This window comes from Zosterops lateralis, assembly GCF_965231275.1.
Source record: "Zosterops lateralis genome assembly, chromosome: 1".
Lineage (NCBI taxonomy): Eukaryota > Metazoa > Chordata > Aves > Passeriformes > Zosteropidae > Zosterops > Zosterops lateralis.
The window spans coordinates 22,124,536-22,379,680 of NC_139762.1; the positions used below are offsets into that span (position 1 = coordinate 22,124,536).

At 37.7% G+C, this 255,145-nt stretch overlaps 2 protein-coding genes and 1 long non-coding RNA gene across 3 annotated transcripts; 2 read left to right on the forward strand and 1 right to left on the reverse strand.

Moving 5' to 3' along the window:
- Positions 1-27,315: 27,315 nt before the first annotated feature.
- On the reverse strand, positions 27,316-40,686 carry LOC310916395. The gene is made up of 3 exons (XR_014591289.1): positions 40,565-40,686; positions 35,290-35,364; positions 27,316-27,549 (listed from the first exon to the last, which is right to left on the reverse strand). It is a non-coding gene; the product is annotated as an uncharacterized lncRNA (long non-coding RNA).
- A 114-nt stretch (positions 40,687-40,800) lies between these two features.
- MINDY3 (MINDY lysine 48 deubiquitinase 3) lies at positions 40,801-91,561 on the forward strand. Its single transcript, XM_083863236.1, has 15 exons — positions 40,801-40,948; positions 47,586-47,665; positions 49,776-49,833; positions 50,265-50,438; positions 53,997-54,048; positions 55,902-56,016; positions 56,450-56,523; positions 56,984-57,063; positions 61,734-61,804; positions 64,063-64,143; positions 80,560-80,632; positions 81,452-81,524; positions 86,484-86,571; positions 89,568-89,639; positions 90,493-91,561. Exons 1-15 carry the CDS (start codon positions 40,852-40,854, stop codon positions 90,640-90,642), a joined length of 1,338 nt encoding a protein of 445 aa, XP_083719362.1. The 5' UTR covers positions 40,801-40,851; the 3' UTR covers positions 90,643-91,561.
- A 5,782-nt stretch (positions 91,562-97,343) lies between these two features.
- Positions 97,344-214,757, forward strand: ITGA8 (integrin subunit alpha 8; the record flags this gene model as incomplete). The annotated part of the gene is made up of 30 exons (XM_083864930.1): positions 97,344-97,531; positions 97,655-97,779; positions 108,848-108,948; positions 111,399-111,522; positions 112,945-113,006; positions 113,943-113,988; positions 114,908-115,033; positions 116,233-116,277; positions 117,699-117,742; positions 118,707-118,763; positions 118,965-119,017; positions 124,381-124,586; positions 126,777-126,968; positions 139,176-139,221; positions 141,109-141,216; positions 148,247-148,302; positions 148,827-148,981; positions 150,132-150,269; positions 150,745-150,812; positions 151,777-151,924; positions 158,366-158,458; positions 163,987-164,066; positions 166,937-167,017; positions 172,194-172,299; positions 174,141-174,299; positions 179,920-180,045; positions 182,817-182,930; positions 195,605-195,706; positions 204,961-205,083; positions 206,324-214,757. 30 exons carry the CDS (start codon positions 97,344-97,346, stop codon positions 206,408-206,410), a joined length of 3,159 nt encoding a protein of 1,052 aa, XP_083721056.1. The 3' UTR covers positions 206,411-214,757.
- Positions 214,758-255,145: the final 40,388 nt, after the last annotated feature.

Here is a 255,145-nt window from a genome sequence, read left to right on the forward strand (position 1 = left end):
CTCACCTGACTCATCATATGGGCATGCAATATCCCTGTATTCCATCCCAAAAGCTTCTACAGGAGACAGACGGGAACCTGGGAGAGTGAAATGTGACAGGGAATGTGCAAGGTGCAAAGAGTGCTTTGCTATGTGCTTCCCTTTCAACCATTCACTTCCTGGGAGAAAGCAGCCATCTCATCCTTGTACAGCAGTTCATCCTGAATCCCATTTAACAAAGGACTTGACCACTGCTTCCTGCCCTGATCTAGTGTAGGCAGACCCTACTCTACTCTCTGTTATTCACCTGAGTCCAAAGAAACCATTTCTTTTCCTCAAATTTGCATGGGTTCCTTTCTCCCCCACCTTTCATTCTTTCCCCTCATTTCCCCTGTGTAACCTGAAGCCCCCTGTGACTAGGGGATGTGCTGCACCTCACAAAGCGATGCTGTATTGCCCCCCCCCCCACTTTTCTTCCTTCTCCTTCTCTTCTTCCTCTCCAAAGGATGGTAAAACCCCAAAACATACCACTACATCAGGAGATGAAGAATTGGAAGCTACTAAATACCAACAGGAAAGAGAATCAAAGTGCAAAATGTAACTAAGCTGGGAAAACAAGTTGTTTCCAATCCCAGAACTTAATGCCAAGTGTTTTTACTAATTTGTTAATGCAGATGCAGCATCGTATGACTTTAAAAATAATGAAACTAATATTTGCAAGCTTCTTTCATTTAAGAAAAGAGGGAAGACTTTACATTACAAAATGAGCTTTATGCCTGTGAGTCTGACCTGTCTGTGTGCAAGATTTCAGTGAAAATTTCAAATGAAAGAAAAATCAGATTTAAACTATAGATGGGTAGTAAGTTAAAATGCAAAGTGAGATTACTGAACTAGACTAACCATATATTTTTAGCAGATTAACTGATTTTTAAAATGTAAAGGAACTAGCCTATCTGGATATTAGCAAGGAAATGGCATGATGTCATCTCAATAATATTTCTGGGTAGCATGAAACCAAGTTCTGAGAGCTGATATCTGGGAAAAAAAAGTTTCCATTTTTCTTCTTAAAGCAGACTGTGTTTCAAAAACAGAGATCCTATAGAGCAAACAGATTCCAACATGGAAACTTGATTTTTGCCTCCTTTTGAAAAATTCTAGACTTTATACAGTTTTTTGCAATAACAAGATACTTAACACTGCTGGGATAGTAAAAAATCTGCTGTGTCCAGAATATATATAATGACATATCGTAGACTGGAAAGAAAATTCTTTCATATTCTAATTTCTTACAAATAGAATATCTATTTTTTTCTTAGATTCAAAAGGATAAAAGCAACAGGAAAAAAAAATGAAGAAAAACCCTAGAGCCTGCACTCCTTTGCTTCCCCTATGACATAAGTAAACCTCTAATTTTCTGAGAAAAGTTATTTTAAAGTTCTGAGACCAGAGCACTAGATAATTCACCATTTTTATTCTGAGACTACTATGTTTATCCTTTGGTTTTAGTGGAGTTGGCATACTCATAAATCCCACCTTCCTCTGGCTGTTATTTCTGTCTGGTAAATTATTTTTTTATTCACAAGGCAATAAAAGGTCACTGGAAAGAGGAATATAATATTCACTCCCATAAAGTAAAGTTAAAGAGTATTTAGCATTTATATCTTTCCAGGGCGGTAAACAAAATATGGTTTATTCGACTCAATGAAGACCTATGATACTGAAAGAGATAAATCTAATGACTTGTTTTAACAAAATAGGATAAATCTTTCAAGACAAATCTTCTATAATGCTGTGTTGCTCCTGTGAAGGTCCACTGCACAATTATACATGGGTGCACATAGAAAGAGCAGTGCTTTGGCTCTTACCTGCCAGAATTACTTATTAGATGCACAAGGAGATTTCTTAACCACTTCTGGAAGTAGAGCACTCTTCTAAATTGTTACTATATTAAATTAAAAAGGCAAAACATTGCTTAATAAAGTTTAGTACTAAATTTGATCATAAAATTACAAGAATAAAAGAGGTTTTCCATTTTTCATTAAGCTCTGCTTTGACTGAAGCCTTTGCTTCTTGAAAACACACTGGTTCCTGCAGTGTGTTTTCAAGAAGCAAAGCAAATTAATTCCTTTTGAAAGGAAAACTTAATCCTACTTAGTAGTAAAAATTAATTCTCTAGCTTGGTTTAAAAAAATACATAACAGCTAACCAGTAAATGTACCTAAGTGTATACTACAGACAGGATAAGCCAGCATTTTTTAGAACAAAATTGAATGTGAAAACACGGTGAAAGAATGCCTAATAAAATACACTTCGCACTTTGTAACTACAATATTCACTTCAATTTTCTTTTTTTCTGTGATTTCTTCATTTTCACATTCTTTAAATGCAGCCTGCATGAATGGGAGTTCTGCCAGAGAATCATTCTGGCCTCAAATAGTTCTTTAGCAAGGAGTAGAATTTTATATTCACAGCCCAGATTTTTCCTGGTTGAACTCATGTATTAATTGTGATCTCTTACATGGACATCTAACAGATTAAAAAATCACGAGTTATTCTGCCAATGGAGAGTTGAAACAAGGTTTTCCCCCAATGTAGACGGTTTCAGCATTTAGAAAGGAAAGTGAAATAAAACATATTTCAGCATCTGCCCTATGGCTTCGGATTAGCCTGTCCAGCTCTTTGCAAACCAGAGCTCACTTCATTAATCTACATTTAGCATAAGTAACAGCAGTGGAAGCCGTCATTTCTCAGGAACTATTTATTCTTACATTTGCTGGCAAGCTGATGCCCCATCATGGGAGGGGACTATTGTAGGGGAAGTCCTTAGTGGCAACAGCACCAGACAGTGTAAGGGCAGTCACCCAGCTAGAAGCAGGGGGTGGTGTGGGTGTGTGTTATTTGCCCAACATGCAGGACTTGTGCACCCACTCAGCATATTCCAGTAAGGCAGAATTTGATGGAAAATGCTGTTGGTGGCCTAAAAAATTATCTCGAAAAGTTAAAATTTCCGTTATCTGGGAAGCTTAGATCAAAATAACTGGCCCATGCTAACACATGGTAGACTTTTCCATTTCAAGTTTTTACAGAAGGATTAGGGTGAAAAAGGCCCATAAATAGCTTTTTTATATTTGGGGTAACAATTTCTTTATTTCTATTATTGTTCTCTGAAGTAAGTGAAATATTTTTATTGAAAAGGAAAGAAAGAAGGAAAAAAAGCAAATCTGCTGATGGGAGGAAGAAAAGCACAGAAGGACAGAAATGAAGGAAAGAGAAAATGTTTTGAGGGAAATTATGGCACCTGCAATTTATGTCTGACAAAGAACTGGACTTTTAGAGGAATTGAAACTCTAAGTTCTTAGTGATGAGAAAGAACTTGAAATAGAGCTATTATCAATAGTTTTGCATAAATTATTCACATTTCCAGCAAAAGGTCTCAGAGTATTTCAGTTCTGGGAGGTGGAAAAATGGAAAAAGGAAAGGAACAAGTTGCCTAAAGCTAAAAATCTAAACAGAACTGATTGTGTTCTCCCTAACTGAGTAATTTCCAGCACTCCAGTTGGAGTCAAGGCACTCAACATCTCTTACAACCCAGGTTCCTAAGTTCAAGCAGACTATCATGTTTTTTTTTTCTGGTAAGTAAGCCTGAATCCTTACATAGTTTTTCTCTCAATCAGTGATACACCAGGCATGTCTGTTTTGAAAAGAGACAGATTCAGCAGAACCAAGCTGTACTTCCAGTGCTCTTCTAACCACTGAAAATGATACTTTCAGAGATCCTCCAGTCCATTGTCTGCCTCAAGGCATGAGTCCCTACATCTCAATCATCTCCAGCAGATGATCTACTTGCTGCTTCATGCTACCGGTGTCTTCATAATGTGAAGAAAGTGGGCAAACAGTACCAAAAAACCAAAAAAGGAAATAAGAAGAGTGCTCACCTTTTGGACACTGTCATTTTGATAATCAAGTTATTTGCACTATCATTTCTATACTATTCCATTGATTAGATACTAGGACTATTTTCAAGTATAATACAAGCAGGATTTGGTCAAATCTGAAATGTACCCACATTCAGTCCCATGTACCCACACTGAAAATCTAAAAACTAATTCTTCCCTTGTTCAGCTGCCCAATTATGCATTTGGAGAATCTGTTTCCTTTTATGTGAGGATCTAAACATCCCATTCTTGCATAACAAACTTCCCCTAGTTGCCTGCGTGAAAATCTACATCCCCACTAAACATTTGGGTTTTGGCTATTTCTCCTTTTTCAGTGAAGGACCACCCTGATGTGACGCTGGAAGCTGCCCAAATGCTGTTGTATCTGGTGGAAAGATATTTCCAGAACAAGATCTCAAAGAGTGATTGAGGCTTGATGGAACTTTTTCTTCCTTTCTACCTCAGTATTGGAAATCAAGTATAATCACTATTTATCCTTCCACCTGAACAGCTCCCTGCCTTGGGCTTCTCAAGTGGCACCATGTAACTTCATAACTTCCATAAATCAGGTAATCCCGTGTATTCAGTCCTAGAGGTGCCAGGAACTCATTTTTTAACCCAACAAGATTTATCGAGTGGTGATTTTTCATGCCTTCTGGCACCTCAAGACAGTGGATATTTATATTTTTTCTCCCAACTTATTCTCTAACATTTGAAAGCAATGACTGTATATCACAGTTTGTGTTCTAAAAGTATCACCTCATGACGAACTCCCTACGCATTGATACGCACAAGATCTCAGAGTTCTGCCATTTTTTTCCATGGCTGACTGTGCTGCAGGTTTTTACAACCAGAGAACAGATATATCTGGTACAGTGTGTTTTGTACTGCTGTTTTGAAAGACCTTGTGATGTACCAGCATAATGGATCTCCCCACCCTGATGTTTGTGAAAACTTGCAAGCTACAGATTGTATATTATGCCCTGCATGACAATCTGTTACCAAATTTTGTCACCATTTTTTCAAGAAACTATTAAGAAGACAAACTACCTGTAAATAGGATACTGCAGGGAGTTTCTCTCTTAATATTTAAGTGTCCTGATACTTCAATCATTCCATGAAGATGGAATGATCGTCACCTTTGTCAGGGAAACTGAATATGTGGTAGGTGATACTACAATTGTAGTAATGCTGCAATTGTACAGATGCAGTATTGTCAGCTGAACTTTCCTATGCTCCTACTGAAACAGTGAGAGTTGAACATTTCCAAACAGCTAAACATCCAAGGCAAAAGAAACGGGAAAACTACACACTGAGTCAGGCTTAAAATGGTTATCCTGGAACAAAGCTCATGCCATAAAGCCTGGGAAGGAAATCAAGCACGCTGGAGCAATGAAGCACAAAATGGTCTAGATCAATTTTTTCTATATTACTCTCAATAATGTGATTTTTTTCTTAAGATATCTAATGAAAGATTGCCTGTTCTGCCTTGTGCTGCATTTGTCTTTTTGGCTAGACTGCTAAGGAGTGCAGAGCTGACTGCAGCCACGCACATCCCACTGCAATCACATATCCACTAATTGTCAGCTCAGTGGTTTGTAAAGACAGGTCTCTTCATTATAAACATGACACTGCAATACAAATATTACTGGGTGCCATCATTATGAATTTCATAATATTGGAATGTTCATAATATTTTGTATTTATTAATTTATGCTTTCTCTGTCAGTGTTTTGTTTCTAGGAGTTTCTAACAGTGAGACATTTTACAGTTTAGACATTCCCTCACTACATTCATCTGTAATTTTAGTGTTGTTGCTAAGCAAACTACTGCCCTACTATATGTAACATCATCTAAGATCACATATGTGTGCCCCCTAATAATGTGAAGCAAAGCCCTATTAGAGTTTCTTATTATGCAGTATTTGAGAACCAGGGCCTAGAAGTGAATAAAACACAGAAAAAAACCCACCTGAATTTTAAAAGAAGTATGACTAAAGCATGACAGTTAGTGCCCAAGAGTTTATTAAAGTTGCAGAGACTGCTTTGATCTGCATTATGCTTTAACAGTAAAGGTAAAATTGCTACAATTAATCTTGGCTTTGGGGTGTGATTACAAAAGAAAAATCTGAATTGCTCCTTCAAGATCCACAGAACTAGAAGAAATGCTGACACTTGGAGGAAAACAAACAGTTTTTACAGGAGGTATCTCAGACTGTTTTTAAGTGCAGGGTTAGGACTGATTTGAGATCATGGTCACAGAAAAATGCTAATTTACGCAGCTTGATGCTCAAATCAATTGCAGTTTGGGAACAATTTGTGTTCCCATTAACTGTGTCTTAATAATGGTTAGCGCTAGTAAGGATTCTAATTAGATTTACAAAATGTAGATAAATTATTACTTTTGCTACATGATCTTGGAAGCAAGAGGATGCGGAAACAGGACTGGGCCAGAGCAAGAAGTATTTTTTTTATCTTTTGCTTCTATTAGCTCTAAACATGAAGTCTGATTACATAGACATTACATAGGCACCAAGAACTTACTTTTTTCTTCTTATTTTCTTATTATTACTGTATGAAATTTAACACCTGAAAAACAGGCTGAAATTGATGTGAAATGGAAAACCAGTTATGTTTGATTTTGGCCAGGGGAAAGGTGTCCTAACTACTGTTAAGGATTATTGTTAACAGTAGGACAAAGGCTGGCAAAAACATATTAAAGAGAGCTGTGCTCAAAGTGCTTGGTTTATGTCTATTTTGCCAAATCCACGGCCTAGTCAGTGAAGCCCTCACAGCTTGCAGTTTTCCATCAGTCATTTTCATAGTTGGAAAAAGAGTGTTTATGATCCACAATGAGGACCTTCAGGTACTGAGCGATAAAATCAACATGTGCTGGTCCTCTGCCTGCCTGTGATCCAACTCCACTCGTCCTCTGCTACCTATTGCAGAATAGAATGGAATAAAAACTATTTTGCAATTTTCTCATAAGTCCTCAACTAAGTCTGAGTGCAGTATCAATATCATTAACAGTATCAAGCCACTTATCTAACACTTAACTGAAATGCTCTTTTGTGGAAAGATGGAATCCATGCCGTGTCTCAGTCAGACCAGCCTTCATGTAGCCCAGCATGGCCATGAGCCATCCACTGTCTTTTTAGCATTGTGCCTAATCCTAAACTTGAGAAGGGATTCATGTCTGAGGTTCCTTTGCAGACCTTCCTGGAAGGAACCCTTCAAAGCCATTGGTGGCATAGTCTCCCAGTTGGCTTGGAGTGCAGGCAGCTTGAACTGCATCCTGCTGACCATTGGTATAGAATGAATTCATGATAAATTGTAAAAAAACTACAATAAGGAAGATGGTCAGACTTGCTTAGGCAGGTAATGCTAGAACAAAAGAGAACAGCCTTTAACTAGATTTAGATTAGATATTAGGAAGAAATCCTTTACTCAGAGGGTTGTGAAACACTGGAAGAGGTTGCCCTGGGAAGCCATGGGTGCCCCATCCCTAGAAGTGCTCAAGGACAGGTTGGATGGAATTCTGAGCAACCTGATCTAGGGCATGGCATCCCTGCCCATGACAGGGGGTTGGAACTTAACCATCTTTCAGGTGCCTTCCATCCCAAATCATTCTATGATTTTGTGACCCTATGACTCTAAAATTTGCATATTTCATATGCCCAAACTAACTTTAGCTCCAACGATTTTCCATAACTAACTCATAACCAACCCTACCATTAGCATTATGGCAAAACCCCACCCTCGACAGGCACATAAAGTGTAGAAGCCTGTGTGTCCCAGCCCTCATTCTCACTGTAGAAGATAAGTAGAATCCAAACACTAACCAAATCTAACAACCTTAGAACCCTATCCACAACTCTACAGATACTGCTACACTACACCAGCAGCACTCACAAAGCTCTTAAACCGACATGGACAAGGTCTCAGAGGTTTAAGGTGTAGAATTATCAACCCAAGCCTCAGTCCCATTCTCAACCCTAATTCAAACTATAACCTTGAGTCTAATCCTTCTTCCCCCGTTGTTCATTCCAGTTTTGTCCTAGGTCTGTACAGTGAAGAAATTCGAATCAGAAGGCTGTGACTTCAGCCTTTCCCACACACAACAATGGATCAAGAAGAAATTAATGATTAATCTTTTGTCATAAATCAATTTCAATTCAATTGTTGCATTAAGCCCCAATACCTGGCTTGGTTAAACTAATATCAATAAATCAATGTATTCCATATTGTGAATTTTGAAGACCCAAAACTTAAAGCAAACTTTCATCGCTTGGGATTTTAATGAAGAGTAAACCAAGACACTAACATACATAAAGTGATCTGTTTCAAAAGTTTAAGATATTCTATAAGATACATTTATTCTTCCGAATGCTCAGTTGGTTTTGGAAACATCTACAAGAAAATTTTCCAATAAATATTAGAGCTAAATAAAAAGACTATTATATTGCCTCTCAAAAACATGAACACACTAAAGTTAGGACCCTGAAATGCAACAAAACTGAAGCAACCTGTAAAACAGAAAGCTATTGGAGAGAAGATATGGAACACTTAGAAGGATTGCCTGAATCAGAGGACTGCAGAGAGAATTTATAATTTAAAAATTCACAAGATTCAGTTTGAACAAGTTTTAACTGAGTAGCCTGCTCCCTCTGAAGGGAAGCCACAGTAACTGTCAACATCTCTCAAGAGATGAACAGCCCATATTTTAAGCTTATCTGTTCAAAATTTTCTTCCTAAAGTTTTTCAAGTGTACATGTAGGAAATGGGAAGAAGGATTCTTGGGAAACATCTAAAGTAAAACAGTTAAGATTTGGATGATTTGGATGCATACTAATTTCATGTGTCCTATGGATGTATAACTTAATAAATGATACCACAGAAAGTAATATAGATTATGCTAATAGGTTCTGGATTATGCTAACAGAGTGAGTGCTGATGGACTCTATAGAATTGGATAGAAATTCCTTCCTTTTTTAAAAATTTTTGTCTATAGCAAACACAGAACTGTTTGCTCAATTAAACAATTAAAAATAATTTAGAAGATCTTGCCCTATAATTTCCAGTGTGAGTAATAATTACAAAATATGAAAAGCATATTTAGGCTTGGCCCTCCCACCTTTCTTGATGAAGAACTAAACCATGTCACATTATTGTCCTCAACATCAAAAGAGAGGGTGACATGTCAGCAGTGGTGACACTCCAGCTTAGCCTGCAGGGATGGGGAAAGGACTCGACTTTGCCCAGTCAAAGGTGCTAGAGCTGTAGCTGCCAGTGGGGTTGCCTGGGTTACCACAAGGATCTGAGGGTGGAGATTCGGATTGTAATAGAGAAGCTCTGCTTCACTAAGCAAAACAAAACAACACCCTCCCCAAACAAAAAGAAAAAAAAACAACCCACCCCCTCGCCAAAAATAAAAACAAAAACAAAACCCAAAAAACTCAAACAAAAACAACCCACAAAAAACCACAAACAAACAGACAAACAAACAAACAAACAAACCAACCAACACAAAACCCACATAAACAAAAACCACACCAAATAAACAACAAAAAAAAATCACACCAAAAAAATTCCAAAAAACCAACAATAAAAAAATAGAGAGAGATGATTAAATACTACAGGATTGCTGCAGAAATAAACACAGCTGAAGAAAACATTAACAACTATTTACAGGCAAAATTCCAGAGCTGGCAAAATGATTGCTAAATCCTGAACTACATGTCAATTTTAAAAAGTGTTCAATAAACCTGGGGAAATTTTTTGCACAATTACATTAACATTCCTGTCCCTGCAACACCCTTTATCACTCACACAGTATGCTCACATTTATCCCAGCTGTATCACCCGGAGACAGATGTGTCTTGTACCTGGTGCAGGGTAAGATGAAGCCTCACCTCCAGTCACCTATGCTGGTTCAGCATAGCCTCTTCTGTATTTGGCTGAGTCTCATTCAGGAATTTTTAAACTGAGCTGCACGTTAATTCAATGTTCAATTGTAAGTCAGCAATTGATTCAGGATAGCTGCTGTGAATTGTCCCTTTTTGGCACAGTAGGTCTGTGTGAGACAGCAGCCAGGGCTGAAGACCAGAGCCCACACACGAAGCCACGCTGCTGAGCGTGCCAGGGGCAAAAGGGCAGCCCTGCATAAGCACAGCAAGAGTCTGGCACGTTTTATTACAAAATCTCTCATTATTACAAAATTACTCAGCTTGTATCTGACTACAGAATTGAGCTCCTGGTACAAACACAGCCTCAAAATATGACTTCAGAAACTACCAGTGGTTGCTGTGAAATGCACTAATACTTCAAAAGCCTACTAAAATTTTGAGAAAATTCCATCAGAGACTTAAAATTCCTCATGCTTTTAATTTTGTTTTGTTTTGGTTTTCTCTATATTTTTCTGCTTCTATATTAAACTCTGCCATTGAGGAAATTGTCTTCCTTGCCTTATTTAATGTAATTCATTTTTGACATAGAAACACATATATTTTCATGATAACCGTGCAAAATCTTATGTCATCAGGATAAGATCAGGAAGAGGTGACATGTAACAGAAGAGTTTGAGAGAAATTTTAGGAGTAATGTCCCATCACTTACATAATTATTTGCAATACAATATCATACTGAGAAAATACTTTGAACAACACACTTTTTTGGAGGAATTGCATTTTGTATCTGAAGTTGAAACATCTACTAAAAGAAAATTAAGAAGGCAAATATAAGAATGAAAAAGAATAATTAGTAAATCCAAAATGGCACTTAACCTAGGGAAAAAATAACTTTCTGACCTTGGCTATTAGACTTGTATCTTTATTTATTGCGCAGGTTGTTGAGCAGTATAATTTAACTAGAAAATGGTGGTTCATTATCTTCAAGTTAAGCCCACATTGTGAAGAATTCCACAAAGAAGCAAGAATGCTCATTGTGGCTATTTCTGGTTTTGCCCGTTTATATGGGTGAATATACAGTGATTTTAGGAGATGAGGTAAAGTGACCCAGGCCAGAGGCCCAAGATACTGCTCTTTATAGGTCTTAAATCCATGTAAATGAGTAATCTTTTCGTTATCTGCAGTAGTGATTGGTTTGAACACAGGAACCCCTTCATCTGGAGTGATGACTCTTGTTTTCCCTGAACACCCATAGAGCTTTTGGTCATTAATGGTTATTTAGGCACCCAAGTGTCCATTTCTGTATTTCTGAATGCTTGGCTTTTTCATAGGAGGAACTGTGAAAATCCTAGGCTTCTGGAGGTTGTACTTTCATCAGAAAACTTTGCATTTCTGTATTTCCTTTGGACACATTCTTTGAGCTGTTGTGTACAGTGGGGAGTGCAGGATCTGACTCCTGCTTCACTATGGTTCTTCCAAGCTGGTTTCCCAGCTAGCTCTGCTCTTCAGATAACCATATAAACGAGTTATTCATTTGGGTCCAGATTTCAGACTGAGGTGTGATCTTGGCTGGAAGAAGGAGCGGCTCACACTCGGATGTAAGGCAGGTGTTTATTCAGCCCAAAGGCCCCAGTGTCAGTGTGTGAGTGAGGATTTGGGTTCTTACCTGCCCCTAAGTACAGGGGCGTTACTGAAGGAAATGAGGGGGAGTGACTTAGGTACAGGGGGCATTGACACGGCCATTTTGGGACAAGAGGGGTGTGAGGATACCTGAGGCCTTGGCTGAGCCACCTGGCTCTGCCAGAGCCATCAAGTACTAGGGCGTGTCAATGGATAAGATACAATGGAAGGTACAATGGGGAGGGAGAGGCCTATTGAGGGGGTAAACGACAGGGATTTGAGGAAGGGGGATGGGGGTAGGGATGAACTATTACAGAAACTTAATAACAAAAACCATACAGAACTTTAGAAAACTCAAAATGAACTGCAACATTTTACCCTAGTAAAGGTGTGGTACCTCCACAGCCTCTGCTTGGCACACTCCAGGGGTACCTTCTTCTGCTGCTTTTCTCAGGAGATTTTAAGTTTCTTTTTACTCTTTCCGTATCTCCAGATGGAGGAGACTCAAACTGGAAGAGAATGTAGACAGGAGACAAAATACTGCATATGGCGCATCAAAATCCCATGGCAGTAGCCCTTTTATGTCACAGACTAGTTTGGGGTTTCATTGTGGTATGAAGTTTAAGGAGAAGCTGAAAAAGATAAGAAAGAAATCTCACAGAAAGTATAGAAAATGTAGGAAAAAATGTAGCCAGGTTAATTGTTTGTGGTAATGGTGTGAAAGTCTATCTTCAAAATATTCAATGTATGCATGGTTTTATTAACAGTTTTTCTATCCATCACCACATTTCTGCAACTTTACATTTCTGGACCAGATTACCAAATTTAAAAAAAAAGTTAAGTCTTTAGGAGTAACAAATGGATATAATATAAATTCAGTAATACAATTATCACATGATTCTGAGGGTTTCACAAAATTAAAGGGACTAAATGTCTCTCTAAAGGTTTATAGTTTGATGTGAATCTATAACTCAAAAAGTCTGCCTGCAATTCAGCTGTCCAAGAAATATATATTTAGGATGCACACAGAGCTTTTGATCTAAATGAGAAATATGAAGAAAGAATCACCATGTTTAAAATTTGAGGGTACACTGACACTGACTTTTTGGATTTTGTATTTTTAAAATAAGTTTAGAGGCAACTAAAAGGATTTTTCCACCTTACCTAAACTAAATGAGAGGACAAAGGGAGGACTGTCCAGAGAACAAACGATGACCTATGAGATTAAAAAGAAGTCTCTTTGTTGCAATTTTATCATCACTTGTAAGTGACAAAGTGCCAAAAGACAGGTTTGTGGCAGCAGCAATATATTTTCTTCAGGGCAGGAAAATCATCAACAAGGTGTCTGTAAATGTGTAGCACTGCTTGAATATGAAAGCAATTTTCTGAAGCCCTGTGGCCTAATTCTATTGTTTTCATCAGGAATGAATATTTGGGATCACAATCTTCAGCAACTGATAATACTGGACACATTGTGAAAAATGGATGAGTAAGTTCCTCATATGACTGCTGGACAGGGCTCGAGTACCATTGGCAGCAATATTTGCATTTATCTAAAAAGAGATTAAAAGCTAACAAGGTTTCAGTACATTTATCTGCCTGCCTCCTGTGTATAGTTCCCATTAAATTAAAGAGGGAAAGAAAATAGGCGAAGAGAATGAAATATAGAGAAAAAAGGGGGAAAAAAGAATGCTGCATGTAGAGAACTATAATCTTCCAATTTCTAAAATACATTTATTCTAAAAAAAAATCAACTAGAGATGCACAAATACAAGCAGTGATAAAACTGCTCAATCAAAGTATAGGTAATGTGGGATAATGGAAATTATTGAATGTTCTACCTCTAATATACTAATACACCTTCAAGAAAACCGAATTATGCATCCAATATTCATTCTTAATATCTTCTGAAAAATGCCTCACACATATGACAGCCCATTCTTTTGCAGCAGGATCATATCCTCCAGCAATTGATGGCAACATAATTTACAAGCTTCTTTAATTATTCATCACCATCTACCCTAGCCGCACCTTCATTATCTTCCCATTCAGAGCATCCTCCAACATGGAGCAAAGACTGTGCAAGGAAGCAAGGTCTATAGATAGGTTCAAGGGATTCTCTTTTCACTGCCAAATCAAGATAGTTGTTGACTTCTCCATCCACTGAAAATCCATACAAAACCCCATTGTGTTCCAGCTATGTAATTGAATTAATGCTTTTTTGTAAAAATTTTCTACCCTTTCTACATTTCTACGCTGCCTTGAAAATTATTTCAAACCAGCGTCAAATATTTGCATTTGATTCTACGCTTTCCAAAATCAAAGGTAAAAACACAGGTAGCAACAAGATTGGAGACTGAAAACATTTGACTTCAGGTAAAACTTCTAGATTCTGCTCCTGATTCAGGCAAGAATATAATTTAGGTACAGGCTTCACTTTACCCATATAAGCAGCCTCATTTCAGAGACAGCAAGATTAAAGCAGATGGAGGTAAACACAAGCAAAATTGTCTGTTCAGCTCTTTCTATGTTTAAACAAAGGCACATATTCCCAATGTTTCAAAGCCCATTTGAACACCTCAATACCTCTGAGCAGCTGAGCAGTACTTAGGAGCTGTTAAACCATATTTCTCCAGTAAACAAAGCTGTAACAAAGGGGTATTTTAAAGAATTTATGTGATTAATCTGATAATAAAAATATTAAATTTTTGTATTTAAACTTATTGAGCCTTGATTTTGATTTTTTTGTGGTTTTTTTCATTAAAAATACTTTTATATGAATTTTAAACCAGACTGTCCAGTTAGTGCAAAAAATAAGATAGTAAAATAACATTGGGAAGATAGTTTTTGGAAATACTGATTATTTGTTGATTTACAAACAGAAACTTTCCAACTCTAATCACACACAGAAAGGTGCATTAGCTCTCTGCTGCAGGAGTAACACAGTTCTGCTGAAGACATGTTAGTAATTTGTTATAAAGTTCATAAAGATGGTTCCCTAGGGCCAAAGCACTGCTCATCCACAAAATTCAATAGAAGCTAGCAGTGCTTAGTCAAGGACAGACTCTGCCCACAGCTTTATTTATTTCTGCATTTCTGGGGCAACAAAATTGTACAGTCACCACAGGACACGGCACCCAAAATGATAGTGTATAGGTATGCATATGCTGTTACCTACTTCTCCAGCTGACAGAGAAGCTCCCAAGCTGCACTGAAGCACCAAGGGCTGTCTGGTTACAGGGCCCACACCTCACAAGGTGATGGCATCTCCTGTAGTGGGACTCTGTGTTACACCAGGAAGTATTTTTTGCTTAACCTCCAGGAAAAATGTAAAGACAGCAATCTGTCTCTAACTCCCACTCTGATAAGCTGTGAATAATAAATGTCTGAACAGAACTATGACAAGTGAGGCTGCTATTTGGGATAAATATAATAGCAGGCACTGACAGCATGGAGGGCCATAAGGACAAAGGGGAACTATTGGTGTTGTTAAACACTACCTGCCTAACTAGGGAAAAGAATGTTCTTTATACCTCCAGTATGAAAAGGGACTCATGGATGCATTTCTATCTAATTCTTTTCAATGACAGAATTTTTTGACACTTTTTCCTACAACATTGGATTTCAGAATACATTTATATAGACATTTTGCATGTGTATTATTTCTGTACATATAAAACTGATATAAAGCCAGTATTATGAATGTCTGTAGCATTCACCATTGTCTATTTGAAAACTGAATTGAATTCACCATTGAATGAGTTTATCTCACAGCTGCAAAGATAACTTCTGTTTCTTAAAGGGAAATTGCAAAAGTATGTACTAATACATAATTCTTGTTTTTAAAGGAAAATTGCAAAATGCACTATTATAGTATAAGAAAATACGAGAAGTGTTTTGCCATGAATTTCAATGCAATATAACCAGCAACAGATCCTCTACTTTGATTTCTTAATTTTTTTTAGAATTTCCTTTCTCTATGTAAAAATATAGCTAGTCACAACACAAGTCCATTATTGGATTGTGGAGATCAGTCTGATTAGGGTCTGGGATTCTGGGAGGGAGCTCCAGAAAGATCAGACTATCAGCAAGAAAAATAAGTCTATTATTTACCAAGATGTTGATGTTCTGTCTCTTCATTCAACTACTTCCAACACCACACATGAGAACTACAGTACCGAAAATATACTGTATCAGAAATGGCATACAAGATCTATGGACAATTTGTCCCTCCTGTCATTGCCAGAACAAGCCTCAGTGCAGATCAGAAATGAAGCAAAACAAAAGAATAACCTTAAAAAACTTTGAGCAGCAGATACTCCATTCAAACAACCTACATATGAAGGGCTAAATTTCCAAAGTTCAAATTTGGGCAAAATATTGGTATAATTTGCAAAGTTCAAATCATTTGACACAGTATTTCTATGAAACTGTACAATACATTAGTGAAGCATTTCTGAGTGTATGCATACAATTTCTCAGTTAAGGTACAGGTATCTGTAGTTTATCATCTACTTGATACAGCTAGACATGGAAATCACATAGGTATTTTGTTTAATGTAATTTCAAAAATTAAAATTATTCCAATTCTTACATGTTAAAAGAGCATTGAAGAAAAAATAATACTGGAATTCTTTCTATGAACAAAATTTCCACAGTATTTGGGATACCTAAAATAAATAATCATTAAGTGATCTCTGGACCATGAGTCACATAATTACATTCATCATTCTGAAAATCTAGGTGTCTCGCGTTCACAGCTCACTGTGCTGGTTTTGGCTGAGGTAGAATTAATTTTCTTCACAGTGGCTGGTATGGGGTTGTGTTTTGGATTTGTGCTGAACATGGGGTTGATAAGAGAGATGTTTTTGTTATTGCAGAGCTTACACAGAGCCAAGGCCTTTTCTCCTTTTCCCACTGCCACAAAGGCAATGGAGCTGGGAGTGCATGGGAGGCTGGGAGGAGACACACCCAGGACAGGTGACCCAAAGTGACCAAAGGGATATTCCAGACCATGTGACATCATACTCAGTATACAGAATGCAGGGAATAAAGAGGAATGGGAGGACATTTGGAGTGATGGTGTTTGTCTTCCTCAGTTACTGTTACACACGATGGGACCCTGCTCTCCCGGGGATGGCTGAACACCTGCCTGCCCAAATTAAATCCTTGTTTTGTTTTGCGTGCACACATAGCTTTTGCTTTCTGTATCAAACTGTCAACCCATGAGGTTTTTTGCTTTTACTCTTTTGATTCTCTCCCCAGCCTCACTGGTGGGCAAGAGAGCCAGTTGGCTGCATGGGCCTTGGCTGCTGGATAGGGTTATACCACAACATGCACACACGATATTTTCACAAGCTCTCTCTCTTAAAGGTTGCAATATTTATTTATATTTTAGTCTCAATTTATTAATTCATGTTTACTCATCTGTGCTCATTTGAGTCAACAATGCCCTTGAGTTTAAGCAATTCTCAATTCCTTTTGTCCCCCTTCCTGATGTGATCAAAGCAATCACATCCTCTTCCAGCTTACTTTTTGCAAGGCTAATAAAACCCTGATGTAATGTCTAGCTCCTTGATCATCTTGGTAACTTTTCTTTGTGATTGTTTCAACCTGATCTCAGCTTTATTGCATAAGAGTGAGCAGAATTTGCTCAGTACCCCTGTTGAGATCTCACTAAGGCCTTATAAAATGGCATTCCTGTTCCTTTCTCTCATAGAAACTTTTCACCTGATATATCCTAAGACTGTGTACTTTTCACAGTCCTGCATCCAACCAGCTTCAGTTATCCTTTGACCAACTAAGACTGTGTCCACATTGCTTAAAGCACCTTCTACAGGCAACAGCAGAGGTCGCAGCCACAAAAAATGCCAAATGCCTCCTGCCCACACTGCTTGGGACATGCAGTCCTTTCCTAGTGAGCACCATCTGTGTCTAAATTGCACAGCACATGACCTGGCTCTCCTGTGGTGTCTGCACGATACTCCCATGGTCCTAAGATTTCCTACTGAAATTCTCTTGTGGCTTTCCAGTTAAGGTGCCCAAAATAAAATGGAAACTGAGTATGCCAGAGAAATGTCAAACCAGGGACATTGTTTGGGTGTAGGTAACATGAGAGGTATTGGGTTTGCTTAAACAGGCTTGGATGGCTACACACGGGAAGGAGTTAAGGGTGAGGTCCAAGATATGTGCAGAGCAGGAGAAGAGCAAGAAACAAGCTGAGAATTTCCATTGTTTCACGAGTACACTCCTTTTTTCCTCTGTTATTTCCAAAAGACTGTGACTCCTCTCTTGACAGAAAATGTTCCTACTGCTCTCTATTGGCCAGACAAATGCACATTACTTTCAAGTTTACTTTATAGTTAATAAAAAAAATTACAATCTCCTTTTGACTATTTTCTGTAGCCATTTCATCCTTAAAATCTCTGCTCTTCCCCTACATGAATATCAAACATCAATTTTTATTGATTCAGTAATTGTTTACTGAAGAAATAAGACTATTCCCTACAGACATACCATTAAACAAAACAGTACCAGTGAACAATAAAAGTCCTCCATCATGCAATTATTAGAAAAGCTCATAGTATAATCTTCCCTTGTTTCAACTGGTTGTTTCAGCCAACTCCCAAGCATCACTTAGGACTTACCACAAGCTGGCAAAGAGTCTCAATCAGCAACATTCTCAATCTTCTCTTGTTTCAACTGGTTGTTTCAACCAACTCCCAAGCATCACTTAGGACTTACCACAAGCTGGCAAAGAGTCTCAATCAGCAACATTCATGGAGGCAACCTCTTTGAAGATGAAAGGCAATTAATAATATGGACGTGGGTTATGCCATGCTGTTAGCCTCTTCATCAGAAAATAGTCCCAGGCCTTCTTAATTTTCTGGTGTAGATTTGGCTGAAAACATCATTAGCTTCGCCTAAAACTCATCTGGTTTTACTGTAAACTCTTAAACACATTTAAATCTGAATTTGAATACATTTCTTCAATGTGAGCAATGGTTTGCCATTTTTTCAGATCTTTAGGAAGTGAAACATTCAGTTAAAGTTATCTAACTGTGACTATTATGAAATCTAATTGTAAATATCACAGCTCACTTTATCTCTGTGATGAACAGAACCAGTCTCTGCATTCAAATACCTCTAACCTTGGCACATTTTGCCCAGGTTCATTACTGGCAGGGAAAACCTTGTATTTTAGTATTATGGGGCATTTTTCCTCTAACACTAAACCCATTTAATTCCTGGTTTATATACATAAGATATTTTCTGTCCATAGAAAAGTGGGACTAAAAAAAGAACATAAACCTACAAAGGTGGTCAGAGATTGTGATCATACAGAGTTTGTGCAGATCACACAGAGTTTCAGAGAAAAAACCTTATCAATACAGATACAGCAGCTCCAGCCCTTATCCAGCAGAGACACACACATCTGTATTGCTCCCTTGTATGCACCACCAACTCCAATGTGACCACACACACATACAGAGCTCAGCAAGAGCAGGGACTGCCTGTTTCAGACTTCCATGACCCCGACTGGCTCCTCTGGGTTCTCAGTAATTAATAAGTGATCACCATAATGTATTATGCATTCAAAATTTTTTTTTTTTTTTTTTTAATACGGCTATTTCTTTATTCTCCCAAGTAACGTACATGTTGAATTCTTACTAAATGCATTGCTCTAGGTGACTGCTTCATACTTAACTCGGGCTGTGTCTATGCCCTTGCTTTCTCAGCTGCTCTCACCAATGCTCAGGAAATGCCTGGGTTGATTTTGTTAGCATTTTTATAGTACTGGCAGCAGAGAGGGAGGGGATAATGAAAAGGAAAAGAATCATTTATCAAGACAGAATTAAAAGCAAAACTTTAACAAAAATATATTTGGGTTAAGATTTTAAATGGCATTTGCCTGAATTGTCTGGGAACCAATTTCCACTCATTCTATCCTCCTGTGGCCAGAAGGCTTATACAATGCATTTTACACTGTGATTTTCCCCATATTATAAGGGGTGAGTTATTTCAGATTCTACTGTGCTTTCAGAGTTTCAAAGCTGAGTCTTAACCTTTCAATCTGCTTATTAATACTCATGTCATGGCTCCTATTGAGAAAGAGGTTTAGTGTCACTGTCCTCAATCAGTGTCTTTTCATTCACTTTCATTAAAGAACCATGTTTTCCTGACAAAGGATAACAAATGGACGCTGTGGGTTCCTAATGTGCTTTTTGACTACAGAGCCTGTACCATTTCTCTGAAGCAATGGCAATTATTTGTCATTTTAATATGACTTGGCAAGGAGATCCAAAAACATATGACCATTATTCATCAATATGTATATCTTGTGCTTGCATTAATATTAGAATATCATTATTATTTCCCTGACATTGTATGAGCTAGACAAAATTACATCATGTAAAAAATATATTAAACTATGTTCAGCTGTATCCATGCAGCAAGGCAAAAGTAATTTAAAGACCTGTAGTAGCTCTTTGTTGAATGCAGCAATTCATTCCGATTAGCAGTAAAGTCCTTTTACCTGCGTATTAATGAAATACATTTCAGTACTGCTCCACTATTAATTGAAAACAGCATAGTTCTGTCTTACTATTGTTACCAAACATACCCAATGATCACATCAATTTTCTTTGTTCCTAAAATCTCATGATATTCAATACTTCTGGCATTCCTGGTAAGTAGAAAAAAAAAAAAAAAGTCAATTTCTGTTAATTTGGGCAAAGGCATAGCCATGTTTTTTCCCATTTCTTCTAGCTGTTTTTTGCTGTCACTGTTTTTGTTCAAGCTATTGCACATCTTGAGCCTATACAATACTTGAGTCCAGAACTAAGTTCATTTTCACAGTTTCCTGTAGAGGAATAAAAGAGCTGTGCTTATGTCAGTGTCTGTTGTTTTAGATCCAAAATCACTGACTAAAGCCAAAAGGATACTTCTATTGTTACTTGAGTTTGTGGAACATGAAATTAAAATTGGGTGAAGAAAAAATCCTAATAATATTTAATAATTTTCTTCTCATTCCCCTCCACCCCATAAATAATACTGCTCCATGAAAAAAAAAGGGGATAAAAAAAATCTCGGAATAAAAGCTCTGTAATAAAATGCAGGGACTTAAGGTTCTATCCAAGCAGGTTATTCAGGTTATTTCTCTAAACTAAGTATGACTTGAGGACCAAAGACTCCACCATAAAATAACATTTGAGGAGATACGTTTTCCCAGATGACACACTTATTTTGGTATGACTAACATAGCTTTAGCAGATACAGTCCCTTGAACTTTACAATGCATCAAGTTCAGACTTTTAAGGACACTTTCCTGGCAAATAGTTGGAAAACACAATTCATAACTAAACAGCAATGGCAAAAATGATAAGAGGTGATGGCAGAAGCAAGTGGCTTAAAAATGCTAAAAAAAAAATAAATTGTTTGTATTACAAAGTCTGGAACCAGCATGACATAGTAATTGATTTATTAGCTGAGCAATTGTATGAAGTTAATTTTTCACCTATTTTCCTCTCAGCTAAAGGAAGATACAAGGAACATGATGCTCTATTACAAACATCTGTAAGAGTTTTTCAGGTCACTTAACCGCAAGTGTCTCAGTCCCTCCATTTAGTAGGCCTGGAGTAATATCCACTATGATCTCCTATGGGCATAGGACTCTTCCTTTTGTTTATTCTCCTTACCTTTCACTTAAAAACAAAAGCTACTTTATTCTACTTATTTTGCATATTTTTTCTATTATTTCCTCCTTTCTCCAACTGTAGCACTCTATCAATTTTCATACCAGATATTTCAGTTAAAATTAGATTACTCTAAAACATTCAAACCCATCACGCCATGAACCTCACTGTCCATTCTAGGAAGGGCTCCTCTCTGGTCACTTGAGTGCTTCCTTAGTAGGCAGAAAAAGCGAGTTGTAACAGGCCATTGAACTCTTCCATGGAGCAACATAATGGGAAGCAATAGTTGAATCAACACAGGAGCAAGCATGTATGACAGCCAAACAAAGGCACATCAATTATGCAGGTGGAGGGATTTTTGCAGAACACCATTTTGTACAATTCAAAGACATGAAGAGAAAGAATCAATAAATCAACAATATGCACCAAATCGCACTGGGATTATAGTCCTCAAAAAAGACCTGCAAGAGTTATGCCAAGTGCTACCTGAAAGAAGCTTATACTTCCTGTCATTTTGAGCACTCTTTGTAAATATAGAGGATGATACCAAAATACCTAATTCCCTCAACAACTTTTCCTAGAAGAAATATCTCATTGACCAATTGCTCAACTCAACAAAATAGATATAGGAGTGTTGTTTCCATTACTTTCATACGTCATCTTCTCTTACATGCCAAATAAGCAGTCAAGGCAGGAGGTAAGTGGGTCTGGTGAGAACAAAACCAAAAGCAGCAGCAGAATGGAAAGCAAAAGGGGGAGTGAAGATGTCTGTAGAATAAAAATCATATAATGCAGTGAAGAACATGAAAAGAGACATCTAGACTTCTCTTAAATACAGATATCTGTAGAGATGATTGCAAAGGGATTCCAGAAATATGTGAAACTTCATGGTCATGTTCCATTCTTCATTAAGCATAAGAAGGTTTTAGATATGTCAAGTTGGAAATATATTTCTTCAGAAGTCAAATGCACAAAGGGACTCATCAGCTCTAAAACTTCTACAGATTTGACAGATACTGAAAGGGACTGGAAACAGGAAGATAGTAGTGAGCTACCCTGTTCTCATTTCAGAACTTGGGCATCCCAGGTTCTGCAAAACATCCTGCTCTGTAAAACATATGAATCAAGTGAAGAAATAGTGTTTAATATCTTTGTCAATGACATAGACAGTGGGATCAAGTGCACCCTCAACAGATTTGCAGGTGACATCAAGCTGTGTGGTGCAGCTGACACACCTGAAGTACAGGATGCCATCCAGAGGGACCTAGACAAACTTAGGAAGTGGGTCTGTGTGAACCTCACAAAGTTCACCACAATGAAGTACAAGGTGCTGCGCCTGGGTTGGGACAACCTCCAATCTCAGTACAGGCTGGGAGATGAAAGAACTGAGAGCAGACTTGACAAGAAGGATTTGGGGGTGCTAATGGATGAGAGGCTGGACATAACCAGGCAATGTACCCTTGCAGCCCAGAAAGCCAATTGTATCTTGGGTTGCGTCACCAGCACCGCAGCCAGGTTAAGGAAGGTGATTCAGCCTCTCTACTGCAATCTAGTGAGACCCCACCCAGAGTGCTGCATCCAGCTCTGGGGTGCCCAGAGCAGGAAGGATATCGATCTGCTGAGGCAGGTCCCGAGTAGGGCCACAGAAATGATCAGAGGACTGCAGCAGGTAAGGTATGAAGACAGACTAAGAAAGTTGGGATTATTCATCCTGGAGAAAAGAAGACACTAGGGAGACCTTAGAGCAGTCTTCCAGTTTCTAAAGGAGGCCTAATGAAATAGATGGAGAAAAACGTTTTAGTAAGGCCCTTTTAATTGGATATGAGGTAGTGGTTTTAAACTAAAAAGGGGTAGATGCAGACTACATACAAAGAATGCACTTTCCACAATGAAGGTGGAGAAACATGGGAAATGATGACCAGAGAGGTGGTAGATGCCCTATCCCTGGAAACACCCAAGATCAGGTTGAACGCTGAGCAAAATTATGTCCCTTCACAATGAAGGGACATCTTAACAATCACTTCTAATCCAAACTATTCTATGATTCTATGTACAACAAAATAACAAAGCAATTGCAGAGCACGATCAAAGAAGAGGAATCTAAAGCTTAGCTACATAGGATGGTTCTCTGAGAAATAATGAGATCTGGAGAGTGAGACCTGGTTAGGTGTTTAATATCTGCTCAGAGTGCACTCACCAGGGTGTGTTTTTAATGTAATTTTGCAGTTGACTTTCTGTTTTCTATCTTTTGATGTAAAATCAGTGAGGATGTGGGATGACCGAAGTAGTTGCTTCAATACTCAGTTATTGCCTGGAGTGCTTAGAAGCATGCCTTTTTGGTGTTTTCTCAAGCGTATATATTATGGTAAGAGCAGTAATATTTCTTCAGTCTTCTGAGAGCATTACTAGGAACAAAGAAAAATGGAAGACACAGCACAATTAAGATCATCACCCTTAAAGAAGAGTAGCTATACTGCAAAGCACAGAAAGAAATCACAACAATTAAATAGTTTTAATATGTACCCGTATTTGGCACTCTGGTTGTGGATCTTTAAGATTTGTGTTGTTTACCTTCCCTGTTTTTAGCAAACAAAATAGAGCTGGAATGAGCTGAAAGAAACCACTTTGTGCAAAATGGTTTATGGAAGACCTGAACTGCATTTGAAATAGCAAATTACCTGCTAGTGCTATAAAGACAGATGATACTCTAAAAATAACCTAAAAAAGTTTTAAACGGCAGCCTTTATTAGTTTCCTGACCTGGCTTACCAGTGGGAACCCACAACTGGACCCACTGGCATAGCAGTGGGGAAGGCACATGACAAAACAAACAGCTTGAAGTGAACAGTGAAGACAAAGAAGCTGAGAGTGCTACTGAAAGAAACATACATTAAATATGCCACAGTAAAATAAATCTTGTGTAAGCTTTATGTCTTTTCAGGACTGCACATTTGTGTAACTGCTCTGAACACAGCACCATCTTTTCCTTATACTTCATTGCAGAGGACTCACAGGAATACATTGTGCATGTGCTTGGTGGCCACCAGTTGTGGTCTAAGAAATCAAACCTTGCATGAAGTTACAAAGAATGGCCATAAATTTTTGAAGGATATAAAGAACAGCTTTCCAGGACAATCAAGAAGAAAGCTGTTTAAAGTCTGAAAAAATATGGAACCAATACAAGAAATCCCTTGGTGATCTTAAGGATTTGAAATAGACTTAGAAAGGCAGTAATGGCTTTGATGACATGGAGTTCCTTAAGAATGAAATCACAGCACTGTGATTTCATTCTAATGAAACAATGATGAAACAAGACCTCTAATTTCTATCATTTGGGCATTCTCTTTCACCACCTGATTGCCTTCTATATTGTCTATAGACAAAACAGAGGTGTAAAAAGAAAAAAACTACAGAAGGCACCGTGGCTTATGTTAAAATACAGATATAATTTAATAAATGTAAGTCTTTTAGCTTCAAGTAAAAGTTTTCTCACTTTACTGTTTTTGGGTCTATCACATTTACTGTATTTTGCCTTATTTTGCACAACAAAGCAATTTTCTGATAAACTCTCTGGGACAAGGCTTGTTTTTTACAGTTATTAACAAAACGCAAAGAATACCAAAACTTTTGTCCCTTTTTAGGTTTCCAAGCAGTGACACTGAAAAAATAAAATCCAAAAAGGAAAGGAAAAAAAAGGGTATCCTGCACATTTTAAAGCTGCAGATGATATGTATTATACATTTGTTGCTGCTCTTTTCCTTCTGTGAAGGCAAATATTTATCTTGAGAGGTCAACTAATGCATACTAGCAGCAGGTATCCCACACACTAAAGTGCTACACCAAGAATGCCTTCAAACCCCCCTCTTCCAGGTTATTTACTGTCCTTGACTTTGACTGTCCTTTGAGGAAATAAAATTTGGTCTTAGCTTTGATATGCAGTAGTGAAAGCTAATCAAACTCATTTGTACTTCCATTTCCAGCATCTGTATTGTCTTTTGATGAGGAAGCCGCATGCTGAGAGCTTAACCCAAACCAAAGACACTTCCCTCAGGATCTCCAGCCATCCTGACACAGTAAAGTAACTCCATGTCAACTTGTTAATCTGGCATCCTATAGACTCTACCCATGGCATCCCAGTTGTATATTGATCTGGATAGCCTGGCATTTTAGAGTAAACTTTTGATAGTAAAGAACAGCCAAATTCCTTTAGATCAAAGGGAAATTTTCCGATAGGAAGGAGGGGTTTTATACCATTCTAGCTTTTTTTCTAAATAGAAACACTGTATAGCACTCTTTTACTTCCACAGTGACATTCTTATAAATGGACAAAAAAAATTTCTCCTAATAGATAAGCATTTATTTTAGTGAATCTGTTCTATAAAGGTAAAGATGGTACAGTAACAACACATTGGCTTGAACCACATAACTGGGTAGAATACATTTCACATATATGAGATCCAGATATTTAATTTATAAAAATCAGGACAGTGGTCTTAAAAAGGAAACATTACAGCCACATGATCTTATCAAGAAAAAAGCTTTCAATAAAACATATTTAAATCTAACTGACCAATACCAAAAGTATTCTCATAAACATTTTGCAGTCAAGCAAGCTAAAGTACTTCTAAAAGAAATTGTCAATAATTTCTAAAACAAAGCATAAAAATAACTAAGGTGTCCTTTTGATCCTTGTGAGTATACTTCATTTGTCCTTGAAAAAAATATATCCAATGTACCTTTCAAAATGATTTATTATGTGTTATTGTTACAGTGTTCAATATTGTTCAATACTGAACTACTGTACTGATTACCACTCTCCCAGTCTGCTTTAGTTCTATCATGTGCTTTTATTTACCACCTGAGGCAAAAACATTTTAATTGGTTTAGGGAAGCTTGAACTCTCTTTTATCAATGACACATTTCATCAAAATAGAACAAAGCCAGGAGCTGAACGTACTCTCCCAGTGTTGCAAAACAATGGGTTCGTTTGAGGGCTTAAGTTTGGAAATAGATCTCTGCAGTGTAAATTATTTAATCACTTGAATAACAACATCAGAACATCTTGATTTTTTCTTCCATTTTTTTTAATAGTAAGAAAATTTATCAAAAAATTGCACTAACTTTCCTTATTTTAACTTTATTCTAGACAAATACATTCTGAAACTGACCCTAAATCTATACTGTACATCTACCAAAGATCTAGAATATAGCACAACACGGTTTATAGCACTGCAACTGACAGAACTAAATAATGTACACATCGTTTTTAAAAGTTTCTGTTAAAATAATCCTTAAACAAAACAGAGAGAGAATCGGAGTCATGCTTGAAATAAGTTTCATTGTTTGCAGTGATTAGAAAAAAAAGATCTAATTTTTCCAGATCAAAACTGTCCCTTTAAGAAAGCATATGAGACTTAAGGAAGATACCATATGACTTGTACGCAACAAAAGTAAGCTTTCTATTTTATTAAAAGTGATTAGCTGAAACAGACACAAGCTCATTCTCAGCACTGTATTTTAAAAGAGCTTTTTTAAAACAAAAATACATGTATCAATAAAATACATTAGTTAAACTTAATTTAAAAGCAAGGAATAAATTTATTAGTCTGTTTCTATCAATATTTTCAACTGTGAACATAAATATTTTGCTTTGAAATATAGCAAGAATTATACAAAATAATTATTTTTTCATGAACAACAGAGCTAATGAACCCTAATGAACCCTTTCCTCCTAACAGGAGACAGACTACAAACTACATCCTTCAGAGGGGTTGCTGCCACAGCTCCTGCTTTTATCCCAGCTTTCTGTCTGGGCAAAAGGTGAAATAGCTGGCTGGTATCACACACATGGTGACTGACCAGCTGTTTCAGCACATGAACTTGCTCCACATGTACTGACTCATATAAGCTGTTTTGTCTTTTCCTCAATGACATAGATACTAGCTGTCCAAACATCAATTTTCACAAAACTTCTCAAAATTCATTACTTTTAAAATCTCAGATCCACCCTGTCCATATTATTTGAAATTTGTTTTAGGATTCAAAAGTTTTGAGGGATAGCTGGAAGGAAATATGTACAGAGCGGCCAAAGGAATCATCACATATGCTTTGCTTCTTTAGGAATTCAAGTTTTAAAAAAGCAATATAAATACACAATGATAACGATCTTTACCGTTTGGCTTTCCACAGCAGTACCTTATTGCATGTCAGAGAGCCTTCAGTGTCACTGGAAAAGACTTCTGCTTCCCCTGACATTTGTGGCACTTGATTTCTGCCCGTTTGCTGCAGAGGGAACAAGCCAGCAAACTTCAGGCACTGCAGAGGATGTGCTGGGCCTCCATGGCACTTGTTAAGATGCCCAACAGCCCTGTTTCACATATTCTTTACAGCCTGGGATGAGGAATGCCTTATCAACCCTAAATCACATGAGACAGGTTGAGAAAAAAAGGGAAAAAAGCATGATCACCAGAACAAATCATGCATTTAAAAACATTTACAGAATACATTGGGTATTATATATATTGGTATATATATATCTGTATTGGGTTTGTGTGATGAGGTTTTGGTAGTGGGGGACTTACAGGGACAGCAGTAATGCCTCTGGGATAACAGAATTAAAAAGGGGGGAAAAGTACTGTGAAACAACAGCAGCCAGAAGAGAGGAGTGAAAACGTGGAACAACAACTCTTCAGACACCAAGGTCAGTGAATGGCAGGAGGAGTACTCCAGGTACTGGAGCAGAGATTCCCCTGCAGCCCATGATGCAGACCATGGTGATGCAGCTGTGTCCCTGCAGTCTGTGCTCGACCCTTTGGTGAAGTAGAGATTCACCTGCAGCCCACGCTGGACCTCACAGCAGGGCAGGTGGATGCCCAGAGGAGCACGTCATCCTTTGGGAAGACCACACTGGAGCAGGCTCCTGACAGGACCTGTGGCCCTGTGGAGGCAGGAGCCCACACTGGAGTAGGTTTGCTGGCAGGACTTGTGACCCCATGGGGGACCAGCACAGGAGCAGCCTTTTCCTGAAGGACTGCACCCTGTGGAAGGGACCTACACTGGAGCAATTCTTCTGGGAACAACTCACAGTTTAATATAGATTTTTCAATTTCACAGTTACATAACTGCTTCTCTCACACCTAGTAAGGAACTTGGAAAAACAAGATTTAATGAGCATTGTATTTTACACTGGACCTTATACTCTTTATCCATTTTTGCATTAGAAACATAGGTGATACAAATACGTAAGGAAGCTATAATGTAGTGTAGCTTATTGTTTTCTCCATTGGGAAAACAGATATTGGCATTTATTAACCACTTTAGGGTGATTATGTTTTTTGCGTCAGTGAGCTTGAAGCTTTTACTTTTAGGCCTACCATAACATCATGGCTTAGAGAAGTTTTTAAACATGCTAATTGGAGCTGAATATATCAATTATTTTGGTAAAGCTTCTCAGTTAGCTGTAAAAGCAAAATGAAACAGATCTCTCCCATTTTTCAACTGTTCATGATTCTGAAAAAGCATTTGTATTCAAAACCTCTACAGATGAAGGCAGCATTCAATACTGGGAATGCATACTGAAATATGGAGAATGGGATTTATATTTCAAAAGACCAAACAGACTTTCTATTACCTTCAGTGTTCCAGGTGAAAGGCTGAAAGACCATCTGGCAAATCTCTGCCAGACCCCTAAGCTGACACAAGGTTGAAGGTCTGGCACAAGCATTTGGGCCAAGTTTCATACTAACAGAAATTTGGCCAGGTATTAAAGATGACTTTTATGATTCACTTGGCAATCATTTCCAACATCAACCTAACCAAGATTTTTATATCATTTATTCTGAAAAAGGAAAGAGACTGTCATCTAGGGAACTACTAGTAGCATTTGTGGGATTGCTACAAAAAACAGATATATTTGAGCTAATTTTAAATAGCTTCCCTTATCCTGTTTTGCTTGGTTCTGGAAAGATGCTTTGTAACACAGCTTTGTTGACAAGTCATAGGTAAGCACCTATGGCAACACTTCCAAACCATTTGTTGAAAATTCATCCAAATTTGGACCTCCTCGAATCAGACTTAAGAATCAAACTTAAGATTCTGAGCACATAAGTTGGCATTACTGTATTTCTTTACCATGTACAGTTATATATAAGAGGATGCTCAGAATTATATATAAGAGGATGATGTATTTTTCATGCTTACAAAAGCCTCACTGGCAAAAGTGTTAGTAAGGTGTTCATTGAAAATACTTCTAAAAATTATTTTCAGTTTTACATTAAAAAGACTTCAAAAGCATACTGCAGGAGACATCTGACCTAATTTCCAACAAGTCAATAAGTAATTTTTGGTACTGAATCCTAATCCCATTCAGGAATCTAAAATATTAATTCTGACACACCAGAAGTTAAGTTTCGAGAAGAGAAATCAAATACTGCAGACCATGCCTATTAAGAAGCTCAAAGAGGGCAAAAGACCCAGCTCTAGCAGGATCTCTTGCAGGCAAACAGCAAGGTTGCTATAACACTTGGTAACATGGGAAATACTTGGTACATTTTTATTTCACAATCTTAACACACACAAACCCAGTTCAAAGGAGTGCACTGTAAAATTATGCTCTACAGTTTCCTATAAGGCCTGGTTGATATTATATAAAACAAACTGTGTGGAAACTAAACTGGCTCCTCTGATTTACAATGTTCTTTCCATGTTATTTATTACACTGAATTAGTTTATATATAAACCATATATACTTAATATTAATCTCTGGATTGTTTTGAGTTAGCACATTATTCCTTAAATTCTATTCCCTTTCTTTCTTTTTGTTTATGGGCTGTAATAAATTCTTATTGTTTCTCTTTCTTCATTTTGTAAGGTAAAAACTGTTCTTAATGCCTCATCTTATGGGTATAAAAATGGAAGTTGCTGGAGTACACTGTTATGATTTATACAACTTCACCGAGAACGGCCTGTGTATTTAATCCCATAGTGAGACTATAATATCTGTATAACTACCATTTATTTCTGAATAAAATTGTTTGATACCCAAAATACATAACTTTGGTGGGGGAAGCATTACAAGAGAGAAAACCAAGAAAGGCAAGAAACAAATTCATTATCAATGTACAACAGCCAAGCTATCTGAAGTCAGACTTCAGATCTGAGCATACATTGCACACTGGTTTTGTTTTGGTGCTTTTCCTCTCTGGAGTATTAGCCTGAGAGAACAAAGATGATCCCGTAACTAATTACTAGCTTGCAAACAAATACTTCTCTTTTAAACTTTCAAATACTGGTCTGTCAGTGGGGCAAATCTCAAAGCCTGTTAATTTTCTAGCAAGTAACACAGTGGGAAAGCATCAAGATACATCAACTCAAGTAGGAAACCGCTAAGCTGTTAATCATAGCACTCAGTATACAATTTATACTATCTCTGTATGTTGTTGCTAAAAAAAATGACTTCACTCTCCACTGAAGATAAGACTTCAAAATTATTAATAAACTTCTCTCAGTAGAAGGAATACACATCACCATCATCATCATCACGATTAGCCTGGGAATCAGAAATTACAGGAAAAAAAGAAAACACACCAGGAAAAGCAAACAGTCTAGGTTTCAGCTGGATCACCACTGGTGTAAACAAACAGTTACATGTTGTGATTATCTGCAACATGAAAGTGAATGCAATTACTATGAAGTTCTTATGAGAGAAGTTATCAAGTGAAATTATCAAGAAGACATAGAGGAAGTCAAATACATATAATAATGTTCATACACTTCTAAGACTCAAGCAACATACTATACAAATGAAAATTCATGACAGATTTCTTCTTGTTTCATCTTAGTTGTTTCATTTTTATATTGTTTCGCACAAAACAAAACTCCATTGAGCTGTACCTGTGACTTCAAAAATATGAATGAAGAGAGAAAAATCTCTCTTACTGGCATCAGTCCATAATCATGCAATGACTACCTTAGACAGAATCAGGTCAGTTGGAAGGAACCACTGGAAAACACACCAACACCCAGTGTAAGTCTATTCAGATCCAAATGCTGAAGGCAGTGGCTACTCTCCTTGGGTGGAGATTCCACAGCCTATACAGGCAATCTGTTGCAGCATTTGACCATCCAGGGCAAAGCTTCTCCTCTTGCACTGGGATGGGTTTCCAATGTTCCAGTGCTCTAAATTCTGGTCACAGGTTCCTGTCCCCCCACTGTCCTGCTCTGAGAAGAATCTTGCACTGTCTTCTCAACAGTCTCCTGTGGAGGGAGGCATATAGAGCATCAGCCTTCTCTACTTAGGACAGTAAAAAACAACATCTCTCCTTTTACATCATGTGTTATAGCCCACTAAACATCAAAATGGCTCTCTGATGCACTTGCTCCACTATGTCAATATCTCTTCTGTGTTGGGGAGCCCAAAACTGGACACGGCACTAGAGGTGTTGTCCCACAGGTGCTAGATAGAGGGAAAGAACCAGCATTTCTCTTCAGCTGCTGGCCACCTTCCTCCTAGCATAGCCCACAATGCAACGGCCCTTCCTTGTCAGAAGTTACCAGCTCACTGGTGACTGAGTGTAACTCACTGCCCACAAGGACCTTGGGTCCTTTTCTACAAAGCTGCTTCCCAGCCAGCCAGTGCTGTCCTGTGTTGTTCCATGGGTTTATTCCATCCTGCCACTTTGTATTCTCCCTTGATGATTTTCCTGAGGTCCCTGACAGCCCATTTCTGGAGCCTGACAAAGTTCCTTTGAACAGCAGCCCTGCACCTCAATGTACTGAATGACCTGCCCAATTCATAGATCTGCAAACCAGCAAAGGATGCACTTAATGCAGTCATCCAAGCTGCTACTGAGAAGAAGCATGGTTGGCATCAATCCCTGAGGCAAGCAACTCATACCTTGCTGCCAGGTGAGCTTTGTAGTACTAGTGATCGCTATCTTAGACTACAATGGTTAACCTAATTTTTTACCCATCATACTGTCCATTTATTCAGCTCACCAGCCTGGCTCTAGGAGCACTATGTACATTTTTAAAGGCCTTGTAATACAACATCCATTACTCTTAATGGCTTACCTGGTAATCTTATCACAGAATAGAAAGCAGACAACCCTCCCACACCACATGGCAGAGAAGGATGTATAGGTAAAGAAAGTTTATCAGAGATGAGAGGTGGCCAGAGTACATAGGAAGTAGATCCATGGCAAGTGTTTCTGACTGGTGCAAACCAGAAAATAGAAATCTAGAAATCTGGGAAACCAGAACCAGTTAGCTGCCTGCTGGCCTTGCATTTTCTTCTGAAATTTTGTTGGGAAATTTCTCTTTCCCCAAGGCTTCTGCTCATTGTAAATGTGATGCCCTCTAAAAAATTTTAGAAAAGGATAAAGATTGTAATTTTGTCTGTTGTAGCAAGTTTTTTACACAAATGCAACAATACTGGAAGCACAGAAGTGCAAGATTTATCGTATATGTCCTTCTCACTCATTGCCTGAAATGAACAGATTTCTTCACTAAAATACGCAAAGCTTGTTAAAAATTTTACCATGCTAAGCCACACATTGAGTTTCCTTTTCAATGTCATATGAAAAGTGTTCCAAGCCAAAAATGTTTCTCTGTCGTCATGTGTCATCATAGCACTGACTTACATTCACATCTCCTGATGAGCTCGAGTTTTGCTTTCAGTTGCACTGCTACAGAGTGAAGCTATCATAAAAAGAGAGGAAAGCTGCACAAGGATTTCACTGTACATAGGTGATGCTGCTGAAAATATACTAATCCTGACTGCTTATGAAGATTTTTAAAGCAGAAAAAATTTAGTGAGGCAATAGGAGAGGCGAATGGATTTTGAAACCCACCCATATGCACTTCATGTAATGCTGAGTTTTGTAAAACACCATACAAGGATGTGCCATATGTCAAATTGCAGAACAGGCTCTGACACTACCAGTTTCATACAATTTAATAACAAGCATTTAAACTTCAACTATTTCTAGTGACTCAAGTGACAAGATGCTTGAATATCAGACTGTCTCCTCTGTTTTCCACAGCCAGCCATCTTAAGATGAGAGTTGCCATAATACTTTAAATTTATCTGCTGATTATTTTCCTTAAAGCAGTGTTACCAGCAGCAGTCCCGCTGTTGTGCTGAATGAGCAGTTTTCTTTCTAGCCTTAATTTTCAGGTTTCTAAGAACATGTTATACCCAAAGCTACTTAGTATATTTCAAAGAGGGAGGAGGAAAGCAAGAAGAGAAGAAAAACCACCTCTTATAGGCTCAGGACTTTCTGGAATTGTTAGTTTCACAAAACTCAAAGAAAACTGAATTTCTACAAAACAAGGACACTTGTTTATTTCTATCTAATGGCAAAATTTAAAAACAAAAAACCCAAAACATTTCTAATACTTGCAGTTATGGTCTGTAGGGACTATGAATTATTCCAAGTATTTTATTTCAGGAATAGATGGTTTTAAGTAACAAAAAAACGTAGTGCTGAGGAAATGCTCCTATTCATCTACACAGTTTTTAACTGAAAGAGGAATGTGGTATTAAGCACATGTTCTTAATTAATCTAGACAGTTCTAGATTACGATCTTCTCTTGAAGCTTTGATGTCTATCAATTGCTGTTTAGAATGACAGGAGAGAGGCTATTAGATTTTACTAGTATTTATTCTTCTGGGTTTTTAAAAAAATAAAAGAATGGGAAGAAAACAAAAATAGCAGCATAATTTTGTTTGGCGAGAAATTAAAAAACAAACAAACAAACAAAAAAAAAACCCCAAAAAACCCCCAAAAACCAAAACCAAAACCAAAACAACACAACAAAACAAAACAAAAAACAAACAAACAAACAAAACACCCCAAAGTCTAACACAGTTTATATGTTCAAGAATAAGTTATCAGTAAAAACGCCAACAGTATGTAAAACAGAGACAAGTCATGGTTGTTGCGGGAAACTCTAAATTTGAATCCTTCCCTTTGTGTATTCCAAAGCAGATGTTCAGCTGCTATAAATCAGCAAAACTCCCTGACCCTTAATTTCTTAACCACACAAATGTGCTGAGGATTTTTTTTTTCACCAAATTTAGTTAAGCTAAGTAGTGACACTCTAGCTATTCTAAGAACTACAACACCCTCTATCGGGCAAAGAATTTCATTCAAATACAGAAAATCAGTTAATTTCAATGATCCAAAGCAACCACTGGCTACATTCTTCCAAAGTTGAGCTTGAATGCATGATTCTAGTCTAAACACACATCTTCTGCTGGAAACCAGCCCTTTAAGAAGATTGGAACTTTCCTGTATAATTTTGACTAAATAATGCATATTTAATTCTTTTAACATTTCAGTGCAATTAATATATTTCCATTCAGCTTTTTTGAAATAAAAAATTCAGTCTCCTATATCAAATAACTTCTTAATTTGAAATGCAATTCACATCACTAAATCTGATTAATTTAATTACCTTTTATATTTCCTTTTGCGCAGCATCACTGCTAAGTAAACTCTGCAATTAACCAGAGGATACTGACTGCACAGCAAGTTATTAGCCCACTGCATAATTGGGCTTTCAGCTTGCCTGAGCCACTTCTAACTAATAATGCCAGAGATATAGTATTAGTATCACTGTGTTGGAACTTGACATCCTTAATTTAATTATACTACTAATAGTCTTAATAATTGCAGACTTTTTTCCATGCCAGTTACATCTTTTTTTTGTCTTTTTCTCCCAAAAAATTCAACTCTGAGTGACCACGTAAGGATAATGGATGTTTAAATTTACCTGTCTCTGAAAGATCATTTTATCTGAAAATAATAGAGAACCCCAGGATGCTTTGGGAGGGAAAGGTGACTTTCATCTTTAAGCAACATGAAAATGCCATGGTAACTTGCAAAAAATGAATATATAACTGTTTCTGAAAGAGTCCATTTTCTTCTTCCATACACTTATGAATCCTAAATGAAATGCAACAGTGAGTAGAATGGTTAAGTTCTGATGTAAATTGTACTAGGAGTACAGGGATATTCACTCACTGGTGTTTCTGCAAATGATGCAGTTTTAGCTCCAGCAGTTTTAAACAGCTGCCTAAAACTAATCTATTGTCTATAGCATTAGGACACTACATATATATGGTATATACACAAGAAATAACTCTTTTTTACCTTGCTATCAAAGAAAGTTGTGATTCTCCAGAAAATCCTTCCCGTTCCACAAAGATGTCAATCCCAAGTATTCACCTGCTCAGAACAATCACTGATTTGTTTAGTCTCATCAACAGATTCTTAGGGAAAATATCTACTATGAAATTGCTTTTTTGCTCTCTTCTATAATTTCAGTAGGGGACAGTAAATTAAAAAATTTAAAAAAACACTAATTCATCATTTAAAAAGAGAAAATAAGAAACACAAGAGCCTTCTGTTTCTTAGACGTGAACTCTTTCTTCTCAGAGAATCTGTTCCCCATACACAGGTCAAAATAAAAGTTTTATCCTCTTCTCAAAACAAGGAGGCCTAAGGAGAGCCAAAATGGACCATGAAAGTTTCAGGGCTGTAGGATGTCCCTTGACACCTGAAGAATTAAAATTTTTGGTTCCAATTTTCCTCCCAGTCTTTCTCCAGGCAGAAAGGACCTTACTCTGCTCTAGATTGGAGGACCTTTTCCTTTGCCAGACAAAACCCCCTGTCAGGCCACCTCAGTTCAGGATGGGTACACTGGGCAGAGAAGGGTGGCCATGTTCTTGTCTCTTCCATATAGTGTCCCACTGTCTGACCTCAGCACAAAACAGGGACCAGCATCTCTTCCTGCTGTCACTTTGCTATCACTGCTACTACAATTACCTTTACCTCTTCACTGAGAACTAGTTGGAAGAATCAATGTCTGCCCCAGTCCAAAACTTACCTCTGCTACAAGGCACGGAGTAATCAGCATTTTGTAAGCTGGTGACATTCATCATTCCTCAGACACAAATGGAATTTGTGCATTGTGCACACAATGGAATTTTGAGCATGACTTCTGATATTAAAATTTCTTCTCAGAGATCACCCTGAGAGCAAATAGTTATATAGTACGGTATAGTTATAACTATATAACTTTATAATTATAACTATATAACTTTATAGTTATGCTGCACTATAAACAAAGTTCAGATATATTCACATCAGCAGGAAGTAGGCATCCAACCCCAACAGGTAGAAAACTAAACATTTTTATGATTTGGCTCAACAGCATTTTCCAGCCTACCCCAATGTTTCAACTTCTTAACAACATTTTTTCTATACAGATCTGATTGATAGATTGACTTTTGTTTTGTTGAGTTGAGAGGGTAGGTCAGAGTGAGGTAATTGAAAGATGGGAGTAAAGAGAAAGGGGAACTGTAGAAAACTTTAATACTCATTTCTAATATAGTAATACAACCCCATTGCAATTCCCTTTGGATTTCTACTTTAAGTAGCCTGCCATTAAGTAATACACTTGTTTATCCTACCAGTCAAGCCATTTTTTTTAACGACGAGTAAGGCAAAACTATCTCAATGTAGATGAACTTTACTGAGATTTGTCTGGTAAAAATCTACAATGTCTGTAACTTGTACCATTGTCTGTCAACAGTTCATAGCAGTAAATCAATAAATTCTCAATTAATCCAAAATTTTTCATTAAAAGATTTAACTCTTAAAAAATATATTAAATAAACCAAATGGGACTGCACACTTAGAGACTATATGCTTATGTTCTTTACCTACTCCTTCTGTCTAGTGAAGAACAGTCCTAAGATGTAACACAGTGCAACTAACAGAATCAAGCTGATCTAAATGAGTTTGGATTAGAGATTAGAAGGGAGAGGACAGTATCTGCTACGTTTTCCTAGAATCCCAAACCCACAACACCAGCCAGCAGAGAGAATTAGCTGCATTGCACAAAGGAAAACAAAGTGCATCTTATGTCACCAAACCAAACACATGATGGCAGTCCAACATTAAAAAAAGGGAAAAAAACCCTGCATTTAAGAGAAATTATTTGAAAAAATAGTTTAAAATCTATACATGTTATCCACAATATAACCAAACAATTGCTGCAGAGCAGTAATCTTCAGTCCTTCTCTGTTTGCACACCTCTAAATACTTTAAGGACTTAAAGACCCAAAATGCACGTAAATCTGCTGTTTATCTTCCATGAAGCCCTGACTTCATAGTACAGTTTTTACATCCCAGAGACCACAGAAAAAGGATTTAAATACCAGTTTCATAATTTCAGAAAATACTATTTTCATGTAGTAGTATGCAAGTTTGCAGTCTCTTTGCTCAGAGTTCTGACTTCAATCCACTTATATTTATTTCTGAAATCCAGCAAAGCTGTCAATGCGCCGTTGTATAACTGAGCTTGTAGTTTCTCCTAATCATCCTTTTTAGTTTCCTCCTCACTAACTGAAACTCAACTACCTACATAAATTCACACACAAAGCTTCCTGTCCAAATCTTTGTTAGGCATATGCAACATATCATTATCTTATGCACGTCCAACACTTATAAGAAACTAATGACATACAGTCTCATTTGCTTGGATTCAGTGTTGATTGCTACAGCTGATACATAGTTTGATTTTTACCATTTGTATTAGTGAGGCTAATGATTTCAGTGATATTTCACAGTATTTCCAAAATAATTTCCCAATGCTTTTCCTAACCAGCACAACAGATTGTTCCAGTTGGCACATATCCCCAGAATTGCTCCCTTGTTCCTAGATGAATTAATTTTTATTTGTCTATATTGAATTCTGTGTGCTGTATGCCAACCAAACCAAGATGGGTCAAATCACTTAACATCTTGTGTGTCTCACTACTGTCTTTGCTTTTGCCAGTATTGTGAGTAACTCTGAAAATGTGTTTTCTCTTATCAAATTATACAGATCAAATTAGCAATATCAGAGTTCATATCAGTTGCTGGTGAGAGCATTTTTATACAACGCAAGGCATTAACTGCAAACCAGTCACTGCTACACAAAAATACTGCTACTGCACCAAAATGTGGCAATTTGTCGTTTTAACTCAGGTTAGAAATATAGATTTAATTTTATATTGTGATGTTACAGGAGATATGAGTTGCTAGGTCACCTGCAGGTCTGTAATCACAGATTTGAAGCTAAGCATTCTTCCACTCTGTGGTGACAGAGTAAATTTGTTGCACTTTAATTTAGAGCACATTAAACTGTGGAATCTCTTCTGGCTCACAGCTCTCCAGGTTGTGACAGCTTTTCCTTACACGTGGAAAAGTTTCACTCTGAATACCTGTTTGTACCTATGAAATCAAAGGGCATACTCATTAACTTGCTTTCCACAATCACCACAGAGCCATAGAATCATTTAGGCTGGAAAAGACCTTCAAAATCAAGTCCAACCTTTGATCACCACCTTATCAATTAGACCATGGCACTGATTGACATGTCCAGCTGTTTCTTAACACCTTTGGTGATGGTGACTCCACGACCTCCCTGGCCACTCCGCTCCAATGCTTGATGACCCTCTCCACAAAAAAAATTCTTCCTGAGGTCAAATCTGAACCTATCCTGGTGCAGCTTGAGACTATGTCTTCTCATCTTGTCACTGGTTGCTGGGGAGAAGAGCTCACACCTCACCTGCTTACACCCTACTTTCAGGTAGCTGTAGAGACTGATAAGGCCCATCCTGAGCCTCCTCCAGGCTAAACAACCCCAGCTCCCTCAGCCACTCTTCATGACTCACTCTCTAAACCCTTCACTGGCTTCATTGCCCTTCTGTGGACACACACAACGTTTTTCTTGAAGTGATGATCCAGGACACCAGAGAAGGAAGTGGAGGAGGAGCTTTTCCAGCCTTTTGGTGCTTCTGGGTGGTGCCATACAACTCCTCTGCCATACAGCAGTGCCCATCACCCTACTGCAGGTTCAGTATTCTTGTTTTACAGTGCCTTCTTCCCTCTCTCTACTGAATAGTTTTTCAGATTGTACCCTGAGCATCCATGACAATATAAATTTTCTTCCCTACAAGCAGCCCAGGAAGAGCTGGCCTAAAACTTGCACTTCTTTCCTATGACTTTTAAAGCCTTCCTATTAATGGATATAGTCTGAAATTTGTTGAGCTGACTTAAGATTTTCACCATGGCACCATTTTGATAATTACTCTTCTGAAATACTTCATATGTATATACAACATACTCGAAGATAAATGTACTTTGGTATTTTTCTCCTGCTCATGTGATGTTTACAACTTCAAGTGTGCTATACCTTGTATTAAACTCAAAGTACTACAACAAAATTTGCTTTTTACTGCATTATTGGCTCAAAAGACACAAAACCTAACAACATGATGGCCTTTGTTATGGTATGTGCAGAACTTGATTTTGTTGTCATGATGCCTTTAATTAAACTCCTTTCCATTGTTTGAAATTCTTTCTTTATGCTAAAAATCAAAAACTGTCCATTATAATTGCATTATTTATTCCCAGAATCCATTCTGTGAATCAATATTGAAGGAAATTGATGACTTGTCAGTAATTATTTGGAAAATGCTTAACTGTGCATATACATGAAAATGTTTAAAAATCAGAAGTACAACCACCCCATCTTCTGATCAATTTGTGGTATGACATGTTAGAAAACTCAGAAACAAGCTTGATATTGGCTATTTTCATATTTAATTCAGAATGATTGCACATGTAACAGCCTCAATGTGTGCTCAATCTTTAGGAAAGCACCAAGCGTTATGATGAAAGACAAGGAACTACTGGAGAGGGTCCAGAGGCAGGCCACACAAATGATTAATGGACTGGAGCATCTCTTGTACAAGATGGGACTGCTGGAACTGGGCCTATTCAGTCTATAGAAAGACTGAAAGGGAATTTCTTCAATGCATATAAATACCTAAAAGGTGGGTGCCAAGAGAGTGGTGCCAGGCTCTTTTTAGTGGTGCCCAGCAACAAGATGAGGAGCAATGGCCATTAACTAAAACAGAAGAAGCTCCACCTCAACATGAAGTAGAATTTTTTACATTGAGGATGGCAAAGCACTGGCACAGGCTGCCCAGGGAGGTCGTGAAGTCTTTCTCTGAAGACATTCAAAACCCACCTGGGCACTTTCCCGTCTCAGGCTCCAGGTGACTCTGCCTTGGCAAGGGCTTGGACAAGTTGATCTGGATATTATCGAAGGGGAGATTCAGATTAGATTACTAGAAAAGTCTTTTTCACCGTTACGGTGGTCAGGCATGGGAATAGGCTGCCCGGGAGGTGGTGGAGTCACCAGGCCCAAAGTGTTTAACAGCCGTCGGGATCTGGCCCTCAGTCCTGTGCTTTAGGGGTCACAGCGGCAGGGCTGGCCGATGGCTGGACATGATGATCGTAAAGGTCTCTTCTAACGCCTGTCATCCTATGATTATACAATTCTATCTCGAGCGCTCCCTTCCAAACCTACCGATACAGTAATTGTTTAAGAAAGTGGGCACAACACCGCAGCTCCATTTCGGCTGCACACTACAGGAAGAATTCCACGTGCGAACACACAACGGTTTGACCGGGGGAACTGTGAGAACGACCCCAGGCCCCGCCGCGGCCCGCGGAAGCACCAGAGGCTGCTGGGGAAGCGGAAGAGCCGCCCCGGCCGGCCCCGCCCCGCCCCGCCCCTCCCGCTCCTGCGCAGGGGCCGCCGGAGCCGCCGGAGCCGCCGCGCCCGCCCGGCGCCGGGGCCGCCGCCGCCCCGCCATGACCGAGGCGGGCCAGGAGCTCGTCCACCTGGTGTGGGGCAAGAAGGCCGGGCCCCGCGGGCTGGCCGACACCATCTTCTGCCGCTGGGCGCAAGGTACCTGCGTGCGCCGTGCCCCGCGCCCCGCCGGCCCTTCCCGCCCCGCCGGCCCTTCCCGCCCCGCCGGCCCTCCCGCCGCGCTGCCCCGGCCCGTCCGCCGCCCCCCGCCGCGGGTCCCTGTCCCTGAGGGCGCCGTGCCCCGGCCGCCGCTCCTGTGCCCGTGTCAGCGGCACCTCGGCGCTGGCCCACGCGGGAAAATGGTGCGGCAGCGTCCCTTGCTAAATAATTATTTTGGGTTTTTGCAGCATGGTCGTCTTTAGCCACACATCTCCACAGGAACTTAAAATTGTGTAGAAAAGGATGTGAATTTATTAATTATGACGACAGCGTCTCGTGTCGTGATTTTACATAGCTTGTGGAAACAAGCATAAGTTGTGCTTTGGTATTGGTTTTTTTGTGAAGAATATGTGAGTCACAAATAGACTTGGCAAAAGCGGGGCCAGGCTTGGGACAGAGGCCCACAGCTTTGTTTCTTAAACTGTTTATTTGGCCATGAAAGCAGATGCATGCCAGTATTAGGACATGTCAAGAGATAAAGCAGCAGTAACGCTGGAACCTGCGGGACTTGTAGGTGTTTTTCTGTATTTAAGTTGTACAGCCAATGCATGGTTTCTTCTTGATGGAGGTTTGCTTGTGATCCTTAGAAGTGCAATTGCAATGCTTACCTATAAAAATTATATGCAAGGAAGCAGTTTGTGTACCTGTCCTGGCTAAAAGAAGGGAATAATAGCCTTCTCTATAATTTACTGTGGGCATTGAGGAATTCTAATAATGATTCATGTTCCTGATAAAACTACTGATTCCTGGAGAAAATAAGTGATAGTGGAATTTAGAGATTACAAAAAATGCATCCAGGTCTCAGGTTGCTTGAAACAGAAGTTTCGTAGTGTTCTATGTTCTTTTTTTTTTTTTTTTTTTTTTTTTAAGGATGTTGTCATCTACATAGTATCAGTCGATTTGGGAGCTGCATAGCTGCTCCCCATTACTGTACACAGTGCATTACCAGACTCATCTTTTTCCCTAGGTTTATCTGTCTTCAGGTAATTCACTGATAAATATTTAGGGGGAAAAGCCAAATTCCTTCTAAGATCTAGAATTTAAGCAGGCACAGCAAAGCCATTGCTTTTCCTAACAAATTCGGTTATTAAAATATAATTACTTTCTGAAATATCTCTTTAAGTTTTGGTAATGTTGCGGTTTCAGTACAAGATGTGTGGAAAGTCAGAAAAGAAGAATTGGTGTTAAAAAGCTTAATTATTTAACTGGTAATGTTGGATTGCCACAACTAAAATTTTAAATATTGTTTGCATGAGGCACTTTAGCAGTTTCAAAATTTATTGAAATGTGTGTTAGAATGTGCTGTACTCATGATCAAGTGAGGGCTTAATGGAAGAGGTCTCTGGATTTCTTGGTGGCTTCTGCAATGGAACTGCTATTTCCAATCGGTCTTTAAGGAAAGTCCTGTGACTAGAATGTGTAGTGCATCTGTTACCTTCGTTATATCCTTCTCAGTATAATCAATTTTATGTAGCAAAACCCCATGACATTAAGTTAGACTGTTTGGAGGTCTTGTGCTGAGGATCAAAACAGTCAATTCCAGTCACTTACCTTTACAAGCTGCATAATACTTTCACCCAGCTTTCAGTTTCTATTTTGTTGAAAAAGTTCTGCAGCATTTACTTGCTGCAAAGGTGACCTGTGAACACTGACTCATCAATATTTAAAAGGAAAAAAAAAAATCAGCTATATCAAGCTTTATTATTTCCAAAGACTTAAAAGTTTAAAAGATAGACCCTGTTCCACGTAAAAAGTGCTGAAAGCATCAAACAACTAGTTTGGTGTTGGTTTTTTTGTGTTTCTTTTATTTCTTTTGATCATAGTGCCATCACTGGCATTTATTTTGGATACTTGCTGAACGTTATCTGATCTTTTCTCAAACCGTTTGGAAGTTGAGAGCTATGATTTTCCTTTGGAAAGAAAAGCAGACAGTGGGGAAGGTGTTGAGGAACTTAAGACTAATAGCTGTCAGTTTCTCAGTGAAGACAGCACATTCCAGGAATCCTGTTACACACTCATTAACCATCATACTCATTTGAAGATGGGCTGATTTGCAAGCAGTTTAGAGAACTGACCCAGTTCTTGTGGATGTGTTGTTGGAATTTAGTGACAGTAATTCCCTCAGGTTTCTGCACTGGCAGCTTTAAATATGTTGGTTTTATTCTGGATTTAATAAAGTCATGGCTGTAAAGTTATGAGGATTTTCGTGTGGAGTTCTTAGTGGAATTTTTTCTTTATGATTGCAGCAGAATTTGTAGTTTGAACCTTGTGGATTCCATTTCCCAGAATCCTCAAAGCAGACACAGGAATGTAGTGCAAAGCTTCAGTCTGCTCTTCGGTGTTTCCTGGCATAGAGGGCTTGGAAAGGAGCTGAGAAGATGACTGAACCCTAAATGAACATACCTATATGTTCAGTATAGGAGTATATTTCTTCATTGATCCAAGGGACAAATTTCATGCATAAAACTGCTCTTCAGATCATCCCCAAGGCATGAGGCATCATTCTATCCAATATAAATGTCTGGCAGACTTGTGCACTGCATCCTTTCAGAATTACATAAGCTGTGTAATCACTGGTCTTTGGAAAGAAAGATATGGAATGGTCTTCTCAAACAAGCATTTAACTGCAAAAGCGTAGTGGGAAGTACAGTTAATGTGTATATGGATAATATACAGTGTTAAAAGGTCTATTTTGTCTGGATTCTCTTCCAGCTTCCAGTTGCCCAGTTTAGTGGTAGCCTACCAGGTAGTTTGTATGCATTCCTCAATCCCTTACAGGACTTCCTGTCTCTTTATCCACAGCCCATTCAATGGAGTTTTGTTGTGATATTGCTGTAGTAAATGCTCCTTCCTTATGTGGGCAGGAAGATGTTTTTTGTTTGTTGGGGATTTTTCTCCCCACAGAAAATTTGAGGAGTTTCATTTTACACTAAAGATGTGCTTGGAAAACCCAAAGCCCCGAGCAAAATATGTATCATTCTACTCCCAGTGCTAGAGAAAGAATAAAACATTAAGATGTGCTGTAAACATTATACTTGGGTAAAAATGTGTTATTCTAGTGTTTTCGTCAGGTAGTTCTTGTATCCTGAAAGAGAAAACGAAATGCTCTTCCATAGTGGGAGGTGGCTGAAGTCCTGTAGTTTGCTCAGCTTTGAGGAGTCTGAGGGCACATTTCATTGCCATCTTCAACATCCACACAAGGGGAAGTGAAGGGGCGGGTACTGATCTCTTCACTCTTCTGACCATGACAGGACTTGAGAAAACAGCATGAAGCTGAGTCAGAGGAGGTTTAGGTTGGGTATCAGGAAAAGATTTGAAAAACCAGATGGTTGAGCACTGAAGCAGCTCCCTAGGTAAGCAGTCACAGCACCAAGCTTGACAGAATTAAGGAGCCTTTGGACAACGCCTTGGGCACATGGCATGCGTGACTCTTGGGGTGTCATATGCAGTGACAGGAGTTGGACTTGATGGTCCTGGTGTGTCCCTTCCAACTCAACATATTCTGTGATTCCAAGACAAAAGCTGAATAGTGCAGCATCTTTATGGCTAGATTGGATCAGCAAGGGCTTCTCTGGCCTGGTTAGTGTTGCATGCTCTTCGCTAATTCCATTGTCTGTTTCATTCAAGTAGAATTGGGGTTTTTACAGAGTGAAAATATTGAAGAGACACAGCATCCTTTGGGAAATGACAATTATGTCTATGGTGTCTTGGATGGAAACATATTTTTTAGAAACAGGCTAGTAATAAAAAGATGCAGGGAAGTGTGGAGTAGTCATAATATAAGAATGAATGGGTTTTGTGGTACTTTGGACTGTGATGTGGCATATTAGATGAAGGACAACAGTGGGTAACTAATTCATATGCTAATTTTGGCAAACTGTACATAGAAGAGCTAAGAATTAGACACAAGAAAGAAACATGGACCTTCATAAATGCCAAATGGGGAAATAGGGAGAATAAAACTTTGTGTTGTGCGATTATAGTGAACAAAGGATATAAAGACAGATTTTTCAGTGTCATTACTCAAAATATTGGGCGATGCACTGGCTACCAGCAGGAATCTAGATCCACTTCATCTCCCTGCCACACTGCCCCAAAAGGTTAAAGCAGCAGAGCAGTGATGTTGAAAAAACTAGGTCAATGTAGTGTTTAATAGGGTTATAAATGACATGGAAGATATATGGTAATGACATTATTTTATGTTTCTTGCAGGGAAATGATGCTAATTATACTCATGGGTAAAAGGCAGATTAATTTTAAAAAAATGTTATTTTGGCTGTGTTACATCTTTTTTCTTTTTGAAATTTTGTCTTGAGTGAAAAGAGCTGTATGACAGATAAGGATGGTTAAGAGAAAGATTAAGCAGAAGTTACTCTGGATCGGAGATGCCCATCTTGGGAGTTTAAAAGGTGGCCAAGCCATTCTTACAAATTGTAAGGACGAATGTGGGATCGGTGAGTGTTTACAGAGATGGCCCAAAAGGTGAATGTTGTGGAGGGTTAAAAAGGTGAGTAGATGTGGTTTCAGGCTGAGGAAGACTTGAACCCAGCTGGAGTTCAGAATGCTGATTTCTGAAATTTTACCTGAGCTGACTTCCAATTCTGTAGTATGTCTGAGAAAGAGCAAGACCATACTGCCTGAAGCTCATTTTTTGCTTAACAGCTTTTGGAATCTTAATATTTATTAAGTATTAAGCAACATTTAAGTAATAAGAAGTGTTTCCTCAGGTATTTTATATGCGTTTTGCCTGTGGCTGTATTCTGTGAAATTCTGTGTGATCTTTACATTGTCTGTCTCAAATTTATATTCATTCTGGTGGATCACTCAGTGTTCTTTGTTTTTAGGAAGCAATTTTGAAAAAAAGGGCAGGGTTAAGCTGAGACAGTTCATGCCTTCTATAAGAAGCCTGAAGAATGCGAAGCAAATTCAAGATTTCTTAAGTGTACGTTAGTGGTACCACACCCAAGTATGTTGTTTTTCTGCAGAAACAAATCATTAAAACAACTAAAAAAGCCTGTCTTGTTGAAGTGTGCTTAGATGGCATGCAGTAACGCTTCAAAGCAGAGGAGGACTTACTTTTTAATATTCTAAGCCTGCACAAACCAATTCAGAAAGTTGAAAGAACTGATTATATTTCTCAGTCGGGCACGTTAACAGGGCAGTGAAATGGCACTGCTGCAAACTTTGGTCCAAGTATGAATTAATAGAGCTTCATTGCTACCTCAGGTGATGCCAGATGTCAGTATGTAGGCTTGACATAGTCATCTATGTTTTGGATATAAAATACATCTTTGTAATGCACATTTGCACATGTAGTTGAAAACAAACCTGAAGCCTTTGTTCAGATACAGCGGAAACCCCATGGCTACCCTGATCCTTTTTAAAGCAAAAAAATCACATTGTTGTGGAACAGCTACTGTTCTGTGATGAAGTGTGGCATACAAAACATGCTGTTGTCGATCTCTTGTTACTGGGGATGATGTACTTACCGTGCTGTAGTGAGGGGAGGATGCATTTCCTCAGTTCAAATTCACATCCAGGGCTTAGAGATGCTTTTGTTATGGCAGCATGTAATCCTACAGAACTGGGAAGAGGAGAAATTGTGGGAAAGTAGCATTGAACTGTCTTTCTGCTGAGACTGACCCTGTCAGGCCATGACAAAATGCATGTGTATCCGCTTTCTGCCTGCTTCCACTTGCTGGTGTTTGCTGTTTACTTGCTGACTACAGTTGCATGGTTTCTAGATTACAGTGAACTAGAATGACTTCAGCACAATCTTATCATTACTTAAAAGGATAATGCCAAACACCACTTGCTCTAAGTTGCTGTGTGTCAGCTTCATCAAGGTAATTGCATGTGTGTTTATCCATGAGAAATGAAAGCTATGAATTGCCTTGTCTTAAAGACAGGTTTAAGGGCAAAGTGGTAATGAAACAATTTTGCAGTAATTGCTCCAGTTTATGCTTTATTATGTGACTGTAAGATAATTTTGATATACAAATGCATTAAAGCTGGAGGGGGAAAATAGGTGATGTTGCATCTCAGTAAATATGTATCTTCTGTGAAAGAACACCATTAGGAGGTTTGATTCAGGGGTTGCAAGTGAATATTTAAGCTACTCAGCATATTTCAGTCTTAATAGGATGCACTGATAGGTCAAAAATGAGATCCCTGGGAGGCATACTGTGCCATTCATCATATGTGTTCTGTGAAGGTTCCAAGATGTATTTTTGTTACGCATGTAGACAAAATAATACACAGATTTTAATTTATTGATAAGAAATAAGCTATCATAAAATAAAAACCATTGTTTAAGTTAGAAATTCTTTTGTTGAAAACCCTATCTGTTGGATCTTTGTGGTCATGATTTAATTGCAAATATAAATAATTATTTTCTGTCCTTTCATCTGTACTCATGACTTTTTTGCTTCAGATAGTTTAACCATATGCAGTTACATTATCAAGTAAACAAAACCCTGTTTTTTAAAGATGACTAAATTGTGTAATTTCTGTTAGGGAAGGAGCATACATAGTTGTTTACATATTTCATTAAATAAAATCCGTTTTCATTTGACAGGATTTGTCTTTAGCGACTCTGAATCAACTGCATTAGAGCAATTTGAAGGTGGCCCTTGTGCAGTGATAGCACCTGTGCAGGTAAGATGCCTTTATTGTAGGAATGGTGTAAAATTAGTGAGCCAAAAATTTGTTCTTCATATATTTGGAGTTGAAATAAATATAAAAAAAATTGCAGATCAGTTGTATTTTGATTTCATAATTCAAGTGTGGAGAAAGTAAAATCTCTCTAAAAAGACAGGGATGGGCATGGGCTGATTTTGAACTATTATTTTGCAGAAGGGCATTTGTTTGAGGAATGCAGCAGGCTGATCCAAGCAGATGTACCTTCAAAATAGGGATGCATTATAAAGGGGAGGAGGAAAAGATCAGATTAATTTAATCCTAATTTAATTTAATTAATTCAATCCTAATCTTTTCACGTCTTTTGAATTCCCTGCCCTTAAGGGTAATATCTGTGCCACAATGTCTGCGCTTTTTTTGTAATTCTGTATTAGAAATTTTTGAAATAGTTGATTTTCACATCTGACAAGGTTTGCTATGTACTAAAAGGAGAAAGTTCATACTTTTAAAGTCCTGATTAGCAGAACAGTTGAAATATATATTTTATTTCTGATAATGTGCTTAGAATTTCATTTGTGTTGCAGATATACTAAAACAACTGTGGTTGTGATTTTCTTTTTTGTCTTCTTACTCAGTTGTACCTTGCAGGCCGTGCATGCTCTTTGCAATGCTGTTTCAGGGTGGTTCAGACTGCTGGGTGGATGTCAGACCTGTAGGCTGAATCTGCTCTGCTGGAGCAGTTTGTTTAACTCTGACTGCTCTTCAGTCTCATAGGAGCACCTTGTAGTGACAGGCAGGCTTTGAGTCATGGACCAGGTTACTTTTTCTGGTAACCTGCTGGTGACTCCTTAAACACAGATCAGATTCTGCAGATATGTCTCAGTCTGATTGCAGGCCTTGTCCACTGATATGGGACATACTTAAATCGTGTAGCAGAGTGAATCTGATCATGAACTGGGAGGGAACTGGGTCACTCAACTGACACTGTGGAATTATTTGCATCTCTGGTGTGTATAAAATATCATAAAACCTCTGCCACTCTTAACAGTGGTCCCACCAAAAGACTCCTACCACAGGGAGAAGCACCATTTGTTTATGTGGCAAACAATCAATAAAAAACTATTTTACTATAAATTGTACTCCACTGTGTGGGTCTCTCTAGTTCTGTGGCCTTAAAACCAGATGCAGAGTGTCTGGTCTCTGATGTTAGAATTACAAGTTTTATTTGGAGGATTGGAGAGCATGAAGAAAAGGACCAGCCAGCTCTTTTTAAAGGCAGTGCCGAGTCTTTAACATATAAAATGTTCATGTAGATAAGTATTTTTTTAGGTGATGTAGTTAAACTTATTGAAATTAGATAATTAAAGCATATTTAAAGATGAATTGAGTTCCAGCTAGGGAAGGAGGAAGGGATCAAACAGATCTTGCGATGCCTGCTGCTGCTGTGCATTATTAGAATGGTGTGCAAAAAAAAATGTAATGGGAGGGCAGGGTGAGCATGTCAGGAAAGCAGTGAAAGCTGAACCAGCTGTTTCTGAGGTGCTGAAAATACCTGAAATTGCATCTAACAAAGCAATTAGAAAACTCAAGACTCTGCTTCATGAAGTTTCTTCTTTCATTGTTCCTTCTCTGTAACTTAGAGCTTTTTTTCTTTTAATTGCAGCATTAGCATTGATGATAAAACAAATCATAGGAATTCTTTAACCTGATCTGCAGGTTATTATTTGCAATGGTTCAAAGAGATGGCCTTGTTAACTACTAAAGGGGTTTGCATTAGTGGCTAGAGATGTCTTATACTGCTGATCAGTTATACTGAAAAATATTTGTGTCCTCATTATTGCAGTCCTGTGAGTGTGGAGGTGTATATGCCAGTATGCACTATGTGTATTTGAAGAGTACTTGAGGTTCAAACTCAATGGTGTTGAATGTAGTTATGAGGCTGCCTTTGTAGATGGTTTGATGAGGAAAAATCAGTAAACACGGCAGGCTCAGAGTCTTGTTCTTAATGGTAAGCAGCTTGAAACTCTTCTAAAAACATGCGAAAATGCTTTGGTGTAGAGCTTGTGACATAATGTAAAAGGTGGTGTTGTCTTGTATTTTAGTAATATTTTATTCTTTGATAACAAAGGCATTCCTTTTGAAGAGGCTTTTTACCAGTGAAAAGTCTACTTGGAGAGACTGTCCAGGTACTGTGACCACTTTTTTTCTCCTCATTATTTTTCCATTTTATTTATTTGTAAAGCATGTCTCAGTTCAAAAAATTTAAAAAATTTCACACTTTTTTGTTTGTGTGCTTTCATACCATGTGTATACTACGTGCTTCAAAACTCCTATTTGTGAGGTCTCTCCTGGTCCTTAATACTTGTGTTTTTATAAATGTTTAATTGAAATCCATTGTTAAGAAAGGGAATGGGTTACAAATCCTATAAAACTACGTTTTTCTAAAGACAGCTTTATAATCTTTGGTCCAGTGTAGTCAAAGAGCTATTAACATTAGTAATTAATGAGATAAAAGTAATAATTATTTAGATAGCATTAATGTATAAAAAAGATATAGTAGCTTATATATGACAGTGGTTCTCAGCAGTCAGACTCACGTAGGTTTCTGATCTTTCAGAAGAGGAGCAGAAGAACCTTCTCTGTCATACGCTATGTGATATTTTGGAAATGGCTTGTTCTGATAATTCTGAGTCATACTGTCTGGCAACGTGGATAAGAGGAAAAACAACCGAAGAAACTGCTAGTATTTCTGAAAGTCCTGCAGAATCTAGTCATCAAGAGGAACAACCTTGTAAGATGCATTTCTATGCTAAATTACCAGTCACTTAGCGAAGTATTACATGGTTTTTGAGGGACCACTGCTTTTTTATTAATTCACAGATGAGGTTTTGCCTTTGTGATTCCATTTGCAAAAGACAGATTTTTGTTTGTTGTAATTAGAGGCCTTGATCCTTTTCGTTGAAAGCAATGTGCTGTCTATCACTGGAGTTCTAACATACATGTTTCTTTAGAATTACTTCAATTTCCGTAATCTTCAATTTTATTTTGTAATTTACTGGGACCTGATACATCTTTAATTTTGAAACATCTACATGCTTCTTAATATTGGAAGAATACGTGTCACTTGTTGCTTTAGAAGAATTTTGTAGAAAATTTTCCAATGCTTTGTTTATTCTAAAATAAACAAATTATTCTCCCTGTTATGGAGAAGTAGCCTTTTTCCATTTGTCTGTGCAGTATCAAACAGTTTAAATCTTCTAGTAAATTACCATCATTTTTTTGTAGGTTAGATTTTTTCAGTTACATGCTTTTTGCAAATGTCTTCATTCCTTCATTAGTTACTGACATCAAGGATCCAGGAGACATCATCTGTTACACTAAGATGAGGCATCCAGTCATACCTAACTACTGCAGAGTCAGTGACATGTAAAGTTTGTCTGTGCACATATGATCAGAGAGTTGTATTTATTCATCTTTTAACAGGAGAGATCTAATGTCTTAAAAGATAAGCTGGGGTTTTTTTGTTTAGTTTTTGTTCACAATGTGTGCCATATGAAGTATGAAAATCTCTTCACATGAGAACCTGTTGCCTATAGAGGTGTTACCTTTTGATGGAAGGAATATGTTATTCATCAGTTTATGGCATAACTACAAAGTAAGAATTGTACAAATAGATTTATCTGTGTGCAGCTAGTTACAGCAATTTATAGTGCTGGAGCTCTTTGTTACAGTCATCTTCATCTGCTTCTAGCAAGTGCTCCCTGTGCTTTGGAAGGCTCAAACATTAATAATTAAAATGATATTTAATTGAAAAAACAGATGGTCAGTGCATAAAAGTTCCAAGGTGAGCATTTTTTAAAGTAAGAACAAGTATTACACATAAAGTTTTATCTGCAGCTTTTCTGCATTAAAGAAATCTTCCTTTGCAAGATAAGGCAGTTGTAACTCTGAAATTCCTAATTTTTCCCTTTGCTTAGTTGTTTCAGAAGCTCTTGCCAATGATAGGAAGTTTGTTTTCTAGATGAAGTGAAGCAGAGACTAGTTATCTACAGGATCTTACTGTCCTGTTTTTAATGTATTGCTTGATTTCAAAGGTTTTTAAACTGTAGAAAAACATTCAACAGTCGTTTTATACACACATTCGACTTAATAATTACTGTCAATATTGACACTTATGAACTAACCATTCTATTACATAACTACTTTTTTCATGTTTCTGTACAAGTCTTCACATTCTCCCTGACTTGTGCTTAATAAGATGGAATATGCTCAAGGAAGACCAGGATATATTTAGCATGTGCAGCCTGCTCGTGTCATGGGCACTGTTGATCTCTTTCATTTTTTCTATTCTACATTCCCTGCTAGGCACTCAATGCACCTTTTGTATGTACAATATTTTGCCTTCTATTTGTAATGCAATACATTTACTGGTTGAAGATACGTTAGTTAGGTTTGGGCTTTTTTCCCTTCCTCTGTCCTGCTATTTACCTGTAAACCATCTTCTTAACCTGATTAGGGGTGGGACAAAGATGTTGAGGAGAAGATACTGTGAGTAATGCGGAGTTGTGTAACTGCTAGTGCAAAGGAATGCATTTATTTCTTGCTTGGCTGCTGTACTCAATAAGAATAGAAACTGATATTGTCATAGCTGATAGGACTTAAGAGATGAGTTGGGTGAGCAGGGAGTATTGCAGATACAGTTCCATATGGCAGGCTATTTGAGAAGTGAATATGGGGATATGTTTATAATAAAGCCATGAAATATGCTTAGATGCAGCATGATAGAGTATAATTTCAAAGAGTTTCTAAACAATTGTATTTCTCATACATCTCATGTTCTCTTGCTGTTCATTCTTTTTCATTCCACTAAGCACTGTCTTTATTTAGCGTTGTTTGGGTTATGTATAGCTCTACTTTGCTTTAGAATTTCTACTTATTTCCCTTTATTTCAAATACTAATTCTCTTAGCATTTCACTCTGTTCTTTGGTAACAGAATGAAACTGCCTATCATCCTGCTGTGTGAACAAAAGGTGGATTCGAGCACACTTACTGAATGCAGTAGCATTTTTCATCTGCTTTTGTGGTGTATAGCAGTCACTTGTTGGCCATGTGTTGGCTTTAGTAGTGCAAGTTCCCAGGTTCAAAGATTGCTTTATATGAGTTAGTCCCTCTAACCTTCTGCTTACAAAAACATGTGTTCTTCAAGCAAGGTTAGTTTTTGCAGCATTTTCTGCAATTTAGATTCATTGTTTCAGATTTTATAAAAATATCTTTAGAATACATTATTTTAAGTCCAGTTTTACTCTTGGTAATCCAAGCAATTCATTTTAGTTTTTCAAATGACAAAAACTAAGATTCTTAAGACTGCTGCTGCCATATTTCTTAAGTAGAAAATTAAACTATTCTGCTGCTTGAGAATCAGTTGTATTTGCATGTAGGGCAAATTAACTGCATCTTTCAAAATACAATCAGAATGGGCATAAAATGCCTTTTTGGGAATTTTGGTGGGAAGAATTGATCAGTAGTACCAGCCCTGATGGCTTCAGATCTTAACTGAATTGTATGCAGCCACATTATCTAGCTTGGTTGATCAGATGTTGTTTAAATATTCTGCATCAAGTGGTATCTGTCAGAAAGCAGATCCATCTGTTTTGTGTATTGCTCTACTAGCAGAAAGATAAAAGAAAAAGGTATAAAGCCCATGTTGAACTTGGGAAAACACTAATGCTGTATTTTTTTATGTCCTGGACACAATACTAATTTGAAGGGCTGTTTATCTATTATTGAAAGAAAGCGATGAGAACTTTTTAAAAAACAGAATGTGTAACACTGTATAGAATAATTCTACTTCTTTGTTTTTAATAAATCAACATTAAAGGGAAAAAAAAATGAACGAAATTTCAGTAACAGAAGTGTATAGTCAAAGAAAAAATACAGCTTACCTACACTGATAAAATGGTCCAAATAATCATGCTTGCTTTTCTAGGAAATAGTACTTCTTGTTGACCTGCAGAATTATATCTATAATATGCATATGCTTGGTGACTTTGTGACAGCTACATTTTGTACAAAATCAACAGCTCAGTATATGACAAATATTTCCAAGACTACACACTCCAGTGACTTTCTGCTTTTAATAAATTGATTATTTCAAATAGAAATGTTCTCACTAATTTGTATGGTGGAATCTTAATGTTGCAGTAAATTGGTTTATACTAATCAGTTAAATTTAAATGTCAGGAGAGGATTAAAAATATAATTAGAGCTTGAAAGTATTCTAGCTTGCTGTGTGTATCTTGTGTCATTTTTTTGCCATGTGTAGTGCTGAAAAGTGTCTCTTGTGTATAGCTGCCTTGGCTGTCGAAGAGCTTGGCTTTGAGCGATTTCATGCATTAATTCAGTAAGTAATATGTTGGAACATTTAAAATACAATATTTTGAAGTTATACTAATACTCACAGGCCTGAAAGTGGTATGCTGAGGAACTTTTTGTGTGTTGTTCATCAGGTTAAACTTGGATTTCAAGTTTTGGTTTGGGGGGATTTTGTGTTTTTTCTTTGCATTTTAGCCATTTAAAATGGAATATTATTTTGAGCATAAGTATTAGGCTTTAAAATAAAACTGGAGCAATGTAATGTCATAAATTGGCCAGATAGTTTATGTACTTCAAGTTTATGAACAGAGAGTTCTGTGAATCTTATCAAGATCCCTATTTAAGTTAAAGATGTGAATCCTCAATATTTATATAATGTCATCAGTACTTTTTTCTGTTTGAGATATCATAAGAAACATGCATTAAAATGTTTCATATACAAGACTGGTTTTTGTTTCATACTTCAAACACTGTTCTTTTTTGGCAGTCTAAACCCAGAGCTCACAGTTCTAGTGAGTTTATAATTAAGGGTAACAGCCTTTTATTTTCAGGGTGAACAGTTGGGTAAATATTATACAAATCAATCCCTAAAGAGTAAATAAAGAGCATCAGCTTTCCAAAAAACACCTGAGATGGAAAATGTTGCTAATTAGAACTGAAATAACTACAGGTCATTTTATCAGTAGTAGTTATAGTTCATTTTTAAAGCCATTGTCATATAAGGAGATGAGAAAGAGTAGAAAAAAAATTTATAACCTTAGCTGGTCAAAAGACTAATTTCCTGCCCTGCCTCCTCCCCTCCTGCTCACCCCTTCAATCTTTAATTTTTTTCTGTCATTCTCACTGGGAATGAATGCTCTGGCATTTGCCTTTAGACAACAGGTGGATTTCAGAACTGGCTTTGCCTTGCATACCTTGTATGCCGTGTGTACTCTACTGATAAAGAAAGGATGTTTAGAAATCAAGTATTAGCCAGAGTAAACCCATCTATGGATATATTTTTGTAGATGTTTGTTTCTTTTTTAAACAAAACTGACTAAAAGTGTGCAAGAAATCAGAAATAAAATAATATACCTGTTTGTGTAAGATAAGCAAAGACTATGATCTAGTTTGAATTATTCAAACTCATGTTTGTGTTCTGAAATGTAGTATTTAGCTCTTAACTACTCAAGAAATTGAAAGTGTATTGTTTCACTAGCATATTGGTGAATTTCTTCCTTTCCTCAGTTTTTATTTCCGTTTTTTTCCGTTTTTAAAGTATGATCATGTGGTGTTGCCATCATCCAGGCAGTCACCATATTATGCAATAAGATAGTATCCCAAATGTTAATGTACCACTGTTCAATGTTTTGGACAATTTACTTTTTCCAGAGTTAGTGTCTAATAAAGTCAAATATGGGAAATACAGTAATTCCTTCAAAAGCCTGGAAGATAGTCTTACCTGGTTAAGTAGAAGGTTTATTTCTCCATTGTTTATGGGCCGAATGTCTTTCAGAACACTGTATAATGCAAATGTTATTTTGGTGACATACAGTCTATTTACAATTTCAGTAACAGTGTTTTATAAAATTGCAGTAGTGGTGCAAGTCCCTCAGCTCTTTCACATGTGTGTAACTCTATGGTTAGTGCTTGCACATAAAAATCCTTCATTTTTGCATTTTGCTCCAGAATTATTTATCGTCTTCAGATGGCAGTTACCATAACTCCAGAAGAGCTGCTGTGTCATTCTGTATATAACACTAGATCTGTTCTACCTTTACTTTGACATTTTCATGTTAGGTGTTAGTAATTCTTGGTTGTGCTTTGTGACGCTGTTCTAATGCTTCATCTAAATACATACTTCTTTTCTGTTGTTTGTTTCTTATTGTTTTTTGTCTTTAGCAAACGAGAATTCAAAAGCTTCCCTGAACTGAAGGATGCAGTTTGGGATCAATATTCAGCATGGACAAACAGATTTGGAGTATTGCTCTTTCTGTATTCTGTAATACTGACAAAGGTTTGTGGGTTGCTTGGTGTATTTTGTGGGTGGGTTTTATTTCTTTGTTAAGAGAAAATTTGATCATGTAACCCTTTTCTGTAAAAGTTGAACAAAAAACTGATGAACAAAGTCCAGATAAATGGATAAAGTGATATTTTCATCTATGTTGCAGTACAATTCCAGCCTAGAAATTTGAAAATCTCAGTCCTTTGGTTTTTTTGGGTTTTGGTTTGTCTTTTTCTCTTTTGATCTGGAAGACTTACACATTTTGAAAACATCCTTCTTTACAAGATGTTTGAAAACATTTTCCTTTGAAGAGAAAGCAGCCTGTTGAGTTATCAGTTAATGTAAAAATATCAGCCACCCAATGTTTTACTGTTGCATTCTGTTGTTGTATAAATGTTGCAACTCATTCCTTAAGATAACAAAAATGTTTGTAATTTTTCTGCAGGGTATTGAAAACATAAAAAATGAAATTGAAGATGCAAGTGAGCCATTGATAGATCCTGTTTATGGTCATGGAAGGTAAGCTGCAAAATAGATTTGGTGCCACTTAAAATAGATTTGTGGGCTAATTTTTTCGATCTTATGTAACTGACCAATCTTTTAAGTAATTACATTAAAAAACAGACTCAATTATAACTTTAAAATAACTAAAAGTAACACTGAAAAGTGTGACTTTTTCACTGCTAACTCCTTTTAGTACATCACTTCTGAGGAAATGTTTCTGTTCTTGTTGAATTTTCAGATGGATAATTCTCAAATTCAGGGCTACATTCTGTATCAAGTTTATGTTTGAAAGAGTGGAGAAGATAATTAGAGTTCCTGAATTAAAATACACACTAGTTAATGGAAAATAGTTACAAATGTATTCTTGGGTAATCCAGTAATTTTTTAATTTGTTGCAGATAGTAATTTTTTTTAAAATGAATTGCATGTCCCTTTTAACTTCTTATGTCTTACATAATTTCTCTTTGTTGTGCAGCCAAAGTTTGATTAATCTGCTGTTGACGGGACATGCTGTTTCTAACGTGTGGGATGGAGACAGAGAATGTTCAGGAATGAGTAAGTTGAATCTAATTTATGCTTGTTGGTATTTTTTACATACTCTGAGATGCTGACCTATAGATTTGGAATATTTTCTGTTTTGATAGTCTCCTAGTTTACTGCCCTTGGATTTAAGTAGACCTCAAATGGAAATAAAACATACTTGCACAAAAATGCTGGTTTTAGTATCAGTGAATACAGGATTGTCAGTTACAAGTTGAACGTAGAAGTTACCTAATGACTTTGATGATGGAAGGGAATGCAGTCTCTGCAATTTGGGAAGTTTGAAGACAGGGCCACTGTTAAAAACAGCCACATCAAGCTAGAGAAATGGACTGACAGTAGTGTCCTGAGATGCATGCAAGTCCTACACCCAGGATGGAATAAACCCATGGAACAGCACAGGGTAGCACTGGCTGGCTGGGAAGCAGCCTTGTAGAAAAGGACCCAAGGCCCTTGTAGGCAGAGGGTTACACTCCGTCACTGGTGTGTTCTTCTGGTAAAGAAGGGTGGCTGTGGGCTGTGCAGGAGGGTAGCCAGCAGCTGAAGGGAAATGCTGGTTCTTTCCCTCTGTCTGGCACTTGTGGGACAGCCTCTGGAGTGCTGTGTCCAGTTTTGGGCTCCCCAGTGCAGGAATGATGTTGACATAGTGGAGTGATTCAGGGGAGGCTCATGATTAGAGGGCTTTTGTGGGTTTTGTGTTTCATTTTACAAATAGAGATTATATGAAAACAGGAACAATTTGAATTATGAAAATATTATCTTCCACTGCTACCAAGTCCATCTCAGGTTCATCAGCATGTTTCTTACAATGTCAACACTGAAAATACTTACTTGAAATGAGGTTCAGGACAGATCCATGCAAGACCTAAATCAAAATGTTCTGATTTGATGATGAACAAGTAATATAATCTCCTTTGAGGCATCTTAGACTTGCACTTGGTTATGATTCCATGCAGCCTATGCTTTCAGACTTACAGAATGTCATTTGGATATTCTATCTAACTTTCCTCTATTTGACATTGTTGTCATTCATCCCACCTATTTCTAATTGAAATTTGTTTCAGTTAGCCTTCTGGGTTTTATCTGTATGCTCTCTTAAATATTTTTAATTTTCTCTTTTTGATTATAATTTATCAGTCTAGATTTTTAGATTATGTTTAATCAATCAATCTAAATTATTCTAGGAGCTTTCCTTTACATTAGGCTAAGTTGTGTTCTGCAGCTCAGTATATTGGTTTTGAAAACTCTGAGTTCATTCCCTCGTTTGCCTGTCAGATTATCTTTCTGCTAGGTTTTATTTCTTAGTTATCCAAGTTGGATTTTTTTTTTCTTTTCTGACAATGCTCAACTTGCTTTGGACACATTAATAGTCCACATTTAGGTTCTCAGTCAGTTCTGCCCTAAAAACCGAGAACCAGAACTCCCATAGTCTGTCTCTTTTTGTGGAGAGTGGAGGAACAGAAAATGATCTTTAGTACTTAACAATCTGGTATTATGTGTCCTGTTAGTTCTTCTGACCAGTCAGGTAATTGGGCTTTACTACTGGGAGCCCTCCATTTCCTTGAAAACCTTGGATAATTACAGTCAGAACCTGCTTCTTCGATGTCTTAAGTCTGTAATCAGACCTGTTAACCAAGTATTTTGTTGTAGTCTATCAGAAAGATAAAGAGCAGCCAGTACTGTTAACAGCTTCTTAGGCAAGACTGAATTTTGGATATATTGTCACACTTCCTTTACATAGAAATCCTTTTGTCATCTTCTCTTCGTTCAGCATTTGCCTTGGATTTTGTTTCTCTTTGTGTCTAAAACCTTCAGCCTCTTTCATGTCAATGCTTAGGAGCATTCCATCCAGAAGGGTTGCAGATGTCAAAATAACAGATAAATTCTGTTTTATTCAGAATTTATGTAACATCACTTTACCTCTTGCTCAACTATTTAGATAAACATTTTTAATTAATAAATAATTAATATTATTTATAAGCTGTTTTAAAGGTACTGCCAGTAATTTTAGCAGTGACAAAAGAACGGACTGAATTGCATAACTGAGGAATTACCCTGTGTTTGCAGACTGTACTGAGAGCACTGACTCTCACAGTATTGCATATTTTCCGAATAGGGTAGGTAGGAGTTACTAACTGGAATTGTTCTTGGCCGCTGGTGGCAAAAATGCCAGTGAAATGATATCTCTTCTTTGTCTGTCTACATGTTCTCCTTTAAACCTTCTCATTCTGATTTCTTCTATTGCCTCAACTATCCACAGTGGGAAAATACAGGGAGGTGGCTGGGGGTTTTTTACAGGTTTTTTAGGGCTGTTGTTCCTCCATGCCCGGTGGCAGTTCCCTATGAATGCAGCCGGTGTTGGAGCTGCTTTTCCCGGGCGGTGCCAGGGATTTGTGGGGTTGGTGTGGCCGCTGGGTGGCGCTGTGCTGATGCGGATGGTAACAGAAATGTATTCGGGAATTTGAGTCCTTTTGGACTCAAAAGTGGTTTTCCAAGCAAGAGAAACAAACTTTGTGGCAAGAGGTGTAAATAATTCATTTTCTTAGTTGATCTTTGGTGTTACCAGATGTCTTCCAGTCATTTTCTCTTTTTGTGGGGTGAGGATATTCAAGAATAAACTTTGATTTAGTGCAGCTAGTCTCCTTTTATTTCTTTGTAAGTCATCTGAGAGTAGCCTTTGTTTTTGTGTCTCTCCTCTTTGTTGCCTAATTCTGAAGGAGGCATGGGTAGACCAGTGACTACAAGCTGAAGTTAACCTAGGAGCTTCCAGATACAGTCTGTGTAGCTTGACTACTAACTATTCAGAATATTCACACTGTGTGGTTGTTGTTGTAGCCAGAGTCCTGGAAGGCTCTAGTTATCAGTGAGAGTTCTCATCTAGTTATCTGGGGAACAGAGTACTTAATCACAGAATTATTTTTAATAATTTTCTGAATAATAACTGTTATTTACATGTGACTTCATTGTTCTGCGCCCAGCTATTGGCTCCTACATCGGAGCCCTTGTTTAGCAGGCTGAATTTTACATTGATTTTTTAATTGGTTTTTAAGAAATATATATGATGCATAAAATTACTTCTCTAATGTACTGCTGTCTACTTCTGCCACTCGTTTCCTTCATTGCACACATAAATGTGCTATTTCTGTGTTTTAGCTGTTCTCTAGTTCCCAGGATTCTTCACTAGATTTTTTTTTTAATTGGGTCATAGCTCGCTTTCCCCCAGCTCAAAGAAAGGATGAATTGTCTCAGCCTATGGCAATTTATAGCCACTTAGCTATAAGCCAGTGAGATAATGGGGTTTTGCAAAGGATAATCTATGCACCCCTGAATATTTTAATTCCAAGCAAGTTTGAAGGTAATCTGTTAAAGCACAGCTTTCAGATCAAAGAATTCTACACTGCAAAGAACTTTTTAATATGTATAGCAGACACTCTAAGGAGTTGTACTTCTAGACACAAAGGTAGTGAATAAGCTCACATTTGTAAGTTTTTTGGGTTTTGATTTTCAGAATTGGATGTGTGGGGACTTTTGTTTAACAGTAGAGTGGAAAAATTAAACCATTACTATAATAACTGTTCTTCACTGTTGCAAAATTCAGTGAGGTAGACTTGAAGCTGGTGAAGGGGGTATGGCATACCTGGTGCTGCAGAGTTCACTTCTACAAGTCCAGAAATCTTTTAAATTCAGAATGGTATATTTCACTTGCTATGGTCCTGAGGCTTTAGCCCACGGATAAAGATGACAGTTTTATGCTGTTATACACAAACAGTTGGTGAAAATTAAGAGACTTAGTGTTTTAGAGAGAACTTTCAAATATGAAAGTCAATGTTCAACGAAGAAAGGAAATCCAGATATTAAGTTGATCATAGTGTATGTTTCCAGTATGTGCTGCTCTTGTTAGACAATTGTTAGGGTATCTAGCAGAGCTGTTCTAAGCAGGCAGTACTTGGACTCCTTAGATGATGTATTTGGAAGCCCAAAGCTTCTTTCAAATCTGTATGATTAGGTTTGAAGCTTGAATTTTGAAGTACTTTCTCTTTCTTTATATTAGAGGACCTCAAGTAAGGCTCTGTAAGTGTTCTTCCAATCAGTAGTACATAAATATTTCAGCTGTTCCTGGCAGCTGTGTGTGTTTGAGAGCTTTAAGTGGAAGTCAATATTGAAAATCAAATCAGTTTTTCTGCTAACAAAACTATTATTTCCAAAATTGTATTTTATTATTCAGACTCTGAAATGGTTAAGATAAATATGGCCAAGGAACTCTAAGAAAATAGAGGAAGAACATTCGTTTATGCATATATATGGGATTTTCTCTTCAAGATAGCTGTTTTTCTTAGATTTTTCCAAGAATAATTGTGATGTAATTTGCAAGTACTTCCTCTCCTACAAAGTCCAACAGGTTTTCAAGAGAGGCTGTCAACAGGAAGGTCTTAAAACCATGAGTCTAGATCTTATTTTACAGAGAGGTCTTATTTTATAGAGATCTATAGAGAGATCTTATTTATAGAGCTCTTGTTTTATAGAGAGAGAAATGACCATTTTTGATTATATATTGGTGACTTTCTGTTTTTGCTAAAACTGCAAAACTTAAAATTGTTACTAAATGACCAATTTTGAAAGTAAGAAATTACTTAAAATAGGATTTGCAGATTTTTCTTGAATAAATTTTGTTTTCTTTTGAACAGAACTTCTTGGCATACACAAACAGGCAACAGTAGGCTTTTTGACGTTGATGGAATCTCTGAGATATTGTAAGGTAATGTTGTAGTGTTTTCTGTATCATTTGAAAGTTTTCTTTCATTAAGGTATTGTGGGCTTTTTAAACAGTATTATTGAAAACTTTACTGTGTACTATTGGAGATCTTAAAGAACTTTCAGACAACGTCAAAATTCAATCTGAGACTAATATATTAAGACAAATATATGATAAAATTGTTAAATGCATCTTACTGAGTAAATGTTTGATACTGTTTAAATTAGAACTTTATTGCACAAATTGATTATTGCTAGTTAGAAGCTTATGGGTTTTTTTTACTAAGATAATTCTAGTGAAAGTTATGTAGATGGTTTTAAAACTGCGAAGTCCCAAAATGGCTTGCTGTTGTGTTGCAGTTTGATTGATCTCTTTTTATGCTGTCACTGTCTTCCATTTAAAATAAATACACATAAGTAAAAATTATAAAACTACTATTAAGCAACTGTATTGTAAATATAATCTATTCAAAATTAAAAAGGTATTTTATGTATTTGTCTCTGAACATTTAGAAGTTGCTGATATGCACCTTAGTTCATTTTGTTTCTTCCTGTTGTGAAGGAATTTCTTGATTTTTGTTTTTTATTTGAGAAATTCTGTGCTTTACTGTTGTGGTTTAACCCCAGCCAGCAACCAAGTCCTACACGCCTGCTCACTCACTCCCCCAGCAGCAGGATCAGTGAGAGAATTAGAAGGGTTCAAGCTGAAAAACTCATGGGTCAAGATAAAGGCAGTTTTATAGGGAAAAGGAAAACCACACACACAAGCAAAGCAAACCAAGAAATTAATTGCAGCTTCTTTAGCCACATCCAGGAGAGCACAGCCCCATCAAGTGTAACAGTTATTTGGGAAGAGAAATGCCATCACTCCAAATGTCCCCCCATTCCTCCTTCTTCCCTCTCACTTCATATCCTTTGGTCGCTTGGGGTCACCTGTCCCAGCTGTGTCTCCTCCCAGCTTCCCTTGCACTCCATTTGCCTTGCCAGTGTGGCTGCAAAAAAGGCAGAATAGGTCTTGGCTCTGTGTAAACTCTGCTCAGCGACAACAAAAACATCTCTGTTATCAACCCTGTGGTCTACACAAATGCAGAACACACTGTACCAGCCACTGTGAAGAAAAAGAACTCTATTCCATTCCGAAGCATCACATTGCACCTCTTATTCCATACCATTTATGTCATGCTCAGGTCCTACACTATTCAGTACAACCTCATTAGCACCACCTGCCTTCCCACCCTTTGATATAAAATATGTGTATCATTCCCTTTGTCTGACCACCCCTGCTGAACGTCTGTACAGTGTCCACAAAATGTCCTTTGAGATCATTTAGCCCATGGCTTTGGCCTCTATCTGTTCTGGTGGTAACTCAGGATAGGTGACATCGTACTGCGTGGAGTCATTGGGCACCAAAGCCAGCTCAGGTCGGGTCACTGCTGCACTGCATCTGCTTCTTGTAAGGCCTCTCCTCCATTGGTTCAGGTGGTTCCTGTTACAGTAATTCCTGTAACAGCAACTCAAATCATGGCTTACAGCAAATTAAAGACATCCATTACAACCTCCACCCGTGGTCATTTTTGGCCAGGTTATTTGGTTTAATGCTGCAATGAACTCCTTTGCTTGTTCCAGCCTAGCTGCAACAAGGGACTCCTGCTGTGGTGCACCATTAGTACAGTCCATGTGCTGGTCCTCCATGGGCTGCAACCTGTTGTTTCACCACAGGTGCGAGGGAATCCCTGGTCCAGCGTGGGGTCCCACCCATGGGAGACAGTCCTCCCTGAATTTATCCAGCATCCCCCTATGGAGTCACGGGTCCTGGTTGTTCTACAAAGACTACTTTTAAAACAGTATTAATACTCTCTAATTTCTGAACTTTTTGGTTGTTCTTTGCTTTCTTTTGAGTCTGTAATAAATCCCTTTAGCTTATCTCAGAGTTAAAGAAAATAATGTAGTTGGAAGAATGTTGGTGTATTGACTGCAATTGGCTATCCCGTCATTTGTTAAATAAATGTCAATTCTGAATTAATTAATCCAAAACCAGCTAATAAATCAAGTGGACTTTTGCCTTTCATTCACATCCGATTATAGTATTGTTAAGCATAGTACTTGTCTGCAAGCTAAATACTTACATCATTTTATTGAACATTTTATATTAATGGAGTCCCAACTGTCCTGAAAACTAACTAAATTTTCATTATCTTGGTCACTAACTAGATGACCTTTTTGGGTTAGCTTTGTATTTCTGATTTTGTTGTACCTTTTTAGGTTGGCTCCTATTTGAAATCTCCAAAATTTCCCATTTGGATACTTGGCAGTGAAACGCACCTCACAGTCTTCTTTGCCAAGGTATGTTAGATGTGGTTTTGGTAACCTCAGGCAGATAAACACCACATAAATTCAAAGTGCAGATCTTGCTACAATGTGAGTTTTATGTGAGTTTAATGTAAAAACATAGTCACTAAAACTTTTAATTAAGTCTTTCCTCAAAGGCAGAGTTGTTCCAATACTTCAGCAATATCTCCTCACTTGCAGTGTGAGGTCTTTCAGTTTTAGCTTAATTTATTCGGCTGGGGGTAGTTTATGCTTTGGAACACTATGCTTGGGATAAGTACTGTCTTAAATTTCTGTAGTGCAAGAGAGATTTATATGGTAATTTTGTCTCCCTGACAGTACTTTCACAATTTTTAATCTATAGTTGGTTGTTCTAGATTAAAAATAGATACCGGGACTTTTGGAAGAATTCTTTCTATATATTCTGTCAGATACCTACTGTAGCCTGTGAAACATAAAATGCTTTTGGGAGGACTCTCAGTCTAAAATCTTAGACCAGATTTTCCAAGGAGACAATTTCTGTTTCTTTTGTTGAAGATAACAAGTTGTTTTCCTTAAATTTTATTTTTATAGAACTCTTGTTTCTGGTTAAAAATTTTATTGAAACTTTGAATGGTACCTACTAGTGTATTTCTTGGTACTTATCAGAAGTTAACTTACCTGTGCCTAATATATTAAAAAATTAATTAAAACTTTATTTATAAATCTTGACAATAAGTACTAGAACATATGACAAAGATAAAGCTGTAAATGTTCAAACTGCTGAATTTCCTTAAGTAAAACTTTTGCCTAATCTTTAGAAAGATGACACAGATGTCTAGATTTTTCTTACTAAAAAACAAACCTCCACAATATATTGAAAGTTTATGTATAGTAGTATTTTCTAATCTTTAAACTTAAATTTTAAAAAATCCTTTAATTTAATTAGCCAGTTTCACATATTGAATTTTTTTTAATCCCTAATGTCAGCTAAATAGTCTTTCTTCCTTACCCCATGAAATAGAAAAATCCTTATTCACCTTTGGATATTTTTTTTTTGCTTTATTCTCTCCCCAGAGTTTCCTAGTAAAGTTTGTTTATTTCAATTTTGAAATTTTATCCCCAGTTTTTCTGAATGATACCATCAAAGTCAGTGCCTTGTATAGACAGCAGTGTGATGCAAATAGGTATAATCTCTCTGTTACGCCAGTCCAGCATTCCTGTCCCAGTGTCATCACAGTTAATATTTAGTGTCTACAGAGACCATTTCCAGACAGAAAGCCACTTCTACTGCTCTTTCTTTTAGGGTACCAAAGGCTGTTTCCTGGGTTTAGTGTAACTGGGTATCAATATCTGGTTCTTTCTTCACTGAACTCCACTCAGACTGTTTAAAACTTCAGCTTGTGATTATTAAAAAGCAGAATAAAGAATTGACATGGTCTTGGCAAAGAGTTTTCTAGATATTTTGTTGTATTATTTTTGCTTTTACTCCAGCAGAGCAGAAGCTGAAGGTGTGTAAAAGCTCATAGTTTTTGAATTTGCATGTCTAACCTCACCCTTTCTAAAGTAGCAGTTGTTGAGCATTTCAGGTGGAGCAGAGATGTCAGCTAGTGAGAATACAAATTGAGTTGACAAACCATTATTGTATCAATTGAAGATATATGTCAAAAGCTGTAGGAAGAAACTTGAGTTCATTGCAGATGGTTAATCAGCAAGTTGTTACAGTAGCGTGTGTAGTTGGTGTTTGATATTGAGGATGTAGATTCTAGTTTGATGGTGAGTTTGATTACATGAGAAAGAAATATTCAGAATAGAAAGAGAAAAATGAACTGTGGAGCCAAACCCAGTGCAGATTAAAAAAAAAAAAAGTTTTAATTCTTTCAAGCTGTATATATTTTACCAGAGCATAAAACCTTTTTTTAAATAGAATAATGTTAGGCAATTATTAAGCAGAACAGTAGTCAGTTTTGCCATTAGCTGAGTAATTTAGTCTAGAAATCTAGAAGCAGCAATCTTCCTAGGCTACTGTTGCTATAGACAACTAGCATTGGAGAATTAGAGAATGAAACAGAATCTTTATTTCCTTGAGCATGGAGATTTAAAAAGCAGTAGGTTTTACTCAAATTCTGCATACTGCTCTACTTAAAGCTGGCTGCTGTTCTTTAGTACTTAGGTATTTGACTCAGATTTTTTACATTAGATGAATGATAAACATTTTTCTCCTGTCAGTGGAATGAACAATAAACCACTGTGCTCTTCTATCTCAGAACATTTTGATTTAAATATTGTAGACTTCTGTTGCTGTCTGCCAGAATACATTTGCACTACTCCGAGTGTGGACTGTTATTTTGTATCTGTGACTGTGAGAAATGTTTTATTTTGTAAAATAAATACATCTCTTCATAGCTGCCATTCTAAAACTCTAGATTTTCAATGGATTTTAATGAGCAAAATGCAACATAGTATCTTCAGCTGAGGTTCACACTTACAACTTAAAAGTGAAAATTAATTAACTGAAGTGTGTAATTGGCTTAAGTTCTCTTGTAACTGCCCCTGCAGGAAATAGCTGTAAACAAAGACAGTTGAGTCAATTCTTGGTTTTAAGACAAGTCTACAGTGGGTCAGCAGTTTCTCCTCTTACTAAAAGGATAAGTTTTCTTCTACCTGCATAGTCTTCATCTCCACATCTTGACTGTCACAGCATTTCTCTACATACTCAGTAAGTTATTTGCCTCGCTTCAATGCTGAGATTTGGAGGTGGAGAGAAATAAAAAATAATTTCTTCATTGAACAGCAGTTCTGATTGAAGCACATTTTACTGAAGACGATATCAGTCGATTTGTTGTCTGGGACTTAACCAACCTGTCATCAATCAAATAATTATTTGTAGTTAGATCTTTTGGAAAGAAAATAGAATCAGGAATTACCTGAAATGAAATCTCACATCTTCTATAAATTCATGTCTAGAGTAGACTGTCGTGAGCAAAAATACTACAGCTTGTTCTACAGATGGGTAAATGTTGAAGTCAGAAAGCACGTGTGAACAACTGTATTACCTAAACAGTTCTTCAGAACTCTGATTGTCGTGTGTCATAGTAGAGTTGGAAAGACTTTGTGAATCATTGTGGGGAAGGTCCCCAGGAAAATACCATAAGCAATACCATCATATTATTTTTCTTTTCTTCACAACTGTTATGTGTATTAAGTCAGAAAGCTACTTAATGTTCAGCAGTCCAAATTTAACATTTTCTGAAAAAATAAGTGTGGCAATTACTCTTAGTGGTCATGGACTGTGCATTTGCAACAAGGTAGATTTTGCCTGAAAAAGTGAGTATGTAGATTATTCATAGGCTACTAAATCTAATCAGCCATCATTTCTGCCTCTCCCTGCCCACCTTTCCTTTCAGTGAATAGAAAACTTCCAAATGGCTTCAGTCCAACAAAAGCAAACAAGGAGTCTTTCATCTGACTCACAGAGTTTCCCTGCATACTCTATCAGATGGGGCAAAGGCAAATATGTGGTATTGTAAATGTCCTCTAAAAATCAGCTTTATCACTATAGTCTTTTTGTATTTTTTTTTCTTTCATTGTAAGGATAAAAGAGAGTCCGAAGTGGGGCAGCTCTAAATAAGGCTGTGATGTTCTGGATGAAATGTTGTACAGGCACTTCTTAATTATTTTTATGATACTCATGGGAAGTTATGACAAGCTGAGACAATTCAGAACTTCTAGGAATGTCAAAGTGTGGTCAGACACTGTATAAAAGAGTACCAACAAGTCAGAATGTTACGCAAAATATAACAAGAAAATGTTCCAGTGCAAACAATAGGAAGAACAACAGGAGGTTAATAGGTGCTTTCTAAATACTGTCTGTGACATGCAAATCCACATTGTGTTGAAGTTTGAATTCAGACTTATTGAAAGTGAAAAGATAGCACGGAATAAATGTCTATCTGGTGGCTTCAGGTGATTGAAAGTGTCTGTGGGGACACTTCAGCTGTGTAGGTCTTTAAAAAATTTCTGTAGTTGGTTTCTAGGTCTTTGAGCACAGAGGCTACAACAGAATTGGCTATCAATTTTCAGTTATAGTATTGTGGCATTTCTAGACTTGAAGAGTCAGATAAGCAGAGAAAACACCTGTCTGAAAAATCTGAATAAGTTACAAATTACTGCTTTTCAAGGAAAATGTCCTGTACTGGTCTCCTGGAACTGCACTGGTTTCAGATGACATTTTTTTCTCTGGCTTTGATCACTGTAACCTGTTCCACACATTCTCAGGGCCTTTTTTCTGCATCCTTGATAGCATTGTCTCTCAGAAGAAAAAACATTCACTTCTCTTCCTAAACAATCTCTTCCATCAGAGTTCAACTGAGGGGCACCTCAGCAGACACTGACACTGCTATAGGAGAGCCTAAATGTGGGTCAGTGGTGTTTACCAGAGGTAGGCTGAAGGGGAGTGTTCATTGGTACAGCATTTAAGCTCAGAACACCAACACAGATTGTCAATGTTGTGTAAAGAAACAAGATGCGTGTGTAAAAATTCAGTCATTATTACTATGAGTTAACAACTTTGGTTTCTACAAAAGTAACGTATGAGTATCCTTTAACTTAAGAACTCTTCTACTTTGAGAAGGTAGTGAAAAATATCTGTGCACTTCCTTTTGTTTTTCTCTTCCATGGCCAGTAAATGCAAGTAATCAAATTTTGAAAAAGTATGTTTTCATCAGAGAAGAAACTGAAATCATATTTTGAAGATTCCGCTTCAGGAAATGGTTACAGAGCATGAGGATTTAGGGTCTTTAGTTTTCAGGAGTAAGAGGAATTGGTTCTGTTCAAACTGTCTGGACATCTAAATGGAAAAGATACAGATGTGAAGCAACAGCAGAAATTATTTCTCTACTTCAGCTTTACTAAAAAAAAAAATTAAATACTGGAGAAGGCAAAGCCCCTCTGAGTTGCTATACTTACTGTAAAGAAAAATTAAATACTGGAGAAGGCAAAGCCCCTCTGAGTTGTTATACTTACTGTAAAGAATTTATCCTGAAATGTAACACATTTTGATACTATTCTTGCTCACTTAGAGGAGAGAATGCCTTTGTACTGACTCTGGGCATGCTGTTTCCATGCCTAGATAAAATCTTATAAAAGGGGAGATGGGGAGTAGTTCTAGCAGTTCCAATAGAAACTTTCAATCTAGAAACATTTAGATATAAAAATTGAAAATAAAACACTACCACTTGTTGCATGAGGTACTCTTTAAAATGAAGGAAGGTAGGATGAGAGAATAAAGAATAGAAAACCAGTGCAATAAGGTAACCTTTTCTAGATCCTATAAATCAAAAATTAAGGAATTCCCCACAAACTGTTAGGCTCTCAGTTTAGTATATCGTAGCAGCACTTCTGAACGTGAAAACTTACAAAGAAAATATGCCTAAGTAATGACCATGAATATCACATTAAACATATTTAGGAAGAGTGTCTCAACCATTTCAAATCTATTTTAAATACAATTAGAAAGAAAAATTATTCAAGAGGTAATCCATCAATTTACTTTTCCAATTTCCTAATTCCCTTCAAAGTGTGTGCTCTGTTTACTTTGTTATTTTATTCTGCTTGCTGGGTTTGCATTTTGGTTGGTTAAGAAACAAACTTATGTCTGATATTTAAAAATTATTAGGTTGTGGGAATATATTTGAGACTAATGGGTAATCATTCCTTGAGACAGTATTTTGGCAATAACTTGATAGATACATTGTGTCTGTGTTTAGTGGAAACCGTGAAGGTGTAAAGTGTCTGTTGTGAAAACTGCCCTGAGCAGTATAGAAATGGTGGATCATTTCCTGCGCATTTGTAGGTTGTGCTGTCCTGAGGAGTACATTTTCCATTTCCTCCTATTAGCATATATGACTTTCATATGTAAACCGAGATTGGAGTCTGGAAGGCAACAACTTGGGTCTTACCTCATGGGAAAACTTCTGGAAGGAATTGCAGCCTCCTGTCTCTGGAAGGAGGAGTCTCTGAGCAACATCTAGTTTGCATGTACATTAGCCTATTAAGGGAAAGACTGATTTTTAAAGAAACACATTTTAGTTGTTTCCTTTTTTTTTTTTTTTTTTTTTTTAGTATATGGAGGTTGGTTTACAAGTGGTAAATACATCAAAGAAATTTCTAAAAGCAGTTTTATAATTTATAAGTCACTATCAAATTGTGAAAGGAGAGGTACTGGATAGAAACAAAGGCTGAGAACTTATACCTTCTGTATCCCTTTTAAGTGTGGAACCAATGTTGGTTCCAGTTATATTTGATAAAACAGCAAAGACATTGGGCCTGAGTCATCACATAATGGATAAATAATTCTGGGTTTGAAATTTGGATTAATAGACATACTGGCCCATTGTTTAAATACAATTAATAGGTAGAGTTTTTAGTAGTATTGAAGTATTTTAAAAGCAATTTGATATTTAATGAATCGTTGCATTAAAAAGGCATTTGTAATTTGAAATCAAGTGAGAAGCAAAATACTGTTGGCTTTTTCCTCCATCATTTGCTTCTTCCACCAATCTGGTGCCCTAGCCTTTCCACATACAACTCCCATTTAATTCTGCCACAATTGTTTCATTTTCAGCTATATTAAATTGCAAAGTACTGTTTGTGCTATTGCTCAGATAGCAATGCAACAGAATACAGCCATCCATTGAGAACTCACCTGAAGTTTTCTTAAACATACCTTTTGTAATATACCAGGCTCTTGTGTACTGTGTTACTTTTTTTCCCTCCTGGTCACCAAGCATATCCATCTTACACAATGCACTGACATTTACCACTGGATTCTACATTTGGCATGTGTTACGTTTGCAGCTATTGCAATCAGCTGGTAGTGTTCTGAAATTAGGTATTGTTTAAAAATATGTTTTTCTGTAATTGATTCACAGACACCTTCCTTCTGTGGGTCATTGCTATGGAATATTACATGGCACAACTTGAGATCCTTTCAGTGCCTGATAGCTTCCAAGTTGTGAATGAGTCAATGGTTAGTTCAGAGCAGATGTTGGCCTGAAAAGTGAAACTCTTCTTTTATAAGCCTTTTTCTCATTTCTATATTTAAACTCTGGCTTTTTAGTGTTCAAAATTATTTTAAATTTTAGCTTTCTGCATGTATTTCTATATACTGTCCTTTTTATTTGAACCAGTTTGGATAGTGGAGCAGGTATTGCACCCCAAGCAATCTGTAGTTCATCCAGTATTTGTGAGTGAATGGAGAGGAGAAGGATAAACTTCTTGATTCCCTCAAAGATCTTAACCCAAAAGTCTTTGAAGTCTTAACCCAAAAGCTTTGCTTTAATAGATTTAGTGCATTTCATTTCCTGCTAGTTTACAAGTCATTGTATTGTACGCACACAGTTAGGAAGATGACATTAGTTTTCTTAATAGTTAATCTGGCATCAAGCAAAGACTTAAAAGAAGGGTGTTAGTTAAAAGCAGTAGAACACTCCTTTCCAGAAATGTAAACATAGTGCTATGCTCCAGTGTCCACACTATGCTTTGGCACAGTGTGTATTTATGGCAGAGATAAGGCAGAGGTAAAAGGTGCTGTTCATTATAAGATGCATCCTCAGCACATGGAGAGGGGGAAAATACAGTTTCCTTTTTTTACCCCAAACAACTGCATATATGTGTGACTGTCAAATGATATCTTCTGTATCAGTGTTGTCTTCTGTAAAGCAGAGCGAGTCAGTAAATACACCAATTTAGGACAGCAAACAGTATACTCATAATCAGTGGTAATCTTCATGGAATCATTCCAGAAATGGAATTTTGAAAGAGAAATTTTGAGTCATTTCCACACAGAATTTTTTATAAGAGCCCTAAAAGCTAAGCCCCTGTCTTCCAAAATATGGAATTTAATATGCTTATAGTAACACAATGAAGAGAATGCAAATAAAATGAACAACTTCTCCACATACCCTATGTACCTTTACATGAGGTAAGAGGTAGAAATCATAAACCTTGATAATGCTAGGCTCACACCATCCATACTTTGCTTTACAGAGCACCTTCCCTTTTACTTTATCTTTTAATTGTAGCCTACTAACTGTATATTTTTAATACCAGATAATGATACTGGGAATACTGAGACTTAGAATTGGGAATGTAGTATTTGCCATGTGACAGAATGGTAGTTCCAGCTTAGGAACTGATTATCTGCCTGTTGTGGGTTCTGTTTGAGAAAATGACTCTATGAATGGCTGTTAATCCTTGTTCCCTTGTTACAAATACATGTTCTGGATGGAATCCGAGGAATCATTCTTCCCCTTACAATTTTACTTCCTGAGAAAATATCCTGAAGTCATTAATGTATTACAGAACTTAGGAAACAGAGAGTTTTAAGTATAGTTAGTGAATGTCTATTAATGATATTTTTAAGTGAAGTGTTCTTGGGCAAAACAACAGGGAAATTATTTTGTCGCCATTTATCTCTTTGAATGTTTTTTCTCCAAAATGTCTGAAGACCAGATGTTCTTTCTGAGCAGGGCACCATGTATCCTTGGAAGTGGAGGCTTACATATTTTTTTATTCTCTTTAAAGTCTACTTTATTCCCATGTTCCCACACCCTACTGGGGATAAATGCAAGAACTAGACACAGTAAATGAGACTCCCAACATGCCAACATATGCTTCAGTAATAAGAATATGCTTTAAAATAGTAACCGTTGTTCTATTCTGAAACCTTGTGCCAAGTTCTGCTTTTTCCAAAACTCAAACACTGCCTAATAAACCTGTGACATGACAGGCAGAACTTTTGTAGAGAATCTCCATCAGGAGACTTTGGGTCATTTTATAAGTGGCAGGAATCTGGTTGAAATCAGTTTGGGTTGTAGCTGTTGTTTGATCCACAAAACCTTGATGCACATGGCAGCTGTGGAATGCCTGGGAACATAGAGTGAATCCATATACAGCATCAGATTTAATCCAAGTACAATCTTTAGCAACCAATTTCTAACCACTTTTTTAAAAGTGTTGAAACATAAGTTTTTCATGTCGATAGCAGCTTTGTTGCATACAAAATAAAAATAACATCTTTGGTCTCTTTTGGTAAGGCAGCTCTGCTTTCAGAATTGAAAGTTTAAATGTGGAAGGATAGAAATACAGAAAAAAGGCAGGGACAAGGATTGTCTGTGGAGGAGGAACCTTTTAACTTCTAGCAAAGATGAAGCACATTTAGTGATATTTTAGATATTGCCTTCATTTTCTGTCTTTCTCCTCTTACATAAGAAATTACATGTGATTAACTATGTGAATAACATATTCTTTTGTTTCTAAAACTGTAGCAATCTCATTTCCATATTTAAGTACATTTTTTCCAGTGTTAGTTTGTTTTACATAAGAAGCTTATGAAATCTGTTTTCTTTGTGTGTTACAGGGAGTCCAGTGCCATTTTCCTCTACCAGTTGATCGTTTAGGGTATCTTATATGCGGACTTTACTGTTACAGAGGTGTGCCAAAGTTGTCAGAGCCTATATGAAAATATTGAAGCAGTACAGGTGTATTTAGAGAAGAAATTCAGTCACTGCCTATGTGTTGTAAAGAAAGCTCATGCAGTTGGAGTGAAGTGAGATGGGCTTTACTGTATAATACAGCTTTAATGGAAAAAATCACCTGTTTTGTATTAATAAAAGAATAAAGCATTCTGTTTTTTATAGAGGGTAATTGCTCTATTCTGCTACTGTTAGAATTAGCTACCTGAAATAATATACTTCAAATATGAACATAAATGATGATACGGTTTCTATAATAAATGAAACCATGATGTTTGTGAATATTTAGTATTTTCTCTCTACATGTAGCAACATGTGCTTATAAAGATTTCCTGAAATACTGCTTACCAATACTAAATAACAGTGGATCACATGCCATTATTAATATACTCTTTTTCTTCACTGCTTCACAGAGCTTGCACGTTTCGCATGGAAAGCCATAAAATATTACTGTTAAGTTAATAAGCCCGTGTAAGAATTGTCCTTTAGAAACACTTGACATATTTGAGTTATAAAATAATTGATCCAGTCTATTTTCAAAAACATTTCATCATTCTGGATTGAAGCAATCCAGAGGATTTTCATCATCCCAAGAGAGAATTATATGGTTTAAGTGTGAAACTGAATACTGTAAACTGGTTTCCAACATTAAGTGTAGCTTTCAGTATTGTGAGAACTGTATTTAGGAAGATTTAAATTTCTGCAATACACCTTCACTGGTTTTAAACTTTGCTATCAAATGTTCCTGACTACATGTTCATTTCCTGCCTCCTTATTGTGATTCTGAAATAGAATTAGTATGTTAATACTCACACTGCATTGTATGCCAATCAGCTCATGTCTATAGGCGGAAATAGTATTAGATGTAGAAATAGTATTTAATACTAGATATTAATTTTTTTACATAGAAAAAGGGTAGCATAATAATAGGAGCTAAAGTACGTCTTGAATGAATTACATTGTGGAGCTTTTGGAAGTCATAAAACATGGAATTTGTCCACTTCCAGCTTGATTCTTCTTAGGAACAAAGTTTTGTGCTTGTATAGCATTGCATTCCGTCTTCCAAAAAAAAAAAAAAAAAGGCTATGTGAATATAATTTGAAAAGCTGCCCTTTCGGATTAAGCTTGTGACTGGAGAGTAGTCTGTAATTTAGTTATTAGATAAGAATTCCAGTAAAGTCAAATTTGCTGACTCTTGGCCTTTAATTCCAGTACTATATTTTTACTTTCAAAGCAAAGACCTTGTTTCATGTTGATGAGCAAAACAAGCTAGTAACTGAATTAGAAAAATACTATATACCCAATCTTTATTGGTTTACAGTAATCTCTTGTAATCTGTCCATGAAAGTAAGGAACATGTTGAAGAAGCTCCTGTTTTTTAATAAGTCACCAAGTGAATTGTTGCTTTTTGTGATGTTTCAAACTAAACCACCAACATCTGTGGCAGTGTAGGTCTTAAACCGGTATTCACTGTACTTTTGAGTTTCTCTTATTTTTAAAAAGTGCAACACTATGGCTTTTCTTTATTGGCTGTCTTGTTGAACCAACCAAATATATCCTTTCCCAAAGGAACTGAGGATAGATTGTGGTTTCTGTAACTTACTTGAGTGTATGTTAAAAGCTCCACTTTCCAGATGACTAGACTGACAGAGTCCTCAGATTTCTGTTATTAATTCTTCTTCTTTGGTTTGTGTTCACTTTTCTTCCACAGCCTCACTCCACCCTTGGATCAAGTAGGCTCTCTTTTCTGTCTGGTAGTATGGGTGAAGGTGGAAAAGAATTCAAAGTAGTCCATATGTAGCTTTTCATTCCTCCCTATTGCGAATTCTCTTCTGTGCTCAGCAAGGTACTGCAGGTACTGTAGAGTAAATGCAGTTGTTTTACTTTTGCAAGGCATTGTACAGCAAGAGCCAGTTTGCTTCCTTTTAACCACCTCGTTGCAACAAATTGCTTGTCGTGAATATTCCTCCACCACCACCACCACTATCCATTGATGAACACTTTCAGAGAAACTGTTGTATTTTCCTGGTCTAAACTGCAATACAAGGCCTGTATTTTATTTTCTGACCCCTCATAAGAACTCTGCTACTTTGGGGGTGGCATTCTTCCTTTTGTGTCTTTTTCTTCTCTTTGTATTCAAGAAAAGTTTTATTTTTTTGCATTTTCTGAATCCCAGATAGACTCATAGCCCCTCTTCAAGCCCCAGCTTAGAAGTATACAGTGTATGATCTTTGACACCTGATGTTCTGAAGTGGAAATAGTGGCCACAGAGCTCCTGTATAGTGACAGAAAAGTCTAGGGCTTTTCCTTCAGCTTTTTCCATATTCATCTCTCGAGTGGGGAAAAAACCTTTTACTCCTTCAAGTATTCTTTGCGTATGTTCCAGTTGTTTGGAATTTTTTTATGCCTTCTCCGGTGGAAGATAGTATGCTGCAGAGCAATGGCACATTCCATTGGCCAGCACAAGAAAATCATGGTAAGCAGTCTGTGCAGGGCACTGCCCCCTGCAAACTGCCAGTGTGGATGACATCCCTGAACACAAATGACAGTCTTGAGCTAGTCTTCATTGGCCATCCCCCTGTTCAGAACTAGACTCACAGTCTTAAATTAAATTTACGTCAAATAACATCAAATGGTTTAAGACTGACTTCACAGATAAGTACTCTAGGATTTGACTTGCTTTGTTGCCACGGCATAATTCTCCAACTGTCCCTTCTCAGACAGACCCTTCACAATAGTCTGCCTGTATTGACAGTAGATGCTATATTGGTATTTTTAGAACCAGTAACTTCATACCTCAGCTGTGATGCCTAAGAGGAAGAAAGATCTATGACCTTTCCATAACTGTTCAGTTCTTTGTATGATGGCAATAATGACCTCCCATTTTAGATCTTAAGGACTCTCTTTTCCTTGGTTTGATAAATAGCACCTAGGAAAACCTACAAAAACAACTGTTCTTTAATTTCAAGCAATACCTTTCTCTTGAGCCTTCTTCATCTTAATGAGAGTCATCAAGTGGATTTTTATAACACTCTAAGACTTTGAACCTATTTTTGCTACTGTAGTGATGATAGCTTTCCTGCTTTTCAATTGATTCCAGTCTGTATTAAATTTTACTTCTTGGTCTTCTTCCTAGCCAGTCTCTCCAAGTAAAACTTACCTTTACGACACATTTTACTCATTTGTATGTGTGGTGATACATATGACACTTCTCCCTGCCCTCAAATAAAGCAGCATTCAATTAATTCTGTTCTCTCTTAGTTAAGTGAGTTGCTGTATCTCAGGCTGTAAAGAGCATTTCAATTCTGGTTTTCGTACCAGGATCCCTTCACCTTTTGAAGAAGAAGGTTATCTGTGTCCTTCTGTATGGTCCTTCCAAGCTTGTCTGTCCGGCTGGCTCTGCTCTTCAGATACCGTACAAACAAGTTAATCCTTTGGATCCAGATTTCAGACAGAGACGTGACCTTGCTTGGAAGAATGGAGTGGACTCACACTTGGTGTTACTTTGGAAGGGGTTTATTCAGGGCGGAAGCCCAGGTGATCAAAGCGTGAGTGCCTGCGAAAGTTCTGGCTTGCCCTTATCAACATGGGCGTTACAGATGGAAATGAAGGGGAGGGGTTTAGGTACAGGGGGCTGGACTTTGACATGTAGGGAAAAGGGTGTGGATGATACCCGAGGCCTGGCAGAGCCACCTGGCTTCGGCAGAGCCATCAAGTACCAGGGAGTGTCCACAGATAACATACAGTAGGTCTACAGTGGCCTAGGCCAAGGCTGTTAAAAAGATACAATGGGCAAGCCAGGCTTATTATGTGAGTTGATTACAGTGATCGAGGGAAGCGGGGTGGGGGTAGGAATGAAACCTTACAAAAACTTATTAACAAAAATTACAGACATTTTAGAAAACCCAAAATGCACACTGCAACACTTCTGGGTACATGCAGTGGATGTGGAGATTCATTGCAAATGAATGATTATAGCCACAGGAGGATCTGCAGTTGGACATTCTGATTTCAGAGCTCTCTCCAGTTGGAGATGCATTCTGGTCATGTGTGTGTGTGAAAGACCTGTATGTCCAAATTATAATGATACAGTTACATAGTACATTTGTAGGACTGTGTGAAGTGTCTTTTCTTTTTCAAAAGGTAATCTCCAAAGGAATCTTGCTGACACATAAAATCAAATTTCTTTTTGAACCAGCTCCTCACTGAGATGCTCTGCCTAGCATCCAGTTTCAGCTATCAGTTGTGAGACTCCTGTTTCCTCTGTAAAATTGAAATTGGGCAATAAGTTAGCTAGAGAGGTCGGAATCAGTTTCAGAGATCACATCAACCTTGTTTTCTTAAGAATCCCTTTTGGAAAAGCTGATGCCTTGAAAGCCACTGATTATAGCATTGAAAAATACGCACTTTTCTCCATAATACAAGACTGGATTTAATAAACTTCAGTTCTCCAGATGCGATTAAGTTACAGCAAGTTAAAAAGTTGATAAACAATCAGTGTTTCTATATTGTTTCTAGGTAAATTTTTAAGAAGGAAGTTAGTATTACAATATGTAATTCTTCCACATATCACTCAATAGTGATAGTGTAGAACCATAAATCAGTTCATATGCAAGCAGATTTCGTTTTTCAGAGCAATGGGTCTTCCAGGGTGTGACTTTTATAAAAATTCATAGGCAGGATTTCAGTGTGGCTTAGCCATTATGTTCTGCTTTGGATTCGTAGAATGAAAGGTTTGGGAATGTTTTCATTAAAACTTATGAAGAATATTTTTTGTCTCTCAGGCTAAACACAGGACCTTAAAATAACTGGTACTACTGATGAGAATAACTTTTCAAAGTAATATAAAATGACTTGTTTGTGTATCACAAGAGCCAATGAGTGAAACATGATTTTTGGGACATGTTGTACTTAGTATTGGAAATAATTATTGTAATTAACTGTTTATGAGATTCCCTTATATGGAACTTTCACTGCATGGGTTACATCAAAATACAATTCATAAGGCTGGGGTGGGGAATCTATTTTGGCACATATGGTGAACTATCAGCTTGGGCAGCTGAAATATGTTTTTGTTAGATGTTTATCACATTTTCAGCTTTATTGCATGAAGGAGCTATGGTATTTTTTCCCCCCAGATACAAATATATGGACTAATTGAACTTCTAAAATTATCTGCATACTGGAAATGAATGATATGATAAGTTAAGAGGTCGTATGAGATTTGTATATAAAGGATCTTGCATTTTAAACTTTAAATAGGACAACAATCTCAGTGAAAAGTTAGAATTATTTGACAGGTAAGAGAGGTTAGAGTTTTGGTCATCTCACTAAGGCAGACTTCTCTAAGTTCCATCTGAAGTTACTTGCTTAGAGCATCAGTAAATCACATTTAGTGAATAAAAAATGCTAATATATAACAATATGGAGGCTTTATCATATTTTAAAGTTCCTTTGAAAGAGAAAATTCTCAGTATGACTAAAGCATTTAGTGACTTCAACTCTTAAGTTCTTCCCATGTATACACACATGAACTGAAAAACTAAGGACCTGGAAGATTAAAATGCTAACAGAAATACGCAGTGTTTGCAACTGGACTATCAAAAAAAAACGTTGGCAGTTGCAGAAGAATTGCTTGAAAGAATCTGTTTTGCATCACATGAAACTGTGGAAAGTACTACATTAACAAGATAATTTGTGGGTAGGGAGGACAACACAAATTCTAGTCTTTATTCTTGGATTACAATAAGACTGCGTGGAAGGAACTGCATACTCATAAACCAAAGTAGAACTATGTCGTTTACATTTGAAATTATGTATCTGTGCCATTGGAAGTTACTTTGGGTTATACCCTTCCATACCATTGGAAATTCTAAGAGTTCTTCCTTGTTATGTAGGCTTTGCAAGCTGCTGATTTGTTATTAAGAAATTACCACTAAGATATCCCTTCTTCAGAGTTAAATCCTGAATATTGAAATCACTAATCATCTTGTTAATAAGCTCTATGTGCTATGGCATCATTGATTTTAAGCTGAGAAATATTTGCATTAGTTTATTGTAATATAGTGTGATAATGAAATCTGTTCCTGCTTAGTATGTTTTGTATTCCAAATAATTTAAGAGTTGGTCACATATTACAAAATTTCATAGTGTATGTATGTGCCTTATATAATAACACAAGTGTTACCCATTATGGCAGGGTATGTGCTCAACAACTGCACAACTTCATACATTATTTGGCATCATGAAACTGTGTTGAGCTAATACAGTCTTTTTACCTGAAAGTACTTTAAAGGATTTTAGAACATACGTAAACACAAAGATACACTGTTTAAATATTAGTTTTCTGTAAGTGTTTTAGTTATTAATTTATAAAATCAGTGAAAAAATTTCCATTAAACAGTGGACTTGTTTCTATTAAGTCATATTTCTGGATCCTTAAAATTACATTATTGTGATACTGAATTAACATAAAAATCTAGCATTTATATTTCCAGTGTATAAACCAAGCAATTTTTTGAATTGTTCTCATCAGGAGAGATTAGCAGGACAAAGGGACTCCTCCCAAATTAGTTTCTTCTGTGTGCTTTCCCACTTGGAGCTCTTGAGTATAAATGATTGGAATTGTAGTTTCCAGTTAGCTTTTGTGCCACAGCACCCACACGAAAAGGCTCGCATAAAATTCTTCTAGAAGTTTGTGGAATAACCTTTAGCATATTTCTTGATAGTTTTATGTCACTATTAGCAAAATTGCCAAATTACTTTAACTTTTCTTCTGTTGTATTGAAATTTTCATTTATTTATGTTCCAACTGGGTGTAGTAGGGCTAAATTTTTTATTAGTAATCTGTATCTGAAGTGAGAATATTTTGTAAGTTTTCTTTGTGGGTTTTTTGTGGTTTTTTTTACCCCTACAGGACATGGCCCTTGTTGCTCCTGAAGCACCTTCAGAACAAGCAAGAAGAGTTTTCCAGACATATGACCCTGAGGGTAAGGGTTGTACTTTGCGCTGAAACAAGATTTTTTAATAGAAATATACTCATTAAGTGAGGAATGAAATGCCTAGTTCTTAAGAAAAGTTCAGTACAGGAGTCAATCTACAAGTGATATTGAGCACCCTGGTCTACTGGGAGATCTCCCTGCCCACAGCAGGCAGGTTGGAGCTAGGTGATCTTTAATGTCCCTTCTAACCCAAACCATTCCATAATTCCATGAAGAAATTATCTGAGAATTCTGCAGTAAGGGAAGTTGTGTAATAAATAGTAAGGAGAGTTTTTAAGAGTTTTTTTTTTAACCTTGTTATGGTCTTTGTAATTAACATAAAGCTTAAATAAAATTTATCTTATATTAAATTTTCATAAAACAGCTGATCTGATAATGATTATTCTTCATGAGATTTTGTTCTCGAATGTATGCAGCATACACAGAGAATTTTCTTGTTTTGGAAAACAGATAATGTCTAGCATTCAGGTACTATTTTAACTAATCAAAAGGGAAAAGCAGTACAGTTATTATCCCAAGGTACCTAGTGGACAACTCTATACAAAGATTGAATTCTTAGCAAGTATTAAGCTTTTAAGTGTATCAGTGATAAATCCAGTTTCTGTATTGTATTTCCTTTTTTTTTTTTTTTTTTTTTTTGTAAAGTATGAGAGAAGTGTTTGAAAACTCCTTTCCTTCTAGAACCCAACCATTTGCTTGCAATTTTCACAGATTAAGATATGTTGTATTGGTATTTTTAAGTGAAATTTGTTCTCCTGCAAAGCATTTTGTTTCTTTTCCTCACAAGAAACTTTGCTTCTTCTTCAGATAATGGGTTTATACCTGACACACTGCTAGAAGATGTAATGAAGGCTCTGGACCTTGTTTCAGATCCTGAATAGTAAGTATAATAAAATTTAAATACTGCAGAAGTATCAATTAATTACATTAATTATTATTTAAGGCTTTTTCTTGATTCAGTTTACCACATATCTATTATAATATTGGGTTGGTTTGGGTTTTTCTCCTGGTTCGATTTTTTTTTTTTTCCCAGTTTACATTCTGGGCACAGAATGTTATTTTGAAATGTTAAGCTTTAAATTAAATGGGAGGAATTAAAATTAAGATGTCTCTAACTTCGGTAGTGATAACTACAAGCAAAAAAATCCCTCAAACCCTACTGCATTACTATATATTGAGGAGATAGTTGGGATTATATTTCTATAAATTAATGTGGGTGAAAGGTTGTGACAGAAGAGCTAAACAGTCAAGGTATTCAGGGGCAAGTTTGGATTAGCACTGGATCTTTCTGCAGCATTGGAAGCTGAAACTGCTTCAGTTAGTTTTGTTTCCACCAGCACTCAGGACCTACTAGTGTTTATAATTGCCATTTATTTTCAGAAATAACATATTGATTCCCAGAGTTAGAGTTAAAACTCAAATGTTTTAGCTCTAATATGGGCAGACAAGATAATATTAAGTGACAGCAGTTAACCTTCAGTGTCAGAACTTACCATGTCTTGTGACTAAATGGTTAACCCAGAAAGGAGAGCTGAATACTTGTACATTTTTACTGCTCCAGAAGTTACTTCTGCTCTCTGGTAAACATTTGGTCTAGTTTAGTTGGGTCAAAACTGGAATGACTGTGGAGACTGTGAGTTTACTTACCACAGCCCTCTGAAAAGTGATTGAGCCCATTTTCTCTCCTTCCAAATGTTTGTAGTGTAATGAAGTTTACTGAGCTGATCTCTGGAGGATAGGTGTAAAAATTGAAATAAAGAGATACCCAAACCAAAAGAAAGTACAGGACAAAAGCCTCAGTTTTGTATTAGGACGTAGTATGAGTAAGTGGTGAAATCTGCAAAAGACTTTTTTTTAAAAGCAGGTGAAAGAAAAAAGGCCATTCTTTAATAGATCTGAAAAGATTTCTTTCGCCTTTTTGTTCTGCTGTCTCAGTATATCTGCAGAAACCCTCTTTTGTCATTCAGCAGTTTTTCCATTAGGCTATTTGTCTTTTAGGGCATTTGTGGCATAAGCCTGTCCTGTTTTGTTGTGCATAGCACATAAAATATAAATTGATGTACGAAGAACCAGTCAAAAGACCTGCTGTATTGAAAAGCCATGATCAAACCATGGAGTCTTAAATCATCTCCTCTGAAAAAATATGTTGCCTCATACTATTATCTTGAGAACCTGTTCTGTTTGGGTTCTAGATGTTCTGGCTTTTTAGTGTGGAACAGAAGTATAAATAATGTATTTCAAACTCCATACAGGCTTTTTTGCTTGTTTTTTGTTTGTTTGTTCTTAAGGAAAATCAAAGGCCTTGCCTCCAAACATACTGTTTAAATTTGTGATTCTCTAATCCAGGGCTTTAAGTTTCTCAGAATCTCAGAAAGTATAAAGATCAGACCTGATTAGAATTTTGGAACTGTAGAGGAAAACTCTCTAGAGCAGACATGAATTATTCCCAAGGTGACTTAGCCGGTACTGAAAGCCATTGCTTTTAGTAATTTTCTAGGCTTTTAGGAAATGTATCTGAGAACTTTCTTGTCTCATTTGTTTTGCTTGTTTCTAAAAACCATCTGATGCCCTTTAGGGCACAAATTTGAGCGCATCTGTCAATGCAGGTTTAGCTTTCTTAAAACATTTTATGGTCTCTGTCTATTTAACCAGTAGTGGAGGTTACACACTTCTCAGCCATAACAGTACCAAGGCCATCACCCCAACACTTGAAACCTCTTCAGTCCAGGTGCCAGGCTTTGCACTGAGGAGACTGAAATGCAAGCACACGTGTTCAGTAGCTCTGCTGTGGTACCAGTAATATTGAAAGGTATTAATGATTTGTTGTAAGTTAAAACCCCAGTTGAAACATAGCACAATCCAAGTTTATTAGATTTACCCTCCTGCTTAACTGATTGAATTGTGTACACTGGCCAAATTTAAAAACTTACGTGGTGGTGTTTTTTTAAACAGTTCTTGTATTTCTTTAGTGAGTATATACCTACTTTAATTTCATGGTGTAATTTTAAGTGCATTTAAAAATTTATCTGTTATGGTTCTGCTTGAAAACACTGTTTTTGCAACTCCATTGCAGCATTTCAATAATTTGGGCAGGTTTCAAACAGCCACTGAAATAGCCAAAATTTTGTACTTTAAGAAGAGTGGGAATGAGGAATAGAAGGATTGAAGTCCAGTATCTTGCAAATCCTCAGTGGTGGTTTACTTGAGTAGTGAATTTTTTTAAAGATCATAAATTAGCATAGTTTATAGGATACCACATTTAGTATTACGAATTTTAAAATTCTTCTTCCAAGGACAGAATGTATTAACAGAGCCACTCTCTTAAGATTTGCATAATACATCCTCTGTGTGTTGAGGGAGAAACAAAAAGAATCAAAATAATTTACTATTAGTTCTATGGCAGGACCAAGAAAGGAAGTTACTTAAAGATGAAGAAACTTAAGTAGTAGCCAAAAGGACAAAATGTTTCTTTGCAACAATCAGAAAGACCTTGGAAACTACACCTTCTCCCCACTGCACCCAACAAAAGAGACCTTGGGGGTGGCTCAAGGCCTAAGTAGTAAAAGAGGGATCTATGAGAAACTAGGAGTGTGTCTTCTGAAAGGAGAACATAGTGCAGACATTTTAGAAAAGGGAAGAATCTGGATTTATGGTACGTTAAATGTAAATACAATATAAAACACAGTTAAAATCTGTAGACTAATAAGGAAAGTTATAAAACTAAAACTAATAGTATTCTTCTGAGCCCATCAGTGCCAAGAGGCTTGCAAGACATTTGTAGTTCTGACAGATGATTCCCAATGTCTTAAAAGTATTTAAAGTCAATTAGAAAAGTGCAGTGAGTTCTTCATATTCACCAGAGAAGCTGGTAGGGAGCAGTTGTCCTCACCACTGGAGAAGATTAGAGTGTTTCCACACTTAAGCCTTTTCATGAGTGGTCAGAGTAGCTAAGATTCTGAAGTGTCAGAATAAGTAAAAAATCCCCAAATCCTAAAGAAACATCAGAATGATAGTGCTGAACTGTTTTAGGTTACCTACCACTGTGAACTGCACTGGTACCAAACAGTATAGGAATGAGAAATGTGACAAACAAACAAACAATAGGACTTAGAAAAGGATTTGAAGGCTTGTCTAGGGAAAATTCACATGTAAATATTTCTTGTGCAGAAATGGAATAGGAAGGAATATTTTTTGTAGATAAAGAATTGATCAAAGAATAAAAATGTCACTTTTCATTAATAGAAGGGGATAATTAGAGGAAATATACAGGAATTTGTACTGAGTGTGATTTTTGTTACTTTACCAGCGAGGATTTGACAATAGGGATTTGTATTGATTGTTGCTGATACAAATGTGTTGGAGATACTTAAAAAAAAAGAATGTGTAAGAGCAGCAGAAGTTACTAGAGATATGGTAACAGGGAAGTGTCAATAAAGTAAATGTGGATTGGTTGCTCAGGGGGATAAAACAGGGCTGATTTCACATACACATTGTTGGTCTGTGAACTAGATTCACTGGTAAGGAAACAGATCTCTAGATTAAATTCATAGTGATAGACATGTGGAGTGTGATTCATAGGAGCTATGTGATTATATAAATGCCTGATTTTTCACTCCATCTTGGAAAAAGAATATTGTAAAAAGGTATCAGGAAGGCAGCAGGGCTAATTAACGATACAGAATGCCATTAGTGCAAGGAAAAGCTTGGTTATGACTGTTTGCCCTGGAAAAGATAGACAACCATTGACACAGTACACAGGGAATAACTGTTAATTGCTTCACACAATACAAAAATGAGGTGTCATCAAACTGAATCAGGTGACATGGTCAAAACAGAGAAGACACCTATTCCCAGTATCCATAGTTTAATTCAAATTTTTTGACTGGAGTTTATTAAGAGCCAGAATTATAGATGGGTTCAAAGTCAACTAGGCACATGCATGGAAAGAAAAATATATATCTTTGTGTTTTAGATACTGCCTGTCACTGAAGATGTCTTTGGGCAGCAGACTGCTGGAAATGGGGAGGGTAAACTAAGGATGTGTTTATTCTCTGTTATTCTCTGTCATAAGCATCCACTACTGACCAGTGTCAGGAACAGGATACTGGGCAAGACGCTCTGTTGGTTTGATCCAATGAGGACATTCTTGTCTACGGTACAACTTGGAACTCAAGCAGAGGGCTAGGTAGATGCAAATAGATACAATCTGCTGCCTGTAGAAATATATTGCTTAAATAGATACATAGTCTTATAACTGGCCTTCGTTTGCAGTGACCCAAAATTAGACTGTAGTCATGTAGTAAGGCTTCCAGATTAGTATTGTTAGTATTTCCATTGTTTGTTGGTTCTGGCTTCTTTGATACCAAGTACGTGATGTAAATAAGAAGTGTATCTGTTAAATTTAATTTTATTTCAGTGTACTTAGAAAATCTTGGAAAGTTTTCAAATCTCTGCTTAAAAACAGGTTGTTTGGCAGTAACAGAGCTATATTTGAAAGATGACTGTTTTTTGTATCTTTAAAGAATGCTTACAAGACAGCAAAATGCCTTTTAGGCTGTAAACCTGGTTGTAGATTATATGGGTTTCAAATTATTTTACCAAATATGGTGGTCTTTCAGAATAATCACTTATTTAATTTAAAATAACAGATTACTTTTACTTAAAAATAACCATGTTTTGGCAACTTGCATGCCATTCTGGTGGATTTGTCACTTACGATTAAAAATAGAATAGTATTGCTATACTTGGCAGTCAGTACTGTGGTAATACAGCATAACTTAGTCATGCAAGAATAAAAGTGTCTAACTCATACTTTTATGTTCAATGTTTTTAATCTTAGTGTAAACCTCATGAAGACCAAATTAGACCCAGAAGGACTGGGCATCATACTACTGGGTCCCTTTCTACAAGAATTTTTCCCTGAGCAGGTAATCAACATAACTGTATTGCTGCAGAGCATTGTTTGTTCTGTTTGGCTTCGAGATTCATTAAAAACTTTCATGAATATCACAGAACTAATTTTTAAGTATTGTGTTCATTCAGCTTAACTGATCTGCAAATAACTTCTGTATTCCACCACAAATGGTAGACTTCTGTTTTCTATAACAGGTCCATGATTTTGTCAGCTTTACCCTGGAAGGAAAACTCCGTTGTTCTAAATTTAACTTCAGGAAATATATAATCATTTTGTGTAGGACATTGAATTGTTTCTTTACTCAGAAAGTTCATCTGAGTTTGGTCTTTTGAGAATAAATTTCCATACTGGTTTTATCAATATTAAAAAGGTTACCTGTAGATGGGAAAAGGTTGCAAATGGAAAAAAATAATTTAAATTATTTTTAGGTACATTTCTTGATAATGTAAATTTTTTCCTAGTTTAACAAAAAAGTCATGATAGACTTAGGTTTAACATATGTAGAAGTTAGGGTATTTGAAAATTATTTTCAAACTCTCTGTCTATTCCATATATTCTTTAAGACTGCACCACTACTGGTTAGTCTTAAAGAATATGTTCTTTAAGAATGTAAGTGCTAGGTGTTAACCTAGCACTGCTGTCCTTTTTCCTTTGCCTTGGATCACATTTTCCTGCTCACACACTGCCTCCCTGCCACCAGGAGTGTCTTTAAACAGATTTGTGGTAAACCAGAACAGGGAGCTGGTCTGGATAAGAGCTATCTTTGCAGGTGTGTGGGGGCTTGTTCCATGGCCATGCACATGCCATGCACATGGCAAAAGAGAGCAGGTTTACCTGGGGATAGAAAGATAGGCTGGTGGAAACAGAAGGACTGAGAGGAGTACTTCTTTAAAGACTTTTTAGCTTAATGTGTCAATGAAACTGTGTGTCTTCATTTTTACAGTCAAGAAAATGTGAAACTGATGGGTTCAAGTGCCTTCAGCAAGATTGTTTTTGTTAGGATTGTGCAGCACTGGGTATAGTACTATGAAACATGGTCAGTCAGAAGACAGTAGAATTGCATTGCCAAAGGTGGTAGGGACTAAATATATCATTCAGAGGCTTTCATCATCTGGAGGAAAGAGAAAGAGGAGTTAGTGTTCCTTTTGTCTGGCCTTTTAAAATTATATCTGCCTTGTATTTTTGCCAACTGTTTCTTCTTCCTTTCATTTGTTTATACAGAGGTAGAAATGTATGTACAATTGAATATAATTTATTTCTTACAATTATATTACATTTGCAAATCTGCAAGACTCCACTGCTTCATTTTAGAATGCCTAGAATGAAGTTCAGAATGCCAAAGAACATCCTCCCTAGTTGGCTGTGCCTAAACTGTCCAGTACCATGAGCCATAGGGAAGTGGAGGAGAAAAGAGCCATTGTATGGGGCTGCTGCCTCTCCTGCCTGTCATAAGGGCATCATTGACTGAAGAAGGGAAGCTGGAGAACAAAGCAATCATGGGCATACCCCTGCCTTGGTCACCTTGATGGAGGAACTCTGCCTCCTGTGAAGTTGGAGCCCCCAAGTCAGTGCCTGTCTGTCAAGTGCTAATTCCCTGCTACATGTGGTTCCCCACCACTCAGTTTTGCCTGTCCTGTAAAACTTTCACTGTCTCCAGTAAAAAACATGGGAATGGTTACTGCCTTATGGGTGCTATTTGAGCAATCAGCATGTTTGGGACTGGAACCTGCCAGTATCCATTTTTTCAGTCTTTCTGTACTCTGTGAATCAGGTAGCAGTAGCCCTTACCCATACTGACACCTTGCTCAGAATTCTTTCTGAAAGATTTAATATCTTTATTTCAAACACTGTGAGGAAATAACAGATAGCAGTGATGGTTGAAATTGTTGATGTTAATATTTGAACATATAGCTGGGGCTCAGGAGATCTCAATTTGATTGCTTCACTGAGAATATTCAAACTCCTATTCTTACTCTCTTAGAAAGTGCCCAATTCCACCTCAAAAGCAGGAAGGTATCTCAGCTTTCCTTCTGAAAGCTGCTGGCTTAGAAAAAAAATATTCAAAGCTGTTCAGCCTGACTCCTTACTACTTAGGGCAGTCACCTGGAGAGGGGGATTCCCGAATTCCCTACTAGCCCTTTTTTTTTTTTTTTTCCCTTTTTTTAATCTCTGTGAAGCAGCTTCTCTTATCTTCCTTTTCACCATCCTCCCTCCACTGAATAGCCTGGATGGGTGTGAGACCCCCATAGAGAGACAGAGTTTGTGAATCATTCAGGAGTAGAAAAATGAATGAGGGTTTTTGTAATCTGAAGGATGTCCTGTAACCTGAGAAGATTTATTCTTGTTCCAGCCTTTACTTCCATGTGCTCAAAAAAAGGGATAAGCTTTTGTTTGAAGCCTGGTCCAGTAGGCATGAAAGTGCTGATACTACACCTGGTTTGTGTTTCCTGGTTCAGGGAAATCCAAAGCTTTCAGTCCTCTTAGGACTGTGGCATTTAAACACCTGGAATGTAAAGATCACCAAGAGCCAGTACCTTTGCTCTTGGACCTCGGCAGAACTGGTGTCTTCAAAATTGGTTTACTTAGACCAGCATAGGAGTATTTTAGCCTTTTAGCTCTCAGATGGAGGGCCAGAGATTGGATCTGGTCCTTAGCAAAACACTTTGTGGTATCCAAACTCATAAATAAACATGCATGTGACTACTGCATAAAGTGTCTGACATTAAAAATTAGAATGGCTTCTGAATGGTCAGTGCTGAAGTTGTAGTTCAAATGTACAGGTAAACACAGAAAATCATGACTTGCTCTAGGGGCATTACCCATTAATTTACTGACATTTGGGTCTTTATTTTTGATAAGAAAGCTAAAATTAAGATTTTGTCACCTAAAATAAATGTTACTTTTTGTTTTCTTGAGTCTTCCTGGTTGAATGCATCTGTCTAGTTGTAAAGAGAAGACAATCAAGGCACAATGGATGCCACATGAAATTAACTATTTTCTTTCTATTAGGACTCCAGGGTTTCAGAGTCATTCACTGTTTACCATTACAATGGACTGAAGCAATCTAATTATAATGAAAAGGTAAGATTTGCAATTAAGCCCTAATAACAGTCACTAAGCAAAACTGAATACAGTTACAGGCAAAATACTCTAACTTGAAGCAGACTTTTAAAAAAGCTGTTATTCTGATAATTTTCTTCCAAAATTATGTATTTGGAATTGGAAACTCTTTTGTGCTTCTAATTGTATTTGAACTACTATACTGGATTGCTTGGCCAGACCACATCTCTGAAACTCTGCATATTTAAAAGAGCACTTCTGACACCTACCTGTCATAAGGGGGGGTCTGAACTGTAAGGAACAGTAGAGATGTAACATTTAAAAGATGCAACTTCTAGAAGTAACTCTACATCTAAGTTAGGTTGTTTAGAACACTTGTGAATATTTTTAGTAGTCCAGGCTTGTATCAAAAAATCAGGTTTTTTTTTGGAGCCATCTACTGAGGAAACAAAGGTGACTTGTTTCATTTTTAGTGTTCTTGAAACAAGTATACCAGACACAATATGACTGCTTCTAAGTTCCTGAAAGAGAATTTAGAGTAAAAGATTGTAAGGCATTAAGAGACATAAGGAACAAGAGTGACTTAAGATTTCTTCCAGAAAATACACCTACTCAGTCTTTGGAATAGCTTGTAGTTAAGTCCTTAAAATGACCCCTGTGAAATCTCCACCAGTTCCACACCTCAAAATGTAAGCAGAAGCATTCAAAGATTATGATTTTTCAACTTCATACTTCAATTTCATTAAAAAAAGAAGCATGTAAAGTTTCACAGATTTGATGTGTATCATAACAAATCATCTCCTGACCTGGTGAAAATAATCGTCTCATATTGCAGTTTTTGAACAGACTGACAGAGTTGGTTTTGCTTTGACAGGTCATGTATGTAGAAGGCACAGCAGTTGTCATGGGCTTTGAAGAACCAATGCTGCAGACAGACGACACTCCGGTGAAACGCTGCTTGCAGACCAAATGGCCGTACATAGAACTGCTCTGGACCACAGATCGATCTCCTTCCCTAAACTGACGTGTTGTCCATGAACAACATCTAGCCGTTGGATCCTCCAGTGGGGATACCGAATTGGAATTTGCTTGGGGAGTGGTATACTTTGACTGTGTGAAGTTATACACTGGTATCATTGAGGAATTGTAAATAATGATTACAAACACTTTTTCAGTGTTAATTGGAATATTTAATTTTTTAATCAGATTGATTTCTATTATAATAGTTTGTCTTTTTTGGCCACTGTAGTACTGTTAATGTGAGTTATCCTAAAAAAAAAAGCCTACTTATAAAGTCTTACCATTATTTTGCCATCTCATGAAGATTTGAAAAATTCTGATACTGCAGAATCTGCATATTAGATGTCAGATCTTTAAAACATGAAACATATTCAGCTTTCTCAGAGTCATATAGGCATGTTTTATTATTTAAATTATATTAGCTTACATTACAGTACCATAATGTGTGGACTAGACTGGCCTTTGCACTGGATATGTTTTAATGAGTTTAAATTTTCTGCAGTTTTTCCTAAAATCTAATTTTACCTAAAGAGCTTGCACAATGTGACATAAATATGATACCTTTTTAGGAATAAGTATAATTCTTTAAATACTCTTTCTTGGCAGTTGTATATTACTGTGGCTTAGTTATTGGGCATGTTAAAAGTGAACAAAAAATCTGAGGAAAAATAGATATATTAATATTTATTTGAATTTGTATAAAAGAAATGTAAAAACAGCAGAAAGAATTTCTTGTTCTATAATCTTTAAACTATTCAAAACTTACAGTATTGCCAAATACCTCTTAATTTGTCCAAACAGCAGTGTAAGCCAGCATTACTGTATGTGTTAAGTGCATGAGAACATCTGCTATTACATTATTATATTCCTTTATTTATTATCAACTTCTTAGCCCTAAAATAAAATCTTTTCCTTGAATCATATATTATTTAAAGTTTGGTTTACTTGGACTTGTTTGCTGCTTCTCTGAGATGAGGAAATGGGATCACAGGTTTAGAAATGTCAGCTTTCAAGTTGAACACATCTTGGGGGAGAAAAAGCCCACACTGATAGGTAAATTCCTAACTTCTGCACTTACCATGACCCTTCCTTATTGCAGACTGACAGCAGAGTATCTTAGTATTAAGAGAGTATTTTTGTTAGATTTCTTTTTCTGAAAAAAATAATTCCTGTGCAGATAACAATGATTTGAAAAAATTCCTTAGTTTTTCTTAGGACTTACTTTACTTAGAACACAAGAATTCTGCCTTGCAGTGTGGGCTTGACATTAAAAACTTGTGCAACAGTGGTATTACTGATGAAAAATATAGATAAATTAAGAGAATCTGCTTGTCAAGTGTGGAACTTTACTTTTCAAAAATACTCAAGCTTGATAGGCATTTGTTTTAGCTGGTTTTACACATTTAAGATAAATGTATTTAGACTTCCACTGACACCTTGAAAGGGGAAAATTAACTTTTCTTTCTCTTTCTCTTGAATTTTGGTGTCTGTCCTTGGCTTGTAATAGAATATCTCACACCATTTTTTGCCGTGAATCATAGCTTAAATCTGTTAGAATATGCATCTTTTTTTCTAGCCCACTCATAAAATTGATGTTCTATCTCACAAAAAAAAAAAAAAAAAAAAAAAAAGATCCCAAGCTGATGTGAGGGTCTGACTTAAAACTTCTGATGTAGTCTGGAGACATTTACCTGATGATGGCACGATACAAGAACCCTCATTCCTGTATCCTTTTTCCTTCATACTGCCCAGTTGTTAGAGGCCTGGATTCTGGTTTACTTCACTTATTTTTGGATTACAGAGGCTAACAAACAGTACTTTATGGCATTTAGGCAGCTCATCTGAGAGCCTCAGCCGAGTGAGCCTTTCTGGCCTTTCTTCCATGATGAGCAAGATGGCAGAGATTCTGCCTGTATGGAAATTCACTTTTTATCCCCTAAAAGAATGTGCTTATTTAGATGGCACACTTAAAACATGCAGGACATTAATATTTGCTACATTTGATTTGCGTTCATAGAAAAAATGTCTAGAAGCCTATGTACAGGTTGTTCTGCTCTAAGTGCTGCCTATGCATGTATGTATATATATTGCAGTTTGAAAATTGAGGCCTAGTCAATAAAATAAGAGCACTCTATGGGATTAAACACATACTGTAAGTAACCAGAGCAAATTGATAATGCTAACTCTAAAAAAGCATGTGAGTTAAATATGCAATTAAATGACATTTTGATTAATACACTAGGGATTTTTATGTATTGCAGAGTTGTTCAATTTTAATTGCCAAGGAAAGGTCAGTATCTTCTGGAAGACAACTCTTGTCCTAGCTGACAATGTGGTGCAGTTAGCAGGATGTTGGACAGTTGGTCTGGAAAACTGGCTTTTCCCTCCCAAAACCCTTTGAGACAGAAAATTGTTCAGATACATGTTAGTGTCTCTTTGTTCTAAATTCACTTTCATAAAAAAATAAAAGAAGGGGGGGGAAATGGTCCTGTGGTCAACTGCTGAGTAAATGGTAAAGGAAATTATTCCCACTTCAAGTTATACTGAGGTTTACAGTCAGACAGCTCCAAATAAGTTATCTAAGTAAATAACCAAAAGACCACTTCTAGTGCTTCATGTTAGCCCAGATGAGTTATATTTGAAAGGCTGAAGGCTAACAAATACATACTTGCTTTTGTTGAAGTCTGAACTGTTTAAGGTAAGCAGCCAGTACAAACCCAAATGTAAATACCCTTGTTAGAATCCACACAAAGGGCCCTTTAAAACAGTCAATCACTTAAGTACATGTTGGGCATTTTGGGTTTTGGATACTTTTGTTGAAGTTTTGATCCTTCAGACAGTTACAATTTATCTGGTTCATCTTTATGTTTGCTCTTATCTCTTCAGTTCTTGTGTAGATGAGTTTAGGTCAAAGAAGCCCAAGATGGGCCTTGGTGGAGCAGGCATGTGTGGGAGTCAAAATCCATTGGGGGAGAAGCATGGCTGTGTCTTCACATCAGTTCCCAAGGAGAAACAAGAACAAACTTCCCCTCGTGCAATGCACTAATTTGCTGTCCAACTAGATGAATGTCTGCAGTCAGGCTGTGGACTGCTGCTCTGGATGCTCCTGCTTGCAAGCAAGGCTGCTCAGCACAAAACACCAGAGAGCACATTCAGCTTCCTGAAGCTGTGCCAGCCCTGTGCTGCAGCTCTGCTGCTGGTGATAGCCAGAGATGGAGTGGGAACACTGGATCCACAGCTTTCTCTGCAACATCCTGTCCTTTGGGGTCTCACACAAAGTCTCTGCTTTCACCAGCATGGTAGATTGGCTCATTTGACTCCATTTTACATTGATTTTGTGTGATTAAACTAGTTAATAGCTATAACGAAAAATCAGTATTTCCAGATGTCTTGAAAAGCAACTGATTTTTCTGTAGACTGTCTGCCTTGATTGATAGATGATTTAATCTGCTCAATCTAAAATTAGCTTTAATGCTTTTCATGTAAGAATGACTTCTGCTAAGATTTTTAACTTGGACAATGTTCACAAAGGTGAGGTTCAAAGAAGAATGCTGAACATCTTTTGTTGGCATATCATCCTGGATTCAGATCCCAGAAACTCGCTCTTCTTTTTAATGCATGGTCACATCCTCATTTCATCCTCTTGCAACACAATAATCAATACAAAATACTGTCTATGCAGTTGCTCCAACTACAGTTCAGGAGAACATTTCTGGCCTACAGAAACAAAACTAGGAAACAATTGAAAGGTAAGTTTTCCTGTGGGAATTGGACATTTCAGCTTCTGTACTGCCATATTTTGAAAAGATTTAACGCTAATATTGTCACTAATTTTGATTAGATTTATGTTAAAAGCCCATGCGATTCTTTGAAATAGTTCCTCTGCTAGCAGGTTCATTACTAAATAATAGCATAGATAATATTAAAGGTCTGATAATGGAGCCTCCTACAAAATATTAATATTTAAGTTTTGCCTCCACAAAACTTTCCATAGAAGATTGGGCTCATCTATTTTTAAGATTGGAAGCACCATAATGACATACTAACATCACCAACTGCACATCATATTAGCTGTAGAAATTCACACCATGAATCTCACATTTTTCCTCATAAATTATTTAATCCCACATCTGGTCTTACATTTATTCTGTAGGATAGATAATGATTTTTTGACTCTTGGCTAAATGTTCTTATAAAAGCTCTCTGTCCTGGCTACAGGTGTAGTTCTAGAGCCTATTAAGACTTTTCAGTTAGATATTATAAGGAGTTAATGTATCAGATCACTGATATGCTAAAGTGTAAGTTCAGTCTACCAACAACTCGGGGGGGAGCTGCTTACCTCTTCTGCAGTGCAGATCAGTGCATGCTTCAAACATTTCTAAACTCCAAGGAAAGCAAGATATGATATGAGCTTCTAGTGATCAGAACAGGTCCAGCTTGTTTGGGGAAACACTGCAAATCCTTAGAGACAAATTACGTTCTTTTTATTTATCTATTTGAAATTATTTGGAATATCCTGCATGCATATATCTCTACTTTATAGAGAGAAAAAAAAGGAAAATGGTAGTGGGTGGGGGGGGGGGGGGGGGTCAGGGGGCAGGACTGCTGTAGGTTAACACTTTTGGAGTAAAAGGATCTTTAAAGAGAATTCCTTCTTTTCATGCTGCCCTGCCTTCCTACAGGTTTTAGCTCTGATAGCCATTTAGGGCACTTTTTTACTTTGTACAATTTAACTCAAAACAACCAGATTAGGTGGCATGTATTTTTAACTGAAAGGCAGGTGCAAGGGAGCACATGAGAACTGCCAGGGTTCTTGGTTATGCCTCTTCAGCTTCATTTGTGTGAACACTCATCTATCTCCAACTGTGCTAATTACTGAATTTTAACTGTTTTGGATGGATCAGTACAAGATGGCTACAGAACTAGAATGTTCTACCTTTTCACTTCTGAGTGCCAGTGCTCTGGACTGCAGTCTGAGCAGTCCTCCAAGCCCCAGAAACTACATTTGTGACACTCAGCAATCAGGAACTGATTGCTATGCTAAAAAGGGGAAGCATTATTTATTTATTTATTTAGCATAAGGCTAAATTCTAAATGCTTTCAATCACCATAAAACTGCATGACTGTTAAGAGTAGGTGTTAATCCTAAAGTCATTCAGGAGTACCTCCCTTCTGAATTTATTACTGGTTCTTAGATCTCTAAGAGATACTTGTACAATGTAAAATAATAAAATAGTGTCAATGGTGATGTTTCACTATTTAGCAAATAAATTTGGCATAAAAATAAGGCAAGCAGAATTAAGGGATATTACAAGCCTGTGGGGACAGCTAAGGGTCACACAGTTAATGCTGGAAATAAACACACAGTTCTATTTTTGTGAGAAGGAATGTCAGTCTTATCTGGATAATCTTGCCATAAAGCACTTAAAATAAAACAAACACAAAAGTAAAGTAACCAGAACTTCACAACAAAACAAACTGCTCTCAACTGCTTTCATAGGTAGATCTAATGTAGCATGTTTATATTGCTTTTCTATTCTTTTTATCATTTTCTGATTCTGTTTTGGACATATCTGTGTTATAAATGCTGAAAAAGAATTCTTTTTCCTTGTTGTTACAGAGCTGATTACATTGAAAATAAATTTTTTTTCTCCTTTTCTTCCTACCTTTGCGTTGGCCAGAAAAAAATATTTACTACTGTCCCCTTAAGATGTGGGTGTGATGCCTCACTTAGCTTTGCAGGGGAGGTGAGCATTTCAGGCAGGCTTTTCTATACATTCCTAACAAAACCAGTTTAAACTGTTGTGGAGCTTGCAGGGACAGAACAGTTCAGGAGAGGAGTTACAGAGCCCCATCCTTTTTAATTACTTTCACGAAGAGATTACTAGAGGAGCTTTCTAAAAGCACCGTTCCATTTATATGTGCCATGTTCAATAGGTTATTTCAGTGGGGAAAGCGGCAGGACCCCTGCGATGGAGCTGTGCTGAGGACTCCTCTGCGCCAGTGCGAGGGGCCGCCTTCAGCTCCTTAAAACTTCCCGTAGCCCGGCACCCACGGGGAAACTTTGAGGGCAACAGAGGAAATAATTCCATCTTCTAACGTGTTCTGAACTCTGTGCCCGGCTCTACATCTTTTCTCTGGTTAGAAGGGGTTTTTTCCTTGCTGGGGTTTTTTGGTTTCTATTCAATAATGGCCATGCCGAGCAACCAAATAACAATCTGATGGAGGTTTACATTTTTTCAATGAACTTCAGTTTGCTAAAACAGCTTTTCAAGTATCAGGCTCTTGAGTTCAAACCCTTGAAAATGATGGAAGTCGAGAGAAATTCAGCTGGAAACCACCAGCCCACACTCCGACATCTCGCCCGGCAAACACGACCGGCGGCCGTGGGTGGGTGCTGGGCAGTCCCGGTGTGCCCTGCCCGCCCGGCGGGTGCCTGTCGCGGCTCTCCCGGGGGAGCTGCCAGGGGTGCCGCCCCTCGGGCAGCGGGCCGCCAGGGGGCGCCCGAGCGCGCCTGCGAGCGGGGCCGAGCGGGGCCGAGCCTCCCGCGCCGCCCCCCGGACCGCGCACGGCGGCGGCCGGACCGCACCTCTCCGCACCTCTCCGCACCTCTCCGCGCCTCTCCGCCCCGCTCCGCACCGCTCCGCACCGCACGGCCAGCGCACGGCTGCGCTCCGCTCCGCTGCGCCAGCGGGAGCCGGCGGGATGCTGCCCCTGAGGCGCGGGCGGCCCCTGAGGCGCTGGCAGCACCCGCTGCTGCTCCTGTCAGCGCTGCTCTGGGCGCCGGCGCCGGTGGCTTTCAACCTGGACGAGGAGAAGCTGACGGTGTACAGCGGGCCCCCGGGCAGCTACTTCGGGTACTCGGTGGACTTCTACATCCCGGAGCCCAGCACGTGAGTGCCGCCCCGGGCCCGGGGCCGCTCCGGGAAGGCCGTGGGCGAGCGGCGGCGGCTGTGGGTGACAGCGCCCGTCCCGGCGTCCCGTTGGCCCCGGTGACCCCCCGGTGTGTTCCGCAGGGTCAGCGTCCTGGTGGGAGCTCCCAAAGCCAACACCACGCAGCCCGACATCGTGGAAGGAGGGGCGGTGTATCACTGCGCCTGGCCCGCCGCCCGCTGCCGGCAGATCCCCTTCGACAGCACCAGTGAGTGCGCGCTGTCCGCGTCCCCCCGCCGGGCCCGCTCCCCTCGGCCCCTCCGAGCCCCGGCCTGGGGCGCTTTGCTCCCGGTGTCGGCACTGGGATAGGAATCCCGCTCCGGAGAGTCTGAACCTGCTCCTGCAGGGAAGGGTTTAATGGTCTCCGGAGAAATAATAGGAGTGTGACCTCCAGGATCAGTAGTTCATCTTAATAACTGCCTTTTTTTATTCTTCTTCTTCTACTTTAATGAAAGGTATTTGTGGCAGATTCCTGCTTTTGGGAATACTTTTGCATGTTCAGAAGGCAAAGCCCCAAAAGCCTTTTCTCACACAACTCTGAACCATGCAAATTAAAGGATTTCTAATCTTTGCTGTTGTTTTTAACGAGGGGATTTCTCCTGTTCAGATTGATGAAGTGTCTCGTGTGGCATGCTTATTTAATTCTATTCAGAAAGCAAGAATTTTGTTTCAGAATACTGAAGCGAGATGCAAACCGATTTAGGCACAATGTGGATAGATTGTATCCATTTCTAAAATCCCAAGACAGATGTTTCTTATTTAATTAGAGAGAACACACGTTTTAAACAATTCAAGCTGTTTATGTTTTCTGTTGTCTCTTTATAGGTCTTGAAAATAATTTAAACCTAGTGTTTGCAGAGACACTAAAACTGATTCTTTTACTTAGGCAGACTTTTGACATCTTGGCCATTAAGCAAAATTTATTTTTCTTTAGGTTATATTTAATTTTAATATTTGTGTTTTATTGAAATGGAACACAATACAACTTTTTTTTCTGAAAGCAGAAGTTAAATTAGAAGAGCTCACTTAATTGTAGCAAATAAGCAGTGCAGTTCTTTATTCTTCCCAACTCCAGCTACCCACATCTATTACTGTGTTAGTGTCTAGGAATACTGTCAGGATGACTGTCCCATCATGCTGAGCATTCTTCAAAACAAAGTAAGTGATAGTTCATGTGTGTGAATGTGGCTACTGGGGCAGGTAAAACTCTGTACAGCATCTGGTTATAGATAAATGGAAATGTATATAAACAGAATGCATACATTATTTTAATTCTGATATGTCCTGAGTGTACATATTTAAAATAAAACCAGGAAATAGAGGAAATATTCATATATTTCCCATCTTATGGTTAGAGAGTTCATGTAACAAAAGTGGAATGTATTATCTATGCAAAATAATTTGAAGTTTGAATAGAAAACTTACAGCCCAAATGAAATTTCCATCACATTTTTTGAAGGGGAGTTTTAAAAATTTATGAAAATCTAGTGATGAAACCTAGAAGGACTTCTGAATTTCCTGTGGGAAACTTGAGACAACTCCAAACTCAAAAGGATGCAGAGGTGTCTTTTTGCAGATACTATTGTTTTGAATAAAGACACAAAGAAACTGAGGAGTAGGTATAGCAATAAGGCTTTGGACTGTATCACACAACTATTCAGCATGGAATCTCCAAAGGGTGGTTTATTCAGTCTTCCTGAGATAGTTGTGTCCCCTAGATAGAATCTTGGCTTGTAGACAGCGAGGTTAAAGCAGAGAGCAACCATGGTGTAGGAAGAGATGCACTGTCCTTGTGGGAGGGGTGGCAGCTTAGGCAGGTTTAGCAGTGCTGTCCCTGGCTCTCTAATTCCAGTCCTCAGGGCAATAAAGGTTTTGCACAATTCAGCAGTGTCTTGTAGACAAGGACCCCAGGAAAGTTTGCATGGCTTGTCTCGTGCCCTATTCCTCAATGCCAGCCACAGAAAGGCCATCTCCAATATGCTTTAGAGGACTCCTTTTACTGATTTCTGGATGTATATTATGTGTCATTTTTTTTCTCTCCCAAACCCATTATTTACAGGATCAAGTTTTCCTTCTTTTCCACTATTCTTCCAAGCAGAGTAGTCCACAGGAGCTCTGTCCTAGGTGAAACTATTTCAAATAGTCTGTCACACAAAGTTGCTCTTGAAGCCTTTATCTATGTTATCCCTACTGGGACTTAGATAGACTTTGGTAAATATGTGGGGTGTTTGTCATGTTCATGGCTGCTGTACAGGAGTCTTGTACTCATTATGCCTTCTCCTACAACATCTCTCAGAAATGTTGCTATTGCTATTTTTAATATTTATTCTAATAAATTCTGGGTTGTCAAAGATCATACAAAAAGTTGATGATGGTACTGGTAACTGACTTGGGAGCTTTTTCTTCTTCTTCCAGTGCCTTTACCACAAGATTATTCTTTCTTCCAAAACAGAAACATTCAAAAGTTGTTAGAAGACTAGAAGTTCAGTTGTAGCAGCTGTAATATTAAAGATTAATACTTCATGCCTTGCAAAGCTTTGGGAATGTTTTCTGAAATAAAACAGAAGAACTACAGAGGCTGCTTCAAAGCTGAAAGATTTCATTTTGATGCATTTTTATACAAAGCTTCAATTTTTCAATACTTTCTTCTTGACTCTAACTAAATAGTATCTCTTTCAGTTAGATTAGCTAAGCAAAGCACAATAAAAGAAAAAAACTACTGAGTAATTGGGAGCGTTCTTAATTAAGTTCAGAAGTAAAAACTGAGTGGAACTGAAAAGAACTGGAAAGGCAGTGTGAACCAACAAATGGATAATGAATTTGGTAAATCAGCACAGCCTCAAAAGTTCAATGGAGAGGACTTCTAAAATGTAAAAAATTTGTTAAAGTCAAGCAGTTTAACATATAGTATATCCAGAGTTAAATATGTGAAATTGCTTCAGGTCAAAGAAACTAAAATTTTCACTATTACGTAGAAATTCAAGAGATGAACAAATCCAAGAGGTTGAAAGACAGTGGCCTAAATTACGTACGAGCGTGATGGCTGATGGCTTCTGCTTCTGAGGACTGGATGCACAAATGTATGTTGTATTGAATGCAAGTTATGTTTTGCCCTTGAAGAGGGAACATACAGTGTGTGCACTTGGATGATGTTTGGACTTTCCTGCCACAAACAGGTATCTTAAGTGGGCAATCTGATTGGTAAGACTCATATGCAACTGCACTGATTATTTCTGTTTCCACAAAAATAGTACAGCTAATTTCTAGTGAGATTCCTTTGTTTGCAAATGCTTTTGTGTTATTTGTATTAACACTGTTACTGTCTCAGTACTACTAAATGAGAACAGTGAGGACACTGACTAGTATTCTGTGATGGCTTTATGTCAAGATTCTGGACATTTTCAGATATCATGATGTGGAGTTACTTTGTACTAATTTATAGTTATCCTGTATTTTACAGTTATTGAGTATTTTAACGAATGGGTAGATAGGCCTTCTTTACTAAAAAGGAATAAAATCTCTCTCCACCAACATTTAAGACTTGTTAAAAGGCAATGATGAACATGAACAGACTCATGAGTCAGGAAAGGGAAAGAAGAAAAAGTAATCTGTTGAATTTCTAAGCTACTTATTGCCTTAGACAGAGGGGGCATTTGTTCAAGAAGTGATATGAGGGAACCAAGTAAGTGACAAACACCTTAGTTAAAATCTTAGACTTGCTTAGGTTAATTTTATGATGTTCAATGCTGAGATTAGATGATTTTTGGTTCTGCAGCAGCTGTTTGGTTGAAGGGATTTGTTTGTTTATTTAGTTATGTAAGTAATATATTTTTATTTTTACAATAACTAAAGTGTTATTTTAAAAAAATGTCATTCTATATCCTGAGCCATAGAGTCCCCAAGGGAGAACATGAGTGATTCAGCCTAACTGAATCTGACATCCTGACACTGGTGGGAGACAACTGCAGTGTTGCCCATTGGATCAGGGATATGGTACTGCAAGGGATGCACCCAATCACAAGGTGCAGGTAACCTCCCTCTTACCACACAGACCGTGGCACTCAGTAGTAAACTTTACTTTTTGGATCATGTAAGCTTTAAATGACAAAAGAAAAGTCTTTGTGGTTTATGAAGCCCCCTTACTCCTTTTTATTTTTCCCCAGAGGCTAAGATCAGATGAGGGAGTATTCGCTGTAATCCCACTGAAAGATACAAAAAGCCTTTAAAAATGCATGACTACTGTTGAGTACCATGTTCAAACAGACTGGGCTCCTTACTGCTAGCAGTGATACTCAAAAACAATACTGCTGAAATCATCTCTGTGACACTGTGCATGTGTTAGAATGCCCAAGATGGTCTGAGTGCTATGGGCAGCTGCATAACCTGTGCTAATGTGGAAATGTATGACTACCTGCTGAGAAGATGGCTTAATTGGTGTTAATAGAGGTGCAGGAGTATCTGCGACTCATTCCTAAAAGACACATCACCCAACTGAAATTGCTCTAGAGGAAGTTGTCCCAGATGGTTACTAATTTCTCAGGCCACCTATCTCTGTTTTTCTTGGTAGCTAACCCAGAGATGTCCAAAACACTGAGGTTATTTACTTGCAGTAATGAATCCTATTGATGAAATAGCATTCTTGACAACCAACAGAGTGGCAAAGGAGGGAAGGAGGATGAATTTTTTTCATGTAGGACTTGAGCTGACCCATCCATAAGCAAGTCATGTAACCGGACATTCCCATATGGGTTGGCCAGTGATATGGCCTGCAGCCAAGAAGGGGCTTTAGCAGGAACTCTCTGTGTTTCCTGCCGTTGATACAGCACTGACTCTGCAGTTCCCGTGTTTGCACTCCTTTAAAGCTCCCTAAATCTCTGCACCAGGGTCAAGGCTCTGGGAAGAAGCACTGCCCCTGAGAGCACAATTGGTGCTTTAACCTGCTCTGTTGCAGCAGGGAACTGAGATAAAGTATAATGGAAGGGCTTTTAGTATCCCCTTACTCCAGGAAATATAGATTGAAGGGCAGTGACTCTTCTCCCTTGTTTCCCTACTTTGTGAAGTTGTCCGGTTGCATTGCACTGTAAGGCTGTGATACTCTGAAACTCAATGAGAGGACAGGGAAACAAGCGTTGGCATCATATTAAAGGTTTGTGGTCTGTCTTTCCTCTCTTACCTACACAAAGCTAACTTCTTTTCAGTTTCTTCTGTATGGAATGGGTTTACAATGACTATTTTTGCCTTAACACTGAGGTAGAATTACCAAGTCCTTATTTCAGCTGTGTGCTCTTCCATTCAGCAGCCAGGAGAGGTAGCAGGAGAGCAGTATCAAGAAAACTTTCTCCTCTCTTGATTTGAATCATCTTGCAGGTAGAAGCAGACTTAAATACCCCCTAAAGTGCACTATTTCATTTGAAATCTGGTAAAAAGCTAATAGTTCAGATTTTGGAAACTCATTATTAAGGTCACTTTTAGTTGTAATACTTAATAGGCTGCATCAAATTCTTATATTTTAAATTAGGTCCTGAAGGCAGAATTTCAGATACCACTTCCCTTAAATTTCCAGAAAACACTGGGTTGTTTTCTTTGCTATCAGTTAACTCTACCAGTTTTACTAAAATAGGCTACATTTTTCTAAACTAGCTGGAAAAAAAAATCTAAACAGCCTCTGAAGAGGAGCAGGGAAAGGGGATGTAAATCAGTTCTGACCAAGCGTGCAGTTGATAAAAAACATGAGCTAATCTGGCCAGCAGTTGAGCTGATTGTAACAGAATCCAGGTACTATATAAGGAGAAGATGTATTGTGGGACTTGAGAGCTTTAGTTACATGAAAAAATCATTAGCTGTGGAGATAGTAAGATTCTGGGGAAAACTTAGAATCCTGTTATAAAACAGAATTTGCATCTCAAGAGAAATTGCTGAGAGAAAACTTTGTTGTACTTTTAAATGTTGACACATTTTAGTCCACTATGCCAGTAAGACCTTATCTGGAATGTCATGGTTCACTTGTAGCATTCTGATTTATAATAGACCCTCATGAGTTTCTTTTGTAAGTCTCAGCCCTATATAAAGAAAAGAAAAAATACTCCTAGCTATGTTAGTTCAAACCCTAAGGTCTTAAATTTTTTTATCAGATTGTATTTAGGGGAAAAAAAGTTCTGCTGGGTTTGGTGATTTTTATTACTTTTTATAAGTTCATGGAATGTCCAAGCTGTCTAGATATGATCTATTAAATTAAAATTACTCATATGAATAGCAGCTAAGCTTCAGTAAAAAAACAGATATAAAATAGATGGTTGCAGAACCAGATAATTCTAAATATAGAAGCAACTCTTCTCATCGTGGCAGCATTTTGCATATCCTTACTATTTCTCAACACTTCAGAGCCCCTTTTCTACCCTGGCATTAATTAAAAGCAATTGTTTGGCTTAGTTCCCTAGATCATACCTAGTGTTTAGCTTTGCATTTGAATTCAGTCTCTGTGGTGAGGGTCTAATATCAATGACACTGTGAGAGTTACTGAGTTACCTTTGCTTTGTAATGGGTGGTGTCATTGGATTCTTATCTTAATGATACAGTGGTAGGATTGCCAAAATTCCCTTGTTTCCCTCACTTCCAGATTATGAGAGCAAGTATGCCAGGACCCTTCCCTCTCCCCCTTCCCTTCTGTAAGCCAGAACACTAATGATGCAGCAGAACTGTTTTCTAAGTTAACTGAGGTTGCTCAGAGCCTTTTGTAGCCATCTTCTGAAACTACCTTAGAGGGGGAGAGCCACAGTCTCTCTGGGGAATCTCTTCTAGTGCTTAAGATTTATTCAGAAATTGCCTTGCTGCAACCTGTGTCTTTTTGCCCCTTTTCCTTTTGCTGCATACCTCAAATGGGAGTTTGGCACTCTCTTCTCTCTACCTATTGAACACTGGATGAAGCACAAATAGATCATCCTTTGCTTTTTCTTCTTTGGGCCAAACATCTGCAAGGAGTGATGTCTCAAAACTGTACATAACATTCCAAGTGTTGTCTCCATGTCAGGGATATTCACTTTCCTTTAACTGTATAAATTTATAGGAATATTTTTTTGTTTTATATGTTTGTATTCACACTTTATACACATATGGATAGATTTAGGTAATTGTTCACCTCCACTCTGTGTATGTATAATTATGTACAAATATATGAAATCCATGTATTACATTTTACCTATGTTTTTTACATTATGGATGTGCATAGATACATATACAGATATATCAAAACAGGTATTTGAAAGGGGTTTGCCATCATGGATGTAGGTACAGATCTGAGAGCAGAGTAGCTGAACCTGCTACAGATGCCTGGTTAATGGACATCTGTGTTTATCCAGGACACACAGGCAAATAGACCCAGAGCATTTAGACATAATACTTTTCAAAATTCCAGAATGATGAAAACTTATGTGAAAGAGCTGCTGCAGGTGTATTACACAGACAGATAGTTTGCTAAGACTAGAAGCATTGTTTTCCTGTGTTAAGTTTGATTAAAATATTTTCACAGAATCATTTAGATTGGGAAAGACCTCTAAGATAATGGAGTCCAATCTTTGAATGATCACCACCTTGATTTGCTTTTGTTCATTTGAGTATTTTTAAATTGTAAAAGATGCTGCATTTTTTACTTACAATTTTCAAGAGCTGAGTGAAGCACACTAAGTAATTACCAGTGTTTGCCCATACATCTCTTATGCAGATAATAATTAGTGTAAAAAGGTACATTGGTAAGGGAAATGTTTGGTTGATGCCGGTTAAGCTGTTTATGATGTGCTGACTTAGTGACTGAGAGGAGACCAACTCCCATAGAAAGCACCAAATTTACTCTAATGTGTGTAAATTATGGATTTGCACTAATATTTGCTCTAGATTCAGGCTTTAATTCCTACAAGTGAATCTGTGCTATTGCTCTTAACATATGTTTGCTTTTTGCTCTCCGAACTCAATTTTTTCCATTTGTCCAACTACTGCTTTGGTAATGTAAGGGGCTTCTGGTTTTGTTTTTGTTTTTGTTTTTGTTTTTGTTTTCCATTTGGTACCCCCCAGGTACCTCAATTAAAAAACTGGGTGAAGGAATGCTGGTTTTAATAATCATGTTTCTGTATCTCCAGAGCTGCTTCTGAATCTGGATTGCAGGGCAGTACCATGTATAGGAGTCGTGGCTCCTGCAGTAGAAAATTAGGTGCTTTGGTTTTGCTGAAATGCAATTTAAGGATGCCCTCATACCTAAATTTATATTTATAAATCTCTCTGCTCTTTGCATGTTCCTGGTTGTCTGGGCCTTGGTTTGCGATACAGTCTTAGGCAGTATCATTATGAGTGACTCCAGAGCTGCGTCTCAAGCCAAATTTGCGAGTCATCCAGACTGTCAACCATCTGGAAGAGCTCCTGGGCTGGCTCTGAAGCAATCCAGCCGGTACTCAGGCACCCCTTGGACCTCTCTGTAGACAGGCTCAGGCGTTGTGTGCCCAGCCCAGCTGCTGCCTTGTACTCTTGCTATCCTTGCACTAGTGTCATATATCATGATATAAGATAGCCTGGACTCCTTCTGAAAAGGGGCCAGGCATTCTCCTTCAGAAGAGAAGATAATATGTGAATGCAACCTGAATTCCCACCAAGTTTTTGCCCCTCACAAATACATAGCTGTGGGTAGAGGTACAGTATAGACTTAGCCTGGGGGTCTCAGATGCCCATAAATAGCACAAGGACAGTTATTTCCGTGTCATATAATGGTGTTATCGGGATACAGACATGCTACTTTCTGAAATGCCTAGATAATACTGCTTTGAGGAATATGCAGATCATTTTTTTTAACTGGATTGGGGTTTATCTAGGTAAATGAATAGTCTTTGTCTGAGCCTAATCTAAGATGGTCATCCATGGCTATTTACAGTAGGTTAAAAAAAAAAAAAGGTACTTTTAGGCCATGATTCTTCTGACCTTCTCAGAGATTTGCTTTAGGAGGAAAAGAACTGGCTTAGATCATGTCCTCCGATGTTAGTGGGTGACTAGCTCTGAAGTGGACAATTACAGCAGGGCAAAGTAATGACAGCTGGTATGCATTCAGACAAGTTAGTTGTGTATATTGCTTTATTTTGCTAAAGTTACGTGGAAAGCAGTAGGTGTTTTATAGCATTTTTAAATACTGATTAGCTGTTATATACAAAAGACTAAACTGTTTTTTAAGGCACAACCTTAGAAACTGGGAATATGACTCCATAGCTCTAGCAAGGATGCTGAACAAAACTGCTTAGAAAATCTCTATCCAAAGAGATTTTTCTAGAGAAAAAGACCAATTTGTTGATTTATGTGTCTATTTTCAAATTATTTTATAATGAATATCCCAAGCCACAGGATGAAGGATTCCTGCTACACCATATGCCACTAAATGAGGTGGGATTGTGCATGTGTGTATGCACAGTTCTTGCAGATTTACTGGTAAATTCAGCTGTTTGATAAATCCTGCAAATGGTTGTCTAAGTTTTAAAATTTAACTTCTTTTCAAATGTTAGTATACTTTGCCAGTAGACAAGTATGTTGTTTTGATTGAAAATGTAATCTTCTTTTAAGTTAGAATACTGGCCATGAGTATCCTCAAAGCCAGGCTAGCTGCTGTAAGCTGGCCATGGCTGATTTTCAAGCTTCAAAAGCTTTGTTTCTATCAAGACCCCATCTGTGAACATTGATAATATTCAGATCTGCTGGAGCATTAAAAAAAGAAAACAGAAACCTTTAAAGTCTGAATGGGTCTGACTCCACTAGAAAAAATAATCGAGAGTAGTGTTGCCAACAACTAGGTAGGAGCTGGCAGTGCCTACCATGTGGTGTGTCAAATACACTGTCTCTCACATCCACACGAGTTTAGGCCTAACTTCAATAAAATGTATTTTTAAAATTAATACTTTTAGAGTAATTTTAAAGTCCACTTCCTGAATTTTTAAGAGCTAAATATTCCTGAATTTTATCTCTCTAAGCATGAACTTCAACAGTAGCCATTGTAATTGGCGCAGCACAGAAGCAAATGCGTGTATGAAGGAAGATGTTTCCTTAGAGACTTTCAAACTTTAAAAGATTAATTTTCATTCAACTTTCCTTCATGTTTATTAAGAAAAAATAAAGACATAGAGTACCCTTGTTCTCCAAGTATGATGCATTTTTCTTTCTAATTCAGTTTATAACATTTATGAGGTTACCATAAGCTGAAGTCAGTGGTGAGCTGACATCCTAGAATACATTCAGGTATCTCCTGTATTCCTTCTGGGAAAATCCCAAGGAATGTTGACTTTGTAAAATGTTGGCTGTATTTTTTCTCGGTTATTTAAAAATATATGTAAATCCTTAGAATATGATCTGACACTACTTTTTTTTTTTAACATTACAAGGTATACAGTGGTTTTATTTTCACTTAGAGTGACTAAAAAGGATTGATTCTTCTGAAATGCCTCCTGATAGGAACCAGAAACAGCCATAAGGGAATGCAAATACAAGGGGGTAGGAGTAATGCCCTGCTTATGTATAAATTGAAAAGTTCATTAGGAATGACTGGCAAGAGAAGAGCATAGCTCATGAACATATGGGAAATCAGTTTACTTCAGAGAGCTGAGGGTGAAGGGAAGGGATGTCTGCTTTTTATTAAAACCTGAAATGCATTATAATTGGCCTGAATCTTTGCCCAGATGGCTTGTCTTATGCTGACATCTGTAGAAGTGTATATAAAGCAACATTAGGAAGCTGTCTCTTGTAACAGTGTGTACATATGTAATTCTGTTAAAAACTAAGTCCATTGCTATCTGTAGTATTGGTCTTTGAATAAGCATGCTGAGAAATGTCATTTGTTTGACAAAAACTAATTATGGAACATGCTTTTTGCATGGAAAGTTTCTACCACATCTGAGAAAACTTTTTAGGGTCTTTCAGCTATTTTTGTAGATTCTTCTTCATTCTTCTTCATAAATTTCAAGTAAACTGTTTTTTGGGGGGGTTTTTTTGGTTCTTTTTTTCCCCCCAGGGGGAAACACAACATTTCCTATTCCAATCCTGTGTATTTTTTTCTAAAATTTAATTGTTATTATTTTGAATTTTCATTTGCTGTTTTCTGCTGACCAGTAAAAAGGTTAAATGATAATGAGAAGTTCATTTCCTATTGAATGGGTTGGATGATGAGAAGGGGAGGCAATGTAATATATCCATTAATCTGTTCAAAATTCCATCCTTGTGTTAAAAACCAGGTGTCAACATAGTGCTTTTTTCTTTGTCAGACAACAGGAAAATTAAAGTCAATGGCACCAGGGAACCTATTGAATTTAAGACAAATCAATGGTTTGGGGCAACAGTCAAAGCTCATAAAGAAAAAGTTGTGGTAAGTCTTATGCATTTGATATTCATTCGGAGATGTTTCTTTTTCTCAAATGCATATGTTTAATAGCTTACTATGAGTACAGTATGGAAATAACTCTGATTATGCATGAATTATAAAACAGAGGATGTATATAATTAAAAAACAAAAATAGCCTATAAAATCAGGTTAAACTGATCAAGTGAAGATGATTCTGCTACACCATGTGAAAACAGCAGAATGTCTTTTTGTTGTGGAAGTGAATGATTTGTTTTTAACAGATAATGGACATATATCAGAGATACACAGGAACTGATAGCTGCATGCTATAAAATGTTTGGTATTATGAAGATATATTTGGAATGTTGAATACAGAGTAGGGTGAGATTGCATGTATTTGAATGTAATGAAATGTTCTAAAGCCAATACTTACCTCTTTTGTCACGTGCATTGTTTTGAACACCTGTGTCATAGTCATGGTGAAACAGCTGCAAAAAAAGCTGATAAAAACGGCTGATAAAAAAAGCTCCAAATCAAGATGGCTATCAAAATACAGTATGTGTTTACCAGTTTCACTGAACCTTTTACCTGTATTGATAGAGCCCCAGCAGTGGGCAGGTATTTTTATTGCCTGGTAAAGTGATGGTGATGCTTCCAATTGCATTAAGATTTACATTAAAAACAGCACTGAAGTAATTTTGATAAGAATAATTGGTTTGGTCGTTAGTTTTACTAGTTTTTACAATTGCCAAACAAAAATCTACCTTGGGATTGGATTAAAACTTGCAATTACTACCTAAAAAGTAGTCATAAGGGAGGAAGTATTGAAAGGAAATACTTTCCCTTATATTGTATCCCTTGTGGTTAACCTACAGAAGGATTTTGAAATGAAACAGGTAATGAGTAAAACGTCATCCTATTCTGTTACAGAGCTAAGTAAACATAAAAATTCTAAAAAATTCTAAAAATAGATGGACATTTTTCATTTTCTGTATTCTACTAAACAATTGACAAATTGAAATAAAATACTTCTTTACCACCATTTGTGAAATCCTAATCATGTGAGTAGAAAAACTATTCAACAGATGTGCTGTGTCTGTACTGACCAAACTTCATTTATTTGAGGTATCTCTTCTCAGAATCTGAAACTGAGGTATAATCAACACTTTTCAGGCAAAAATTTGGACAGCAAAGCTGGAAAGCTTTGTCTGTTAAGCTTTGTAGGCTAGGGGAAAAAGAAAATGTCATCAAACTGTCAGGAACTTGTTTTTTAAGCTACAGATTTAATAGTAAACTGGATTAACTCAACATTTATGATTATGTTGTTCTTCTTTCAATCCGTTTAGCTTGATGTCAAATGTAACAAAAATCACCCCCATGGGACACATACTCCTCTTTGCTGCCCTCTGTTCTTGCTCTCTGTTTCAATACGTAAGGTTTCCTAGGCAGGGGTGTAGTGTCCCGGTTCCTGAAGCCATTGCTCCACAAACTCGGAGTGGTGGTGGGCTCTGAATAGCACTGTAGTTCATGCAGCTGGTACTGATTGTAGAATGAAGACTAATACAATATTGTAAATAATAGCATTACCTTGTTAGAGGTAGACAGGTTTGTAATTGAAAGAGTAGGCAGGACATGAATGAAGGATTTATTTATTATCTTACAGAGGCAAGATTTCAAGGAGAGGTAGTGTCTTCATGCTCCCAGGCAATGAAAGTTTCAGGGCACAGGAAACTGTGAGGAATGACTTGCAGAACTGAGAGCTTACTGTTTTTACTTTTTGTAATTATCTAGATTACCTTCAGAAAAGATAATGCTTCTCTCTACACAAGTTGTGTGTCTTTTATCTTTACTCTGTTGTGTTTGTAACACCACTGCTGTAACACGGGAGATTAAATATCTAGCCAAAATTTCCTTAGCAAAAAACTATTCACTCAGACTGGATGCCTTATAACTGTATCCTGTCTATGGAGATTTGAACCAGGGGCTTATAAGGAGGCAGACACTCTAATGATTGTGATTGACCATATGACAGCAACCTGACAAATCTCCTGCAAAGTGGAGTCAGTTCTGCTGTTATGCCCATTATCTTAGGACATACCAGGACAAAACTGGGATCGCTTTCAGCCACATATATGTGAAATGCATCTTAAATTATGAGATCAGCTTCTGTGCAATGAGCAGTAATAGAGCAAACATATTATTTGTGAAGCAGACTTAGAGGGTATTTGTAATATGGTTTAAATGTGACTTGTAGTCCCTGACAGATTTTATCTGCCAAGGGCTATAAGTGTGTTTTTCAGGTTATAATGAAATTATGTGAAGAAGTGGTCCTGCATTTTCTTCTGTCTTGTGATCATTGCTATATGAATGATACAACACCAGAGAGGATCTTTGTACGCAGCCTATTAAAAACTACATTTGCCAGATGCAAGAGTGTGTGAAAGTATGTGTGTTTTATGTTTCTGTTTTTATAGGCTTGTGCTCCTTTGTATCATTGGAGAACCCTTAAAGACAGCCCTGAGAAGGACCCTGTTGGCACCTGCTATGTAGCAATTCAGAACTTCAGTGCCTATGCTGAATATTCACCTTGTCGCAACAGTAAGTATTAACATGAACAGTTGTGTTGAAGGAATTGCCTTTGCACGGAGGGTTTTCATTCTTTCAGTCTTCACACCACTGAGTCTTGGTTGAATGAATTACTATATGATGTTATTGCATTGAATGAGGGTGAAAAGAAAAATAAACATTAAACTATATGCCTACAATTGGATGCTTTATTGTATAATTAATTGAAAGAGGAGAACTAAGTAAATTGTGTGCAGTTATAGTAATCAGCTATAATTGTTTCAATTTTTGTGGCTTTAAAACATAGCAAACAGTTCTAGATAAGAACCAGACAGCATATTAAACCAATTATTCATACTTATCCTGAGTATAAATGTCTCATCACAAGGTCACGGTTTGAAGATCAGACCTTGCATAGAAACACACAAGCCTGTATCATCACTCATGCCAGTATCATCCACAAGAGCTCATTTGTGAGGAACTTTCAGTATGGAAGAAAGCCATGCAGTTGGCACTGCTGTTCCTCACTCTTCTCTGTGCTGTTCTGAGGATGTGGTAGCCATCTCTGGCCCTTGCTTCTTGGGGAATAGAGATAAACCACATGTATATTTAGAACTAGGTTCAGCTACCCAGAAATCTGCAAAAAATGCCACATATTAGGTTATTATCAGTCATTCATCTTGTTCAGCATTCAATGCCTATTGTCGGGCTTTAAGCAGCGTTCTGTCATGTCTTCCTTTTAAACCCTAATTCTATCTGTGCATGGACAGCTACAGAAGGAAGCTGAATCTGTAAGAAATGGTGACCTTAAGATCTGGTTTATGTACTTAGTGATGTCTCACTGGAACTTTGGCAAAAGCTTATGTCATTTGAAGAGAGAGTTCAAGTGGCCATTCCTACTCTCAGTTTTGCAATCCTGCAGTCTTCTGGCACTCTGGCACATACAGAGATGCCATAAGGGTGTGTGCATGCCAGCGCACTTTGCACAATTATATAAGGATTTGGAGAATAAAAATAAAAGTAGTCAAAAGCAGGAAAGTTGTTTTTGCATGAACCCGTCCTTAACCTTACACTATATCAAGGTTTTTCGAAAACACTTCTTTTTGTATTTATGACATATTGATGACAATTCTATAGTCTTGTTGAGTTTTTTACTTTTTTATCTACAGCTAAATTAAAACTGAATCCCTGACAGTTGTTTCAAGGGTCCTTTCTTGGCAGTGGGAGGAGAAAGTCCCAAGTAGCAGGTCTTATTTTTCAAAACCTTCAGAAGGAACTGCATGATCTGGATCATGTAGAAAGTCTTGATTTGCTCTGCCTCTTCTAAAAAAGAATGCATATTTTCATGTATATTGGCAGTATTGCATTTCATAGCATCACAGCTCCAGGAGTACCTGTTTTATCTTCCACATGCACTGTAAAATCAATAAAATGCTTCTACCTTCATAATTGCAGGCAATGCGGATCCTGAAGGACAAGGCTTTTGTCAAGCAGGTTTCAGCTTAGATTTTTACAAGGTGAGATTCTGCTTCTGAAGTATTTTGACCAAATGTCATTGTGATATATCTGCTGGGTCCAAGTGCTATCTCAGTGGTCATGAGTTTATCTCCATGCTGTTGGATATGGAAAGTTTTGTGAAGTTGTTGCAAGTTCTTTCCTCCTTTTCAAGCTTCAAACTTTCTTGGTTTTTTAATAAAAAGAAATGCTTAATCAGCACCTGTTTATCTCTTTGCAGCACTCCAATCTGTCTCTGTCTGTCTTAACAGATAATTAGGCAAAAAACTTCTATGTACTCAGTCTGTCCCACCTAAAATGCTTTACTTGACTTTAAGGAAGCAGTGAGGCAGGCACCAACTAGTTTTAAAAAGTTAAAATAGCCTATATAAAGGCGCTTTTGGTGGCAGACTAGTCATTGAGTAAAACCATTCTCATGTGGGGGTGAAAGTACTTAAGGGAAAGAATTAGATTTTCTTAAATGCCAAGAGGTTCAGAAACAATGTTGTGGGAGAAAGGATAAACTTTGCACAATTGTTGTTGTCTGGGCCATTATTACCAGACCGTCAGGTAACTTTGACTATTGCCACTGTTTTGAGCATTCTGCAGCTGCATTGTATAATTCTCTATAAAACATTATTGTTGTTTCATTGAATTGAGCACCCTCTTTTCTGTTAACTTTGTTTTGTTACAAATAAGCAGCAAGTTTTGAAATGTTATGTTAGTGGTAAAATAAATGGCTTTCATTTCAAGTGCAGATACATAGGGTAATTTTGACTTTTTTAAACTGTGGGTTTTCCTGCATGTCCATGCACTTACATCATTTCCTTGAACATGGCTATTCTCCTTTATCATGATTCTGATATTATTTTGACTATTTAAATTCCTTTTTTCCCATGCATGCCTAATTTTGCTGTGTTCTTTTGTTGTATAATTTTATTTAATTCTGCTTTTTATAGAATGGAGACCTGATAGTAGGCGGGCCCGGTAGTTTTTATTGGCAAGGTATGTTCATCTGGCTGGTTAACTGGATCTAAGAAGTGAAGCAGAAAGTATCATAGTTCTAGATTTCCACTGTTTTGTCAGTTTAAGATAATCAGTCTCTGATCTTATTTTCAACAAACGTAAATCAAAAGATGCTTAACAAGCAACTGAGCATAAATATAAGCCATGAAAATCCAGGATGTAGATTATATAGGAAGTGAAAAAAATACAAATAATTATTTTTATGTTGACATTTTAGTACATTAAGTTGAATTTTTCCCTAGAAATACTGCAGGTTTAAAAATTGCTAGTATTTTTAGAGCAAATGTACTATTTTAAAAATGTTTGTTACTGTTTGTTTTTGAACCTAACATTTTATAGCTATCTACATGTATTTTAAGATCATTTGTGACATCACTGTAGGTTCCAAGATGTAGTTTCTCATGTAGATAAACCCTGAAGTTGTTTCAGTAAAGGATTAAGAGGTTATTTTTATTTTGATCTGTTCTTACATGTATGATGTAGCTGATTCCCAGCCTCTGCCTACCAGCTTGCCCACTTTCAGCCTCTTTGATATGTGTTTTTGCGTTTTTTTTTAAGAAGATCTAATTGATAGTGATTGTAGGGAATTCAAAGCTTTGAATTCTCCATTGAGAAATTGCTTTCATTGGTCTACTACATTTGTACAGTGCCATTGAAATGGGTCTGGAGGTGTTTTTATAATGGTTCAACAGAGATTCATTGTCTTGTTTTATTGATTTATGTGTACTCTTGAGACTTCCAGGGTAATACTGGAGAAAGCTTGAGAGAAGTTATCTGCTCTTTGCATCTGTGCTGTATTAGGATCCTTTCTGCTCTGTTCTGGTGTTCTGCTAGCCCTGTTTTATAGAATCTGGCCCTCTTTTAGGTCCCTTTCATTTATGAAGCTGTTTGAATCCAGGTCAGGTAATCACTGCAAGTATTGCGGACATCATTGCAAATTATTCCTTCAAGGATATTCTGAGGAAACTGGCACGAGAGAAGCAAACAGGAGTGGCACCACCCTCATATGATGACAATTACATGGGTAAGCTGAGTTCTATATGAGTTAGCAACATGTTCTAAAACGATCAGTCTTACATAAATATGAAAACAAGCCTTACATTAATATTGTCCCAATTGTGAGAGGATTTGAACATGTTTTGCCTTAAGCACAACAGCAAATCAGTAGTTTGCTGGTTACTTCAGCAAGATTATTAATATTCTTAAAATGATGCACAGCAACAGGGTTTGAAGATCTTAAGGGTTTGAAGAGATCTTAAATGGCTTGTAAGGGTTCTTATTATTTGATCTTAAATAATTAAGCAGAAATAAAAAATTTTCCCATTTATGTATTTTTTCATTGCAAGATGATGGATTGAATTTAATGTAATTAAAGAAAATTTAATTTTTTTATTAGATAAATTCAAATTCAATTCTGTGGTATTTTGTATGGTACTACACAAATACCCAATTAATTCTTACTGATTTAAAAGATACAATTGAAATAAGCAATAACAAAAGTCAATTTAAAGATACTACGTAATTAATAGAGAAAAAGACTCCTTACCTACTTTTTATTAGCACTGATTTCTAAGAATTTTCTTGATACTCACATGACTCTGCATGTAAGGCAGGTTTTTCTTCACACAGTTATGGAAAAGATTCAGTGAAATTTGAAGGTACATCCTTGCACTGTTGCCCACAGATTTGAAATTTAAGTCCCTGATACAATCCAAAAGTCTTTCTTTACTGTGACAGTAGTAACTATCTCACAGTTTTACTAAAGCTCCAGGAGGTGCTTTACTACATCTTTGGAAATCTGTTTTCCAGATTTCAAAAAAAAAAAAAAAAAAAAAAAAAAAAAAAAAAAAAAAAAAAAAGCTCAGCCAGGACACTCACACATTACAGTACAATAATGAAGACCTGAATTGTGTCAATAGCTATTAGGGCAAAACACCACAGTACCTGGTGGTTTTTTCAGATTAATTAGTGTGTGTTATTGAATTAAAAGTTCATTTTTGGAGAAGAGGGATCAATTTTTTATACATTCACACCTACCATTAATTTAGGCATAGTAGTATGATAAACAATTTTCCTTTTCTCCACACAGCTTTAGTATACTCATGTTAGAAAACTTGCATTCAGCCGATCCATTGAATAGACAAATCTGATGGTCCTTGCATATTTTTTCAAAGAAATTGTTTATCAAGTTGGGTTTTTTTCCTTAAATTTATCTTTTAATAGGATACTCAGTGGCTGCTGGGGAATTTACTGGGGATTCTGAACAAGGTAAGCACCTATCTACTTGAATGAAAACCATATGGCTGTGCACTTACTGAATTCCTTGTCTTGGCTCTCTACACAGGAACATACCTATTATACATTTGAAACACTGGTGAGACTTAAGTGCTCTGTACTCAGTATTCTCAGAGACAATTATTTCCTTATACAGTATAACATAACAGAATTAGAGTAACACAAAAATTTGAATTCCATAAGGGGTGGCTTTCTTGAGAGGCTGACCAGCTTTGTAGTCCAGATTCACAAAGCCAATAGGGAGCCAAGTAAAGCCAGTGCTCCAGAACTGCAGCTGCTTAATCCCTCTGAATTTAAAGTTGCCTGTCCTGCATTATGAAGGATTCAAAAAATATATAAAAACCACACAGTTTTGAGCCAAACACTATAATTTGTAAAAAGAGGTACCCCCTAGTAATGGAAGGCTACATTTTTGGCTGCTTTTTTAGTGCATACTCAAAGTTTTATAATGGATGATTTTGAATCATCATGTCATGTGAATGACTGGCACAAAAATATAGTTGGCTGACTTGAGATTCATCCTGTGTCATGTTCAGGCCTTCATTAGGACTCCATTTCTCCTTGAGCAAGCACATTCAATCAGAGAGGAGTATATGATCCCAGTGAGGAACAGAGGAAGGCTAGGTCAGTACAAGCAGCTGGCTGAGGTGCTCTGTTATCTAAAGGTCCTGCTGCTGTCTTCTGATGTGGATATTCTGATGAGGGAAGGTTTAGACTGCAAGACTGCGGGCTGGGACTTGGCTTTTCCCTTCTTTTTTCTACTCATTTTTTTCTACTAGTTGTTTAAGATTTCACCACTTAGCAAAATTACTCCTAGAAGGCAGCTAGGTCTAAGGTTTAATGTTCTTATTCAGTGGATCCCTCCAATGCCACTCGCAAAAATTTCCTTGTAATGCTTTTAGATAGACTGTGCAGAATTTGTCAGCACTTACATGGCATCAAGTGAAATAATGGATGAGATAAACTGTTGGTAGATGAAAAGAAAAGAAGTATTTGTAAAGACAGTTCTGTTTAGCTTCTGTGTTCTAGTATGTGATGCCATAACTAATTCTCGTTGAGTCAATACACAGCTGTCAGATAGCAAGCTGAATTGTGCCAAGAACTTTACTATACTGGGCTATGCTAAGCAATGCTGAACAAAAAGAGATCTGTGGATGGCTGTATTCAAAAGTCAGAGTGTAACATTTTGTGCAAGTAAATGAACTGAATGAATGCCATAGTCAAACAAAATAATGGTTTGAAATGATTTACAGGTCTTTCTGATACAGATCACAAATCAAAATCCTAAGGGATTTGACGTCTATATCAAGGAAGTTCTAAGTGGTGTGGGATACAATTTGCATGCACAAGTCAGATTGCAAAACCAGTTCACTGTTGATCATTTATCCTTTCAGAGCTGGTTGCTGGAGTCCCAAGGGGAGCACAGAACTTTGGCTATGTATGTACTGGACCTTCATTTTATAATTTTTATAGTGAGAAGGCAATTAAGCTATTTGTAAGGTTACATGCTGCATTATATTTTCCGTCTCTTTCATACAAAACTTTCAAAATTGAGAAAACTGCCACTGATTTTCACCCTCAGGCTTATCTGGCTGGGCTGAAATGCCTTTACTGGTTTGAGTTTTGACTGGTAAATGCTAAGTCACTTCTGAAGTCTGTTTTCAATAGGCAATCACAATTACAATTACATACTCTGACTAGTATCCTATACCCACCAAGTGTTATCAGACCTAAGCTCACCCATAGGTTAGCATATTTTTGTGCAGTGCTGTGTCCACAGTGCAGAGTAGTCCAAGTTCAGATTATTCATACCCATGTTTACTTTCAGTGTAAATGTATACACTGAAATCCAGGTGCAAAGAGTCATGATATGCAGTTAGAAGTCAAGGAGAGAAAACAATATACATTTGTAGATACAGCTTTTAACTTGTAGGAAAAAAGCTCCACAAGTAACCTAACTGGGAAAAGAGATCACAGCCACAGACACATTCTCTAGTTTTGTGGACCCCAAATTCCTTGTGTCTCTGGGACTTGTTTTTAAATTTTTTTAGGAAAAAGGTGTATTTGTGTATGTATATATATTTATATATCTATGTATACTTCTTTATGTTTTAAGTTCATATTTTCATGCCTAGTCACTGCCTAGTCTGTGATTCGCTGTTGTTCAGTGTCCAGCAAGGAAGGGAAATATTTTTCCGTATTTTTTTCATGGGGAACCTGAGGGTGATGAAATCTTAGCACTTTGTTCAAGACCATACAGGAAAACTGTGGTGAGACAGAAAAAGAACTGTTTTTTCTTGGCCACTTGGACCATCTTTCAGTGTGTCAAATTCTTTTGCAGTGATGTCATGCTGTAGCATCTCCATGTGTTCTTGAAACTTTCCTTATTCCTCTGTTGCCAGGTCTCAATTATTAATTCTTCTGACTTGACCTTTATCCAGAACTTCACTGGTGAGCAGGTAATGTCAAGCAACTATGTGATGAAATATTGTATCTTTAGACCATCTAGTTTCCTTAATATAGTTTCAAGAGTATATGAAATGGTTTTTTGTAATAATAAAACCATTATAAATTACCATAAAACCAAAGAGGATTATCAGTAAAAAAACTTTACATTTTATATCCAATATGAATGTCTGTTCATTGTTTTTTATTTTCAGATGGCATCCTATTTTGGGTACACAGTTGCAGTATCTGATGTTAACAATGATGGGTAGGTTACCAAGTATATTCAGCTCCACTGAACATTAATAGAAGCAATGGCTAATATTTATTAATAAATGTAGGTTTTCAGGTACTTCATACCTCAAAATACTTCTCTTGGCTTTTCTGCTTCTCTAATTTTAATTGTTCACACAGACTTATCTTTGTGCAGTCCCAGTGGCATGAGTGTTTACAGGTCCACTTTGGGTGAGTTTATCTTCCTGAATATTTATTCAAAGCAGTGTTTCAGAGGAGTGTCCATAGTCCTAGGAAACAGATCCAGGTAGAAAAACAGTGAATAAACAGCACTAGCTACCATGGGGAAGAGATAGGTGAAAGTCAGAAGTTCATTCTCCCATTCTCACATACAGGAAAGTCTTTTCATCCATAGCATCACTTCTCAATTTTAAAAGCCTTCTAATGTCATCAGCTCTTCTTTCCTCATTCCAGCCCCTGCTGGTTGGCCATCCATATTTATCATCCTGAGGACCATCAAGTGTCTGTGTCCCACAGTTGTTATGGCAGGCATTTTGTGAGTCGGAGGGATAATGATGCTCTGTTGCCAGGGTCATGATACTTGGGGATTGTATCCCTAAGATGCTTGGGCGTTTCGGGCTCCATTGAACAAAACCCTGGTTAACTTTCGAGTCATGTAAAATCTGATTAAATATTTTAGAAGAGGAGGAATTTAGTAAGAGAATATCTGTAGTAGCTATCTAGCAAGGAGATAAAGATCCCTGAAACTCAGAGGCTTGAAAGTCTGCACAAAGATGAGCCAGGACAGTATTTAGAGATGTAGTGTACTCTTGCTCATTGCAAAATGTCTCAAATGTGTCTACATCCTATTTTTTTCTTGTGATCATTTCTTATTAAGTGCTTAAGCACAGTGCATGAAATAACTTTTCTGGGTTAAGTTCATTGCTTCTCATCAGTGACTAGTGACCCTTTAAAGACTGAGTTTACAGTTACAAAATGAAACAACAGAACTTCAGCAGTTTCCATGGTGGCTTCATAGTACTCAAATGTTTTGAAGTTTCTGAGATTAAACTTTGTCATAGTATCACAGCCTTTGAAAATTTCTGTTTTTATGATACACAATCAGAATTGATTTTGTCCTACTGTTGTATTACGAATGTGAAAGAGTGGAGAAACATTAATTTAAGGTGCAACAGACACTCAGTAGACTTTCAGGGAACTTATTATTTAACTTCTCACTGAACCAAACTATTTCCTGTGCAGGTTATTTCCTGTTAACCATAGGGTTACTTGGCAGGTCTCATACTTTCTGTGTACCTCTAAAACCACAGTTTATGTAAATAATATAATCAAACTGCTATTGAGGCCTGTGTGGTCTCCCAGTCTATATCTTAAAAGAAATCTAAAGACTCTTCCTGAGATCCAAACATCCCAAAGAAAACAAAACACAAAAAGCTCTACTTGATAAACATGTCTGATTATATATGTAGTCTGTCTTTGCTGGTTTGCACATATAATCAATAGAAATATTTATCTGAAAGGAAGAGTAAAAGAGGAGAAAAAGGCAAAGGGGAAATGAACACTTGAAATTCACTTAGGCATTTTATTCAGCTAAAGATGTGGTACTTGTAGCCTTATCAGTCTGAGAAACCTGATTAAGTTATTTGCTGAAAAATTAATACAAGATTATTAGGAATGGTGCTTTGCTGTAATAAGACTCCTGATATGGCTCAAAAATTAGGCTCATCTTAGGAAAAAAAGCTCTGTAGACCAGGCCTGACAGTTCTGTGGGCATTTCAAAGTGACTCATGCAGTTTCATCTGCACCACATCAGGATTGTAGGCAGAACAGGGAAATTGAGGATTCTGTTTGAACTAACCTTTAGTTGCCCATTGCTAATAAAGAGAAATCCACAATGAAACTTAACAAATCAAGCTTTGCCATTAACTTACAGGCTACATTCCTAGTAAAGAGAGAAAAAGTGAACACTTCAATTTAGGCTGGATCAGTCCAATAAAAATAGTGAAATAAACGGTTTACTGTTTGTGTGGTTTTTTTATTTGGCCTATATCAAAGCTTTCCATAGTTACACTTTGACCTCTTGACATTTCCCATATTCCTGCTTTTTATTACTCTGCAGGACACAAAGGAATGGCACACAGTGTCAGCAGGTTGTCAGCTTTGTGCTTTTTAAAGATTTTTTTTTATTATTTTTTATTTTTTTTTAATGAGAAAGGAAGTAATACTGGCTGGTTACTTTTCTGTGTTGGAGCAAAAATTAATATATAATTTATGTTAACTCTGGCATTTTAGTGCTATAATGAAATCTAATGAGCCAGTTCAAAATACCACTGCACACTGAACTGCATTTTATGGTTTAATATTACTGTCCAGGGACTTCTGCTTTTATTTACTCATGACTTCTCAAAAGTAATCACATCAAACTGAATTTGACTCAGAACTCTCAATTTTGTAAATACAAACTCCTACAATTTAAAGGGCCAATTGAAATATCCTCTTTCACCAGCAAAAATTCATAATACTAATCACATAGGGACATAGAACCCATCAAATACACACTCCCCCGTGGCCCCTTGACTGCTTGTTATCTAAATAATTAAATTGTAGAAGCTGGGAGGCAGAACTGAGTATAAAGTATGGTAAGCAGCAATTGTTTGCTTATTTTCCCCACTGGAAGAGGAGCCAGAAGAAAGTAAATGAGGATCAGAGAGTTGTGTAGCTGACAAATCCTTCCTTTCTAGCTGTAGTACACTGCTGTGACAGCAACAAAAAACCAAACTCTAATCCCAAACCTCTAGAATTGCCTGATGGAGAGTTCCCTCTTGCAGAGGACTTGCTAAGGCAGTGTGCTTTTACCTACAGAGCTCAGCTCTGAAGGAGAAGGGGGAAAATTTAAGAGGATGAGGAAAGGAAGGCCTTGGTGGGGGCACTACATACGAAGACCTGGAGGGAAGGTAAACCAAGTGCTGTGGGTGTTCCAGGTGCCCATAACCAGTTGAGAAATAGGTCAGTGTATTACATGACTGCCCTCTTTCCACCTATCCCCCCCATCTTAGCTACCGGATTCTGGTTCCTTCTCCCTGGACTGTTCATGCATTTTATATAATCATTGTCATTTATTTTAGCAACGTTGAAATTTTACCAGAAAAATAACCAGCACTGTGCACTTCTGGCTGGGATGCTGTGCTCCATGTTCAACAAACTCCAGCTCCTGTCTTCTTGCTTTCTGTATCACCTGGTGAATCTTGTATTCTGGGTTAGGCTTCTGCTTAAAGAGTTTTAGTATGCAATAGATAGTCTGTGTCTTTCTTTTCACCATTTTAGGCACTCTAGATATTGCTCTGTGGATCAGGGTTTTAAAGGTATCTGGGTATCTATTTACTTCACATCGATGTACTGGGAGCTGTCTGACTCTCAGTGATTTAGTTCCTTTTCACCTCTAAAAAAATCTTCCTTTAGTCCTACAATTGCTCATTTATAAAATATTCAAGGGAGCCAAGATCATCCTTCATTTCATGGTTTCTACAGCTCTTAACTCATAGGGTCCCAATGTATTGGGAATACCTGGACTGTACTAAAAAATTAATTAATGATAGTACTACTGATAAGGCTTTTAGTGCATGGCATTAGTAAAATAACTTATTTTTGAAACAGCATCCATGATTTGTTTTTGTTGTTACTATTGTTTCATGGCAACCATTTCAGCTGATATTCTGTCCCAACCACAAACATCTTCCATTAGTAGAGGAAGACTTTTAATGTTTAGTGTGAAAGGAAAATCCCTCCTTTGATGTCAAGTCAGCATTTGCTTCCTTCGTTTTTTAGTTATTTATGCCATAGGGTAAAAGCTAACTTAAAAAATAGAACAGCTATACCAAACTGACCTGACATTTGGATTTACACTTTCCTTTATGGAAACATACTATAAAACTTAGTAGAAAAAAACATTCCTAGAAGTATTTTGTCACAATTTATAGAATGTGTAAGTTCTACAATGTAATTAATTTTTTTTTCTAGATAAAATATTCTATACTAAATCCTCCGTTCTTAGAATCATAGTGTACATCTGTGGTAAAATAGTAGGTGAGCTACTGCTGAATCATACGGCTTTTTTTTCTATCGGGATTAGGAAAAACAATGTAGTGCAATTTTAGTATTTGGTTTGCTGATAGGTACTGGAAATATGATGAATTGAGAATAGAAACTTTTTTGTAAATTTTACAAAGCTTGAAAAAGTTTTTACATTAGAGCAAGAGAATATGTTTTCCAAATTAAATATTCTGGGATCAAGTAGTCCTAGTTATTTGCAGTAACAGACTTCCTTAATACAGATGATCAATGTCCACTGAATAGAATGCAAATTATTTTATCACATGGCCTTGACCAATCTTCAGCAGTTAATCTGATACTATCATTTCATATCTCAGAACAATACATTAAGAATACTTCTGCTTTTTATGAGTCTTGTTTTTATTCTTTACAATTCATGACAGGATATTCTTATTCCCTCTAAATAAATGTTGGTAATATGTTTTGAAACATAACTATTTAAATATGCTTTGATTGGTCTGTGTTCTTTTACTGATTCGTCTTGGAGTAGCATAATGGACAAAAAGATTTTTTCCTCTAAGCATCTTAATTTTATGATTTGATTATGTCCTTTCTCTATAATACTCAGTATAGAAAACTATCTGAGCACTACAACTACTTGTGTACCTGATATTGAACAGAAGAGTTTTCAAAAAAAGAGTTTTGGCTTTGTCTCCCAGTTTCTTTTTGAAGAAATGATGAGGCATTCTCTATTAATTGATTCATTACTTGTGTTTCGTATATATTACTCAAAAATCAGTTGTAAGGTGGCAGGGTTTTTTTGTTTTGGTCACTTACTGATGCATAAGTTGCGAAAACTAGGTTTTATACTAAAATTTGTCTCTCACTGGCACTGTTAGTAAAACAGATCTACATAATTTGTTCTAGTGACACAGATTCACTCTTAGATTCCTGACTTCAGTGTCATCAATTCTGAAGTGTAAGTTTTCATTGTCTATTGTGGGCATGAATTGAAGTACAAGAAATTCCATTTAAACCTAGAAAGAAACATTTTGGCTGTGATGATGATCAGACACTGGAAGTAGTCACCCAGAGAGGTTGTAGAGTCTCCATCCATGGAGTTAATCAAAACTAGACTGAGTATAGCTGTGGACAGCCTTCCCTAATTGACCATGCTTTGACCAAGTGTTTGGACTTGAACTCCAAAAGTGCCTTCTTACCTCAGTTAGTCTGGCTGTATGATAATTGTCAGCTTCCTGTTTAGCAAATGTATAAACTGTGTTTTTTCCACTCAGTCTCTCAGTGACACTTTTTTGTTTGTTCCAGTTTAGATGATATCCTAGTTGGTGCCCCTCTTTTTATGGAACGAGAATTTGAGAGCAAGCCTAAAGAAGTTGGGCAAGTTTATCTGTACCTGCAAGAAAGTGCATTCCTCTTCCAAGATGCACAAATTCTGACAGGCACTGAAGTGTTTGGTAGATTTGGCAGTGCAATCACACACCTTGGAGATCTCAATCAAGATGGATATAATGGTAATTTGTATGTAATGTAGTAAATCTCCAGCACTGAAGTTGCAAATGCCTAAGTATCAAATATTGTGTCTATGCTGTGCTGAAAAGGCTTTTTAACATATTTGAAATTCATGAGAATTTACACTAATGCTAATGAAACTGATATTGAGACCCAAATGATGAAAAGCTAACCAATAAGAGGGCATTCATAGTGACTACAGTGTGGTTTTTTACTAAATATTATTATTTTTGTTTGAATAAAAGTGCCTTTTGTTTTATAACAATAATAACATTTAATTACTTGGTTAAGATGTTTCATTTTTTTGAAAGCAGAGTTCTTCTCAAAGGTTTAGAGGAGTTTGATAATTGAATGAGGTTCAGTGCATGGAGAATTTTGTCAACAATGAAAGAATTGGGGAAGTACAGAAGTACTATTTTGGAATCAGCCTTCCACTGGTACTTATGTACTGGAAAAACAGGTGCATAATGGGCTCTTTCTCAAATGCTTATAGCACATGTACGCAACAAAATGTTCATGTCAGTTAACTGGCAGCCGACATTCAAGCAAACAGAACAACTAAACTAACTCCTTCATTACCTGAGAAAGCTGGGATACCTTGAGCACCTAGAGTTAGCTTCTTAGATATGGTCAGTAGCATCTTGGTTTTCCCTGGATGCTTTTCCTTCTTATTTCCAGGATGTTAGGGATCTTCAAAGCAGGTATCTCTGCATCTAGAACAGCAAGAAGTTTTTCCTGGAAGAACTATTTTGCACAGTAGCCTTTAGAATAGCTTTCCCACTAAGGAAAAATGAACTTTGCTCCTCCTTACCTCAAGGGCTGTTTTTCACAATGCTCTAACCACTGGTTTCTAGGGCAATGTCCTCATTGTATGGGCGCTGTGCAAGAGATCCTTCATGTTAGAAGTCAGAATTGCACTGGGGTTCAGAGTGCACAAAGTATGAGTACCATCCTGTGGGTAGAAGCCACTGGATTGTGATTGCTGAGAGTACCCTCACTGGCTTGTCCTGGAATCCCACCATGGAGTTCAGCTGAACCTTGTGGTGGAGAATTCCTGTTTTCTACCTGTGAGCAATAGCAGATACCCTCAGCTACTCTGGGCAGGCAGTGTTGGTCTCCCTTCTCTCCAGAATTCAGATGAGGTAGGAAGAAGACTTTTCTCTGACACTGTATAAGACTAAAAAGACTCTGCCAGAGTCTTCAGCATCATAACCAAATATGCCAATCATAGAGCTTTGGTGCACTTCTGCCTTTGGAGTGAAGCTACAGAGGCCAGGTGCTCAATTCAAGTTTAATAAGGAAGTCCAGCATCAACTCTTAGGTCAGAACCCAAAAATGAGAGCTATAGATACATATATATCCTCTGTTGTTTCCTATTGGCTGACTCAGCTAGCGCAGCTATTGGATCTCAGTCTAGACAATATTGTCTCCATATCCTGTGAACAGAAACTAAGGGCATTTCTGTCAGTTCCGTTTGGATATGGCACCTCATTTTTAGGGATTGAACTGTTTAATTCCATAGTACCTAAGACCTCCTGTGAAATTCCTGACTCAGTACTATTCCTATTTCTCAATAAAATGATAAATTGGTATAGGTGAAAACATGATATTCCATTGTTTTCTTTTGCATTCTAAAGCATTGAATGTTTGAGAGGATGAAGTTTTTTTGTCTATTTAGGATATGTTATCTGGAAAAAGAAAATAAGTTTTATCTAACAGCTGCTCCTTGTTAACTAGATGATAGAGGAAATCAAAGAAAATTTGTGCCTGTTTAAAAATACGGAAGTAGAAGGAGGCATTCATTAGATCTTGGTTTATTAAAGCTAAGCAACTGCCCAGGAAATATGTAGAGGAATCCAATGTGGCCTGGTTATTTGGTATAATTAAATAACCTCTTCATAGGATTATTGTGTAAGCATTTGTCTTGAAAGTTTGACACAGAAAAGACCCTACTAACATTTTTTATATTTGCCTTTAATCTAGAATACATACAGAAGTACAGAATTTTGAAGTTCTTGCATGTTTGTAGCACAATCAATTTGTGTCTATTTTCCTACAGGGAGTTAATTTTTAATTGTGTCCATTTTTTTATCCTTTTTTTTTTTTTTACTTTTTTTTTTTTTTCTTTTTTTTTTCTTTTTTTTTTCTTTTTTTTTTTTTTTTTCTTTTTTTTTTTCTTTTTTTCACTGCAGACATTGCTATTGGTGCACCATTTGCAGGAGAAGACAGAAGAGGGAAAGTGCTCATTTACAATGGATACAGTAATGGGTTAAACCCTAACCCTTCCCAGGTGCTCAATGGAGCTTGGGCCTCACAGTCCATGCCTTCGGGATTTGGCTTCACTCTAAGAGGAGACTCAGATGTAGACAAGAATGATTACCCAGGTAAGATTTTTTTGCATTAGAAAGGGAATTTCATACTTCCATTCTCTGGTAAATGCATCATGCCTAAACTGCTCCTTTTGGGAGGCAGAGGTCAGAATAAAAGATAGACTTTTCTGGACAGTTCTAGTTTGCTTTCCTGACAGTTAAAAACAGACAAAACAAATACTCCCTTTCCTGTCAAAAGACATGATCAGAAAGTCAAGAAAGGGCTTAAATAGTTGTATTAACATAAAACATGTGAAGTTTGCAATGAAAAGCTTAACCCTTTTCTCCCCACTTCCAAAAATTGAATGGTCTCAGCTTATTGAACTTGTAAGGTCTCCTTCATCCTGGCATTCTTTCTTAATTAAAACCATGTTGCATTGTAGAAGAAGGGATTGATTTGGTTGTGTTTCTAAGTTGTTTTTTGCTGACCGAAGAGACACTGAGCTATATATAGTTAATGGCTTTGATGGCATTACAAAAAAGCAGAGAGAATGCAAATTGCTCAAAGCAGCTGTTTTATTTGGGCCTTTCCATCCCTTTTATGTTTTCATTTTTCTATATGGACTCTTCCTTTTTAGGTTAGCTTTGATTCTTCCTAATGAGTTAACCTGACATGTATTCACATTTATCAAGTTAGTAACATTAATTGAGTTTTTCAGGGAAGTGTTTATTTTTTAAAGAAAAATTTTCCTACCATCTAAGTAGTCTGAATGTAAGTGTGCTTGTATTTACTGTCTCTCATCTGGAAGCAAATCTGTTCTGTTTCTTTTCATCACAATTCAGAAGCCTTAGTAACAGTGTGTAGTAAAACATCATACTTTCTTACTGTGAAAGGTTCATCCACAATAAAATTCTAACAGCCCATGCTTCCCTGACTTACTATGAAATCACTCTTGTTAGCCTGGGTTATTTCAGGGCTAGAGTTCTTAAAAGTTGCATTATTTCAAAAGTGAAAATTGTAATTTTTCAAAGGGACTAACATAGGATCCTTTACCTTTTTGTGATGGATTATAAAAACCTTGAAAGATGTATCTTTCCAAAAGCAGAAGGCAATTTCTGGGAAGGAGTGTTTACAATAGAAATTGCAGTTTTACAAACAGAGAAGCTGACTGCAGAGTAATAAAGTGAGGGTATCATGAGACTAAAGTAAGAAGATCCTTAGCATTTGAGAGAAGAAAGGGCTTTTAAACACTATTCTGACTTTTTGTTTGCATATTGTTGATGTTGCTATTAATAGTCTTTCATTGTCCATGACTAATGAGGTTCTCTTGGACAACAGAGCTCTTTATTAAAGTTTCAGCATTTAAACATTTCCTAAAGCACCCACAAGGCCCCCCAGCAAAACCAAAGGAAACAGGATATTGCATTCCTGACATTTCTAAGATTGAAAAGATAGAGGGAAGGGAGAGTTTCTTTGACTCACATAGAGAAGAAAGAAGTAGAAGTCTCACTGCTGTATTAGCATATTTTATGTGGAGCATCTCTTAAGCTAATTTGTGGAAAGCTTGGGTGATGAATCTCGATCTTTCTAAATGTGCACTGAGGAATTGTACTATAATTGTGAGTTCTCTGTCATTGTGCATCCAACATGCATCCTACTTGCAGAATTTCACATTGTGTTATCAGCTTACTATGTGTTAGATCATTTGGTTTTATTGCAGGAATTACCTAATTAAAAAATTAAAACAAACAGAAGAAACACAACCCTGCATTTACTGTAACTAGCTTTTCCCCCAGATGAGCAGACCACAGTACTGGTGAAAATACCTCAGAAAATGTATCAGTCAACCTTCTCTTCCTTAATTCATGAAGATTTGGAGCACCAAAACAGAGCTGTAAAAATAGTGCAAACATGGCACAATGCTAGCACAAAAATAGAGTGCCTTCCTATGGGAAAAGGGAAAAAAAAAAAAGAAAGGAAATAATATAGGGAAGTGCAAGTCTAGGACAAATACACTAGGCAATGAAGTAAGTAATCCTTCTCGTGTCAAAGAGCTTTTCTTCTTCACCTCTTGACGGAAATGCTGAAGGGCAGCCCTTGTAAAAGGAGGAAACAAGGTACTGAAGTTGGAAGGATTAGGAAGGAAGTTTTATTTTAGAGAAACAGAGTCTTGCTGACTATAGAAGGTCTAGAAAATTAGCCAATAATTCCATGCTTCCCAAACTACTGTTTGTGCCTGTGATTCGAAGAGGGTTATGAAAGATTAGGGAAAAAAATTCACAACCATTTTAATGTAAACTTTCTAGTGTGTATTTTATAAAAAAGAAAAATGTAATAAAATCAGATTATTCTGACTTAACACTCTCAGAAGTTCTGAACTGCGAGATGAGAGACAGCTGTAATGTCTGGCTGCAGGTATAAAGGCATGTTGCCACTGTCTAAGGTGAGATTCTCCAAGCATGTAGCTCTTCCATGGCTAGAATTCAATTGTTCAAGACTGATCTATATAACTATAGCTGTGCTTGTATAATTTACTCAAGCACTTGTGCCTGACATTGTTCATGAGGCAGGCATATCCATGCTAGGAAATGGGAGTCTGAGACATGGGAGTTACTCTGCCAGTTCATTTCTAATGCACTGTATAGCATTTTTAGAGCTTTTAGAGGTTCAGGCCTTCTTTGAATCAGACTCCTGTTTTTGGAGCAGGTCACTGACCCAGAGGGCAGAAGATACCACCTGTTCATATGGCTTCTTATCACAGACCACTGAGCTTCATCCTGGGATTGCTGTATTGGCCCCAGCAACTAGTGCTCTTTGATTACTAGTTGGCTAATACATTTCCTAAAATGTGAGGGTGAATTACAGTCAAATTTTTCTCCCATCGTAAAAAGGTTAAATCCTCTCTTGGCTGGGAGTTCAGTTCAGGCTGAGATCTATGTATTAGCCTTCTGGAGAAGAGCAGCCATTTGGTACAGGAAGTAATATACTCTCTTCATCCAAATGCCAATATAAGCTCAGGAACAGAGAAAGAAATAGGGAGCAGACGAAGACTCCCTAGTACACAGAACTCTTCAAATCCCTCAGCTTTCCTGTGGATGGAGTGGTTTCTCTTTTCTCCTCTTCCTGCAACTCCTGGCTACCGAAGGGAGAGAGTCTCTCCCACCCCCAACTTTCAGGTCTTCTTTTGGAAAGGCAGAGAAAGAGTCTCTTGTCCCCCATGACCCCAGTTTAATAAATTTGGAAGAAAACTGATCACAGACAGGTTTAATGGTGGAGTAGCAGAGCAGACAAGGAAGAGCATAATACAGCCATACTGACAGAGGTGAAATATCTGTCTAAGCACCATAGCATGTTTCCAACAGTGGCCAACAACAGATATCCTGGGAATTGTACAGTTGTTGTGATATTTCACAAATATTCACCCAGCATTAACCAACCAGAATATCAAGCTGGCCCTGAGTCAGAGATGGCACCTCCAAAATTAGTATCGCTTGACAGACTTTTCTTCCATTAATTTGACCAATCAGCTGTAGAATTCATGCAGACTTTTGGCACATGCAGAATTTGTCAATGGACCCCACAGCCCAGCTGAATGTTCTGTGAAGAAGTAATTCTCACTGTGTCCCATTCAAATCTTTATTGTTCCACTAGGCAACTTCTAGTTCTTATACTGAATAGACAGTGAACAGTTCTGCAGTCCACTTATTATACAAGCTTCTAACATACTTCCTCTATCAGCCATGTATTTTAGCAATCCTGTGGAAGGAATTCTAATATATTTAATTGCTCCTTGTGCAGTGGATAATGGCACATCCGTTCTGCTGTACCAAATGATTGTTCAGTCTTGCCACCATTGCTGCCTCTTCTCCTCTTCTTCAAATACTTTTATGTAAAGAGCATAAAAGCAAGTAGCTTATGACTTGTGTCTTGGTGAAGTATTGCTTCTCATAAAGATTTTACCATTGTCCTGGGTTTTATACTTAACCAACATCAAAAATGAGCTCTATCTTCTCTACTGAGAAGAAAATCAGAATGGGTACTTGAAAAAACAGTAATCCCAAATGTTTTTCATTGCTATCAGTAATTATGTTTGTAGAAGAAAATAAAGTGAGCCAGGAACTCTAGTCTGGCCTTGAGGCTACATAGCACAGCACAGCTCACTATCATCAGCTGAAACCACTGAAACAGGATGGCAGTACCCAAACTCTCTTTTGTGAAAGGTCTGTGGCCCAGGTGATTCTCCAGACCTTTCCCAGCTGCTATCTGGGAAATTACTAACTTGCACACACTAAAATCACAGCTAATCTGTACTAACAACACAAAAATATGGACAGAACATCATGGTGCTCAAGCTCATGCCCTGCCTTCATTGCACAAGCACAGGGTACAGACAGCTGAATAGCTAACTAGTCAACATCATACCTAAAAATGGAACTTTCTCTGGTAGGATCAGCATGCAGACAGAACAAGGCTTTTCCTTTCTTGTTAGCAGTGCTGTCAGTGTAATGACCATCTGTCTTCAGCTGTCCTGGCACAGATGTTGTCACTGTAACAGACCTCTCAGCATTGTGAAAATACGGAGATTTTTTTCAACAGGGAAGGCTGAGTTTTGTTACTAAGTACAACCTTTGGTTTACATCTCTGCAGCTTTCCAGGGAGGCAGTTCTGTAAATTGTGTCATACTTACAGACATTCCAGATGTTATGTACCCAGAACTGTTCCTTTATCAGCACAGACAGGGGTGATAATATGGTAGTCTCTGCTTGCAGGCTTGGAGGCAGTGGGAAACTTTCAACCCTGGGAAGCTGCAGAGGCAGAAAACTGTGCCGATAATCCTAACAGCTGTGTCGCTCATGCAGCTGCCCTCTCTGTGCTTGTGTTCATCACTTTCTGCCCCAAATGAAGGTCTCCTCCTCACCTAGCAGGATTGCAAGGCCCAGCAGTGGTGTGATGGTCATAATTAAAGATTGGATGCTCCTTTCTCTGTAGTCATGTAAGAGACAGAATCTGATTAAACTATAGCCAGATAAGACTAGTAAAAGGAAGCAGGTTAAGCATATCAGTCAGATAGATTGTGCCAGCCACAATGTGCAGCTTTCTCAGTCTTCTAAGCACGACACTGACAATCTTAGTACCATAGCTGAAATACTCAGTATCTCTCCAGTACACAACATGTACCCAGTATTTGAAAGAAAAGATCAGTTAATCCTCCTGAGGTACCTCGACACTAGTAAATAAAATATGCTGTCTGTGGTTCTGAACTATCACTGAACACTCCTTGTGCACAATATCAAACTTACTTTTTGCCAAAACAGGGTTGCTGCATGCTGGTTTCTGGAGTCTAAAAATTGGCATGGGTGAACTGTGTTAGAGCTGTTTTAGTGATACCACTGCAGATAGTAAAGATACAGCACACAGGCACATTCTCTGCCACTAATTTACTACCACTGACATAATTGTAATATCTTTCAGCAGATGATCCATTTCATTGTTTTCTGACAACTCATGTTCTAAGGTCATATTCAAAATAGAAGATCTGATCTCCCTCCTTCTGCAATAGTAAATACTGGTTTAATGCCGTTATTCTGGGTTGACAGTCATAAAAAAGTAAATGGGATTAAAGAAATAAAGGAGGTGATGGGATTGAAAAAACATTAAAGATGGTCTTTTCCCATCAATTTAAGTGCAAATATAGTGGGAGCTGGAATTGTGTGCAAGATTCTGTGCCAAGGTGAGGACATGGCAAAGCAGCATTGTGCTGTGTCTGAGGCCCTACTAGTGAGGGCTGTAACACAATTTATATAACCATGGGATTCTCTGTAACAGCAGGTCTACAAGGTTTGCATAAAGATATTCTGAAATACCTGCCTCAGCACAATCTTCCTGCCTGTCTTCTGTGCTGGGACATCTGGGATGTGTAATAATATCTTTCAAGGCAACTGCCACTGTCCTGTAAATCTGGGGCTTTTAGGGCCCCTTTGCTCCATCCTGAGCTTTATGTGTGTTATCAAGGCCTGGAGCAGAGAATGAGCAAAGGCATGCATTTTGAATTATAGTTTATTTTATTTATAATTTTGTCTTTTTCTATTAGCATAGTTCAGTTTTCATAGGAACAAAAGAAATCCATAAATCTGTTTAATGGAAAGAAATTTGTTTCTTTTGGCTTCTGGGCATCTGTTCAAAGCTGGCCCCACTGAGTGCCTGGAGTCTGTGATTGTCTAGGTGATGATGCTGCACTTCCAGCTGGTTCATCTATCTGTACAGGGCTCAGACATTTGTAGGCTGTAAGGTTTCCACCCTCACATTTCAGCATATGTTCAGTCACTTGATGGCTGATTATAGCTGAACAAATAGTTTATAATGAATAACTTACTCAACTCATTAAACTTGCTTTCTTCTTGTGGTATATCCTCCCAAAGACTGAGGTTTCTTCAAGTGTGTTTCTGAATCAGAATGATTTAACCAGTTTCTTTTAACAGTGTGGGTAGATTCAGAACAGTGCTTTGGATGAATTCACTATTCAAAGACTGTTGATTAGTAAATTGCTCAAATAAATTATACACTATTGTCTCTGCTCCCTGCCTGTTTAGATGCTTGTGTAAGTCTTCCTTATTAACTTAGAGTCGTTTTGGAATCAGTACCACTGAAGCTTCATCTTCAAGGTATCCTACTTCAGCACAAACACAGCTGTTGGCTTGTTCTTTTGGTTGTTCTTTATAGTCAGGCCTTCGTCAGCACAGGGAAATGTATAAAGGCATCTTCATGCCTTGTTATTTTGGAATCAGTTATTATCTTAAGAATAGTTAGTTAGAATATCATAGTAGTTAAAATCAAACTACTCTAGAAACATTTTAAGAAGGAAAGAAGTGTAATAAGAAGACAAAATTTCCACATAACTTCAGTAATCCAGTCTAATCTTAATAAAACAGGAGTATTTAACAGCTCCATCTGCTGAGTACATTAACTGAAACAGCAGGAAGAAAATCCTCAAATTTCTTTCTGAGAGGCAAGGGTTCTTCAGATTAATAAATTTTTTTGAGAACAGTAGGCATTGTGCCAGCAATATTACCAATCGGAATCTAGTGATGATTAAATTATGAAGTTGGTCCAGGAGATTTATGGAAGACAAACAAATTAAATCAATGAGAAGCTGCATCTGTTCTGGTAAGAGGGGACTGCTATGTATTGGAGCCAGAACAATGGCTTGGGTTCTGCCAGCAAATGCAGAAAAGCTGAAGTGATTCTACCAGCTAATTATTTTTTCACATGAATAATCAGTCAAAAATGTAGTAACAAGCCAAGAATTGTGTACAAATATGCTGATTTTATGGGAAATTAATATCTCTGTAATTTGTAGGCACGCTTTTCTAAAATTCTTTGCAATATTTTATGAAATCACAGTATTGTGCCCACTAGAATATAAGAGTAAAGCAATTGATCACAGTAAGTAGTGTCTTTATCACTTAAGTGATAAAGCATTAACCATCCTCTTTGGGATTTTTTTGTAATATTATGAATAATATTGTTGTATTGTGAAAGAGATTCATTCAGACAAAAGAGAAGCATTGATATGAATTACCCTTATCTGTAACAGACCTGCTACCACAATGGTTTAAAAACTGAGAAGAATTAAGATAGCTGAGAATGATAGGATTGGAAGAAAGAGACTCTGCTTTGAATGATGGCTGTTTGTAGTATTTCACTAAAATTCTTGACTATAGCTGGCTATGCTGACAGGCCTGTGTTCTTTACTATGTTCGAACCTGAAGTGATGGTCATTTAAAGACATTTTTTATTCTGGACCTTTCCTACTGAGATTTGGGGTTCTAATGCACACTGAAATTCTAGAAAACAAATAGAGATATGATCATGAGCCTTTTTGCCACCTGATTGGCTGTGGAAAATAAAATCAAAAAGGCTCATAAAGATTTTTTAATAGAGTTTACAGTTAGGTAGGTGGTTTTCTCCCTTTTACAAAATTTCCATTGGCACCTGTACTCAGACAGAATATGACTGGTTTCCAGTCTCTTTTTATACTATACAATGAAACTGACAGACTGCATGGAGTTATGTTTAGAGCTGTCAACAAATCATTCTGAGTCCCCAAGGTTAACACTTTCCTACCTGTGTCCTAGTAGCTGTAGTTTTATTTTTTGGTTTTCTGACAAGTGAAGTGTTTGCCAGTTATGTCGTTGTTCACTGGTTGTTTTTCTTGTCCTCTGTGTACTGATATGAGACACCATGTCTTGGCAATTTCTCTTGGGATTGCTGCACAGGATCCAGCCAAGTGTGGGGTGCTGAATGTGATACATGTTCCTCCCTGCTCAGACTCCTTGAGGCTGCATCTCTTGGAGAGAATGGAGATGACCTTTAAAAATGTGAGGGAATCAAAAAATTTTATTGAGTTAATAAATGAATATGTCTTGTTGAGACTGGAAGTGAGACTTAGTTGATCTTCCTACTTCTTCATTTGGTTAAAGGTTTAGTGAGCATCATGGCAAGTTTCTGCCCTTTATCACACAATGTTTCAGGTTTGGCACAGTCACATGGCAGAAGGTGCAAGTGAACACATAAGCTTACAAAATCCAGTGTCCCTTTCAGTGCCATCACCTTAACTTTTTAGGGTCATTTTATCTCAGAGAATAGACTTCTTCCACCAGACAGCATCTTGCAACCTTTCTCTTCGGAGCAAAGTAAATTTGAAGTATTTGAAATAAGCATTAGGATTGTTTGACTTTGTTCAGTGCCCCTTGACTTTGGTAAAATATGTCCCAAAGACACTTGTTTCAGCATTAAGCTCTGTGAACTCCACCAGCTGGGATTTTAATGCATACAAACCGCAGAAAATGTGTGTTAAAAATGGAAGTTAAAAATTCCTGTGGAGTCACTCCATGCTTGTTTTCTTAATTTTTGCAACATGGTTGTGACGCCACAGCTCATTTATTCCTCAAAAGCAATGAGGCAGAAGCATATGAGTGCTGCTACCAACCCTTCCTTAAAAATCTTGGTTTCTCTGCAGATAAGCAGCTGATAGATAATCTTTTCCAACAGACAATGAAGGCAAAGTGGTCATTTAACTAAACCAATGAGGAGGTCCCTCATCATCTCAGAAACATGAAATATGAGAAAAGAAGAACTGAAGGATATTTTGTGATTCTTACACTTCTCCATTTTTGTTTTTATGTTTTAGTCACACATTTTAATCTGAGCTTAAAAAATGCCTCAATGCAAAGGAGTAAATGTTTTCATAGGCTTTTGTTCAGGCTCTTTTTGGAAAGGTTCTAAGGAGTTGAGCTGGATTTTTTAAACTGGCTTCTTCTGCTCCGTAATTGCTTGTTAAAACCTTGTTTTTCAGCTAGTGACCTTTGCACCAGTGACATTGCATGTGTAGCATTAACAAGAATTAATAAAGAAAACTTCAATTTTTAGGAAGGAAAAGTTGCCAAAATTTATATAATTTAGACATCTCATGCATTTTTTTAAATAGAAATGATTAGTAACTTTTCTTCTATGGAACACTCAACAAATTCAAAACTTCTGCTTATAAAAGTGCACTGATTGGATGTGTATTCAAATCTCATTCATTTGTAGCAACATCAAAAATTATTTTTTCCAATTATGGGTATAGGAGTTGCACCCCACAAAGCAATGAAAGAAGAAGAATGAAATTACTGCTCCGTAACAGAACAAGACAAAGCAAAGAAAAATCCCCAATTAATCTTCCAGTGAATGTTCTGTTTGAATATATAATCATTTTGTCCTTCCACTAGATTGTAGAAGTTACTACTGACTATAAATATGGGGAGAGGCGGGAGGGGAGGGGTGGTGTTTGCATATTCATTCCTAGTTCCACTTTCTCTACTCTGTAGTTTCACTCATTCGAGCTCTTTGGATCAAGAATAAGCATGGCTTAGATCAGAAAACAAATGACATGTCAGGGTAAAAGTAAGAGCCTCCAAACAAGAGCAGGATGAGGCTCAGTCCTGGCTGCCCTTAAAGTAGTCTCAAATAGGGCTTTTGTGGTGGTGCCATGACTGAGGATCCTCCTCCTATCTGCTGTCTCTCCAAACCTGGCTGAAGTGGCAATGCAGAAAGACTGCTCATGGAAAACCAGTCTTTTGGTGACTGAGGCCTATATTTGCTCCTCTAGACCCATCACCTTCCGTCTTTAAATAAGCTTGGCTCTGTCCCAAAAAACCAGGATTTAACCATTAAGCAGATGTACAAAATCCTCTTTAATATTAAAGTGAGGATGCCAAGATAGAGGGGACATTTGCACAGCAGTACATACTGAAATTGCATTCACTCACACTAGTGAGGCCAGCTGTATCTGACAGACTCCTTCTTCTCAACTTCAGATTCTAACAGGCTACATTTTATTAAGCTTACCCAAGTTGTGTTTAACCTTTATTTTTTAATGAAAGAACGTATTATGAAATCATCACTAGGCCAAGATCTGTATAAGTCTTGGATATCTACCTATTTTGTCTCTTACAACATAACCCTGAAACCTTTTGAGTTATCAGGTCTGGTATGGACCAGTACATATCCTATGTCAAGTCTGTTACAGAATTCACCATGTCCAGTTGGGAAGAACACAGCAGAAATGCTTTCCATCTTGTATTTCACTTTCTGTTCATAACATAATGTTTCTTTTTGCTTAAGAAACAACAAACAGAAGAAAACCCTACCAAACACAAAAGTCACCAAAAAACCTTCAAACACAAGCAAAATAAAAATCAAAAAAAAATAATAAATCTTTGTGGGGGTTACTATGGGCGCCACTATAAGTGAGCTGTCAGGAGAAGTTCTGCTTTTGTGTAGTGCAGCCTTCATGGTGGTGGCTTTGTCTCAATTAGTTGTTTATTTAAGAGAAAACATCTTTATGTTTTGGTACTGTGGGCAAGTTGTCTATAAAAGCTACTAAAGAATACAAGGCACAAATGTCCCAAAAAGGAGATAAAAAGACTTACTTTCTTCTGCTATTTAAAGTGTTCATGACCCTAAAACATATTTCTCTAGGGCCAATGAAATTAGAAAAATGTAAATGTTGTACAAAAAGAAGATCAGACCAATAAACTGTCCGTGTCTGCTCCTATTAGAACTTTAATTAATGGATTTCAGTGAAGGACTGGCCATTGCCCATGTGAAGTGTTTGTTTAAATTTCTCTGTGAAACCCTGACCATCTGAAAGACAGAGGAGCACTACAAAATACACTGCCAGCTCTGGACCAAACCCATCCAGATAATTAACATCAAAGCTTGGTATTTGCATCATGCTCAATGACTTCAGGGCTTCTTAGGCAAACTACTGCTCCAACTATAGAAACAGCAAGTAAGGGTTTGTTTACAAGCCTAAGTACTCATTTAATTAACTTATTTAGATAAATTTAGGTTGCCAGTCTGTACCACTACAAGGTCTCTTGTAAGGCTCTGTCTTTTGAACTGGATATATGTCAGTCATGTTGAATGATAGCAGTAGTGGAGTGAATGCTGGGCCCAGATGGACTCTGGGGGCTTAGAAAATGAAACAAAGCTCTTTCTAAAGGCAGAGGCAGCAAGAAAGTTGATCCTTTCACGTCATGGCTTGGCTCCAGTTTTTCTCCAGCACGCCTGAATGGATCCAGCAAGCCAGTCTGGATCTTTCTAGAGAGCACTATGTGGAGACTCCAGGCAAAAAGAGGAAACATTCTGGGCCAGGCCAATGACCATTGACAAAGACATGCCCAAGTCCCAGTGTAGAGCTTGTGTTATTGACTCCGTCTGTCAGGGAAAATGACAGCTTTAGATGGATAACTGTTGTAACCCTTGGCACATATTGCTACAATGCTGGAAACATTAGAAGCTATCAAATCAGCCTTCCTTTGACCTTGCATTGTATTTTTTTGCACAGAGATGTAATGCCTAAATTAATGAACAAATTAATTAAAACACAAAGCAGAATGGAAGGATTCTCAGGAAGGAACCATAAAGTTTCAACATGACTTATGTGAAACTGGCAAGAAATTGTTTTTCAGCTCGAGTAATGAGATTGTGGTGTGGGTGACCTCATGTTAAATAGTTTGGTAGTTAGTGGTTACAGCTGAGACATTTACGACACCATCTCTGACATGTGAAATGTTTTCTTTCAGGTACACTTGTGAAGAAAACTGCTTAGAAAGGAATTATCATATTTGTTTTATGTTACTGAAATTTTAATGTAAATAATCTAATTTATAATGGGGAAAAAATGTGTGAGAGATTTCTGTATAGCTATTCTGAAGCCATTTTGGTTTTTCCAGATTTAATTGTGGGTGCATTTGGAGCTGGAAAAGCAGTTGTTTACAGGTATGTGGCAAACACAATGGATTTGATATTTTACAGCTTCGGTGGAAGATACTAAAATTTAAAAATGTCATATTCCCGTTTCCCTGTTGCAGTGTGTAAAAGGTGGTCATTAGAGATGACAAATTAAACATCTCATGAGAAACAAATGCTTTTTCCCCATGCTCAAAACCTGTAATTTTCAATTAAAATTTCCATGCTTAGGCTTAGTTCAAGCAGCTTCTGGAATGTTTGACTCTTTAATTAATTTTAAATAAGAAGTTTAAAAGGCATGGCATTGAAAATTAATTTCTTTCCTGGGGAAATGGTGCTAGTAAGAAATTTCAAAGTGGCCAATCTTCAGACATTGCATATGTTAAGGCATGAACCATTTATTGAAAATAGAGACTGCTGCTTTTAGCCTCAATTTAAAAAATGCATAAGATCCCATTTTACAAAACAAAAAAGTTGTTGTTGACTATGGAGTTTAACTAAATGTGCTTTTTGTTTAGATGTAAAATTTAAAACCACCAAATACATAAACATTTACATAAAATATGCTAATTGTCTCTTAGTCCAGCCATGCTGACAGCTCATTTCATTTAAGTATTCACCATCCATTGCTACAACAATGTAGACATATTTCTGATTCCTGTCTGGCTTCTTGTTGTCTGTATTCCCAACAGCACCTGACTGAGAAAAGGCATGTTCTACTTCCCAACTGAATGTTTGTGACAGCATAAGAATTTTGTAAAGCAGGAATGTTAGCTCAACTCATCTAACACTGTAGGTGCAGTGAGCAGACCTGGTTTCCCTGCTGCACTATGTAAGAATCATGCAAATACTTTGCAATGCCATGAGTGAAGGTTTTCATCCTGCACAAAATGAAACACTGAAGAATTAGACCCACTCTGTATTTTCAATAACAATAAAATATGTTCTATTTAATTTAAGAAAGTGAATAGCAGGAGGCCATTTCCTGTCCAGAATGTATCAAATATGCAACTTGTCATACTGTTGAAATAGAATTTTGTTACTGAAATTTTCTAGGCAAAAAAAGGTTTTCTCTGTTGCACAAAAGTGAAGAGAGTAATTTTATTTTTTAATGTCTTGCTGAAGTAATATAATGAAGTAATCATAAAAGCTCAGATGTAGATTAAAATATCAGGAAAGTTAGAAAACTGAGATTATGTAAGTCAGTGTAAATAGTATTGCTGTCTTAAAACAGAATCTGGCCACGTACTTTTTATTATTTATCTTCTAAACTGCTTGCAGTAATAGATTATCTCATCACTTAATAACAGCTTTAGAGGGATGGTTTCTGTCACCAAAACTATATATTCATGTACTCAGCACAATTTACTGATGATTATTCCTGGTTTACAAAGTCAATTTTCTGTCTCAAACAATGTCAGAGTTTACTTCGTTATTGGCCCAAGAAAGTCTATACCAACTACTTTAACCAAATCATGTTTATGTGTTTAAGAGTCTTAAAACAGACATAGTAACTCTGAATGTATCATTATTAATGGAGATGGTACAAAAGAAATCTGCAAGACGGCCAGAGGACTGCTGTAAAACCCAAAAAAGCAAACTCTGTCCCTTTGAGAAAACTCAGTGTGATGAAATGTGTCCAATGTGCCTCAGTCCTGGGACACATCTATTGCTTAACCATAGGATACTGTTTCTGTGATGTGTTAACATGTGATTTCTTTTTGTGAATCTCAGTAGGATTCTGGTGGAAAAAGAAAAAAAGATTCTTTTGGCTATGAGCAGCATTGTAAAATTGTGGTCTCCCAAGTGACCCTACATGTCTGGCTTTGTTGCAGCCAACTCAGTTTTTTCTCTGCTGCAGCTTAGGTGCTAAATGTGCTCCTTCTGAATGTGGTGAACTTTATTTCTATCCCCCAGAGCCAGACCTGTTGTGACAGTGAATGCTCATCTTATTCTGAACCCCATGATTGTGAATCCAGACAATAAAACCTGTCAGCTCCCCAGCTCTCAGCTTTTGGTGGCCTGGTAAGTCCATGATTACTCCATATCCTCTTTCTCAAATAACTTCCTGTTCCTTAATTTTATTGCCACTCTTTGTTGAACATATTCAAAGTTCAGAATGTTGGAACATGCTCTGAGCACAACAAAACCTCCCTCCATTGAAATCTTCTTGGTATTTTCCAGTACATAGCAGATTGCCTAGCTAACTGTGGTAGCTAAAAGTTGAGTCCTTTCATACCCTGAGTCTCCTTCTGCATAGGAGGATGCACAGTGTCTGCTAGGGGCAAGCTGCAAAGTTATATGCAATGTTCAGATGAATGAGACATGAAACAGCTAAAACAGACAAAACACATAAACAGTCATCTGTTTGTTGACAAAATGTAACAGTGAAAGTGATGCAGAGCTGGTGGACCCACCATTTTCTGTCGGAAAAAGACAGATCTTAGTCCTTTCTAGAAGAGAAGGAATCTGGCTGGTCATCCTGAGAGAAGTTCACAGGATGTTATTTCTGGCTGTCTTTGGTCAGAGGAAAGTTATTTTTAGCACAATCACACAGGACAATGTTTCAACCATCCCTAAAAGAGAAACTCTTAACCACAGTAGCATTTAACTTTGAACAGAAAAAAAAAAAAAAAAAACCAAAACAGCCCAGCATAAAAGACCTTGGAGCTAATTAAAACAATTTAAGATCAGTTACAAGTCCAAAATGCTTGCAGGACATTTGGAAGCTATCTAATAGCATGTAACACCACAGAGAGGCACATTTACTGCTCTAGAAAAAAAGTCACTTTGAAGAGATCCCAAGAACAGTTGACAAAAGAGGCTATTACAAATACATAGGATACTATTTAAAAGTGGAAATCATAACAAATGTGGAAACTAAAATAAAAACAGGGCATAAGCATGTGCAAGATGAATATAAAATGGTAGTAAGTCTTGCCAGAGAGACCGTGAGCAACAGATTTCTAAGATGTAAAAACATTAGAAGCAGGAAGCCTTCCAGGACGTGAGATGGACAAAAACAATACTAAGGTGTAAAGGAGGACTCCAGAAGATAACATGAATGCAGAAATTTTGCACTGCTTTTACACTGAAGATGGTCAGAGGATTTCCTCGCATTGGAGATATTCTTTATAGAAGAGTCCTAAAATTCATCTCAAATGTAAGATTCAGTGAAAGAATCTTAAGAATTAATTGATAAATATGAACTGTAAGATATAATAATGAGAAGCAGTTCATTTAAGAGCCATGCAGGCTCTGATAAACTCTGATACCCTTAAACCAATAAATATGTGGGCTTCCAAAGCATCTGGAATGGGGTTGTCAAGAGATTTTCACTCTTGTGCTGTTCTTTTACACTTTATGTGACTTCTCATATTTTTTATCATGTTCCTCATCTCTACATCCAGTGTAGAAAATTGCCCATATACAGAGCAATATAAAAGGTACTTGGTGGAACTATGCAATCCCAGAACCTTACAAAACTTTGGCCTTTCTGGAATTTTTTGATTGAATTATCTTTTGTTTTAACAATTGAAGTAAAAAAAAATATTAAATTGAAGTATAGACACTTGGCTGAAGCATGTTCATTCATCCAAATTATGTTGTTTCATGACTCCAGAATTTTAAGAAATGCTTAATGTCATAATGGAAAATATTTTGGAACTGTAACAGTTATCAACAGGTATTGAAAGAAGAAAAGTGGGGTTTTTTGCCCCAGAGGAAAAAATTTCTCTTAAAAAATATTCTTGCTCTGAGATATTGTTTAGAAAAGGAAGGAAGAAATGCATACTCCTTTAACATATTTTTTTTGTTTGTTTCTTTTCATTTCTCCATTACAATGAGCCAGAAGAAGTTTGGCTCATATCTACAAGAGCTTTAATAGGAGCATAATTTAATTTTGGTCAGCTTTATTCTGAAATACTGTTCCCTAAAGGTTTAGTTCATGTCATGAAATGACTGAAGAGCAGCTGCTATTTTCCACACTCTAATTTTTTTCCTTAGTTGATATAAGCTTGTATTGTACATATGAAAACAATTAGTAGGGAAACTCCAACAGGCAAAGAATTCCTCAGTCCCATGGGACAGATTTCTGTACCTCTTATCCAGCTGTGCAACTTGTATAAAACTCTACTGACTGACACGGCAAAATTAGAGTAAAAGGAAACTTCCTACCAGAAAAGTTTCAGGAAGCATGTGTGCATGAATAATGTGGATTATTGTACGTTTCTAAGTATTAGGAAAATATTATTTCTGCCATGATATAAATTGCAAAGCTGAAGCAGCAGAGGAAACATGCACAAAAGGTCATTTTTATGCACAGCTGAAAGAGAATTGTCTTGAACTTCTAGAAACACATAATTCATTCTCTGCTGTGTGCAAAATGTGGCTGTTTCTGAGTTCCCAATACTACCAAATCTATAACAAATTCTGCAACTTTGAAGATATTAAAGAACATGGAAAAAGACTTTTTCTTCCTCTCAGTGTGAAAGACGCAAGTTAATATCTGTAAAAAAGAGGTAAATAAATTAAAGATTTTCATTTTTCAAAACCTCTTTCCACATCATATGATTTATTATGTTCAAGATTGGGTTCTACCTGTCAGGAGATCTAATTTATTGGTATTTTTATTACCAGTCCAGGTTTGATTGTTTATTAGCTACCTCATGTATTTGTTCTTAAATTGCATCTACCAAAGTTTTTACTCACCTCTTACTAATTTAAGGTGAATATTGTTAATTCTGTTTTGTAGAGGAGCAGTAAGTTAGAGAAGTTACCTGACTTATCAAAAACTGCATAGGAGCATTCAATCATGATAAAAAAATCAATTTGTAGAATATATTTTGTATGTATATATATATTTCTATTTTTATATTTGTAGAATATTTTTTATTTGTAAGTGCTTTTCACGTTTGAATGTCTGATTTGAGATGTGCCTTGTAGGCTATCCGCCTTCTGTAAACTCACTATAACCAGAAACAGAGTGCTTAAAATTTCTGATCTTCAAGTTCCTACTATAAAAAATACTTTGAAAAAATAATTTAGCTCATCTATCTCCAAATTTCTTACTGTTAAAGTAGTTATAAAATATTCATGATCTTGAGTCAGCTAGATTCAGTAAATGAGAGATTTCTACATACACTTCGAAAAAAGCTGAATACAAAGTTCCTACCAAAGATGTAACCCCCAAAATAGTTTTTCAGCTTTTCCTAACTGCCTAGGTTGGACTTTGTTTTTACTTTTGCTCCTTTTTACTACTAGTATTTTCTTTTCTCGTTGACCTAATTTGAAAGAGGATGTGATTGGTGCCTGTGGATATGGACCTAGGGGCCATTTTTCAGATGAGTTTGTGTGAGTTTTTCCAAAGACTGTTGGCCAGTCTGACTCCATGGGTTGGATAGCAAAGCCATATGGCCAAGAGTCAGAAGATGGATACCTCACTTTTCAGGGGCTGGTAAAAGGGGATAGGCAGGTGATGTACAGGAGACCTCTGTGCCAAATTTCAGCTTCAGTAGCCCTAGAGATATCCAAAGGGCAGTCACTTGATTTATCCAGCAGCCCTAGTGCTACTGCAGCCTGGCCATGTGACGTAGCTTAGGCATGTGTGTGTTAGTCACTGGATTAGGCTTTGCCATAACAAAATCTGAATGCAGGGCAAGTATTAGAGCATCATAATAGAAGTGAATTGAATTGCTTTTACATATTGTGCTTCAAAAGGAAACTGTTTAAAGGTCGTTCATCAGTAGACAATAACAGCTTCTCTTCTGTGGAGATTTGTGACCTTGCAGGTTGAGTATCAGCATCACACAGAATGGAAGACCATAACATTAAACCTTACATTATGTTTCTGCTAAGGCATTAACCATTCTTTCTATCCATCTACAAATCTGGGCGCTAAAGAAATTGGTTGCAATGAAAAATTATCTGGTAGGATCTACTAATGCCTTGCTTTTCATCTCCTGAAGTAAGTTTTTAAATTTTTTTTCAGCTGCTAGAGTAGCCAGACCAAAACAATTTCTTTCTGGTACTAAGTGCAGTCTAGAAAATATTATATATGGATAACTGACTTTTCACCACTTCTGGTGAGATTAAATAATTTTATTAGGGTTAACTTTTGAAGAGACTACTTCCATCTATGCTGAGAGTAGTTTTGAAGAATGGGATATTTTCAAACTTCTTGTTCTTGTAAAAATATTTGTGTCTACCTGAAGAACATAACATTATTTTAGACAAACTGCTTTATTGCCCCAAGATTATCAGGAAAAGCTAGTGTGTTCAGTTTTAAGACTTTCCCTCTATTTTTTAACTACAGTCAAATACTATTCAAAGCATAATCTCATAGTGATGACAGACAATCCAGAATAAATGTGATGTGGAGATGTCTTCAGAGAGGCAAGATTGATAGCACATAAAAAGTTCATATGCTTTAGGATGATGCACTATTTCCCATTTGTTTCTTACTTGCTGAAGTTTCCTTCCTTTGATTGTCAATTGTGTTGTTCAGTTGATTGCTCCTACAAGCAAGCTCAAAAACTGAGATATTTTATTTCTTACTGTGCCTAAGAGTCAGATCTCAAATCTCTATAAATTCTTTAGACTCCTGTCCTCTTTTGTGGCCTATTTTTCCTTCTGCTTTTCTTTTTTTGACACTAAAACATCCCTCAACATCTCCATCATCCTGTTGAAGCCATGAGCGAATCTAAATTTGTCTAGATTTGCAATTGAAATCTTTAGCACTATTTCTGAACTAAATAATAAAATCGCAAATGTGTGGCAAAATTCTGCTAAAACCATAGTCTTTTCTCTTTGTGGCCGGAGTGTGGGAGATTATCCACTCCAAATTTTTGCCTTTTTGCTCTGCCATTCCGTTTTTGACATGCTTTGCTGGGAGTGGAAGGAGTAAATCTTGACTCTTACAGTAATATTTAAGAACATGACTTCAGTTATCAAATATGTATGATGAATTATTCTGGTCATTGTAATAAATAAAGCATACACTGAAATTGTTCTCTCTAACAAGTAAAGCATTCCAAGTTGCATTTTTGAATGGAACCTTTTTTCAACCATGATAGGGCAAAATTTATATGATTCCTCCAAATCAAGATAACTGAGTTTAATCCCATGACAGCTCTTGAGTTTGTATTTGAGGAAATACAGTCTTACACTTTGACAAGTGAGACTGGCCTGTGAAGTATGATGTCTACATTGCATTTATGCAGTTACGCAAGATTTCCTCATTTTTGTTGTTTTGTCCTTGGGTATTTGAAAATAATTGGTTCTTCATGGATTAACTCCATGTAATTGTAAAGAAATAGGAATATGAATAAATTTGCAGTTTCTGCATAGAATGGAAAGTCATTTGAAGGCTACAGTTTAGCAGAGATTAATAGCATTATGCCATTCTTGTTCCTCAAGAAATAATGACTTTTTTTTCAAAAAAATAATTTTCATTAAGATCATGAGAGTGACACATATCCCAGATGTGGCAGTTTCATTACATCTGTCAGAGGAAACAAACATGCAATTAGAATGTGATTACAGGTTGGTTTAAAGTTTATGTTAGTGGTTTTGTATCCACTGCATGGGAACACTAGTATACAGTATAACAGTAGTGAGGAGATCAAGATCAGTGAAAAATGCAATTATTTTTTATTTAACCTAAGCTGATTTTAATGCTGACCTATGATTTTTTGTCCATATACAAACTAAAACATTTTATGAAGCCATGAAAATTTTCTTTAAGAAATATTGGTAACCAGAGACACTTGCAAGAATCTTTCACCTTTAGCAATTTGCTTACATTACATGGGATTTCATGAGGAATTAAGGTATGCAGAACTAAGTCTATGTTACAGATGACAGCAGAAATCAAAAATCAAGAACATCATTCCAGTGGCAGATTTCTTGTTTTGCCACTAGTCAGGGAAGTACACTCTGCTAATTGTATCAAAAGGCATAATTAATACTATTTCTCATACTATCCAGAGTAATTTGTGAAAACTTTTTCAAAATGCAATTCAGTTAAATATTTATAAAACTTGCATAGATTCCTTACAAAGTGAACTTTTCTATAATCATTACCTTTTTAGTTTTTTAAATAAATTTTTGTGTCAGTTAAAAATTCTGATAAGAAGGTAGCAGCCAATAAAACTATAAAAGGCTTCTCCTATCAGTTGTTGAGTGTAACTGTAAATCTGTTGCCAGTCTTACACAGAAATATTTTTTATGGGAAAGGACTCACCTATGGCTTAGGTGACATTTGTATTGTTATAGTAGTGATGTGAATATTTCTAGGCTCAAAAGAGCTTGCTATACATTCAGAACAGGCAAATTAAAAACAATTAACTTATGATTATGTTGCTTTTTGTAGAACGCATTGCTTTAGCGTACTAGATAAAGAACATGAATCACCAGTTTGTCTGTGCTTTGATTTAGGTCATATAAGTGCCACTTTCTGCAAAACTTAGCAAATTTAATGCAGTGCAGTTTGGTTAGTCTAATGCCCCAAAAATTGAACAGTTTAGGTTTTATGTTTGGAATTAATTATAGCCTGTTGAAATAATGAAAATCTTACAGTAATGCCAATGGAACACATTGGTATCATGAGTGTTTTAATTTGCTGGAAAACAACTTGAGCACTGACAACATCCTCCAAGACTTTTCTGATTTGACCTTGATGAACCAGAAAGGATATCTGCCAACAGCCTGCTCCAAAGATGGTTTGCTGAACTTCAGCATATAGAATCCAGCTTTGGCAATATTATTGGAAGGGTAATCTCCATGGGCTCTCTCAAGAGCTACTGGGACCATCTGGGAGAACCTTCTCCATACCTTTGCCAGGAAGTATTCAGAGACTGTCTTCTGTTATTACTAGTGAAGCCTAGGATGCTTCCTGACTTAATTAGGAATTATCATAGGTAGCTAGGTAGAATCTCAGTTAACATCTTTTTTAACAAAATGAAAATAAAACTGTTAAAATATGACTTGGAAACTGCTGACTCCCAGGTCAGTCCATTTTCTAATAATGAATTACTTCTACTTTTTTTATGTGTAGCTTTACTGTAAGAGTCTGCGCAGATTTTGAAGGTCAAAGTATTTCAGATGGGATAGGTAAGAAATGTTTTCTATTCCTAGAATTTACCCTGTCCTGCTCCATTTCAGATGTATTTTTTCCTACATTTGGAAAGACATTAGGAGTGAGATCCTCCTAAGGCAAGAAAATGCAGTTTAAAATAAGTATTTGTGTGTGTGTGTGTGTGTGTGTGTGTATATATGTATGTAAACACAAACATTTTATTACTCACTTAACTCACTTAAAGGATTTTTGTTTCAGATTTCGTCATTTTCTAAATAAAACAAAGAATGTACCTTGTTGGAAAATGTTCTGTTTTGGAAAAAAATAAAGAGACAGAAGTCCTATACAGACATGATCTGTCAATGAAATAAGAATGCTTAAATTACATGTCCTGCATAATTTGGGTCAAAACCTAGTGGGCTTTTAGACAGGCACTTAAAGCATGGATTAGTTATTCTTGGAAGACTTGCTTAGGTTAATTAATTGCAATACATAATTAATTTTTTACTATTTTCCTTTTGTTAAATCAATAACTCATTTATTTATTTGTATCCTTTAGTGCTGAAAGGTGAATTACAATTAGATTCCCTGAAACAGAAAGGAGCTGTTAGGAGGACCCTCTTCTTTGATTACCATCAGTCACATCACTACTTCTCTATTGTGATAGAAAGACAGAAACAACTCCATTGCCAGGACTTCCTTGTTTATCTCAGAGTAAGTTGTTTAAAATATTTTTGGTTCTCATCATCGTTTGTGTAGTACCAGGGATTTAAAGATAATAATAAAAAAGGAGTCACTGGAAAAGGAAGAATAATTTCCAAAATTACAGAAATGGGATACAATATTGACCTCATGTGTATGTTCAGTATGTCCAGAGCATACTGATACCTTGAAAAAATTCCTTCTGTAAATCTTTGGCTTTCGTCAATAGAAGTATAAAAGAAAGACTGATTTGGAAGAGTGTAGAATTTCTCCGTAAAAATACATTAATTTCACACTCTTCTCAAAATTCTGACCAAATACTGCATCTTCTGATACAAAAATGCAAGATTGCTGTCCTTTTTTGGTGTACCTTTACTTTTTTGGTATTCACTGCGCTGTAATAAAATAATCATGTTAAATATCATACCAATTCAGGTTCAAAAGATTTTAAAGGAGTCTTGCCAGAAATACTGGCCTAAAATTCATTCATTTAAAAAAAGTATTTTAAAGACATTTTAAAATGTTTTTAGAAAAACTAAAACTATGGAATTGAAGTTGTAAAGGAGAAAGGGTCAACACTTGCTCACTTGCAGGTGGAGTTACCTCATGCAATTGAAGTAGATTCCAAGTCTGATCCAAGAAATACAATGGGAGGTGAAATGGAGAAGTTTCAAGCACTGTGTAAGGACATATCTAGACAATTAAATGGTTGAATTTTACCATTGCTAATTCTTATAAAATCTTGGTTATGGTTCAAACCAGCAATATTACCTCCACAAATCCACACACGCCCTACCTCCATTTCAAAAGGAAGGAGGGCAGTAGCTGACAGGAGTTGGTTCTGTGTGTCTCTCTTGAACAGCTTCATTTTAGGCTAATGCTTTGAAAAATTTCTGAGTCTACTCAGCTCAGCCAGCTTCTTCCAGATGTGGGGCTGTGGAGGCAATGTGTTCTGGGCATTCCAATTACTGGTGAGTCACTTTGCTTTCCTAATGACACCACATGCAGCCAGAATTTGGCCAGCATCTGTCAAAGAACCATGTCTTGACCTTCAATAAGGACCACATCTTTACCTTCAGAAGTCTGAATATGTTGTCACACCGTACCAACTGAAATAAACATAGTAAACCATTGGTTTTTATTATGTGATTGTCACTCACAGGATGAAACAGAATTTAGAGATAAATTATCTCCCATCAATATAAACTTCAATTATAGTTTGGATGAGTCCAGTTTTGAAGATAGTTTGACTGTGAAGCCAATACTGAACTATTACCAGAAAAACTCACTAGCAGAACAGGTATGAATTTTGCATGCCACATTTTCTGTATATAAACATGAAAGCATTTCCAAATATTAGTGTATGTCATCTTCCTTAAAAGAGAGTATCACAGCCAGAAATTACAAAACACAGATTTAATTAATACAAAATGTAGATTGAATATAAATATAGAACCAACAGGCCTTTCAAGTATTTCCAAAACTTTTTTGTGCTCATAGTTTTGAGTGTCTTCTAGAATATGTAAGCTAAGTTAGTGTGGGAAAGGGCCTGAAGATTATACTGTTTTTCTAAGGATGTATTTGACCATCTAAATGGCCTCCAACCTCCAACTACCATGTGAAAAGGAACTTATAGAAAGGAGAAAAAAAAATTAATTCACGAAGGCAGTGCTAGTGGTATTTAAGACACTTGGGTTAGCAATACTTAATGAAGCAATTTAGACTTTAAGGCATGTTCTAACTGTATTATAATTTATTACTTTGCAATGATACAGGCTTACATTCTGGTTGACTGTGGGGAGGACAACTTATGCATTCCTGACTTGCAACTATCTGCAGTACCGTAAGTTAAATAAAATAAATTACTCTGTATATAAGAAAGTTCAGACAGTGCTAACTGTTGTAACAGGATGAAGTATGTAGAACACAGTTCTATTGTGAAGCAACATTCTGTTGTTTATTGTAGCTAGTCATTCTTACCTGATTTCCAGATTTTAATTTGTGCATCCATTTCAGCTATAAAACCAAAAATGGAGAAATATACACTTGCAAACCACATCAATGATGTTTAATGGTTATCATAGAATATATAGTTTGCAGGTGTTTGTTAGGAGTGTTTCTAGTTCTCTGAAAACCAAGAGATGAGACAAATTGTTGTTCATAAGAAGTTTCAAGTTTTTTTATTTCAGTGTGCCAGTGACTTTGAACTTGGACACAGTTCTCGTGAACTCAACATACAGTGAATTAAATTGGTCTTAAAATAAAATTTTCAAAACATGTCAACTGTATCTCCTGTGGAGGGAGAAATATGCCAAGCAGGACAAGCGGGGAATGTCTGAAAGTTACCTGACTCTCATCAGAATCAGTCTGTAGCTATGAAACAAAAGAGCACAGTGCTGTTGCAGGAGAATTTCCATCCTATTGTATTACAATGGACGTAAGGAGAGAACTACCACCTTTGTGTCCTCCAGAAAACAATGCTGATGAGACCCCCGTGGCAAGTGATTCCTCCATTAAATACTTCTTGCTGTTTAGAAAGTAGTCAGGCTCTGAAATCTTATACCAGTTCCTTTCAAGTTTTTTGGTAGTCCATTTTGGCCATAGTGGTGTTTTCTCTTGACCTCTTTTCTACCCAGATACTGGTACGCTTTTTCAGGGGGTCTCTTTTTATAGAAAATGTTTTATTTTCTGTTCACGAGTATTTTCCAGAACTGATGCTCTGAGAGACAAATGTCCTTCTGCTTTATTCATATGTAAATCAAAATTGTGCATGTTTTTACTCCTGACAAGAAGTATACTCTGTACAGGGATACAGATCAGCTAATAATTGGAGAAGAAAACTGTGTCATGCTCATAATAAATCCAAGGAATGATGGAGAAGGAGCCTATGAAGCTGAGCTACATATAAAGATTCCACCTGAAGCAGATTACACTGGGGTTGAACGCAACAACAAGGTAAAGTAAAATCAAAATGTTAGCAATAATGATGCAGACAGCTGAAAGCAAGAATAACCTACATAAAGTGTACCAGCTGAAAGCAGCACATATAGAGGTTCCTTTCAGGAAGGAGCCCAGGGCAAAGATAAGCCATGCCTCCAAAAGATAGGAAGGACAAGACCATTCTCTTCAGATCCAGCACAGGTTCAGCTCCTTCCCATTAACTTATTTATAATACTACACAAATACTGTCACATTTCTTCTAGGAATAGAGGTATTCATATCATTCAGATTTTGAACCAGTAAATAATACCAGTAGCAGAAAGTAATACTGCCAAATTCCCTTAGTGGTTCCAACCTGGGATCCCATGGTACCAACTCCCAGCCAGAGTTAATGAGTTCTGCTGACCCCCAGACACTTGGACACTGCTGTCTCCTTTTACAGCACACCAGTGTTTTACCATTATTAAGGGTGTCCCAGTCTCCAATATCCTGAATAGTTGGACACTAACTGCACTATAAACTTGACAAAGTTGCTTTCCCTTGTTGTCAATTATTTTATGTTATGAATGGACCAAAACTGCAAATTAAAATGCAAAATGTGCCAGTGTTCACAGAAGGACTGACTGAAGTCCTGCTGGGCTGTACTGAACATGCAGTGTTTTTCCTTTTTGGATCTGTTTGTTTTTTAAGAGGAAGGATGAAACACTATCCTGCAAACAAGCAGAGTGTTCGTGTATTCTCTGTTGGACAGCAAGTCTGAATTGCCTCATCTGCACATATATCTCCCAAGCTGTTGCAACATGAGCCTGCTTTTTTTCTGTTAGTGCCTGGAATGTTCAAAAGGGCCTCAAGGGTGAGAGTGGGAGAAAGTAAGTTAATTTCCTTTCTGAAGGCAAATGTTTTTAAGGAAGTTGAAAGTAACTTACAAGGTATTTCCTTATTCTCCTTCTGTCAGTGACTTTATTAATGGACTTCTAACCTAGTTTGAAAAAAATTACAAGAAATAATGCTATTATCAAAGATGGTAGAAATTCTCTGCAACCTCACATTTCAGAAGGATATCCTAAAGACACCAGCCTTTTCCTACTGCCTGTTCCTTTTGTTCTCTTAACAAAGCCTCTGGTTTTTTGGACTGCAATCTACAAAACTAAAGTTTTCTTTAATATGCTAAAAGTGGTTACCTTTTCCTTCATTCTTCTTTAGAAATCTTTTGCTGTTCTTTTGGACTTTACCAAGGTGTCAGAGGATGCACTAATTCCAGCACTCAATCATGTATTAGCACATATCTGTTATTTCAAGGACCTGGAGGTGGGAGTGGGCAAGAGACTGGACATGAACTGGCAACATGCACTTATAGCCCAGAAAGCCAAATGTGTCCTGGGCTGCATCAGGCTTTCCACCACCTGAAGGGAGCCTAAAAGAAAGAGAGGGACTTCTTACACTAATATGTGACAGGACAAGGGAGAATAAATTCAAACTGAAAGAAGGTAGGTTTACGTTAGATTTTAAGAAAATTTCTTGTCTGTGAGGGTGATGAGGCACTGGAACAGGTTGGCCAGGGAAGCTGTGGATGACCCATCTCTCGAAATGTTTAAGGCCTAGTTGGATGGAGCAACCTGGTCTAGTGGAAGGTGTCCACAACAGGAGAGGGTGGAACTAGATGATCTTTAAGGTCCCTTCCAATCCCAACTATTCTATGGTTTAGACCAGGGAGAAATCATTCAGAGCTTTTTATGATATTAGGAAAAAATGAATTTTATAGTGCCAACATGATAGACTCATGGAGAAAGGAGGGCAAGATCCTGGTGCTTTGGAAGAATAAAGATAAGCTAGAATGGGTTGGGAAGGAGCTTTAAAGTTGGAATAATTTTTCTTTTGGCTTTGTCTTTCCTTTGAAGACAAAATTTTGAAAACCCAGGAAACACAATACAACTACTTCATTCTTTTCAGATTTTGGGGAACATAAAATGCCTTTCTGACAAATTCAATTCTGAATCCTTGTAGATTTATAAAAAACTGTCTTCCTTTTGTCCACATTTACTTAGCTCACTCCCACACATACTTTATTTCATATTCTTTGCTTTTCATACTTACTCCATTCAAAAAGATGCCATCATGTTGTTTCTGAGAAGGATCAAAACATAAGTCCTACTTTCTACATAATTTTTAGTATCTTTCTTTCTGCATTTCAAGGACCATTTTCACAAGGATTACAAATGGCACTGAAAGTAAGTTTGTTCTTTCTATTGTTTTTAAATGGTAGATGTATATTTCTTAGAACTATGGTTTTTGCAATATTATGTTTCCATTAAGTAAGCTAAAATATTAATTTCTAAATGAATTTGAAAAAAAAAATGATACTGTCAATTTCTTCTAGCGTTTTTTAAATGTAAATTCTTCTACTACCAGGATCACCAAAATCTTAGGGGTGATAGTATAGATAAGTGAGTATAAATGAGTATAACTGAGTATAAATGAGAGGGACTCCATTCAACTTACAGGGCTTTGAGAAAATACAGTAATTTGACCTGACAAGAGAGCAGAAGAAATTATCACATTGGATGCAGTAAACACTGAGGTATATGGAAGAAAAGGTCCCTCCGTCCGCAGGTACTTTTTGAGGCATGGGCTAGAGATGAAAAATTACAGTTTTCATGTCAGCTGCAGTGGAGTCAGGTTTTCAGTTCTTTTATTTGTGTTTTTGTTGTATCGTGACAATGGGGCATCTGTGACTGCTCCTGAAATATACTTCATTTAATGCAGACCAATTTCACCAGACAGGTGTATTTATGGTAGAGCCCATTGCAATCACGTTCTTAAAGCTCTGCCTCAGGATTGCAGTTCCTCTTGGTTGCATCTGTGTTTACAATCCTCTGTGTGGCTGTTTTTCTCCAAACTGCAGAATTCCTGGTATTAAAGCAGAGAGAAGATTCTTCTCAGAGCCAGTAAAATAGGTAGACTGAGACCAGGATAAATGAAATGTAGTTGGCTGAATTAATCACTTGATACATTTCTGATGGAACTGAAATATCTGTAGAATCAAATAATTCAATTATGCTGTCATAACTTCAAAGTGACTGTATTCATAGAGGATATTTGTCTATTGTGGGGCTATTCTGGATTTAGTCTATCTAAGATAGAAAAATACATTAAGAGCCTAATAGAGAAATGCTTTAGGTGACTCCTGTCCAGCCCTGCATTTTTTTTTTTTATTTCACGTTAACAATGTAGTGTGTTATTCTATATCATTTGAACACTTGGAAGCTGTTGAAGTCAAAAACTTTACAGAAAATTAACTTGCCTTCTACCTCCTTCCTTCAGCTTTATGCAGTATTGCAATATGGTGTTTGACCTGCCTCAGTTGGCATTATCTTCTTATCTTGGACCTGATTCTGTAGATATTGAACACAGACTGTGCAACTGCATAAAAAAATGAACAGTATTTTGCAGAAATGTGATCATATGCAAGTGGAGATGGAAGTGAATGTCTGTGATCTTAAAGTTTGAGGTCGGGGACATGATTTTGGAGCTTCATCGATTCCTGCAGATGCTGACACTTCCTTCAGTCAAAAACTGAGGATTGAAATAGAATGACTTTAAATGAAATCAAGTGTGTTTTTCATCAGTTGTGTTGTGGAAACACTTAGAAGGTCCAGAGACCATGTAAATGAGAAAACTACTTTCAGTAGCTTCAGTAGTTCCTGGAAACCCACTGGCTTGCAATAACTGTTCATATGCAGTAGGTGTGAATTTACTGAAATTATCTGCAATGAGAAAGTATAACCATGTTATATTACCTCATATTTCCAGCAGTAGATCCAGAGACAATATATACTGCTATATGGTACATTCTTACACTACAACAGTAACACTGTGTTTGAACCCCCAACTATTGCCTGGATACTGTGCACTCATCCTTTGCTCCATGACAAGAGTTGCCCATATTGAACAGCTCAATCCTGCTTTAGCAGCAAAAGATGGGACACAAATTCTTATGGAATAATTAGTAAATCAGGCAAATAAAAGCACTAACAGATATTTGTTGCACACCAAAAACATTATGTATTTTGGCAGGGCTGCCTCTGCTCAGGCTGGAAACTGCAGATTGGTCAAGATCACATCCAGATAGGTATTGCAATGGATAAGCTCTGAGCCATTTCACCCCATGCCTTTCTGAAGTAAAGCATGGCACTCTTAAAATAAGAAAAAGACCTGGAACATTCTTGTCTTACGTGGAAATTCTTGGACTAGGTATATTGTGGCTGGCTAGATGAGATGTGATTTGAGCTTGGTGAAGGCAAAGACTACTCTTCATACATCAACTAGATACATACATATCCATCAACTAGAAGATGGTACCTAATCCATCCCCTTTCCCTCAGAAAATAAAATTGGAAGGTGATGGTAAAGGAAAGAGGAAGTTTTTTACTTGCCAGCCTGTTGTGTTTAGCTTTTGTGGCATCAATTAGTGGCATCAAATTCATCACTACAACCACAAAAAAGAGTTTCAAGTTCATGGACTGCCTGGATTACTTAAAGCATCTAATCGCCTTCTAGTTAAAATGGACCCTGGGAGCACATGTATTAATTATTGGGGTATTACTTCTGCTCAAGGGCTGCCAAAAAAATCATGTGTTGCTACAGAAATGTGAGTTGCAACCGATGTCAGGTAGAAGGGCGTTGTGGCAAACCTTTCCATATGGCTGAGTTACATGGGAATGCACTGATACTGGCAATAGTAGATGTAAAGTCTCAGCTCTTGCTAGCTTCCTGACTGGTTTTAATTTTCTTGTTTTGTGCTTAACTTCCTCAAAAAAGTGATCAATGCAAAGACAAAGATAGTAAATCTCATTATGGAAGGAATTCTACCACAGTTGACCCCTTGTCATATCTTCATACTGCAGAAATTAGCTTTTGTGATGCTGGTTATATAAATTCTGCACCATTAATCATTTTTAGTCTAGGAACATAGCCTCCAGATTGCAAAAGAACGACTTGAAAAATTCCTCTATTTTCTCAGCCTTTGAGAGACAAAAAAAGAAAGTGTGAAAAGGGCTGATTCACTCTGTGCTAGTCTATAATGCAGCATCTTTAAAGAAACTGACAAATATCTAATATAAATGAGTATTTATTTCTAACTTTTAGACCTCAGTTTCAATCCCCCTCCTCCAGTGAAAGCAAAACTATAAACCCACACATCAAGATCAAATGGACAATTTTCCAGACAAGTTTGATTCCAACTGTGTTAACACCCTCTTTTCTCCCCTGTGTTGCTTCCCACCTCTAATTAACCAGCTGGAAAGAGTGTAAAAATGCTTCCCTCCCAACCGTAGAGAGGCTTGGGAAGGCTATTAGTGCACTGGACATGCTGTGTAACAAACTTTGTTTCCTCCTAGCAAACTATAAAAATGTCAGCGTACATTTTTATACGCTGAGGTGTGTGCTGAGGGCATGTTCACATGGGCTCTGTTTAGGACATGCTCTGTCTTTTCTTTTAATCTCAGGAAATTATGAGGACAGCATGTCCATACTGGCTTTTACAGATAGGGCAAATTGGACCAGAGATTTCCCAGATCTTTTTATTTCAAGGGCATGAACTTGTTCATACTGCTTCATCTGTGAGAATCAAAAATTAACAGAAAGTTAATGCAACTTGCTGCATCCTGCTTTTGCAAAGCTGGTTTACTTCTGCACATATATGGAAATACCTTCATTTACTGAAGATGTCAGAGAGGAAAACAGAAAAAAACCCCTTCACATTTTATCAAAAAACCCCCCACATTTTATTGCTTTGCCTTATTCTGTATCTCCTAGCTTGCACTATTTTGCAGCTGTTCCTCCTCTTGTAGAGTTTGTTTTGTTTACAGATAATATTACTAGTGATAAAAATTGCTATAAACAACAGAAACCTTTATATCTGATAATTTGAAAGTCTATCTCCTTTATTGCTAATTTATAAACACATATAACAAATTATGTATTTACAGTAGTATTTAATATTCTAAGTATTTTACCACAGATTGGAAAACAAAGATCTAGAATTGATCCATACTCAAGTTTTGCCAATGTCAGAAATTCATTATAGAGATTTCTGGTGATGAATAACCCTGTAATTACTGTGAGAACTGTTCTTCTCATTTATTTTTGCCTACTCTTTGTTTCTCCATTGAGTCATTATGGCTATATGAATGATTCACAACAACAAAGCAGTATGGTAAAACTAGACATAGAGTGATCTCATCGTGGTTCTTAAGGTACTGGGAAACTATCCTGTTTGTTTTTCCCTGGCATCAGTTTTCCCCCATTGTCTGACAATAACCAACTAAATGTTTTGATAGTGCACTGAGCAGGTGTCCAAAATCAAAAGAAAGGTCACAGTCAAAAAGGCATCACTTTCCCAACTGGATGCATTTCACTGTGATCTCTGACCTCTATATTGGTCTCCTTTTGTTGCAGGCACTGCGTGTATTGAGCTGTGATTACAAGATGGAAAATGAAACTAGAATGGTGGTTTGTGATCTTGGGAACCCCATGGCGGCTGGCGCAAACGTAAGGGAAAACCAGATGCATTTACTGATTTTTATCTAATTGAATTTTAAAGGAGAACAAATGGAAATTTATTCAATTGTCAGAATGTGTCCCCATAAGCAGCACATAAACTAAATTATTTACCTGGACAAGAATTTGTTGGTGTAATAAGAGGCAGAACTGTGCTTCTGAAAAATTAACGATTTGTTTTTCTAAAATATTAATTATGCTATAACTTGGGGTTTGTGTCACTCAAAGAAAATGAGAGTGACTCAATTTATCACTATCATTTCATTAGAAGTTGCACTATTATAATGAGAATTCCAATCTATAACTTGATTGGTTTATTTTTCCCTTTTAGTATTCCCTCTACTTATAGCAAATGACAATTTCTTCAGCCTGATTCTCATTTTGAGTGCATAGGAGTTGTCTTACCAGTTTATATCACAATTTATATCAAGGCAAGTGTGTTTGGAATAAACTTTTGCTTTAAAGATACTATATTAATTCTAAAGATTTTCCTAAGACAGCCTCATAAATCTTACTACACATTAGATGAAATGATGGTAGCTTTGTTTTTGGACAAAAGCAGAACTGTATAATAACTGATGATGATCACTAGAGAAGGATAAAAATAGGTTTGGAGCTAAAAAACTTCCCCATTGTCATTCTTTTCTCTCTTTTTCATGACATAACAATCCACGGAATCCCAGAAGTGTAAAATCCAGAAATGTTTAGGGATGCTCTTGCAGAGGAATTTAGTGTTTATCATAAACTCATAAGCTCTATGAATATTTTAACTAAAAGAGAATAATCCAGATATTGATACCTAGATTAAAAATAAAAACCCATCCTAATAAAAATGAAGTATCAACAGCATAAACATGTATCAGGAGTAACTAACACCTTTTAACTGAAAACTACTACTGTTTGAATTTTATATGGGACCAATGGCTTTGCAAAGAAACTAAAGCAAATTTCTTTAGTATTTTCGAAATCCCTACTAAGTTAAGGTTTATTCCATGGAAGAGCAATATTTCCATCTTCAGCCTCTCTATAGAAGGAGGCTTTCCATGCCTCTTTTAATCTTCAAGCAGTTCATGTCTGACCCTTGATAGAAGAACAAAATGGGTCATATCATTGGAGATCAGGACTAGAATAAGTTTCTTTGGATCTTAGAGATAGCCTCAGATCAGCCACAGAACTTCAGAAAGTGAATGAGGGTAGGTGTCTCATTCAGTGATCTTCTTGCGTGGTCACAGGCAATCCCAGAGATTCTTTGGGACTACAGAGAGGTGGAAACCATTGAAAATTGAACTCTAGGTGATAGATCTCCTGGGAAGAGGAATCTTCCTGGAGAGGATCTTTCTCCATTGAACTGCTTTGAACTAGAAGACTGAAGAGACTACTATAAACATTTTCTGGGAAGGACATAAACAAGAAGGCCAAAAGATTTTGTAGGTTTTGTTTTATTCTACTTTATGAAAACCCTAAAAAGTAAAAGTAATTGAAAACATTTCTGAGGAATGGAATTTTCATAGTGGGACGATGGGACACAATGATGGGCCAAAGCATGAGACAAATTCAAAGCACATCATTTCTTGTATTGAGAAGACAGCAGTTTTACTTGTCTGCTTAGTAGTTTCCTAGTTAGTCTCAAGGCAGAAGCAAATACTCAGGGTACAGACAGAAGTGGACAAGAATATTGTGGGTGATTGGGATGCAGTGGAATGGAGCAGGAAAGCAAAAACCCTTTTAACTAGAAGAGAAAAGGAAGACCAAACACAAGAGACACTAACTTGTTTACCAAGAAGAAAATCTCTGTAGTTTGCATATTGTCATAAGAATAAGTGATGGAAAGGTCTAAGTGTAGAGGTGTTAGACTACATAGCCTCATACACCTCCCTTTGAATCCAAAGCCCTGTTTCCACATAATCCTTCACTCAAAATGCTACCAGTGTGAGGACTTCAGGAATGCCATTTGGTGACCACTAAAACATTACTACTCTCACCTGTCTCCTTATGAATTTTCACAGTATAACTAATCCTTCTTTTCTTCAGAATCAACTCTAGGACTGCTGTAAGTTCCATTACCAGATACTCCTAAGCAAACTACTTCATAAAAAGAGAAGCAGCAGAATAAAACAGCAGGGTTCATAACATATTCAAGAGTTTTCTACTTTATAACAAAATAATCCAGCCCTTTAATATTGAGGCATATGAATGTAGAGCATTACAAAGCCAGATGGCAACGTTGTTTGATTAGAGTAAGTGAAATCTTAAATCCTAAGTTTGTCTTTGAAGCTAGCTCTCCTGGACACTCAAGAGAAAAGGTGAAACGACTTGTGTTTCTTCAGTCCAAACATATTTATGATGGCAAATGTACTTCCAAAAGCAAAATACCAGCCCTTTGTACAAATTGCATAAATCTCAAAATGTTGCTCTGATCCATTTCCAGTTTTGAAAACAATTCTGCTCTGGCAGGAGATCACAAAATAGTCAGAAAGGGACTCTTTGTGGAAGTTGTGAGTGGGAAGGAAGGGTTAGGTCAAAATTGAACATTCCTAAAACTCTTTAACTATTGAGTCACCTTAATGACTTGCCAGCACCCTGAAATCCTAGAATTCTTGAGCTCTTGAAGATCAACTTCTGAGTATGAGGGTTATGTCAGGATTTTGTAATATAATCCATGGGATATTACTGCAGCAGACTACAGGGTTGTAGTCTTTACATCTTCAAAATGTGTTATGTCATCTGTGTCCTTAAAATTGTTTACTGGCACAAAAAAATACTTCATCTTTTCAGTAATATCTTCGAAGTTTAAAAAAAAAAAACGAAAGACCAAAATTGAAGATAAAAAGAATTGGTAAGGAAAACCTTAATGCCAAATGGCCCAGAATGCAAACTAAATGTCTGACAACATCTCACTGGCAAAGATTGCTCAACATACTTATTTATGACACTGAAATGGATCGAACTGACAAGCTTCCTTAATGCCTGTTCAGTGGCATTAGCAAGTGAGAAAATTCTAGTAGAAAAACCCAGAAGTTTAATAGAATTAAGGTTAGAAGACCGGAGGCTTGGAAGATCTTGCCTATTTCTTGGTGTGTACCAAACTGATTCTTCAAGAGTGCCAGGTTTTATCTTCCTTATGCACTGTGAGACACTCCAAAAAAAGCTACACCTCTGTCTCCCAACATACTCCTAAATCCTGTCAAACATAATAGAGTAAAACATTACTAATAGCAGAAATGTCATGTATTTTAAAGATACATGATGTTACAAACATGGAAATAATGCAATTTTAATGAAACTAACTTCACTTAGAAAATTTTAAGTAAAAATAAACCATTCTGATAAAATTTATGTCCTACTAAAATAAGGATGTTGAATAATTGCTAAGTTATAGGTTCGAGCAAGTTAAACTCCTTTGGCCTCAGTGGGTTTTTAGCAAGGGCATGTGAGCATCTCTGCCCCATTATTAGTAGCAATGTCAAGGGTTATTTGATGTTAACAAAGTCTTATGACTATACAAAGACAACATCTGCAACTTATTAGAGTTGTACAGTAGGAGTATGTTTCACCATTAAATAGGGGATTAAGCCTCAGGGATATAATAGATCATCAAAACTGCAGTTCATGTCTGCTCTGTCTGATGAAAATTTTATCTTTGATTCATCAAATCTTTTTTCTGCTATAAGTGGAAACAAATTTATTTAGACTGGTAAGTAAAAACAGTAAGAGGAATAGTGAGTTTAATATTTGGATTTTTTTGTCTAAAAGACTAAAGAAAGTTATTATATTTTTAAAGATGAATGGAATACCAATAGAGTTGGTAATATCATCTCCAAAATGTGATCTTAAAATTAAAAAGAGCTTACATCTCTATTCCAAATCAGCTATTCAACTTCTGAGTAATTTAATGAGCACTCTTTTCATCTGTAAGATTTTGCTTTAAAAAGGAGAGATCAACTGTAACTATGACATTAAGATAATAAGAATTTAAAGATTTGAACTCATCATTCCATTTATGATGACAGTATTGCTTCAGCATGAGTCAGCTGAAAGTAGTTGGAACATGTTAGGTAAGTTTTGTTCTGGTAATGGATTGCATTGCACCACTGAAAATGAAGAAATAGAAGAATTGAATGGAAAAAAATGGTGGGGAAAAGGAATTTTGCTTTAACATATGAAATGACATCCACAGAGGAAAATTCCTCCTCTTCAATGATGTTGAATGTAAGTCCTTACGTTGGTGTGTCCTGTCCTGTTGCTGACAAAGATTCCTTAAATATTCTAAGGAAATTATGCCAAGCAGACAACTTTTATTTCTTCTCCCACCCCACTCCCCCATCTAGTCAGACATTGGCAGAAATGAGGGAATGATGTCTTCATTTCCTGATGCCTTTTGATGAATTTCTCAGGAAGATTGTTTATCCACATGGAGGATATATCGGTGTGTTACCATCCTTTTTTTAAAAATGGAAGTACAATGTTCATGTTATCCTGCAAAAAATTCTACCATCAGGCCAGATGGAAGGTAGAAGGGGAGTGAGAAGTTGTAGGAATTGCAAAATTCACATTTTGAAAATTGCCAGGTTTAAAATGTGCAGTTGAAATAATGAAAACAATAATTTAAACATTGCAATAGAATTTATTTAATTTAACATTAAGGGCAGATGGCATCTCCTGTTGCTCACCTGCCACTTACATACTGGGGCTGTAAATATGTCCAACAAGAGGTTTACAGAGACCCCACCATGGGCTATTGCACATTCCTTCTCTAGTTAGCCCTTCCCTTATCTGAATAAACTTGATATGCTTATCCCCGCTCTTCTTGAAAGCAAATGGAAATTGTCAAAGGGAGGAAGCCAGGCCTGCTTAAACACAAGGCAGCACCAGTGGAAGCATTCATCTCCCTCAGTTTTGGGAACTGTGTTTTACTCTCTCCTCTGGTTACTCACTCCAAGTTGTGGCAAACTGAACTGCAAATATAATTTTGAAGCTCTGTTCTGCTTAACAGAACTGCAATGGAAAAAAGAATCAAATAAAAAAGGTAATTAAAGCTGCTGCTAATTTAGCCTCAGGTGCTCAGTCAGCCCCACAACAGCTAAAACATGCAGTGCAGAGCTCCCAGGTGCAGAGACAATGCAGGGACCAGGAAGCCCTGCAGACCTGGACAAAGGCGTGCATGAATGGAGGCAGGGATGAGAGCTGCCAGACAACTGTTATTTTATTTTGGCTTGGCTTGGCTTGGCTTGGCAAAGCAAAGACTATCTGGATGAAGAAGGGCCCACTGCTGTGTTCTTGGGAGTGTGCTTCTCTATTCCTCTGATCTTTCCTCTCTCCAGCCAAGTTTTCCATCTGGTGACATACACAGGCAGGATGGTATTTTTTCCTGAGAACAACTAGATGATGTTATTTCATACTAATTTTAAAAGGCAGCAGTATCCAGTATAAGTCTGTGAAATGCAATGTTGAACTGTACTGCTTTATTGATCTGGAGAAATCAACTGTTTCAGTAACCTATTATTTTGTTTCTTTCTCAGTTCTCCACAGGCATTCGATTTTCTGTTCAGCATTTTGAAAATGCAGATTTCAGCATCAATTTTGAGCTGCAAATAAAAAGGTTAGATATTTTATCAAGAGCATGATTATTTAAATTATTAATTCCTCTTGGCATATGAAGTGTATTATATAATAAGGTCCCTCATGAGTATCAGTAATAATTTCAGGAGCTTTCCAATGGTAGCTTATGTCAGGAGGATTTTTGAGGTTGGGGCTTTGTTAGCTGTTAGGAAAATCAGTTTTATTTCTTTAAAATTCAAGTCAACTGATTATGATCAATAATCCAAGGATCTTCTACAGATTCGCCAAATTCAAACTTTATTTTCTACTTCAGAATTAATAAACAATAATCACTTTGTAACCAAGGTGAATATGTACAAACTTATCATGCTTTGAATTAAACCAGACATGCTTCTTTTTCACAAAAATTTAGAAAATAAAAGGAAAACAGTTAAAAACTGCTCAGCAGATTTACTGGCATGGAGAGAACTGTTTCAGTTTGATGCAGGTGAACCTTTGTAATTTTTCCATTAGATTCCTCCCCATTTGTGGGCCTCACATATTAATACTGTAGAATCTTGTGTTTTATGCTAAGGAGTACTTCTTCCACAGGGACAAAAAAGCACAGAGTGGGCTAGGTTAGGATAACAACAAAAACAAACCTTGGACTTTTTCAGAAGGTGGCAGGGCTTCTGCTCCATCTGTCCTCATCAGATGCACACTGAAGTTCTGTATGGGGCCCTCTCTGCCCCACATGCAGAGACTTAATTGCTAATGTCTGGCCTTTAATGAGGGCCTTGATCATGTTCATTATGGTAAATAACTGAGACATTTAAAATGTTTAAGTCATGTCTTCGTAATGTAACCCTTGAAAGGAAAGGACATACAGAAACTCAGGAAGGGCACAGCAGTGCCACAGAAGTCCATTAGGTGCTTGATCAGGCCCCAGCCCTGTCCCTGGAATCTGGCTGGGGACCATGCAAACCTGGACATGAGCTCCTCTGGAGAGAGACACAACATTTACCTTTAGGTCCCCTGTCCATGCCCCTATTCATTTCTTATTGCAAGCAATAGTTTTAAGTGGTTATCCAAGGCTCATGTCACTAGCCTTTTCATGCTGTGAAACTGAGGAAGTCCAGAGCTTTTTGGGTAGTTAAATCTGTCTAAGTAATAAGAGTTGTGACTCCCTAAAATGTAAAGAAAGGAAATGTGTTGGGCTACAAACTGGTATGAAAATGCTGAAGAGCACACAGCTATTAAAAAAAAAAAAAAAAACAACAAAAAAGGAAAGAGTAAAAGAGTAAAATTTCTTGCATAGGGAATGTCCCCTACACTTAAAACTCACTGCTTTGTACATTCATTCCGAAGCAGCAGAACAGTTTGTGTGTTTCTATGTCCTTAGTGAACAAGGACAAGGTAAAACAATCCTAAAAGAGAAAGGGAACGGAACTACATGAGGCAAAAAGAGGAAATTTCCTAAGTGGAGGCAAGAATACGTCTAAATTTGAGTCCTACTTTAATTTATTCAAAATAGAGAAGTTTCATTTGCTTCAAAACATCAATGGGAAAAGAAGTATTTTGGTTTGGAAGACTGAAGTTCATTACTTATATGAAACAAACAAGAGGCTGAGTAGTGTAGTAGTGTCTTGAAATCTGATTCCTTTTCTGATGTGGATGTTGCTATGCAGTTATGTATCCTTTAGAGAGAGAGATGTCTTGGCACTTTTATTTAAACTATTTTCTTCTCTAAAAAAATGTCATAAAGCGTGAACAAGGTTTGAATACCAGATATATATGACCAAAATCTGTATTTTAGCTCTACAGAAAGTAGAACAAATATGCAAATTGGAGAGCAGCTTATTCTAACAAAGTAGTGGTATAAAGGTTTTTTTATACTTTAAACAAATTTTGTACATTTATACTCAAAACAATGGTTATAGAGGATTATATAAAAGTTCAAATAATGTTTGATGGGAATCTGCATTAGTTTACAAACAAATTAGAGCTGCTCTTAATTTTAGCAGTCTGTGACCAGAAAGCCTGGATCAAAGCAGTGTTGCTCTTTACTTCTCAGGAGTCAGTCACTGGGAATGCTGACCTCCTCTAAATGTTTCCAATTGACTGATGCTACCCAGATGTGATAACAGCAAACTGGGAAAGCACTAGAAACTTAATGTTAATGGAGCAAAGAAGACCACACTTTACTGGAAGAAAAATCCAAATTTAGTGTCTTTAATCCCATAATTAAATAATTTTTAAGTCTGTTATTACTTCACTATCTTAATGAATTTTTCTGCAAACTTTTTTTTATATGAATGGGTTATAATCACTGGAGTAGCCTTTTGAAGTAAGAGAAACTACCTTTATTACTAAGGATTTGCAATAAGAAAAGACAATAAGAAGAGTGAGAGCTCTAGATTTTAAACAGAGAGATCTGTTTTCACTTCTAAGTGGTTTTAAAAATGTAAACACTCTGGATAGGGGAGGGAAGTAAAAAAGAAAATGAAAGAAACAGTTGATCTTGGTTCTTTTTCCCCAAATACTCTGTCATGCAAAAGTCACAGGTTTGGAGAGTCATAAATATAAATTTTATTCTAACAAAGCCCGGCTTGTTCATTACCACTGCCTTCCTGAAATGCATGAAACAAACTTCTATTCTATGAAGATACTTTTGTCTATACAGATAGCCAATGATATTCTGAGCCAAATAAATTTGTATCATCTTATTCATCATCACAGGATTCCTTAAAGAAAGCTTGAGTTGAAGATATTATTAAATATGTGATGAGCTCAAATAAAATGCAACTTAAATACCAGTGTCCTACAAGACTGAATAGTGGCAATAGGAATCCCATTTTGTAATATGTCCAGTGGGCCTTGTGTATTGAGTGATATAAAACCTTTGTTAATACTTGTACATTTTTTTTTCAGTTCTAACAAGATAAATCCCACTAGCAACTTAGTGAACCTCCATATCAACATCAGTGCTGTGGCTCAAGTACAGATCAGAGGGTAAGTATTCAACTATTTCAACTCATTATAACTACTTTTTTACAGAATCTTTCTGCATATGATAATCCTGTGTACTGAATCTTTTGGCATATTATAAACCTAAATGCCTTATCCATCTAGGACACCTGGGTCTCACCCCTGCAAGCCTTGCAGGATGGAGCTACTACAGACTTATTGAGAGTTTGTGCAAAGAGAGCAACTTAAAGAATCTCACATTGTGGTAGCACCTGTCAGAGCCAACATTGTATTTGGGCATTCAAATTGTGCATGGGTGTTACTAATATAAAATGCCTGCTCATATGTGTAGGTCTTCTTGTGGAACTACTTGGACTCTTAATGCTGAATACCAAACAGAATCTACTGCTTTTGTGGCTGGAAATGTGAAACACATTATGGCAAGGCATGTGCTAATAGACAGCAGAGTGAGGCCTTTGGAGAAAGGATGAGTAAGAACTGAGTTATGATAAATTGTTCACTGACACAAAGTATACCAAAATTAAAAAAAAAAAACAAAAACAGAGTATGATCAAATATGATATTTTCTATCTCTGTTTTCATATACAGCTTAGTTTTGGAAATTATAAAATGCCATTAGGTGATAATTGCCAGCTGATCATGACCCAGCACTGTGCCTATGTGGCCATGAAGGCCAATGACATCCTGGCTTGTGTCAGACATAGTGTGGCCAGCAGGCATTGAGCAGCCCTCTGTACTTGGCACTGGTGAAGCCATACCTTGAATACTGGGGTCATTTTTACTCCCCTCACTGCAAGGACATTGAGGTACCGAGGCAAGTCCAGCAAAGAGCAACAAAGCTGGTGAGGGGCCTGAAGCAGCTAAGGGAGCTAGGGGTGTTCAGCCTGCAGAAAAGGAGACTCAGAAAGACCTTATTGCTCTCTACAATTAACTGAAAGGAGGTTGTAGTGGGAATCAGTCTCTCCTCCCAGGTAAACAAGTGACAGGACAAGATGAAATGGCCTCTAGTGGCAGCAGTTTAGATGTTAGGAAAATTTTCTTCACAGAAGGAGTTGTCAAGCACTGGAAGAAGCTCCTCAGAGAAGTGTCATGATCACTATCCTGGGCATATTGAAAAGACATATAGATGTCACTGAGGGACATGATTTAATAGTGAACTTGACAGAACTAGTTTTATAGTTGGATTCAATGATTTTTCAGGTTTTTTCCAACTTAAATGATTCTATGATTTTATAAGAATATTAGAGTACCCTGTAAAATATTGGAACTAGACTCCTATTCTGGCATCTTGGAGGAAGTCAGGAGGATGTCTTTTTAAAGCAGATAATCACCCCCAATGCTTTTTGTCTGGGATATTAGATTTCCTACGTCTCCTCTTATGAAACTACAGCTAAAAAAATCCCTTAATCATTATCAGCTCTGCAAGGGTTGAACAGGAGCCACAAGGCCCAGATTCACTTCCACAGTCAGACCATGAGGCTTGGCTGGTGCAAGAGGAGTAGATGTCTTTTATGTGATGCTCCTCAAGGGGCTGCCTTAGATGTAAACAAATAAGAAAGCATTTATTTACTTTTTTTTTTTTTTCATTTATAACAATATATTTATTATTGTCACTTCTGAGACAATATGACTACCTAGTGCTACCAATAAGTCAAATAATTTTGCAGATCATGGAACTTGTTTTCTGCTCTAATATTCATTCTATCTGCTCTAATTTGGTCTAATATTCAGTCTAAATTAGAGAGATTTTTAAAGGATTTTTCATCATATTTTGTAAGTGTATTCCAGGTTAAGAAGAGCCTAAAACTAGTAAGGTGGAAAAAAAACTCTGGCATTCAAAGACTGTGTGGATATATGTTAATTATTTTAGTTCTGAAAAGAACCACTTGTCAGACATGTTTAATAAGAACAGAAGTGAGAATATAATTTCATTTTCTGTAACTAGTGGTGGTCTAAGGAAATGAACTGGATAGAGAGGTGAAAAATACAAAAGGTGTAATACAGAAGTAAAGGAATCAAAGGTTACTTAGTGAGCTACAGTTGTGAGAGAAGCTGTTGGGAGCCAGTGGCTGCAAGGTGTTGCCATGGGTAAACACCCAGGCTGAGGACTCTCTGAGGTTCCAGGCTGGAAAAGTTATGGTTACATATACAGGACTTCCCAGTAAGGGTTGCTTCCAGTACTGTGGATTATTTTTTTTTCTATTTTTCTCTCCTCACTTTAATAAAAAAAGTCTTACAAACTTTTTATTCTTTGAAGACTCTTTGGAAACTTTGCCTCCATCGTGCTTTTTCTGTGCCATAGTGTGTTCTTTTTAAATGAAACAGGTAAATAGATAGACCAAAAAATGACCACAAAATCCTCAGTTCTTATGAACTTGGTGATAAGTGGGAAAAGGTGCTTGAATTGCTGCCTGCAGTTCTAAGAAACAGGTTATTAAATACAGCGGAATTACTTAATTGCATGACTTCCAGTTTCTTTCCTCTTAAGTATTTTAGTTTTCTTATTAGCTGTAGCATTCCCAACTGCTTTGTTGACAGATTTTGCTAATTACTCAGAGATGCTAAAATATGCAGTTCCAAGGGAATTGCTCACTGTTTCCTAGATAAAAATAAAAGAGAGACTGTTTCCACATTTGGACTGGAAAATATCTTGCATTAGTTTCTTTACTTTTCTGAGAGCTGCACAGAGTGGAACTGGATGCATTGAACATTTTACTGAGGAAAAATAAGTAGTTATGAAATTGTGCATGTGCATACATGCAGATATACTTGCAGAGTGGGACCATGCAAATACTTCTTCTGTGAGAAAAGAAGAAATCTTCTTCAATATCCTATTTAAAAGAAAAATAACATAACTCTTTAAAGAGTTCAATAAGCAGTTGCTTTGATAATTAAGATTTGATTATTCTGCTTACCTTTCTTCATCTATAAAAACGTAAGCGTTTTAGTATTGTCATTGTTATCTCCCACTACTGAAAAAGAACTAGAGGAGTGAGGGATTCAGAAAGGAACTAATTTGGATTGAGAGGATTTAGACCTGGCAGGATTTTTATTGTATATCCCCATGTAAGCCTTTTCTGTGGACCATACTTCATTTATCTTATTTTTTTAATAGTCTTGTTTCATTATAATTGTCACCTAAAAGTCTAGGAAAAATCCTTGTCTAATAAGTCATCCAAATGTTAAAAATATTCTCAATTTAATGCAAAATAAAATAGTGAAAAGAGCAGATTTGTTTTTCATTTGACCTAATTTTGCCATTTTCATGTCAATAGCAGAAGTCCTCAAAATAACCATCTATGAGGTAAAAATAACAGTAAATTCTTTTAAAATAAATGTTCTTATACATGCTACAATAATTTTAATTTAATACCTAAATTTATTCTTTGCATTTTGTAATTCTGTGAATAAGAATCCTTCCCTGGCAGCGCAATAGAAAACACTGAGTTTGGAAACTGCATGTCTTCTTGTTTTTGTCTCTGTACAGTTTCTGATTTGCAGTTTCCTGTGGTAGATTAAGAGTCTGTGTGTCTTGGCTTTTGTAACAACACCCTGAAGTTCCTATTCTCCAACAGCAATCAATAATTAAAATTCATATTGGAAACAAGATGATTTGTGAAACTTAGGCTAAGTACCGAGTCAGAAATTACTTTTTAAATGAATATGTTGAGTTTCTTTTATTATTAGGGTTGGCTTGTGAATTTGTCCTCTGACATACTTGTTAGTACAAACTGCTGGCATTTTGAAGTCTGAGGAAAAATTAAGAGTTTCAGGATACAGCGGAATACACCAAACTTCACAAAGAGTTGTACTTCACCTGGATGGTACTAAGCTATTCTTCTCTGGGATTTCTTGCTGATTTGAGAAGCTGTGTACTGTAGAAAATTGTCTTTCAGACATTTCATTCATTGTATATGACATAAGAGCTGTAATCAAAAACAGTTTGTTTCTTCCAATAGTATTTTTTCAGCATTTGCAACAAAACCATCCAATCTTTTCTTCAAGTGGAAATCTGCGGCAAGGTCACTGCAAAGTGATTAACATCAGTGCCTAGAAGTCCATCATGTTATTCAAATTTTACACTCTAAAAAAATTAATGATTGTTTTTTAAGAGTTTTCTGTTAGCAAAACTCCAGTTTTGGCAGAACCAACACTGAAATTTTATGGATTTTCTTTCATCTAAAGACTCCATAAGCCAGCAAAAATGAGTAAGAGTTGACCCTAGCAAAGAAAGGGTAATACCATTTTAGCACCAAAACTAAATGCAGTACTTGTAGATGACAAATGTCTGTGCCAGAACTGACCTATCATGAGAAAAAAAGTTCTTGGGATCTGATTTCTGAACTTCTCAACACTTGAGTGAGGTTTAGTTGGCACCTGAATGGGACTGGTACAATGAATTTCCAATTTTTATGGGAAATAAAATGTTTATGATTCAAATAAAAATGTTAACAGAAGACTACTTTCTTAAGGTCAGATAGAGAAGAAAAGAAAAAATACAAAAGCAGCTGGAAAGATATCAAAGTTTTCTTTGTTTATGTTTTATATATGTGTTGCAAGTTGCAACAATATTTTAGGAAATTATTTAACTGCCACTTTGTTCGCAAAGCAGTTGGAAAGCCTGGCGCACTCTTTTAGACTCTAGTCCTGAATTCTGTTTCTCAGTACATCAATTTCCATTATGACTTTATGGAAGACAAAATATCTGTAAGATGAGATAGGCTACTTTGCAAGGTTATTTAAAGGAACAATAACAGATGTTATAGAAATTTACAGTCAGAACAGTTAAAGAAATATCTAAAAATGCATAGCATTAAACACCTACAGGCTTTAAATGGAAATAGAAAAATACATTTATTTACTCTACTTTTGTGGATAATGTATTCAGGCATCTCATCAGTGAGAATGATATAAATGCCCAACAGACTGGATTCCTCTCTCCAAACAGAGCTACACCCTTGCCTGGAAAGGACAATCAGTCACAGGAAGTATGACACTAAATGCGCCCCTCAGTCATTTGCATGGATTGAGTAGTATTTTATGGAGGCATTGTAGCATTCACCTCACCTAATTCTAATTAATGTGCCCAAATAACAAGCCTTTGAGGTCTCAGTTTTTTATATTGGTTATATTTTTAAAAAATACTAATGCAGTCACTGGTAACAGTTACTGTTTTAACAATCTGGTTTGTATATTACAGTGTGTCTCACCCCCCAACAATTATTTTGCCACTTCACAACTGGGAACCCAAAGATCAACCTACAAAAGAAGAAGAAGTTGGTCCTTTAGTAGAACACATCTATGAGGTAAAAATTATGTATGTTGCCACAGGACCTCACGCTGCCCCCACTGAATTCCTGATGAATTTGGTTTATTGTCTTTATCTGTAGCTAGATAAAGGCACAAATGTAAATACTCTGACTTTAGCACATGACCCAAATTTAATCTGGGAATTCGCAACCCCATTATCTGTTCATGTGAGTGGAGGAGATAGTAGTTTATGCTAGGAGTCTGTCTTAGATATTTAAGGGATTTATAAACATTTTGGGTGTTTGACAAGAATTAAAAACAGTCCATAAGAGTTCCTTGTAATCAATGTCAAATATCTTCTCATTAGAAGCTCTGCATGCTGTGCACTGGAAAAAATGTTTTCTTTGACATTTAGCTAACTGAAAAAAAATAATGTAGGCATACATGTAATTTGTTACCTCAGAAAATGTTCATGTAATTTGTTACCTCAGAAAATGTTCTGCTGAAAATAACTCATAATGTTTGAAGTACACGTATTTTTACCTTGCATTTTTGTTGTTTTTTTCTTATGGATGGTTTGTTAATTTAAAGAATTCAGCTTAGAAAAAGAGCTATATGGAATAGAAGCCATCCTTAGAATCTGATGGATGGCCTTTATTCTAGAGGGTAAAGCAGAGGGCTTCACATATGGTTATAATTCACAAACTAGCACTCAAGAAAACATAAGCAACTGAGCTTAATCAGCAGTGTAAGATTACAATTTGCATGACATACTAAAGTGTAGTGAATACAACTGTAAAATACAAATTATCATTTGTGAATTCCTCATCTTAATACATTTCTCTAAACTGAAATATACTTAACAAATCATCCTGTCTCAAGCATTTGGTTTGTTTGTGAAACTGTATTTTTGACTTCAAATATATTAAAATTATTACAGTGATTAGTTACAGTTACTAAGGAAATCACTTACATGGTTTATATCAGCAAAGCATAAAAATGACCAAGCAGTCTCCCAGAAGATGTAAGATTAAAAGAGCTTTTTATTTAGTTGTAACTAAAGGTCATCAGTCACAAAAATTCTGCAAATTTAAAAAAAGGAGGTTCTCACATCTCTAGAAACTTTGCATAAAGGTCCATGGTGTTCAGCTTCTTTAACTCTTCATGCCCAGTAACAACGCATGTCCAGACTCCTGTTGTCATCAGTTATTTTCAAACCGTAAACTGATATAAGGAAACTACTTTAATTGCCTAGATTTCTAAACTTTTATTATTTCTATCTTTGCTCATTTTCCTCAGAAAAAAAAAAATAATGTCCTGGAATATTAATTTAGGAAAACTAGTTCCTTTACTTCTTTTGAGAAAATTTAGATTGAGAGTGTTGAAAGTATAGTTCTTAACCAAAGAAGCTGGTTTAGGTTCTGCTTTATCTTTTATTCTTGTGCTCTGAAATGTGTTTCTTCTGTATTCTGAAGTTCTGGATACTGTTTTCAAGTATGATCTGTTAAGGTTCATTGTTTGTATTTCTATAGGGTTTATGTGCTACTGTGGTTTGGGTTGAGATTTTTTTATACTTTTTTAGATCATTTCAACTCTTCACATGGGAAGGAAGGAAAAAATGGGAAAGGTGATGGATATCTTGAATACAGACTCAGACAGAAAAGACTGTTCTGTCTCAGATTTGCCATCTTTGGCTTTGTGACTAATGTGGAGAGGTTCTTCTCTCCTACCTGCCACAGACTCTCCATCAATTAAGTGATATTAATAATCTATGCATCCTTCCCTAAATACTTCAAGGCTGTGTCTGCTAAGAATTTGAAAATATCTGAATAGTCGTGGCAGTATTTTTTGTTGTTATTTAGTGCCTTGGAAAATACTGATCATATTTCTTCAACAGCTGCACAATATAGGACCAAGTGCCATCAACAATACAGTTCTCCATGTTGGTTGGCCTATATCCAGTAGAGAAGAATTTCTTCTTTATATTCTTCACGTCCAAACACATGGACCATTGAACTGTCAAACAAGCTCTCCTATTAATACAATGCAAATAAAGGTAAGTATTTTATTTTCATCCCTTTCTGCATTTTGATTGGGGTTTTTTGCCTACACTTCACAATGGATGGAACTTTCTTGGGAATTTTTAACAGTCCCAGATAATTTTCCTGGGTAAGAAGCAAGATATAGATAGTCTATAACATTTCTAATGTGAGTGTTGTGTTGCTCGGTACATATTTGGTTTCTGTACTCTTTATATGAGAAGATTTATATGAGAGATATAAGATATTTATATCTCTGTGCTCAACAGAGGTGTTAAAAAGGTCCCTATCCCAATACCAAGCACTGAGGAACACCATCCATCACTGGTCTCCAACTGGACGTTAAGCCATTGACCACAATTCCTTGAATGTGATCACACAGCTCATTCATTATCCCCTGAAGACTCCATCAAATCCATGTCTTTCCAGCACAGAGGCCAGGATGTCATCTGGGACTGTGGCAGATGCTTTGTCTAGGTGCAAGTAGATGATGTTGATTGTTCTTCCCTTATCCACCAACGCTGTGACCCCACCATAGAAGGCCACCAAATCTGTCAGGCACAATTTGCCTTTAGTGAAGCCATATTGGCTGTCACCAATCACCTGCTCATTTTCCATGTGCCTTAGCATAGTATTCAGGAAGATCTCCCCCATGACTGAGCTGGGCACAGAAGTGAGACTAACTGGTCTGTAGTTCTGCAGGTTTTCCTTTTTCAGTCTTTTTAGAAATGGGGTTATATTTCTCCTTGTCCCATCAGTGAGAACTTCACCAGACTGCCACAACTTTTCAGATCTGGATAGTGGCTTAGTCAGTTTATCTGCCAATTCCCTCAGGTCCCATGGATGCACCTCATCAAGTCTAATGGATATGTGTACCTCCAGATCCTTTAGGTGTTCTCAAACCTGACCTCCTACAGCAAACAGTTCTTCATTCACCCTTCTGTGATTTGGGCAGTGTGCCTGGAGCATTTGCCAGTGAAGACAATGGCAAAAACGTTATTGAGTACCTCAGCCTTCCTAATATCCTGGGTAACCATATCTCCTGTTTCCTTCTGGAGAGGACTTAATATTTTCCCTCATCTTCCTTTGAGCATCCATAGAAGCTTTTTTCATATTGTCTTTAACATCCCTGGCCACATTTAATTCTTTTAGGGCTTTAGCTTTCCTAACCCGATCCCTGGCTGCTTGGACAATTTCCTGTTTTAAGATCTCTGTTTGTGATGGCAGATCCCCTCAATAGAGCTTGGTTTGGCTCAAAGTCAGAAGATTAAGCAAAACACAGCTCTATGTATTATCCCATCAAAAACAAGGTATTCAATTTATTAAGCATGACTGATTCCAGACATTTCTGGAGTAAAAAACAACAGTTCCCAAGTTTAAGCAGTAGCCTGTTAAACATCTTTCAGGGAGAGCTGCATTCCAAGTGCTAAAAATGCTCTACGTCTTTTGCATACCAGAAGGGGTTTGGAGTTTGGTATATTCAATGAAAGGGGAAACAACTTTCTAGTGGTGAGGAGTGTTCACAACCTAAGGAGCTACCAGTCAAGTCTTTAGCTAAAACAGATAGAACTACAACACATACTTTAAAAGAGTAAAGAAAAAATGATGTCTACCAAATACAGTATTACTAGAGTTTTGTGTTTCACCCAGGAAACCAAAGAGGTGTTGGAATTCCACCCTTTTATTTAGTTTCTTTAGAGAAAGAAAAAACAAATGAGTGATTGGAAACAGAAGATAGAAAATGTCTGTCCATTTTATACCCAAAGCACAGCAATATTGGAGACAGGGAATTTCTACATATCTTTTCTACCTAATTTTCACCTCTTTTTCTAAAGTGGTGAGGAGGAAGAAGCTAAGGGGCTGCATTTGTAATTGCAAGTGTAGCTTCTCAAACTCACTGATCAGATCAGGTTGCAAGTACCTGAAAAGGAGTTCAGCATCTCCCCACTGTAGCCACTATGTTCTGTTTAAGGTTGAATTAAGAAGCTGGGTAGAATACTGCCACAGCTCTTACTGACATTTTCAGGCAATGTACTTTTTTTAATTTATTTTATTTTTTTAGTTTGCTCTTCCTTCTCATACTTGATAATGGTTGCATCTGTTACATTAAAAAGACTAAATTCTTGTGAAGCTTGTGAGAAGTTTTCCTGTAATAATGGTCCATCTCTTGTGGCAGAATATGGCTTTAGATGCACAGTCAGTATGGCAAGAAATTAAATATCCTTTCCTTATTTCAATTTTTCAAAGCATTAAATAGCATGAATACACAAATCAGGTTTCAAATATGTAATGCTTATCTATTACTTCAGATGGCAAGAGGACACAGGGACAGGCTCCTTGAAGTTTTGTATAAACAACAGGATGCTTAGCTCAAATTTCCAAAAAAGGCTAAGGATATTAAATGCCTGACTTCTCTTGGATATCCAAACCTACCTCTCTTAGGGCCCTTACCCTTTGAAATTGCTCAGATTGTTCTGTTTCAATCAAAGCAGTATATTCCTCCCCACAGCTGAATTTCCTGTAATAAGGTTTTCTTTGAGCTTTGTTGTCTAGTCCACGAAGATACTGTGCACATGTGGGAAGACTTCTGTTTAGGGACTTTTCTGTAGCTTATCTTTCTATGAAGGCAGTGAGGGATGTGAAAGGATAATAAAATTATGAATCTTGAAAAAGATGTAAAAAGGACCAAAAGTATTTATCAAAGATATGGAATAAATTCCAATGCAGAAGAACTCAGAACTCAGTACACTAGGACACTTCAGTCTAGAAAAGAGGTGACTGTGCACAAATATGATCCTCAAAATGAGTAGTGGCAGGAAGAGCGTGGGTGTGGATTGACTGTTCTCTGCCTCTTCCTGCACAGGAACTGGAACATCTAATGAAGCGTGGAGAGCCAGATTCAAAACAAGCAAAAGGAAGTGATTCCTCATGGTGGCAGGTCTCAGGTGTCTGGGACTTGGGTGAAAAGGGAAGTAGTCAGGGTTAAAAGTTTACATGAGTCTAAGAGGAAATTAAACAAATTCCCAAAACAGAAGTCCAGTGAAGATTAGTAAATGAACAAAAACTTTATATAGATAAGCAAGTTTGTGATCTGAAAACATTTGGAAGCTGAAAGTTATTAGGAGAGTGTTGTGTATGCATGCTTCATTTTTATTTCCTTCTTACTCTTCCTAAAGGCAGCTGTGATGAGAAGAGGGCTCAGTTAGATTGCCTTCTGGCTTGAGACAATATTCCTGATGGGTTGGTTTTTTCTCCCAGACTGATGACAAAAAGCATTTTTATGAAACCTGTACCTATAAAGATCACTGTGGTAGAATATACAGACACGCATGGCACATTCTCAATAGCTGAGCACTGTAGTACCACGAGTGAGGCATCTGTCAGGGAGGCAGTGAAATAACAACAAAAATCCACCACATGTATAAGATACACCCACCAACATGAGTGGCAGGAGTTAACCCCTTCCAGATGCACAGTCTCCTCATGCTGAAAAACTGTTACTACTGTGTTTAGGACTTAGTCTTGGGGCAAAGTAATACCATCCAATGCATTGCTCTTGAAAGGTCACCATCCCCTGTTGTATAATTTTGTGTATGATCTACTAATATAATATATTTCTATTCTATGCTATTTTTATATTATATAATATATATAATATGAAATTATGTATAATATAATATAATATAATATAATATAATATAATATAATATGTAACATAAAATAATGTGTATAGTATTTGTGTAAAAAAGTCCTCTTCCAGAACATTTCAGATGGAGTTACACAATGCAACACAGGCTATTACCTGGCTAGAAAACAAGAAATGCAAAACAGGGTTTTGAAATGAGAAGTGGGGAACTGGAGAGGTCTGGGAACCTGCTCAGAGTAATAATGCTCTGGAGAAGAAAGCAGTACAGATTTCCATGGTGGGGAAACTGAGACAGTACACTGTAGTTAAAGGGAAGGAGTGATCCTCTAAGATACAGTGTGCTAAATATGTGGCATATAAATAAAATAGCTACCGAGACAGATTGTACAGTTGAGCATTTCCATGTGACCAGCTCAAGAATGATAAAATAATATCTTTAACCTGGACATCTAGGCCACTGGACAAATTCTGCTTTTAAATGGTTGCAGGAGACACATGTGTTTTCTCTTAACCACAGAGGGCTGTTTTTGAACCTTTGCTGTAACAATTCACTACTAAGAGGCTAACAGTCTAGCATCTATGAAAAAACAAAAATGTAAATATGAAAATCCTCTAGTATTCAAATGGATCTACACATACATCCATTGTGATCATATATTGAGGGCTTCTTTGCAGGCATATTACTATATTATATAACTAAATTTGTTAATAAAGAAATCGATATGCTGGGGAAAGAATCCCGGAAGGAGAGTTCACACGTTACCACACTGAGAGAGAGATATTTACTAACTTCTTAAAGGTTCCCTTATTGCAAAGAGACAATGCTAACATCATGAAGCAACAGAAAAAATGGAAAAAAGAGGATTCTTTTTTTTTCATGGGTTTTCTTCTGTTAATGAATTATAATATCTTTCACTTTGTAGGATGCTTTTGACTGAAAATCTCAGACAATGTCAAACATTTATGTTCTGTTTACAGCATTATAATTTTAATCAGGTAAATGACACCAATTTTCCAAATCTAGTACTACACAGCATTAGTGTGTGGAAGGTTTTTTGTGTTTATAGCTATTCCCTTCCCTTTAGTGCTGCAGCATTTATTACAATTACAAACATTTTCTTTAGGAATTTGTTTAAGATAGTTTGTGTTCAGAGGTTAAAGAAACTGATAAGAAGGATCTGATGTAGCACTTTATAATCTGATGTCCTTTGGGAATAGCTTTGGCTATGTTTAGTTGAGTTCCTGTTGAGATCTTATTGTAAACTTCCATGTAAATTTTATTGTGATTTTACATGATTGGATTGTCATGAATTAAAATTTATCTTTCCTTCTGTAGCAGTTGGCTCCAGGAGTTATTTAAGGCTTTATAAAAGAAGCCATAAATGCCCTGTAGAGAAATTAAAGACAAACTGCCAACAAAAAGTAGTTTTTAATTGGAGAACAAGGATCTATAAATATAAAACTGAAGGGAATGCATTTTAATGTGAGATTAAAAAATGAAGAAGTTGTTGCATTATATGAAGCTGAGCTGTTACCAAAACGAATCTGTAATATATTTGTTACATGATCAAAAATTGTGTTGTTTGAAGTCAGACTTCCTTCTTTTTCTAAAACTGGTAAAATCATTATATTTCATTAGGCAGATTCTGATTTGAACTAATGACTAAACTACTGTGCAACGACTCTGAATTTATCCTATTCTATATATCAGAATTTACTCCCAAGAGTCTAACCAAATTAAGTAAAGCAATGAAATTGACACCAGTAAAAAGTGGAGAAAAATGTTGTCTAGGGTAATTCCTATAACTGGGCAATATTTTGCTCTGCTATTACTCATCATGCTCCTAGTTGAAGACAGTCTATTCTCATGATTGTGCTGTTCAATTGAAAAAACAGTGTTAATCCAAAATTTAAGACCTCTGAGACAGGAACCAATCTGTTAGAATCATTCTATGTGTATGTCATTACCATTCCCATTTCTTTCTTTGCAGTTTGCTGTTCCAGAAGACACTCCTGAACTTGCTGCTTTTTTATATAATTCCACAATTTCTCATTACATCAGGAAAAGGGATGTTGCAGTGACAGAACCTCAGAGGAAAAACTCTGCAAAAATATTGGTGAGCTATGTAAAACCTGTATACTGGGACTGTGCAGGGAAAGTGGAGACTCTGCAGTACCATAGGCAAGAAAAATGGGACAGGTCTCTGTATTTTTAACAATCCAGACAATGCTGGAGCAACAGCAATGCTGTCTCTCCTAGGAAAATAGTTCTGATTCGACAGTCTGGTACCGGAGTGTTTGGACTTGGCTGTATTTTCAGGAGTTTTTTTCCACTCCTGCATTTAAAGTGCCATCATTAGCATACTTCAGCACTGTAGGTGTCAGCTGCCCTTGCCTAAAGGAAGTGTGCAAACTCAGTGACCTTGAGATCAGTCAAGAGACTCACATAGTCAGTGCTTTCCATCTATTTTTATGAACCTTGGGCAGGGTTTCTTTCATGCTGTCCAGTCTCTTATTAAGCTGTTTACTGCAAACTCATGCTTGAATTCCCTGACCTCAGTAGAATTTAGAAGCAAAGAACCTCACAAACGTAAGTCTTTTGGAGTACTAGAATAATTATTGCTTCTGAAAGTTAATTTGGCAATTTTTATAACAGGAAGAAGATAGAATCTGAAAGTAATGAAAACCGTAACATTATTAAGAACAAAATCACAGATTAACCTATTTTAAACAATAATCACTGTTGATTCCTGTGCCATTCTTTCATCAACCCAATACCCTAGGAAGAATTCAGTTCCACTGGGTCTGAAGGAAAAATGCCAGTACTTTCAAAGACATGCCAGTCAATATCACAGAACACTTAATCCATTCTTCAGTGATATCTTAATTTTCAGTCATCTTTCTAAGTGACTAGGCTCACAGGCTGCCAGCATAAAAATGACTGCAGCAACTGGAAGTGGTTAACAAAGTCCTGAAGTATGCACTGTGTCTGCAACTTAAAATATGAAGCAGAGAATTTTCAGCTGCTTGATGTAGATGGATCAAACATATTTAGTGGGGTACTCAGTAATATGAAATTGGCACTTTGATGAACAGTCTTCTATTAAAATATGCTTTTGATCAGCACAAATAAAGATAGGATTGGGTGCAGTGCTTACCACTGGATATATAGCAAGACTTTTCCAGGGTGAGCATTGAAAAGCAGGGTCATTAGTTCTGTTAGAAGGTGTCCCAATTTTGAGTGCCTTCAGCATTAGTTACTGCTGATGGATAATTTTTTTTTTTTGACACATTGGAAGTATACATGGAAAATGAATGTTACTCTGGAAAAGACTGATTGGCCAAAGATAATTCTTTGTTTAAAATTCTATTTTTTATTAGAAATTTTAAATTATTTTCATTTTTGTCAAATCATTTTCACAGAGAGACAAAATGTTCTGAGAACCTCTTATTCTATTTATACTGTTGATTAAATATTTGGTTTCTTTTCCATTAGTTCCAATGTTACATTGTTCTTAAAATCACTACAGGCTAAATGCATTACTAAGAAAAACAGAAATATGTGTTCAGGTCCTAAAATGTCAGCCAAAACTAGAGTTTCTTGCATACTAATGATTTATTTTGCTAATGTGTGTTTTTGGCCACTATGATTAATGAAAACAAGTCTTCTCCTTCCTGCAAAATAAATAAATCTGTTTGGAGGATGTTTAAAGCCAAATAAACAGATACTTTAAAATGTTCATTTAATAAAAAAGTTCATAGTTGCAGGGTTTACAGTTTCGTTTTCAGGCAGATATAGAAAGCAGCAATTAATCATACAGCTTCTGCTTATCCTCCAGTAAGACAGAAATTTGGGGAGAAAGCTGTCTATAAAGATACAGGGTTCCTTAAGGGTGTTTTCAGATCTGTTACATGCATCATCATCTCATTTCCTGAAGATTAGGTATTGGTAGTGCATTCTCACTCTCACTAGGGAATATACTTACTTGTGAAAACTTAGCTTTGCTTTTAAGGTCACAAGGCCTTCTGTCATGGGAGGGATTCTCTGCTTTGTTATAAAAATAGGAATCAATTAAAACCTCAGCCTTCCCCTGAGTCAAACAAAACTTTTCAGATAAAACCCATTTGTATATACAAAATTTTTCATTTTTTCCACAAACATTTATTCATTTTTATGAGGTCTTTTTTCCTTTTTATGCCCTAAACAACCATGTAATTTCTGTGGTTACCCCATTAGACTCTGCTTATTCCCTTCAGTGGCTTCCAGTCAGCTTTTAACCTTTAGTGTGACATTCCTCTGGCAGTCTTTAGGAGTATATAGTTTTGAGTTGCAATGCTTGGCTTTTCACTTCAACCTTGTGTATGAGCCAGAATCACTGCTCATCAGGAATGTTGCACGGACAATAAGTTTCAAGTGAAGCAAGTAATGAATCTCAGCAAATGTTCTGGCTGCTATGATGTAAATATCAGTGGGAAAACCAGGAGAGTTGGAAATCGGGAAAGATTTAGGAATATAAATAAACACTTAATGCATAGAGAACAGAAAAAAAGTGTTGAAATCATAAAATGATTGATAGGTGAGGAAAAAACACATGCTTCAAAGGGTTGATAAGTGGCTGAATGTTTTAAGAGTTCTTCAGAGCAGACACTGTTGAAAATTATTACTTTTATTTTCTTTACTATAGGTGTTTGTATTCATTGGTGATTCAAAAAGCTCATTGGTTTAGAGTTATTGCAAAGACTCATGGGATATCTCATGTATATTAGATGGAATTACTGATTTCAGACTATTTAGGTCTTTAAGGAAAAGTTTATTTGTTTTTCCTTATTTATAGTATTTGAAAATTACTTTGTTTTCAAAGCATGACTTCCCTTTCTTTTTTCTCAGAACTGTACAAATGTGAAGTGTGTCCTAATTTCATGCACTGTGGGGCAGCTGGAAAGAGGAAAGAGTGCTGCACTAAAAATCAGGTCTCGGCTCTGGGCACAAACATTCCTGGAGGTAAGGCACAAAAACATCTTTCTATAGATGTATAATGGGTTTTTTGACCAGACATTTAAAAATAAAAAATAATAAATGGGGCAAATGTAAATAATTTTTGTTACCACTTTCTTTGAAGATAACATCTCACTGGTTGTTGTCCAGGTTGTTTGCATGCTGCTTACTTTTCTTTTTTTTGCTATCACACCTTCTCAAATTTATGTCCTGAATCCTACTTGAAGATTCCAAGATTATTTTTAAGTATCTTTTCTAGTTTTGTTTCTGCTTTCCTGGACTGGCCCAAATGTTCTGCATTTATAACCTTTTTCCCAAAAGGTTTTTTCTTGGAGCCAAACAGTGTATCATGTACACTATGTCTAGCTTAAAAATTCATTGTTATTCATTCTCTGTTAATCTAGGGAAGAGTAGTATGCATCAAGCTCATATGATACATGACACTTGTAGTGACAATCTGTCTTACTACTAAAAGAAGGGACAGTGTAAACGATGGAAAAAAACGAACTTTTCTTTGCAAATTCTTGCATTTCTAACTTCTGCTCTCAGGATTATATTCACACTGCATAAAGGGACCTGTTGAGGTGGGCACAGAGGAGGGCCACAAAGATGACTGGAAGAATAAAACATTTCTGTGAGGAAAAGCTAAGACAGATAGGGTTTTTCAGCCTGGAGAAGAGAAGGCTACAGAAAGAACTAATAGCACCTTCCAGTACCTAAAGGGGTCTTCTGAGAAAGATGGGAACAAATCTTTTAGCAGGGCATATTGCAATAGGACAATGGGTAATGGTTTTCAACTAAAAGAGGATCTATTTAGATTAGGTGCAAGAAAGAAGTTTTTCACAATAAGGATGGTGAAATGCTGGAACAGGTTGCCCAGAGAGGTGGTAGATGCCCCATCTCTGGAAACATTCAAGGTCAGATTGGACAGGGCTCTGAGCAGCCTGGACTAATTGAAGATGTCCAGGCTTATGACAGATGACTTTTAAAGTTCCTTTCCCTAACTCAAATTATTCTATGATTTTGTAAGGCAGAGGGATTTTACTGTCAGCTGTTACCTCACAGCTGGCTGTGTGTCTGTATTTACTGCGTAGTTGTCATACCTTTAACACTGGAAAAAACACTGAGAAATGTAAAATTCCATTTGTTGTTATTAAGAAATACCTGCATCTCCTATCTTAATCAAGCTGATTTATTATCAGCTTCTTTCTCAAGGAATTTAGAATTCCCCAGTCTTTCTGTCTGGAATGCAAGAACTTTCCTGTGTTCCCTATAGCAGTGGGAGAAGAATTCTTTATATGCAGGGTAGTTTTTACCCTAGCAAGAGAAGAATTGAGGATCTTCAGTTTACAGCTTTAAATTAAGCTCCTCACACCTTTTAAATATGAAAGTAGACAAAAGAAATTAATCCTCACTTGCCTTCCTGGAGAAATGAGAGCAGATAGGATAATATTTCCAGAAAGTTGAATGCCACCTCAGTAGGTAACCACCTTTGCTCCAAATCCATAATGGGTGCAAACTTTTGGGAGGTCATTGGTCTCTCCTGGTGTACAGGAATATGGCAGCAGTTACTTGAAAGGATGACTTGAAAGGTTTTTCCACCCATCTGTCAGGACGCCAGGTCACATTCTGTGTTTCTTCTCCAAAAGCTGTTATAGGACCACTATGACTGAAGAGCACTTAAGTTCTGTCCTCACTTTCTGGCCTGGCTTGAAGAAAAGAGATTCCTCTCTTGCTCAGTAACAAAGGACATCCTTTCAGATATTAAGTGAACTAATTCCTGATTCGTCAGTGCATTTTCTTTCTATGAACAATCAATCCCAAGAAACTGTCATATCCTTTCTTCAGTTCCATTAACACAAATAAAATGCTTTTAAGACAAAGCATGTTTAACAAATGTTAGATATGTCTAGATACTCTAGGCTGGGTGTACCTCATTTAGGTTTGCTGAGTGGGTCATCTGCCAGTGCAAAAAAAAAAAAAAAAAAAAAAAAAAAGCAAAGTCTGGTTCAAATTTAAGCCCAAAAGCATGACAGCTTGGATGTCTCCGTCCTTTCAAATATGGGAACTGGGATGGACATTGTCTGGTGCAAGCTTTTGCAAGGACAGAGAATGCCAGTATGTAAGCATCTCTACAGCTACGGAAAAAACATATCTATTGGGAAATAGAATGGGAGTTTTATTCCATTTTTTTTCCAATTCCATTAAGAAACTGCTGGACAAGCTCACACAGGCTAATCCCTGTTAAGTTCAGGTAAGAACTTCACTGCACTGGTTCTCTGTTCGTAACACACAGAGACAGGCAGAGAGGTAGAGATACTATCCTTGACTGGAACAATGTGTGACAATTTTGAGCACTACAGTGGGCAAGCAATAACACAGAGGATCTTCATCATTTTCTTCACTAAGCAAAAGATAAAGCTCCCTTAGCTGCTTTCTTTACTGGGAACTGACCCTGATGTAGTCCAGATCCATTCAAGTCATCCTCCTCATCATTCTGCTGGTGAAATATAACTAAATCCATAAAGGCCAAAAATATCTTGTGAAAAATCCCATCTTTAGATGGCACAGATAGGCACAGATCTTTAGACGAAATTCCTAGATTATTTACAGCTATTTCAGTGGAAATTAGTCTCATTAGGATTTTCCTAAGCCTAGGTTAGTATATATCAATGAATATCTGTAAGAGAATAAAGTTAAACAAAATCAATGAGAAACAGTTTATTTGAGTTTTTGGCTGTGACAGAAGATGTGTAACAATTGAAATAAATAAGCTACAGAAGACACAAAATCTCCTCTTTTCAGTGGCTCTTTGTAAAAACAAAATCTTTTCTGAGGTGTAGCCTCACTTAGGTTCAGAACAAGTATAACTGCTTGAAATTCAGTGGCACATTAAATGCAAGAGCAGTGGAACTCATTTTATGTAATTTTAGTAATCTGAAAGTTAGATGCCAAAACTGATTGCTAACTCTGTAGACAGTGACAAGACAGAAAGGTATCTTTAGAGGATGCATTATCCAGCTGATCTGAAACATCTTCTCTCTGTCTGATCTGGATGGGGAGAAGGGCCAAAGCTTTGCCTTGGGACTTTGGTGTGTGCAAACACACCAGGCAATGCCAGTGCTGCAGTCCCTTTAGGTCCTTGCTCCTTAATAAATCCTGCTTGCTTTGCCTGTACCTCCCTTCACTCGGTGAGCTCCAGGCAGAGATGGAATGTTACACCAGCTTGTGGGCAGGGACAAGGGTGAGCCATCCTGTAAATTCACTGGGTGGAAAGACCTCATGGGAAACATTCCTACCAGAACATCTTCTGCTTACTCCACTGGCCTTACATACCTTTGCTATCAAACAAGACTTTTTATGGGCTGTGATTTTACCTTTTCCCTGTAAACATTTCTGTGTCCTTTGAATAGTAACTTGCAAGTCTTGTTAAGAATCAAAAAAAACTCCACTCAAAGCAAAAGAATTTTTTCCTAAGTAGAAAAAGGTAGTTCCCAGAGAACTGTTGCATCCCCCTATTTATGTCAAATTAGCTGTCAGAATAACATGATCCCTATTTCACATGCAAACTTGGAAACAGTAAATAGTGTCCTAGGGTCTGGTTATCTTCCTTCCACTCATCTCAAAACAGTTCCCTTTTTCACAGCCCCTTTTAAAATTTACAGTTATACAGTCATCATCATAAAAGACTGTAGAACACAATTAGTTTCCTAAAAAGGGCATAATCTGCTCTTAGTAAGTCTGTATCTGTTGTTAACTAGGCTGAAATCTGCAGATTCAAATTGAGAATTACAATGCAGTCAAAATAATCAGGATGAGATGATTGTGAACCAGGAAGGGCCCTTCAAGGGCCAGACTGAACCCCACTGTCATGCTTTTGTAAAGAAACTTAGGGTAAAATTCCCCAGAGAAGCATTGCAACCTCTTTTGCACATTCAGTTAATGTAAAAGTTTTCATATGCCAAAGAAATCAGAATAATGGTGACATACAACATTCTTCAACTGTGTTATAATCTGTGATTTGCAGAAGAAATTGTTTGTGCTAATTAAAGCTGAGAACACAGTGTCAGGGTGTATTTTCTTCTTATAGATATATTAATGCAAACCTGAGAAGGATTTTGTTGAAAGTGATTGATTTATGCTAGCATGAAATAATTAATATTTTTCAGTGAAGTTATATGGGCCAACATGTGTGTTTTATTGCTGCAAAAGACTTGTCATGTAGTGAGTGACTCCTTCCTCTTCCACTTAGTTTAACTGACAACAGCTGACCCTTTTGTCTCTTGACAGTTGTAACCTGTCACCTTAAAACCCAAACTCCCATAACAAATAACAGTTAAATGACATGCAGTGATTAGACATGTTTGAATAAATAAAGCAGCCCAAATTTCCCAACCAGCAGCAAAGATAGAGACAGACATTGTGCAAAGGCCAAAAAGAATCACATACTTTTTTGGATTAACTTCAAAGTCTGGCTGTAAATATGAAACCTCTAGTAAAGCTGACTTTTGGATTCAGACTTGCTGATCAGGAAAATAATAGCCTGATTCATTCAAAACAGAAACAACCTTACATGGTTATGTTACATTGTGTTCTGATGGGGCTCCATTATGTCCCCATTTGTATCATCATATTTCTGAGTCATCTGAGGGAGACCCAAGGGGGTCTGGCCCAGTATTCTTTGAATGGATGGGTCCTTTTTTAATATAAGACTCAGGAAAGTTGTCTAGTAAAACATCTGTTTTGAAAGTGCATTTCTAAGTGATGAATCTGTATAATCTGTCTGATTTGTGGCAACCTTCAGGCTCCAAGCTCTTTGGAACTTACAGCATTGTGGGATATGGAGCTCAGCACATTCTTAGCTACTATTTCATCCTGTACTGAAAATTTCTCATAATGATTCAAATCTCCTTCTGGGAGAGCTAGGAGAGGCAGTAATGTAAAAAAACACAGAGGGTCTGGAAGTTCCCAAGAAGTTTGAAGTTTATGATATTTTCTTTTAATGTTACTAGATATAATTGTATTGTTTCTCTCTTGATTTTTTGATAGCTCCAGATATGTGAATTTGGCACTCCTGATCTCATGAACTTTAATAGTTAGAAGGGAGAAAAATCTAGTTTTAAGCAGAAAAAATTGAAAAGCAAGAGAAGCACCACTGCATTTGGGTTCTCTCTTGGTACCCAAAGTCGTATTTTGGCTCCTCTGTTAAATACTCATTATTTCAATGTTTCTGAATGTGCACTGATCCTGTTTCTTTTTAGATGCCTAAAAATAGAAATATATGCTTGACATATTAACGGTGATATGTGCTGCAGCAGTCATATCTTAACCGCCTGACCCCAGACTGGTATCCAAAACCTAAAACTAAATACCTAGGCTTCCTGTTCAGCACATGGAGAAAATGAGATACCTCAGACAAAGTGACTTGCATTAACCATCAGCTTGACTCATAAGGGCTATTCCTTATCAGGAAGATACGCACCCAAATAAGAATTTAGTGGGATTATGTCCATCCTCTCTGAACACAGAATCCAAAAATGGTTTAGAAGGTACCTATAAAATAAGATAAAAGACTTTAAGAGGACTTGGTTTATTCCATATTAATAGCCAGAAGCAAGAGCTGAAGTCCAATGATTAGAGAATTCGGGACTGGAAGACACAAATTCAATTCAAACTCAGCTTGAGAGGCCCTACATCCCTGTTTTATAAAACGATGGTGTTCCCTTCTGCTGAAGCTGCACCAAGGATATAAAAAGAAATTGAGATGTCTGGAAGGGTACAGGAAACAAGGAAGACCATGATGTAACCTTGTTGGTTTGGACCATCAACTACAAGCTCTCCCAGTCCTGGCACCCACCTTTGCCTTCATTGTGTGGAAGCTGGAGCTGTCACCACTGTTAGAGCACATATTCTAATGAGAAATTTTGTTGAGAATCTCCATATTTTATTACGGTGAACTCAGAGCCTCTTTAGTGTGGTAGAAGTTCTCTCAGCCAGGTAATGCTTTTGTGGTAAGGATTCAGTTCAGCTACACAAAAAGCCATTAGAGGAAGAATGCAGATAGCCTGTGCAGTGGGGCCACACAGACTGCAGCACATGTGTGTTGGCAGAGGCTTGGAGAACAGAAGTGGAGGTGATGTGAGACAAGTGAGAGATCCTCTTGCATAAGGTCCTTTATTTGTTCACTTTTCTTCCTATTATCTTTACTATGGGAGCAATAGTTTGATCTGTAAGTGGAATACGACCCTAAGGATCAATAATTTCTGTCCTCAGCATCCTCTAGCACAGAATCTCTTTCTGTGTCCAGTGGAAAAACATCCCAGTAAAGGGGAGATTGCTTAGTATTTTCAAAGAATAATTCTGCAGTCAACCTAAATTCCCTGTGTGTGGATGGAAGTGGGGAAACAGAAAAATTAGTGAGAGAGACATCTTGTGCCCTCATTCATTGCCATATGTAAGCCACATATGGAAGTTTAAGTAGATTATTTTAATTCAGACTGAGAATTAAAAGCCAAAAATTTGATGCACTGCCCTTCAAGGCACATATATAATAACAAAAGGAGGAAGTAATCAACAAAATTTTCAGTTGCATCAAAAAAACGGTTGTTATTTGAAAAAACAAAATAAGTAAAACCCAAAACTTTGGTTGTGGCCAAAAATAATATATTATACTGGATTGTTTATGTAAAATGAAGGCTAGAAAGAAAGAGACATTTGCATGGGGCTGAACTAACTGGAGGTCTTTTCAGTGTGAGCTAGTTTTGTTTTCACTCATTTTTATTTAAAATATTTTCAGTGTTAACAAAAGCAGAACATGAGACTCTTCCTAGATGTGCTACAGTATAGGTAATGTTAGGTATATGGAGATTGATAACCATTATAATCTGTATCTTGAAGTCTTCTGGAATCACAACAAAATAGCTGCCTCTATTATAACTAAAAATAGGCTATTAAAATGGATGTAAAAAATACAATATGTGAATTGTAAGAATATAAGGATAAAGAGAAGCATGTGTTGATTTTCAGAGTATTGTCTTTGGTCACAGCTATATTTGGGTGGACATATCCTCTTGCTACAAATAGCACAAATACTTTTTGACCATGTGTACAGAGTCACATGTACATATTTAAACAAATTATTAAGAAGTAGTTGTATGAGCTCTACTCTCAGCATTTACATAAGCTACTCTATTGGCAGCAGTTGAGGTTTTGGGAGGTATTGAAACCAAGCTAATGAATACCCAAAGCATGTATTTAAAAGGTATTGCTTACCCTCCTGTCTTTAATGTGTGCCAGACTCCAGCACACACGAAAGGAAACAATTTTTAATCAAGCAGTTACAATAGTGTTACAACAGCACTGAACTCCATGTGCAAAAGTCGTAAGTTCTTAGGTTGAAGATACCACCGCAGCATGCAACTTGCCATAGGGGAAGTATATGCATTTCAGCTAGGGAGACTTCACTGGGCTACATCTCAGCAGAGTAAAAAAAAATATTTCCAAGAGCGTAAACAATTCTGCGTAGAGGCAATGGAGCAGAGTCATTCTGTAGATTCTCTCCAGCAGCTGAACTCTTTAAACCTGCAGAACAGCAGTGATCTGCCAGTCTTTAAACTGCTAAAAATTTTGTTCCTCCTATCCTCAGTCTAGCTCTCTGGGATCCAGATTTGTCCCTGCATTTCAGTGTGCTCTCTGAACAAGATGCCCACATGCCTTAGAGATCCTTTGGGGGATCAGCAGATCTGCACTTGAGCTTCCTGCAGAAAGCACCAGCATTCCACTGGAGCCTGGAGAAGTGTTTTTCACATTGTCAGAGATTTTCCATCACTTCTCACATTATTTCACTCTCAATTGTCCATAGTAAAACACTGCACTGAATATTTATTGGGAACACTTTCCTTCATTTCTGACTGCTTTATTGTCTTGCAACTTTTAAAAAAAACAAAGGCTTTGATTCAAAAATCTATTTGTAAAACAAAAGCACGTAGAGAGAGAGAAGCTTTAATAAATACATCATCAGGATCTGCCACTCAGGCAACACAGGGGATGGGCATGTTTTGCCTGCTTCCCAGAATATTGCAAACTACTGTCTCAGCAACGAGAACAAGATCAGGTTCTGCTTGTTCTAACACAAGGGGAACCACAGAAGGCCAGTGTACTTAGGGCTGGGCTCTCTACTGTTGGTCATTAAGCACTGGCACAAATATCAGATTCTTTCTTCTTCCTCTGAGCCATGACTAAGTCCTCAGCTTGAATTTCAAACCACAAGTCCTGCAGCTTCCAGTAAATACTGAATATTTAAACATATGCTATTTAAAAAATGATATGGTAAAGAAATGCTGTTTCTTACGATTGGCTTGAGAATTATAAAAAAGGCTGTAGAAAAGACAGCTACTTGTATCTCAAAGGTGTTAGTACAAGTAAGAATCCTGCTTGACCACAGTCATTGTTTTCAAGTCTTTTGCCACAAACTCATAAATCTGTAAATGCAGGAAAATACTCTCTAGTCCTTTATGGTCTTCATTCCTGGGCTCCAGCATTTCCAAGAGCCTAATCAAGGGTTGTGGTGAGTTGTTAGCTGTGGTCACAACCCAAGCTTATTAACCCAAGCCAAGCATTAATCCTCAGGAAGTACCCTCCTCTGATGTTCTTGTTGCTGATATAAGCTGAAAATGAAATAAGCCATGTATAGTAGGTGAAAGGCTTTATTTTTCCATTACAGCTGTGTTTCCTTTATAGGAGGTTTCAAGAGAGTTAATGCCTTTACTGTACCTTAGCCAATCCAGCTGAATGTCTAATGTCTACTTCTTCAAAAATATAACATATTCTGCTCTCTCCATTACAGATTATGTTTATAAATCATATAATAATATCCAGAATCCTGCTTAATATAAATTTCTTAGGATTGAAAATATAAGACTTTCTTCAGGCTTTTTTTCTGAATGCACAGCCACAGAAACATGCTGAAATTTTGTGTGAGGAGGAATCTAGTGCAGAAGAATAAAATATGAAGAATGTCTTGAGTCTGGAAATGGAAAAGAATTAATGTGATAAGGAAAAGTTATTTTTCTGAATATCACCTCATAGATGATCATCACCATGAAAGTGTATAAAACTACTTATTTACCAAGTCTAATTTTTCATTTTATATGCTACTGATAGAAATATATAGATATTGATTGTTCCTTTTAATTTGATACTGTCTGTGTTAAGCAGCTGATTTGACTATCCCTGTGTAGTTGTTTGAAACAGATTATTTAGTATTGCTCTTTCCTAGTATAAACTCCAAGGTTGAATTTTCTGATAATAACCATTCAGCTGCTCTCAATATTTTAAAAGAAAAAAATTATAGCATAGCCAAATGAGTTCCAGAAAGCAATAAATGTGCTGGCTTTTTATCACCCTCACATATTTGCAGAGAAAATTAGGGTTTTTTTAAAGGAAACTGAATGGACAAGGCAAATACCAGAACTACAACCCTGGAGCTCAGGAGAACAGCCTTTACAGGGAACTATTTGGAAGAAGACCATGGGAGACAATCTTGGAAAAAAGAGAAGTGCAGAAGAGCTACTGATTCTCCAGGATCATCATCCTTTAAGCTTGAGAACTGTGCATCCTGACAGATGGGGTTTTACCATCTTGGTACAACACAGACATACAAAGATGGTGATAGGTTAAAGGTTGGACTCAATCATATTGGCAGTCTTTTCCAATCTTTATGATTCTGTGATTCTATGAAACATAAAAGAGGTGGAAGGAGAGTCAGTTGACCCTGTGCAGGGGTTGGATAAGGAATGGAGAGAGTGTCTGAGAATGCAGGAACAGAGTTGTTAAATTCGAAGCCTACCAGCACCATTTTACTGGGAAAATCTGCATACAGTAATCCAAGGTCTCTGCAACCAGAGAGGAAACTTGCCTCTATCAACATTTATCTTCAGTGGAGAGATATCAGGATAGGGGAACATTTAAACAAATTGGACATGCAAAAGTCCAAGGAACCTGTCAGAATACACGTACAAGTTCTGAGGGAGGGGCAATTAGAATGTGAAACCTTTCTCAATTATCTTTGAAAGTTCATGATGGTTGGAGAGAGTTCCTGAAAACTACAGGAAAGTACATGCTAACACCTGTCTTCCAGGAGGATTCAGAGAACTATAGGTCAGTCAGCTGTATTTCAGTCCTTGAGAAGAGAAAGTGATGGAGAATAAAGCGTGGACGCCATTTGCAAACATCTCAAGGACAAGCTGTCAGTGTGGATTTACAAAAGGGATATCATGCTTACCAACCTCATAGCCTGATAATTTGTAGATGGTAGTGAAGTGGAAGGAGTGGTTGATACACTAGTTGATTTTACTGCCCTTTAGAGGAACCTCAAACAGGCTGGACAAGTGAGTTGGCAGGAATTTCATTAAGTGTGACAAAGGGAAATGCAAAGTGCTGTACCACAAGAGGAATAATCCTATGTGTCAGTACATAGGATTATTCCAGCCAAACAACTGCAAGGCAGTGTTCTAGCAAAGGATCTTGGAGTCCTGAGAGGCAAAGTTGAACATGAGCCCACTGTGTGTGCCCTTGAAGAAAAGAAAGTCAACAACCTCTTGGGTTGCATTAGGAAAAGGGTTGCCAGCAGACAAAGGGAATTGATTCTTCCTCTGTACTCAGAGGAAGATAAAACAGATCTGGAGTTCAGTCCTGTCCTTGGAAGACAAGCAAGTAGTGGACATACTGGAGCAAGTCCAGCTAAAAGCCACAATGATGACTGAGGGCTTGGAGCATTTGATATACCAGGAGAGACTGAGAGAGATGGGAATGTTCAGTCTTCAGATGGAAGAAGAGAAAGCTCAGGAGGGATCTCATCAGCATGTGTAAACATCTGATTGGAGAGAGTAAAGAACACACTGTAGGGTCTTCTCAGTATCAAGGAACAGGGAAGAAGACAAATTGAAATGCAGGAAATTCCATTTAAACATTAAAAAAAACCTTTTTACTTGGAGAGTAGTGAAAGACTGGTATTTTTTCAACAAGGTTGCTTCTTGAGATTGTGGAGTTTCCTTTCTTAAAGATATTCAAACCCTAACTGGACATGGTTCTGAGCATACTGGTCTAGTTGATTCTGCTGTGCCTGGGCTTGGAGCAAACAAACTCTAAATATGCTCTCCAACCACAGCAGTTCTGTTTAAACTTTGATTTGGGCCATGGTCATTCAAATGCATACATGTTGGCTTCCAGGCTTATATTATGCTTATTTCAGATCATCTTCACAAACAAACCTTTCTCCATCAGTGAAGAAAAGAAATAGTAGCCCAAATTATCAAGGGGTCTTCTTACCTCAGTCTTTGCTCAACAAAACAGCTGGAAGAGGAAAAGCAGTTCTTTGAGAGGGTTTATGCCTTTGATGCAACAGGAAACTACAGGGAGAAACTGAGGAAAAGATGCTGAACAATCACACAGGAACCAAATCATGTCAATGGAGGAGAACTAAATGTGTGAGAAATTGAAGGAGGAAGGTTTTGCAGAGGGGGATTTAGGAAGTGACAACGATGTTCCAAATATGCTGGACTGCAAGAAGCTGGTGACAAAAGGAAAGACTGATTTACTTACAAGGCTCTGTCTTTCTGTAAATCATCAGCCAAATATTGTGTTGAAATCTGATAATCATATTTCATAAAGGATTATATAATATATATATAATTATATTATCTAATCCTTTATGATTATAGATTATAATATAGAAAAAGGACATGACAGACTCCTAGTCCTCTGGATTCCATTGACCATATTAGCACTTAACAATCTTATGCTTCTCAGAGAATATTGAAGCACTTTCAAAGGAGATCCGTATCACTACTCCAGATTTACATGGGAAGGGATATACAAAATGAGTTGCATGTAGTGTCATCCAGAAAATCAATTGCACGTTTTGTCTACACATCTTTGGGTTTGTTGAAATGCTTAATGACAGCTATATAAATATTTTACTAGGTGGCCAGTTAAAAAATGTCTGCTTTACATTCCTCTGACATTGACACAACTTAGTAAACAAGCAAAGTGAGTGGGATTTTTGAGCTCTGCTGCAATAGGAAATCAATCACATTATAAGTGTAGCTTGGTCTAGGTGACTCTGCCTTGGCAGATGAGTTGGATTAGCTGATCTCCAGAGGGCCCTTCCAACCCAAACTATTCTGTGATTCTGTGTAAGTGAAGTTCAAAGATGATTGTTCCTTCTGTTGATTGGTGGAAGGCACAGGCATTTCTTTGTTGTTATCAGGAAGCTCTCCCAACCTGGTCTCAAGATAAGCCTGTAAATGTTCTCAATATACCCATGTTGGTTTTTGAGCTTTGTTGGCGGAGGTGAGGGTTTAAAACATAGACACCACATAAACTTTGCCCATGCTTTTAGCTCAACTATTTCAGAGAAATATGAGAAACAACTGACCGTATGTATCTTTCTGCATATAACCCTTCTTCCCTATTTTGAACATGTGCCCTTTGTATTGCAGCTTTATGCTGTATTTATCTCATGGATGCAGACAGGTCTCAATATTCCTGCATTCTTCACCAAAAGAAATCATCTTTGACATACGAAATCGGTGCTCTGAAGCTTTTTTGTCTGCTTATCTTTCATAATGCTTTTAAATATAAGCATGGGTTTTAATAATCTTTTTTTTCTATCATTTCAGAGAAAGAACTATCTCTATAGTCTTTCTTCCAATGTTTCCTTTGAAGTTAAGAGCATGCCATATAAAGTGCAGCCAGCAAAGCTCCCTGAGGGAAGCATAGCAGTAAGTAACTGAAAATTATGTCTTTGTGTGAAGCACATGTATTTGGTCACTCTGATCACAGCTATGAAAGTTCTTATAGATGAAAATATTGAGACTGGTCTTTCCTGTGTTTCTAGTGTAAATTCCTGAAGTAATACATAAAGGAAATAATTTCATTGCTTTCTGTGGAAGTACATGATTCTAATTACATTTTTAAATAATTTCTTGCTGAACTGAGGTGCAGACTGTTTTATTGCAGTTAAGATAGATTTGTCATCCAAAAGAAAACAGAACTGTGAAAGCAAGTATCTAGTTACTTTGTTTGGGGCAAAAAAAAAAAAAAAAATCTGGAGCAAATTTTTGTGCAAAATCCAGAATCATGTTTCTGTCAGGTTTAGAGATCTCGCTCTTCTCCCAGTCAGCAGTTCTCTCACACAAGCTTGTGTATTGTCTGCAGCAACTTCTCTCTTATCTGTATTAAGCTTCTTTGATACCCTGATTTTCAGGAAGGTCTGTATGCCTTTCTAGGATTTCCACCTCACAGCACATCAAGTGCAAGATAAAAATTTACTTTGTAATCCTTACAGAAGTGATAGATAGATGCTAAAGTACTTGCCTTATTTGCAGACCAAGACTTGTACACCCCTGGAGTACTATATGAAAAATTAATTTTGGAGGCATAAGTTTGATTTAATTGTTTGCTGGTGCCAAAGGATTGGGTTTGGGGAGCACTTTAGAGTAATTTGCTTCTTATGGTGTCTAATACCGTGGTTAAAAATCAGTCTATTTTGTCATTACTGATAGAAATAAGTTAAAATATGAGGGCAAAAAATGATCCTAGTGTAAGAGTAATCTGAAATTTTAAGGCTTAATGTTCTCATCTTTATAAAGATTCATCAGTTACATTTATTCCTTCTTTTAAAAGGTAAGCTCAGTTCAAACTTTGCTAAGTTGAATTGTGGTGGAAATACATTTTATCAGTCTGTTGAGATGTAGTAGTAGGGAGAGAATACTTTCTTACTTAAAAAACCAACAGAATAAGACACGTTATAGCTTACTTTGAGTATATTTTAGAGGCTATAAAGTTTGGTTTTGTACATGCACGGATTGAATGGCTGATTGATACTTGCTCTGGGAAGACACAAGGTAAAATCTTGGTTCTTGTGTGCACAGTGACTCCAACCTCCATCATCAGAAGAACCATGATTTCACTAGAGAGGATTGGTGCTTAATGCAGTATTCATCCAGAAGGGTTCAAAGGCATCATGCTGACAGATATACTCGGGCTCTTTTTTATTTTCTTGCAGCATGTGTTCCATACCAGAAACACATGTGCAGAATTCTGTTGATAGTGGGGCCTTCATCTGGACTGGAGTGCTTTACCCCAGGTGATAGCCTGCTGTTCTCAACAAGTGTCAGATGATCCACCAAATGATCAGATAAGCATTTCATTCTCTTACTCCAGCCAGTATAATTCTTGTTATTTGCAGCAGATGATTTACAGCAAAATGCCTGTAATGGCAACTGTAAAATGTTGAAAAATGATAACACTTTTATGTTGTTTCATATCTGGACATGGCAGTGGATGCTTGCCAGCTCTACAGCTTGATGTGTTATATGCACCAGTTCTTTGATGTTCCACTTGCAAGAAAAAATATTTCCTTGAAGTTGGGCAAAGCTTAATATTTTTGCTCCTTTTGAAAAAGATCACTAGTTGTGTTTTAAAAGCTTCCAAAGATTTATTTAAAGGTTTATGGTTTTCCTTCAGATAATGAAAAGGTGGAAGTAAGATTTAAATATTTTTAAAATCAATTTTCAGAAGTATAGCTCTAATAATCAGCTAGCACTTTAAAGTTTATATAAAGAAGATAATATATTTTAAAGAATAGAGCATATGTCCTTCATCTAATTCATATAGTGCTGGATTCCAATGATGCAGGCTGATACTTACTTTTAGTCTTAATGGCATGAATAATCCCATACACATCAGTAACCTACAGAGTCATGTAGTCCTATTTGTAGCTCTGAGGACTTTATCATCATGGAATATAGGTCTTGGACACATGGATCTTGAAGACAGGTCATGATACAGAGGTGCACAAAATGTTAGGTAAATGTAAGAAAATCTGGATCTCTTATAGTAGAACATTAAAACGAAAATGCATCAAACAGAAAATTAACATGGAACTTAAACCAGAATCAACTGACATCTATAATAGTATTTCCATTAATTTTGATAGTCCTAGAATTGCAACCATATATAATACAACTGGTTAAATTTCCTTGCTAACAGCTATTTCATTCAAGAGAAAATTTTCTCTTTTTTGCTACAAGTATTATTGTGGTAAATAATACTGTATTACTTGATGAATTTCATGTGCAACATGAAAGTACTTTTTATTGCAAAAAGTACAAAGTTAGAATAAACAGAAATTTGCTCTATTTTAATTTAAGATTCTTGAGACAGTTTGGGAGTTTCATAAAGTATGGCTGCTTTTCTTAAACATTTTATAGGATTTTCACTCTGGATGCCTTTAGCCTAAACTGTTTGACCAGTGAGTAACATTGTTTTCAGACTAAGGCCTATAGCTTTTTTAAGCTATTACTAAATAATACTAATAGTACTTTAAACAAGCTTATATTCCTCGTTAAATATATTTGCATAATCATTTGTAATGTGTAAACACAAATGTGACTTAAAGCTTGAAGGAGCTTTTATGTTCTATTTTGAGTATCTTTTGAGAACATATATGTTGTGGTTTGAAAGCAAAACGAATGAGAGGCTCCAAGTCAGAGATATAATTTAATAAGAAGAAAGGTAAAAAGGTAAAAATAGAATAAAATAAATGCAATAACACAAAGGATCACTGACAGAGTCAGAATACAACTTGAGCAGGATGGTGGAAGCAGTCCAGGTGAAGTGCTTTCCTGAAGCAGTGATCCTGTAGAAAGGTCTGGGAGCTCTGCTCCTCTGGGAATCCAGTGGTTAAGTGCCCCTTGCACTGTCCCACATACCAGCTTATATCCAGGTGAGAATGCTTGGCTCCTCCCCCTGGGCAGAGCATCTCACAATAGGATGAGGAGTGTGAAGTGGGTCCTTGATGGCCCATTAACAGAGATAACCCCTGGAGGGAGTTACCTGTGAGTCATGGGCAAGGCGTTAATGGGCCATTAGCAGAAGAGGCAGGGGGCTTGGGAAAACACTAGCCCACTTGGTTTCAACAGTTCATGAAGATGGTGATAGAATAAATACTTTGTGTACATTCTACACTGCAACCCAGGACAATATAGGAACATCATGCTGTAATAGTTGGATGGAGACATGTAGGGCTACAAAAGAATTCCTTTTTCTCAGCCTTTGTAAAGAAAATTTCTGAAGACTATAGAAAGGTCATCATGGGCAGCAAAAGCAGTAGCACTAGAATAATAATTAATTTAGCTGCTGTTTCTTAAAGTAACAGAATAAATTATGGAGAAGTTATTTTTATGTTTAAAAGTGTGTCTTTTAAAGAACTAGGGAGGAAAAAAATAACTTCAGTAAAATTCCACTAGCATGCACTGGATTCTGACTACAGATGCTGGAATTTTGCACCAGTCAAACCAAACTCCCATCTATACACAAGGAAGTGCCAGAGAACCAGCAGATTACTCTCTGCTTTGTGCTCCCTTCCAGAGGAATCAAAGACTATTTTGAAGACACACTAACAACAAAATCAGAAGCAAAAATCCAAATTGGATGAAATACAGTGGCAAAAACCCTAATTTTTTTTTATCTACTTAATTGTTTTATTTATTTTATCTACTTACTTTATCTACAGTAAGCTTAACTATAGCCCATTTTTAAAAAGACACATTTTAAAAGCCTCCCCAGAAAAACACTTTAATAAGCAACAAATTACTTTCATTGAATCACGAAAGGGGTAATTAAGTGAAGACTATCTGACAGCATCTGTTCTAAGATCAGTGTGGATTGTACTTCCAACAGCAAACAAAGGCTCTCTTCATAACTCTTGGGTGGACTTCACCCTCATCTCCGTGCCTGAGGCAGATGGCATTCTTTGGCACCCTTTGGATACAAAAGGTGTGAGATGTACAGCAGTGTCTGAAGTCAGATATCTCCTCTCAAGTCTATGAGATGTGCTTTTCACCCACCTGACAGAGAAGCAAGCATTGTTTTCAGTGTTCAGCCATAGTCTTGTCCTGAACAGAGAGGAAAGCCAACACACATCTAAAGTACAGCGTCAACATGCAACACTTGTGTAAAAATTCCACTTCATATTGGTCACCTTAGATGGAAACTTTCCCTGGCTCTGATCCTGCAGTACTAAACCTACCACATGGAGAAGAACAGAAATCCAAGCTGAAAATACAAACTTGTTTTAAATCAAAATCATATGTAAAACTGTTGTGGACAGCATGGGGTGAAGAAGTGACAGTCCTCTGTAAAACTGGTGAAACAAGGCAGACAAAACTGAAGGAATGTTTTGTTTCTGTCTTCCCCTTCAGATTCTGCCTCAACTCTGTGGGTGTTCAGGACTTGCAGTGTCAAACTGTTCACCAGCAGCTGCATTAGTAGCCTTGCAAGTCTTTGTGTAGAGTAGAAAGGGTGGCAGCCCAGGGGCACTATATCCTACTGGTAATGCACACAGCAGGAGTGAGACTGATACCTACATATAATCCCCTGTTCAGGAAATAAATCTCAAATACTTAGCTCAACCATCCCCTTGCTTTTAAAACCTAAGAGAAAGAAGGATTCATGGGAAAAGGGCGTGGGTGCGACAGGATGGTTTCCAGATTTTAGCAGGCAAATATTTCATTAACATTGGCTGCACTCAGGCTAAAAGAGAAGAGAATGTGCCAGCTTTGCAGCAGCGTTCTGCTTGATACAGGATAATCTAATTTCTGCTGTTTGGTCATTGCTGATAATCTAAGGATTATGAACATTATAGCCTGCTCTTCTGTAAGATTACAATTTCTTGTTTATGTTTCAACATTTGTCAAGCTCCAGCTGAGCTGCTGAAATTAAACCACAAGTTGCACTTGACTATAAATGCAGAATGGCAGGAGGAGGAAGGGAGAAATGTTTCTGAACACAGGCAGCACAAGGCTGAGTGCTGCTACACCACTCATAATTGTTTAGTATCCTCAGGAAGATTCACATGTCCTTGTCTGGATCCATGCTGGTAGGTGGTCTGTAGATATCAGAAGAAGAGCTAGCTTGTCTTATTGTTTTCATAGCCTAAGAGGAAAGAAAACACAGCACACAAATACAGCAAACATGTAGAAGTGGCACATAAAAGAAACCATGGAAAGGCCATATGTGTACTTGTAGTTGCATATACTACTGTCAGCTTTATCCAAAACCTAATGAAATCTACCATCCCTAACAAAATAGTCTGTTTCCACTGATTTCAGGAGTATCTCAAACATGCTTTGAAGTCTTGATTGACCCTACTTAATTTTGAAGAGTGAACTGGCACACATTAAGAGTCTAGTTGTTGCTCTGCTCCTGTGCAATCACATGCTGCCCTAAACACCTAAACATCACACAGCAGCTTACCTCACCTCTCAGAGCACCTGTGGTGCTGAAGTAGTGACCTTATATTGGGTTAAAGTGGATTTGGTGCCCAAGGAACCAGATGTGGTTCAGTCAAATACTATCTGAAGAAATCTGTAAACCAAAATTTCTTCCTACTCCAAAAAGGAAGTACTTGCCATCTCAGATAATTTCCATATTCAGGATGTAAAATCCTTCAGTAGATTGTTGTCATGGTTTCAGAATGGCACTCCCCAGTTTAGTTCTCCCACTGTGACTCTCCAAACCATGCATCACTTGGTCACTTCCATGCTTTCCTCTCCCTCTCACACTGCAACAGGATAGAAATAAGAACTGAAGGTACAAAACATAAAGATCACAAGCTGAGATAAGAACAATTTACAGGAAACAGCAGTGAGATATGAAAATTAACAGTAACAGCAGCAATACTTATGACAGAGGGTACAAGAAAGGAAATATTGACAGGGAAGCTCCCTAACAATAGACAATTCCCAACAGCTCCCTCTGCCTCTAGACTGGGAGGAACTTTGGAAGCGACACCCTTCCCCAGCCTCAGGCAATAATGAGAGCTCTTATAGAGTAACCTCCTGGTCCTGGCCATGCCCCTTCCAGACTGCTCCAAAAATTAACCCTTTCCTCGCCAGAGCCACGATGACTGTCCATCTATCAAGCCATCCATACCTAGCCAGCAGCTTGTCAAAATCTTTCTCTTCTTTTATTCATGTTCTACAATCCACCCTCTTGTATTTATCTCAGTCACACTATGCCACCTAGCAATTTGGCTGAAGCTATCAGTAGCAGAAATGGCAAAATAAAGTCTTTGTATGTAAATGGATCTTCCCTGTGGTTTGGTCTTCCTGTAAAATATAGTCAGTCTTTCATTAACTTGAGACAACAGAAAGAAGTGCTTGCCTTTTATTTTTTCTGATGTTAAGATGGTTTTGGTAAGTAGTCTTTCACATTAGTGCTCCAGATTCACAGCAACATGCTCAGGCAAGTGATAGTGTTATGAATAGAAACAGTAGTGAAGCTCAAATCTTAGATATGCAATCTGCATGTTGACAGTGTCAGGTCTTCTCCAAACAATAATTAAAATTTGTAACTTCCTGTCTAGTACCTCAGAGTTTGCCAACAGAGGAAGTGCACATTGTGAATGAGTTGGGGGTTTTTGAATCAGTCCATTTTTGGTGTTTTGGGGCCCATGAATTTTCATCAGCACCTCCTAACTCCTGTGCTGTATGTGATCAGGCTTGCTTCAAGGCAGCATTCATGACTTTCTAGCAATAGAATGGAGATGCTTTCTTCCTTGGACAGCTGAGCTCATTGTTTTCTACAGGCTTCAAGCAGTCCCTTGTAACTGCATCTTTTCTGTTTTCCCTGGTCAGTTAATCTTTTACTTGAGTTCATCTTTTTCCTTAATTGGCTCTTCTTGGGAAGAATCTCTGCAGACAGTTCAGATGACCCTCCTCTCATTTTCTCTGCCCTTGCATTTTAATGCCACTCTGAGACACAAGCAGAGCCATTCAAGAACATTTTATCCTTACTAAATGGGCTCTGCTCTAGCTGAATTTAATGATGCAGAGAGCCTATGAAATTTTGCAGTGTTAAGAAGCAACCCAAAGAGGAGGCTGGCAAAGGGAATATTCCTGCAATGGCATGGTTGATCACTTGATCAGACCATCCAGATATCTTTTGGGACATAAGGGTGACATTTCATGGGTTGTTTTATTATTGCTATTTGCCTTAAAATAATTTTTTCTTGCTTTAATTAGCTCTCATATTTATTCTTTGCAGATGTTATCTTTTTGAAATATTATAGACTTAGGACTGCTTCTCCAAAGATGTATACTAGCTGTGTTTGTTAGATCAATGATGGTATGGCCAGCACTGCAAGTACTTCATGTTCAGAGGCAATGTTAAAATGCTAACTCCAGGACTGGGCAGAGTTTTGGAATTTTCTGTGTAACCCTCAGTGTAAGCTTTGGTAGAAAGCAAGTGGTTTCCTACATAGAAAGTTTGTCCCCATGTTTTGTTTCCTGGTGAGGGGTGCTATAAAAAAATGCATTCATCAGCAGGGCTCACCAGACTGCTATCTCTGTAAGTACTGTGTCAGAGTAGGGAGCAGCTGGCTGCACAGGTGAAATAAGTGAAAGGGATTATTCAAAAGTGTCTTCCAGTTAAGCCTGACAGTAGCTGGAGGATAGAGCTACTGGTGCTTTCAGAATGAAAAGTCTATGAAAGAATGCTGATCACAAGTGAGAGAGGAAAGGACTGGATGTTGCAGAAAGAATTAAATTATGAAATTTGCCATCTACAAGGACAGAAGTGAGAGGCATGGGAATGGAAACAATTTTGAGCTGAATTACAGAGTTGTATCCATTCTCAAAATTTAGGCTGCTATTCCTTCAATGAACAAATTAGAAATAAGTATTTTGTTAAATTTCTAGTGCATCAATCACTAAGATAATAGAGAAAAAAAACATAGAAAGAAAATATAAAATTAGTGGGACTGGACAATAGCCAAGAAACTGATTTAAAAGAGTAGATTTCCTAGCTCTACCTTGAGTACAGAACAGAATATCATTTGAGAGTTGTGTCATCAGTTTCTTTGCAAACTGATTCCATCATGTCATAAAGCAAATAACTTCCATCTGTCACATACTTAACCTGTTTAAGGGAGACAAGGAGTAAATGAGAGAGGTCCAAGAGAAAACCCCAGAGAGAAATCACTTCCTAGGCTAACAACAAAGAGAAAATAAACTAAGACTGAAGGGATATAATTGTGTTGGAAGAGCTAAGGAAAGCCCAAACTCATTCCTTCCCACTTGGGAGTAGCAGGGACAGAGCAAATATTCAGTGAGACTGATGAGGAGCCTTCTAAGCAGAGCCTGAGGTAGATAATAAATTTTGTACAAGGCATGGAAAGGAGAGTAAGGAGAAGAGTGTGGATGTCCCCAAAAGGAGAAATACAAAAGGGTTATTACCACTCTTTGTCCACATGAAAGTCTAAAGAGAGAAGTTGCCAAGTCAATTAAAACCTTTGATAACCGATGTTAAGATCTGCTGCTTTGTAGAGTCTCAGACAATGAGAGAGTGCGTTTCATGCCTGTTTCCCATTTAGGTAGTAGTCTGTATGCTTGGCTTCTTTTAAAGAAGATAACATCATACTGTGTGTTAGGCTTTATCACAAGGACAATGCACACTGCTTGAGTTTCATTTTTGGACTACTTAGCTGAAATTCAAATAATCGGAAAAAAGTATACTGGTATGTCAGCAGAAATTAAAATAAGAAAACTGTAGCTGGTATCTACCGTGGTTTGAATTAAGAGTTTGGGCCAAAGTCAACCATTGTTTGGGAGTAATTCAGTGCAGTTCAGTGTACTGGCCTAAGCACGTGAGCACAACTTTGCTCCTCGAATGTTAGTGAAGCATCTGCAGAAAAGGGCGCTTTTTTGCCACTCTGTATTATGGGAAAATTATTCATATGTCTGATGTGACAAGACTTCTATATATGTGTGAATTCCATTTCTAGTAATTATCATGATCAAGTGGAAGGGAAATTACAATAAATGAAGCCAACATGGGAAAATTTCAGTCAATGTGTATTTCTAATCTGCAAAATGCTGTTGAAGTCAATGCTTCTCACCTCTGTATTCTACTGTCGGACTTACTTTACTTGTTTCATTGTTGTTCATTAAATGTATTGCTTTTATTACAGATCAGAACATCTGTCATTTGGTCCACCCCAAATGTCTCCTTTGAGATCCCTTTATGGGTTATAATACTAGCCATACTTCTTGGACTACTAGTACTAGCTCTGCTGACCCTTGCTTTATGGAAGGTATGTTCCATTACTTCTGTTACTGTTGCCTTAAAAAAAACACTGAAAATACTGAAAGATTCTAACAGATAAAAAGAGAGGCTAGAATTTTTGATCTTCAACCGTTTGGAGCAAAAGCAACAGTATAAGTGTCTTTTTTTGTTTTGTCATTTCTGACATGCTAGTGTCATTGACCTTTATGCAGGAAACTTGTTTTCAAAGTCCTCCTTTATTATTGAAACCTGGTTACAAATGGGCATACAGAGTTTGGCTCTGTTTCCCAAGACCTATGATCCTCTATTTCAGGATGTTTGGGTTCAAAAAGAAGTTACTGCAACTTTGTTTTCTCTGAATAATTCAGGAATTTCCAGTTTTTGTCAGCATGGAACAACACTCTCAGTTCTGAGAATTAATTTTTAGAAAATTTCATTTTATATTAATAGATTATATATTTTGTTTTCTAAAGTTTTCTATTTTTGTGTTGGTTGTTACACTCCACGAGTTTTAAGACAAATTGCTGGAAACTGCTATATTACAGAGAACCAGTGTAGCCTTTGTCCACCCTCTCAGTTCAGTTCACATTAAAAATAAGATTGAAATAATTCCTTATGTTAGGATATGGTTCACCTGTCTTTAGCTGCCTAAAGACTATGGTTAGGTGTGCAGCCTATGCTAACTTCCCAACTTCACCTGGTCAGGTAGCAGCAGCAAAAAGCTCTGTCTAAACATGCAAGGAGGAGAGAAATTACCTTTTGGTGGTACCTTCCTTTAACCACTTGTGAACTTTAAACCTTTCAACTAAAAGAGTGACTTTTAGGCAGTTTAAGTAAGGTGGGAGGAATCTCACCTTTAGTGATCTTTAGACTTGGTCACAACACTGTCCTGTGGACATTTCCCAACATATATTACACTTCTCTTATTATTACTGCTTGTCAGTCTAAATCTCTTTTCTGAATGAGCACATTGCTGAACTGAGAGGAGCAGATTTCTCATTAGCATTCAGGCCAACTTTACATCTCCTGCAAAGAAATCTTTTATATCATTTGGATTTTTAAAGCTGTGTTTTGAAACTCAATGCCTTGCATCTAAAACTTTCATAGGGAATGATTTGGATAGAAAGAAAATGTCTTCACAGTCTCTCAGCCTGCCATACATTGTGCCCAACATCTCAGGTTGCCTGAGTGAAGAATCAAACTGCAGCTGAGTCTTCCTGTAGTTGTGTTACCATGACATCTTTGTTTCTGTTGATTGTTTTCTGCAGTGTGGCTTCTTTGACAGAGCTAGACCTCCTCAAGATGACATGGCTGACAGGCAACAGCTGACAAATAACAAGACTACTGATGCATAAAGGAAGAGAGTGACAGTTCAAGTCAGAATCCTGCCTGAGAGACTAGAAACATGATGAGGATTAAAGGAAAGATTCCTTCCAATCAGTCTTCCTTTGTACCTGCAACTGACATGGTGTCAATCTGATCTATGCAATGTTCTGAGAACGTGCCACATGATGGCCATCCTTGCCAAAGAAAGCAATTTATCACTGCCTTATAAACATATTTGCCACTGAACAGAATGTTTATCCCATATTCCAGTCTACGTTTCAGCAGATGCTTCTGAGCACGTGTGGTATACTGAGATGCTTCCAGAACAAGCCCAAATCTCTCAAGGAGAGAATGCCTTCATTGCTGTATCGTCTAGAAGATGGAGCAGGACAAACTTTCTAAATGCTACTGTATCATGCAGAGTACCTTTGAAACCTCCCTAAGAACTTCTATGAAATTATGGCTCAGGGAGACAGGCAATATATCAGTACTGTGAAAGTACTTCTGAAACCCAACGGTAGTCTATAAATAACTTTATAGATGGGGCACAATTATTTATTTTTCCATCTTTTTGGAATAAGTATCTGATATAATCATCAACATAGATTTTAAGAGCAGAAAGGAAAAAATAATAGAAATCACGTACTTACTTTGCATGTAAATAGAAGAGTAAATGCATTGTACACACAGAACACAACTTCCCTGGCTACAAGGTGTTTTGCAAAGGAGGAGATTTATGGAACACTTTACAAGATGAGACATATGATAAGCAAGTACACATTGTATGTCTTTCAGCCCAGAGCTGGCAGTATCACACCCAGATAACTAAATCCATGCACAGTATAGAGCAGAGATGAGTTACCCTGTCCTTGCTTTGCTGATGGCTGGCAGCTGTACACTGAACAGGATACAGTCATTTCTGAAACACTGTCTTAAATTATCACAGCCACAGTGGTGATATTGAAAAGGCTTGGGGGTTTGGGGCTGGGGAAAATTTTCTTGGCCTTTTCCCTGTTACTTTGTTGAAATCGCTTCTTAAAATGGAACAGCTACTGCAATAATTGTTCACCTAAAGAAATCTTTGCCTTTTTCATTTCTGAATCTACAAGCTGGCAGCATCTTAAAAGTAATGCTTTTGGCAAAGCTTAGGACTTAATAAAATTATTTTTTAAGTAAAGTCTTGCAGAAAGGGGTGACCGGATTTGTTTTTATTCAGATAAATAGGATGCCAGCCAACCAAGCATGAACAAAAAGAAAGAAAGAGATTTTGATGTAAAGACTAAAAATGTACACTTAGTATTTTTGGGGTGTTTAGGATTCCAAAGAAGGTATGTTTCACTCTTTCCCTTCTATCAGCAAATGATCTTGATCTCAGCAGGGGCTTTAAGCTCTGATCTGTGCAAATTTTTTTTGTGAACGCTTGAGTCTTTTAGTGCTGCCTGTGAGTGTGAAATTAGCAATACTGTGTAAACTTCAAGGGAATTGTTCATTTTATGAAACATACACACCACTTGCCTTCTCCTGAGTTCCTTTTCTTTCCAATCCATCTCAGCTACGCAACTGGTAAATGGCCTCATCCAGTCTGGCACTTTTTGACTCCTTATAAAAAACTGCCCTTCTGCTTCCTAGTACTTCAAGACAGGAGTAGTCATGAGACATTGTCAGTTCTGCCAGTCTGACACAAGATTTTAGAGTTTTATCATTTCCTATATGCAGACTGACCTGGGAAACCTAAGCAGGAGCTGTATTACATCTTCATATCTAAGGCAAATTTGCAAGAATGCCTTTACAGAGTCTTTAGCTTATCAGATGCAGTGTGCCCACACTTACAGAGAGGAGACATGCTTCTGAACATGGATGTGAAGCACCTGTGTGCTTCACACAAGCAAACACCTCTGTTTCCTAGGGATGGGGAGGCCTGACAACTTCCCAGTCCCCCAGAAAACCATTAACAAACTCCTTCCCCCAGATGGTTTTGAACTGATCACTTATAGATTAGAGACATCAGCTGATAAATACCATCACAAAGCAAGTCTGTCCCATATTTGCACACCTCTGTATCCCATGCATTCAAGGCAAAGTCATCTTTCCATGAAAAAAAAAAAAGTGAGCTTCCAGCTATTGTAAATATTTAATTGTTGTATGTAGCAGCTTCAGAAATAATATCAGCAGATCATTGTAATCACATCATCTGCACAACTCTGATGAAACAGCACCATAAGGAGATACTGAACATAGGACTTCTGTATGTGCAATACTTTATATTACTTATATACCTGAAGCATGTTTACACTGGCATTTGTGGTTGTTTTTTAAACTTTTGAATATACTGATAACAATTACAATAAAGGAAAAATGGAAGGGGGGGGAAGGAAAACAAATACAGTGCTGTTCAGTATTTCTTGCAGTGTGTTTTCAATCCTGCATTGCTCTGAGGATGGGACTGGGTGACCTAATAAGTTCTTTGCAGTTGTAACTTCTACAGTTCACTTTTGAGCAACTACTCTCCATTTTAATGATGGGCAAAACATGTTCAGATACTAAATTTAAACAAAAAAGGAACTTCAGTGACTGTTAGGCCTGGCTGGAATCCATTGGCTGCAGCTGTGTAATGTCACTGGAAACCAAATTAGAGGCACATGATCTGACAGTTACTTTGAGCAATACTTTGTTTTATATTTCTACATCCTTGTAGATTAAACTTCCCCCATGGAAATGTCTAGAGTTGTGTATTGTCAAGGACTGTAGTCTATTCCCAGCATTTGTGGATAGTTTTGGCTGCAAATTGCAAACAGCTTTGTGAATATTTCTGGGTTTCAGTGCTTGCCGAGAGTGTTTATTCCCTGGGGAGATTGCATCCTGATGTGGACACTAGCAGGCAGTTGACACAATCTTCCCCCCAGTATATTAGTACTGGGCTACATGATAACCTCTGCCACATCCCTACATGACTGAACTTTTGTTGCAGTGATGTCATCTTTTTAATAAGTTACTAAATGCAGCTTTCTGTAAAGGTAATATAGACTTGTGCTTCCCAATGTATGTGGTGAGCTGCTAATTGCAGAAAACATGGGAGTCCAGAGAGTAGGAAAACCAGAAGATTACTTTAAAAATTAGTCTTTTAAAACTCTTTATTGCTATGACCACCACAGCACTCTAGTAAAAAGAGACACATTCGTCTTTTATTTCACATGCTTCTTGCTGAATTTGAGAAAGGCTGCCCAGTTATTTTATCCATGCAGCAGACTGTATCATATTTTCTGTTTCATGAAAATTTCAGAATTTGCATACAGGGATCAGTATATTTGAATATGTTTTTCCTTATGGATTTAATCTTTAAAGATATGTAGCAAATATAATTTTAAATTTACCACAGGTTAATTTTTTTTCTTGTCACCATTCCCTAACTCATTTTGAGTTTTTCCTGTTTTTCTCACAGCTTTTACAGGTTTCCCACATTAGACAGCTCTTGAAAACAACACTGATTTTCTCTGTTTTAGCTGTGAACTTTCCATCCATTAGTATGAAGGATCTTCTAGTAGGCATAGCTTACATTAACTAAAAAGCCTTTTGGGAACCAATGAAACACCTAGAGATACGCAGGGGAAAGAAAGCCCCAGTCAGCCATGGCCTATGGCACTCCATTGCAGCAAGCCTTTTTTAAATGAAATACCATCTGACACACTGCCTTTAGGAATTGTTTATGAGTGTTTTATTTATGATTGTTGGCAAAGATCCATATTAAAATGTAGTGTAATGGCAGTGCCTCAACAATAAAAAGTCTTGAATTCAGCTCGTGCAGGCACCATGATGTGACACAGCAGGAATGCTTTTAATATTGAAGGACTGTTCTTGTTTTCACTGTGTGTTGTATTGGAGAGGCACTTAGCTATTCAAGATGCTACCTTACTGTACACAGTGACTTTTAGAAAAGAAGAATGGAAGTAATTGTTCAACTTGCTTTTCAGATGGTTTCATTTGTTTTCAACATGTTATTCTACTTAGCCAATGCACTACATTTCATTTGGTTGTATATTGTTCTTTGTTTCAGTGAGGGTTTTTCAAGGCAGACTTCAGGAACTGTTTCCAAAACTGGACTGCATCAGACAGTATTACTTTTCCATAAGCCACTGAGGATAACAGCGGCAGAGCAGAATTGAGGATACTGTGTGAAATGGTCAGTGCATTACAGGGGCTAGCTTACTTTTCAGGAGCTTACCCAAGTTCATATTCAGAGTTGTATCAACAAAACATCAACCTTAGATTCTGCATTTCTTTTGTCAAGGAGGGCCAGGGTGTGCCCTGTTTATCATTGCTGTAAAAGCCAAACACCAAGAAATTCTCACAGCAAAGCTGGGGAGAGGAGGGCATGTTTTAAACGTGCACAAGACAAAAGTATAGCAGCCAAACCAAGTGTATGGCAAGAGCACAAACACCATCTCTCTTGTGATGTTCTCCTGGTCATGAAGGTTAACATTTTCCCAGCTAAAGCACTCTGCCCATTTCTCACAGACCTGCAGCACCAGAAAATAATCTCTGAAGCTGCAAAAGGTTTCAAAAAGTTCCCACGGATTTCATATTCTTTGCAGAAATTTTACATTATGAATATACATTATAGTTCATGGCTCTTCAGATAGCCTTACTCATTTTTTGTTGGTTTTTAACATTTTAATAGCATTTGAGTAAAGGTAGGTCAGCATAGTAAGACCTGAAAAAGAAAATAGATTTAAACTAACAGCGAAGTCTCACAGGAGTCCCTGGCTTATATCTGGGTTAATTTTTTTTTCCATTTTAGGCTTGGAAGAGGCCTAAAGAGACCAGGAGATAGCTCAGGTGAGGAGTGTTCTGGCTTTGTTGTAACAAATACCCCCATGCCAACTAATGTGAAAAAAAATTGTTTTAAAGAACCAGGTCTATCCTCTCCTCCTATGTGTCCTGTATATGAGAACAGGCACAGCATGGGTAACTGACATAATTAAACTAGGGGTAGGAGACATTCACAATTTAACTTGGTACACCAAAAAGAAACTTTCTTGTGGAGCAGGACAAAGACTAAAATTTTCTCACTTCTTAAAATTAGGAAAGATTTGTTTTTCTTGAGGAGAACATGACCCCATAGAAGCACCATGAGTACAAAAATAAACACAAGGTAGCTACACACAAGGGACTTGCTATCAAGCAGTTAAGGAGGCTGCAGGGTACTACATTAACTATAAACAACAGGAAGAAGAGGCTGGAGAGGAGAAATCAAACCTTTAAACACATAGATGTTATCACAGATCAGAAGCAAGAAAAAGGATGATTAGTAAAATGGATGGATTGGAAATAAGGCTCATCTACAGGAGATGAGAAGTTGTGACCTCAGAATATAATGAGACTAATGATCCACTATAGTGGTTTGATTTTTTTTTTCTTTACAATGGCCAACTGATTCATTGCACATGCAAAGTTTGAGGAAGATCATTTCCCTAGTCATTAGATAAGGAAAGGAAAAATATCTGCAACTGTGACAGGCTTCTTGTGTTAACTGTGAATATCTCCCATTCCTAAAAGAAGGACTGTATTCATTGACTTTGAGAGAAGGAAGGAGGTGATAAATGACATGACACTTGAAGTTTTTCCAGCTTCTGGCTTCACTGCTGTTTCAGAGTGACTTCAGGATTTGCTGAGGCACTGCGACATATTTCACTGTATTGGTACAGACTGTGCTATCCAAAAGTAACAGAAAGGCTTTTCTATCAAACCAGTAAAAACTAAATCTTTTGCAGAAACTTTCTGCCTATGCCTGGCTTACCCAGGAAACCTTAGGAGTAAAGTGGTGTTTAAGTGGGGTGGTTTTATTTATCAAGTATTGCTACATGCACTAAGAAGCTTCTCTGTACATGTAAAATCTTTGGTCTTGAAATCCAGTTTCAAGTAGTTAAACTGAAACAATTCTTTGCAAACAGATAAGGAGGTACAACTAAGTCAGCAATGGAATTGAAAAATTAATTGATGTAGTGAAGATGACACCTATGTAATTTTGGCTGTAATGAATGCTTGATATTTTCAAGGTTTACTAGTACTTTAATTCCACATTTAATATATTATGGTACTAATGAAGCACTTACACATTATTAACAGTGATATCTGTGTTTAGTGTAAGATATTCACTAACAGATCAGACAAAGCTGTTACTCTCCCAAGAGGAGAAAATGCTAATACCATAACAGTTTTCAGTCCTTTTGACATATTTGCTTTGCCTCAAAGACTTCTGGAGAATGTTGCTCTGCTCTGTTGAGTGCTGCATCATTAATATTATTTGCACCATTGGCTCCTACATACTGAACTGGTTTGGATGGTAAAGAATCAGTGCCATCTCCTCTGCATCTGCTTTTTGTTTAAAATGATGAGGATGTCTCCTGTCTCATGAACATCTCTGCAGCTTTTCAGTAATTCCCATGTGATTGATGAGAATATATTCTACTTGATTTGGGGGGAAAGGGGTGTTTAGTCTCCACCCCACTTTTCTAATGCCCATATATACACAAAAAGTCAGTCCTGTGGTATCTATTACAGATTATTTCACTAACCAACCAGCCAAGTCTTTGTTCTGTAATTTAGCAGAACATAGTAACCCTGAACTTGGCCCCCCAGCCATTTTAAGCAAACATCTGTGTGAAACCAGACTCACTGCAATGTCTTTAAGAGGAAATCTTGTAAAATATATTGTGGACTCCTCATTGTCATCGCTACAGTTGTTATGCTGTGTCAAGTGTATACTGATTTTATGTAGATCATGGTTAGCAGACTTTATTATCTCAAAAATGCTTTTTCTGGAGAGTGGGAATGAAGGGCAAGAAAAAATATGGATTGTCTTTTGCAAGCACACTCAGAGTTGGTGAACTTTTAACTACCAGCCCCTCAGTGGGACCTCCTGAGCAGGTCTGCAGGAGAAGGGGAAGTGACAGTGTGGGGTGTGAGCACCACCAAGGAGGAGCAGTGCCTGGAAAGACATGGATTGGCTCCAGCATAAAGCATTGTCCACACCTGGCATAAAGAGGTGCTTCCTCAGCTGCCTTAGGACTGAGGGGCTATGTGCTGACATCCCTTTTTCCTGAAGCACTCTCTTCCTTTGTCTGTGCCCCTTTGCTCCCTCCTCTCACTCCCTCCTGCAGTCAGTGTTTTGCCAACCCTCCCATCCCCCTCACAGCTCCTCCTTGTGGGCAGTGGGATTGCCCACAAATTTAATGTAATTTTGGGAAAGCACTTTGTCCCTTGGTTCCTCATCTGCAGCAGGGCCACCAAGTAACAGTGCTGGAAATAAACAGTGTTGCAAATAAAAAACTCCTCAGGTGGAAACCAGGACTCTCCTATTTCTCTAAGGCTGAAGCAAGCTTATAAAGCCAAATCAGTGCTGAGTAACATCAGCCTCCATGGAGCTGCCTTGCAGCAGCCTCCAGCTGCTGCAAATTCAAGTGCCTGTATTGGAGAAGCAGGTGACTGCTCCCTTTCTTCCCCCACAGAGCCACAAAACCATATAGGATTATTTTTTAGCTGCTTATGCTTGCATTATTTGGCCCATCATTTATAAGTGATGAAATAAAGTAAAACCAAGGTGATGAAAAAAGTAGCAATGGATACTGTGATTTGAGTTATTTATTACTATCAGGATTGCAGAAAAAAAGTCTGCTTGTTCAATTCTCATCAATCCAATATATATGAAGCTACTGAACTGTCATACAAATAATAGTTTTCCAAGCTGCTGTGTAGAAAAATTTAGGTGGGAAGAACTAGTAATATTAAATACTTATTTTCTCAACTTTGGATCCATGAATGCTAAAAGGATTAAGCTTGTATTTCTTTTGAACACTGAATTATAGGAATTACATGTTACATCTAGAGCTTCACTAGGATTACTCTGGAGATTTCAGCAATGAGATAGAAATGCAGTGTCTTGTCTTTGTTCTATTGCACACTAGGCTATTGCACTTTTTGTTTCTGTAACAAAAGAGATGCACAGCCCTCAATGGGAGTACAGATACACAAGCAACTGTGAATCAGATTATTGAAGAGGATTTCAAGGAATTGCAAATGTGTGTCTCTGAGCAACAGTCAAGCTGGTGTGTTGACTCAAATAAGAAGTGGTTACAGGTTAAGTGCCTGAGGCATTGAATCCCTGGTGCCCTCCAAAAAATCAGAGCTGCCTGAAGCTGAGCAGTCAGAAAAATGAGAACACTTGACAGTCTTGGCTGAGGTATGGCTTTTTGTCAAACGCAACAGGATCACTTCATATCAGCATCCAAAGCTGCCATAAAACCACCCTGAGTGGAAGAGGTTGGCAGGGGGGCCTGCGTGTTAACAATGCAATTCCTTGTTTTGCCTGGCTTGTGTCACAGATGTAAAGATGGCATGTAAAGCTTTTGTAAAAACTGTCTTCTTCATGTACTGCAGTGATGTCTACAGCTTAAAATGCTGAATAGAGTCAATCTCGTACTATGCCCTCCAAGTCCTGATGTTTTTGCCTCACTAGATAGCAGGCACCAGCTGACAAACACCTCAAATGCTGGTGCTCTAAGGAGGAATGAAGCAATTTTTCTACATTATCTATTCTCTTAACTATTCTGTTCAACTGTTCAGTGCTTCCACCAGGACCTGTGGGGGAAGTGCAGGATTTGGGTGTTGGCATGCCTTTACTATGTGCTAGGCACAGAGAAAATTTGTGGCACCAAAGGCTTGCACTTCAAATATAAAATATGGAGCAGCAGATGGATGTAATAAAATGTTTCATATGGAAACAATGACACAATTATGAACGGCATAATAAGCAATGGTCATAGCATGCCAGGGCCATAAGCAGACTTCCTATTCTGGATTCCTAAATTGGGCATTGTAATACCTAAATAGAAGTCATCTGGCCCATCAAGGCAACCCAGGGCATGTCTCCTAGTTACTCCAATGCCTTATACAGCCAGTGGAAATGATAGCTGTGGGTTTACTCTCCAGCAACTCCTTTGAGCTCATCTGGTAACATTCAAGTCTGGTGCCAAGGAGGAAACAGCAGGCATCAACTTGGGCTATTTTCCCTGCCTTGCTGGGCACTGAGGCACTGGGTGCCACTGAGATGTGCTGTCCCAAGACTACTTTTCAGAAGAGCACTGGTGTGCAAGGTAGGAGAGACAAGCAGGCAGAGGTCATGCCCAGGAGCTCATCTCAGCCCTGTATTACATGCTCTGCTCTGGCGGGGCTGTGCTGTGGTTCACAGCAGCCCACCATGCAGAGGGACTACAGAGAGAGAAGAAGGGCCTGGCTGCAGTCAACTGAGTAAAGTGATCTCCTGGGACTGCAAAGTTGTGCTCATACGAGTGAGTGGGTTGCATCTTCTGTATTACAAAATGCTCAAAGCATGGGCATTTAGAACCCCAAGAAGATATCATCTCTCTGAGTGCCAATGCTTGCTGTCCTGTGGTTCCCAGGTGTCCAGTGTCCTTTTCTGCACCAGCAGCACTAGTGCTGTGGGAAAGATGATGCATATATCTCTCCCTAGATGCGTCCACCACCCAGTTATGGTCCTATCCTGAGAAGTAAATGGTTGTTCGCATCCTGACAGGTTGAATTAATTCTAGCATTCACTTGCTCTGCTTTTTTTGCTGAATACAGTGGCCAAGAGGCTGTTATACATGTCGTGTCTCTTTCTCTGATCCTTTCTTGAGCCTGTCTGTGTGTGGCATCATCTAAACAGGCTCAGTAGCTTGGGCCTCCCACAGACTTTGAGTGGTTCTGCACCAGTTGCAAAAACTCCAGCAATGAAATGCTCATGCTGATTTACTTCTGAGCTTGTGCAATCACACATGAGCATCAACAGACTGCAGCAGTAGAAGCAGCAATGTTAAGGCTGGATACCCCTATGGGCTGCCTTCCCCAACTAGTATGTGGTCCAATTTACTCTGTTGAAATAAGGCTTCTAAATTTCTTTTAAATCAGCCCGGGGTTTCCTAACAATCAGTCTAAATGTGATCCCTTGCCAACAAATTAACTTGAAGAAGCCTGGAATTCCAGCTATGTTGTTTGAGATTCCCAATTAATGTCTTGGAAAGTTTACAGCCTTGCCATGTTCTGCTAATCATTTAAACATTTAACTTGTCAAATGCTCAAAGGTGAATTACTTTCATGTTCAATTTTCTGAATACACTGGGAATTTTTTTTCTAACTTGATCATTCAAAACAAACAACCGGATTTTTATGTAGGCACCTAAATCAGTGCTTTGGTCTGCCATGCTTTGAACTCGGATATCTGAAAATCAGCCACTCTAGATATCTACATATGGCTTTAGGGACCTACGTCTTGGCAGCTAAATTCATTTTTGTGATACTTTCATATGTTTTCAATAAGAATCTAAACATAAACCAGACCAAAAAACATAGAAGTGGGGGGAAGAAATAAAAACAATGCTCTGTAGGATATCTATGTGTTGACATAAAATATGGAATAATCCTGGCCTACTGCATCTGTGTGTGCACAGTTTTCTTTCAAATGTGAATTATTGAATCAGTAGTTCAGCCTGTCCTAGGAAGAGAACTACTGTATCTCACACATACCAAGACAGCAGGCTCCACACTGACATGTTTAGAAGTGGCATTCAGGTGCCCACCACGCCTCAGCAGAAGGTCTTCATTTGCTCCCAGGTAATTTCCTTGGCATTCTCAAAAACGAATTTTGGTGTCACTGATGAGTAACGTTTTTCATCTTTTCTGTTCTTATGCTACTGTCATAGCTGAACTCTGCCTTCAGGCTGCAACTCTGGGCATCAGACCCACTCTGCAAACTGACAGCCTCAGGAGGGCTTCTGGGTGAAGAAAAGTTAATGGTATAAGGCCACACTGGTAGTATCTAGGAGATGCCCAGGTTTTCTGGCATCAGAAATTACTTGATCTAGTTTTAAATTTACAATTTGTCAATGGGGCTTGTTTTTAAAGGTACAAATATAATAGGCTAACCATCCTACCTGCAACCTCAGGAAAAGCGAAATATCTGCTTGAAGGTCCCTTGACAAACTGTTCTTTATGTTTGTTCAAGGAAAATAAACCAACATTTTTCATTCATTAATGTGGCCAGACAGAACAACAATATGGCAGCAGAGTCAATACAATGACTATTTTGAGACTGCTGCTATGATTTCTCCATCCAGTAGACTAAAGTCCAAAAAAACCACCAAAGTTCTGGGGTCTACACTTTGTTCTTGCAACTCCTCTCTCTGGTCAATTGCTTCTCTGGAGAACAGCACAGCTGTGAACATGCTTGGGCAGGTCCATCCACAGCTCCTCTGGGAGGAGAGCAGAGTTTGGTAATTTCAGGTAAAAGGCAGCACACCTCAATCAGCACTTCAGCTTTTACCACAATGCTGTTACTCACCAAAAGGTCAAAATAGCACCCATGATTGTGGTCTCCTTACCCCTGCCCTTAGTCACAGTGTGAGATAGGGTTCCCAGGTGGGGAAACGAAAGGGGTTTTACTCTTTTATCCTGCCTGGACATAGGTTTAACTGCAGGGACCCTCCAGCCTTGAAAACTAGTAAGTATTATTCATACAAAAACAGGAACAGTACATACCTATGCCCTAAAAAATTAAACTGAAATCCAGAATTATTACCATATTTTTACCAGGAGAACACCTTAAAAACATGAAAATAGAGTGCTTTCACTGTGTACCTTCTTCCTGCTCTAGAGAACATGTACAGAGAAACATAAGAGCTATAGAGCTGCCATAGCCTTGTACATACATGTTTGCTATGGTAGAACCCTCCCAGCCAGGATGTGTACAGAACCTCCAGATTTCAGTCTGGCCCAAAATTTGTAGCAGGAGCTATAGAGGCCAGAGTTCCTTGGTCAAGCCATAAACTTGGACAAAGACTTCCCTTTCTGTGTTTGCACCAGCACACATATACTCCTCTCCCATGCAATGTTAGGCAAGAAGATGAATTTCACCTAGACAGAAGCATCTAATGGGGTTTAGCTCTTCCATGGCTTTGTGTCTGTGACAGCTCAGTGGCTGTTGCCAAATGTTGTATAAAGCCCTCTTCATTCTTTACATTCAGTACTTCTCAGTTTGGTTTACACCCACCAAAAATCTCTTCCATGTTTTTCTTCCTTACAAGGAAAATAAACTTGTAAAGGGGGAGAAGTGAAGGGTTACATCTGGAGAGAGTTATGGCTATGGCTCAAAGGAACAACTGGAATGTCAGTAATGCGGAAGTTTCTTCCACAAAGCCATCTCTTTCCTCTTCTTGAGAAGTACAGATACAGGCTGCTGCTGCTCACAGAGCACAGCCCCAGTGCACATTCCAGTGCGGAATGCCAGCAGCATCCCTGCTGAGAGCAATGATTTACATCGGTGCTACCCTCTCAGCCTCATGCACACTGTCAGGAGCAACTCGGCATCGGAAACTGCTTGTCTTGAAACTAATTATAAAAGCCCCAGCCATAGAAGTAGCAGCAAATTTTATGATTGGCCAATTCTGATACTTCTTGGTATGGATTTCTGACAAGCCAAGTGCTCGTAAATGCTGCTGAAGTCACTGGCATCGGGGGTGTTTGGCAGAGGTAAAGACTCTGTCTAGGTGGTGATTCTGAGCTCAGCAGCACCGAGTCTGCCACAGCCTCACAGCTGCATTAACCTGTGACAGATACTGTGTTGGAGGGTGACATCTTCCACCTTCAGGCTCAACTCTGCATTTTGAGGAGCATGTAGAATGAAGAGATGGGAAAGAAAATACTTTTCTTTGGTGTAAGTTAGTAATGAGGAAATACACATACAGAGAGTTCAACTGACTTCTCTTGCTTGTGTAGGATTTCCCTCAGACTACAGCTCTTAGAGGGTAGGGTTGACTGGTTTTTGTTTCGTGCAGGTGAGTGTTATGCAATTCAAAACCATTCCCTGTTCAAGTAAATGCAAAAGTTTGTCATTAAATTTTTTTAGACAAGAAGTTAATTTTGGATTCTAAAATTCAAGTTATATCTGCATCAGATTTTCTAAAAGACATTAAACTTAACTGCTTATAAACAACCCCATTTCTGAAAAGAAGGCTCAATGTTTGAAATACTTAATTTTTATTTAAGCAAAATGTACAAATTTATTTTAAATTAATCTGTTATCTGTAAAACCATTATCTCCTAATTTTTTACACATGTTTTATAAGTTTGTTTGTTCATAAACAAACTAATTTTGGAATAATGACATTCAGGGAAGAGGAAAAAAACAAACTATGAGGCAGTAACATCTACAGTGATAATTTTTGTTTTTTCCATTTGTAAGGCATAGAGTATTTGCAGTGTACAATTTCATGCATATTGTTCTCGTTTTGCTTCTCTCATAAGCATGCCAGACTAAGGACAAGGTTCTGCAGAAATACTGAATTCTAATTGTTTTTAAAAATGCCATTCAGGGGAAGACAAAAGCTACCCTTCCCCATTGTGGATCTTCTTTTTTTCCTGAGATATTCTAGCTTCTCTTTGCAGTCACTTTTTTATTTCCTTTCTGAAATGTCTAATATAGAACAAAACTATGGCAAAGTGAAAGTATTGATTAAAAAAAAGGATATACTATTCATATACAATTTTTAGTGTATTTTTGGAAAGAATTGTGAGCAGAACAGCTACCAGTGTTCCAAACAAGCAACATCTGCAGTGCATCTAGCAACTGGCTTTTCAAACATTCCCTTGTGTGTTTGACTTGTTCCTGCACCATCTCCAGAAACGACTCCTGGTAGCTATATGTGTCACCAGAATGGATGTGGAGGAGAAGTTATGTGGGAAAATGGTGAAAAACACTTTGGAAAAACTTGGACAGAGACCTTTCTTTGGAGGACATCTCCTTGCTCACTCTTGAAATAAATCCAGTGGTCCCAACGAGACAGTTATGGATGCACTGGGTTGACAGTCCATCACGATGAACCCAAAGACTATACTGTGCCCTGGATTTTGCCATTCTTCATGTTTGAGTGCTTATTTGCCCCTCCTGAACATCCAATTATGCAGGAATTAGTTACACACTATGTTAAATTCATCTGAGAGATATTTTGATTTGCCAGCTATTTAGCCATCCTCACTCTCGAAAATTTGTGTCTCAATTGCAGCAGTTGCTTCATCTATTGACACTTCACCTTTGAACAGGGAGTTTGCTATCATTGTTATATCAATATCAATATTTATTATATCTAAATATTACAGGAATGTTTGTAGGGTTTATGGAATCATTGATACAAAATATTAGATAACATTGGAGCAGAACTGAATACCTTTAGAAACACCTGCTCAGTGATGAGACTCCATTGCCAGTGTTCTCCTGTTTCCAAATTAAAATTTGTCACTTCTTGTCTGTTTAGTTGGTAATCCACTCAATGTGAGCCACACTGATTCACATTCACACTGAAATTACTTTGCAGTCAAAGAACCCTCCAAAATTGAATGTTTTAAAGAACTTAGCCTTCTATCGATACTGCAGCTTTTACCAACTAGATTTATAATCTCGTTTTTAAGATAGAGGTAGACAAGCCATACAGAACACAGGGTTAGTCACAAAACTACAAGACTTACTCTAGATTGAAGCGTTCCTGGTTTTAATGGTAATGCTCATATATAAGAGACTCAGAAGTACTGAAGACCATCCCATTGTCATCACAAAGTCAGAGCTGCTACCAAAACCTCCCTTCCTTCCATAGAGAGTGATGGGAGGTGGGAAAAAAGAGGGTGATTGTGTCTTTGTGGATATTTTGGCTCTGGCATAGGAGAACAGCAGCTGTGAGCTCTTCAGCTCTTCTCAAAGTCTTCCACAGCTTTCTTAATCAGAAAGGGAAACTGGAAGCTGGAAGTTGATAAGCATTTTAGCTTAGCCCATTTCTGGCCTCCTCATATTAGAAACAAAATGTAGTGGAAGATATGATGCCTCTGTGTGACATTTCTGTTGTAAATGTGTTGTTACAACTATGTGTGCAGATATACTGAAACTTAAAATTGTGCAACTGTACTTAAAGTTTGGTGTTCACTCCTAAAATGGAAAGCAGATATTGATTTATTTACCATGACAAGAATAAAATAAATCTTGCATGCAGCATAGTTTTAAGGGGAAAAGGAGAAGGATTTGAAATATAGCCATGCACCAAGGATCCTGATTTGGCAGCATTTCCATTGTTTTTTCTTTGGGAAATGTTTCTTATCAAGATGGCTATCTGGGATCTTTCTCATTTTTTTTCTGTTCCTTGGAGTTTTTTCTTAGAGAAAATGTTTTAAAATTCTAGATATAATCACAGTTTTTTTTCTTTGCCTTTTCAATCTCAGATATGCCCTAGGTTCTGTACTTCCCAACACAGAGTGACAGGCAACTGGGGGAAAAATGTTTCTTTATAAATTGAAGCTCTCGTTTCTTCCTTTCTTTACTCCCATGTGCAGTCATCCAGATTAATTCTTGATTGAGAACATAATTTAGAGCATTTATTGCTTTCCCTCAGGCCAGAAGACATCTATTTTTTAAAGCAAATATTTTTTAAATAATACTTTGCTTAAATAAATATGCTTCAGAAGCTGAATTGTTATGAGCCTTTTCCACCCAGGCAGGGGGTGAATGAACAGCCTCATAGAAAGGCCTCATTGCTGGGACATGGAGCCAGGACAGCAGCTGAGATGTTTTACCCAGGTAACTGTGGTGGGATGGTTTTCTCAGGTGTTACACATAAACACAGCCACTCACCTGTGTATCTATGGTAGTGCTACTAATCCTTGTGTGCTGCCCAGTGTCCTGACCCACAGTACCTGTGTGCTGGGCTGCCATGGCCAGTCACAGCAGAGGACACAGGTGGCTTCACAGTGCACGTGCTGCAAGAGCTGCTCCTGCCCCTCCGCTCCCACCAACAAACATCACACCCATGTAAATGACAAATGTGGGGGAATGAGATTTGATAAGGAATAAGAAAGAGGGAGGAGGTAAAAGAAAAACACACTCCCTTCTGCTGACATGTCATCACTGGAACATCTGCTTTATGTCTGAGTGTGCTAATGATCTCTCTGAAACCCCGCTGCAAGACAATTAGGGCTGATAAATCACTAGGGGTTTTCTTAGGTTTTAAGACCCCAGATGCTATGGTGGAAAAAAGGAGGCAAAAAGAAAAGAATGGACACTTTATCTCACCTAAAATCTGCTGAGTGCTGACACAAAAAATATAACTTTAAAAAGTAGAATGCCATAAAACACAAAAGCGGTAAGAGTTTTTTTTCACTTTTGTCTGGATTCCAACTCAAACACAAGACATTCTTCATGATTCTCTCATTTTTTGTGGGGGGAAAAAAAATCTAAAAGGACCCTGGTCTTCCTAGTCTTTAGGAGCTATGTGTATATACGTGTTCTTGACTGATGAACTTTCATGCACACATAAGCTTTTTCATCCAATAAAAAGTCATTTTAAAAAATCAAACTATAAATTATAGGATGATTTCATTGCAAAGGTTAGGGGAAAGTCAGAATTGTTTGCTAATGTTTATTCTTTCCCTCTCTATGACATAGTTGATTACAAGGCAGTATGTATTGGGCTTTTCCAGTTCTGTTTGTACACACTGTCTCCCACACCCTCACACAGTGGTAGAAGGCAGATTACACACTGTTTATAAAGCTAAAGCTGGACAAATCTTCTGCAACAGATAGTCTGATTAGCCTGAGCCTCCACCTTGCTCAAAGATTTTCTGGTACTGGATCCTGGTGTTTCAGATTAGTTGGCTACTGAGATTTGTCCAAGCAAGGGACAGACTGGAGGAGCTGGGTGTCAGCTGCACCACTGGGGAGCTGTGGCAACTCCTCATTTTTCAGAGACCCTGGGGGAACTGACTGAAAAGTTTACAAACAATGAGCAGCAAGCTGATGCACCACAAAGAAGCCACTAATATTAATGAAAGGTCAGTTTTCTCGAGACCAATAAACATTGCCTGGAGTTCATATCTGGAGTTTGTTAGTACAGAGCCTCCTCTCCCTACAAAGGATTCTGAAAAAACAACTTCCAGATCATTAAGGTCTGTTGTTTAAACCAAAATAGAGGGCAGGATCCTTCAGGAAACTGGCACTAAAATGTCCTGTCCTTCAGTGGTGAATCACTTACTGTATTTCCTTCATTAAAAGATATGCATATACTCATTTATGTGATGATATTGATGATGAGGATGATGATGATGATGATAGTGAAACTAGAGAAAATTGCAGTGGATGGTTTCAGTAATCACAGGTTCAGTCATTTAAAAAACACTGTGATGCTGATGTTAACTGATGTCCTCCATTTGCTTTCCCTGTGCAAGACATCTCAGTGCTGGCACTGACCTTACACAACAAAGAGCAAGGGTGTCAGAATACACAGTCCTAGAAGTGCATGGTTTGTTATGCATTCTCTTATATAATCTTGGACAGTCTGGGAGCTCCCACTTCCATTGGGCTATGGGGGCTATTGAAAGCCTCTAACACAACCTATTGATTTGTAGCTGTTGATCTCCCCTCTAAATGGAGGGAGACATTATCCCATAAGATGAAATCACTCTGTGCTCTTGCTGGTGCTAATGCAAATGTGAGAGAACATGCCTTTGCTTTACTATTGATAAATCCACTCAAGCAGAACTTGACATTAATTTTAACAAGACTATTTCCCATTGCACTGAAACACCTCGCTTTTTGCATGAAAATAAAAGACAGAAACAGTTTCCAAAGGGTCATTCTGGCCATATACCCTCCCTGAAGGGGGATTCTAAAGTGCTTCTTGTGCAGGGTCTGGGGATTAAGCATATGTGAGAGGGTTGCCCAACAAAGAAGGAAAGTTGGGGGTGAAGTGCTGCTCTGGAGAAGCTGTTTTCCAGCAGTCATGCCTGTTGTGCCACACTGTAGCTATCTTTTTTTAACAATCAGGGCATGACTGCAAATAAAGGGCAATACAGGCAAGAAGGGAAAAAAGTAAGTGCTTAGGAAGGAAGTGACTGGTGGATGGAGTACTAGAAAGTACCTTACTATCATCTCCACAATTGTAGTCATTCTTGTTAGCTGAGGAGAATTCAGAAAGCAACTACTTTGCATGTACCTGAACCTAAGGATTTAGAAGGCTCCCAGACATGTATTATAACCCGCAATTCTGTGATTGGTGACGAGAGGTTTAACTCCAATGCAGTGCTTTTTCCAACATGCATGTTCTCAGAGAGATGTAGATGGAGCACCTGGGGATGTGGAGCACCTGACCAGGCTGCCTAAAGCCAGCAGTACTAGCTCTCAGCTGGATTCCAACATACCGTACAGCACCAGACAGTAGTCAGTTACTTCTTCTGCAAGAATCAAATCCAAGACATTGGTATCCAGTACAAAAATCCCATCCAACTCACCTAAATGGAGACAATACGGGGGCCCCACTGGTTTACCATCTTTGACTTCAACAGTGCATAGTATTCCTCTGATTGTCTGCCTATAAAATGTGCTGGTTTAGGATAAATTAGGGGAGAATCTCCAAAAGGAGTCCCCTAAAAAACAAACCTCCACCACCCCTCCCCCCAGCCCTGGGTTTGGGAAGGAATTCCTTGGAGGAAAAGTGTAAAAAACCGGTTTATTGACAAATGAGAAAATAACACTCCCAACACAAGGGAAAATGAACTTAAGTTACTGTGAAGGGAGGGCGCAGAGCTTCTTTTGCGGGCCCCAGAGATCCCCAGAATTCTCAGGTCAGGTCCGGAGCTGGTCCAATGATCTTCGGGGCAGGGGTGGGGGGGAAGTGAGAAAAGAAAAGGGAAAAAAACCGGAAGCAGCGAAAGCCAAGAGCAAGCCAGCATTAGAAGAGAAAGCCAGCAGCAGCAGCAAAAGCCAGCAGCTGAAGTGAAAGAGAGCAAAAGCAGCCGTGCCGCGGCAAACAGCCCACCGAAAGGGGAGGGACAGCTGTTAGACATAACAATGTAGTCATGATTTGGGATAGGAGATACTGTCAACCCAGGACATCCCTTAGCAATTCTCTTCAACTATTCCACAGGTTTAGGTGCAAAGACCAGTATTTTCTCATTCTTTTTCCCCACAACATTGGGACTTCCAGAAAAGCCTAGTTCAAGTCTACCTGGATTTTTGCAAAGCATTTGATACTGTCCCGTACAACATCCTTTTCTCTAAATGGAGAGATGTGGAATTGATGGGTGGACCACTCAGTGGATAAGGAATTGGCTGGATGGTTGCACTCAGAGAGTTGTGCTCAAATAGTTGCTTAATGTCTGGGTGGAGACCAGTGATGAAGGGTGTCCCTCAGGGGGATATATGGGACCAATATTATTTAACATTTTCACTGGGGACATGAACAGTGATATTGAGTGCACTTACAGCAAATTTGTGGATGACACCAAGCTGACTGGTGATGCAGTTGATAATCTGACTGGAAGGGATGACATCCAGGCAGACCTTGATAGGCTTTAGATTCGGGCCTGTGTGAGCCTCATGAAGATCAACAAAGTCAGGTCGGGACAATCCCAAACATGGACACAGGCTGGGCAATGACTGCCTTGATAGCAGCCCTGCACAGGATATCTTAGGGGTATCTGTGGATGAAAAACTGAATATGAGTTGGCAATATACTCAGGCAGACTAGAAAGCCAATCATGTCCTGAGCTGCATCAATAGAAGCATTCTTCCCCTGGTCCCCCAGCATAGGAAAGACATGGATTTGTTGGAACAAGTCCAAAGAAGGGCCACAAAGATGACTGGAGTACCTCTGTTATGAAGACGTCTGAGAGTTGGGGGTTTTAGCCAAGGGAGACTTTACAGTGGCCTTCCAGTACATAAAGGGGGCCTTGAGGAAGATGGGGACTGACTGAATCAAGGAGTGCAATGATAGGTTGAGGGGTTAATGGTTTTAAACTGAAAGAGGTTTTTTTAATATATTAGGAGGATATTCTTTACTATAAAAGTGGTGGGACACTGAAACTTGTTGCCCAGAGAAGCTGTGGATGCCCCATCCCCGGAGGGGTTCAAGGCTATGTTGGATGGGGCTTTAAGCAACCTGATCTAGCAGATGATGTCCCCATCTATGGCAGGGCAGTTAGAACTAGATGATCCTTAAGGTTCCTTCCAACAAAACTCTTCTAGGATTCCATAAAATGGTGGGCTGTGATATCTCCCAATGTAAGGCTGTAGCAAACTACTGAAGTGTGATCCACAAATATGAACTGGATACAAGCCCCTAGATGAAGAGGGTGGCTTTCATGTGAAGTGACTGCAGATCAGCCTAGAGAATTATCCTGGTTATTCTCAGCAGAGCAAAAAGCAGCTGGAAGAAACACCAAAATAATTCTCAACTCAGATACCACTACACTTAGACAGTAAGAGGGGGAAAGCCCTACTCATTGTCAATATTTTAAAGAGTTGATTTGATGATCTCTGAGCTGCATTTTAGTACCTTCATTATTCTAGAGAGATTGTAGAGAAGTAGACTATTTCTTTCTAGCAGGACAAGTCTGCTCAAGTTGGCCATTAACCTGACATCCTAAATATCTGTTATTAAGACTTCTGCTCTCTTCATAAAGAGTCAAGGAAGCATCTAATAGAGAAGACCTGCAAGGTTATCCAGTCTGCAGTGGTTGCAGTATCTCAGGAATCTCTTCCTGCTTCACCTGGCCAGCTCTGACACCGGCCACAGGAAAGGTACAGATATTCTGGAATACCTCACCAATCCTGTGGGCTCTTGGTCCCACAAGCGTGTTCTGCGACAATGGAACAAAGGGAGGATGCTGTCGAGGTTTCAGCCGCTGGAGTTTATTAGCGCCCCACAAGGAACAACCTCACCTCCAGGGACTCTACCTCAGCAGAGCGCAGATCACCCTGGTGCAGCAACCTAAATACAGGGGTGGAACAATGGGAGGGGCAGAGCAAGGGATCAATCAGGTGCAGTTAGGGAGTGGCTCTGCAACTGAAGGACAACCAAAGGGACTAACTCAAGAGGGGAAGGAGGGGACAGCTGGGATCCTGCCCAATCACTCAACGACCTCACTGGAACTTTCTATACCCAGGGAGAGGCCTCAAAATGACAGGACCCAAGGGTTATATAACCTATGATTGACATTTAACCGTAACTCAGGGGAAACCATAGGGATACACGGGATGAACCATTATAGAGTACAAATAACAATTTAAGGGTAAACCATGAATACATACATTAAACTGACAAAACTAAAAACACACGCTACACTAGTCCATCTCCTTGACAGTGTTTGTTGTTTCGTTCTTCTCTGGTTTCCCACGTCTTAATTTAAACTTGTCCTTACTTCCTTCCTCCCTATCAGCCATATGAATCTCCTTTAAAATAACTGCCTTCCTCCTCAGTATCAGACCAGATAACAGAGTAAATATTTCATGTCTTTCTCCTGTAGAACCTGAAATTAATCTGCTTCCATTAAGAGCTCAATTGCAGTTAATCACTGTTTTCATCACTCTTCTTTCTTGCTTTTTCTGTGCACTTTGCTTCTATCAGCTGTGCCCAATAGTCCCCTCTTCTTTACCTGCTCACCTGTGAATTTTTTCTTGCATTTAGTCACACAACTTTTTAAAAATAATCTCTTTAATTATTAGTGAACATTTGCATCTGCATCTGATTTAATTTTCAAGAAAATTAGCAGTGGTGGACCTTTTGGGCTGAGAAGATGCATTTTCACTTGTTCTTAGTCAGAATCCTGTTCTTCCTTGCTTGCAGGTTCCTTAGCTTGCTGCCTTTATAATTCCCTTAAGGACAATAACATTTTCTCTTGCTCTTTCCTTGTTCTCACTGATAAACATTTAATCTACTTGTAATGTTTCCATCCTTATTTTTTCACTCCTGGTGGTTGGCTTCTTAGCAGGGCTATCCTAGTACCTTCTAGAGGATCTGACCTTATGAGAATAAATGCTAGTTACCACTAAAAATAACCAACCAGTCACAATTAACTGCTCAGGTACAAACAAGCCTTTTCTTTTACCTTATATGCTTAATTGTACTCTTTCAAAATGTTGCTGAAAAATATGACAGTTTTTCAATAGATTTTATTATACTGTAGCACAAATATATATATGTGTATATATTTATAAAATGTAGTATCCTTGCCAGCACTAAGGATTTTCAAGCTGCTGTCACTCTTGATACTGCCCTTTACTAGAATGCTTTAGTGGCCTTTGGATCACTATCAAGCTGGCCATCACTGCAGAGTTATATTCCAATTAACTTCTTCTGCCCCAGCTTGCTTGGAAAAACAATCCATGAGATTTCTGAGGGAGCAATACATCCTTCAGAGAATAGGCTTCCATCATTTTCTCTGTCAAAGAGCTTCCAGATCAAAAGCTGAAAAAAAGTATGCTGACTTTATCAAGACAAAATACTATTACTTCATTCAAATTAAATGTTCTGATAAGGCCATTTTTGCATTCCCAAAACTCAGCTTTGGGGAACACTTAGTATACAGGGGAGTATAAATTTTAACATTTCATTCCAACTGAGATGGAAGCAAATTCAGATGGTGGGTATTTTTTCCCCCGAAAGAGAACTTCAGCATTTCACCCAACTCATAGCATATTCCCATTTACAGTGCATGGATTTCCTGTCTGCTCTACAACCTTCTCCAGGAGTTTGAAGCTAAAACTTTCTGCTTCCCTCCTCAGTAGATCAACGGATTAAAACATTATCTGATCCTTAGTAACCCAGGGCTATAATTTAGAAAAAACCTCATTTCCCTCTGCCCTTTATTTTTGTTTGCCCAAGGGAGCATAGAAAAAACAAATATTATCTGCAGACTTTTTTTTTTGGTTTTCAGAGGCCACATGCAAAAAGTTCCCCCCTCCTTGGAGCTGCAACCCCTTCCCTTATAGCTCTCTGTGCTATCTCGTATATCCTTCCTCTTGTTATTTGTTGTGTATCTTCCAAAATAAACACAACTGTAGAACCACAGGATAACTTCAGATTGCAAGGCTTAGGATCAAAAACTGCATTGGCTTTAGGCTGGAGGCAACACTGCTGAGCATGGGGATTTGAGTTAAACCTCTTTAAAAGACTGCTATTTTTTGCTTTTCCCTGTAAATACTAGAGCAATGTTCACAACAATGCCTTCATGCTTTTCAAGAAGTAGCAGCCACTTGGTTTTATGTTTTGATGAACAGAGAATGTTCTTGCAGTGATTTTTAGTGGGAAAACTTTATCCCATAAACACACCATTAAAAGAACATTCTGGAGGATGTGGGATGGTTATTGGTATAGTCAGGAGGGCAAAATCCAGTTCTGTTTGGATTCATTTATGTTTCTCAGAAGGGACTGTGGGGAACTGGAATTCCAGTTCAGATTGTTTCTCCGTATATTAAGACATGGTTGTGCATTGCACAAGATGGCATAACCCACGTGCTCACTGCCATGCATCCAGCAGGAAAAACATAAATGGCTTCATAGAATTGTTACTCAGTTCCTAAATAGCCTCTTTAAATCAAGAAGTATCAGTTCTCCAGACTCTACAGGAGAAGGAAATTGCACATGAATTCTAAAACATCAGCAGGAGGACAGTATTTTAGGAGTAGAGCTTCAGCTAGTAAACTCTGAAGATTTGATGTTTTAAAGATGAATCAGGAATATATGGAAATCAGTAACATTTGCACAAATGTGAACCAGGACTCACAGAGCAAACTGTATGTTCTGCATGATAATGCATTTTCTTACCTTCGGGGAAATTTGAAAGACTTTGGGCCGATGGGTGCAGGCAGACACGTATTCATTCTGCCTGAGCTCTGAGCTGGCAGGAGAGAAGCCAGCTCCTGTGGGGAAGCTGTGTCATCACAGTGGTGTGGCACTGTGACAAACCTAATGTACACTGTCTCTCAGCATTTGGTCTGTGTCACTGTCCCTTACTGTTCTCTGTAAGGTCCCCTGATTCCATCCATACATAGGAAATGGATACAACTTCTTTGCAAGGTCATCAAATAAATGAGCATCACGTATTGTTGGGTTAATCACATGCCCAATATTTTCAGTATTTTCTAAGTTAGAAAAACAAAGGACATAAATGTTTTAAATAAAAATTCTGTCCCTTCTAGGCAATTCTTTTGACTCATTTGCTCTCAACTTTCCTCTCAAGGTTTAGTCCTACTTGCTCTCCAGCAACCTGTACAGTATTCCCACAAAAAGAGAGCAAATATAACTTGGTGTTATAATGTAAAATGTAAGCGGGAAAAGAAACCGCTTTCCATGGCTGTAAAAATTCAGATTTCTTTCCAGGAAGGGCTCTTATGATTCCCTGTTTGATACCATGACTGTTCTGAAAAAGAGAAAAAAAACCAGAATTGAACCACCAGATCTTGATATTTGTAAGTGTTTTCTCTGACTTAATAAGTCATTACTTGACCATATAATTCATGGCAGGTAGATAATATAAACAACTTTTTTTCGCACAAAATTAATCTCAGTTACAGAAAGTTTGTGGTTCTCCCCTTCAGGTGACACTGCCTTCCACTAAGGTTGAGATGGCTTTAGGCAGAATGTGCCAGTCAGTGCTTTCTTGGCAGAGCTAAAAGACTGCAGAACTGCCTAAAGATTAGAAATATCAAGGAATATGTGGTCTAATTTCTACCTGTTTATGATATTTTATAAAGTCTCAAGGAAAAAAAAAAGGTTAATTATTTAATTTAAATACTATGTATGGTCCTTCTGAGCACACTGCAACAACTATGTTTAAAACAGAATACATAATCTTTGGCACAAATCAAGCTGACAACTGTAGCCAGCTGCCCAGGACTGCTGGGTCTCCCAGCTGACTCTCAGAGGTGAATATAATCTCCAGAATGTCAGATTTCTATAATTCTGGACCAAGTATAGTTTGATCAGGATGGCAGCACAAATGACCCCAACCTTATTTTATACTGTGCTTGCTTTAATCAGCTCTGTAGACAGAGCTGGAAGAGGAACAGGGCCTCTGTCAGGGGCTGTAAACAGCACTTCTGAACCACTTCACTGTCTCAAGGGTGTTTCAGATAGTGCTGTGTAATCACAGTCAAGCAGCAGAATTGAGAGGAACTGACATAATATTCAAGTATTTGTTTTCACTCTGAATAAGACACAGATAAATATGCAGATTAAAAAAAAAAAAAAGTAAATGAAAATATTTAGAATGATATCCTGAGGCTGCAAACAAACCAGAAGAAAGCACTTTTTCTGTTTGTTTTGAGAATAGAAATAAAAGTGCAAAAAAGTTGGAGAGAGATATAAAAATGAAGACAGAAAAAAAAAGCCAGAGAAGTGTGTCCCCAGCATAGGAAGGCCATGAAACAAGTTGGGACAAGTCCAGATGAGGACCATGAAGTTGAAAAGAAGACAGGCTGAGAAATTTGGAGCTGTTCAGTCTGGAGAAGAGAAGGTTTGAGTGGAGACCTCACAGCAACCTTCCAGTATATGAAGGGGCCCTACAGGGGAGCTGAGAGGGACTTTTCGTCAGGAACTGTAGTGATAGGACAAGGAGTAATGGATAGAAAACTGAAAGAGGGAAAAATCAGGTTAGATGTATTCTTTTAGATATATTCTTTTATATATTCTTTACTAATATATTCTTTTAGATATTCTTTACTCTGAGGGTGGTGAGATTTGGAACATGTTTCCCAGGGAGGTTGTGAGCATCCCATCCCTCACGGTGTTCAAAACCAGGTTGGATAAGGCCTTGAGCAACCTGGTCTGGTGAGAAGTGTCCCTGCCCATAGCAGGGAGATTGAGACTAGAAGATCTTTAAGGTCCATTTAAGGTCCTTTTCAATGCCCTAACAGTTGACCTCCCCCCCCCCCCTTTTGGTAAGGGATTGGAATCACCACGCCTGGAAGTGTTCAGGGGGGGCCGGATCTGGCATTGGGTACTGTCATTTAGTTGTTTAGGGGTTCCAGTGGCAGTGCCAGGTTGGCGCTTGGACTTGAAGCTCTTAAACGTCCCTCTCAACCTTGGCAATTTTATGATTCTATCAACGTTCTATGATAAGTTAAAAAATAATTTTTAAATGGACTCAATGACACAAAAAAGAATTTGCTTTTATCTTTAAACCAGAGCTAACAAAACGGGTGCCAGTCCTGAGGCCAAGAGCTGCCCTTGACTCTCTGCAGGCTTCTGCAGGCAAAATTTTGTCACCGGGCTCGGGCTGTGCCCACCCCGGGCGTGGCCGGGCAGAGGTCCCCGCTCGGGGAGGTGAGAGCTGAACCGCACCGGGGAGCACCGCGGGCACACGGCTGTGTCCGCACAGTGGGAGGGGACGGAGAGCGCCGGGCTGCCCTCGGCCACCTGCTCCCAGCCCCGGCCCCGGCCCCGGGCACCCGCCCCCGGCCCCAGCCCCGGCCCCGGCCCCATGCCCGGCCCGGTACTGCCCGCCCTCAGCGCTCGGGGCCGGCCCCGGGCACCTGCCCCCGGCCCCAGCCCCGGCCCCGGCCCCATGCCCGGCCCGGTGCTGCCCGCCCTCAGCGCTGGGAGCCGGCCCCGGGCACCTGCCCCCAGCCCCAGCCCCAGCCCCAGCCCCATGCCCGGCCCGGTTCTGCCCGCCCTCAGCGCTCGGGGCCGGGCCGTGGCCTGTGGCGCAGCGCCCCCCGGCGGGGGAGCGGGCCCAGGGCCGGTGTGTCCGCCCTGCCCTGCGGGCGGTGAGGCCTCGGGGAACTTTAAATAACGAAAATAATTGTGTGAGGTCCCTGCACCGCAACTAGCGCGGACTAGGGAGACCACGTCAAATATTCGTACTTAAATATTAGCTGTAAAGCACAGTTTTTATTTGTCATTATAGATAAACTGAGGGTTAATGAGAGGGTGAAAACTTAACGTGACTCTTGTGAGGCAGAAACAGACCCCTTTAAGCAAAATCACTGGCGTGTGTTGCTGGTGGAAAATACATTTATCTGAGAGGCTATGACCATTTACCTGATAGGCTATTTCTCTTTTGCTATGGAAAAGCCATGGTTTATTACAGGAATAAAAAAATTGATGTACTGCAGAAAATCAAATAATGAGACTGCAGGATAACTTCTTTTAAAATGTGTTTACTTTGCTATGTTTTAATCTCTATAAAATAAACTTTCCCTTAATCTGTAAACCACATTGCTTATCAGATGGCAACTCTATTATTTAAACTCAGTATAGGGGAGCTCAAAGGGAACCATGCAGAACAAAATGGGGAAGATGAAAAGATGTGATGACATCCCACTATACACCTACTGAACACTTAAAGGCTAAATTCTCCTTGTAAATGTCAGTGTTTTCAGGAGAATCGCATTACCCCTGGAATTTACTTAGAGTCTGCTGGGTGCTGCACATGAGCTACATCCATTGGTCCATTTCTTACTGCCAATCACTACTTTATTACTGCACAAATAAACATTCATAGCTGAAGGTACAGTAATAAATATATTCATTACATTTATTTAAATAAATGTAGTTGGCTTTTGGTGTTTATTCTTACCTGGAAACTAAAATCTTTTTTTTTTTCTAATACAGGGGATATTTTCAGGCTGGCTACTACAAAGAAGGATGTCACAGTGAGTAGAATATTTTTTTTCTTGTTAGTCATGGTTTTTAAGTTAGTTCTTATAAGGCATACTAATATCTGCTATACCTCAAGAGAGCTTTAAAAAATAGATACAGTTTTAGAGAGTGAATTGTTAAGCAACATAAATAATACTTTAAGTGGCAGTAGGCTACTAATCACTTTTTGCATTCTCAATCCTCATTGTACATCACACATTGCTACAATTATGGAACAGGCAAAAGGTTGAGAGTAAAGAAGAAAAGGTGCTAGTAAATAACACTGTATTTTGTGTAGAAACACAGGCTAAAGAATTCTGGGAAAGTACTGAGGAAAATAAAATATAACAGATAATTTCAAAATCAAATAAAGAATAACTCCTTTGCTACTGACAATAGGGCACTGTCAGTTCTTCCAACATGCTCTAGAAATCATGCAGAGACCCCCAATGTAAAGTGACAGTCATCATCACTGGAACTATTTCAAATCCACCATGTACTTCTGAGTATAATCATCCAAAAACAAGCATTAATTCCTTTGGTTTTCCTGAAGGAATTGAAAATAAATGTTCCTGTTTATGTCATCAAAAGAGTTTTTTGCCCACTTTGCATAATTTGATTATCTTACTGCTTAGGAGCTGGGGCTGAGGCTGACTCGGACCCTGCAAAGAGTGGTCTCACTCCAGCATGAGTGGGAGGCTCTTGGTCACAGTAACCATTCCTCCCCCTGCACTTGGAGGCAGCTCTGAGATCACATCTGCAAATTGTTCAGATAAGTGACTTTGGTTACACATAAAATAATGTCTTACAACTGTCCAGGTCTGGAATTTGTATGTGGTTAGTGTGATAAATGTTATATGATCTTATATATATACACACACCAGACAAAGGATAATCATAGGGTCAATGAAAAATGATAGTGAGAAATAGATATTGGATGATAGCAAACAGAACATTTGTTGAGCAGCTCATTTGTAGCTGTCTGCAGAAAGGAAAGGGAGGCTGAGGGTCTACCATGTGTTAGAGGTAACAGCAGTATCAGCTATAAAAACTCTAGATGCACTAAAATCAAACAGAGCCTGAAGTCCAGATAATGTAAGCTTTTAGAAAAGGCACATCTGCAATCCTTTCACTGACATTTTCTAGAAGATCACAAGAGTCAAGAAGAGATTCCTGGAGATTAAGAAGTAGCAGATTTGAATCTCACATTTTAAAGAGAGCAAAGGACAGGAAACTATAAACTAGCAAATGGAACATTGTTTATACATAAACCTGGATACTGCTTAAGTGGTTTGGCTAAGGAACACCTGGAAAGGTTCACTCTGATTAAGGAAAGATAGAATGGCTTATCATTCATTAGGTTGTTTGAGGTCTTTAGAGCTACAATGGCCATTGAGCTCTTTATAGGTATAATGACTGCTGTGAAAGATACATTCATTTCTATTGTAATAATGAGAGTATGGTTAGTGTGAAGCAACACCACATACTGTGGGGGGATTTGATGTTCCAGCTGAAGTTTCTGTGAAGCTGCAGGAAAAATTAAATGCTAGACAGAGGCCACTGTTTTCAGTGGTAGGAAAGTGGCTGAAAACCAAAGACTGTTAGAGAACTTTTGTATGATGGACTTTTAAAAATTTTCTTTTAAAAATTCCATTTTTGTGAACATTTGGGAGCATTATAATATTTTTTGAAAAAATAAGTATTTTATTCTTCTCCAGTATTTTTACAGCAACACAATGCATCCTAGTATCTTGCAAACAGAGCAAAATTGATTTCAGTGGCAAAGTCCGCTGAGATGGCAACACATTCCTTTCCAACCAGAACTGGGAATTTGGGGCAGAGAGATAAATTCACAGTGAACACTCCTGTATCCCATGCAAGCCTTGTGCAAAGCCAGTTGTACATTTGGTATTGCTCTCAAGAGTGTAGGGTAAAACAGCTGCACTGGGGACAGGCATTTCTTCACCTATTCTGCTTGCTGAGGTGAGGTTTTCTTCCAGGCTTTACTATTTCAGGCAGAGACCATGTTTCAGTGGGACTCTATTCTTACAGACTTTTCCCCATCTCTCCTGAGAGTTGATCTCCAGCTGTATCTCATTCAAGTTAGTGCATTAGGGAACTGTCCCATTCCACCATTCTGGCAGGACATCAGTTTTGCTTTCTCCACCAACCCCAGCCTGTTGGAAACAGTGGAGGTGGTGTCTGGATGCTGCTGGGCAAAGCAGACCTGTCAGGAGAAGCTGCTGTGCTGCTGCATCACAGGTGTACATACAGTCAGCCCTAAAAGATACTGTGTTCGAGAAGCAAAGAGCAAATAGGATTTCTGGACACTGCCCGCCTTCTAGCAACCTGATTAATCAGGGCTGGCTGCCATTAAAGAAGGAAAACAATTCCATTATCATGTGTATTTGAACCTACTGGAAAATTGCTTACTGCTCAGCATTGTCATTAACTCAGCAATAGATTTTCATAAGGTTTCCATTTTGTCAAGCTAAGGGCTGAATTCATCTCAGATGTAGCTTCCTTAGTGCCAATACAGTCACATTAAGAATAAATTTGGCCCCATGATTTTGGGATCTCTGTGTGGGACTCAAGTCCATGTCCCTGTGCCAAACCATAAAAAGGCCAGTATCATGGTGTAACCTATCAGTTCTTCCCTAACTCTCCTTCAGCAAAGACTATTTAAAATTAACTCAAGGTCAGGTGCCTCTCCAGACCACGAGCTCTACAGCTGAGATTGGTTTTTCTGGTACAGAGCCAGGGACAGAAGAAGGAGGCATGTGGCTGAGAGAAGGATGAACAGCTCCATACTGTATTCCCCCAGGACTGAAGCATGGCTAAAGCATGGGCACATTGTGTGAAAATTCACTTCAGCCACTTCAGATGTGGTTACCATAGTTGTTCTAGGGGTAGGGAGATCAAATAGATCTCCCTAAGGAAGAAAGATGGATTAAGACTTAGAAAGAACTGTCATGAAGGCAGTCAAGAATATAGAGCACCAAATGTTCTCAGAACTCTCCTTATTGGTAATTTACTCTGTTAAATTTTAATAGCATATTTTTCAGGCATTGTATAAAGGGAAGGAAACCTAATTTGTGTGCCCAGACTAGCAAGACCTTTTACAAGTATAGTGATGTCTGTCACTGCATGCTAGTCTGAGTATCCCCAGGCTTCCTAAGCTTTTGTTCACGTACTTGCCAATGAAAAGTGTTACTAACTTTTTATGAAGAGTTAAATTTCTGAAGCCAAAAAGTCTGCATTTTGTTCAGGCCTCAGTACACTCCATACCCAGAATTCCTCCTAATGAAAGTTTGAATGGCTTCTATAAAAACACCACTGATCAAGTTTTTCTATCCATAACTCAGACATGCTTTTCAACACTCTATTGTGCTTAGGTGTTACCAGTGAGGAGAATAACTTTATAGTTAGTCAGTGCTTACACTGAGCACCAAAACCAGAAAGCATTTCCTCAATTCCTCTTCTGAAGCAGTTAAATGTCTCCACACAGTCTTTTAATATCAGTCACATTACACTCACATTAATGACATTTATTCACTTCATAAGAGTTTTGTGTGTGTATCAGAACACAGAACCAAGCTCAGATTCAGATTTAATTTAATTTCAAAATATTGGTCTTTCCTTTAAAAATAAAAAAAAAATATTATTTGCCAGAATTTGTACCAAAACAATACATTGTTTTAAACTCTTGCACAAAGTGTTATGTGACACTCTGCACTCTCATTTTTGTATTACTGCTCAAGGCTCTGTGTGAGTTTAAGTGCTTAAAGTTAGGCAACTGCTTAAATATTTTGTGAGGTGGGAGCCTCAGGCCTCACAGAACTACTGAAGAGACATATAAAGGTTGTTTCTCTTTTAAAGAAAGGTGAGTGAGTGATGCTGAGGGTGTTTAGTGACATGAAATTGCTTAGGGCTTATTTATTCTTGGACAGGAAACTTCTGTGGTTAATTTTGAAGCCTTAAAGTTAAGGAGGAAAAAGCAAAGACTTTTGTAAAGTGGAGAAAGTACATGTTTAGTTTGGATTTGAGTTGGGTTTTGGTTTTGGTTTTGGTTTTTTTGTTGTTCTTAAGTCCAACATCTGAAGCTGGACATGTCAAGCGGTTTGTGGAGTTTTCAGAGGTCACCCCTGTGCACTGTCATGACTGGTGACAGACCCATGGTGCTGGGAGCTCTCTCCATCAGAGGAGGTTTTCTGTAGCTGTTTACAATGCTAAACAGGTTGGTAGCTCACCTGGTCTTAGGGGCCTCAGCAGCCTTGGGAGTTGTGGAGATCTCCTGTGTGCCAACCATGATCTGTTGCCACCTGCTCCAAATCCTTTGTAGTTGTGAATTCTTAAGGGACATTTTCTGGATCAGACTATCCCTGTTCCAGCTTTGCAGCTTTGCAGCTTTACTGGTTGAGGAAGGAAAGGGACAAAGACACCTAAGGCACAGACAGATCCTCCAGGCAGCAACATCCCTCTTGAGGTGTCTCTTCCCTTTGGAGATAGGGCATGGATAGGACTGATTTGTCCTATGAAGTTTGCTTCCAAGTGAGCTTTGGCAACAACACATTCCTGGAGAACAGTGTGCCAATGATTACTTTGCAAGGGAGAAAATGTTCATCTTTTCTCATTTCCTTCTTTTGGCAGTGGCAGAGTGGGAACACCCCTAGGACATGTCCATGGTGCTTCTGACGACTTTTAGCACTGGGGGGTGTCTGTATTGGTGCCAGGGCTTTAACCCACTCCTACACATTATCAGAAGACAGCATCTTAGGGGGCATTTCTGGCTGTCCTTGCGTTCTGCACCAGAGGGAGTTCAGTTATGTCACCTTTCATCCATTATTTATATTTTTTGCCTCCATCCACTCTTTTTCCTCCTCCTGATTGTTTATTTTATTTTTTGTGTTTTTCTCAGATAGTCCTTGTTTAAATGTTAAGAGGCTGTTTTCATGTTAGTGTGTTACTATTTTCAACATCTGTTTATTTTGCAGCAGAACACTCCAAATGACCTGGCAAAAGAAGTAGCAGTGTTTATAAATATAGCCATTACTTTAATTATTCTGAATTTTAACTTACAGTATATTTTTATGTTGCTCCAGAGATTAAAACAGAAAAAATTCCAGGCCACACTTAATGAAACAACTTATTTGTTTAACTTCATTATCAGCAAGAAAGTCTAATCTTGGCTCACTTCAAGCTGACTTTTATATTTATCATCAGAGACTTTCAAAATTTCAGCCTACTTTTTTCAGGTAAGGAGGTTCCAATATCCTGGCTTTCACTAAGAATGTAGTAAGATGTTGTTTTTCCCATTTGAACTTAGGCAATTTTAATTACAGGAGGTTTTAGAGAGAAGATAGCTCCTTTATGATTTGAATCCAGATTGCTGATCATAATTTCCATGACTTCCATAAAATACTTCCTTTTCCCTAAATCCTTTTCCTAGTGCAGCTTTCACCTCTCAGCTCAGGCTGTTCTGGTGCAGCAAACACTCTCTATGATGATGTGTTGCCAATGCATTTCCCCTCTATCCAAAGTACACTGGGATCCAGCACTATTTTTGCAGTAGAATTCAATGACTGAAGAACTAATCATGCTTCTAAGTTTCTGAGTTTATAATGGAACAAAATTCTTTTCAGCCTCTTATTCTAGTTCTTTTGTTACTGCTGGAAATATGTGCAATGATGCCGCAGTGAGTGTCATGTACACTGCAACTCATTTCAGCAGTATAGATTCTCAAAGCAGCCACACGCTTTAATAGAGGAATAATGGGATAAAGAAAAGAGCATTCAATTAAAAGCAACTCATTCATGTTATGTCAATGATATGAATGAATGAATTTTGCATTGTGTATCCATAGATTTATGTTCATAAAAACCCAATCTTATGTTATATAAGAGAACTACCTTTTTGGTTGGTTCTTAGCATAAACCACTCAAGTGTAGAAATGTTTTCAGTTCACCTGTTGCTCTCACATTTTGATGGATTTTTTGTCCATATGGGAGTAGAAGGGCTATTGCAATGATGGTGTCAAAAAACAGAAGATAAGAAATTTGGCAGAAACATTTGAGTTACTGTTGTTATGCTGCTGTGTGCCTCTGAATCCCTGACTGCAAGAGCAGTATTTTGCTGGGACCCCAGGTTGCCACTGGCACGTTCTTTCTGTATCATTCTCTTTTTCATTCTTTGTCATTGATTTTTCCATGCCTAGTAGAAAATAGTAGACATTTATCTGGCAACACAGCTATCTGTATCTTTTAACAGATTTAGTATATGCAAACTCTTTCCTCCCCTTATTGCCTGAGTCTTTCCCATTTGGACTTGGAGCTGTTTCTCAGAAAAGGTTTTTACAATAATGAAAACCCTTGTTTTGCACTTTCCATTCAGGTTTTCTCGTAGAGACTTGACTTTCTAAGAGACCAATTACTAGCATTTTCAAAAAGAGGTTCTTGTGAATGGGAGAGCAATAAGAATGTTATTAAAATCTCATAAGGCAAGAAAAATGTGGGCCCCACTGAAAACTGTGCTATTACATAGCACCTGTAGGAGAAAAGAGAAATTTTGGTAGTTTCCCACATGATCTCACAAAATTACAGGTTTGATGGTAGAAGAGTATTGGATTTTATGTTAAATGTTGCCCATACCCTAGTTTTATTTGCTCTTTTGGGGCTTATTTGCCTAAGAAAGATTTTTGTTCCTAGACCTTTTGTAATGATTCATAAGAGACATTTCACAAAGGAAAAATAAGTTGGTGGCAGTTTGAGACTATTCCATAAAAAGCCACAGTGCTTAGAGTGAGCTCAATGATGGCTGTTCTGATATACCCGACACAATTTTCTGCTCATTGAGTGAGACCTGACCACATCTGTGACTTCCTTAACAGCAGGTCACAAATAAAGTAAGTTATTGAACTGAAACTAGAGCTGGGATTGTTCTGCAAACAGCCAGGGAAACTATAGGTGCTGATAAGCCAGCTGGGAACATTATCAGGGACAGAATGCCACTCCAGCTTCAACCCCATGAATTATTTTATGATGGCAGGAGGTCTGTGGGAGTGATTATATTTGCTATCTGAAGTCCCTGTGTTTCATTTTTATTAAGTGTGATAGGCGGTGTGTTCTTATTTAGCAGCACTTGCAGGACAGCTTCCCTTTAGATAAGGAATTAGTGAACCAGTGAGCTGCAGGAAGGAGGGCTTGGGGTGAAAGACTCCACCAAATATTTTCAAGGACTAAAATTTGTTGATACAAGGGAAAATGAGTAATTTGGATGAAAGAGCAGGGTACTATAGTCCATAAGTAACATTTGAACAGTCAGATTTGAAAAAGTTCCCACGCCCAGACTGCTAAGTCTCTTATCAGTGTGAGCTGTGGATGGGTGTCCTAGCAGCCCTCTTCTTTTTACCACACAGAATGTTTTTACAGGAAGGTAAACTGAAGCCTGTATTGGAGCACTCAGCTAATTCCACAGTCAGGATCAATATCCTACACACATCCATCTCTCTTGGTCTATCTTTGGATCTTACTGGGTAGGATCCTTGGGTACCAAACCCAAGCTCCTCTCATACAGCCCATAGGCTTCTTATGTCAAAGAACCTTTCATAAACTTGGCAGTGCTTTAGTCCAGGTAGGGGCAAGTTCTGTCTGAGCAGCCTTGTGCTCCCAGTAGCCCATGGTCTTGTTCCCCAGCTTCCCACAAGCTGTAATGCTGTCATGAAGGTTCATTTTACAGACCTGTCTAAATCAGCTGTAAAGTTGTCTACAAAATATTAACATATTTTAAATAATAAAAAGAATCACTGGTTTTTGGAGAAAAAACTGCAGTCTGCTACAACATGAATATGTTTGACTAAATATGCAATCCCTGCAGTTGGGCATTGTAGGGAAAAAAATAGAATGGAAAGTCCTGAATTGTTTTGCAAGAGAAATATCTAATAAGGAGCTCAGTTATGGAAAAAAACACATTCCCTTGAACATGTAATAATTATATGACCAAAATATATTAGATGAGCAATAAGGACTCAGGAAAAATTTTAACTACATAGGAAATTACAGTTTCTCTTTTATAGTCACTCTATATGCTGAAAAGTCATAGCTTATTCTGTAAGACATGAATCAAGAAATGACAGCTTTAAAATAGGTTTTTAATTAATGTTTTTATTTAAATACAGAATACCATTAACATTGAAATTTTTAGGTTTACAAGGATGCTATTATGACTGGCAGATGTGACATTTAATACAGACAAACCACTTCCTGCAGAGATGGTATTTCATTTTATGGCATTCACCTGATAGCTTGCAATCCTCAGTGTGGAGTTCTTTCAGCAGTATTAAAAAGGCAGCTCCTGAAACTAAGTGCCCAAAAACCCCACACATAAAATCACACCCATGATCCCTCACAGCTCATTTCCCACTCTCTTACTGTAAACCCTTAGGGTTTGAAAATGAAACAACTTTCAAGCCTTAAAAGTGAAATTCACTTCACCTGCATGAAATCACAGTAATCAAATTTTTATGGATGGAGTATGGCAGGGGAGAGGGAGGAAAAATTTACACTATAGAAGTGTGGGGTCAAGTCAGGAGGTCCTACACAGTCCTCCCTTCCCCCCTCTCTTGCAGCTGCTCCTTTTTCTGGCATATTGACAATATCAGCAGCTGCAATTCTTCACATGCATGAAAAGCTGCAACCAGAAGCTCTTTCTCCAGCCCACTGTGGCCTCTGCTGTAGTCTTACCTGTCCCCTTGGGCTCCCATCTATTCATCCTTATTTTGAGACTTGCTTGGTGTTAGCTGTCTGATTAGTTGAACCATTTAGGTCCTAGTACAGAGTTTCTGAAGGCAAGAAGAGCCTTTCCAATGAATTAGAGATTTAAACTCAACGTGGGTCCCTGAAAATGAACAGAATGATATGAAGTGGCAGGGTGACTGTAACTGGAAAATCTGGAACTGGTCTTTGACAAAATTGTTGGGATTCACCAGCAGTGGTAGGGTCTAAATTAGACTTCAATAAAGTGCATTAATGCAGATCTCCTGCTGCAGTAGCATGAAAACTAGACACTTAGAGGATGTATGCCAGAGGTGCTATCAGAAATTAACTCAAATAAGTAGAGGTTGGTCCACAGATATAAAAATGTAATGTTCTTATAAAAGTATCATTAGATGAAATTGACTGCTGCCATCACCATAAGGGACAAGTATTGCAAATGCTGTAACTAAAATACAGAGATACTTTTTACCCATCTGCAAATACATGACTTGCACATAAGGTACAAACTCTGAGAGTTGTCAGAACCATAAATGCTATCTTTGCTACAGAATAGAAATTGAAGCAAAGCCAAATAAAAAGTTCAATTATATGTGCATGACTCTGATTTTAGAACATTCCCTAGATGAGGCAGTGTTAGATAAGATTTGCAAAGGTTGCAGCTGATCCAGAAATTGCATAGAAATAAATTCCGATTATTTGAATGGGAAGGATTGTACTGGATTATCATTCTGGCTTATTGGGGTGGTGGCTCCTCAATTGTTGTAGAATACTGTTCTATGAAAAATATATGAATGTAATCAGCTAGAAGTGTAAACAAGTGTGGGGGTGCTGAAATTGTCTCATAGGTTTTTTAGTTGTAAGTTTGATGTGATTTGGACTTTAACCCTAGCCAGGTAAAGTTCTTGTCTTGGATTGTTCTTATCAGAAGTTGATAAGAGTTGCTAAGGCAACCTAATCCTCTGCCCAGAGTTTCGGTCATCCTATTGTATTTTCCCCCATCACATTGTATTCTCCCCCATGTCCATCATCCCCCAGACCCCAAAACCTTCAGGAGAGGTGTCTGACAGTGATTGGTGGGTCTCCCAGGACCACATCCCAAATTCACCTGATTTGTTAATGTTGTGTATTGCATTTTGGCCTTACCCACCTGGCTTTGTTTCATTGGTCTTGTAACTTGTGTCCACCCCTGAGATTCTGGGGGAACAAAAACCCCCTGTAACCGAGGCCAGGGGTCACTCCCCAGAGGCACAGGCCTGGAACCAGGGATTGCCCCTGAGTTTCCCGAATAAAACCTTTCTCCCTGAGCCTCCGGAGTGTCCCCTCTTTCGAACCACGGCCGAGACAGCCAAGGCAAAAGGGGCTGCGGAGCCAAAGACCCAGGCAAAGGTACTGTTGGGCGTATCACAGCTAGCAGGGTGGCCCAGCAGAACGCTGAGCTGACCTGAGAGACAGATACGCGAAGCAACAAACAAGCTGTAAGTATTGTTTTATAATAGCAGATGAACAGTGACATTAGGGAGGCACTCACTGTTAAACATATACCAAAATTCAGGCCAAATTAAGCAACAATTGTCATGATGTAATACAGGAAAATTGGCCTCTGGGAACAAAGTAGCTGTAGATTTGTGTATGTTGGCTGGAAGAAAAGGCTCTTCAACATTTCCTAGACTATTATTCTTGCTCTCCGAGGTGGCCTTGTTTAAAGAAACTACAGGTGATTGTGTATACCCAGTTTGATTTTGCTACACATTTTACTTGACCTGGAAGTATCTGAACACAGCTGTAGGGCACAGGACATGATTTTAAGTGCTTTATAAAGAAGCCTGCTTTTAAATGCATCTTGTCATTTACATATGACAAATTTTGGGAGGCATGGTGTCTGAATTATAAAATATCCATGAAAACAGTTGTAGAGTGATACACTGATCACTGTTTAGCCCTTTGATGATAGAAAAACATGAAAGACAGTTTGTGGGGGCTGCCATGGGACAGTTGTTTCCCTCTAATCACTAACATTACTTTTTCGGTGTTTTGGTCTGGACAATGCACTTACCAGGCCAGGAACTGCTGTTGCTGCTGTTCCTTCTAGTTGTGCAAGGGGGTCAGGGATGAGGGAGACAATGTAATCTCTAAAGCCACAACAATTTGATATACACACTCTGACACTGTCCATGGTAAAAGCTGAGAATCTGACACAGCAGTATTTCCAGTTCTGTGCTTTGTTTGTACACTTATGCTGACTTTTAACTGATGTCCTGAGAAAACTACAAATGAAAGTTGTTTTTCAAGTCTCAGCCAAGTGTTGGGTTTAGATTTTAGTTTCCTGATTTTTAGTGGGTTTTGGGGTTTTTTTTTTTTGGTTGGGTTTTGTTTGTTTGTTTGTTTGTTTGCTTTTTAATGTCTTTTTCCTTTAGTCATTTTTAATGAACACTTAGACTGTGTGACAAAATCCCTGGTGCCCAAGTTTCAGTTTCACACAGGGTTAGCAGCTAACTTGCTAACTTGGACCCTTTACATGCCTTGCAATAATTTGGAAACATGTTGGTGTGTTTTGAGTAACTAAAGATTACATTACAGAATTCTGCAACTGATGTGTTTATCATCAAGTTACAGATATAAGTAAGAAAAAGTTTGTAGTATCAGAGATGAATTAAGTCAAACATTTTGCACCTAAATTATATTCTTTCACAAGCAACATAGAAAAATATCTATCTGTGAAAATAAAGAAGAGGTTCCAAATAATTTCTAAAAATACCTTGCATGCTAAAATATCAATAAAGTCAATAGTAATTTTTATTGTAAGTTATCAGTAAGATTTAAATTAAAGTTTTCCTATCTGCAAGCTATGAAAAAAGCTATACAAAAACAGACTACTACTACCTACTCCAGAATCCTCAGCAACAATTAATCAGTCATGGACCAAAGACTACAAAACTACCAAAGCAGTTACACGTTTCTTAGTTCTTCCCTGACATCAGTGCTACAGACAGAGTGCAAGAGACCTTTCTCTTTGTTGTGCTGTTCTCATCATCTGTACCTCATAAGGGGGAAAAGGTTCCAGGAATGTAACAGATCTTTCCATCTCTGGAAGTATTTCCTGCTCTCCTTTCTCTGATACAGTCTGTGGTTCAGAAAGAGTCCTCTAGAAACTTCAGCATCTAGCCTCCCACCTAGCTGGACCCAGTTCATGGCCAGTCCATATATTAATTCTTACAGCTTTCCACAGGTGAAATTTTGGCTGGTTGGGTTTTTAGATGTGGTAGAGCTGTTCATATCTACAGCTGGTAGATATAAGCTTTGTCTTGCTGCATACTTAGGAAATTGAGAGAAAGGTGTTACAACACTTTGGTCCCATATATGGTGGTCTCATTTTCAGGAATCTTCACAAGAACATACCCACTCTGGTGGCTGCTCTTACCTCCAGAGAATGGCAATATGCCAACAATCACACACTGTTTTTCACTGCAGAACCATATTGAAGGTTTTAAACCCTGGGCAGCTTGCCTGCATGGTCCTGAACCCTTTTCCTTGCCTCACCTGGCATCCTTTACCCCAGACAGGCTCTTGTGTGCACCATATGTGGGTTGTGGTGCAGAGCATGGATTCTGGTGCATCCCTACCTTGGCACACCTCCAAAGGGGTGAGGCAGGTGCCTTGGCAGCACTGCTCTGCATCTGTCCATGGGGGCAACTCAGGGCTCCATCGTGCCCAGTGGGTCTGCCAGCTTGGATCATGGGCTGTCCTGACTGCTCAGGGCTCTCTTGAACACAAACTCTGTATGGGGTATCTGAATGCCGTAGCTCATTTGCTTTTCAGGAACAATTTTTTTCCCTTAATAGTGTTTTTGCAAGATTAAATAAGTGTGAAATGGACATTTATATGATCCCTGTCTACAAAAGATGTTATCTGCCTGCCGAGCTTCCCTCCCCTGTTTGCTAATGGGAGTCAAGTCCTTCTATTCATGGTGCTAAATTTACTGTAATTAATTCTATCTCTGTTCCAGTGCTGTCCTCATAATGGGTAATAATTGTTTGCTCTGCATAAACAGATGTTCCTTCTGTACTGTCACAGGCATGCTTGGCCTGAGATATAAATAAGCTCACAGAGGTGACTGAAGACTGAAGATTTAGCTTTATATTGTACCAAGGAATCAGACCACTACTTTTTTATTTCATTTTTTTTAGAAACTTTATTACTTTTGTAAGGTTTTCATAGACTAAGGAACACAAGCTGCAACAAAAAACAATTTGACACATGACATATTTCTGTATGAAGTGTACAATGCTTATACTCAATAGATACTGTAAAAGAAAGCTTTACAAAACAATTGCTATCAGAAGTGTTCAGGTGAAGGATAATACTGGGTGACTTTGTTCCATGCTTTGTTTTCCAGGGGAATGAGTGGGAACTGAATTTCTGTATGACTAAAACCTGTAGGTTTAATATCTAGATATCTAGGTGTTCAGGACAGTTGAAGAATCTCTATCTAAAGCCTGTTTCTTATGATACTATAACAGTATAATAATTATACTGTTAGTATAATTATAACATCTCCTGTTACTGTTAATGAAGCATACCAGCATGGCATGCTCCAAAGCTCATGGATGACAGACTCCTGGTACCCCGAGAGGTGAATGAAACCCTCCCTGGAGCCCTGCAGGGCTGCTGATCTCTCCTGGCCAGAGCAAGCCACGGCTACACCCATGACTGGAGCTGTGCAGGGTGAACAGGTGTTACAGACCTGACTTTGTAATACACATTCGTGTGTGAAGAGAGTGCATTGTACTTTTTACTGCACATGTAACTTGCTTTGTGGGGATCAGGCCCAGTTAGGAGTAAAGATCTCCAGATGTTTTTCCTACCTCAGTTCCCAGTATGGTAGATCAATTTATACATCACTCAACTTGTTTCTTTGTAGATCAGAGGTCTCAAACCTGACTTCTTGGCAACTGCTGGTAAAAAGTACTGCACAGAACTAGGTGCTCATCTAATTAACATGGAGTATGACATCTGACTTCTTGAAATCTACTGGTGAAAAGCAGTATGCAAAACTAGGTACTTAGAAAATTAACATTGCTTCTTCAATTTGTACAAATAACATAACTTTGAATTCTATGTCTTACATCGATTCCCAATGGCAAAATTTTAGTGTTATAAATAAAACACTGTAAATAGATTCAAAGTGGGTTTCTTTGTCTCTTAATGTGGACTATGTTTGATTAAATTGAAGGATTTCTGGACTGAAAGTTGTGTACCAAAGAGAAGTCTGGAAAACAGTTGTTAATGTTTTACAACTGAGTTATGAACTCTTTAAAATATGAGCTTTCCTTGAAATTTGGCAGGAGACCATACCCTTTTACTAATCTGGCTTGCAGGTGATGCTGGGCTTTATTAAACTCAAACACTGTGTTTTTTGAAACTTTTGAGTGGTGTAATGCCTGTATCTGTAGCTCTGTAGCTATAGTTCTTGAAGATTTAGTTATTCACAGAGACTTCTTTTTCGTTTTGGAAATATTATTTTCATTTTTTAAACCTGCTAAAAGTAGAATTTCAACATTGTATTTAGGGGCGAAAATACCATCTTAAAGGAGCTATAAAAGAACTACAAGTAGAAATTTGTTTCACTTCTCAGGGGATGTTTCAGCAGGTTTGTGTATTTGTTAAGTATTTTTCTACATAAAAGACTCTACTGTTGGATCTTTCCTCTCCTGGTCTTTTGGAGAGACTGGGCATGAGCCTGCTGCATTATGGAAACTGAACACTTTGGATATGTTATAGTCCAACATTTAATCAAATTTTCAACCTGTCCACATGACATAATCTACATTTTTCAGATATACATTTTCCTGTTGGACAACAGTCCACAGCAAGAACTAAATAACAAAACTCCTTCTCTGGGAAGCATGAAATCTGTGGAGGGCTTCATTTGGAAGATGCTTGTATTAAAAATGTGCTTAAGTGATGTAGGCACCAAGGAACCAGGTGAGCATGAAGTCTCTAAGCTCCCAAAAATGATTAATGTGTCATTCAAGCTGTAAGTTGGAGCCCTGAAGCCCCTCTAGCTGGCTTGTGGGTGAAAGCTGGAGAATGTGGTGGGGAAAAAATGGTGAAGAGACAGCACTGAAAAGTAACATATTAATGAAAAGTAATGTTATATTATATACTTCTTTTTTAAGAAATATCGAGCTTGGCTCTTTTTTCTTCATATTCTTACAGCGCTGATTAATTAGAAGAATGATGTTCCAGTGGGACACACTCTGAAGAATACACTATGAATTTTTTGTTCCTACCTACTGGTCAGAACCTTTTCTCTTCCTGCTACTGTTCTATTTTTCTGCAGTTTTGGGGATTTTTTTTGCAATTCTGGCTCATTTCAATAAGTTGTTTAGGTTCCATGGCTATTGGAGAAGTAGTGAAATTATGAATTCCTAAGAAAATCAGGTAACCAAGAGGAGGGCACAAATTTAAGTTGAACTTCTTAGCAATCTCTGCAGAGCTGATTTAACCTTACTTAGCATTTAACAAGAGCTTCATTTACATAAAGAAATGTTAAAGTTAAGGTGACAGAGCTCCTAATAAAAATCCCTGAGGCTTCCTTTCTTGCAGCAAAATCAAAGAATATTAATTCAACTTTCCAAATATTTTGGATTCCTTAGGAAAAAATGAAAACTTATTTAGAAGATTATGCCTCACCTTGTTGAAGAGTTTCTGCAAGCTTTATAGCTCCTTTGAAAATACAAGTTCCATTGAAAATATTTAAAGTAAAAGCAAAATTTATCTGTTCTCTTTGAATCCATCTAGAAAAAAATGCTGGTGTACTCATCAAAACAACTGTACTTGTTTAATAGTTTCATACATTGAATTAAATATCAAAGATTAAACACACATACAGAAATCATGAATATTTGTACAGAGGCCCCTAGTTGAAGGAGAGAGGGGAGGGCACAGAGCAGTCCATGGTGGGGATGGTTCAGATGCAGAGCGGGCTGCTTCGTGAGGACCCCGGTGCCCACACACCCTGCACCAGCTGCGTTTGGCATCCTGGTGGATGATCAGCATTGCTGGTTCTGCTCCTTCATGAGGAGAGATTGTCATTGACATAGGCCTGCATAACAGACTTTGATAGAGAAATGAAAAGGTAAAACAGATTTTGGACAATAGAAGACAAAGTAGAAAAAATCTAAATACATAGAGTATCACACATTTTCTCTGCCTCAAACTGGAACAAGGCATACTTATGAACATTTGCACCTTTTTCTTTGGATGAAACCTTTGGCAAGCTCCTTAGGGCACAGAATTTTAATTCCCCCAGATAATAAGTCACTGATAGTGTTAAATACCAAGTAACCTTAAATAACAACACATTTGGGCAGATAATTGACTACTGATCTGCTTTTTAAAATTACACCATTCTCTAAGACTGATTTGATGTTAGAAACTGTTATGGATAGGGCTATTTTTCTAACTATGAACTTATTGCCAGATGCAATTATACTAGCAAAACATACATGTCAAAAGTACAACTAAGGATTACTTACACTGTAAAAGAAAAAGCCCAGTAACAGAATATTAATCATGTAGTTCTCAATCTCAAAAAAGCCCCTTTTTAATATCCCCTCTAAATATTTTGGGGAAACAAAGCTCAGTGAAGGTAGAAAAACTTGAAGAGTAGGGTGAAAGGGCAACTGACTTTCTGAAGCACACTGTGCTAATCTCAAAAACATAATGTAACTAATTTGTGCAGTGGTGTGGGAGTTACTATTTTTAAAATGGTTTGCTGTATTTCACTGTCTTTCTACATCTTTCTTTGTCCTAACAATAGTTGTGTGATCCTAATATGCAGCTCCATCACAATCAGAGTGAAACATACTCCAAAACTGAAAGTTGTAGGAAAGGAAAATAGTTTGAAGTGATTTTCTGTGAAAAGCTAATGTTAAAAAAAAAAAAAAAAAAAAAAAAAAAAAAAAAAAGTTATGTTTTGCATTTTTTCCCAAACATCTTGAGCAGGACATAAAAAAGGAGCTGTTCATTTCAGGCAGATTGTGTGGTTCTTGGGGGATCCTGTGCAGGGCCAGAAGTTGGATTTGATGATCCTGATGGGTCCCTTCTAACTCAGTATATTCTATGATTCTATGATTCTGTAAATGTCAAAGTGCATCTAAGGACCAAAATAAATATTCTCCATCTTGGTGAGAAATAGGTCTTGGTAAAACCTCTGAGGGCAGTTGGCTCCCTTCTGTACAGCTGGGGCAGTGACAGCTGTGGGCACTGAGTCAAAAGCCACTGGATGTATTATCCTGCAATACAATTATGATTGAACTTTTCCTCCTGTCAATGAGAGGCAGAGAAATGGAGGATCTCTAAGCAGCTGGAATTTTCCTTAATCCCATTAAGTGAAGCTCCCTGCTTTAGTCAGAAACAATCACATCCCAAATGGGATTTTATGATATAAAACATCTCAAAGCTTGTTTGTGGATTTTTTTTTTTCCTGATTCCTTCCAATAAAATGAAGCTGAAGCCCAGAGGGAGGCAGGGCAGTGACTGCCCAGCCAGCTGGACAGGAGGCATGGCAGGAAGTCCAGCAAACGCTTCTAAAGTGAGTTAAGGTATGTTCCTGAAACACTAATCTCCCCCTTCCATTCAGAAATCCTCACAGGATAAGCTTTGCTGACTTGATGGGGGAAAAAAAAACTTTTTCTTCCTGTAAATACTTGAGCAGAAAGGAAATTTCACAGGGAAAAAATATTGTCATAAACATCATAAATCTTTAAGGAGCTTAGTAATATGAAATGTCTGGAGTTAAAGAATCTTTTAAAATCACCTTAGAGAAACTAGAAGTCCCACTCCTCAGCCTTCTAACTCTTAAAGCTACCTTTCCCCTGCCACTGAGAGAAAAATGTGGGAATTATTACCTCCTTGCATCATTGCAAAGAAAAACTAGCCCATGACGTTCACATGTCTGGCCACACAGGCACAAACAGTCCTGTAAGTGATCCCTGAGTGCATATAAATCCTGCAAGACAGTGTTCTATCAGCACAGGCTATACATTTCATATCTCTCCAGCCACCTCTACTCTCACTGTTGGCAAGGGGATGGTATAAACCACCATCTCACTTTTCAACAGGAATTTATTTTCTAATGGTCTGGAAAATAATAACAATTGGTTTAGAAGTTTGAAATTCAGTTGGAAATAGCATAAGTGAGTGAAATTAACTTTCAAACATAGTTCAGATTGCTTCTCTTCACTCCCTTTCATCCACTTTGGTCACTGAAAACTTTGCACTGGGATCAAATTAACTAGAAATATATTTCTTATCCTTCCAAGATGTCCAGACTGGATATGGATGAATAGTATCTTTTTCACCTTGGGTAATGACAGAATTTGGCACTGCCTGCAAGGTCTCTCTGGCAGGAATAGAAAGGTCAGCTGCAAAGCCTTCTTTTACACTGAAATGTCATCAGTCAGAATGCTGGGGGAAAAAATGAAGTGAGTTAGGTTCAAGTATTTCCTAAATGCCAAGCTTCACTCCTCTGCTAGGCCCAGAATGGAAAGATTCATGCATATTCATAGAAAATTATTAAAAGATTACTTTAAAACTTTTCACAAAGTGAGAGATCCCAGACCTTTTGATGATCTTCTCATGCAATTGGGCTCTGCTACAGTTTATATTTTTAGAAGTGATGGACACTGCTGCAGTTGAATGTCACAGGTCTTAGAGCCTGAAAAAGGCTGTAGTTTCTCTCTTGTTATTATCAGTTACTGAGGGACTCCAAGAAAAAGCATTCCTACTTGCTGAAGTAGATATTTTGCAGAGGAAATTCTTAGTGCTGGAGTATTCTTAGCTCTGAGAGATGTTTATTCCTTTGGGTAGATCTCCTGTTCTGCCCCAGCTAAACGTGCCCTCACATCTCTGAAACAGGGCTTCTCCCACAGTGGACAGGGCTAAGGACACTCAGAATGACTCTCCAGTCTTTCCTTTCAGAGACAAGAGCTGATACTTCTGCTTCTACAAGCAACACAGTACTTCCACACATCTGGAAGCAGAAGAAGCAAACTCATACCTCTGATTTACATCGTATCCATGGAAATGGTGTCAGAAGAGGAGAGTCTGTTCTGCTTCTGACTTGCTCCAAATAACATAGCAGACGATTCTTTGTTGAAGTTAAAGATATATCAGATAAATTTCAAAGGTCTGTTCAAGGTCTGGTTATAATTTTTGTTTGGGGTTTTTTAAAAATAATTTATGTCCTTGAAACGAGAGCAGGCACTAAATTCACAGATGACAACAGGTAGGGAGAAACAGCAAGAGTAATGAAGGACAGGACTAAAACTCAGAATGATCTTGGCAAATTAAAAAAGTGTTCTGATAAGAAAAAGAGGAAATACAGTGAAGACAAGGTCCTTAGGTAATCAGGTATAAGCAACTGAGCAAATGCAGGATGGAACATGACTTGCTGGATAGCATGAGATAGCATTTGCAGAGAAGAGAGCATGGAGAATCTCAAGCAAAACAGAAGTCAGGGACCTAAAATGTCATCTCCTGAGCTGTATAAACAAAAGCATTGTCTACAAAGCAGGAGTATTTATTTTCTTTTTGCATTGGTGACTCCTTGGGTGAAGGATTACATCTGATGCAGGGCAGCATCTCGGAATTGGTGAGTTCTGAATTTAAAAACACTGATACACCTTCCTAGATCTTCGGGTGTGCATTGTTCTTCAGATGTCCCCAGCTCCTTTAGGGACACTTTGGGATTTACTTCTGTCACAGCCACATCCAAGTCACGGCTCTGTGCTGCCAAAGGCAGCTCTGAAGAATGGGCAGGAAAGCAGCTGCAAGTTTTTATGTTTCAACCTCAGAACCCATGTCACCTAGTCAAATAAAGAGGAAATATTCAAGCAGGCAATATTTCACATGTTTTTAAAGTGGCATGTGAGATTTGAGGCTTAAACATGGGAAATCCCACATTATAAGAGATCTTTGGCAACTCCAGTTATTTTTAAAAAGATGTGAGTGATCTGGAAGGGGTCCAAAGAAGGGCAGTAAGAATGATTAACTGTCTGCCAAGATTGACAGCCAAAAAAAGGGAAGAATGAGGCAGGAGATAGACATAAGCTTCGGACATGGAAAAAGTTGCTGCTACAAAAGGAAGGAAGTAATCTGTTTGCCAAGTTCATGTTGTATAGGATAAAAACCTAAAAGCTTTATGTGTCACTAAGGGAGGTTTAGGTTAGAAAGTGTTTCTGAACAGGCAGAGCAGTGAAGCATACGAATCATCTTCCCTGGAGAGTGACTTGGGACATAGGATCTGGAAAACTGGGCTGAACTGCAGACTAAGTGTAGCCTAAGGCAGAAGAATGGCAAGAGCAGCCTTGCAGAGCTCTTCCCAGTACTGGAAGTCTTTCCACTACTGCTCATAAGTCTATCAACAGCCATAGAAAGGGGTAATCAGCCGTGGCAATTTTTTTAAGTATCATCTTGAAAAATTCATTTAGCTATTCAAGCAATAGGAAAGTTCCCACAGCATGGTTTGGAAAGCATGAAATTCAACTTTAGTACTAAATGTTGCTTTCTTGGAAACAGTCTCAGTGAGGTAATAGCACAAAATAAATTACTGCATTCAAGTCAAAGTTAAAGACCAAATTTTGACTTCTGTCTTTCTTTACATATAGGCATCATCTACAGAATCAGGGAGTGCAGTACTGTGCCCTATGACATGGTAAGGAACAGAGGGGACTGGGTACTTTTTTATGGCAATGTTGACAGTGATATTTCTCTTTAGGTATTACCTTGTCCCTGATTTTTGCCGTGCATCTAGGCAAGAAAAATAGAGATTTCACATTAAATGGATAGGTGTGATAACTAACATTAAAACTACATCAAATAAATAGATGTATATGTATATGGGGGGGCAGAGAGAGAGAGAGAGATTCATGACTTTCATATGCCTTAAAGGACTATTTGCTCCATCTTGTTACTGGAGATTCTTAAATTTAGGTAAATTTTCTTCATTCTTTGTAGAGTAAGAAGTTTTATTTGCATGCAAAACCTCATGAATCCATATGGAGGTTCTAGACCAAATTTAACAAAAAAATCATGACTCTAAGATTGATATAAGAATAATATACACTAATCAAGGAAGAACTGTCATGACTCTGGTTAACTTATCATTTTAATTATACTGTATGAAACAGCTATATTAAATAACTTTATTAATGACTAAGCCTTACAGCACAAGCTGTGGTATGATTTTTCTTTAAGATATTAATTTTATTGTGAGACTTGATTTTTTTTCTGACATGGATAATGTTTCTGTACTGACACCTTCATAGTGCAAAATTACCTATGTCTGGGCAATCAGAATTTATGAATTTCTTTGTATTTTATTGTATTCCCTTTTTAATATTTGAAGTAACATGAAAAATTATTTAAATTTCTCACTCCTTCACTACTTTGTTTCTTTTTAAAACAATACATATTTTTCCAGGAC

Excerpts from the sequence above, each read along its gene's own strand:
- MINDY3 (XM_083863236.1), top strand. The coding sequence starts at position 40,852 with ATGACCGAGGCGGGCCAGGAGCTCGTCCACCTGGTGTGGGGCAAGAAG. Across the intron at positions 54,049-55,901 it reads CGATTTCATGCATTAATTCA|CAAACGAGAATTCAAAAGCT; the intron begins GTAAGTAATATG and ends TTTTGTCTTTAG. Across the intron at positions 56,524-56,983 it reads CCTGTTTATGGTCATGGAAG|CCAAAGTTTGATTAATCTGC; the intron begins GTAAGCTGCAAA and ends TTTGTTGTGCAG.